Below are 277,454 nucleotides of genomic sequence, written 5' to 3'. Positions count from 1 at the left end.
CGCCCCCCGAGTCGGCCGCCGCCTAGGAGGTGGCGCGGCAGGGGCTGGGCGGCTCGTCTGGCGGCCGAACGCCGGCGCGCACGGAAGGCGCACAGCTCGGCGAGCGGCGGGGACTGGATTTCAGGTCCCCTCCGCCCGGCTGCGCGTCCTCTCTCTGGAATGGCAGGGGGCTCAAGCCCTGCAGCAGGCACCGCACAGAAACCCCACTCTCCCGAGGAAGCCGGCTCCAGCTTCCACCAATTTATCTCTCTCCCCCACCCCACCCCCCCCCCCAGGGTCCCAGGGGAGCGGGCAAGCGCCCTTGCAAAGGAGGAAGCCGGCGCAGCCAGGACTCAGGCCGCAGACCGAGGACCGGCGCTGGGGGCCTCCTTCTGCGCACTGCCGCGGGCATCCTCCTCCGGGTCGCCCGCTGGACTCCATGGCAACTCGGGACCCCGGGAGGCGCTAGCCTCGGTGGCTGCGTCGCGCCTTCCATATAAGGGCTTCCAACCCGGCCCTCGTTAAAAGTCTGAGAATAACGGCATTAATAATGCAGAGCTTCGGCGGTCAATGATTCATCCTCCCTGCACTCAGGCTCCGCCCCACACACGCGCCCGGGCACCTGTTCGCGACTGGCCAAGTGGCTGCTGGGTCCTCTGTGCAAGAAGGCAACGAGGGTTGTGATGAGACTCTAATGACCACCGTTACTTGGCCTTTCCCTTATGCCTGGCCTATGCTAAGTGCTTCAGAGCCTTATCTCATCTTCCCCGCATAACTCTAAGAGGTGGGAACTATTGGTCCCCATTTCGCAGGGAAGGAAACTGAGGTTTAAGGGATCCCTAGAATACACACAAGTGAGTGACCAAACGGGGATAACGATCAGCAATCCGTCATGCCCTGAGATGGGCCATCTCTCTCAAGGGCACCTAAGGGAGGCGTCATCCTGCAGCCAAGTTATGGAGGAGGGGGTAGGCGGGGTGCTGCCACCGGAGCCCAGAGTCCACCCTCTGCTCAGAAAGTGATGTTAGGGTGATGAGTTAAAAGGATGAACTTGGGGGGGGGTGCCTGGGTGGCTCAGTCAGTTGAGCATCCAACTTTGGCTCAGGTTGATTTCACGGCTGGAGAGTTTAAGCCCCACATTGGGCTCTGGGCTGTCAGAGCCCGCTTGGATCCTCTGTCCCCCCCCCCTCTCTCTGCGCGTCCCCCACTCGCGTGTGCTCTCTCTCAAAAATATAAATAAACATTTAAAAAGAAGTAGCAGAAGAAGGATGAACTTGCCCCCTGCCTGCACTAAAAATCCCGAGTGTGAAGTCTCTGGCTGTGTATGAGACCATGAGCTGGTTATTTAACCTCTTTGAGCCTCAATATCCTCATCTGTGAAATGGGTACAAGAGAACCCCCTTTGTGAGAATGAAGAGGACTAGATGAGCTGATGCATGAACATGCCTTGCTTGGGGTCTGACACGTGGTAAGCAGTCCAAAAAGTATTAGATATTCTGAAGTCACAGGCAACTTTTTACAATGGCCACTTGTGCAGGGTAGGGGGCGGTGGGGGGTGGGGGCACCTGGCTGGGGACACTCGCAGAGTGGAGAATACTGTTTTCCTACAGAGTGCCCTCTCCCTACTAAGACTACTGGCCTGCTGAGACAATACCCCAGCATCTCAGAGGCAGATCCAAGACATGGCCCTGCAGGCCAAGAGCATGTGGCACCCGAATGCAGGCCGGAGAAAGGGTTAAGGCAGTTGTGCAGGTGACAAGGTTAACTCTGCTTCAGCCCTTCCAGCTGACTTCCTCAGACATGGTTACAGTCTACATTTGTCTCCATGTTTGACGCCCCCTTCCCTTCCCTCCCCTAACTGCCCACATCCGGGCATCCTTCAGAACCCCAGTCCAAGGCCGCCAGCCCAGGGAAACCCAGGATGGATGCCACCCCAGTCCCCAGGCTCCTACCGTAAGCTATATACTCACACATCTCGCTTTATTTTTCTCCTCCTTCTATACCGCTGCTCAGGCAGCTCTGCACTCAGAAGCCTCCTCTGTCTATCCGCAGGGAGGCCCACCTCCACACCCAGGACTTGACCTCCCACCAGGGCTCCAGACTTCCTGAGAGTCTCCCCAGGGCACCTCCCAGGCCCTTCCCATTCTACCAAAGCCCAGCTCATCCTCCACTACCCCCCTCCTGGCCCACAGGGTCTCCGTAAAGGCAGCATCACCCACAAGCCGCCAAGCCCCACGCCTGGGCATCAGCTCTCATTCGTGTCTCTGTGTCTGTCCGAGTTCGGCCCATCTCCAGATCAAGTGCTACCCAGGGGACCTTAGGCATTTCCCCTCCACCTTCACTGCCACCAACCCATCATTTCTCACCGCCTACATGTCTGCAGGGCCACCACATGGGTCTCCGGTTCCTGTCTTAAGCCTCAGTCCATCGTTCTGGGAATCTGGTCTGCCCTGCCCACCCACCTCTCGGCTCCTTCTCTCCCCCACCCACCCCATCCCTTGTGACTTCTTTCAATCCCCCACACCCACCCCTGCCTCTCGGAGATGCTGGAATTTCAAACCCCTCAAAATGCGTTTGGTGTTTGGAACACTTCACCCCTCACCCCGCCACCACCGGCTGCCTGGAGAGCTCAGCACGGACCTCCCGACCCCAGGAAGCCTTCCCTGCACCCCCATCCTGGCCTGGGTGCTGCTCCTCAGTGTCCTTATGGCACCTGTCTCTTTCCATCAGGCTCCTGACCCCTGGCATCCAGACCTTGGCCTTGGCAGGCTGTCAGAACCAGCGGGAACCCCGTAGTCCCCACCCTCCTGCCACCTATGGCGGAAAGGCCTGAGGGCCATCTGCCCTCTCTGCTGACACCGAGCCACAGTGACAGGAGGGCTCATGAGGACGATGGGGAATGACGTGCTGGGCAGAGAGCAGAAGACGGTTTTGATTTTCAGGGAATATGAAAGGCAGGGCACAGTCGGCCTAGGGGTTGTCCTCAGGGCTTTAATAATCACCACACTCATTAGGAGTCGCCCTGGCGAGCACACGCTGGGCCGGCCGGGTGCCCAGGTGGCCATCCACATGCACCGCCTCACCTAGTGCTTGGGGGGTGCTGCCCTCTCAGAGCAGACGGAAGGCGCCCGTGCAGGCAGGGCCTGTCTCCTGTCACTCGACAGAGGGAAGGGCTCCCGCCCTCCTCCCTTGATGCCCGTAGTCCCCTCACCAACAGTGCAGAGGGAGGTCTCTTCACTCCTCCGCTACCAGGTCCTACATGAATCGGCCTCCTGATGCGTCCCGACCTCATCTCCTTCCACACTCCCACCCCTCACGCCAAATCGCACACACACGCCAAATCTGGTCCCCCGCTCTAGGTAGTGGCGCTGCCTGGGACACAGTCCCTAAGACAAGCACTCGGCTTGCTCCCTCACCCACTCCGGGAAATGCCACCCTCCCAGACGGCTCTAACTGAGACTCTCCTCCCCACCCGAAATGAGTTCCGTGAGAGTAGGATCTGGATCTCGGGCTGTGCTGCTCACCTCCGTATCCCCAGGTCCAGAACCTAGTACCTGGTATGGGGCAGGCACTCAGTAAATGCTTGATGGTGGATGGACTGACTCCCTCACTGAAACAGAAGCCCGACAGACTTCACCCAGCGGGGGGACCAAGCCCGCCACAGGGACATCCCATCGACTCCCGGGGGCTCTTGCAGCCATTTCAGACCACATCCACACTTGTGGGGTCACTCAGCAGCAAATCCCCTCCGCCTCCCCTCCAAACTCCCCCTCACAGTGCTCCCTGTGGGCTCCCTTCAGCACCCCCCAAATGATCTCTTCTCCACCTTCTGGGCCATAGGGCCCCAGGCTGTGGTCTGTGGTGGTGGGCAATGAGAACGTTCCCACCTCTGCTTATATCAATTACAGATTGCAGTTGGCCACTAGAGTCCCAAAAAGAGGCCCAGCCCAGAGCCACGTCACCACCTCCCCCTCATGCCGGTCACTTCAGCCACGTGGGCCTGTCCTCAGGTCCCCAAAGAACCAACACCTGCCCTGGGAGTCCATTCTCCACTCCTTTTGCCGTAAACCTCTCTCATTCTCCAGGTCACTTAGATGTCACTTCTTCCAGGAAACCACCTGGCCCTCCAAGACAGCATGAGGCCCCCACTCTCTCCTCTGTGCCTGACTCCCCAAGCACTCCTATCATTGCACTTATCACAACTCTGGGGTCACTATTAGTATTAACCCATCGTATAGACGGCAAAATCGAGGCCCAGAAAGCTGCAGCTGAGAAGCCACAGGGCTGAGACTAGAACTCAGGTCTTTCCGATGTCATGTGGCCCATCTCCCCCTCCGGCTGCAAGCTTCCCAAGGTCGGCTATGTCCACCACTGTCGCCCCTAGACTTTGCATAGCGCCTGGAACAGACAGTTAAATAGTAAAAAGGAAAACAGTGCCTCGGCCTCAGGCCCTCAATTACTCATCTTCTCTGAGATTCTCTTCACCCCCCTCTCCCCCAGCCCACAGACACCACCCTGGAACAGCCTCCCTCCTTGCTCTTCAGCCCCCAGACAGACACACCCTCCTCCCTTCCTCGTGGATCTACCACTGGAGGTGCGAATCCAGGGGGTGCAGTGACACAGGGACAGGGCAAGTACAACAGGAGAAAGCAGAGTGGAGAAGAATGTGGGGCCACGTAGAGTCAGCCAGACCCGAGGTTCAAATCCGGGCTGAGTCATTCCCTGTCCCCATCAAGTGACCCGAGGACACACCTCTCTGGGTCTGTTTCTTCATCGGTACAAGGGGTTCATAATCACAGGCAGGGTAATTATGGGAGATAATATATGTAAAACACTCAGCACAGGGCCAGGCTACATGTGCTACAGTAAATAGGACTTATTATTTAATCGGCAAATTTGGACCACAAAAATGCCTCTCCCTTGTGTCTTATAAATTACAGAATGGATCTAGGCAAAAAAAAAAAAAAAAAATTTGGCCGGTGAAAGACACACAGAAGATATGGGGGTGAGTAGCTCTTTTTTAAAATGTTTATCCAGAATTTTTTTTTTTTTTTTGATTTTGAGAAACACTGAGACTAATCCAAATCTGAGCTTTTATGTAGGAAGCTCCTAGTAAAAGCTGCTTTGGACTTTGTGAGATGCCACCAGAATTTGGTCTATACACTGAATATCATAGAAGTGACTCCTTTATAACAGGGCCGAGATTCAGATGAGCTAAGGCCACAGAAAATCTTAAGGGATAGCCCGGGCAATAGGTCAAGTTCTCCTTGACCTCTGACCTTTAGTACCTCTTAAAAATCCAAACTCAGAGCTGAATTACAGTGTCCAGTTTATACATCCTTTTCCCTTGGATTTCTACCCCATCTGGTGTGAATCAGCTTCTCCATTAACATTCCAAAACACATTTCACATATACAACATGGGTTGCCACGTGATTCTTCCAGGAGCAACATTCAAGGGCCAGAGGAAATTATTTCTCAGAATATCACAATCACTCAGGCCTGCAGTGTAAACTTGAGAAATGCCTACTCAGGTAACGAAGGGTCATCCAAATATTGTTTGTAAGTATTTCAGACAGCAGAGCAAACATCTGTGGCCACTCTCTTAGCAGTATTCTCAGGAAGGCCCAAACCCTGGCTCTGCAAGCTACCGGTTCATAGTAAGATGGAACATTCTGGAAGCCACATACGAAGGAGGACAGGGCAAAGTGAGACAAGGCTCAGAGAAGGAAAACCGGAATGATCCCGTGGCCAGGAAAGCTCTCACAAAGGCTGCAACAAACTGTAGACTATTGGAGCCAAAAGGGTCTGTGTTACAGGGAAAAATTACTTCTTGCACCTTCTTCAGCTGGTAGCCCGATGCCTGGCTTACAGTAGGCGCTCAATATATGTTTGTGGAAGCAATGAATGAGTGGTCAAGTAAATAAATAGTGGGGTGGAAACCGGGGCTCAGAGAAGCTAAATCTCTCCTTCAAAGTCCTACAGATAGAGACAGCGCCCTGCTTCCCAGCTTTTTGGGCCCTCAGTGGCCCCCCTCCAAAAGGCCCAGCAGGAAGCTAACTGCAATTGATTGCTAATGCCTGGCAGGGACACCAGAGGAGGCACTAAGGCCCTTTCTAGCTCAGTGGGAGGGAATGCGGTGATGATTAGCAATATCTGTCCCCTGCAGAGAGTGTGAACTGAGGCATCCGCCTCATGATGCTGACCTCCAGAATCCCTTCTCTCCAGCTTTCTAGAATTCTATACCCGGCAAAGAAAGAGAGCATTCTGCACCGTGCAAGGATAAGCCTGGGCAGATTCAGCCACCTGCAGCCTCAAATGCCAGGAAAAGTCCTTGAAAAATCAACTCTCCCCTAGGCTGGTGCTACTTGCTCTCCCGCCATCCTAGAGCTGCCTTTCTGGATGGTTCTGCCCCATCACAGGAACATTTGCACATCCCTCATGGAGGCGGGCTTCTCTGCCCGCGCAGTCTGCACTATTGTGCGTCTTCTTTGTGGTGACAGGTCCATGGTCACAGTCTTTGCATGGAGAAGAGAGGAAGGCGGCACTGGGTTGAGGAGGGGAGATCCGTCTTGAGGTCAGCAGGTTCCTGAGCTCAGCCTTGTGAGAGCTTGTCTCTGGGCCTCACCCATAAAGTAGAGAGGGACCATTAAGTCTTCGCTGATAGCCCATGAAAAGATGTCCTTCAGTTCTGGAAGCCATGGGCTGAGGAAGAACCATTGGATAAGGACCTTAATCCTGAGATAATCCTTCCCTCCTTCCACAGACACTTATTGAGGTTTTACTATGTACCAGTTACCATTCCAAGCTTCAAGGAAGCAAAACAGCCAAAATTTACACTCTTGGCCAACAAGACTCTGCCCTTATTCTGGGAAAAGGGTGCCCCCCACCATACACTTCCAGGCTCTCGGCTCCCTGAAGCCCAGCTGAGGCCCCTTGGACCCCAGACTAAGAATCAAACTCAAAAGTCTCCATTAGTTAGCAACTGAACAAAATGGTGGCTTTCCTATGGGCAGACTGGGCAGAGGAGACCAGGCCATGTCAGGAAGCAGCTGTGAGTGGCAGGGCAAGGGAGGGCCCCGGCATCAGGCAGGGTGCCCTGGGCACGTTAACCAACCTCCTCCGAACCCCTGCCTCCCCCAGTGAAGGGGACAGGGGTGTTGGTTGCCCTCCTGGTATCATCAATGGAGGCGGTGCCATGGAGTGCTCAGACAGTCCCACTCAGAGCCAGAGCTACCCAGATGGCATCTGGGGCCGACACCAGCCGAGCCACTGCACCTGCCCCTGGCAGGCCCACCTGCCCCTCCCCCTAGTTCCAGCCTCAGGGGTCCGCCTATCCTCACCCCCTTTACCACGAAGTCCCAGATCCATTTGCTTGCAATGGATTTCCAATCTGGACATTGCTCCGGGCCGTGTGGGAACAAAACACAGGCATCTTGGCCAAAGTGAGAAGACGGAGAAGTGGGAGGTCTTCAAGGACTTTGAGATTCAGGAAAAAGAACTAACCTGTGGCTATAAAATATCTTCAGAATCCTGTCTTCTCCCCACCTCCCTTTGGCTTTTACTTTGCATTGGCCTTTTCCTCATTAACAAATGGGCAACGAACATCACTACTTTCCAGGGCCACCACCATCAGGCAACAACAGACCATCCCCTTCACCTCTCATCAGCCTTCCCGGGGCCTCCAGCTGCTACTCTGTGCGCCCCCTTCAGGTCAGCCTGATGGACGTCGGGGCAGTGGGTGGAGATCCACTTGTCCTCTGTTCATAACCCTCCCCCAAATTTCCCACTGGAATTAGGATCGACCCAAACTTGTTTCCCAGGCTTACGAGGCCCTGCAGGATGTGGCCCCATCCACCCCGCTAGCTTCATTCCAGTCACACCCCTGTCTTATCCCCCCACTCCTGAGCCTCCACTAACCTATATAACACATTCACAATTACTACCATTAGAACAAGGAGTCCCTTCCCAAGACACTTAACTTCCAACTGCTGGAAAACCAGAGTAATATCCTGATCAAAATAACACACTCATTTTATCTTCCAGACAATTGATGTAAAAAAAAAAAAAATATGCAGGTCCACAATGTCTAAGGGTTGAACAGTTCACAACCTGACCCACTATACCCAGTAACTTGACGCTACTCTGTCAAGAGCAGTTCTTCCTGCCTCACCTTCTGCTGCCCTCTGCCCTCACCCCTGCCCCTGCTTAGTATCATCCAATTGATTTACCTTAAAGGTCAGTGCCCTGGAGGGGCCCTGGAGGGGCCCACGTGTTGTTTCCTGTTAGGTCATGCCACCCCGGTTCTTCTTTAAAGCCATTTTGCTTATCTGTTTATTCTGAGCCTTTACAACTAGGCTGTAGCCTCCCTGTGGGAGGTAGTAATAACGAACATATATTAAGTACTTGCTGTGTGCTAGGCATTGCTCTAGGCACTTTACTTCTATTGTCCTTTTTGATCTTCACAGCAATGCAGAGGAAGGATCGCTGCCCCCATTTTGCAGACAAGGAAACTGAGGCCCACCACGATTCCCCGAGGAGTAAGTGGCAGGGTCAGAATTGGCACCTGGGCAGCGTGATCTCAGGAGAATGCCCCCAGTCTACCCTGCATGCCATGGAGAGCTGTGCAGGACTGTGCCCCAGAACCTAGTCTGGCACCTGGCACGTAGCAGGGCCTCAAGAAATGTATTAAAAGGATGAACAAATCATCGAACTGGAAGGCAGAATTACAGTTTCCAAAGCACCCTCACATCTCTTCTCTCGCTTGACTTGTAAAGTACTTGGAGGGAAGCGTCATTATTCCTGACATTTTTAAAGGTGAGAACATTGAAGGCCCGGTGAGATCATAAGCAGCCTCGGCCTGAGGTCGTAATCCTAAGCAGCTGCTTTAAGCCATTCATTTCTTTAGAATCTACCGCTTAATTTAAAATTTTCACGTACGTTCTGCATTCTATCCCACGATACATCTGCGATTGTATTCGGTTTTGTATTTTTTTACTATATTCCCTATGCCGTACCTCCTTCGTTCCATAAGCTGAAGCCTGGACCTCCCCCGCCTTCACCCACTTTGCCCACTCCCCACCTCCCTATTTGTGTTTGTTTTCTAAGCAAAACTAACAGACATCTATTACTTGTGTTCAAAACAGCTTATTGTGGCGAGTTTCAAGCATCCATAGAAGTAGAAAGAATGATATCATGAAACCCCAGGTACCCAACATCCAAATCACCGAATGTTTAAAATCCAACTTTTCACAGGACATGGACTCTCCCAGGAAGCTATCACAGCAGCGGTCCTTTCCAGACATGCCCATTTAGTTTTCACAGCCTTCCCTCTGAGGCACAAACCAATATTGGCCTACATTTCAGAGGTGGACATTGAGCGCAGTGAGGTCAAGTCCCTTGCAGGAAGACTTGGAGCTAGAAGGAGCAGAGTCAGGAGCCCCCCAGATCTGGCCAGCTTCACCATCTGGAGGTAAAGTCCTGTCCTAAAAGAAGTCAAGGAAATGGGTCTACTCCCTCTCTCTTCTACAACCAAAGTTTGCCCTAAAATCACACCATTTCCAAAAACACCCCACTCCAAATCAGCCAAGACAGCTGGTCACCCACCTGTCCGCCCCACCGTGCCTTGTCATTCACTCTCCTGTTGCGACAGACACATACAAGCGCCTCACTGTGCTGCTGTGCTGGGACACAGTCTAGCCAGACATGGACCCAGCCTTCAGGCGCTCCCAACTCCAGTGGAAAGGAGAGAAGCAGACAGGTGTCACCAAAATTCAAGGGAGACCTTGACCAACACGCAGGCATGCAAAATGTATAAGGAAAGTGCTCCGGGCTTCACCTACCCTCTATCTCCTCCATTGGAACAGGGGGCAGGGAGCGGAAGAGTTAAGGGGTATGAGTTTGGGAGTTGGGTTACACTTGGGTTTGAATCCAAGCTCCACCCTTTCCAAGCTCCATAGTCTTGGGTAGGTTACCTACCTTCTCAGATTCACTTGTAAAAGAGGGTTGATAAAATCCTATCTACCGGAGCCACTGGAACGTTACATTAGATAATGCTTAACCCAGTTTCTTCAACAAAGGAAGCTTGCCGTCAGTGTTGGTCATTACGCACGGTGATTCCTCGTAACCAGTTCTCAGTAATGAGTCCCAGCCTGCCTGAGTGAGGAAGCTGTGTGGAAAAGTGGACACATTTCCCAGGAGACTATTTTTATTAACCAGCCTGTCCCCAGAAACTCTGTAAATTTGGAAAGTAGACAGATTAAAGGTAAAACTGATCAGCCTTCTCTTTTCAGCCAGACGAGGGATGTGGGCCACGTGTCCGGAGGACAATCTGGTGGTCAGGGGAGCAGGGACAAAGGCGCCCTGTTGTTCCCCAGCCCCGCGCTGGCACACAGGCTCACATCCCACGGTCCTGCAGGGCAAACCCGCGTGCGGCAGGGCAGGGGTGGCTAAAACACAAGCTTCAGGCGCGGGTGATCCTGGGTCTCATCCAGCCTCTCCCCGGGACCTCCTCCTAGGCCGATAAGAACCAAGAAGGCCCCAGCACACCTGGCGCATGGTGTGCACTTGGCTGACAGCAGTCATCACCACGTCCGTAGTGGGACAGGCACCAGACCGGGTCTCAAGACCCGTGTCTCCAAGACCAGGCTCTGCCGTGCGTTTGCTGTGTGGCCTCAGGCAGATCGCCAAGCCTATCTGATGCCCAGTCTCCCACAGTGCAGATAAAAGTCACACCTAGTCCCCCTGCCTCACCCTGCCTGTCACCCACCCGGAGCAGAATGCCAGCTTTGCCACTTCTGAGTTTTCGGTGTTAATCACTCGAAGCCAGGTTTTTCTCATCTGCCAAATGGGACTAATCATCGTACCCTCCTCTGGGGGCTGCTGTGAAGACAAAAATGCTCAGTGACCGGGGATAGGTGCTCCCCCCCGCCCCCGCCCGGGAAAGAAGGACTGTGACAACGACTTTAGTCACCAGCAGCAACAGCTCCCATCTGTGTTTGCTTATCTGGTGCCAGACAGTAAGCCAAGGACTCAACTGCGGAACAACATTTCACCTTGCCCAGAGAGCAGGCCGGGCGCACAGGCCAGGGGCAGGGTTCTCGGGCACCACGGTGGGTCCACAAGCCAGCCTCCCCCTGCCCCAGGGGTCTGCTCTGTGCAGTGCAGTCCCCGGCACTACACATAACGTCCCCAGATGCCCCAGCAAAGGCCTTCCCTGGCTCGCAGGGAGGCAGGAGGGGAGAGAAGGAAGACAGTTCCTCCCCAAACAGGCCTGGACAGTTTTCACTGGTCAAACGGGAAGAAAACGCATTGTCCTACGACCTCTGGTTCACCCTGAGGACAGAGGATGGTCGGGGTAAAGGTAGGAGAGTGTTATTTACTTTACCCCCGCCCCCAAACATTGCCATTGTCTTTTTTTTAATTTTTTTAACATTCATTCATTTTTGAGAGACAGAGCTTGACTGGGGGAGGGGCAGAGAGAGAGGGAGACAGAATCCGGAGCAGGCCTCAGGCTGCAAGCTGCAGCACAGAGCCCGATACAGGGCTCGAACCCACCAGCCGTGAGATCATGACCTGAGCCGAAGTCAGACACCCAACCAACTGAGCCACCCAGGTGCCCTGGTTGTCATCGTCTTGATTTCCTCCCCGCCCCACCCCCTGCTTTTTTTCCCTGGTGTCCTGATAAAGTTCTAAGGTTGGAGCAAGAGGAGAAATTTTTTTAAGAAATCAAAATATTGGGGCACCTGGGTGGCTCAGTCGGTTGAGCGTCCGACTTCGGCTCAGGTCATGATCTCACAGTTCATGAGTTCAAGCCCCACGTCGGGCTCTGTGCTGACAGCTCAGAGACTGGAGCCTGCTTCGGATTCTGTGTCTCCTTCTCTCTCTGCCCCTCTCCCGCTCATGCTCTGTCTCTGTCTCTCAAAAATAAATAAACATTAAAAATTTTTTTTTTAAATCAAAATATTGAACTTAAAAAAGTTAAGTTTCTGTTGTTTCAGAAACAAAGCAAATTGAGGATAAAAAGAAAAATACATGAGGTGGTAGGTTGCATCACATGTGATCTAACAGGTGTGCATGTGTGCACATGTGTGTTTCTCAAAGTACAGAGCTAAACACAAAAGTCACCAAGAAATGGGGCGTCTGGGTGGCTCAGTCCGTTAAGCATCCGACTTCAGCTCAGGTCATGATCTCACGGTTCATGGGTTTGAGCCCTGCGTCGGGCTCTGTGCTGATGGCTCAGAGCCTGGAGCCTGCTTCAGATGGTGTGTCCCCCTCTCTCTCTGTTCCCCACCCTCCACTCATGCTCTGTCTCTCTCCCTGTCTCTCAAAAATAAATCAATGTTAAAAATTTTTTTTTTAAAAAATCACAAAGAAATATAACTATGAAGGAAAATGTTAAACAAGCACATGAAAAATTATCATTCTTAGCAGTGATTTATATGTGTGTGTCTACAATTAAACACTTACAAAACATTGGGTAAGTTGTAAAACAATGAAACAATAATATCTAATGATGATGAGATTGTGTTCAAACTATCCTTTCACGCATATATAGATAACGCTGATACAAACTAAGTTTCACACTTTGGAAAAGCATCTGTGACGTTAAAAACACTTTGATCAATTATTCCTTCTCTTAGAAATCTATTCTATGTCAAAAGAAAACAACTATATTTAGGCATGTATTTTTCAGTGTTATTTCGTGCAAAGAGTACAACTGACTAGAATCACAAATATAAATAGGAAGGTGGTGTAGCAACATGGGAAAATGTCATAATATCATATTAAGTTAAAAAAAAAAAGCAGTAAAAGTCTGTATACTGATTATAACCACTAAAATTATGCCCGCATGTGATAGATAACTGGCATGCAGAAAAATCAAACCGTTGTGCTAAGGCAGAGGGATAATGAGGGGGCCCTTGGTCCTTTCCAGATCCCCTTTAATGATTTGTCATATTTTTCTCTCTTCCTCTTTCTCTAAACTCTGCCAGGAGACTGCCCCTCACTTCCCAGGAAGGGCGCGGAGCTGGATCCTGCCTCGACCACTACCCTCACTCTGGCCACGCGATTTGGTTTCTAAATTGTGTTGCCGTTTCTCCAAACTGCAGCTCTCAAAACAAACCAGGGGTGTGCGTGTGAGATCAGAAGGCAAATTGGCTGCGGCCAACACATTCAACTCTGTGCGGGGGCCAAGGAATTTCACATTTGGACACGAAATGTCAGATCCCACAAAAGTCCTTCTCAGGTCCCACGAATGAGCTCAGAATGTCTGCCCTTCCCCAAGCTTATTTGCCAGGGCACCCGGGCACCCCCTGGGCTCCTGCCAGACCAGGGTGGGGCTTACCCTACCCTGTCCCAAGGCTTGTGGCCACCCTTCGACACCTCCCGGGTCACATGCCTCTTTGGGAATCTGATACTGTGCACACCACTTTCAGGGGTTCACAGATCTACAGGGTGGGAATTCATTCATTCACTTACTTATTTGCACACTAAAACAAGCAGGTATTAAGGGTCTATTATGTACCAGGCCCAGCTGGTAAATAGAAGGATGGGAAAACCTGGTTCCTACCCTGGGGGAGAGAGAGCTCCGGGCCCTCACCAAAGAGCACACAGTTCATTATGGATTATCGTGGGTTATGTTCTTTTCCCTTACTCTCCTAACAACCCTAGAAGAAGGTGTTAGCATTATCCTGCTTACAGATGAGGAAACCGAGGCACGGGAAAATTTCAATCACTTTTTCAAGGCTGGTCAGCAAAGCAATTTGAGACCTGTGACCCCCACCAGAGTCAGGCTGGTAACCAAGCAGCCTCTGTCAAGGTGTGGCTTGCTTACCCTGGGACAGAAGGGGCTTAACAGCAAAGGGGAGGGAGGCCCACCCAACTCAGGCTCTCCATGTGAACTTGGCAGTGTGGTGTTCTGATATGCCTGCCTTCCCTGAGCTGGGCTAACTGCAGGGGTCTCCCTGGGAAAAGCAGACCTCATGTGGCTGTCGCTTCCGGTTCTGAGTGACAGGTTGGAGGATAGGGCCCCGGACGCAGAAATGCTCACTTAGGGCCTGCTAAGTGCACCTGCGTGGACAACCAGGCTGCTCTCCCCGGGTCACCTGACCTCTCTCTAAACACCCTCCCCCTGGGGCACCTGGGTGGCTCCGTTGGTTAAGCGTCCAACTCCTGGTTTCTGCTCAGGTCATGATCTCACGGTTCGTGTGTTCAAGCCCTGTGTCGGGCTCTGGGCTGACATCACAGAGCCTGTTTGGGATTCTCTCTCTCTCTCTCTCTCTCTCTCTCTCTTTCTCTCTCCCCCCCCCCCTCTCTAAATACATACATATACACATACATTTTAAAAAATAAATAAACACCCCTTCCCTTAAACAGCCAAGGGTAACAGGAAGGCTTTCAGAGAGAAGCTCGCCAAGCCCTCCACATGTAGGATGTCTTTTAGGCTGAAGCCAGGAACAAAAAAAGGCAGTATCTAGAGATCACAGTTTAAAGCACAGACCTGGGTTCAATTTCTTACTGTGTGGCAATGGACACTTCTGGTTGCCTCGGTGTACTCATCGGTAAACTGGGGATAATAACGGTAGCTACTTTCTAGCTAAATGAGTTGATACTTGTGCGTAGAACAAGTGGCTGGCACATAGTAAGTGCCAGTAAATGTCAGGCACTATTGATTATAGACTCAGAGCCACATATCTAGGTAAATACATCACATCAACCCACTTCTCTATTTCTCTAGAGTAGGTATACGTGCATTTAAAAGACTAGAAGGAAAGACGTTAACACAGTAATCGTGGTAATCTCTGTATAACAAGAGTATGAGTGATCTTTATGTTTTATATGTTACTCCCCACATTTTCAACAGGTAACGTGTTTTTCGTTTATAATCAGAAGAAAGTCAATATGTGAATCTTTAACACTGAATCAACAGAAGTGGGTGGGAGAAGTGGTTTAAACAGAGGGGACGGGTCGGAAAGGTCTGTCTTAATGTCAGGTGCCTGGCACCATTCAAGAAAGGGGGTACTTTGGGGCACCTGCAAAACTCAGTCAGTTAAGCCTCTGACTTTGGCTTAGGTCATGATCTCGTGGTTTGTGGGTTAAGGCCCCGCGTTGGGCTCTGTGCTGACAGCTCAGAGCCTGGAGCCTGTTTCAGGTTCTATGTCTTCCTCTCTCTCTCTCTCTCTCTCTGCCCTTCCCCCACTTGCTCTCTCTCTCTCTCTCAAAAATAAACAAACATTAAATTTTGTTTTGAAAAAAAAAAGGGGGTACCTTGAGGAGTGCCTGGGTGGCTCAGCTGGTTAAGCACTTGACTTTTGATCTCTGCTCAGGTCATGATTTGACAGTTTGTGAGTTTGAGCCCCACGCTGGGCTCTGTGTTGATAGCACAAAACCTGTTTGGGATTTTCTCTCTCCCTCTCTCTCTCTGCTCCTCCTCCATTCTCTCTTTCTCTCTCTCTCTCAAAATAAATAAATAAACTTAAAAACATATTTATATATATATATTAAAAAAAAGAAAGGGGGACTTCGTAGACTTTGGTCTCCTTGATTTGTAGACTTTGGTCTCCTTGATTTGTAGACTTTGGTCTCCTTGGAAACCTCTGGGTCACCCTTCAAATCAGCATCCGTGTCCCATCTTCTGCGAATGTTGCTAACTCTGCCCACCCTCACCCCACACTTGGACCCCTTCTCTGAACACATCCAGGCCTCCTTGAGGCGATGCCTCATGACTTCAGTTGCTGAGATCCACATATGTGCCAGCCCCGGGATAGCTACTTTGCTGAATGACTTCTTAGGTCAGGTCGAAAGAGAGCAGGTGACCTACCCGGGACCACCCAGCCAGGAGGCGGCCTGGCTGGAAATCAAACCCACATCTTCTTACTTCAAGTTCACGGCTTATCTTACTAGACAGCTCATGACACAGAGAAGTCAGGGGTTACTGGAATATGGTCAGGGGCTAGGGGAAGGGGTTTCTGTTTTCTGGTTAGAATTATTGCCTGTGGATAATTTGGGTGTTTGTGTGTAATTGTGTTTGTGTGTACATGTGTGCACATGTGATTGTGTGTTTGTGTGTGTGTGTGTGTTAGAGAGAGAGAGAAAGAATATATTTATAAAATGTTTTTCAAAGATTCTAAGGATAGCAACACATCAAGCTCACTCAGGTTTTTCAAAGTATCAGAAAAACTGAATTTAAAGAAAAAAAATTAAGACGATGGACTCAGATGAATAGAAAATAGAAAAGTCTGACCCCATGGAATGCTTTAGAAGGGAGGTCCAGGTTGATTCTAGGTCCTTGTTCCTGAGCACAGAATCCTGGAAGTTTAAGGTCAGAGGAACTTTAGAGGTGATCTCATTGCTCTATGCAGAAAACCCTTCTGCTGCACCCAGGACAGACATCTTGTTTGAATGCCTCCCCTGATGGGAACTCAGTACCTGAAGCTACCACACCCCCTATCTCAGACTGATGTCAGCAAGCCCTTCCTCTCCTGGTTGAAATGTTTCCCCCATTATATCACCTTTTGGTCTTAGTACTAACCTCTGGAGTAACGGGTAATAAATCTGTCCTTCTATCCAAGAGAGTTTCTGTATTAGGACACCTCTGCCTGCAAACAATAAAAATCTTGACTCGGTAACAAGCGATTTGGAGGTGGCACCATCCCCATCTCTCTGGTCTGGCCCAATTATGCTGCGGCTTGACCTTAGGGGACAGGAGCAAGATGGCCACTGCAGTTCCTTGTGTCCTATTTAGCCGCTGAGTATCCAGAGGGAAAAGATTGTATGTCTTCCTGTGGGTCTTTCTTCTTCCCCATCCAGCCTCTCCGGTCACTTCTCACTGGACAGAACCGGACCCCATGACCACTCTGAAGTCTGAACCAATCATGGGCAAGGACAATAGGATTCTCTCCCCTGGCTTAAATGGAGCTGGGTTTACTCCTGAGCTGGAGACAGAGTCTCCTTCCATGAGTATGAGCAAAATCGGGGCTCTTTCCAAAAGAAATAAGGTGGAAATAGATGTTGAGTCCACAGCAGTGGCTTTAACAGCACCCAAGATTCATTTGCAAAGTGGTAGACGTTTCCCGAGGTAGACACTGGTGATCTGTGCCTGCACAGGACACATTCCCCTTCTGCTGTGGAAGCACCTAATTTTGTTCCAAGGAATTACCTCCCTCTGAGACCCTCAGTCCAAGATCCTATCTTTCCAAGGCCTGGTTGGTCAGCTCCTTTGATTCTACGAGTTGCCCTGTGTCTTTCTATTACATTTTTTTGAATAAAACTTGAATAGCCAGACCCATCTCTGTTGTTTGCAGCCAAAGAATTCTAACCAGCCCCTAAGATTCAAGGGTTCTAAAAGCTCCAGGGTCCACTCTCCTGGGCTGGCAGCAGCCTAGAACAGTTGCAGCGTGAAATTCAGAACCTGAAATTTGGAGAATCTGGATTAGAATATGAGAATCTAAGCAATCCTCCCCTCCAACCAGCTGTGTGATCTTGTGAAAGTCACCCAACATCTCTGATCAGTCAGACCCTGACAGCCCTTTGATCCGAGCAAGAATTGGCAAAACAGAAACAAAAACAGAAAAACAGAACAACAACAACACAAAAATACACAACCCACACATGAATGTGCCCATCCAACTCAAGAAATACTGCGGTCAGAAGTCCCAATCATATGCCCCAAGTCACCATCGATTTGCTTAATTAATTACCAAATTTTAAATCACATGACCTCTCTACACCTCATTTTTCTCATCTGTGAAATGAAGATATGAATAGCATCACATAAGAGCTTTGGGATGATAGCGTAGAATAATATCTGTAAAAATACTTTCTATTCTGTTTAATGCTACCAAATGCAAGGAATCAATATTTCCAATATCTGCCAAAAACATTTGCTTGTTTTAAGTAACAACTTGAAAAAATAGATCAGGAAAGTATACGAGTGTGTGGTCTCCCCTTCTCCCCGCTTCTAAAAGGATGCTTCTCTGTGTATCGTTGGTGCTTGGGTTTCTACGACAATTAATGGAGAGAAAGGATAAAACACACGAGCACACGCTCAACTGGAGAAGCCAGAGGCTAGCGGATGTACACGGAAAGAGAATTAGAATTCTCACCAGAGTTTAAAAAAGAAGAAGAAGAGAAGAACAAAAAGGCAGCTTTGATCTCAAAGTTGCAGATGGAAGGGGGAAAAAAAAAAAGAACAGATGCAAAGAAGAACGTTTGCGTGTCTGGAAAGAGAGGAGCGATGTTGGAGGCGGCCGCCATGAATATGAGAAAACGAGAGTGTGGGGAGGCAGGCGATGACAAGAAAAAAAGGATTTTTTTAAAGTTTTGCTGGATGTCATGAATGTCCCCCCTTTGCATTTTTCTAGGAGACAGCAGGAAAATTGAAAGTCGCTTTCAGTGATTTGGGGATGTTGCAGTGATGTTCCTCTGACCACTGTGGCAGCCCGGTTTCTTATGGTACACGGTGGGTACAAATATTCACTGAGCTCCTCGTAGGTGCCAGGCTGTGCTAGGCTCTGAACACACGTGGGCCTTGCCCTCACAGACCGCGTGGTGCAGCAAAAAGCACTTGGCTTACCCCTGCTTCATTCGCCCACCCCGGCGGTCACTAGAACCCACAGACGGCCACAGTCACTCCTCCTCGGCCCCTCAGCACCACCTCAGATGGGCCCCTGGCCAGCTCTCACTAGGTTACTCTGTCACTTGGTCTCCTTGCCTCTAGTCCCAACCACCCACACCCAATCCAGTTTTGACAAAACTGCCAAGATGCTTTTTTCCAAAATGCAGATCATGATCACGGCTCACTCCCATCTGAAATCTTCCAACCTTGACTTCCTCCTCATCCCTTATAGGCTGAAGTCGTAAAGACGCTCAGGATCAGGGTCTGGCCTAACGCCCGACCCTCCTGCCCGGCAGCCTCAGCATCTCACGGCCCCACATTTTCACACCACTTGGGAAACCCACCATGGCCCTCTTTTCCACTTTTCTTCTCTCACACTCAGCTGGACCGCCCTCCTCTTCCCTGGGAATCATTCACCTCGCGGCCATCTTGCACAAAGCTAGCCCTTCACTCTCTAGGACGTTTGTCTCTCTACACTCAGCAGCGATTATGTTCACCTGCTCCTGATACCCAAATGCCAGCACGTGGGGGACAGCATTACGTCACCGCCAGCCCTAGAGCAGCTCCAGGCACAGGGTAGATGCACAAAGAAGGTTTGTTGCTCATGGTGACAGAGATGACAAGGGACAGAAAAACACATCCTGCTGTTGAGAGGGCATGGCGTTACCAATTTAGTAATTCAACTGGAACTTACGCATGGTGGAAACTTGCTGCTTTTGAATGAAGCTGTGTTTTCTCTCTCATGGCACGTGTGGGCCAGGGGGAGTCAGTGACCTTTTAGCGAATACATTAAAATTAAAAATTTTCAAATGACACCCATGAAATAGGATCGTTTTCAAACAGCAACAACAAAATAAAATAAGCATACAGGAGAATATGAATACGGGGAGAATACACTGCCCAGAGATAACCGCTGCGGCCGTTCTGACGGCGGTCTCTGCGGACCTCTTTTCTATGCATAGATTACGTCCGTCCATATCGTGGCATATGGACCAGTCTCTCCATGCTCAGGCCACCCCAGCTTCCTAGAATCTGGGTGAAACTGGCCCCAGCTGGGTGGGGCCAGGAGACCCTCTATTTGAGGCTTTGGTTTGGGCAAAAATACAACTGGCCCCAGTTCCAATTTGGGACCATCTCCAGGCAGATACAAAGGGGTCATTTTTCTTTCCCTCATGTACAAAGTGCGCTCCAGACTGGGAGTTTCTCTGGGTTAAGACATTCAATTCAATTGAAAAAGATCATCTGAGGTTTCCCAAGAAAGTCATATTTAAAGATGGCATAGACTGAAGCTTTATTTTTGTCCAAAATAGTCATGAATTATGAAAGCCATTGGCTGGAAGCTGCGAGAACAGCAGGCTTTTGTGGACAAAGAAAAGGCGTGGGTAAGATCTAGAAGCTCATAGGACTGCGGAAGAGTCTGAAAGGACCATTGAGTTATGGGAGGGGCCCAGCAGTGAGCCTCTCTTGCTTCCCCGTATCGTCCAGTGGGCTGTTTGCACAAGGAAATCTGTGATGGAGGATATGAGTGAATTAATGTTTGGATTTGCCCAGTGCCAGGACTGAGTCTCACAGGACCGACCAGAGGTCCTGTGTTATGGCTGCCAAAAAAGGGATGAACTCCTTTATCACCCACTTTGGGAAAAGTCCATCCACTGGTACTACCCTGTGGCAGTCATAACTATACATGGCTTTACAATTTGACCCAACAATTTTGTACCTAAGAATCTATCTACAAATGTGAAAAAACAACAATGCAAAAGCTGGGATTATTTGTGATTGCAAAATATTAGAAACGACACGAATGGTCATTCATAAACTAGTTGGGTATAAACTACAGTACATCTACTCAAGGAAATTCTATGGAGTCATAGAAATGAATGAAGAAACTCTCTATGAGTTAACATGGAATACTTTCCAGGATATATATTATTAAGTAAAACAAGCAAAATATAAAAGACCATGAAATGTATTCTACATTTTGTGTAAGGGAAAATATTTTTTTTTGTTTTATATTTTACAAGAAGAAACACAGGAGCAATAAAACTATAAGCTAATAAAAATGGGCAGGCATAAAAAAAAATGGGTAGGCATGGGGAAGGGGATGGGACAGCAGTGAGACATCCATGAACTTACTTTTGTACATAGTTTCAGTTTCAGTTTGGAGGGTTTCGTATATCTAAAAATAAAATTAAGTCCAAAAGATTTTTTTTAATATTTATTCATTTTTGAGAAAGAGAGTATGAGTGGGGGGTGGGGTGCAGAGAGAGAGGGGGAGACAGAAGATCCGAAGCGGGCTCTGCACCGACAGCAGCGAGCCTGATGCAGGGCTCGAACACAAACTGTGAGATCGTGACCTGAGCCAAAGCTGGGTGCTCAACCGCCTGAGCCACTCACGTGCCCTAAGTCGGCAGGGTTTTCTAAAAGCAAACCCTAAACTTGACATAAGAGAAGCACATCAGCCTTACTCTGCATTATGTGAGTGGTAGGCACGATGTAACTTCACAGAGAAAATCTTTAATTCAAGTAATGTTAGGGAGAGTATTATGACCATGTATCTTTAATATGACACTTTGTGTTGGTAAAAGGAACTGCAAAGACATCTTGAACTTAATTTAGTAGGGTTGTTGCTGGCAGTGGTATTGACAGCATAATTCTGAAGCTATGTGTTTTGTGTATTAAAGGATAGAACAAATGAGCAAATGTCTGATGTTGCAGACCAGGATTTTGCTGTGGAGAGGAAGATACAACCATAGAACGGGAGGAAAGTGAAGAAAAACCTAGGTTACTGGGTTTAAGTTAGATATATCAGTGTGTGCTTATGGTTTTAAATAATACATACTTCCTAGTTTCTTTTACAGAGAAGACTTAGGAGCAATGGCACTCCAGCAGCAATGAGCCACCTAGAGCCCAGATCTTGGTTTCTAAGTACCATTCCCCACTCAAAGGAAGCTGGGCTCCCAGTTTGCCGGGGACCGTCCTGGTTTAAAATCTGAAAGTCTTGCACTCCAGGGACTCCTCCTCTCCTAGGCAAGCCAGGATGGTTGGTTGCTCACCTGGGAGCAAAGGGGTTGCTGGCCTGGAGAGGAGTCAGAATGAGTTCCCAGGCAGACATCACTCCCTTCCAGAAAGCTCCACCAGACACCTCTGCCAGGCTGCAGCATCTGATAGCCTGTGAGAAATGTACTTTGTGCCTGAATACCCCTTCAGACAAGGATGTCCTCACCCCCAGGGCCCCTCACCACAACTGTCTGGTCCTCTCTCTCAGAGGCATTCACAAGGAAGTACAAAGCTCCCCCCCCCCCCCAGTGATCTTAAATGCCTAAAAATGGCATAACAAATTAACCCAGATTGTAATTTCCTCCCCATGATTCAATCAGCCTGGCCTGGCTCAGGGGAATTCCCTTGTTTTAATCATGTTTCTCTTCAAAATAACTCATGCTAGGAGCAAGGGAAGCCATTCATGAATCTGTGGTTCCAATTATCTCTCACCTCCTCCATCCTTATAATTCAATAAACTAACAATTTTGTTGAGAGACTTCCTTTAAAGAATATGCCAGAGACTTAAGAAAAAGCTAACATTGGCACATGTGGGCCCCCGGGGAAATACTGGGTTTGCAACCACCAGTTATCCCCAGAAAGCTCCACCTGGCCTTCAGCCAACCCCGTCCCAGTGGGGAGTGGGGAGCTGCAGGCTGGAGGCTAAAGGGGGTACCTGCTGAGGTCTGCACCCAACTCGTGCCCTTGAGGTGGGCTAGAGTGAGGACAGAAGGGCTAAGGCTCCAGCCCTGGTCTAGCAGGTCCCCATCTGTCTGCTCTTTACTGTTTCCTTCTCTCCTGATCAGCCTGGAGGCAAAAGTGGCCCCGGAGACACAGGCCCTGGAAGGAGGCAGCAGAGAGACCAGCAGGGCACAGGGGCCTGGCACTGAGCAGGTCACACAGTCTGGAAGGGGCTGCATGGGAGAAGGCAGACACATTGGCTCCTCTCCCGTGGTCCAGACTCTGTGTCTGGCCTCTACCCCCATTTGTCCTTCTCTCCCATCAGTCATGGCAGAATGACGGCGGGCCCCCGAGGCAGAGCAGATGGGAGCAGGTGCTGCCCCCCCTTCCCTGCACCCTTCACCCCCTAGAGCTATATCTGAGCCTCAGGCTCAAGTCTGGTAACGAAGGAGCCCTTGTCCCTCTCGGGCTCTTCCCCACGGCTCCCCCTCCCCTGCCCTGTGCAGCCTCTCTTGGCTATTTCCTAACTGCAGCTGCATTCAATAGAGAGTGACTGTACCCCTTCTAATCTCTTGCACCCCCAGTATCTCACATGCAGGGCTACACAAGCAACACATGGGAACAGTTTGGCAGTTCCTGCAGAAGGTGAACTAGAATTACCAATTGAACCAGCAATCCCACTCTTCCGTATAGATTCAAGAAAACCGAAAACCTATCTTCACACGCTAAGCAGCTCATGAATGTTCCTAGAAGCACCATTCACAACGGGCAAAAGGCAGAAATGCCCAGAAACCCCTCAAAGATGAATGGATAAATATGATATAGTTTATCCAGGGGCACCTGGGTGACTCAGTCGGTTAAGTCTCCGACTTCGGCTCAGGCCATAATCTCACGATTTGTGAGTTCGAGCCCCAAATCAGGCTGTATGCTGACAGCTCAGAGCCTGGAGCCTCCTTCAGATTCTGCTCCTGTCTCTCCCTGCGCCCCTCTCCCCTCCCTGCTCACGTCTGTCTCTCTCTGCCTCTCAAAAATAAATAAAACATTAAAAAAAGATATAGTTTATCCATACAGTGGAAAATAATTCAGCAATAAAAAGGAAGGAATTCTGGCACCTGCCACAACATGGAGGAACCTTGAAAACATTTTGCTAAGTGAAATAAGCCAGACGCCAAAGGGCAATACCATACGGTTCCATTTGTATGAAATGTCCAGAGTAGGTGAATGCACAGAGACCGGAGGCAGATTCGAGGTTGCCAGGGCTGGGGGAGGGGACAGGAGTGACTGCTGATTGGCACAGGTTTCTCTGCAGGGGGATGGACTTAGTGTGATGGTCGCACAACGTAGTGAATATACTAAAACCCCACTGAATTGTACATTTCACATTGGTGAATTTTATGTTACGTTAATTATCTCTCACCTCTGCCCAGGCCGCACTCAGTACAGTCCGCTAAGGTCACCTTGACTTTGACCCTAGCATAGCTCCATATTCCTGGCAAGCTTGTTCTTCGATCCACCCCAAATGTCCCTGCTGTTGGGGAAGATTTTCAGGACAGATTTGGGGACAATGAGGCGGTAACATCCAGCACGGCACATCGAGACATATAAACCAGACATCCAACATTGCTATCCTTGGAAGCTCCCCAGCCCAGCCACCAACGCTCCTGCTGGACCTTAAAGGTCTCCTCTTCAAAATCACAGAAGCCTAAGGTGTGACTTCACTTCTTAAGGCAAGTCTTTTCTTCCCTCCCTGCTATAGTGCTATCAGAAAGGAGGAGCATTAGAGACAGTCGAATCACCCAGCTAACAAGGGGGGCCAGTAGGGGCTCCAACATAGACCCTTGTGGTCTCCCACGGCGGGAGCTGGGCCCTGGCATGAAGGGTCCTCATCACCCAGGGTGGGGCCTGGGGAGGCCAAAGCACCAGCCACAAGCCCTTGGGATCCCTGTCTCCCTGGCTGTCACTTTTACCCGGAATGTTGCTGTCAGTAAGATCTGTCCGTCCCAATGTGCTGGGCTCAGGGTGGCTGCACGATCAGTCCCTGCATTGAAGTCCAGGACTGAGAAGCTCTTCATGGCTTTGAAACATGCTAATTAGGTTTAGACAATCGAGGTCAATAAATCAGATTCAGTTACCAACTCTCCTGGAGGTACACGAAGCTCCAGAGACAATAGGGAGAAAAATGCACAAGATACCTCAGGAGAGCATTAACCCTTCACAGGTTTGGTTTGCGGGGCTTCTGGGTGGCTCAGTTAAGCGTCTGGCTTCGGCTCAGGTCATGATCTTACAGTTCATGGGTTCGAGCCCCACGTCAGGCTCTGTGCTGACAGCTCAGGGCCTGGATCCTTCTTCAGATTCTGTTTCTTCCTCTCTCTCTCTGCCCCTCCCCTGCTTGCATTCTCTCTGTCTCTCTCTTTCAAAAATAAATATACATTAAAAAAAAAAAACAAAGGTTTGGTTTTCTTAGTAAATGTTAATTTTTTTTTTTTTTTTTTAAGGAACATGATGTGTAGGGGAAGACATCCTAACAAGTGCTCTTGTGCTCAGAATTCATTCTACCTAGGGGCGCCTGGGTGGCTCATTCCGTTGAGCATCTGAATTCAACTCAGGTCATGATCTTGCAGTTCGTGAGTTCAAGCCCCACATCAGGCTCTGTGCTGACAGCTCAGAGCCTGGAGCCTGCTTTGGATTCTCTGTCTCCCTCTCTCTCTGCCCCTCCCCTACTCAGGCTCTGTCTCTCTCTGCCTCAAAAATAAATAAACATTAAAAAAAATTTTTTTTAACTTATTCTATCTTAAGAACCCTCCCAGCAGCACCTCTGTCCCGGAGAAAGCTATAGAGGCCAGTGGCTGCACACCCTTGAGGTCATTCAGGCCAGTCCCCTGCCCCGGAGAAGTGTAGAGCTCCAGCCTCCCTCCGGGTGCATTCAGAGAGAGGCAAACAAGCAGAGAGGGGCCGCTGCTTTACTAAGTGTGACCTCTGCCAGGCACCCAATATACTGTATCTCAGTCTATCCTCAAAAGAGCCCGAGAAACAAGGTGTGGTGTGAGTCAATTTGGGGAGGAGACAAGTCCCAGAGAGGTTGGTGATGTCGTGGTCACACAGCTGCCAAAAAAAACCAAAAACAAAAACAGAGCAAAGACTCCTGACTCCCCCATAACTATCAAGAGCTTGACTTATGCGGACCCCTGGGAGCCCTCCTGGAGAATCTCAAAGCAAGTCCACAGATGAGAGGCTCTCTGCAGAATTGTCACCAGAGGCAGAAGGTGCGACCATAGGGAGCTCCCTGTCCTGACGGCACCCTCGTGTGTCTGTAACAGCCAGGTCCCACGGGGACAGCGCTTGGCTGGACCAATAGGGTGCCTTCCTTAGGTCTGTGAATTTGTAAAGGATTCAGAATGGCCCCAAGTGTGATGGCTCAAAGCCACGAGGCACATGTGTGGGGGACGGGGGGGGCGGTGCACAGGGGGGAGGCTGAGAGGGTGACTGAAGCCACCTTTGAGAAAGCAGGTGGCAGAGAGAGTTACCTCTCTTTGCTGTGGACTCTGTGTGCCGGGACAAGGGCAGCGGAGAGCAGGCTCGGGGCTTCTCAAGGGTGTTCAAGGGGCCTCGATTTGCAAACACAGGGGGTGCAGCACGGCGATGGGCGTGCAGCTCCCGGCAGAAGAAGCACCCACTGTGTGTATGTAGGTGCAGACAGAGGGTGTCCAGGTTGTCCCTAACATGTCCCATTTCTACAGCTCACGGCCACTGATTTTGCCCCCACAGAGCACCTGGCTGCCCCACAGACAGACTCTCAGCAGAATCACATTCATAGAGAGAATAAAACCAGAAAGTTTCCCCAGAGCTCGCTCTCAGCTCCCATCGGCGGGAGGGAGGCCAGGCAGCGTGGAAGGGAGGACGAAAGCCCTGAAAGCCCCTTGGGACACAGGCCAAAACGGAAACGTAGGGGTGAGCCCCCCAGTGACGTCAATGCCAAGCCTGGTGGGAGCAAGCGTCCTCCAGGAGCTGAAATGGGAACTGAGAGGGGAAAAAAAGGGCTTTAAGCTGTGCAAGAGCTCAGGGCAGAGCCCAGGTCTGACTCACTTCCTGGGCCTGAACAGAGGGGCCTCGGGAGGATGTTTCCGGGATGAATAAATCCAAAGGGATGAGAGGGTAATTGCAAAATCCCATCGTGGGGAACCCCGGGCTGCCTGCGTGTTTTGCAGGGAAACAGGAAAGCGCAGGAGAGGCAGGCTGGCAGTTTCTCTCTGCAGTTGTTGGAGGTTTCTCTCCAGGTCAAGGGAACTTGCCACAAGGGGTCCAGGTCACTGGTCGGGAGGGCTGCCTCTGGGAGGGGACAATGGTGAAGGGATGTGGCCCCTGAGGAGGCTTGGGGACCAAAGCCGAGGTGGGAGGTCTGGAGGGGGCGATTCTCCCCTGGAGCCGCACTGACACCAACTCTAGTCCGGACACCTGCTCCCGGGGCGGCGCCCTCCCAGCCACAGCCACACCTCACCATCCCCCATATCTCCCATCTTCCACATTTGCCAGGTTAGCGACACTCCACGAACTTGGTGATGGATAATGTGGGAGAGGGTAGTTCCAGGATGGAACGGGGGGGGGGGGGGCAGTGAGGACGATGGTGGCTCCACCTGGGACAAGCTGGCTCAGGCTGTCTCCGAGATGTCCAAGTGGAGGTGTCCAGACAAGTGTCTCTGGGGACCATCCGCATGAGGGGAGGGGAGGGGGCTCTGCGGAGTCAGTGGGTGGCCGAGCCCATCCTGAAGCTAGTATACAGCAGGAGAGGGGAGGGTCCAGGACAGTCCCAGGCCCCGACATTAAAGCGGTGGCCGGATAAGAAGCCCTCAGAAGTCTACCCCCACTTTCCCCAGGGGCCAAATGATGGGACCACGGGGCCCACAGGTCCAGCTCTGCTGGCGGAGTCTGCAGATCAGCAATTATAGAGGACAGACCGTTTGTTAGGCCCAGACCCGGTGCTTCGTCTACATGCAGGCCCGCTCAGGGGACGTTTGTTTCTGCTCTTTTGCAGATGTGGGAACCGAGACACCGAGAAGTTACGTGGAGGCTAGAAGGCAGAAGGGCAGAAATGGGCCTGCTATGGACTGAATGCTTGTGTCTCCCCACAATCCACCTGGAAGCCTTAATCCCTGCTACGATGGTGTCAGCAGGTGGGGCCTTTGGGAAGTAGCAGATCATGAGGGTCGAGCCCTCCTGTGGGATCAGGGCCCTCACACAGAGACAGGAGAGAGTTTGCTTCCTCTCCCTGCTCCCTGTCCCCCCGTGGCCTCCCAATAAGGTGGCCCTCTGCAAGCCAGTAGGGCTTCTCACCGGAACCCAACTATGCTGGCGACCTGAATTTGGACTTCCAGTCTCCAGAATAGTGAAAAAAGATGTCTGTTGCTGAAGCCCCAGGCTCTGGTATCTTTGTTTCAGCAGCCTGGGCTGACTGAGAGGGGGCCAGAGGCTGTCGGGACCCCCGGATGGATTAGGAGAATGGGTGGGCCAAAGCCCACAAACACTTGCAGCCCCTGAAGCTTCCGTCAACTCCATGAGCGATGAGCCAGTCCCCGCTGTGCCCCGCCTCCTTCGCCTCTTTTTCCTCCTTGGGCAGCCAGAGGCCCCAGCAAGGCAACAGCAGGCCCGCCCGGACCCAAGACGTTCCCATAGCTCCCCTCGTGAGGCCCCTGACTGAGGCCATTCAGGTGGCAGCTCCCCCCGCGCTACAAAAGCACGCCCCGCACACAACCAGGGAGCAGTGTTTGACCTCCCAGAATCCTCAGCCCTGGTTGGGACGGCCAGGCAGCACCAGCCCAGCAGACAGGCAGCACACAGGAGCCCAAGCATGGCACCAGGGTCAGAGCCAGCCTGGTGAGCGAGGGATCCTTTTCCTGATCCCACCGGGTCTCGAGAGAGAGCAAAGGGCAGCACAGGCAGGGTGCTGATTCGCTTTCCTCCATCACCTCTTGACCTCGCCTTCACCTGTGACCTCCCTGCCCCTCCTTGTAATAAACAAGTAAACAAACCAACCAATTGCTTCCCCACCGTCTTACACCCTGGCCGACCTGAGACAGCCTCAGGAGGTGTCCCAGCTGACCATTGCCAATTGCAGTCTGAGAAAGTCTTTCTCACTGACTGGCTCCAGGAAGGGATTCCACTGGGCTAATAATTAAGCTCCAGCTGGCCCCAGGCCCTGGACAAGGGCAAAGCTGCAACACAGGCCACTTGGAGAGTTCAAAGTACGTGCGATGATGATGATGATGATGATGGTGATGATGGTGATGGTGATGATGGTGATGATGGTGGTGCTGACAATGGTGATGGTGGTGATGGTGATGATGGTGATGATGATGATGGTGATGGTGGTGATGATGATGGTGGTGATGGTGACAATGATGGTGGTGATGATGGTGATGATGGTGGTGATGGTCATTATCATGGTGAAGGAGCAGAGCATTAGGTGCTCGCAGACCTTATACAAATTGTGCCTCTCCCACTGAATGACATCACTTACCCTCTCTGAACTTGAGCATCATTAGCTATGTGCTGAGGGGGGTAATATTCACCACAGAGCATGCTATGAGGATCCCAGGGGATACTGGCCCAAGACCTAGGTCAGTGGCTCTCAAAATGTGATCCCCAGACCAGCAGCATAAACACCACTTGGGAACTTACTAGAAATGCAAATTCTCAGGCCCCACCACAGAGCTACTGAACCAGAAACCCTGGGTGAGGCTCAGCGATAATGCTTTAAGGGGCTCTTGCCACAGTCTGAATTCCTGGGAGACAGAAACACTAACGGTCTTCAGTTTCTCCAAAGACATGGCCCTGCCAGGATTTGCCTTTGAAGCAGGAGCTTGTGGCCCAGCTATACTTCTTAGCAGAAGAGTAGACATGGAGAAGAAGTCTTCTGTGTGCCCTCAGCCCATGCCACCAGATAACCCAGGGTCCGCCATCTACCAGGTCTCCAGCCTCATCCATGTGGCCGCTGGGCTGATTCCATCCTGCAGGCCATTCGGGCCTTGAACAACCCGGCCTCCGCGCCCCTGCAGCTCCACTTCCCCTACCTCCTGCTTGAGCCTGAGCTGGAGCTTTGTGTTGGGGTGTCCAAGGTGCAGGTCCCACTGCTGCCCTGTCATTCCCACCTCCTTCTGTCAGTGTACCAGGTCACCACAGCCCCTCAGCCAGCTTCCTAGCACTGACGCCTCTAGGGTCTTCCACTCGACACAACCTCCCAAGCACCCCACTGTTTGGGGGTACCCAGCATTCTCTGCTCCCTCCTTCCCATCTTGTGGCCTGACTCCAATAGTGTCCTCTAGAGAGCCTGGCACAGGGCACCCCAGGGGGCTGAGCCAGAAGACTATAACAGCAATTATTCCCGTCTGTAGTGCAATCATGACCGTGAGCGTGTGAGTCCTTCCCACGGTTTCTCCATAATCCTCAAACCCCATTCTACAGATGAATGACTGAGCTCAGGAAGGGAGGTGATGTGCGCAAGTCACAAAGGGGCACAAAACCAGCAAGGGCAGGGCATCTGGGAGTCGAACTCCTCCTTGTCTGACTCTGAGAGGGAGTCTTTACAGCTGGAATCAGCCAATGTATCTTCCAGAAATGGGAAATCTAATATTGGCTATGAAGTTGTTTCCTGCCTGTTCTGTATTAGCCCATCCCTTCCCCAGACCTTCAGGACAAGCATGCCCCTCCCAATGGCCTGGTGACACACTTTCAGAGTGCCTGATGTGAGGTGACAGAAGGATGTCTCTTCCCTGCCACCACCACCGTTCCCAGGATCCTCAGGGCCTCTGGGGTGAGCCCTGCCATCCCTCGGGGCCTGAGCCAGTGCTCAGCCATTTAATTTGCATGCGAAGGGAACAGCTAAGCCCAGAAGCTGGTGCACTTGGAGACACCAGGGATCCGAAGTAATGGGGAGATTTCAAGATTCAGTGACAGAACGGCCTGGCCCGACCCTGCAGCCCGTGTCCTCTCTGTCTGTGGTATCACGTGGCATTAGCTCCTCACAGTGGCTGAGCCCTCCCCTAGTCTGTGAGGGCTCCTGGGCGTGCAGCTATACCCTGTACCGTGGGCCCTTCACCAGGCCCAGAACAAAGCCAGGCGCTGCGACATGGCCTCTTGTGAGCTGACTCCACCCGGCACTGGACTGGGGCAGCTGATGCCATAAAGAAAGGAACGTGGCCCTGGGGTGGTGGGGGGAAGGGCTTCAGGGGCACCTGCTGTCCTTGGGCCCCTCTCTGGCCTCCACCTAAGTGTCCCATCCCACTCACCTCTGCTTTGCCGAACTGACTGTCCCATCTGGCCTTGGCATGCTCCCCTGCACCCTCTGTGGCTAAGCCAGGCCTTTGCTCCGGGTGCCCAGGTGCCCGTCCACAGTCCATTTCACCCCGCAGTCTTTGCCCGTCGCCCCCCTCCCCCCGTCATCTGTCAGCAACTCTGTGCCCCTCAGGAGACACCATGAACCCCTGCGGCTTCTGTAGGCGCACGTCCACACCTGGGAGCACCACTTCAGGCTCATCTACTGGGACTCCTCCCTCCCCGGGGGGCCCCACCCCTCTCCCCAGCGTCTGGGCTCCCCTGACAGCTTTCCCAGCTCTTGGCCGCATCCTCGTGCTGCCGTCTGGTCACCTTCAAATCTGTCCCAGGCAGGGCGGAGTGCTTCCCGCCCCACCCCCGCCTTCCCGGCTGCAGGCAGTTTTGCTTCCATGCGTGCTAAATTCTTTCCACTTAGGCTTATAGCAAAGCTCTGTGATCAAAGCCGGTGGCACTGACGTTTCCTACTCAGAGCGAAGCTTTGGAATTTAGAAAACCTTTTTATCTTTTAACAAAGCCCGGCTTTCAAGACCACCGTTTTGCCAAGGAGGCAACACAAAATAAAAACTCAACTTCGACTGTCATAGCTGAGCAATGAATTTATTATTCTAGCAGAAACGCCTCCGTTCTCTGAAGCACTTAAAGCCATTGATCAATGGATGCCACCAAGCATCGGGGTTTAAAGGCAATTAAAAATACATCGGTTCTACTTTTTTTAGACTGTTATTTCCACAGGATGCTTAAAACTACAAACTGGTACAACATGGAACTTAATGTAATCTTATTAGTTAGAATTATAAACGTTTTATATATATATATATATATATATATTTTTTTTTTTAACAGAGACCTTTAAAAGTGTGATGTGAGCAGGACAAATGGGAGGCTGCAGTGTCTCATACAAATTGCCTAATGACTGCAATAGGTACCTGGACCGGGTTCAAAAATGGGAGATATGGGCAACTTGGACTCAGTTCAAGTTTGCTTTTAATTTGATTTACTCCCGAAGCACCAAAGAGACAATGCAAAGGGTAAACAGGAGTCCAGAAAGCCTCCGGGGGGACCGTGGCTGCGTGCGTCCCTGTGAACTATACTCTGACACCCAAGTGGTAGGAGGCGCCAGCCAGTCTCCCGGACGCACTCCCTGTACGTCTGCTTCATCACCACCTGCGGGTTAAACATTTGCTGTGTGGCAACGGGCGCTCTCCGCTCTCCCCATAACTGGGCCTGCATGCGGTCCCTGCCCCGGAATGTTCCACGGGCAGCTCAGGGATGGTCTGCCATCCTGGTAAGTGACCCGAGAGTAATAAAGGCAATAATTTAAAACCGTGGGTTTTAGAATAATTCTTGTCTTTCTTTTCCAACCCCTCCATTTCGAGGACATGAGTGGGGACCCCTCAGGTGGACAGAGACACAGTGCGGCCACCTGCACCTTCCTGCTTCTCCCTTCCCCATCGAATCCCTCCACCCTCACACCCATTGTACTTGCAGCGGGAGGATGCACGCTCAGAAGCGTGCTGGCACGTGTTTAACCACCCGTGAAGATTCCCGCGGTGTAAACACGCCCACGTGGCTGATTTTTAGCCCTACCCGCGTGATGTCACCCAATGGGGAGTGGGGAAGAGATGTTCACTGTTGTGTCCCATTTCCACTGTATAGATACAGTAAACGTAAATAACCTCCAGCACGGTGATCACAGTAAACCGATTAGAAAGGACGGTTTTTGTCACTACTTTTAGCTTTCATATAATTTATTCCACTGTTATATTCTATCTTAATTTTCAACAATGCCTGTGTCTGACAACTGACTCACAGAATTCCTGAAAATCTAACGTTCGGCTCTCGGGATCTGCCACCGGCCGGCTCTACCGTATCCCCTGGCGTGTCCCGATGGGCCACAGGTTGGAAAGGGGAAGGACATGCTTCAGCACTCGACACGAGATGGTTACCTGACGCTTCCAAACAAGATAGCCTTTAAATATGCACCTGAGTTTGCTGATTCACTGTTGGGATTTTTTTTTTTCCTCCCATAAACCCCCTAATCTTGTGCAATGCACTTAATTCCCAAAAGGGCAACTGGGCATCGACTAGTCACAGTGAAACCTCAAGGTGGCGCCCTAACAGCAGAGCTTAGACGGTGCAGAGAATTCTTCCGAGGAGACCTGAAGCCCTTGAGAGACCAGTCAAAAGGAGCTGCCCTCTGACTGAAGCCTTTGGTTGTCCTGTCGACCCAGGGACAAGAGATCCTCCTGTCTGGCCCATAATCCCTGTAACCCAAGCCTGGCTTCGTCCCTCCAGGGTGGAAGTGTCCCTGTGCCCTCCGGTCACAAAGTCGTTGAATGCTAACATAGGTCAGTTCGTTCCTTACAAGACAAGCAACAAAATATCCTTCTTAAAATTCTCAAGTGGATAACCAGCACTCCTGGCACACGGTTTCAAAGCCATCCCAAGGCCTGGAGCAACTGTGGCTTCTCTTTGCAACGTGGCAAATCCCCAAGTCGTGGATGAATGTCTGGGGAGTTTACGCACAGCGGCAGTAGTGATCTCCCAGCGCCAAGGTCCAGCGCAGTTTAGATCGGAAGCACGTCTGGGTGCCCAAGACAAACAAGAATATGAGGGGCGCCTGGGTGGCTCAGTCAGTTAAGCATCTGACTCTTGATTTCAGCTCAGGTCATGATCTCTGAGCCTCATTAAGAGAGAGGGACAGAACATCCCTGACATGGAAGGGACGGGGGGTGGGTGGCCTCAGAGCCATGGCCCCCTCCCTCAGACACTGAACTCAGCTGTGGGCATGTGACCGTCTGCCCAATGAGCTGTGAGGGGAAAGTGACACCCGGTGCCAAGATGCCATGTTCTTGCCTGCCTTGCCAGGAGACCGGGAAGGTTCTAGGTGGCAGCTGCTCTGTCAGCCTCTGTCTCCAAGGACAATCTGGAGCAGAGTCGCATCTAGCCCACGATGGAACCGGAGACATGTCTGCTTCCCAAGCTTTACTTAATCTATCCTGATGGACACATGGGCAGCTAGGAGTGCGAGCCACATTCCGGAAGCTGGACAGTGCAGGGTACGTGTGGGGAAGGGCACAGAGCCCGATGTGGATGGCGAGCAGGGTGGTGTGTGCGTGAAGAGGAGACAGCAAGGAGAGAGGGGGCCGGGGACAGATGCACAAGGGCTTCGAGCCTTGTGTTCTCACAGCTCCCCTCTCCCATCCGCACGCACCCACTTAGGTGACTGCAACGGCCAGAGGATGTGGACGGTGCCAGCCGGCCCTGGAGGAGCTTCGAGTTACTGAGAGGAGGCACGCGTTCGTGGGAGAAGGCCGGTGACCGGCACAAGCCACGTCAGCGCCAGCTCAATCTCACACAAAGGGTAGGGACCCGGGTATCTGCTCAGGGCCTGCCCAGTACGGGCAGCTGAGAAGAACAGGCCTTCGGGGCCCACCTGCAAAGCACCATCACCTCCTCCACCTCCTCCACCTCCTCCAGCCTCCGCTCACTGCGCCTGACTGAGAACACAAGGCCTAGCGTCTTCCCCTGGGAAGAAGGGTCCTCACTCCAGGGTCCCATTCTCAACCTCCCGCGTCTCAGGGACCCTTTGGTCACCTGGGGAGACCTACGGATCCCTCCTCAGAATCGTGTTTTTAAACTCACGAAACAAGGGGCGCCTGGGTGGCGCAGTCGGTTAAGCGTCCGACTTCAGCCAGGTCACGATCTCGCTGTCCGGGAGTTCGAGCCCCGCGTCGGGCTCTGGGCTGATGGCTCAGAGCCTGGAGCCTGTTTCCGATTCTGTGTCTCCCTCTTTCTCTGCCCCTCCCCCGTTCATGTTCTGTCTCTCTCTGTCCCAAGAATAAATAAAACGTTGGAAAAGAAAAAAAAAAAAAATTTTAAACTCACGAAACAAATCACGCCGGGTTACAAAGGAACCTCGTTATTTACCAACATAATGATCAAAATACTTTTTTTATTTAATATTTCTCGATTTGGGGGAAGAGCGCGAGCGGGGGAGGGGCAGAGAGACGGGGACGCAGGATCAGAACCGGGCTTTGCGCTGACAGGCCGAGAGCAGAGAGCCCCGACGCGGGGCCCAAACTCACAAATCGTGAGATCCTGACCCGAGCCGAAGCCAGGCACTCAACCTGACCCAAAAGATTCTAAAAAATGTGAGATACTGATATACGCGCTTTCTTTGAGCGCGTTCAGTATAATAACCTGGTAGAAGCTGACAACACCTGTAATCTTGAAGGAGAGATTTCAAGAGATCTCCAGAAAGGGAGGTAACGTAAGACTCTTCTGGGGCGTCTATGAGGGACAAGCCACAGCTTCACCATCAGGGGCGCGGCCTACATTCACGATGGGGGAAATGCTAAATTTCATCTAGAGGCAGCGAAAATAAGGGCCATGAATTTTTTCTGACCCCGTGACTCCGAGCCCCATTAAGAACTCCTGCTCTGGGCCACCCTGTGGCTCACTCTCTTGCCACCCAATCAGTGCCGCGGTGGCCCCGTCAATTATTATTATCGTAAACGCCGCCAAGTCAGCCCTGAGCGATTTGACGTGCACGTGCCCGGATGTTCTCCTTCCCAGCGAGAAGGTGCTCGTCGCTGTGACATGTCTCCAGAAAGACGGACGGAGGTGGCAGCAGGAACCAGGGGACTGTGAGGCCAAGGTGAGGCCAAGCAGACAGGCTTTCCCCGGGCCTTGCTCCCAGAAAGTCCCTTCCTCTGCCCACGGTGGTGATTGCTTAATTGGTGCTAAAAGGATCACATTCAAAGCACTCAGCCTCCCTCCCATCTTTCTGTTTCACGTCCTCGTTCTAAATCAACCTCTCAGCTGTCAGCCAGCCCCGGGGGCCCCAGGGGCTGCACCGGGCTCTGCCTCTCCAGGAGCCCCTTGGCCACCTGAGCTGCACCTGCCCGTGGACCTGGGGTCCTTGAGTCCAGTCATCAAATCCAACTCAATACGGTAAGGATTTCTTAAAACAAGACTCAAAACGTGCAAAGCGTAAAAGAGTGTTAATACCCTACTATGTTAAAATCAGAACATAGCAGTCATCAAAAGACACATCACAAATTGGAAAAAGGAAAGCCTCAGATCAGGAGATGATGATCATTATATCTGTAACTGGCAAAGGACTGGTATCCACGATGAATAAAATGCCCACATACCAATTTTAAAGAGACAGTTTATTTAAAAAAAAAAAAATAGAGGGGCACCTGGGCGGCTCAGTGGGTTAAGCTTTCAGCTCTTGGTTTCAGCTCAGGTCATGATCTCACAATTTGTGAGTTCGACCCCCGCATGGGGTTCTGCGCTGGCAGCGTGGAGCCTACTTGGGATTCTGTTTTCCTCTCTCTCGCCGCCCCTCCCCTGCTTGCCCTCCATCTCTCTCTCTCTCTCAAAAATAAATAAAATAAACATTTTTTTTTAATGGAGAAAAACAGTGACCAGGCACTTCACAGAGGAGGCCACACAAAGGGCAAACAGGCGTGTATAGAGATGCTCGGGCTCTGTGCTGGGACCAGGAAAAGGCACGCTGAGGCCATGAAAAGATATAACTGCCGACTGGCAAACAATTTAGAAATGTGACGATCCCAAGGGTTGGTGACGATAATGGTGAGCGCTAGGCGCCTTTGTGCACGACTCGCAAAGAGGGTAGTAACTGGTTCAACCACTTTGGAGCGAGCGGTCTCTAAAAAGCTGGAGATATGGGAAGGTTGATAGCAGCACTGTTCATGACAGCTCAAATTCAGAAAGAAAACCAAGATGCCCTTTCCCTGGACGATGATAAACGAATTGTGGTATAGTCACCCAATGGAAGATCACATAGCAACGCAAAGGAACAAACTACAGGAAAGCAAAATCAAGCCAAGAAGAAACAAGCAAGACAACATATTCCAGTAAGGCTCACACACATCCCATCAACTGTTAAACAAACAAACAAGGGACGAAATCATGTAGACTCCCCCCTCCCCAATCCGTGTTCTCCCACCGGCCAGGGTGCACTTCGTGCAATAGAAACTGGAGCACATCATCCCCCAGATTGAAACCTCCAGCGTCCACAATATAACCTCAAGTGAAAATAAAGCAAGGTGTGATGTGCTTGGCATACCAGCATTTGTGGGCTTTAAAGTGACAGTACATGTAGATGTGTCTTCGCTTATGCGTCCACAAGATCTCCCTGGGAGGACACAGAAGGACTTGGCTACAGTGGTGGCCTCTTGGGGAACCAGGTGGCTGAATGGGGCGGAGACTGGCCACGTGCTCACCGATCCATTTCCTCTCCCCGGGCCCACAGGGAAGGCCCACTTCCCAGCTTCCCTTGGGGTAACTCGGGAGCCGCGGGCCTACGAGTGATGCCCGTCTCCGTTAAGCCAGGCCCCGCTGTTCCCAGCCCTCCCATAAGGCTGGAAATGCCCTCTGGGAATGGTGGAGCCGTATAGTGAAAGGACACAGATCTCTGATCACTGCTGAGAATGGGGCCCTGGGGAGGCAGGGTGCCAGCCGGGGAGCCCCTGACTACGTCATGAGGAATGCCTGTCGAATGCCACGTCACTGAGAGTTGGGAGCGCTTATTACGGTAGCTAATAGGGGCTGCCCTGAGCAGTGCAAGGGGTAGGACTCAGTGCCTTCACTGTCTACCCTTTTATGTGTTTTAAGTTTTGTTAACACTTGTACGCATTCTATATTCAAAAACTTTGGCTGAAAGGACATAACCTTCCAGTGGCTCCATACCAGGTCCCCGGCGACCTTCCTGCTGGTCTTAAACACTCCTGACTTTTCCCCAGACTCATTCAGGTCCCTGTCCCCTGTTCCCACTGCCTCTGGTGCTTGTCACCGGGTCTTTACCCGGTTGATCCCTTGTCATCTAGAGGCAGTGGAGAGTCTCCGGTTTCTATGGTACATCGCCCAACGTCCTTGTTCTGCAGAACATCATACCCTGATATCTTTCTCGTTGAGTTGTTGATTTATGGCCTTCTTCTTTCTACTAGAGTATGGGCTTCATTGCAGCAATAACTTTGTCTGTGTTGTTCACTTCCGTGCGCACAGAACTTAGAGAGGGGCCTAGACTCCGTAGCTGCTCAAGAAAGGTTCGTAAGATGAATGAGTGAGTGAGTGAATGAATGAACATCTAACGGTTATGTTTGGGAAGTCAGGTTTGACACCTGGGGGACTGTCTGCCCAGCATAGCTGCCCTGGGCGTTACCATGTCCTGAAAGTGAGGCCTGGTGCCTAATGTCCCAGCTGATTGGCTGAGGAGTGAGTCCCTGACGGAGCTGGGCCCAGGAGCTCCTTCCCAGAGATCTCTGAGTTGAGATGAGATGAGATAAGCAGACATCAATACAGATAGACTGTCTCTGGGTGGGACCGAAGCCATCACACTAACGTGGGCCAGTCAGTAGGGCCCCAAGATGCTGAGCACAAGCCTGCAAAGGGTGAGGGGAGGCCAGAGAGGGGAGCCCCGGGAGCCCCCAGTCCTGCCGGCCCTGGGCTCTGCTGCAGTGACCCTGTGGGCGTCATGGAGCCCCTGGGCCCTAAGTACAAGGCCTCCTTTGCTTGTGTGGACTGGGGACGACTTTCTGTAACTCATACTCAGGAGCACTGGCGACTAGAAGAGTTCCAGAGGAACTGAACTGAAAACCCTCACGGTGTGGTCTCTGAGCTGGCTCTGGGGCTGGATTTCCCTGGGTGAGCTAGCCGACTCCTTCCCCCCCACCGACCAATGCAATGTTCAAATCCTGGGGAAGGCGTGTGGATGACTCCCGGAACAAGGGCAGTGACTGACGCCCTGTCAGGGTGTCCTGCGTGGGAGGAACCAGGGCACCCCCGGCCCAGACCTGCCTGCAGAGGAGGCGGGCACGGGCACACGGAGCAGTTGTGGGAACTGGGGCAGTCCTGGTGGCCAAAGAAGTGGCCCTGCCTCACTCTGCCCTCTGCTCCAGGACTACTGCCCCTCCCCCTGAGCGCTGCCCGCCTCCCAGCGCCTCGCTCCAAGACTGCCCCTCAGTGCACCTGTCAGCAGGTGCCCACCCCCAACACTGCTCCCCCCCCAGCCTGGGGATGCATGGCGCTCTGCTGTCCACCCACGTCCTGCTCTCCCGCCCTCTCCTCGCCCCTGCGCGCACACACACACACCTGCCCACTGAGCACTGTCGTCCCTCCCTGGCCGTGGTCCTCACCACCCTCCAGCCTAAGCCGGTTACCTGTGACCCACCGCCCCTGCTCCCCTGCTGAGCCCTGCTGCCCTAACACCCCAGAATCAGCCCTTTCCTTGCCATCCGCCCGCCTGGACTCCCACAGAGCGAATGGGCTAACGGCACACCCCTGCCCTGAAATCCGTCTGCCCTGCCACGCGCCCTTTCCTATCTCCCCTGACTCGCTTCTCCCCTACATCCCACCCCCAAACAACTGGCAACTCCCTGTGTGTCCACACCTTCCTGGCGCTTAGCTCCTCGGCAGGTGACGAGCTCCCTCACACCCGTGGCACCTTCCCATCCTGTCCCTGCCAGCTCCGGCCCAGGACCTGCCCCCAGGGAGGCCCCGGCCACCCTTCTCCTCAGTCTGTGCTCCCACCTGAGTCGACTGTGCTCCACAGCACCACGTCGGCCCCATCCCACAGCCCCTGCCACACAGCAGAATCCTCTGCCAACTGTGAGCTCTCTGAGCACAGGCACCTCATGCTGTGGGTCCCTGTGAGCTCCCTGCAGCTCCTCTCAGAGGTGGGCATCAGGGAAGCCCCACCAGGAGGACCTGGGCTATTCTGCGGGTACACAGACACGGTTTTGGAGCAGAGGCTCCTGGCAGATCTCAGCAGGAGGGGCACAGGGGTTAGGTTCGGGTGGGGCTTCAGGGAGAGCACACAAGGCCTGGAGCGCAGTGAAAGAGTCTGGGAGGAACAATTTTCTGGGCCTGTCCTTAACCTGAGGCTCAGGGTCCCAGGAGGCCTGAGGAGGAGCTCCAAAGGGTCTAGGATCACTTAAATTGAGACCAACACGCATGCACTTTTTTTTTTTTCTGGATAGAAGATCCATTGATTTTGTTCGGAACCTCCAAAGGGTCTGCGATTCAAGAAAAGTCTAAAGCACTGTTCTCAAAGAAGAATGTTCGTCTTCCTTTCATAATTAAAGGAATATACGCGTAAATCCACGAGGTGTTTTCCACGTATCATAGCGTCATTCACCCCTGCCTGCCCAGTAGAATCTTGGGGGGGAAATGTTGTAAGTGCCGACGCCAGTCCCCTTCCCCTTAACCAGCAGCCCCCAACACACACACACACACACACACACACACACACACACACAAAACTGTCACATTCTGATTTAATCAGGCTGGGATATGGGATACAGCCTAGGAACTGGCATTTTTAGAAAGCTTCCCCAGGTAATTCTGACCTCGGTCAAGACTGAGAACCAGTAACCAGAACCAGTACCAGTACCAGTAACCAGAACCAGTAACTGACAAAGGGCACTCACGCTGGGATTAGATCCACGTAGAAGGGTTCAAAACGTCTTTGAAGGGCGATACGGCAACGACTATGAAAGCTCAGCCCATCTGCGCCCTCCGCCCGGCCACTCCACTTCTGAGAAGTCAGTGCATTTGGATTTTACACCTGTGCTTAAAGCTGGGCCTGCGACATTAGTCCCTGCCCTCCGCTCCCGAGAGCAAGAGACTGGAAAGGGCCCACGCGTCCCCCAGGAGGGATGGTTAAAGCAAGCATGGTGCATCCACACAATAGAATGCTCCGAAAGCCAGTGAAGAAAGTACCCGGGCAGCTGCACCTGAACCGACGCGGAAGGGTTTCCCGAGCCTAGTAAAAGCGAACCAGGGGCCAAGGTGGTTTTGAACACCTGCTTGCTCATCTGTATCTGCATAGGCACCCGGAACCTCTGGGAAGAGGCTGTGGCTAAAACCTCTTAGCCTTTATGGCCTGAGGGGAGAAAACTGGGAAGCTCGGAAGGGAGGGGAGACCTGCTTTTCATCAGCTCCTCCTTTTGGGTTATTTGAATTTTTGTCATGAATATGCATTGCTTTTTCAAAAAAAAAAATTTTTTTTTTTTTTTAAGAAGGTGAAAGAGAGGAGGAGGGAAGGGAAGACCAGGGCAGCTACCTCGTATGGGGAATTAAGACCCGAGGGACCCGGTCAGAATGTGGCTGGGCGGGTGGGGCGCTGCCGGAGCTCCAAATCGGCATCGCAGGGGGCGGCTGTTGAGGGGGGTGAGGGGATATCCCGTTCCCTCTGGCTCAGGTCAGCCCCCGGGGCAGAAGCCGGCTGGGCCTAGACTGGGTGGGTGGGTTCCGTGACCCGACCCGAGGGCAGGTCGGGTAGGAAGGCTGTGGGGGCGGCTTGGAGAGGGCGGGGCCGCAGACAGATGCCTCCCTAGTGCCACCCGCACGCACGCACCCCCGTTGACGGAAGAACATGTGTCACGGCTCAAACTGGAAGCCACAGGACATGCATCTCGGCTCTGCTCTGGCCGCGCAGAGAGGACATCCTGCAAAATTCTAGTCCCTGGCGAGCCGCGGGAGGCGGCCAGGCGCAAAATGTCCTGCAAACACTGCCCTCTTGTGGTGCGGCCCGTGAACTGCGCTCAGGTCCACAATTCGCGCTGCTTGGGTGTTGGCAACTGGAGAAGGAAAAAAGGGACAGTTTAACTCTCGAGTGAACCCAATAAGAAAAGTACAGATCCAAACGCAAGTATTTTAAGCTCCCAATGAATTTTTCTCCAAATATAAAGTAGCTTGCTTTCCCCCCAAAATCCATATTCCAATTCTAAATAATAACAATAAGCATGAAAAGCACTAAAGAGAAAAAACACCTACAATCACTAGGCTGTGATCAATAACTCCTATTAGCATTTTAGCAAGCATCCCTCCAGATTCTATAAATATATACACACAGAGATATACACAAATTTACATCAATAGGACCATGCAACGCGTACTATTTTGCAGCCTGTTTTTCTCTCCATAATACATTGTGGGTATCTGCACAAGAAATACATGCCACATCCTCATTCTTAATGTTTTAAATTGTAAAAAGTATACTTGTGAAAATATACCCTCGAGTAACACAAATGTGACATATATGTAAGAAAATATCCATTAATAGCAGACTAAGTCAAGTTTGGTATATCGATACTAGGCAGCTATTAATCTAATGTACTGATGTGGCTAAATGTTAAAGATATATCATAAAGCGAGATGAAATCACATTGCAAAATAATGTTTATAGAACTGTCCTATTTTTACCTAAAAAGAATCTTTACACGTTTATGTATGTAAAGAATATAAATGGATATGCCTGTATCTGAGGAAATGTTTCTTTTTTTAAATTTTTTTAATGTTTATTTATTTTCAAGAGACAGACAGACAGAGCCTGAGCTGGGGAGGGCCAGAGAGAGAGAGAGAGGGAGACACGGAATCTGATGCAGGCTCCAGGCTCTGAGCTGTCAGCACGGAGCCCGATGTGGGGCTCGAACTCACGGAGTGCCAGATCATGACCTGAGTTGAAGTCAGACGCTTAACCGACTGAGCACCCAGGCACCCGGAAGAAAGTGTTCCTTGAAGGATACTCAACAAACCCTCTTGGGAAATATGACTGGGAAAGTAAAAGATGAATGAGATTTTACCTTTCATTTTTTCTCTTCTGTAGGGTATGATTTGTAAAACAAAAACAAAAACAAAAACTATCAGCTTGAAGATACTATTTGAAAGCCTGAATGTACCACAGCTTAAATACTCCTCTACTGATGAACGTTAGGGTTGGCCACAGTTTTCCTACTAGGAAGCACCTTGCACATGAATTATGTACTGTGCTACTGTGCATTTGTCTCTCTGGGTAAAGTCCTGGGTGTGGAATTGCCAGGTCCCTTTTTAAATGTGTGCTATCCATGATATTGACTATTAACACATCACAGAGTGAATTTGATGTGACTGCTCTCCACCCGACTGGGTTTTTCAAATGCCTAATATTTGTTTCTAGGTGGGCAGGGCATGGTCTCTGTCCATGCTTTGTATCTTGGGAGGCTCTATTTCACCAGACTATGGGTCAGGGTCACCGGATCTTTTATGCCCACGTGTCCATCTTGATTCCGTTTGTCACTACACGTCCATGCCTGTGGCCCTTGTTCCTCTCAGCCTCTTCTCCCCACAGCAGCCAGGGTGAGCCTTTCTCCTCAGACTCTGCTCACACCCTGCCAGTGGCTTCCCAGGACTCTGGAAATCAACACAAGGTCCTTACCATGGCCCTCGAGGCCCTGCATAATGTGGCCCTCATGAGCTTTCCAACCTAATGTCTTCCTCCTCTCCCTGTTCTCACTCTGCCCAGGCCACATTGGCCAGCTTGCTGGTTCTCACACTCTAAGTACATGCCAGCCCCAGGGCCTTTGCACTTGCTATTACCTCTGCCTAGAATACTGCTCCTCCAAATAGCTACAAGCCTCTTTACCTCCCTTCCATCCTGTCTCAGCTCAAATACTGCCTCCTCAGAGAAGCCCTCCCAACCACCCTGCCTTAAAAGGCACTTCCTCCCTTCCTGACATTCTCTCTCGCCAGTTTTCTTTTACTTCCTAGCTCCAAGACTGTATCAGACATCCACGTGGCCATTTGCCTTTGGGGTTCCTCCCTCACTGAGTCACGAGCTCCATGAGCGTAGGAGGCTGTCTGGCTTGTGCTGTGTCCCCAGCACCCAGGACAGGGCTTCACGTGTGCAGTCTTCCAAAAGGTCGTGTTGCTTGAGCAAGAAGCTGGTAACACACGGATATGTGTTCAAACCGCCTTTTCCATCTCTGGGGAGCCTTATCAGGAAAACCCGACAGAACCTTTGTAACGCAACAGTTTGGGAGAAAAATTGCAAACGGGTTATTATTCAGGGAAAAAATACCTCTCCTCCAAACCGGAGCAGCACATCTACCCCACGTACCTGCTCCTTTAGAGAAAAATAGAAAGGTTAATATCGCCCCGTCAGAGGAAAGGAGCCAATTAGCACAACCGCGATTCAGGGGAAGAATAGAGGTTAATTGCTTGGCGTCCACATGTCTCAAATGCCTAATGCTGTATCATTATTTTTTAGCTACATATTATTCATTTCATACACTTAAGTATTCCACCTTATTACTAATTAGTAATTCCCTATCCTTAAATTTTACCCAATTCAGGCTGTCATCATAGGGCCCTCCTCAGCCCCCGTTTTCCCCAAGATGTAACAAAATCGTGGAGAAAATGTTGGCACCTCCTATTCACCACCCTCCTCCTACCCGCCTCCACCCCCACGGACTTTCCCTTGGCTCACCTTCCCTTCCCTGGGCGTGCACCTCCCCTCTCCCCTGCCTGCCCATCTCCCGTCTCGGCAAACAGGCTCCACTCCTACCCCGGCGCCCCTCCACATCTCCCACATCCCAGGCACCGCTCTAAGCTTACTACTTGGGCAGAAAATGCAAGTTCCGCCTGCTCAGGTGACCTGGTCCTTTTGAAAAGACCCACGACTTGGTGACATTGGACGTGTTGACTCAACAGACCAGTATTTCCTGGGAACGTAATGATAATGGCAACCACAATAATCATGAGGGCTGTGAACGCTTTTTGAACATTTTTATGTCTCGGGCACCAGGCTGATGAATTTTACATGCGTGATGTGAAGCCATGTACATCCACGGACATCAGTCATCTAAGCAAATGAACGGAGCAACCCAACCCAGGTCCGCAACTACTCGGCATGAAAAGCCCACGGGGATGTTTTTTCTTCTGTCACATGGATTGTTTGAAGCCACTACTCTCCTCACTGTCCTATCTCCAGAGGCTCCTGGGTACCTGGAAAATCTTCAGAGCACCCCTCTCCCTTGGACCCTCTACTTGGGACTAAAACCACGCCCCTCCTGTCTCCATGTCAGAAAGACACGGGGGAGAATAGGGCAGACACAAGATACAAAACAAGCCAGAATCCCAGCCCTAACTTGGACTTGCCCGATGGCCGAAAGTCTGCCCTAGGTAATGACACCGTTTTCAGGGTTGTTCCCAGAAGGAGATCAGCGTGATGAGGCATGTGATGTAGATGCCTGTTCTATCTTCCTCTATGGGGTAAAGATGCTTCTGATCAAATGGGCGGAGGAGTGGTCCCTCATATTCTGGAATTAACAGTCATAGACTATAAACCAATTAGGTTTACTAAAAGACAAGCTTGGGAATCTGTGAAAGAAACAAACAATTATATATATATATGTATATATATATATATATATATATATATATATACACATATACATATATATATACGTATATATATATTTGAAAAAGAACCAAAGAGAATTTCGAGAACTGAAAATTTTCATAATTAAAGCTGATACCTCCTTGATAAGAGAATCAGTAATTAGATCAGAAAAAGCTATCCATCCAGAATACAGGTCCTAGAAAATTATCCTTTGAGGGACAACAACTGGGAAATATGAAAGGAAGTTAAGAGACCGAGAGCATAGGGTGAGAAGCTCTATAAGGAAAAGAAAGGCAATATAAGAAGAGACAAGGGCTGAGAACCTTCCAGAACTGATGAAAGCTACAAGCCCCTGGATTCAAAAAGCCCAGAAAACCCAAAGCAAGAAAAGCGAAAAGAAATACGTGCCTTGACACATCATGGTAAAATTGCTGTGTGCCAAAGACAAAGGGAAGATTTTTAAATGCAGTCAGAAAGAAGAGGGGCTTTCAATACAATAGACTGACAATGGACTCTTTTTTTTTAATGTTTATTTATTTTTGAGGCAGAGAGAGACAGAGCATGAGCAGGGGAGGGGCAGAGAGAGAGGGAGACACAGAATCAGAAGCAAGCTCCAGGCTCTGAGCTGTCAGCACAGAGCCCACCGCGGGGCTCGAACTCACAGACCGCGAGATCATGACCTGAGCCGAAGTCCGACGCTCAACCGGCTGAGCCACCCAGGCGCCCCAACAATTGAGTCATAATAGCAAGAATGGGAGCTGGAAGAATGGACTGAAAACACGTGCACTGGGGTGTTCAGTCGGGTGAGCGACGGATGCTTAAATTTTGGCTCAGGTCATGACCCTAGCGTCCTGAGATTAAGCCCCGCATTGGACTCCGCACTGAGCATGGAGCCTGCTCGGGATACTCTCTCCCTCCCCCACTCACACTCACTTGCTTTCTCTCTCTCGCACACACAATAAATAAATAAACCTAAAAAATAGTTAAGAATGGAATGGTGTCTTCAATGTGCTAAGAGAAAAATAACTGTCTACCTAGAATTCTGTGCCCACTGACAACATATTTCAAGAGCAAGGTGAAATATAGACATTTTCAAACCAACAAAAAAAACTAGAAGGGTGCCTGGGTGGCTCAGTTGGTTAAGCATCCGACTTTGGCTCAGGTCATGATTTCACGGTTAGTGAGTTCGAGCCCCATGTCAGGCTCTGTGCTGACAGCTCACAGCCCAGAGCCTGCTTCAGATTCTGTGTCTCTCTTGCTCTCTGCCCCTCCCCCACTCACATTCTGTCTCTCTCTCAAAAATAAGCATTAAAACAATATTAAAAAAAAAAAAAACTAGAATTTGACACCAGCAAAACTCAGTAAAGGAAACTCTACAGGATGAATCTCAGACAGTAGGAAAGTGATTCCAGTTTGAAGATCTAAGATGTAAGGAGGAATTAAATGCACAGAAATTTAAACAAGCATTGCCTGTATAAAACAAAAATGGTTGGGGCATTGTTGGCTTTGTCTGACTCTTGATTTCGGCTAGGGTCATGATCTCACGGTTCTTGGGAATGGGCCCCCCATCAGGTTCTGTGCTGACAGCATAGAGCCCGCTTGGGATTCTCTCTCTCTCTCTCTCTCTCTCTCTCTCAACAAATAAAATAAACTTAAAAAAAAAACCAACAATGATAATGTCTTGTGCACTTAAAAACAAATAAAACTAAAAGACATCACAGGAATAGCATGCAAACCAGGAAAGGGAGAATAAAATTAAAGTGTTCTGAGACCCCTATGTTATGTGGAGGGAAGGTAGAGGTATTCATTATCTTTTAGATTCTGATAAAATTGAGTGGGCATATTGCAATTTCTAGAGTAACCACTAAACTGATGGAAACAAAGTATGTGAGTCCCAGACTAATAGAGGGTAAAGATGCAGTAAGAAAAAAAAAATTCAAGAGGCAGCAAGAGGGGTGTATGGGCTGGTTGAGTGTCTGACTCTTGATTTCGGCTCAGGTCGTGATTCCAGGATCATGGGATCAAGCCCCTCATCGGGCTCTGTGCTGGGCATGGAGCTTGTTTAAGATTCTCTCTCCCTTTTCCTGTGCCCCTATGCACACATGCATGTGCATGCTCTCTCTCTCTCTCTCTCTCTCTCTGTCACTCTCTCTTAAAAAAAAAAAAAAGACTTGGGGCGCCTGGGTGGCGCAGTCGGTTAAGCGTCCGACTTCAGCCAGGTCACGATCTCACGGTCCGTGAGTTCGAGCCCCGTGTCGGGCTCTGGGCTGATGGCTCAGAGCCTGGAGCCTGTTTCCGATTCTGTGTCTCCCTCTCTCTCTGCCCCTCGCCCGTTCATGCTCTGTCTCTCTCTGTCCCAAAAATAAATAAACGTTGAAAAAAAATTTTTTTAAATAAAAAAAAAAGACAAAAGGCAGCAAGAAAATGAAAGGGAAAAAATAGAAAGCATGAGATGAGATGATAGGCACTAATCCTAATTTATCAATGATTACAATAAATGTACAAGGACCAAATGCTCCTGGTAAAAGATAAAGATTTTCAGATAATATTTTTTTAATCCAACTATTTGACTATATATTGGACCATAAAGCATGTCCTAATGAATGTCAAAGGACTGAAAACATACAAGTCCTGCTCTTTGATCGTAATTTGTAAACTGAAAATCAATAGTAAGAAGATACTATTATTTTTGAAATCCACATGTTTGGAATGACCCAAAGACCCAAGGTCTTTCCTGCTTTAAATAACCCTTTGGTCAAAAAAGAAATGATAATCATAATTAAGAAAATAATTAGAAGTGAACAATAAAGAAAATACTCTAATCAAAATGCATGGGATACAGCTGGCACAGTACAGAGAAGTTTATAGCCTTAATTGTTTATATTCTTTTAAATAAAAAAGAAGAAAGGCTGAAGATTAATGAGCTAAGCATCCATCTTAGAAGCTGGGTAAAGAAAAGCAATTAAATCCAAACATTCTTAAAGCAAGTCCCTACGGAGCACAGTTCACTCTCAAATCCAAACATGCAAAGTGACTTTCTTCCACCCTGGAGGGCTCCCTTCCATTCCCCTTGCTTGAGGGGTCCCTTCTACTTCTAAGGTAGTATTTCCCCAGACACGCCTGGCTGTCTGCTGGTGGTACAGAAGATGATTTTGGGTGACACCTGGGCAAATAGTTATTTCAATAGATTTTAAAAATAGTTTGCTCCTACTTAAGACAGGTAATGTAGTTTTCCATTTATAGTAGGAAAATCAAGTTTCTTTAAAAATGGACTTATTTAGTAAGAGGATGAAATTCAAAGGAAAATATTTTTACAATCATAACACAGTATTATTTGGCAAAAAGAAATCTCATTTCTAAGATGGGAATAATAGTTCCTGCATTACAGCAGCGTAATGAGGATTAAATAAATTACACACAATACAAAATCGTACTTCATAAATTAAGATAACACCTGCAAAGCATCCGAACAGTCCTTGGTATTTAAAATTTTTTTTTTCAACGTTTATTTATTTTTGGACAGAGAGAGACAGAGCATGAATGGGGGAGGGGCAGAGAGAGAGGGAGACACAGAACCGGAAACAGGCTCCAGGCTCTGAGCCTTCAGCCCAGAGCCCGACACGGGGCTCGAACTCACGGACTGCGAGATCGTGACCTGGCTGAAGTCGGACGCTTAACCGACTGCGCCACCCAGGCGCCCCAGTCCTTGGTATTTAATAAGAACGCAGTAAATGGTAGTTACCACGATAATAACTATTATTATTACTCGAGTGATTAAAACTTGAGAAACACTAAGCCAACTTAAGACTCCAAAAATAAACTTTAGACCAATGACAAAGCTTGCAGGACAACAGTACAGGTAGAGAAGGCTGGTCTTTGCAGTGCTCTCTGCCCTCCTTCTGTCCCCCTTCTCCCCTATAGGGCTTGCTGCTCTGGGCCCCTGGGCCCCACGCCGGTCCTGCCCCGGGATTTGGGCCTGTTCCTTCATCTCCATCCCCATCACAACCAAGTCAGCCCCAAGTGATGACATTCATACCACAGACACCAGCACAGGGTTGATGGAACTTAGACTATTACCCCTTCCACAAGAGCTTTGTTTGAAAGGGTGAAGGCCCAGAGCACCTGGGTGGCTTAGTTGGTTAACTATCCGGCTCCTGATTTTGGTTCAGGTCATCATCTCAGGCTTCATGAGTTCGAGCCCCACATTGGCTCTGTGCTAACAGCATGAAGCCTGCTTGGGATTCTCTCTCTCTCCCTCCCTCTCCGTTCTTCACCCACTTGTTCTCTCTCTCTCTCTCTCTCTCTCTCTCTCAAAATAAATAAGTAAACCTAATAAAAATAAAAGGGTGAAGGCCTTTAACACAGAGAGAGGAGCCTCCAGCTGTGGCCTTGCAGCATCCTAGTGGGGACACAGGACAGAGTTCTGGGGGCGAGCCACACAGTCTTGACGCATCTCCTCCAGGGGACAGCCTCTGCTCAGCCAACTCTCCGCTTGGGGTAAAGAGCACAGTCCCCGAGCTGAGGGTAACTGGCTTTTATGATCTGACAGGAGTGATAGACAGCTTTGAGTGTTTGAAGGCTTTTTACACCAGGAAAACTTCGACTTGGTCATTTTCAAATTCTAACTGTATCATTTCCCTCCCTCTTCAAAGACGAAGATGTAGCAGAGCTACTTGGGGGCTTGGATTCTCCACTGCAATGGTTTTATTTTCCCTGGTTGTTCTTGCTCCTTGGGGCCTAGTCTTGAAGTCCTGGAGGGAAACCCCTCAGGAATGAAATCCACCAGGGTGGCGCGGGTCCCTCATTTCCCACACACAGGAGCAGGCTGGCAGCGCTAACTTTCGGCAGCCACCAGGGGGAGCTCCAGCTTTCTCTTTGGAGCCCAGAGCTCGGCGACTAGGTAGGTATTTATTCCTTGTCATTTGAACAACAGCTTTCAAGACGCTAATAAACACACATGGGACATGTCTGTGTAAATCCGTTCTACTTCTTGGTTGGTGCACAGGGCTGACAGCACCTCGCTGAGGGCTGCTTCTTCGTTTGGGCCCGTAGGCTGTGGGTCACACAGGCCTTGACCCCTGGGAGCTTACAGTCTGGGCAGGGTGGTAGAAGGATCCACGGGCCAGGAGTCAGAAGCTTGGGCTCCACAGGATCGCTTCTTGAAGGTGTGCCGTGAGCGAATCACTTGTGTTTTGTGGAAGCGCACGCGTAACAGGAATCCATACACCGCACCACGCAATGCAGGAAAAATGCATCGGCTCCCTCTAGGGACTGGATGCTGGGGGACACTTCCCAGAGGCCCAGAGGGGACAGCTGGCTTTAGCCAGGAGTGCTGATGGAAGGACACGCCCAGCAGAGGGCACAGATTGGGCAAAGACCTAGAGGGGGAAGGTCGGAGTAGTTTCAATGCTCCTGGAGGAAGGGACGGCAGAGGTAGGGGCCGGATCACGCACAGCCTTGCGAGCCAGGCTGGAGAGTCTGGCTCGCACACCCTCGTGGTGGATCTTCGTGGGCTCTCGGTGGGGAAGTGATGTGAGCGGGCCGTTCCTCTGCAGGGTGGAGGGTTGGGGCAGGCAGGCCAGGAAAGAGGCAGGAAGCCCCGGCAGGAGGCGACTGCAATGCCCTGGAAGGTTCAGCTAAGATCACATGGCCACCGGTGTGACCAGTTGCCCCAGTTCTCCCCGGGACCGAGGGGGTTCCCAGGACTCCAGACTTTCCATTTTAAAACAAGGGAGGTCCCAGGCACACTGAGACAGGTGGCCACCCGCACGCCCACTAGCCACTAACCCCGTGTCTCTCCGTTAACCTCTCATGACCTGACTTTTCTCACCTGTGATCACAGTCCAGATCAGCGACTTTTTAAAAAATGTTTATTTATTTTGAGAGAGAGAGAGAGAGAGTGAGAGAGGATCCCAAGCAGGCTCTGTGCTGTTAGTTCAGAGCCTGACGTGGGGCTCGAGCTCACAAGCCATGAGATCACAACCTGAGCCAAAATCAAGAGTCAGACACTTAATCGACTGAGCCGCCCGGGTGCCCCCAGATCAGTGACTTTTAAATGACTCTTAATATGTGAGCACCATCTTCAAACAAAATCTTATCCCAGGTTTGAAGGCATTTGCCCCTCCTGGCCTCGGACTTGACGGGGTTTGCCCCGATCCTCAGCTCCAGCTCACTGGCCATCTCTGATCCTTGACTGGTTGTCATTCCTGCTCCCAGAGCCTCAAGCACAGCTCTCAGCAAAAGCTGTGACTTCCTCTGGTCACCTTTCCAACCTGCTTTGGGCTATCCCCTGAATGCAGGGGCTTCTGTCCCTTCCTCTACTAGACAGCACCTTTGGGACCCAGTTTGTGAATGGGACACGGCACTTGGAAGCAGGAGATGTGAGTTCAGATTCTAGTTTCCCACGTAGTGCTGGATGACCTGAGCAAACACATATGCACACACACACACACACACACACACACACAGCACATAGGTACACAAGACACACACACACATACACACACGCACACACAACACGCATGGTCTTTCCTCTTCTTCCAAGGCCCAACTGAATGGCAAGGGGAACAGAGGAGGCTTCAGAGGACTTATTAAGCCTCTTAGCTTTCAGAGATGTACCTCAGAATGGCGTACATAACCATGATGATAATCCATTCGCCTATCTGTCCTCTAGACTGCAAACTGCCTGCCCCCAAGGATGGATCTGTTCCCTCTGCCTCCAAGTGTGTGTTTAATGAATGATGTATTTCTTCTCATTCAGAAAGATTTACTGAGAACTTATTATGGTCTGGGCACTGTTCCAGGTGGCAGAATATAGCAGTGAACAGAACAGACAAAAATCGTTTCTACAGTGTTTTGTTGGGGCACCTGGTTGGCTCAGTCAGTGGAGTGTGCAACTCCTGATCTCAGGGTTGTGAGTTCGAGCCCCACACTGGGTGTATAGAGTGCTTAAGAATAAAACATTTTTAAAAATCTTTCCCTACATAGCACATATATATCTCATGGGCAAATGGATAAGTGGGTGGGTGGATGTTTTTTTGTTACTGTGGTTTTATTTGGTTTGTTTTTTTTCTTCCCCAGGGTATCCATTTGGAAACCCGCTTCCTCCTACGCTAATTCCATCTTTCCTTCCTAATCCCCACAATGGAAGAGGATGAAATAGAAACCCACTTCTCCTGGAAAATGAAAGCAAGGAAGCTGATACCCGTGGGCGACCGGATTTATGCTAATAGAAGGTTCCAGGGTAATGCTATGGATGGCACTGGCTCAGTACTAACCAAGTTGGCTTTGAAGGGAACCAAAGCTCTATGTGGAGGCTCCAGCCCTCCCATTCTGTCACCCCCCAGCTCTGTGAGCTGACGACCCCCAGCCCCGGCCTGCTCCATCCATGGGTGGCTTGCAGAGACTGAAGGGGGGTGTCACTCAGTTATAGGCCACCATCATAAAAGGAGTAAACTGGGTGAGTCCTACAGTCCTCTCCAGCCCCTAAGATCCTGCTGTGTGCCCAGAGCAGGGGTCCTGGCCCAGCATGAAACCCTGGTGCTCAGTCATGGGAGCTGAGACCAGCTTTCAGGGGAGAGGGACTTCCCGGCACTGGCCAGCCTTGCAACACCCCCTCCTGCATATCTGGGTGCCCCCAGAGCATTTCTTGTCTGTCTTTTTCTCATGTGAATGCCTGCCAATACCAAGAAACTAAAAAATGGCTTGTACTCCACCTCCGGGATTGATTTCTTAGCTGGCAAGGACAGGGTAATTCACAGGGGTAATTTACACAGCGCACGCACCTCGCCCCATGGTCCGGGCCATCCTGGGTTAAGTGATGCCCATCACCTAACACCTAACATCTGCACCTTCACCCTCTCCATTCAAATGGAAACCCTCATGAAGACCCCACGTGAATGCACAAAGCAAGAGTGCCATCAAAGCAGGCAGCCTTGAAAAATCCTTGTGTCACTCCTAATGCACTAGACCTGCAATGGCAGGGGCAGCGGGGGGTGTGACACAGCGGAGGCCTTCAAAAATCGCATTTCCTTGCCCCGGGACACTGCCCACCTGCAATTTGCCCTGACTCTCTGTCTTTCTGTCTGTTTCGGAGAAATAGGAATCACAGTTAAATTCTACCAAATAAACAAGTCATGTTTTAAAGTTCTGTAAAACCTACAATTTTAGAAAGGCTTGATGTGGTTGACACTAAATTGATTTCAACACATCCTATTTCCGGTCTAATGCTGGGTTCCTTTCATCAAGAACAAACGCGCTCATAATGGCTCGATTCTAAGTGAAAGGACTCAGGATAAACACACAGGAAGCACCAGCGCTCACATTAATTTTCTTCCCTTTTTTTAAGTAAAATGAGATGGCATGTTTTACTTCTCAAAGATTAATTTCCCATAAAGTTTTCATGCACATTCATCCGAGGTTTGCAAGTCTGAATAATCAAGCTGCGCCCCACTCAGGTTTTCAGTTTAATTAGCAACAGAAAGCTGATGCCTGCTGAGGCCAGGAGGTTGTCCTGGGTGTTAGAGCCCCAGTCTCGGGGGTGCTGGAGGGAAAGCTGGAAAATTCCTAGCGGTGGATCACCTCACACTGAAAACTGACAGCCTGCTTGCACTGGATCTAGACTCGAACATTCCTACCGTCATAGCAACTCGGAAGGATGCCACAACCACAGAACTAAATTGCACAGAGGATAAAGGTTCATTTCTTGCAAACAAAACTACTATGTATTAAGTTCACAAGGTTCCTGGCAAGGGGAACTCGGGGGGCTCAGTCGGCTAAGGGTCTGTCTCTTGGTTTTGTCTCCGGCCATGATCTCACACTTTGTGCATTGGAGCCTCCCATCAGGCTGCCTTGGGGTCCTCTCTCTCCCTCTCTCTCTGCAACCCCCTCTCCAAAGGAATAAATGAAATTTATAAAAAAAAGGTTCCCGGCAAAACTATACACGTGATAAAATTTTGCAGGCCTACTTACCAAAAGAAAAAAAGAAGGGTGCGTGCAAACACAGGTGAAATCCAAGTAACACCTAGTTTGGTACCAATGTCGATTTCCTGGCTTTGGTTACTACACTGTGGTTACGTAAGGGGCTATCTTTTGGGGAAGCTGGGTGAGGAATTTACCGGTTATACCAATTTTGTGTACAACTAATGTCTGTACTACATTCGCAATTTCTATGTGAATCTGTGTCTATCAAAGTGAAATGTTAAAAGAAACGTGAGGGCTGGGTAGAGTGAAAACAGGCACGTTAGCCACATTGGGGAGGGTATGAACTAGCACAGTCTTTCAGGAGAAAAACCTGGCAGTATCCATCAAAATGCAAAATGCGCTAACCCAGCAAATCCACTTCCAGGGATCCAGTTTACAAAACTACTTGCACATGTGCATATAGAATGTTCTTTGCAGCATTTTTGTAGTAGAAAAAAATGGAAACAAAATAAATCTCCATGAGTAGGGAAATAATAAGTCAATGTGGAACACCTGTATCATGGAATACTGTATAGTCATAAAAAGAATAAGGCAGCTCAATAAAAAGACATAATGCTAACTACAAAGTGTGGTCACAAAATAATCTGGAGATGGATAGGAAGAGGTTACTTACCTAAAATCGTATTTATGTGTATACGCTTTATGTGGTTGTATAAGCATGGGACCTATCTGCAACAATACACCCCAAATGGTTCCTGGTGATTGCTTCTGTGATGGAAAGTTCTTTAGTGGGGGTGATAAAAGGTGTGCTTTCACTTTGTTTGAAATACACTACAGTGAGAAGGTGGTGCTTTTAGAATTAGAAAAACAGGGGCACCTGGGTGGCTCAGTCGGTTAGGCAGCCGACTTCGGCTCAGGTCATGATCTCACGGTCCGTGAGTTCGAGCCCCGCGTCGGGCTCTGTGCTGACAGCTCAGAGCCTGGAGCCTGTTTCAGATTCTGTGTCTCCCTCTCTCTGACCCTCCCCCGTTCATGCTCTGTCTCTCTCTGTCTCAAAAGTAAATAAACGTTAAAAAAATTTTAAAAAAATAGAAAAACAACAATAGAAATGTAAAAGAAAAAGAGAAAATGGATACAAAAAAGAAAAAGGGCAGAGACCCAACTTGGGATGGGCTGAAAAGAAGGCGGCTTAGCCCAAGTGGCCCCAGGCACTGGAGGCACGCTGCCTCTATCACCAGTCCTGGCCCTCCCTGTGACAGAATCGAACGTCCCAGAACATCCCATCTGTAGCTACGGGAACTGCAGAGCCTTCCCATGGAGGAATATCCTCTGTCCCATTGTTAGACTTGAACATGCGACTTGCTTCGGCACCGAAACGTGAGCAGATGTGACATGCAAAGTTTGAGCAGAAGTTTTAAGAGCCATTGCGTGGTTCCCCCAGTTCCGTTGCTCTTTTCTCTTTGCGTGTTCCTGCCAGTGACTGCTCCCTCAGTCTGGGTCCCAGAATGAAGAAGACACATGGTGCAGAGCCACAGACAACTGGCCACCATCAGGTAACAGGCGGGAGAAACCATAGTGCAGCAAGCCACTGAGAGGCGGGGACATTTGTTACACAGCCTTACCTCGTGAAAGAGAATACACGAGCAAAAAGCACCTCCACCCCCCCCAAAAAAAGTATTTATTAAAGGTATACTATGTGAAGCACCTATAGTTAAGTTGAGGGGCTAAAGGGTGAGCACAGAGCATGTGAGAGGCATGCACACTATAGGGGATCAGAATATGCCACCCCCAAATATGCCACTTTGCCATAAGAATTATTTTGAGCTGGAGGCAAACGAGAAAAAAACAGATGCAGAACAACACCTTCTCGGAGTTTCCCTTATCTAAGTACGGAAACCTCTGGAAAACAGGACGGCCATGAATCCCTGCTAATCGGTTTCCCCTTTTATTTGCCTTCCCATAGTTTGCTGTCCTTGGAAATCTAAGAACGTTTTCCTTTGTCTGGTCATTTTGTTACTAATTTATTATTCTTTGCTAAGATGATATGGAAGCCCACTGGCACCGTATAGCATCCCTCTGAGTTACTCTTCCTGAGTTTTCTCCCATGTAAGGTGCCACACACATTACAAATGGATGTTTTCTCTTGTGAAACTATCTTTCATTGGTCTAATTTAACAGAGCCCCAGTGTGAGAACCTACAAGGGTAGAAGGAAGAAAAAGTGTTTTCTTCCCCTACAATGTCACCTGCTTGGGAAGAGGACACTCATACGCACAGACACACACATACGCTTGCTTGGAGCTCACAGAGCAGTGCAGTGTTGTGTGAAAAGCCTGGCACAGAGGACAGGGAGTTGATCAGGGAAAGGGGAAGACCATACAGGCTGAGCCTCATGTACACCTTTCTGTGTCAGGGTCTAAGGCGCACAGGCACTAATGGAACTGAACCAGGCATGCTAATAAAACGCAAAAACAATCACTAACAGTTTAGTCACCCTTCCCTTTAAACCAAAGGTGCCAAGAAAATACCCAGCGCCTAGAGATTCTGAACTTTTTGTTACTAGGATATGGATTCTCCATAGTGTGGAAGAACCATTCTCAGATGATATATTCTGGGTCTCTTAGAAATGATCGGAGCATGAACCGTATATCCAGAAACTACCTCTTTCTCTCTTGAACAAGGCACATCTTTGTGCGAAATGCATTCTCTTAAAGGAGACAAAGGGACATGAACTGGACGAAGGGTATAAATACCAAGTTCCCTTCACTTCTTCATTTACTGTGTTACCATGGTTCATTCATAATGTGCTTCATACAAACAAGCCGCTTGTAATTTTCTCCTCCAAATCTGGACGTTTCTGTTTAAAATCTTCCCCCCACCCCTTTTTGAAAACGACACAAGTGCGCCATTATTAGGTCCCTTGGTAAAAAATACATCAAGCAAAATGTGAAAGTCCTCCTTTACACACTCCTCCGCCCTCTCCCCAGCAGCTCACACGTGCTCTTGGAACTGCCTTGTGGTGCATTTGTCTACACCGAGAGGGATATATATGCATGCATACGGAGCCTTTGTTTCCTTCCCTCCATCCTCCTTCCTTTCTTTCCTCTTCCCTCCAGAAATGGGAAGCATGAATTTTTTTTTTTTAGACCACTTACCGTTCTTATTTTTCCCCTCTAGTCATTTCTAGAACTGACATCCTGAGATTTGAATTTATTCGCTTGTCTGTTTGTTGTCTTTGGCTACTGTGGACACTAAACTCATAAAACACCCCATGTGTTGAGTTCTGGGAGGGATACCAATGGTAAGGAGGACCGGGGTGGGTTTGCCAGGAAGTTATTCAAGTCGGCTTGGGAAAAGGTGGCACCAGACTCCTCAATCCTGTGATTTGAGGAGTTGGGTCTTGCGGAAGCAGAACCCTGGGTATCCTGCAGGTCCTACGTTTCCAGAAGGGACTGGAGGGCCTTGATCCTGCACTGGATCTGTCCTGAGTCCCTGGGATTCCCAGCCGACTTTACTGTGGTTTCACTACTCCCCACATCTACCCGCATGCTTCCACCCCCCCACCCCCCCACACCCCCAGGCCCACCCGCCCCTGCCCAGACCAAAGCAAGATCCCTCAGCTGAGGCATCAGGCGAGTTGGTGGGGGGAGAAAATGTTCCCATGTGTTTCTATGCAACAAAATCAAGTGTATGTGTAGGTGTGCTGTGTTTTTACAAACTCTCCTCCTTGGTTGTTATAAGATTAAAACAATTTTCTCCCTCAGTAAATGCTTCCCTTCAAACCACTGGAAGGCACATAATTCACCAGCCCATTTGCAGCTTCTATTTTCTTAGAGTCAGGAGGAAACATGATTGTGGGGCCTGTTTCCCTCTAAGAGGCCAGTGTTGCACAAGTGATGGACAAGAAGAAGTAATGTGTCAATGACATCTCTGATCAATGTTTCATTTATTCTGAAGTTCAAAAAAGATGGGCGAGCCTCGTAAGTCCTTTGGGGAGGCAGAGATAGTAGGTTTTGAGGTAAATCACTCTTTTATCCTCAGTAAATTCAACGGACACTTTCATTAAAACTATGGGGAATTTTAAGGTAGTTCTATTCCTATTTTAAAACCTGAGTTGGGGATTTTTTTTTTTTTTTTTTTAATGCCTGGATCATTTTCGTCGCTGAGAAATCTCAACATTTCAGAGACGTGGCACATTTTATTTTCCTTACCGATTATGGGGAACTCGCGTGCCCCTGGGGACACAGAGACACTGCTTACCATCACAACAGATTTCAGGGGGGGGGGGGGGTGTACACAAAAGGAGAAAATTAAAAAAGCTTGCTTGGCTGAGGTCGGGAGGGATACCACCTTGCATTTATCCTTAAGAAAATAAATTCACCTGCCCCCGATCAGTGACGCCAGTTTGCTACCGAGCTATTGAAAACGCGTTCCTGCTGACTGTAAACTGCTCCATTTACGTGACTGTTTACATAATTACACAGCGAAACGTTGCAATCTTTTGGATTTAATACATGTTTTAACAAGCCCTTCAACTGCAGTGTAGGCTTCTATAATCAAATCAAGTCTTGTCAATTAAAACACAATTAGAAAAGGTGTCACGGTGTCACCATCACACTTGGCTGCACGAAGAGATTCAAGAATCGCTTGGCTGGAAACCTGAGCTAAAACCAACATGCCTGAGCTTAAATGCCGCGTCAGGCTACCAGGGAGGGCACCTGTGGGCCTTGGCTCCTGTGCGAGAGACACGCAGGCCGTCGTCCCTGGGCCATTTCTTTGTGATTGACAGAGGGCTACAGATGAAAACCCCTGGTGGCCTGGAAAGGTCGAAGATGTTTGTGGCTCTGAGCGTGACCCCAGTGCCAGCAAGCAGGTCACGGACCAGGAGTGGTGGGCACAAGGTTACCAGGGAGACACCCACCTCACCCCGACATTAGTTACGGCATACGGGATCCTAGAGGTAGAGACCATTTTAGACATCGCCTAATCTCACCGCTTCATTTTAAGAGATGTAGAACAGGGGCTCACAGGGGACACGTGATTTGACAAAGACCATAATGTGTAAGCACTTTGTGAAATGAGGACCCTCCCTTTCCTGTCCCAACCTAAGGATCATTATCTAGTTAGAGCAGACAAGCGGCGAACACAAGTCATGGGGCTAAGGGTGGCCTTCAGGAGAGAGGTTCAGTTGCTTCTCACAGCTCGGCAACAAAAGTCAGACGTGGAAGGCTGGGGTAGTGGGTTGAATGGAAGCCTCCGAAAAGACGTGTCCATCAAATCCCCGAAACCCGTGAGTGTTATATTTGGGGGAAAAGGGTCTTCGTGGATGTGACTAAAGATCTTGAGGTAAGATCGCCCTGGATTATCCAGGTGGGTCCCAAATCCAACGACGAGTGTCCTCATAAGAGGCACATGTAGGAGGCACACAGAGATGAGGAAAGATGGAGGGAGAGATTGGAGTGACACAGGTGTGGGCCAAGAGATACCTGGAGCCACAAGAATCCAGAAGAGGCAAGGAAGGATTCTTCCCTGGAGGCTGTATTCTGAATTTCTGGCCGCAGCATTGTGAGAGAACAAATTTCTGCTGCTTCAAGCCCCCCAGTACGTGGTAATTTGTTACATAGGTGCAGAAAATGAATACAGCTAGTTAGATGCATCGGCTGCTCAGCTCTCTGCCCAGGGAGGCTGTCACAAGCTGAATGTCTGTGTCCTCGGAAAATCCCTCATCCCCAGTGCCATGGTATTTGGAGGCGGGGCTTTGGGGAGGTAGTTAGGTTTGGATGAGGTCAAGAGGGTGGAGCCCCCATGGTGGAATTGGTTCTCCTATAAGAGGATGAAGAGAGCAGAGCTCTCTCTTTCCGCCACGTGAGGACACGGTGAGAAGTCAGCCATCTGCAACTCGAAAGCGGGTTCCCTCCAGAACCTGGCCAGACTGCTGGTCTCTGAACTCCAGCCTCCAGCACTGTAAGAAATAGGTTTCCGTTGTTGGTAAACCACTGAGTTCATAAATTTGTTAGAGTCCGAGCTAAGACAGAGGCTGACCAGACCTAACGCACCACAGGGATCCTTTGATTTGTGGCTGGCTCAGCGAGTGCACAGCCTGGAGGGAGGGAGGGAGGCGGGGACAAGAGAGGTGGGATATGAAATGTGTGACTCCCCTCCACGGGGTCACCGTGAGCTGGCTGTGGCCCCTCCACCCAATGGTCACAGCTCCTCTCAGTGGGGCCCCCCAAGGGATTATCTGCTTTCGGGTCCACCTACTGGCTCCCTCTTCTCACCCCGGCGGATGTAGGGCTGAATCAGCCGTGCTGTACTAACCTCGGTCCTACCCGCAACTCTGCGATCAGTCCCTTTATCAAGACATCTTCAGGTGGGGGCGCCTGGGTGGCTCGGTCAGTCAAGCAGGCAGCTCTGGATTTCCACTCAGGCCGTGGTCTCATGGATCCTGAGTTCGAGCCTCGCATTGGGCTCCACCCTGAAAGTGTGGAACTTGCATGGGATTCTCTCTCTCTCTCTGCCCCTCCCCCCTTCCAGGTAAATAAATAAACTTAAAATATATATATATATATATATAAATCATCTTCCAGTCAATCAAGCTGAGCATGCCATATGGAAGCTGCCAAGACCCCAAGCGACACATCTGTTGAAGTAGTGATACTCCCACGTCCTGGGACGGCACATTTCTCCTAGCAGGTCAGTGCCCTGCCACAATTTCCCAATGACATGCACGCGACTGTGCCACTTTGCCCACGAGGGAAGTGAGGCTCGCAGAGGTGAACTGAATTGTCCACGGTTACACAAGCTTGGAGCAGACCTGTGATCCTCAGGCTGCCAACGCCTCCTCCATCACTGCCGTGGCAGGCATCACTAATCGATCATGACACTCTTTCAGACGGACACCAGCCCTTGTCCTGTGGTCTCTCCCAGCACGGCATTCTGGGAGGCCATACAACCCGTCAGAATTCGTGGATTAAGTGTGCCCTTCCTGCTACCGCCTAATAGGTATACCTCTGGCCTTGGGGGGCTGGGAAGGAGGGGAGCAGCTAGGAAATTAAAGAGGACTTGGGGGAAGTTTAGAGGCAAGCTGGGCCATGTCATTTCCTCCTCTGTTGATCACCCGTAGACACCTTCAGTAAAAACCCACATAACCGCAATCCTTTTAAGGTCTCATGTATGTGCTTTGAGACGTAATATGGTAGCAGGCTGATTTCCAAGTTGAGCACTGTCATGACCTCATGAGCACATTAGAAACACCAGCAAGTCCCGGGGCACCTGGGTGGCTCAGTTGGTTGAGCTTCCAACTCGGGTCATTATCTCACAGTTTTGTGAGTCCAAGCCCTGCGTGGGGCTCTGTGCTGGCAGGGCAGAGCCTGCTTGGGATCCTCTCTCTCCCTCTCTCTCTGCCCTTGTCCCATTCATGCTGTCTGTCTCTCTCAAGATAAATAAACTAAAAAAAAAAAAAAAAAAAAGATTCTAAAAGTGCCTCCTTTGGAGGACAGATGGCCTTTTCAGTCCAGATGGTCCTTGACTTTTATATGTATAAAAGTCACTCTCCTGTGCAGCATTTATTTATGGATCCCCTCTCCCACCTTCCCATGTCACACTCAGACTTCCCCTGTAGCAGCAAAGGTTTAGGGCACGGTGGCACCACCCACCAGACAACAGTTAAGTGGGGTTCCCCCAGCGGAGGGTGGAGAGGTGAGGCAGGTCAAGACGGACCATTAATTTGGGGGAGAAGAAAACAAGACAAACCACCACTGGGGCTATTCGTAATTGTAGCTCTCTGCTAATGGGGTTCCATTTCACCCCTCCACACAGAGAGAGGGACCTTGTCCCGTTCATTAAGGGAAAGCTCTGGAGTCAGGCACCCCTGGATTCAAAGCCAGACCTGCGTCTTTCTAGCTTGAGTTTGATCAACTTTCTAAATTTCTCTAAGGTTCAGTTTCCTCATTTATGAAAATTGGGACAAAATCAGTACTTGTGCTCTCAGGGTAAGAGGAGGACTAAATGGAAGGGTCCAGGAAAGTGAATAGCCCATTGCCTGGCATACGGTAAGTACCCACGATGAGAATGAGGAGGATGTTTCTAGCGGCACACTTCAGCCATGCAGGGGACTGCCCGTGGAAGGAATGCGTCACTTCTGGGATTCGGGAGTCCTGATTCACGGACTAGCTGCACCCTGGCTGGAACTGCTCTTTGCTCTCTGGCGCCTCTCCAGGCTGCCCCCTGCTACTGCATCTGCTCCAGAAGACCCCTCCCGATAAAAAGGGGTTTCACACGGAGCAGACACTCTCCCAGACTGATGCTTCGCTTGGGTGTAAACAGCACTGGGAGAACGTGGAATTCAGAGAGACGGCAGACAGCCCCTTAAGCCCTTACGGTCCAACTGCAGAGGGCCCCTGGGCAGGGATGCAGGTGGTTGGTGGACAGCTGTGTAGACGAGAGAAGAAAGCAACCCAAGAGCACTGGGGAACCTCAGCAGAGTGTGAACTCTGAGCCGCACTTAACAAACAAAACCTCTAGCCAGGTGAAGGCAAATCTCCAGGCCATCAGGTGCGTCCTGGGCGTCACAAGGGGTTTCTTCTTTTGTTTTGCTGCCCCCTGCTTTCGACTCTCACTTCCCTTATTAATTGTGATTCTCTAGCTTTACCCTCCGAGGTGGAGATTAAATGCTGAGCTGGCGGGAAGCGCTCTCGAAACCCGCCGGCTGTAGCAGCCTTGCATTTGCAAGCCTTGTTCCCAGAGACCCGCTCGGCCCTTCGCCCGGCCGCCCGGGCTTCATTTAACTGACCTTTCGCCATTATAGACATTATCAACCCCATCGGTAGGTGCTAATCCCTCATGATTGGAACGGGATTTTTCCCCTCTCCTTCCACCACCTCCCTCCCCTTCCACGTTTGAAGGTAAAGTTATGTTTCAAAAGAGCTCTTGCGTGTATATATACTGTTTCTATACGCAGAGCACTTTCATATTCATGATTTGATTTGGAAAAATTAAAAAACGAGCGTCTCAGGGGACCCGCAGATCGTCTGATCCAGTAGTTCCCAAAGTGTGTGCCTCTGTGGCCTGAGGCATCAACATTACCTGGGAACTCATTAGAAATGCCAGAGTTCTGGCCCCACGACAGACCTGAGGCTCTGGGGGTGAGGCCAGCCATCTGTTTTTATAGGCCTTCCGGATGGTTGTGGTGCATGTTCAAGGTTGTGAACCCCTGTGCTAATCAGATTTCCTCTACAGCTGCTCCCCATCTAACAGATTAGAAAACGGAGACCCACAGTAATTTGGTCAAGGTCATTCACTCATTCATTGCACAAGTATGGACACTGTGCTAGGGGATCAGGAATATATTAATGAAAAGATAAATGTGAGGCCCTGACTCCCTGGAACTTACTTTCTACGGAGAAAACAGAAAAGATAACCACAGATTGAAGTTCGTGCCATGAGGGAAACAAACATGAGGACAGGAATGAACTTAACTGGGGAAGAGCTACTTGGGATAAGGTGGTCAGGGAGGCCTTCCTGGAGGAGGTGACATTTGAGTTGGATCTAAAGGAGGAGCTGGAGCTGGCCATGTGAACAAGAGAAGGCACAGGCCACAGCTTATGCAAAAGTGCTGTGGGGCGAGACAGCACTTGGCCTCTTCTAGAAACAGAAACGCTGGTGTGGCTACAGCTTGGTGAGTGAGGAGAGTGGCTGAAGCAGAGAGAGAGAGAATGAGAGACAGAACAGTGAGAGAAAGAGACAAAACAGGTAGGTTGAGGCTACGCAGGCCTCAGGGGGCCCACACCCAGGTCCCATAAGACTCAGGTGAGGGCTCCTGGCCCTCAGGCCACCCCCGCAGGGCTCTGCACGACCCCTCCGCCTGCCAGAGGGGCCTCATGCCTGCATCACCTCGCCTAGCCTCTGCTTGGATCCTCCAGGACTAAGAAGCTCTCACCTTCTCTCGAACCTGAAGCAGGGTAGCTTGTCCAGCTCTGGAAACTTCTAACCGGTCTGTCTTTATACGGAGTCCAATTCTGATTCGTCTTTCCTTCAGGTATTTAAGGAAGTGGTCAGCTTGCCCTCATCAACCTTCATAAGCCTCTTCATCCAGACTGTACGTGTTCACGTCCGTCATGAGTCCGTGTGGCAGGTCTGGGATCAAATCTCTTCACGTAAGTCTGTCTCTGCCACTAAAGCATGACCTCTGGGCCTCAGTTTCCTCATATGTAAACTAGGCCTAAAGTAACGACCCTTCCCGTGTAGGTTGGTTGTGATGTTTACGTGACATAAAGCACATAAAGGGATTCAGGAGGTGTTCCCTGGAGGCTAGCCACTCTCGTAGCTCCTCACGGGGCCTGCTTTCCATTCCCTGGAACACCTAGACGGTACCATCGATGAGTGGTCACCCTCTGTGGCCAGGCCAGAACGTAGTGGGCCTATTCCCTTCCAATCTGCCATTTGCCTTCTGGAATGAAAGCAGGGTCTGAGTGGGAATGAGAGAGAGAAGGCTGGTCGCTATAGTCGTGGGAAAAGTGGCCTTTTGTCCTTAGGTCCCGCGCCTGTGATTTAAGCACGCTTTGTGTCTCTGCCCTCAGCCTTAGTGAGAGAACATGACCGTCACACTGTCAGGAAAGCTGACGCATCAAGAATAGAAGGGCGAGCTTCTGCTTCTGCACACGAGGGGGTAATAGCTGGCGACAGACCGTCTCTCCCACGGACAGCAGCATGGGAGCTGAGGTCACATGCAAACCCTCTGCTTTTGAACCAAAGTACAGGAATCTAAATGCATCCCTATCCTATTTTTATTTATGTATTTGTTTGGAGAGAGACAGAGTGTGAGCGAGGGAGGGGCAGAGAAAGAGGGAGAATCCCAAGCAGGCTCCGCGCTGTCAGCACAGAGCCCACGCAGGGCTCCAACTCACGACACTGTGAGGTCATGACCCGAGCCGAAACCGAGAGTCAGCTGCTTAACCGACTGAGCCACCCAGGCGCCCCTACCCTGTTATTTTTTGTTAGCAGTTTCAACTCTTTTTAGACTTTCGAGATCGCCGTGAACCCCGCAGCCCATGAATCAGCCGTCCTCTCCCAATCTGGGTCACCCGTGAACTTCCTCTGCCGCAGACCCAAAATGCAAAAATAAAACAAAAAAGCACGCAAACCGAAAACCCAGGGAGGGGACTGGGAGACGAGCCCCGTTTCAGGCCAGCGGACTGTCCGAGGTAACGCGGGCAAGGGTGAGGACTCTGCCGCTTCCCCTGGCGCTGCTCACCCCAGGCGTCCACACACCGCTGCCAGTTCCCAGGACCAACCCCGACTTCCCAGTGCCCGAATCACTTCACTGAAGGAGCCAGTGGATATGGTGCTTTATGTTTGAGGCTCCTGACTTAGCAGCACCCGGCTGATGTGACGTGAAGTGACTGGAGGCCTAGGAGATGCCATCTCGCTGGCATGAGACAGAATCTGAAGTCTAATCCGAACAGCCTGTGTGGCCGCGGGCTCCAGGAACATCTGTCGCTCACTGCAGGAATGTTTTTTAAATGGACGTTTTCCTTCTTTTCAGGGTGACAGAAGTCTTTCTAGTAAGAAATGCCAAGCTTAAGGTTGCCTCGAAGCCTCAACAGAGTTTTCTGGACCACGGCTTAAAGGACCCCTTTGGATGCTCAAAGTTACAAAATGCTTCCAACTGCCCATGCGCTCGGCTGTTTCATTGCAGCTGAGTTTATTTTTCGGGTGGGAAAAGCAATCCTCGGGCAGTTTCAAAATAATTCCCAAACTGGTCGGTGAGGGGGAGAAAATCCAGTCACCCGAAGAAGACAGAACCAAAATAGTATTTCGGCAACTCAGGTCATGACACGGACGTCTTGCATCTTTCCGCCGTTTTATCAACTGTACTGTTGAATGTTGAAAGTGAAGTCCGTAGTTTGCCAGAATTATCCGGATGGCTAACTCTAACCCGCTAACTCTAACCCGTATTCTGGAGTCAGGCAGGATTCAATAATTACGGGAGCCTATTCCTTCCCCCGTCCTCCGTCCAGATTGGCTTTTTATTTATTTTTTTAGACAATTAACAAATGGAGAAACGCCATCTGCCTTTTTTGCCTAGCGATCTGGAATTGAAACGTGCATCGCTGGTGGCTTGTGATTTTTTTCCCCCAGCTCTCTAGAAGCTTCAGAGGTCTATTTTTTCCTAACAGAGGCTTTGTCGGTAGTGAATGAACCCTGACTACAAAGCCGGCTTGCTTAAAACAATGGAGTTACAGAGACAATAGGAACGAAGGTGGTGGCTTAGTGTGCTGAGCACTAACCCCCCAACACAGCCATCTGATGCTGTCAAGTTCAGGGACAGGATGCTGTGCTATTCACTCCTTCCATGGCTCTGGCACAGGAAATCCAGTGCCGGCTATGGCACCCTATATCTATACTTAATGATTCTGTTTCAGATTTCCCTGTGCTGGCGACATGCCAGGCTGCCAGCAGAATGAAGAGAAGGGGAGAATTGAGACCATTGTTTGAATGTTTCAGGCCCCTCTTCTTCACCTACGCCCCACCCCCCAACGCCTCTGCCTCCAAAGCCTGGGCCATTCAAGATCATCTGCGGAATGCGAAGATGGCAAGATGGCGTTAAGATCACCTCGCTGCTTTCCAGAGGGAAAGCAGCAGCATGGATTCGGCTGCCTGGGTCAGACACCCGGCAGTCCTCCTGGATTTCACATCGCAGCCAATTAGACGCCGACTCTCGCTGACCCGACCTCCACGATGACGCTCGTCTCCAGCTCCCTTGTCCTCTCCAGTGTCTCTGCAGGGTGAGGTCCGCATCACCTCCTGCCTGGGCTGCTACATTAGCCCCATCTCGTCCCCATGCCCAGCCCCTACCCATCTCGCCCGTGTCGCACACCGCCACTGGGTTTCTCCAAGTAGGAACAAACCTGATCACATGGGTCCTCTCCACGAGAGCTTGGATGGTGCTTCCTGAGCCACAGCATAAAGTCTGAACTCCTTGCCCTGGATTAGAGCTCCATCCCCCTGAGCACCTATGAGCCTTACTGTCCCTCTTGGCCCCCGGAAGATTCTGCCTCAGCCCAGGGAGCCGCACCCTTCAGGGGAAGCCCCCGTCGCCCACTCATTCTTTTCTCCATTCTGCTCAGCTGCGTGATGCCAGGCATAACCACAGTGGTGTTGGGGAGGGGGACACAGGTGCATCTCTACACACTGCCCCCACCAAAGCGAAATCCAGGGGGCCACAGCATGTCCCCACAACACACAGACCCGATGTCCCCGAGGGAAAATGTACCTGTCAGAGATGAGAAATGTTAGAACAAGGAACGTGGCAGGTATGTGATCCATAACTCGTGGTTCCGTACAATCAGTGAGTATGAAAAGCAAAACTTATCTTGATAGGATAGAAATTAAAAGCAAAGGGAAACAGCAGATGCCAGATGGTGGAAGACCTACCTCCATCACACCCCCGTGTGCCTCCTGGCGCGGGAGTCACCCCTGCTGGCAACCCCGCCTGGGGAGCCCCTTCCCCTGGCCTGTTAACCCCTCACCAGCCCTCGCTGCCTGTCTTTGGGCCTCTCTGGTGCTCACAGCTGACTGGTTACTTTGGCTCCATTCTCTCTGGGAAAGAGCTACAGACGGCCCTACCCCCACGACCTGGGGACCCCTGACTTTTCCTCTTCCTCACGGACAGCTCGCCCAGGCCCGGCGTTCCCGGGGTCTACACCCCACCCACAGTGGTTATTTACTGGTTCCAGATTCACATTTTCCCAGCTCCAAAATTCTGCTTTTGCCATCCTTTCGGCCCCCAGTGCCCATCATCTACTCTGCACACCCCCACACCCCTCTTATCTATATGGCTCCACTTACGATTTCCCGGATCCACCCATCCCCTACCTCCAACAAAGAGGGAAAAAGTGATGCCCATCATTCATTACCTAGGGTGGGTAGGAGCTACGTAGAGCACGGTAACAATATGGGGGTGTCATTATGTTAAATAACGTGTGTATTGGAAATGTACCTTGTGAGGAGATCTGAATGTGACCCTATGTGCTCAGAAATAATGCATATGTTTTTAATTGGTAGCGATAGGCTTGTACTGAATCAGCTGCGTTAGAATGAGACAAATATGTCTTCACCAGCAAAACACAGAAAACCAAGGAAAAACAATACATTTTCTGCATTTCGCCAAACATCTTGGTCAGCAAGACACCTGTTGACACAAGACCGTCAGAGAGGAAGAGACTCGTCTTGCCATTTTAGGGGCCACCATAGAGGTGGGAGGTAGAGTTGGGGGTTTGTGCAGAGGACAGTCACTGTGGTCACCGGGGGCGGGGGGTGGGGTGGGGCGGTGGGATGCAGGATGTACCCGGCCTGTGCAAGGACTCAGGAGTGGCGCCTGCCCGTTGTTTCTGCCACTGGTGTGGCCACAAAGATCGTGACCACGTCAGCCCTCATGACCAATCAGCACCACTCAACATGGCAGACCGCCCCGTCTTCCTAGAAATACCTGCTTGGTTTGACTTTCAGGACACCTGGGGGGCGCCTGGGGGGCTCAGTCAGTCAAGCATCCAACTCTTGATTTCGGCTCAGGTCATGATCTCAGGGTCGTGGGATCGAGCCCCGCATCAGGCTCTGAGCTAAGCGTGGATCCTGCTCGGGATTCTCTCTCTCCCTCTCTGCCTCTCCCTCTCTCACGAGAAGTAAACAAACATTAAAAAAAAAAATAACACCTGATTTCCCTCTTCCCTCAATGGCACAGCACCCCAGACTTCTTCACCAGCTGTTTCTCACTTCTGGGAGCTTCAAATGTGGGAGGGCCCAGGCACTAGTCCACAGACGTCTCTTTCTTTTCTACCAACACTCTCTCCCTGGGGGGTCTCTTCCGGCTTCACGGCCTTAAATGCCGCCTATGTGGGCCATGACCCCACGCTGACAATCCTAGTCTGGGCTCTGCCACCTCCAGCTGCGTGCCTGACGGGTGGCAACTCTAGTAAACAGGCCCCGAACCAGTGGCCCAGCCCCCTCCTCCCAGAGCCTGCCCTTCCCCAGCCGTCTGCACCTCCGCAACTGCCGACTCGATCTTTCCATCTGCTCGGCCCCAGCGTGCCGGCCTGGCTCTCGCCTTCCCTTTGCCACACTCCACGTCCCGTTGCCCAAAATCCCGGGGCCTCCCCTCTAGCCTTTGTCTGCATCTCATCACGGCCACCCCGTCACCCTAAGCGGAATCAGCACTGTCTCTGTATCTTGCGAAAGCATCCTCGCAGGCCTCCCTGCCTCTCCTCTGCCAACCCCACTGCCCACCAAACTGAACTCACAGCGTAACCACTTCAAACGCGTAAGTTGGATCGTGCCACTCCTTGGCCTCCCGTCTCAGAGGAGAAGCTGGCCTCCTACAAGGCACCACCGGGCCTCATCCCCCAGCTATGTGGCTTCGTTGCCGGAGCTCCGACACGCAGGCAACTCCTACCTCAGGAACTTTGCGCGAGCTGTCCCCCTGCCCAAGGTGCTCTTCCCTCAGATGTCCACATGGCTTGATCACATACCCTCCTCAGGTTGCTGCTCAAATGTCAGCTCCTCAGTGAGGCCTTCCTGGACTTCTTATTTTAAACGCTAGCCCCGTGTCCACCCCGTCATTCCCTATCCCCTGTTCAGCTTTAGGTTTTCTTCTATATCATCTGACACGGCTGTTAAGATTTACACGCACGCAGACACACGAACGTAAGCTCCATAAGGACAAGAATTTTTATGTTTTATTCATGGCTGTCTTCTAATGTCTAGATCGGCGCTTGGCACATAACAGATGATAAATTAACAATCGTTGACTGGTTTGTGTTCCGTGTTGATTCACCTGAGTCACTTGCCATCTTGACTGCTTGACAGGAAACCCTGGGCCTCAGAAGAAGGTTGGCCTCAGACAGTCCTACCACAGTGCCCACTGTGGGCAGCCCAGAGCTGGACTCACCTGTAAACCACCTCCGTGCCCCTTACATCTCAGGGGCCTCAGAGCCTACCATGGGGCCTAGAAAAAATATGAGTAGATAGATGCTTGTTCACCTATTAAAACCCAGATAATTCAGGCCAAAGAGGAGCCTGAATTAAATGAGGTAATATGATGCCATGGGTGTGGTTTAAAAGAACCCTTTTCATGCTCTGCTTATCCTCTGGTGTGCTATTCCACTTTGGGCCAGTAAACTGAACACCTATGTTCACCTGAGAACGTGGAGTTTCTAGTATCTTCCCACATTCACACTTGCTCCCATCATTGTCCACATAGGAACTTCCTCCATCATGAGTGGAGGGGGCACAGAATAAGTCATCATGAGCCTTGGGTTCTTGTCTTCCCTCCACACTTACCAGCCGTATGCATGACTTTAACCCATGTAATCCTGTTTCCTCATCTGAGGTTAATTCTCTTATAATAAGAGAAGAACTGGCTTATGAGTTTGGGACGCAAGATTCAGAAATGGCTTATTAAAGGAGATTTACAGTTTATGAGCATATAGAAAGCAACAGTCATGAGCACCTGTGCAGGTTCACAGAGAAAAAGCTCTGTCAGATAAATCTTGTATCTTTCTTGATAGGATTACCAGACTGGTAGAAATGAACAAGGATTTATGAACTCAGTAGGGAGTTTGAGAACTTCAGTGGGGTTGCCATATGGATTGGACACAAGGAATACTGAACTGGGTACAAGGACCAGTGGGTAGCTTGGGGCCTGGTTGGATACTGTTATTCAGAGGCTGAAATTCAATGATCTCAGAGAGAGGTGCTGAGCTCAGGACCTCAAGCCTCTCTCTTTGGCAAAGTCCTGTTGACTAGTTTTATCACTGGCTTGAATGAAAACTTTAAAGAGGGTGTGTTTGCTACATTTGTGGATAGGCTGGAGGGCAAAGATATCATGACCAGGGTCAGAATCAGCATCCAGAACAATCTCAGCATCTATGAACAATGGGCTGAATCTAGAAATATGAAAGGGAAAGGCCAACGTACTACCTTTGGCTCCCCAGGGCTACGTGTCCAGTGTGGGAAGCAAGGCACAAGCACCAGAAAACTTGAAAAGGGATGATAGTTTTCTGTTAACATGAGTCAAAGGTGTGAGGTTGCTGTGTAGACCGCCCCACGCCACTTCATCCCCTCCCATCAAAAGCTAACTTTGTCTTGGGTTATTTTCATGGAATTGTGTCTATAAGCGTAAGGTGAATCCCACTGTACACAGCCCAGTGGTTTTAAGGACTACATTTAAAAAGGGATGTGAAGTGGACAATCCAAAAATGAAATTAAGACCATTATATCTATGGTAGTATAAAAAAACCATCCAACATTTAGGAATAAGCTCGACAGAAGTGTAGAACTTACACCCGGGAAACTAAAACACTGTTGAAAGAGATTAAAGAAGACCTAAGTGAATGAAAAGACATCCTACGTAGATGGATTGGAAGCCTTAACATTGTTGGCATGGCGATACTCCCCAAACTGATCTACAGTTTGAGCACAATCTCTGTTAACAATCCCAGCTGGCTTCTTTGTAGGAACTGACAAGCCAATCCTAAATTCACATGTAAATGCAAGGGATCCGGAGTAGCAAAACAATCTAGAAAAATGAGAGCAAAGTTGGAAGACTCATACTTTGTAATTCCACAGTTTACTACAGAGCTTCAATAATGAAGACAGCATGGTACTGCTTAAGGGCAGCCAGATCAATGGGACAAACTTGAGAGTTCATAAATAAACCCTCACATTTATAAGCAGGGAAGTTTTGACAAGGACGCTAAGACAATTTAGCGGGAGGCATAAGAGCATAGTTAATAAATGGTGCTGGGACAACTGAGTATCAGACGAAACCATGAGCTGACCTCTATATCACAGCACATACAAAACCAGCCTCAAAACAGACACATGACCTAAATGTGACAGGTAAAACTATAAAACTCTTATTAGAAGAAACAAAAGAAGAAGAAATAGACATAAATCTCTGAGACCTTAGATTAGGCAATGGTTTCTTAGATAGGATACCAAAAGAACAAGCAAAAAGTAGACAAAAATAGATACATTGGACTTAATCTAAATTTAAAGCTCTTGTGCTTTCAAAAGACGCTAGCAAGAAAGTGAAAAGACAACCAATAGCACGGGAGAAAATATTTGAAAATCATGCATCCGATAAGGGAGTATATGTATCTGTAATACACAAAGAACACTTATAAGCAAATAATAAAAAGATACAAACCAATTAAAAATGGGCAAAGGATCTGAATGGACATTTCCCCACAGGAGATACAGAAATGGCCAATAGGCACATTGGTTGCAGAATAGGCCAATAGGAGAAGATATCAACATCTACAGGCATCAGTGAAAGGCAAATCAAAGCACAATGATATATGTCACTTCACACCCACAAGGATGACTATAATGAAAAAGACAGATAATATCCCACAATCCGGCAATTGCACTATTAACCAAAGAATACAAAAATGCTGATTCGAAGGGATACATGCACCCCAATGTTTATAGCAACATTATCTACAGTAGCCAAACTATGGAAAAAGCCCAAACGTCCATCAACTGATGAATGGACAAAGCAGATGTAATGGAATATTAGCCGTAAAAAGAGTGAAGTTTTGCCATTTGCAACAACATGGATGAAGCTAGAGCGTAGTATGCTAAGTGAAATAAGTCACTCAGGGAAAGACAAATACCACGTGACTTCACTCATGTGGAACGTAAGGAACAAAACAAATGAGCGAAGGGGGAGAAAAGAGACAGACAGAGACAGGCAAACCAAGAAACAGACTCTTAACAATAGAGAACAAACTGGCTGTTACCGGAGGGGAGGTGGGTGAGGTGGGTGGGGGGACGGGTGAAATAGAGGATAGGGATTAAGGAGGGGACTTGTGATGAGCATCAGGTGTGGTATGGAAGTGCTGAATCACTACCTTGCACACCTGAAACTAACATTACACTGAATGTGAACTAGAATTTGAATAAAAACTTTAAAAACACACATAATAACAAGTGTTGGTGAGGATGTGGAGAAATCTGGAACCTCATATGCTGCTGGTGGGAACATAAAATGGGGCAATGGCTTTGGAAAACAGTCTGGCAGGTCCTCAAAAAGTGAAACACAGAGTTACCAAATGACCCAGTAGTTCCTAAGTATATACTTCAGAGAAGTGAAAACATGCATCTGCACAACTTGTAAGTATTATTCATAATAGCCAGTGAGTGAAAACAACCCCAATGTCCATCAGTGGACTAACGAATAAACAAAATGTGATATATCCACACCCTAGAATATTATTCAGCAATGAAAAGAAGTGAGTACTAACACAGGCTACAACATGGACAAACCTTAGCAACATTGGGCTAGAATCAGGGGCTCCTGGGTGGCTCGGTTAAGCATCCAACTTTTGATTTCAGCGCAGGTTATGATCTCACAACTCTGTGATACACTGAGTCACAGGATTACACACTTTATATGAGTGAAAGGCATGGTATGTGAATTAGAGCTCAAAACAGTTATAAGAAGAGGGGGCACCAAAAACTGGGTCTCAGAATGACAATAGGCTATAAAGTCACATCCTAGGAGGAAAAGCTGAAGAGAGTAGAAGTAAAACAGAAAGACTCTGGGGAAGAAGCCATTTTCAAATATTTGAAAGGCTCACACATGAAAAGGCAATGAAATGACCATGTGGCCCAGAAGCGGATTCTGCTCCTCCTTTTGGACTGTCCCCCCCCCTGCCTATACCCCCATAACTCCCACACACCGTTCATGGTCCCGCTTACATGTTAGCCCCAGGGATGCCCTCCAGGACTCCCCCCCCCCGATCTTTGCCGTGTGCTCTCCTAGATTCAGAGCATTTCAAAGATTCTTCATTTGTAATGACATATTTATTTAGTCATTGAGCTATATAGTCTGAAGACCTCACTAAATTACTAGCTCCATGAAAGGACTCTGTTGGCTTCCATGCACTACTGTCTCCCTGGAACTTGCCACAGTGCCTGGCATATAGGAGGTAGTTAATAAGTACTGGTTGGGGGTGCCTGGGTGGCTCAGTTGGTTAAGCGGCAGACTTCGGCTCAGGTCATGATCTTGCGGTCCGTGAGTTCGAGCCCTGCGTCGGGCTCTGTGCTGACAGCTCAGAGCCTGGAGCCTGTTTCCGATTCTGTGTCTCCCTCTCTCTGACCCTCCCCCATTCATGCTCTGTCTCTGTCTCAAAAATAAATAAACGTTAAAAAAATTTTTTTAAATAAATAAATAAAATTTAAAAAAAATAAGTACTGGTTGAATGAATAGATGAATGAGCCCTAACTGTTAGAAAATACAAGCAGACAGCGTAAGGAGGAAATTTCTGGAATCAGAGCTGCCAACAGACGCAATGAGCTGCCCTGAGTGCCCTTGCACTTTGCTCCTCCTGAAACTGTTCAAGCATATGGTGGACAAAAGTGTCACAGAGCAGGTGTAAGCACCAAAGAGATGGTCAGACAAGATTTCTCTCCCTTCTACTTTAAAATCTCATGAGGGGTGCCTGGGTGGCGCAGTCTGTTAAGCGTCCGACTTCAGCTCAGGTCACGATCTCGCGGTCCGGGAGTTTGAGCCCCGCGTCAGGCTCTGGGCTGATGGCTCAGAGCCTGGAGCCTGTTTCCGATTCTGTGTCTCTCTCTCTCTCTCTGCCCCTCCCCCGTTCATGCTCTGTCTCTCTCTGTCCCAAAAATAAATAAACGTTGAAAAAATAAAAATAAAAAAAATAAAATAAAATCTCATGAATAGTTCATATACTCCGGAAAAATTCTAAAAGGCAGATAAGAAAAGTAAGTAAATCAAATCACCCGTAATCTCCCTACCAAGTGATGGCCACGGTTACCGCAGTACAGTTGACCCTTGAACAACACAGGAGTTAGAGGTGCTGACGCCCTGCACACTGGAAAATCCCCGTACAAATTTTGACTCTCCCAGAACTTAACTACTAAAAGGCTACTACTGACTGGGGAGCCTTAGCAATAATATAAACAGCTAATTAACACACGTTTTGTATGCTGTATGTATTATAGACTATATTCTTACAATAAAATAAGCTACAGAAAATGTCATTAAGAAAATCACAAGGAAGGGAAAATACATTTACAGTACTGTACTATACATATCAAAAAGAAATCTGCATATCAGTGGACCTGCACAGTTCAAACCCAGGTGGTTCCAGGATCAACTGTATATCCTTCTGGACACTGGCCGTGTAGTGTTTCATTATATGGACACACACTGTTTTAATTACTACGGGATTATGTGAATCTTTGTACATTCCACGTTGTTTAATCATAGCTCATGGCTCATACTTATTGGCTATTAAATTAGCGCCAGGCACTGTGCTAAACATTCCATATGCATCGGATTCTCCTAAAACCCAATGAGGTAGATACTTAGTATTATTTACGTTTCATATTAGAGACAGGGAAACCGGGGTTTAGAGAAATCACCCAATTCTGTCATGATCACAGGCTAGCAAATGCAGAGCCAGATTCAGATGCCACTAATCTGACTTCAGACTCTAGTAAAGGTCCCACTGATGTTTTCTCAATGAAAAACTGAACGAATGAGGGAATGAGTGAATGGCTGTGTGCTCAACTGCCCACACCAGGAAGAATTAAGCTTCTCTTTACCAGCCGGTTGGTTCTTATCTTACAAAGCTCTAAATGTGAGGTCGCTCATCTCTTCTTGGCTCACTGTCTCAAGGCTAAAATCGGGGTCCGACTCCCACCGGCCACTGGACACCCTGCCTCTAGGGGAACCTCCAATACCTTCTCGGCTGAGCCTCCCCACAGTCTCTGGTGGTCCAGGCTTCCGTCACCCACAGAGCCACCTTGGGCAGAGCCCACCCTGGCCACTTCCGGCCACCTGTCCCCCGGGGACGTGCGGAAGCTGACGGGGCCCCGGGGCTGCTGCGATGCGGCTGTGTCCACGTGTCCACTTCGAAGACGCGGTGCCGCGTCCCGCTGGTACAGGCGCTGCCGGTGCTGGTGCCACCGCCACCGCCAGTGCTGGTGCCACTGCCACCGTGCAAGTGCCACCGACACTGCCAGCGCCGGGCTCACCGCCTCTGCTGCCGCTGCCGCCACGCATCACTGGAACTGCGGCCCAATCAGCACCTCGGGGGTGGGACACTGCTGGCACCGCAGCCGCTGCCCTGCCCGCGCGGCACCGAAACCGAAACTGAAACTACCGCCAGCACTGTGGGGGCGGGGCAAGGGTGGGGGCTGGGAGCTTTCTGTCCCCATTTGCCCAAGCCCCCCCCCCCCCCCCCCCGGCAGCCCCCGGCAGACGAGGGACGGGCTGTTCCCTCGCCTCCAAACGAAGCTTCACCAGGGACTGTCTTGGGCTCTCCTGGGAGAGGACTTCTTGGCTCAAGCAAACAGGGCCCCGGAAAGCCCGGCCCACGTTCCCCAGCCGGCTCCAAACACGGGGCGCAGCGCAGCCGCAGGGGGGAGCCGCCTCTGCCCACCGCTCCCCCCGGCCCGTGGAGCGGGCGCCTTGGTCCCACACTGCGGAGGCCGAGAGACGCGCGTGGCCTCTCTCCGAAAATGCCGCAGACCTCAGGGAACACATCTGCGAACTCACCTGCGAGTCTGCCCCGTTTTCCGTCCAGTCCTGTTTCTCAAAGATACCACTCGTGTTACCTGATTGTGCGTAGGTCTCAGAGTCCGTCTTGGGATAAGGCAGGAAGTTAGAGAAGTAAAAGGAGATCAAATGAAGAGCTGCGAAGCGAATTTATGGATACGCATTTTGAAAAGGAAAGCCCATTTCCAACTTTGGGGATTTTTTTCTGGAGACTTCCAAGGGGCAGAAAATCTTGGCCAAATGACCTGGGAGCTCTAAGTGGAAAACAGGGCTCTCTCAGGAAGCTTTTTTTTTTTTTTAATGTTTATTTATGTATTTTGAGGGAGGGGGAGAGGGGTAGAGAGAGAGGGAGAGAGAGAATCCCAAGCAGGCTCCACAATGTGGGACTCCAACCAAGGAACCCTGAGGTCACGACCTGAGCCACAATCATGAGCCAGTTGCGTAACCAACTGAGCCCCCCAGGTGCCCCTCTCAGGAAGCCTTCTAAATATGAATTACAGAATGACTGCTCCCTCCTGCTTTTTGTAGATAGGCGTTATGAACGCTGCTGGGCACCGCTGATCCTGGCCAAGGTCAGCATCCACGGGCCACCACCCTTCCTGACCCTCCGTGGTCTTCAGCCCAGAACTCCTTCCTTAAAGAGCAGCACCCAGACTCTCAGCCTGCCCAGATAAGTTCATATTAAGGTTTTAATGCCATCACTCCATGCTTCTCAGTCAGAAAGGTCACAGACCATTAATGCCACAGCAAAGCAGGAAAGGGTCTCATCCTCATGGACCTAAGTGGTTCTCAGAGGATGGGTAGGGTCTGGCAAGGCCAAGAGGAAGGGTTCCAGAAACAGAGCAGAGGAACAGAGAGAGAAGCAAAGGGCATGACTGGTCAGTGGCAGAAGGAGGGTCAGAGGACAGCAGGGAAGGATCACCCAGGGCCAGAGGATTGCTTTAGAAATCAATAAGAACCTGACAGCTTATAACGTTTTAGAATCTGATTTTAAAACTGGGATTTCATGCTCATGTGGGGTAAAAATAAATGTGAGAAATGGGCACTTGTATACAAACAACACATTTCCTTTTCCCCCCTAGAAGCAAGCCATAGCATGAGCACAGAATCCAGGAGAGAGGTTTTTGCCCTTGAACTCGCTATTCCTGAACCTTCACCCAACTTTCCAGATCCCACAGGTGCCTCTTAGATCTAATAGAGTTTTTGGTTTTGTGCTAAGGCTATTCTCTGTGCTGGGTTATTAGTCATTCTTGTCCCTCTGCATAACACAGAGCACCTTACAGGAGGCACAGTGGTCACCTGTGGCAGAGAATGAGACCCATGCTCGCCAGACTCAAGAAGACTGAATGATGAAGAAAAGTGTTTGGACAAAGTAGGACTCATCTCTACACCTGAGACAACGCATAGTGAAAAAACTCAAAAATGTTCTTCTACCTAGACATCTCCTCCTCTGATAACCATCTGGCTTAAACGTTAATATGACACCGGGGGCAGAACCTGGAGAGCTTCAAGGTCTGTCTTTAGGAGGATCCTCGTCCACGTACATGCTGTCTCACCCATGCTACAAAGTGGGTTAACACAGGCTATAAACTCACTATCCAAAGTCAGAGAGACTATAATGCATGTATATTCCTTCCAACTGTGACTGGTTCTCTCTCTCCCTGCCTCTTAATCTCTTTATATATATGTATATATACCTCATTTATATATACTACATTCATTTATGTATACATACCTACATAGACATATGTGTATCTTGTGTATATAACTATATATGTATGCATATAGAATATGTATAGTGTACATGTATATACGTATATAAAAGACACATATAAAGAGAATAAGAGAGGCAGGGAGAGAGAATATGTGTGTAAACACACACACACACACACACACACACACACACACACAAATATGTAGTGCAATTCAACTCCATTCAATTTCATTAAATTCAACCCACATTTAGAGTCTTTGCCATGCGCTGGTCGACACAAGACACTAGACACCGAGTCACAGAAGAGTGAAACCGACCTCCAGCAGCTCGCCATCTAGAGGGAAGATAAACTGAACCCACACACCGGGATGGTGGCCACTTAGAATGGGAGGCAGTATGGCTTGGTGGTTTTAGATCAAGGGTGGTTCATATGTGTGCATGCATCATGCTGGCTGGGCGAGGATCCCGCCCTACCACTGTCAAGCTCTGTGACCTTCAACAGGCAGTCTGAGCCCCAGGGTCCTCATCAATAACATGAACATCGACACCAGCACCTTCTTCATGGAGCACTGAGAAATTAACGGTATCACCAGTGAAAGCGCTTACATTGGCACACAGAAGGCATTCGATAAAAGGGAACTTCTACTGTTACAATTATTATTCTTATTGAGAAAAGGGTGCTTTTGTGTCGAGGGGCACAAAAGAAAGAAAGGTCTGTGTAACTTGGGGGTGTCAGGAGGAGCTTCGGGGAAGAGGTGGCATAAGGAACAGGTGTTTGTCAGGAGAACAACAGGGACAGAAGGCATTCCGAGAACAACAGGGACAGAAGGCATTCCGGGGATATGAAAGAGTTTGTTCAAAGGCCCTGAGGCATGAAACATCCTGGCATATCCTGAGAACTGCAAGCAGATCAGCACAGCAGAGTAAGGGTTCAAGGTCAAAAAGAAGCCACAGTCAGATCTAAAAGGCCACCAGACAGCTTCAAACAATGGGATGACAAGATCAGACTTGCTTTCAGAAAGGTTTAGGTACTATCCAACTGAACATGATTTCACCTTCCTCAGGTCACCGTTGTGAGGACCAGTTATCACAAATACCACCAGACCATATTAATGCCACAAAACAGAAGACTTCTGGTCATTCACATGTTCTTTCCTCTGTTCACGACTCTTCAAAAGCTTCTTGTTGTTTTGTTTCAGTTTTAGTAAATAATTGGCTTACTTTTACATGCTGGTTTCATTGCTGCAGAAGGTTTTCTTTACCACTAATGTCTTACAGAACGATTTTCATTTTTGTTTTGTTAATGTTTACTTATTTTTGAGAATGAGAGAGAGAGAGACGGAGTACAAGCAGGGGAGGGGCAGAGAGAGAGGGAGACACAGGATCCGAAGCAGGCTCCAGGCTCTGAGCTGGCAGCACAGAGCCCAACATGGGACTTGAACCCACGGACCGCAAGATCATGACCTGAGCCAAAGTCAAATGCTTAACGGACTGAGCCACCCAGGCGCCCCTTACAGAATGATTTTTACATACTCATCTTCCTAACCACAAGGAGGGTCTTCAGTGGCCCCTTCTTAGCATCCGTAAGAGCCAGACAGTAAATCATTCACCCTCCAAGTACGCAGACAGCGATCACATGCGGCGGATCAGATCTGAGAGACGGAGGCGGATGTGGGAGGCAGAGCCATGATCGGGGTTAGTACTGGAACTAGAAGGAAAATCATATCCCGGGGAAAAAAGCAGTAGGAGTGAACCAAGAAGGTCACAGAAGAAGAAGAAGAAGAAGAAGGACACGTGCCGTGACACAAAACGGGTGGAGGAAAATGCAAAGTGGACCTCTTAAGGGCATTTAGTGACAAAGGAGGTCCTGGAGGGAAAATTTGGAGACAGGCAACTAAACTGTTTAAATGTGTCTCGATTCATTTGCTCATATCATTCATGAGGTCAGCCTATTAGTCGATTCTCCGAATTCTCTTTGTTCAAACATGTTCTGGGTACAGAGAAAATAACGTGACACTGCAGAACAGCGCGTGGTTTCCGACCATGAAGGACTCAGCACAGGAGAAAAGAGAATTCCTTCTGCTCAGGTGTGAGTGGGCACCTGATACGTGCCAGGTATTGTCCTAAGTGTGGCTTACATATGCTGTCTCGTTTAATCTTCATGCGACGCCATTGATAAAATCAGCAGCCAGGGACAGTCTTCTTTCTGGCCCCATTTTCCATTGCTCCGTATTAGAGCAAACAGAGGCAGCAGGCGGGAAAGAGAGCTGAAAACTGCCAGTCGGCAGATACCTCCATCGCTTTGGACGCCACCGCCCCCACCCCCCAAACTGACATCAAAGGGTCTGGTCTTAAGATTTTCCGAAAACAAACATTGCTTCTTGCAATACCCTTTTTCCCTTTGATTTCACAAGCATTGACCACCCCCCCCCCCAAATGCAGTAATCCTGCCATTCCCTTCAGACCAGTAAACATGCTCGGTGCATCGTGTGCTCGAGTGCAGGTATATCCAATTCAGGCACAAACAGGGAGTGTCGTCATCCCCACAGGACCTGCCAGTGGGTCAAGTCCAAATTCTGGACTCAGATGCACTATCTGAGTGCCTCTTTGGGCTGTGGTTGCTGCAGCCTGGAGCTCCTGAGCACCAGGGGTTGTTTGCTTAAGTTGTTAAAAAAAAAAAAAAGTAAAAAAAAATATATACATATATATAATAATCCTATCAACCTCTCATGTGGCACTCCAACTTAGCATGTATTTTGGGTCAACTAAGAAACTCAAAGAGCACTGCAGGAACAAAGTGTGAAAGGGATACCAGGGTGGCTCAGTCGGTTAAGCGTCCGACTGCAGCTCAGGTCATGATCTCCTAGTTTGTGGGTTTGAGCCCCACGTCGGGCTGCGTGCTGACAGCTCAGAGCCTGGAGTCTGCTTCAGACTCTGTCTCCCTCTCTCCCTGTCCCTCGCCTACTCAGGCTCTCATTGTCTCTTTCTCTCAAAAATAAATAAAAAAGTTAAATTTTTTTTAAAAAGTAAGTGTGAAAAATAGCAACATCTCCATCAATTGCTTTGTTTCTCAGACAAAAATTTCTCCCCTGAAAAATCAAATGAGCAAGAAGTTATTTATTGAACACCTACTATGTGACAGGTACTCTATATCCAATTGCACATTACAGGATTTCTTTTTCGTTACTGTCTTCCCTTCTTTGAAATATTTAAAGCATTGGTCAGGATGCTTTAGCTGTTTTGTCTTCAGGCAGTTTTATTATCATGAAATGTCTTCAGAAGCTTAACACTGTTAGCTAGGCAGAGTTTTCAGAGTCTTTTTTGGTCTGTTTTGTTTTCTTCCTACTATTTTTTTTTTTTTTTACCTAAAACTTTCCTCTTCTTACTCTCTGATTTCAGGGAGAAAAAAATCTAGCATCTGGGTCCTGAGACCACTTGAAATGTCTGGGCCGAGGGCTGCTAATGACCTCCCAGAGATAACCCAAATTGCTGATTTAGCAAAGCCCATTCTTGACCTTGACACAAGACAAGACAGGCAAAGGGAGAGGACTTGCCAGGCAGCAGTGAAAGAAGACAGATCGTGGAAGGGCTCAGATCTCCCCGGGCCCCCTCCCCCATTCAGCAAACACCTGGCTGAGTTGGAAAACATGACCGGTCCAACCTTCCTATTGGCACCAATTGAAGCTGTCAGCTCTCGGCTTGTCACCAGTTGCACTGGGAGGCCCCGGGCAGCCACAAGAGCCCTAATTAGGCAGAAATGACACTTCTACAACTGACCTGCCAGGACCTTTGGCAAACCATTTAACATCATTAGTTAACATTTTTTAAAAGTGTGAATGTAAATGAACAGCCACTGGTTTTCAATGGAGTTTGTCGGTGGCATCTCCCCCCACCCCCCCCCCCAGCTCACTCTTTCTCTTTTTACATGAATAGCCCACTTGTTTCCTCCAGAATTGGAGGGAGGCACCAGGGAAAATGGAAGAAGAGGACCAGTCCTCTGTGAGGAGAGACGTTAAAGCATAAACAAGCCCGAAGGATCCAGAGACATCTCTTCCTGCCTCGGTAGAGGCCTGAACACACACAAGGCCCCAGAGCCAGCAGGGCAGGGCAGGGCAGGGAGGGGACAGGTGTGTGCCCAGCCAGGTCCTGCTCCGTGAGCTCGGCTTGTGAGTGTGGATGTCGGCTGTGGCCCATCCCGTGCGAAAGCAATTTCATTTCCTGAGTCGAGGGTGCTTCTGAAATACTTTCTCTCGTACCTCTTACCACTCGCCGGCACTCTGAACAAGCAGCCGCTCTGCGGTGGTTTAGCAAGTATCTTACGCGTGCTTCAATCTAGCTGTACCAGCTTTAAATGTACCCAGTCCGTCTCTAGACAAACGAAATTCCAGGGGTAACTACTTCCGACGCCAGTTTGGTACTTACACAGATGAGTTCGTTTCCTACCTGAAGCTGGTATTTCCCACCTTGAATCACACTTGACTTTGCTCTTTGCTGCACACCCACAGAATCTGTACACGCCAACATTCTCCATCTGCAGGAGGGGGGAAAACTTCACTGTGAAAATGTCACCTTATCCATTTCCGCGCTGCTCTCGAAGCGTGTGTTTGTGCCGGCTGACAGCTGGAAGAGGCTGCCCAGAGCAGAAGGGAGGCCAAGGCACAGGTGGGCAGCGGAGGAGCCAGGTTCCCCCAGGGCCTTTGCACTTACCACCTACTCTTTGGGTGGCCCTGGTAAGGTGCTTTGCCCGAGTCTCAGATGTTTTTATCTGTAAGACAGAGATAATGCCTTCCTACTTCAGATGAGAAAAACAAGAGATGGAAATATCATGAGAACTGGGAAGCACCGTGTAAATAAAGACACGGAGTGCCAGATTAATTAGACGGCCAAAACTGAGGCACTATGCCAGGTTCTCAGCTTGGAGAGATGAAACTGAGAATCTGTCCTCTTGCTTCTCAAGGCAGGCTGGACAAAGCCACTACACCACTGGCACATCCCAGGTCCCTCTCTGTACCCCCCCCCCGCCCCTCCTGTCTCCCCACCTCCACTCCTGCTTCTTCTCCAAAGGGCTTTAAGAATTACAAAGAAAAGTGCATGGGTGCAAAGCAAATTCTTAAAACCCGTGGTCATATTAGCTCTTTAGCTTCTCTGCTAGATCCTAGGCAGTACGAAAGGGGAAGCTCATTTGTCTACCTCTGGATTTCCAGAAGCCCTGAGGACAGTGACAGGTATACAGTAGATGCACAATAAATGTTTACTGTGTCGAAATGCAGTGCAGCTTCCAGATACGTGCTTATAGCAGCTGGAAGGTGTGCTTTACGGAGGCAGCCCAGCTCCTGGATTTGGGGGAGCTTTGCTTGTCCCTGAATTAAAAATGAGTAAAATCAAGCGGGCAGCATGTGGTGGAGAATGCCTGCAAGTCGCCATGAGAGAGAGAAGCAAAAGCAAACAATCTGAGTTTGGGGCAGAAAGAGAGAGAAAATACTGGAAAACGTCCTTAATAACAGTAAATGGGAAAGGGAGAGAACAGCTCATCGTGATGGAGTATTTAGTGCTTTTAAGCTAAATACCTCAGCATATTAAGCAAATAGAGAAAAGCCAGCTAGAAGATGTCAGCAAATTGAAGGGAACGGTGCTCAGAAAGCTCAGAAAGCCGATAGGAGGTGTCTGGTTTTGACCCCTTTTCCCATCACATGCCTGGTCTGCGCCCGCTTGTTTAGTGTTGCTTCTCCTCTCCAGCTGGGGAGCTTATTGAAAAGCTCTTGCTCCCTGCCTGGTTTTGGCACATTTTCTGCAGGTGCCTCCTACTGTGGCCACAATGGGCTGCTAGGGAGGTTTAGACCTGTCAACAGCTCCAGGGGAGGGGGTGGCGGAGGGAGCGCAGCCATTGTCTTAAAGGGCCAGTGACATTGTGCGCCTTGGAGCCTGCGGCACCGGCACCTGCTAATGAGATGAATCCTTTCTCCCCACTTGCTCTTTCTCTCTTTAATGATTTAACTTGATCGCTTTGGTTCCTTTCTGGACAGGGAATTGCTCCGTTGATAATATAAAGTAATTGCCTGTAAAACATTGCTCCGCAGCAACTACTCCTTCCTTGGCTGAAAATGTCACAGCAATTGAAAAGCTCTTAGCCCAGTTCAAGAATGAGGTTGCTCGAGAGAAGGGTCTTTGCATATGTCACCAAGCACTCTTGGGTTGTGAGAGTTGCGAGTTCTTGGTGTGTCTAATTGAGTTTTAAGACAGAGACTTCTCCTTCCTTTATCACAGTATGATTTAGTGTGTGACTGGGGACAACTGACCAAGCTGAACTAAAAACTCCTGGACCCTAGAATTAGAGTACGTTCAGGGACAGCCACTGTTTTCTCAATCCCTGTGCCATTCTTTTCTCAGAGCCCCGAATTCGGAGGGAAGGCTACGTGGGTCAAGTGTGATTTAGGAGAGCATCTTCATTCCCATCACCTAAGAAGAAGGAATCTTTGTCGAGTAGGGACTGGGGGCCTTGGCTTTGCTAAGTGGGATCGATGCTCTAATTGTCTAAGATTTGCTGATTGTTTTTCAGACCTGTCACTTGGCGGCAGCAGTGACACACTGTGGGAACGGGGACCACACGCCTGAGTTTTGATAAATACTTTATTAGTCACTGCCACGCCAATGTGGGGAGTAATTCACCTGGAGAAAAATCGCTTTGTCGTAGGCATGAACCTGCCAGCAAAATAAACAGTGGTTAGTGACGGTTTCATTTTCTCTGACAGGTGAAAGCCTGAGTCTGTATCTGAATGAGAGAGAGAAACTTTCTTCCCCCTAAGTGGTGGGAAGCACCACTTGCTAAATGAGATGCTGCCGCATTACTAATTCGGGAACAAAGCTTCAGGTGAATCATCTTCCAACCAGATGAGCCGTGAATAGGTTTTGAAGCTGATGAAGTAAGGGCAGTAGACATGCTTATTACTGTACTTTATAAAAAGGCAAAAACATCTGCCTGCTTACTTGACAAACTCGAGTACAGAGAAGGCAGCTACAAAAAAAAAAAAAAAGGACATTTAAAATTATACATCTGAAGAAAGCTGCAGAATTTTTACAGCTAACCCCCTCAAAGATCAGGCTACAAGTTCCATTACTGTAAATAGTGAAGCACTTTCTTCTTGGAATTTAGGAATTTGGGATTTTAGATTTTTACATCTTTTAATATTGTCAGAATATGTCTGATATTCAGTTGGGGCAATTACACATATGATAGATACCAAAATATACTGCACATAATAGAAGTAGCTTTTATCTTTTACTCTATCTTTCCTTTATCCATAATGAAGCGAATAAAAAAAAATCACCGATTAAATAAACTGATTCCTGAATAGAAGAATTATGTTGACTGCCTTTTACCAACAACTAGTTTTTTTCTATTTGTGTGTGTGTGTGTGTGTGTGTGTGTGTGTAAAATGAAGGCATGGAACTAAGTGGCCCAAAAGTTTTGCTGGCTCTATGATTTCCTTATCTATTATGATGATTCCTGTAATGGAAACAAATAAGCAGCAAATATGACCACATGGTTATTTCTAACAGCTTGGCCTATGGGACAGGCGGTCAAGACAGAGTAAGGGCAGGGTGAGTGAAGTCCCTGCAGCCACGACTAGGAGAGCCTGGACTGTGGGGCTAGAGTCCCAAACCCCCTTGCAAAAGATGGCTTAGGAAGCAGGAATGCAGGGAAGGTGGCCCTCGTGGTGGGGGGTATGGGAAGGTGGTGGCCGGTGTCCTCCACATGAACCCCCAGAGTATGCTCCACATTTCTGGAGGGGGGAAAAGAACATGTGAAGAAGAGAAAAGCAAGTCAAGCAAGCACATCCATCTTCCGTGAGACGAACGTCAAATATGACAACAGCCACAGGACTGGTTTCACTTTTGTATCCTCCCCTCTCATATACTTGCACATGATGCAAGAGGTCTGAATAGAATTCCAAAGTTCAGAGATAACGAAACGGGGATTCACATTTTATTGCTCATGTGGATCTTTGCAGCACATTTGAAACCACCTGACTTCACAAGGTAGAAATTAACTTTGGGTTACATGCTTTTGAGCCTCAGACTAAAAAGGATTGGTCAAGATGTTGGGCAGGTGTTTAAAAATAAAAGAATGCATTTTAAAATGCATCATTTCCTGTGCCTGTGCACAACTAAGTGATGAAATGTACACAGAGCGATGAGAATTATACCCCGGGCTAAACTGTGATTGTTCTCTAGGGTAATCGTTGACATTCTTCATAATCAGATTTGTACATTGCCACAGACATTTCAACCCGAGCCCTTTATTTCGCATTTACGTTTGCTACTGACATATATCCACTTAACGCAGAGAACTGTTAAGATCCTTTATACTCACGCAAAAAGTTAACATCAAGCTCATGGGCAATAGTACCTGTTGCAATGTTTGTACTCCAGATACAAGTTGTACTTACTTCCCAGTTAGAAAATAATACCAATTTAAAATTTGCTTTATAGCTTCTGAATTAAGATAGAACCACTCACTAAGGGAAGAAAAAGATTTTAGTATTTCATCCCTCGGCAGAATGCATGGGCTCCTTCTCAATCAACATTGCAGCTGCAGCATTTGTGAGGGAGTCAGACAACACAGAAGCTAAGGCAAGCACAGGCTTCACTCCCCTCCCCCGCGAGGAGCTTGGTTCTACTTTGTTTCTTACAATTTTCTTAGAATTGCATACTGCAAAGTTTCCTTTCTTTCAAAAGTCAGAAAGCACTCAGTAGCCAAAGAAGTGTTACCATCCTGTTTCTCTCTCCAGTTTGTGTGACACGGGATCACAGCCCCCTTCCAGAGTTCAGCGTATTTTAAAATATCCAACTGAGCAAGATGCACTTGAGTAGTCAACAAGTATGCCCGGCCCAAAGGACTAGTTGGAAGATGCCGACCATTAAAAACCCTACATCTTTACCTGCATATCTTGTGAAAAATAGAGGAGCTAGGCTGGCATGAGGTGTATCTCCTGAAGTCCAAATTTGGAGAGCAAGGTGAGTTGCTCATAAATGCCATGATCATAGGAGCTGGTCCTGATGTGACAGTTAAGCCTTCACCCTAGAGGATACAAGGGTGTGTGTGTGTGTGTGTGTGTGTGTGTGTGTGTGTGTGTGTGTGTGTTTCTTAGCACTAGGGCTTGGAAAGAATATGAAAGGTTCAAGGCATGCCCCTAGTGAGTTCAAATCAAATGTAGACAATACATACAAGGGAAGGTAAAAATGATTATTTTTAATTAAAAAAAAAACATTTGGTGATTCCTTCTATTCTCATATAACAAATAATACTTGGAAATAAAGTCTATCGCAAATACAAATTAAAAAGATCTTGAAAATTTGAATTCTTCATTTTGATTACATTTCCTGCTTTTGCAGATTTATAATTATCTCAAAAAAAGACAACTGTTTTCCAACAACAGGTTTATAAGAAATGTACAAAAAAATATATTAACTGAACAGATTTTTTTTCCAGTGGTCTTAGTTAAGAATTCACAATGCCTAGATTTTCAATAAAGTAATAAATAACCATACATAGGACAACATCTATTCTAAAGCATTTAAATTGATAAACACACATTTTAGTTATTTCAAATATCATACTTTAAAAGTTGTTTTTGTTCTTACTCTACAAAACATAGTCTTTGATTCTTGCCCTGTAAAAGACAGTCTTTGATTTTGTATTCTTAAAATCAGCACACAGGCCTTACTTTCCCCTTATATACTGTCAGCTTGGCTAGCAAGAAAAAAGAAAGCATTTAATGATTAGGAAACCAAAGTTTAGGTCAGATACGCACGTTAATAAACATTCCAACAAGTGTGGGCATAGAATAATTTTACAGGAACTCTACTTTTAATACTGCAGAAGGAGAAAAACTCTTTAGAAGGCACAGATACCTAACTGAGGTTAACTGAGACACTCTTTGCTATAAAATGCCCCGCCTCATGAGTTTGTTACATGGTCTCCTCTCTTTTCAAATTCCCATAAAGATTCCAAGGCAATATTTGTGTAATTATTATGAGTGCAAATATTTGGCCATGAACTTTGGGGAAGAAGGTTACCTAGGATGGCTCGGGGATATTTTAAATCACCTGGTTGTTCACAAACCAACTCCAATTTTTACAACAGTCTAACAGCAGCTGTTGAACAAGGGCCTCTCAGCTCCTTTAAGGAGTCTGGCCAGTTCCCGAAAGGGCAGTGGCAGAGGGCGGACCTTCGGTTACCCATGTGGGCTACACTTGGCTGTATTTCTGTGCACACAAAAAGAAGTGGAGACCAGGGCAGGCCCCCAGATACTTCTCTTCCCACCTCAGTTTGCCTCAACTATTTATTTCAAGTGAAAGTGCTGTCACACAAAACCATCTTAATACCGATCATTCTTTATTCCTGTCTGAACACGACTGTCTTAAATTCTCTCCTACTTTCCTTTCCCTTCCTCTCTCCAAACTACAGCATTTAAATCTGGTTATGCTGACTGTAGCCCAAGCAGAAGACAGGCATCATTAAAAACATTTTAAAAGTATTTCCATTTCAGAAATAACATTTTAGTCTTTCATCCTGACCAGATCTCTCCTTAAGTATTAATGGAAACATTATTCTTCTGAGAAGCGAATTCTGACCATTACTGCTCTTATTTCTGCAATATCTACCTAAGATTTTGGATGCCCAAACACAAAATATAATAATGGTATTTAATTAAAAGCAGGACCCCTTATTCCTTGCTAACATACAATTCTGTGTATTTTTTAATTGTACAGAAATTTAATCTAACACATTAGATTGGCATTAGAGATTCATTCACAAATGTCACCTTAAATAATTCTGGAACTGTGTAGGGCTCCAATGATACTTATAAATGATTGTCATATGTAAAAAAGATGCAATTAAATCAAATCATACTGAGAAATTTGCCTAAGATGATTTTATTTGCTAAAAACGCCTGGGAACTTCCTCTCCAAATTTACTCCCCCGAAAGAAAACATTCTCATCTGCATCTATGACTACAATTTTTAAAAATAGTCAAGGAACACAAAGTTTCAAATGTCTTAAATGAAACAAACAACAAAAGGTAAATCAAGTTAGAAAAAGAGCAAACACCACCAATGACCCTTCATTTTGCCAATAAGAAAATGTCAAGAATCAAGTCCTAAATTTTTGACAACTGAATTTTTTAAATCCCCCAAATAATATTTGACAACTTAACGTTACCATGAGATTCATGACCAGGCCAGTAGAAATCATCAGTTATAAAGGCATAGAGTGTTTTGATTTTGCTAATAAGAAATAGATAATTCCTCTTAAGCAGATTAACTTAAAGTACATTTTCAGGGAAGCTAAAATCCCCTTCAATCAAGTTCTTAAGTTTAATTACAAAAGTCAAACAATTTACTGGCTCTCACTCAAGCACAATAACAAAATAGGTGGACACACGACTCTCAGAGGCTGGGAAACAGACCAGATCAATGTTTGCAGCAGTTACAGAGAAAACATTTTCAGACGTAACTAGATAAAACATCTAACTGGTCCTCTTAACTGGGATTTCTCCTCTCTTTCTTCTTTGCTGCCCCCTATGTGGGAAAGATGCTTAACATTTTCCTCATTCAAAGTAAATGCAATTACTATATTTATGTTGCTACTTTTATATTAAGAGAAGTACAAATTAGAAAACCTGGCCTTTGTAGAATATTTTATATGTATTCATTTTGCTTTATTAGCCCCTTAATTATGTCACAGAAATACTCTTAAGTTGTCTCTATTTCTACAAAGTTAAAAAAGTATCTACTTTAAAATGGCAAAATAGCTTACTTGAAGAGTTTCTTTTGCCTCATTTTTCCTCTTTCTTTTTACTGTCTAAACTCACTGGATAATTGCCCTACTTCCAATTTAATTCTTCCTATATAGAAATTGTGTGTCTATATCCTGAAAAATACCAATTAAACTGCCAGCAATAACATCTCCAACAGTATCTTTTGGTCTTCGGTGTCAAAGCCCTCTGAACAAATGACCGGAAGGCTAAATCTAATACAGTCTTTGACAGGATGCCAGCTTTGAACACTCACATTGCAACCGTGGCTCCGGCTTTCTGCTTTATTTGGGAAACAAGAGAGAAATAACACATCAACTCTATAATTTTGCACAAATGGTAAAGGTTAAAACAAAAGTGATAGATTACCAGGAGGTCTGATTATCTCAAAATGTCATTAATATTGTTTTAAGAGGGGGGGTTCCCCTTATCATTTAATTCAATTCCACCTGAATTCCTGTACAAAGTCAAATAAAGGTTTTCAGACAAATATAGTAAAACTGCTAAAAATGTTATTTTCCTTCTCCTTAATTTCTTTGGCAATAATGACATCATTTACTATGTATTGGGCATGGTGGGAAGAAGGCTCCGTGGATTTTCCAATTTAATCTCATAGCAATCCTATGAAATTGAAAATATTAGTTGATGAGGAAATGGGCTCAGAGAGGTTAAGTATCTTGTACAAGGACACACAGCTGGGAATGGAAGAACCGGACTCTGACCCGTGTGGTCTGGTTCCAAGGCCCAACACTTCTAGGCCTTCTTGGCTGTATCCACTATCAAATTTTCCCTGGGTGAAGCTTTACCCATTCTCTAACATGATCCCTGAAGAAATATTTTAGGGCAGAGGTTCTCAACCTTAGCTGCACATTAATATCCCATATAAAAAAAATTCCTCTGTGTGGGCCCCACCCCTGGAGATTCTAATTTAATAAGTCTGGGGTAGGGCCTAGGCATCAGTGTTTTTTAATACTACAGCAGGGAATAGATACCCCTCTTCTTCAAGGGGCTTAGATTCTAACAGTGTTCAGATGTTACCAGAATTTGGTAGAATCCCCACATGATTCTAATATGCAGCTCAGATTGAGAGCCAGTGATCAAGAGATTAACACCATTTTCCCAGACTCCTTTCTCCATGCCCTCAATGTGAGCAGCTCAACTGGCTTATCCAGAAAGGATGGCCAAGAGCCTAACAATTGCTGACATGAGACCGTGGAATCTAACTACCGAGATTCTAGATTTGAGAGGCAGCAGAGCGCAGCGGGAAATGCATGGGCACTGGGGTCAGCTGGTTCAAATTCCATCTCCACTATTTGCTTACTGTATCACCTTGGGCCAACCCCTTACCTCTTGTGGTTGTGTTGCAGAATTCAATGGGATGATGTAAGGAAAACCTCAGGCATATAAAAGTTCTCCATCAATGGTAGTTGCTGCCCGGGTTTTTGTTGCTATTACTAGCCCAGAGGTAATGACTATTGCCAGGAGACATTGGTAGTGAAAAAAATCAAATTACAAAAACATTTTATTATTAGTCTAATCATTCCTACTTTTATTCCTTCGCATTTAATTTATAGCTATTTATATTGCAATTAGCTTGGCAACCCTCATTCCTGACAACTGGGCCAGGAGGGGTAACATTATCACTCCCATCTTTAGATGGGGAAAAGGCAACATTTCCATCTATTCTCTCTCCAGTTTCTAGGATTCTAAAGATTAAAGACACCTGCAATCATGTTCATTAGTTCCCTATGAAAAATGATATTCAACACAGATGGCAAATGCAGGCAAGAATTAACAGGCACTTGATAGCAACCCCAAAATAACACCTAAATAATCACTTCTGAACATGAAAGTCATGGCAAACAAGTTCCAATTTATAGAAAGGTGTTAGAAAGGATTAGGGGGAAATGAACAAATATGTTTTTCTTTATCCTCATTCATTTAGGAAATGTCTGACATAGCTTAGAAATTCTTTTTCAAATGCAGACTGAAGCATGATTAATCTCCTCCATGAAGGGTCTTCATTTAGCAGATAGGACTAGACTGGTATGCCCTGATATTTTATCTTGAATCAAAGCTACAAAATAGGAGACGTCTAAGATGAAGAGACCTGATTCAATGGCTCTCAGTCAAGGTCCCCGAGAAGCCCCCATACTATAGGCAAAGAGCTCACAATTCCAAATATGCACCAGACACATGCCCGACCTGGAGAGCAGCTTGCCTATAAATGTATTCTTTGTCACATGTATGGAGGTTATGTGAATGAAACACATATGCTCCAGACATACTACTGAATTCATAGTCACTGTATATAACCACTGTTACATGGCGGGGGGGGGGGTAGTTTCTTCCATTTTTTTGGTTGTTAAAAAGGAGTCTTCATACTCAAAAAGTTTAGGCAACACTGATCTAGACCAGCCACTCATTTTATTGATGAGGTCTAGATCTTGGGAACAGCTGGGACTCCAATCTGTCTTCTAATTCCCAAATGTCCCTTGTCCCCTACCACACCCATCCACTGCGGGCACCCCATCTGTGGGATGTCAATAGTCATGGCGGTGTCCTCTCTCTAAAGGAAGAGGGTATAGTCCTACCCTCTGTCCCTGGATATCTTCCAGAATTTTCCTTATCTCCTGAGTCTTTCCTTTCCCTTTCTTTCCCTTCTTTTCCTCCTTTCAACTCCCCTGTTTTTACCCTTAGAGTTAGCTGCATTCAATGCCTTTCAAGCTCTGATGTTCTCTGAGTGCCCTTGGACATTTAGTCTCAATATGAAATGGAAATATAGTTACCAAGGTACTAAAACAAGGAATGTGCTAAGTATGTATACAATACGCATACACGTGAATGTAGTTTACAGCTAAAACCCCAGTACTTCTAACATCTATAAAAAATCAGAAAATTGGAATATTCATGAATAGTCATTTTATTTACTCTGGATCTGTCAACACTAATAGAATGTTAATAAACGCCTAGCATACCAACTTTTCAAAATGCTTTCACGTCTCTTAATGCAGTTTATTGTCCTGATAGCTCAGCAGGATGTAAGTGCTAGGATCAAGGCCCACAAGAACTTAAGTGCCGTGAAGGGAAGAAATGTTACCTATTTTGTTCACTGCTGTTTTCCTAGTGTCTAGTCTCTGCCACATGGTAGGCATTCAATAAATATTTATTGATTGAGTGAATGACAGAAGTTAACAGGGATGGTAGATTTAGCTATTTATTTAGCCTACATGTAGTTTTATTTTTAAGAGGATGGCAAGATTCTATAAAGGAACAACTGACTCCCTAATATCTTTTCAGTCTTTCATTCTCCTTTAATTTCAGTCTTTAATTTGACTTAATGTTATTCCTTCAAATATCTTAATGTAATTTTTCAAAGTTATACAAGTAGTACATTCATTTTAGAAAAATCAGATACTACTAATAAAGAAAATTAACATTCCCAATGATCCCATTACCCAAAGACAATACACTTAATATGCCAATGTATATTCTTTCAGAATTTATTCTTACGCATATGTACACACGCACATCTGACACATTCCAAAAACACTCTGTCTTAAACTCCATTAGATTGTTTTCTTTTTTCCCTAAGCTTTTTTTTTTTTCTTTTTTGGCTCACTGCCTCTTAGAGCACCTTATCCTCCTCCTATGTCCTAAATATATTTCTTCCCCAATATTTAGGTCCTTGCTTCTATAGGATTTTTCCCTTTTCCCTCCAGAAGATTCATCTATCCTTATTTCAACTTTAAGTGCCATGTGGATGGGTGATCTTCATATCGTCAGTCTTCCCTTCTCTCTGAGATACCAATGCTCCACAAGCCCCACACATCTAAAACCAGATGCACCCTATTCCTTCCATCAAAACCACATCACTCACTTATCCACCCCATTTCTATCAACTGTAACAGAACTCTAGGAGCCATCCTCAAAGGCATAATCTTTGGTCCCCCAATCCCACATCCAGTCACTCACCATGATTCCCATCCTTCTTCCTATTAACTCTGTCATCCACCTCTTGCCAGTGCTATCAGTGGGCTTTAGGCCCTCACATCTGCATCATTTTCTACCTGTGTCTCCTGCTTTCTGTACAACTAACACCCTCCAAGCTTACCCATTGCTGCCAGCTAACTTCCTAAAACACCATTTCCATCCTGCCCATGCTACTTTTCTATCCTGATGTCTCTTTATTACTGAAAACAATCCTTTGCTCTAGCCAGCCTAGTGTATTCATTATTCACTCAACTCCAAAACATTTTAAGTATTTATTAGGCATTTATTATATGTAAAATCCACTCATTCACTCAACACCTATTTACTGAGCAAAGATCTGTAAAGTAATGTACTGGGGACACCATGGTGAACAAGACAGACCAAGTCTCTGTCCTCATGGAATCTAGAGGCTGGTGGGTTACAGAGGGGAGACTCCAAAAGATGGTGGTCCCAGCCCAGGGCACTTCCAACCTTCCATTTAAGTGTCAAATGAGTCGAGACATCCCTGAAGGCTGAGCTTTGTGGCCCAGACTTCAAGTGGGAAAGGAGTTCAGAAGGGAGGGCTGAGCGAGGAGAGCTGATGTGGAGCACCACGTCTCTGCAGATGTGGGAGTCAGCCGGGCATTGAAGGATGGGCGTCCCAGAGAAAGGGGTGCCTTCCATCCATGGGGATAGGAGGAGAGGCGCAGGGGTGGGATGGAAACACCAGCAGCAAGAGCACGGGCTTATTTCGTATAAAGGTTCATTCAACACTTATTCAGCAGAGCACACGTTCTGTCCCTGCAGGCCCGGGCTCTGAGGGGCATGTGAAGAGTACTAATACCAGGCTACTACCATGAAGGGATTTCCATCTAGCAAGGAGGATAAGGCAGGCCCATGATGATGTCACATCCCAGCAAGTGAGATGTTCCATCAGAGATTTGGAGACAACACTGAGGGAGCTCAGAAGGAGGTACATGTCTGGGTTTCTGTATCAGTTTTATAGAATCACATATTTTTATACATCTACCTGCCTCTATTGAAAATATCTTATTTTAAAGTGTTTTCTCACTCACTTTCTCATTTTATCCTAAGGGACTTGTGAAGCAGGCAGAATAGACCGGACTGTTTTCCAGAAAAGCCAAATACAACAGAGATGTTTTAAGCGATCTACTTAAGTCAGGAACACTTATAGGTTAAGAGTAGAACAAGAACACCTGCCCGTGTCGGCCCACTCCCACCTAAGTACCTAGAGCAGAAGGCACAAGAAGTTCTATAATTGCACTGACACCCGGCAGGTGTAAGGAAGCCAAGTAGGCAGTTGGATTTAAAAGGGCAGGACTGAGGCAGCCTCTGAAGGTACTGGAGAAGGTACATGACCCAGTGCCAGTCTTACAGTCCCACTTTTCCTTCTCAAGTTTTGCCTGTATCGTTCCTCACCCCTAGGCCTGTCCAAGCCATAACCATTCGGGGTTTACCCCGATTTTTTTCGGCCCACACTGGTTTTCCCTTCCAGTGATTTCACCCCACTCATTTGCCAGCGGAGGGGCAGGGGGACAGGGGGTGGGATCGCGTATCCGGTTCTCTCCTGCGCACCAGTGTGTCCGGCCAGCACGCTGCTGGCCTCGGGACAGGCGGCTAAATACGGGCGAATGAATGAATTCCTGGCACCTCCACGGGCCAGCGAGGATATAACCGTCCCCAGGAGTGGGCTGGCAAGGTGTGCCCGCGCCACCCGGAGGAGCTCACCCACCGCGAGGGACGAGGGAGTGTGCGGGGGCAGGGGGGGGAAGGGTAAGCAAGAAGGCCCGGTGCCCAGAGCGCGCCACCCGAGGCTCCGGTCCCCCGCGGGAGGCCGGGACTAACGCTCCCACGCCTCCGCAGAAATCGTGAACTCTTTCCCCATCAGGAAAAGTGTCGGGGAAAGTGGTGGGAAACGACGCCGCCACTGCGCGAGCGTCAGGAGTGGAGGAGCCCCAGGCCCAATCCCTCAGGAAGAGGAGGGAGGAGCACGGGAGGAGCCATGCGCACCCAAGACCGCGGCAAGAACCCGGGCGAGAAGCCACGCGAGATCTGGGGTCGGGAAATCTCATTGCGTTGCCTAGCGACGGACAGGACGCTCGCGGGCCCCCAGGCTAACCCCAGCTGTAGCCTCAAATCTCCTACCATGGGGGAAGAAGGCGGCGGCCGCAGCTGTGGGACCACTAGGGAGCTGCAGAAGCTGAAGCAGCAGGCGATGGAGTACTACCGGGAGAACGACGTCCCGCGCAGGCTGGAAGAGCTGCTCAACTCCACCTTCTACCTCCAGCCTGCCGACGTCTACGGGCACCTGGTAGGGACCTGGGACTAACACCCTCTTCCCTCCAGCCCCTCTCCCCCCGCCCCGCGCTGCGGCAACGCCGTGCGCCTGCGCCGCAGAGTCGCGCACGCGCGCCGCCGCCACAGGCTTGAGGACCGTGGTCGTGCGGGGAGGCGACCCCGAAGGAAGAAGCGGTGCGGAAACCTGGGCAGGAGGAATCTCGAGAAAGTGGTGGACAGGAAGCAGTTAGAGGAAAGTGCGGTGTAGGCGCATTCGTGGCTAAGGCGACAGCTCGGGCCCGGCAGGCTTCTGAGCCGCCCTGCGCGGTTGCCAGTTCTCTTTAAACACAGACCTTAACACCGCATAGCTCAGCTTGCAGCCTGCAGCGGCCTCCGTTTGACCACGGGTGAGCTCCCTGGCGTTTGCCACAGCTTGGCCTCAGCCTACCCGATGGCCTCATGCCCAGCCCGCTCATTACTGCCGAGTCGCACTCTGATTTCAAGCGTATGTACCTTGCAGGGTGCACTCTTCCTGGATGCCCGACCCCATCTGACCAGCTCCTACCCAAACTCCAAATTCACATCAGTCTTGCCCGCTTCACCTGGACTGATTGTCCTTGAGGGTTCCTAAATCATTTCCTGTCCGTAATGAGGCCCTCCATAGGCTTTTGAGCTCCATGGAAAGCAGGGGCCTTTTCCTACCACCTCCCTAGTCCCTATGCCCAGCACAAGATCAGGCATGTACCTTAGGCTTAAGCAATGAGCAGTTGAAACCAGCGTTTTCTCACTTCTAGATCCGTTAAGTACTAGCCACCTACCTTCTGGAAGGCAGTGTGGTTGGAACTGATAGGAGTTTGCACTAAGGTGAGGCAATATGACAGCAGAGTATGTAAATGCAATAAAGAAGCACAGTGTGTTTACAGGGTTCAAAACAACATCTTGTTGAGGCAGTTGGTATGGAGGATGTTCCATGAATGTTTATTTTACTCAATCGTGGCCTACAAGTGAAAGCTGTATGCTGGGGGAGGGCAGTGCTGAGCTTTTTGTGCTATGTGATTTGTTGCTTAATCTTTAGGACCACTAGGAGGTAAAAATTGTGATTTCGTTTTACAAATGAGGAAACTGTGGCCCAGTGAATTTAGATGATTTTCCCAAGGGACACAGTGAATGACAGTGACGAATCAGACCAGGTTTGTGTCCGTAGTACCTCGCGATTCCATGGAAATAGTGGACACTCAAGCACTAACGTGACACAAATGAACGAATGCGACTCTGAATTCCATTCTCTTCCCACTGTCTCTTGCTAGAGGAATTCTTGGAAGTTAACTAGTCTAACTTCTTCATTTCACAAAGACACCAAGCTCTTGTCTCACGGCTACTTGGTGCAAAAGTTAAGACTAGAGATTTGGACTCTGGTTCCTCGGCGTTAATGTTCTTCCCAGTCTACTAGGCAGCCAGGACTTCAGTTTGTATGGCTCTCTGGGAGCTTATACCTTGGTTATGGATAAAAGCCACTGATACATAAAATAACTGGAGTACTAGATAAGGTGATACATGATTGTGTGCTAGACTGAGGGACACATCACTGCATGCCTATCAAAGGAATTCAGGGTTAGGGAAGGTCCCTGTAGGCTGTAGCATCTGAGAAAATTTGGGCTTGGACTTTGAAGCAAGTTCGAGAATTGGACTGGCAAAAAGATAATGTTTTTTTTGCTGCTGCCCTGGTTTTGGCCATCCTTATTTTCATCTGGTCTCTCCCTCAATTGAGTTCAACCCAAATCGTGCTGCCAAAGCAATGCTCCTTTAAAAAAAAAAAAAAAAGTTTGCTTTTTTTTAAATTTTTAAGTAATCTCTACACCCAACGTGGGGCTCAAACTCACAACCCCAAGATCAAGAGTCACACACTTCACCAACTGAGCCAGCCAGGTGCCCCCGGAGCAGCGTTCCTAATCTTAAATCTGACCAACAGTCTCTTGTTCAGAAACCCCCTGTAGCTCCTTACTATTCCCTGAAGCCTAAAGTTCCTCACTTCCCTCCCCTTGGCTTATCCTGTTCCCTCTACCTGAAGTATCTTCCCTTGACTTCTTCTCGTCTGCCGGTGGAAATACTACATATTCCCCAATGTTCAGCTCCAATGCCATTTCCTCTCTGCTTCTGTTATATACTAGAGGAATTGAAGCAATGAGGAAGATGCTTGTGGGCAATAGCAATACGATACTATTTAGTCCCTCACCATACAACTCATGATTGAAAGAGTTTGTGATTCATCTGATCTGATTGCAGATCTGATTTAATTCTTAGCCCTGCCACTTAGTAGAACTATCATATTGATGTTCCCCAATGAACCATACCACCAGTGTGACTGGTCTTATGTAAATCTCTCCCACACTGACTTGGGACTTGGCCATGTGACTTGCTTTGGTTAATAGCACCTCACCAAGCATGATGCAGACAAAGACATGGTAAGTGCTGCCATTTTGAGGCTGTACTCCTGGAACACTCCCTCTTGGAGTAGTTATCCAGGAAGTCCAATTACCCTGCTGGAGAGAGAGATCAGGTAGATAGGCTCACAGATGTAACACCTCCAGGATATCCTGTAAGAAAGACATGCCCGGCCACCCCCTAGGATGTTCTAAGCATCCTGGTTGAGACCCTAGACACATGAGTTGAATCATCTTGGATGCTCTGGACCCAGTCAAGCTTCCAGATGACTGAGTCTGAATAGGAGACTCCAGGCAAGATCAGCCAAAAGAATTACCCAATTGAGCCCAGGCCAGATTTGTAGAGTCATGGGTGAATAAATGGCTTTAGCCACTAAGTTTTGGAGTAGTCTGTTACTTAGCAGTAAATAATTAAAACATTGGTCGCTTTACCCGGTATAATTTATTTCTCTGGAATTCAGTTTGCTCATCTGTGGAATGGAGATGATAGGATTTCCCTTACAGAGTTGTTTTGAGGATTTAATGACATAATGTATACAAAGTTTCCAGGGGTGTATCTGACATATATTTGTTTATACAAGATTTAATTTGTGGAATCCTAAATCTGCCAGGCACTGTGGTGTGACACAGTGATAAGGCACAATCAGTCCCTCAAGGCACATATTAAACACTTAAGAATGTTAGTTCCTTTTCCCTCCTAACATAACATTATACGTTGTGGATGCTCCTTGCTAGTTGCATCAAATTCACTACAGTACACAATGGATAAGCTAAATAATATTTTTGTCTCCTGATTCTGTCTCAATTCATTTAGGCACCTACTTTGTAACATCCAAACCACAGTCCTTAAAATATATGGATGGCTTGAAAATTGACTTTCGCTTTAGCAGTGCTGGGGCCCCACCTGCGAGCTGGCACGTCGCTGATGGGTATTAGATGACCTGTTATGTAGGTTGAGGTCATTGGATTTCAAACCGAAAGATGAGAGGCCTGGTCTGCGGTGAATGCAGATAAAGAACCCAATACAATCTGATGATAAAGAGGTTGAGGAGAGTGTACCTTCACCTTTCCTTCTTCCTTCTCTCCCAGCTCCTACTCCTCTGTGTAGAAACACCATCTTGTATCTTTTTACTCAGGCGTTTTGAATGGCTTTCGGCCTCAGCTTCATTCTCTTCCGCCTCTTTCTTGGATCACTTCCAAATGGCTTCTGCTTTTCCACGTCAATGAAACTGCTATTACTAGGGTTCTGACAACCCTCTTTGAACACGTGAACTGGTGGCGAAATACAGCCTCTGCAGAAGTCTTCACCACTAAAATATCAGATGCCTTGCTGAGAGGAATAAAAACTGGCCCACAGAAGTTTTCCTGTTTGCATCACAGCATTCTAGAGACCAACTGACTTTGGTATCTTGGACAGAAGGATAGGTGAGGGCCTGCTAAAGAGTGACATGGGGTCTTTAAGAAACGTATGTGAAAAAATTCCAAAGTGTGTCATGTTTGACTAACAGTCTGCTTCCCAAAAGGAGCCTCTTTGGAGAAACTAAGTAATAATTTTCAAACAACTATCCTCCTCCGTTGCGTAGCTGGAATCATCTAATTAAAACAAATCTCTTTATTTCAGTGTGAATTAATTTGGCTGAGACTCCAATCCTGAGTTAGTTTTTGTTTGTTTATTTTTCTCCTCCCTTAAATTCATATGTATGTACATATTTCACTCTGAGGCACCATCACCAAACCAGAAATGGAAGCCAACATGGCAGGTAGAAGATTATCCGCGTCTGGAATGGCCAAAGTTAGTGGGGGCCTCATATTCCTGACATAAAAATAGGGAGCGTATCACCACATTCCTCGGGCTTAGTTTTTTTTCCCAAAATGCTATGCATTTGAAAGTAGACTTTGTGCCCTTCTCCCTTCCCCCATCAATAGCAGTTGACGTGGATTCTGGAATCAGCCTGCCTAGATGTGAATCTCAGCTCAGACAGTTATTTTGAACTCGTGGGGAAAACATTTAATCTCTTTCTACTCAGTTTCCTCATGTATAGAGTGGAGATAGCAAAAATAGTACTGATCCCATAGGGTTGTTATTAGGCACAAATAATTTGGGTAAAGCAGTTAAAACAGTGGCCAAAGCAATGATATATTCTTTTTTTAAAAAAACAACCAAACCTATAAATATATGTTGTAAATGCTTTTAAAAGTTTTACATTTTGTTAGATACTGTTCTTTGAAATGGGGAAGTTTATTTGATTTCTAAAATTATATTGTGGGTTTATGTCATTTAAAACTGACTTTTAAGTATAAGAATAAAAGACTTGTTTTCCTTTTTTAAAAGTTAAAATGATGTTTCATTTTGATTGCAAATAAATTCATGCTTTATTAAAAAAAAGAAGAAATAAATGTATGTGAGTTTCTGCTGAGAGTTCAAAAGAGAACAGCAATCCCTATCAAAATAACACCAGCGTTCTTCACAGAGCTAGAATAAATAATCCCGAAATTTGTATGGAACCAGAAAAGACCCCAAATAGCCAAAGGACTCCTGAAAAAGAAAACCAAAGCTGGAGGCATCACAATTCCGGACTTCAGGATGTATTACAAAGCTGTAATCATCAAGACAGTATGGTACTGGCACAAAAACAGACACATAGATCAATGGAACAGAATAGAAAACCCAGAAATGGACCCACAAACATATGGGCGACTATATTTGACAAAGCAGGAAAGAATATCCAATGAAATAAAGATAGTCTCTTCAGCAAATGGTGTTGGGAAAACTGGACAGTGACATGCAGAAGAATGAACCTGGACCACTTTCTTATACCATACACAACAATAAACTTAAAATGGATGAAAGACCTAAACAAAACAGGAAGCCATCAGAATCCTAGAGGAGAAAACAGGCAACAACCCCTTTGACCTTGGCCACAGCAACTTCTTACTTGACATGTCTCTAGAGCCAAGGGAAACAAAAACAAAAATGAACTCTTGAGACCTCATCAAGATAAAAAGCTTCTGCTCAGGGAAGGAAATAAGCAGCAAAACTAAAAGGCAACTGACAGAATGGGAGAAGATATTTGCAAATGACAGATAAAAGATTTGTATTCAAAATCTATAAAGAACTTATCAAAAACACACACACACCCCTGAAAACAAATAATCCAGTGAAGAAATGGGCAAAAGACATGAATAGACACTTTTCCAAAGAAGACATCCAGATGGCTAACAAACACATGAAAAAATTCTCAACACCATTGATCATCAGGGAAATACAAATCAAAACCACAATGAGATGCTACCTCACCCCTGTCAGAATAGCTAAAATTAACAACTCAGGCAACAACAGATATCGGCAAGGATGCAGAGAAAGAGGAACCCTTTTGCACCGCTAGTGGGAATGCAAACCGGTGCAGCTACTCTGGAAAACAGTATGGAGTTTCCTCAAAAAATTAAAAATAGAATTACCTATGACCCAGCAATTGCAGTACTAGGTATATATCCAAAGGATACAGGCGTGCTGTTTTGAAGGGGTACATGCACCCTAATGTTTATAGCAGCATTATTGACAATAGCCAAAGTACGGAAAGAGCCCAGATGTCTATCAACTAATGAATGGATAAAGAAGTTGTGGTACACAATAGAATATTACGCAGCAATCAAAAGAATGAAATCTTGCCATTTACAACAACATGGATGGAACTAGAGGGTATTGTGCTAAGGGAAGTCAGTCAGTCAGAGATAGACAAATATCATATGACTTCACTCATATGTGGAATTCAAGATACAAAACAGATGAACTTAGGGGAAGGGAAGCAAAAATAATGTAAAAACAGAGAGGGAGACGAACCACAAGAGACACTTAAATACAGAGAACACACTGAGGGTTGCTGTAGGGGTTGTAGGTGGGGGGATGGGCTAAATGGGCAAGGGGCATTAAGGAAGACACTTGTTGGTATCATCACTGGGTGTTGTATGTAAGTGATAAATCACTAAATTCTATTCCTGAAATCATTATTACACTACATATCAACTTTGGATGTAAATTTAAAAATTAATAAATAAATAGATAGATAAGTAAATATTTTTAAAAGAGAACAAATCACTCCATGTACCAAAGACTGGGCATCAGGCTAATCCAAATTTCAGCTCATGAGGCCGGGGCAGTTCCCACAGAGCTGCTAGCCTGATCCCCACAGGAGGAGGACACTGAGGGAGAAGTTTAGTAGAAACTAGAGTAAATGCGAATGACCTTTTAAAGACAAATTAGTTATGGTGTTGTCATCTTTGTTTTTTTGTGTGTGTGTCGAAGGCAAACTGTTTCTCTAAACTCGCAAAGCCACCCACCATATGCAAAGTAGTGGGGAGAAACGTATTGGATGGACTGGGGCTTCCAACCCTACAAGTGGAAATATTCTGCACCATTCAAAACTTCTCCAAGGTATGAAGCAGCTTAAATGTATTCTTCACTGTGTCCTGACGCCACTGCATTTATTAGCATTTATTGTCTAAATTGTAGAAAATTAATGTTTTGAAGTTCAGTGTTTGTGAAATATACACACACAATTTGTAGGTAGTTATGTACATAAAGCAGGAACCATGCAGTCAAACATGATGGCTTTATTATGTTTAAGTGTCCTATTGGTACAGACATGACCTGCTAGCCTGAAGATGACCCAAGATGGAGACGTGGGCAAAAATAGTTTTAAAACTCTGACATTATTAAGGTGGTAAGTTCTGTAAATCTACAGGGATGTTTATTCATAATGTTTTTATATGGATTTACATAGATTCGTAGATATGTAGGCCAAACTACATAAAGACAAATTCATTTTAGTAATTTTAATAATTCATTTGAATTGCTACATATTTGTTAGAAATAATTTTACTACAGTCTCTGGGAGGAAAATAATTATGATTAAAATCTGTATCCTTTTAGTTATTTCCTGGACAGGTAGTGATAAAAATGAAGTTCAATGTAAGGTTTTTATAAGTGTACATTAACCAGGTAACAATTTTAAATGCTCCTTGAAGTTGGGTTCCACACTGTTTCAACAGTTATAAAAATATCTCAAACAAAATTATATAAGCTGGATATGTTCAATTTCTTCTTTTCTGCAAAAGATAGGGAAAACGTAGAACACACTTATATTATTTTCAGAACATATGTTCAGTGGTGATCTCAACGCACTTTGAAGTCCATGAGAACGCTTTACCCGAGCAGGCTGAGGCCGAGGAAGTGGAAAGGTCTGAGGCCGTCAGCACTGCTGTGCAGTGGGTCAACAAAACCATCACGGAGGAGCTTCGGGGCATAGCCCCCTCCAACCAGGCCGAGGTGGACCAGGTGCTCAGGTAAATCTTCCACTTGCAAATGGAAGCATCCAGTACAAATGTATCTCTTTTCTTTTTCTTTCACCCGCCAATAATATGGGTCTGTTGTATCTAGAGGTTACAGTCAGCAAGTTGATTAAGAGGCATATGCTAAAGCAGCGAAATGCAGCATAAAATACCATTTTTCTTCTGAAAACCTTGTTTTTACAGTTTTCCTGTGGGAGGCCATGTAAGGCCTTTCAGCCTCTTTCCATGCAAAGGATTCAGGATAAGTTTCAGTAGAACGTTTCTCAGGAAAAGCACGAAGAATCCAGATGATGTCCTGTCCGTCCCCCTATCTCATACGCCATCTTTGAGTGTCTCCTACCCTTTCACGTAGTCACTGGGTGATGCTTATAGTCTGCCCCTCAGCCACAGACAAGTCCTCCATGCTTGTCCATAGGTGGACTCTAACATGTGAAAACCAAGGAAGGGTCTGCTGGGGCTGTGTAAGTATTGTCCAACACCCAACTGAGGAAGGGTTAGCGTTACTCTTCCTTTTGGGGAGGTCCGGTGCCACAAGCCTCTTGGCCCAACAAAGGTCAACCGGATTCTGTCTCTTTCTATACTTCACCGCTTGCTTACTTATACATAATATCACGTTTTAGTTTGCCTCAGAGTTGGATCATAACCTTTGTAAAAAAAATTTTTTTAATGGTTTTTTGGTTTTGTTTGTTTTTTTTCCCTCATCTGCTGTGATCATATTCTTCATTTTCTTTCCCAGTGTAGTTTTTCTCATGCCTTCTATTCTATTCCATTTCTTTTCTCCTGGAATTTTTCTCCCCCAAACCTCCCATCTGGACTGGTTCCTCTCTATCTGCTAACAGAGATGCCGTAGGACATCCCTTTATTTTCCCCCTACTTTCTCAATCCTGTATCTTCTTCTTTCTCGACTTGTGGGATGGAAAGTTTTGGAGTTCGTACGTGTGCGGAAATGCCAGCACTTTGCCCTGATGGCTGACAGTTTACCTGAGTATAGATCTCATTTAAAAGCAATTTCTCGGGGCGCCTGGGTGGCGCAGTCGGTTAAGCGTCCGACTTCAGCCAGGTCACGATCTCGCGGTCCGTGGGTTCGAGCCCCGCGTCGGGCTCTGGGCTGATGGCTCAGAGCCTGGAGCCTGTTTCCGAATCTGTGTCTCCCTCTCTCTCTGCCCCTCCCCCGTTCATGCTCTGTCTCTCTCTGTCCCAAAAATAAATAAAAAACGTTGAAAAAAAAAATTAAAAGCAATTTCTCTCAGCACTTTGAAGGCTCTGTCCCACCAACACCTGGATCATTAATAAGTGGAATGTAATTCTAATTCCCATGTCTTTGTTCTTTGTTGGCTTTTTTCTTTTCCTATGGAAGCTTTGAGCCTCTTCTTACTCTGGGGAAGCTGAACTTTTATAGAGGTGAACCTAAAGGGGCCTTCCCCAAGTTTTTTTTTTTTTTAACTGTTCACCTTAAGTTCTCCTCCCCACCAAAAAAAGAAAATGAAGTCCTGCCCATTATGCTATATATTCCGCTGTCTATTCTTGACTCAATTTTCTTTTGATGGTCATTTACTCAAAAAGAAAATCCAGTAGCCCTTAATCAAATTAGATCTTCAATTTTTACCTTAAATATACAAACGACTGGGCTCATATAATTTAATGTTTATTTATTTTTTGAGAGAGTGAGAGATAGAGTGCAAGTGGGGGAGGGGCAGAGAGAGAGGCAGACGCAGAATCTGAAGCAGGCTCCAGGCTCTGAGCTGTCAGCACAGAGCCCGATGCGGGCCTCGAACTCACCAATGGTGAGATCGTGACCCGAGCCGAAGCTGGACTCTCAACCGACTGAGCCACCCAGGCGCCCCTCAAATAATTTTTAAAACGAACACATACAACCTGCAAACAGTTATTTCCAAACATTTATGTATTTCCTTCCAAAAGTAATCTCAGCTCCTCCACACAGTTTTGTTACACCACCATCGTTTGGGGGCCTTGGAGAGTGAAGCTGTGATCTGCTTTTAAGTGGCTAAAAAGCAGAGCTAATTATTGACACACATTGAATGGAGGTCAGGTCAGCACTAAAACACGGCCCAAATTACGAGTGGTCTTCATTGTAAAGCCATGTTTTCTTGCCATTAAGGACATTCTTTGAAAGTAAAGTACAAGAAGAGAAGGAGAGAAGACAGCTGGAAAAGGGCCTGGAAGACCAAACAATAGCCATCCCTTCACCTCCACCTCCTCCACCCCCAGCAAGAAAAAAAGGACAAAGGCAAGGTCGGTGACTCCTGTTACAGAACCTTCCATAACCACTATGTGAGGAAGAAAGGCTGATGTTTGGACTGCCTTTCCGATCAGAGTCTGCTGCAGACCTAGGCCGGGCTCCCCACCAGGTACCATCCATCCTGCATGTGACTTCCTTGCTTGAAGCTATGATGTCGAGGATCTTAGGCGGTTTTACCCCACCCCACCCTCTGTTTTCTTTGTAAGGAAAAAATACTTCTTCCCCAGAGGTGAGCACTTACCAAAGGAAGCGTACCGGAGGGTGGCGATGCCGGATGGGGAAGAGGAAAGTGGTGTGGGGGACCTTCAGCTGCCCCGCAAAATATCCATTAGCTCATCAAAAAAGCCACTCCATATTTTAAAGATTAGCAATATCCTTTGATACGGATAACCAACATTTTCTCTGTCCTGTTAATAACATATAAAGAAAAATTGGGGGGGAGGGTAAACTTTGCTCTTTTAAGGCAAATAATCAGTTATCATGGCCCTTTGTTCCATGCTTTCCAACATATTGTGAACTTCAGCCCCTCCAGTGCTGCTGGTATTGTAAACAGAGTTTTATGTCTTTCCAACATGCTCCTTGAGGACATGAATCATGTCTCATTCAACTGAGTACCACCAGCACCTAGCATGAGGCAAACACACAAACACCCAATAAATGTGGGTTTCCTTGAAGAAGAAAGCACCAGAACCAGGAGGGGATCAAAGAGAACATGGAGACATGGTTCCTTATTTCCTAGATTCAGATGCTGAGGCCCAGAGAGGGAAGGAGAGTCGCCCAAGGCAAAAGAATCCTATGAAACCAATCTCTTGGGACAGGGAGATAGCCACTGCTGAATTATAGGTAGAGATCAGCACTGGGTGTTTATTTGGCGGTTGCTGTTGACTGACAGAACGTGGAACGTAAGAGAAGTAGGAGGGGACAGGAATTTGCTAAAGATTTACTATGTACTCTGCGCTTACATAGCTTTTTCCACTTATCTTACCTACCCGAGCCAGACCAGCAGCTGGGGGAAGGGCAGAAAGGGCCCTAGCGATTTACAACGGACAGCGTAGCACCTGATCAGGCTGGCTCACTGGGAACAAATGAGAGTAAAAGATGGGTGAGGGTGAGGGTCAATGGCTGGGTTTGGATGCCACTTCTAAAACAATGAGGTGTCTGTTTGGGATTGGCCAGAAAGGTAACCAGTTAGATATATGTGCATGAAGAGACATTCAACAAAAAGCTGGGTACCAAGGAGCTATGGCAGGTGTAGAAAACAAAGGACTTGGAATCCAAAGACTGTCCAGATCCTCTTTATTCACGTTCTATTAGATATTGGGCCAATCTTTTAACCTAAGCCCTAGTTTACTTATATGTGAATGTGGGCTAACAGTATCTACCCCATAAAATTGTTGAAGGAGTTAATATTGAATGTCTTAACATTTCTTAAGAGTGGCAAAATCCATGGCTAAGGATTACTTGAACATCACACAAAAACTTCTTGGGGGTTGGAGTGGAGAGCATTTTCTGTCTAGCCTCAGTTTTCCCCCTTTCTTTATACTGGGCCTTCACATCTATAAGTAAAGCATTAAAAATAGATAGTTTTATCATAGTCAAACTTCCTAGAAAGGAATCTTTTATCACTCTTTTTCCTTCTAGGGAGGACAGATACTCTTACAGAGAAGCCTATCTTGCCTCCAGAACCTGTTGAACCTGTCCTCAGTGGCAGCATGGCCATTGGGGCAGTGTCACTAGCTGTGGCCAAAACCAGTGCCATGCTGGACAATAACCCACTCTACTTAAATATTGCATTACTGAAGCACCCTCAGGTTAGTATCTATTATGTGCCAAGGACCCACGAGTATCTCCATAACAATGAACCATGTTTCTTGTTTCTCCTTGTTCTTCCCTATTTCAGGAGCAGCCGACAAAGCTAACTATACCTTTGCTAATGGTATCTCTGGTCAGCTGTGGGAAGTCATCGCCCGGGAAGTTGAATTTAATGAAAGAAGTGATTTGTATACCCCATCCTGGATTAACAGCTAAACAAGTACCTCATAGTATATCATACTGCTTTTTCTAAAAAAATATACTCCACCATCGATGAGTCTTTAGTGAGGGTCCCTAAGGTTTATGACGCTGAAGGAGAGAGAATTAATTATAAAATGAGAAAAAAAAATACTTTAGGAAATCAGGGACTTGGGAAGAAAGCAAGACGTCAAAAAAAAGGGGGGGTGGCACATTTAGGCCACCTTCAATTTCTGGTTCCTTTCAGCACTGACATGTGCCAGTGACTCCCCAAGAAGCCCCGGGTGAGTAACCTGGCAGGCCTTGATAGTGCCGGAAGGTTGTTATTTGGGGGAGTTGAGGCATCTTTATTTACTGGCCGATGCACTGTGGCAGCAGTGAGAGGAAGCTGGCATTTTCCTAGCAGCCAATTCTGTTCAGTAAGAGCTCCGGGGCCGAGCAGACTGCTTGGCACAAAAGAGAGGTTTGGTGCATGTTTACAGAATGAACGAATCCTAAGCTGCATCTTTCTACTTAGTCGTGTGCTAGCATCTGTCTTGTTCTGCCGTGGTCTGAATGAGCCAATACGCCTCTTTAAATCTTCATGAAGTATGCACTGGAAGGAACAAATGTTCATGTTCTATAGCAGATGTTTTCAGAAAAAAACATGCAGGATGTTTCATCCCCTCTGGTAATACATTGAGTGATATTTTTTTATCCAAGCTAGTGAAAATCATTAAAAAAAATCTCAAGATAATTTCTTCATGATAAAGAATTCTTTTTTTATGAGAATAACCATTATCTCCCAAGGTATCAATTGTGGAACACTAGGAATCCATCGCTGGCTCACCATCCATCAGATCGTGTTCAGATGCTGGCACCAGAATCTTCCCTGCAGTTAATATCTGTTGCGCTATTGGGTACCAGAGCAGTTGGCATGCCATTCTGTATTTGTCTTCGTATGCAGATCCCACAGTCATTAGACTGTGTCGACTTTTTAAGTGACAGTGGCTTTATACTAATTCAAACACTATCATGCAGAATCCCTGGGTGACCTGTGACATGTACTGCAAAAAGGTTGGTCAAGAGACTGAAAGAGAATGAGGTCCACTTGATCCAACCAACTGAACCTGTCAGTTCTGAACAATGGAGAAAGGATTGTGAGAAGAGTCTCGCTCATTTTCAACCAAATAAAAATTGAGGGCTGAAGATTCACATTTAATCTTCTGATTTGATAGACCATATCCAATCTACCAACCAGGATACATTGTCAGGGACCCTACAAATATTCAGTTAGAAAGAGCCAGCGTGTGGTGTAAGTTTTTATATTTAAAATTTCTAGACTGCAGTCGTGGAAGATCATGATTGTTCTACTTACAGGGTGTGGAGATGCTTCTGGAAATTCAGAAACATATTAACAAAACAATTGAAATGGTATGTGAAGAGGATCCATGGTATGGAATTGCTGACAATATATACAAATTATAGTTCATTACAGTTCATTAACTCAGTATTGTTGTTATTGATGTGTGAAATGTATTAATTTGCCTTGGGTTTCCCATGGGAGGCAAGCTTCTACATTCCCTCACTGACTGTGGATCCAGTTCCTAATGGCCTTCAACAATCTCATCAGCTGGCTTTATGCTAAGATCACCCCTTAGGATTTGCAAAGAAAGGATTTGGCCCCCAGGATGTGCGAGGCAGTTTAGTGTAACGGTTAAGGCACAGACTCTTGTGTCTGCTTGGGATCCTGGTGTTGGGCAAACAGGAGCCTTTGGCCAGGCAGCCCTTGAGAGGGAAGCCACAGAAGCCAGACGATGACAGGCAACCATATATATGAGCCACTGGTCGTGCCTGTGTTTGTCTTGTTCACCAGTGTATGTCTCCTGCCACGCACATCACTTTGCTTCCTGAGTGTGGTATTTTTAGCAGGGGATAGAAAGTTCAGCTGACTCCATCGTGAAGAAAAGAAGTAGGATATCTGTATTTGCATATACTTGGGTGTGAACCATACTGATTCTTGACAAACATACCCCAATTTACAGAGCCTGTGAATGCTGGGTATTAAAAAGCATCCTTTAAAGGCTGAATCCTGGATCTAGAACACTGTCAACACCCTACATTGTGGGTATTGAAAGTCACCAATTATCTTTGGAAAGTATCTTTTAATCTCAGGTGACATTACACATACCAGATTCATCAGATTTAATGACCTTTGGCTGTTTCCAAAAGTCAAGTCCACCCTGCAGGACAAAGGGTTTGTACCTTAACGACATTCAAACCAATCTAAAAGCAAATCCCACAGTGCTGTTTCTCCTTCAGGGCAAGGAGGGGACTTCGTATGAGAGAATAATAACTTATTTACCTGAGTAGAAATACACGGATATGTTATCCACATACCCCATCTATAATGATTGGAGGTACAACGTAAAGACGAACAAAAGGGAACATGCACTTGAATTCGAAAAAACGGTTTGGAGGTTATCAAAATAGGGAGGGGCTGGTAAGGTCCCTGTGTGTGTGTGTGTGTGTGTGTGTGTGTGTGTGTGCACGCATGCGCGCGCACACGTGTGATTCACAGTGTGACAGGGCCCAGAACAGTGGACGGGCCACAAGACCTAATAATTGCAAGTGACTTATCTTCATCTTCTGTCCCACAGCCGCCTCCTCCAAAAACAGAGACAAAAAAAGGGCATAATGGAAACAAAAGAAGTCAAGTAAGTTCATGTATTTCCTTACCACACTTCAGTATGACACAGTTCGTTTATATCCTCTCTGCCGGTGTTCCTCTCCCGGTCACTGAGCTCCAAGACCAGGCCTGACACAAATCGAAACAACACAGTGCTCCTCCTCCAAGAGCCAGAAACTGGCAGAGCCCAGGGCTGGGAGATCTTTCCTTCCTCCCTCTCTGGCCACAGGCTGTGGGCCAGCAGTTGTCTGTCCAGCCGACATCTCGGAGGGCACGGAGAATCATTTATAAGTAACAGGATTATATTTGGAACCTGATAGGTGAAATGCTGGGGAAGGGGAATTTCTGCTAAGTAGCCAAAAAGCACATGGGAAAGGTTTTCGATCTTCATCTTACCCCTATCAAGTGAGAGAGAAACAAAAGGCACAAAAAGAGAGCCATCTCTTTCATCGCGTCCCGCAAAGTCACCAAAGCACCATATCCAGAACCATTACGGGAGCTCAGATTTTGTCAGCGGCGTCAGACAAACAGTTCTTGTCAAGACTGGCCAGGGTGGCTGCAAGAGCCTCGGGAAACCGTCTGACCTTGATCAGTCAATGACTCTGGTGATTGTGGGTGCTCTGACAGACACATCTGTTCCATGCCTAACCTTTCAACCATATAGTTAGAATAACCAATAAGAACCCCGGAGATAATGCAAATGGTCCTAGTTGCTCACCCAAATGGAAAATTAAAGATGGAAAATTAAATCCCTCCTCAAAATTGGGAGAGAGAAGAGAAATGTATGAAAAAATACACCAGAAAGTAAAGTACTTGACAGTTGCATCTGTTGGGATGAACACAACACTCTAAAGTTGGACCTTGTAAGAGCGCTTAGGCGATGATGAACAAGCCACCCGGTATCAATGCTGTTTCCCTCGTGCCAGCAGGTTGTCCTCTGTGTTCCGAGAAGCTCAGACCAAGATCAGTCCTCCTGTGATCAGCTTTGCTACTTTTTATTTCTGTTAGAAAAAGCTTAATTGGTCGATTCTAGAGAGGCAGCCATACCAGTGGAGGCATGAACTCTGGAGCTAAACTTCCTGGATTAAAATCTGTTCCAAGTTACTTAGCTCTCTATAAAATGGGATAATAATAGTACTTGCTTCATAGGTTAACGTAAGGAGTAAATGTATTTATGTAAAGCATTTAGAATGGTAGCTGGCATTTAAGAAGTGATAAATAAACTCTAAATAAGTCATACTTTTGTAGTTTAGAAGACTCCAACAAAACTCCTCAGTTGATATACAGAAATTTCCCCAACTATTCCTTTGCCAAATAAAAGGCTCCTCTCGCTGACATTAAAAATGTTGGATGGTTCTTATAATTGACTAGTGTTATCATCAGAGAAATGGGATAGTTACACCTAGGTTCGTGCACACACTTGGGTTTGCTCTTGAGTTTGGCATGCACACACACACACACACACACACACACACCCTTCAGAATTACTGATTCTGCTTCAACTATGTTATAATTGGATAGTGGCAATTTATGATGAGGCATATCAGGGCTGACCTTGCAATAGAAATTCATGGCTTTCCCTGGGCTGCTCCGGGTCCCAAACATTCTTCCATCCTCAGCAACGCATTTTAGCAGAGTTCTTCACTCCTTTTTCTCATAAAACGTTTCCTGAAGGAGGGTTCCAGCCTTAATACTTATATTCTTCCAAAGGAAGACAGAACACAGGAAAGAGCGTGTTTGGAAGTAGATGGAGAAGGACAGAGTTAGGGACAGGCTGGACAGACGTTTACAGAGACCAGGTGGAAATTTACTACCTTGGTGGTTGCAGCTCAGGTCAGCCCATGTACAGTGAAAGAGCTGATATAAGAGATTACACAGGCAGACCAAAGAGACAAGTGTATTCCTAGGTCAAACTTGAAACCTTGGGCTAAGGAAATTATTCCAGATACTTCGGGCAATCGTACGCTGGAAGGTCATGCAGAGATGAGAGGAACCTGGATGTGCCGTTAGTGGAGACACAGAGACACATCTAGAGGGCTGGATCTGGTTATAAACAATGCCTAGTTTATAACCAGGAAGCTCCAAGAATCTTACTGTGCTCAATTTACATGCATCATTTGGTTTGGTTACAGCAGCCCATCACCGGCAAGATGTCCCATCTTGGCTGTTTAACCATTAATTACGACACCGTAGAGCAGCCGCTGCTCCTCATCGAAGGCATCTGTGCAAACCTGGGGCTGGACCTGGGGACCAATCTGCACCTAGCCATCAACTGTGCTGCACACGAGCTGATAGATTATGTAAGTTTCTGCTCCAGAACACTTACTTTTTGTTGGGTCCCAGGATTTTTAAATTAGAACTCAAAACGAGTGTTTCTGACCATTTTCCAAACAGATTCTGTTGTTTTTATTAATATCGTGTGAGGGGACAAACATAAATGCCAACCTGAGAAAGCCAAGTTAGCTAATGACCAGAAAATACCATAACCATATAATTAAAAAAGTTTTTTAATGTTTATTTATTTTTGAGAGAGAGAGAGAGACAGAGAAAGAGACAGAGAGTGAGCGGGGGAGGGGCAGAGAGAGAGACACACACAGAATCCCAAGCAGGCTCCGGGCTCTGAGCTGTCAGCACAGAGCCTGACACGGTGCTCGAACTCATGAACCATGAGATCATGACCTGAGCCTAAACTGACCGAGCCACCTAGGCGCCCCTATGATCTTTAAAAATTAACAGAAAATGGCAAAATAATCACATATAGAAATCCTGTAACAAAAATTACTAACATGGTTGCTTACATTGCAATTATGAGAGCTGTTGAAAAATAATTTAACAAGCTGGCATGTCCTGCTGAGTTCACTCATTTCATTGGTAAGTGCTGAATTTGTCAAGCATGAAAAGTGAACCCATTGTTTAACTGTGACTTGGTAAGCCCTTCTGGACAAGTGGTTGTCAGAATTTGTGCTGTGGCTCACTTTATTTTGTTTATTTATTTTGAAAGAGAGCAGGAGTGGAAGGGGGGAGGAGAGAGAAGGAGAGAGAGAGAGAATCCCAAGCCGACTCCACACTGTCAGTGCAGAGCCCGATATGGGGCTTGAACTCATGAACCATGAGATCGTGAACCCGAGCCAAAACCAAGAGTTGGACACTTAATTGACTGAGCCACCCAGGTGCCCCTGTGACTCACTTTTTAAATATAAAAATATTTGCAAGTTATTGACATTTATGGAGAATGTATTTTTATCCAATTAAGCCCATCACAGTGTTACCCACAGCCTGGGTTAGGACAGAGCTTTAGTGACGAAGCTTCACCCAGAGACCACACCACAAGCAGGCAGTTATTTTAAAAAGAACAGAAAACAGGTTCACTTTTAAAAAGCTGCAGTCCTCGCTTTCTCGGGGTTAACACGCCTGCAGTTAATGTTAAAACTTGGGAAACTAACATGTTAGGAATGCTGTTAAAAGTTGCCAGTCTGGGGGCGCCTGGGTGGCGCAGTCGGTTAAGCGTCCGACTTCAGCCAGGTCACGATCTCGCGGTCCGTGAGTTCGAGCCCCGCGTCAGGCTCTGGGCTCATGGCTCAGAGCCTGGAGCCTGTTTCCGATTCTGTGTCTCCCTCTCTCCCTCTGCCCCTCCCCCGTTCATGCTCTGTCTCTCTCTGTCCCAAAAATAAATAAACATTGAAAAAAAAAAATTTTTTTTTTTAAATAAATAAATAAAAAAAAAGTTGCCAGTCTGATACACGTACACATACTTCTGTTCTTCAAATACACAAATGTTGAGTCTGAGTTTTACAAAACGCCCAGCATGTTCACATACACGTGTGGCGATTTGGTAATTAATGTCAAATTCAGGGGAAATGACCAGAGAGAATTCTGCTTGAACTTGCAATTCTTGAAACTTCAAAGGAAAATTTGAACAGTGTATGAGAACCCTAAGTTTCAGCTGACTTCTAAGTCCTTTTTAGTTTTCTAAAGATGCTAAGTGCATGAAGGAATGTTTAATATAATTTCCTATTCTCCACATAATGATTGGTTCCTAGGCATACTATTACAAAAAATAATTGCATGTTTTCATCAGCAATGTATACCAAGAACTATGAATATACTGACTAGTGCTAGCTAGAATGGGGATTTTTTGCTTATATTCAGTAAAATGTATTAGCTTGATAGCAGATAATTCTTACAATGTTAGTTCAAAGCCATTAGCTTTTCTGGGGCCTCTGGGTGGCCCAGTCAGTTGAGCGTCCGACTCTTGGTTTTGTCTCATGGTTCATGGGTTCAAGCCCCTTGTTGGGCTCTGTGCTGACAGTGTGGAGCCTGCTTGGGATTTTCTCTCTCTCCCTCTCTCCCTGCCCCTCCCCAACTCACATGTGTGTGCATGCATGCTCTTGTACTCTCTCTCTCTTTCAAAATAAATGAAAATAAACTTTTTAAAAAGTCCTTAACTTTTCTTTACTGACAAGATAGGATTTTTAATGCTTTGCAGTAAAGAACTAAAAGACCTTGCTGCTTTTTAATCTGAAAAAAAAGAATAAAATCCTTGCAGTTAGGGACTTCTAATTCCAGTGGAATCCCTGCCATTAGCAGCAGTAAGAAGAGGGCGTTAGCAAACAAAAATGTCATTCTGTTCCATTCTGCCTCCTCCCCAGTACCTAGATACACCCCAGGTGCCGTCCCCCCAGGTGCCGTCCCTCGACACAGACCTGGAAGTCAGTGCGATGTCTTGCAGAGAGATTACACTAGATCCTTAAGCCCTGTTTCCTCGATGACTCAGGGGCTTTCCAGACTTCAAATGAGTGGGGTTGAACTGGAACTCTACTTTCAAGACCGTACGGTTCCTGCCGGAACTTGCTGCTACCTGAAAAGGAGATTCCTTCACACGGGTCACTTGACATTTCATAGTGGCTGTTAGTATCTCAGAATCGCTCTGCTTTCAAATGTTAGGATATCCACAGTAGAGGAAACAAGCTAGTCGTTTACTGTGAGTGGAAAGACGGCGGGTTCTGGTGAGTGGGGCCCCTGTGCAGTGCTGTCCCATTTTACAAATTTATGTCCTCGCCCATCTGTGCAAGCAGCCAGGCAGCGAGCGCCACGTCACAAACCTAAGCAAGAAATGACTCCTCTCCTTCTGTGTACTTGGTCTTTTGCGCGCCAGGCTTCATCTGAAGTCAGTGGTTAGACCCCCACAGGACACGAAGGGGAACAGTGACTCGATTTCCCCAGGCTAATATTTAACAGACATTCAAGGTGCATAGGTTTCTAATGGGCGTTCTGAAAAGAACGTTCACAACTTTTTATGTGCGATGAGTAAATGCGAATGGGAATCCCACCTTTCACACTGGAGGAATTCACCATTTATCCTGTGCTTTGTTATTGTCCGAACACTTCTCAGAGCAGAGGGAAGTACGAAGTGATGACGGGAACGTACAAAAACGCAGCCGAGATGGTGGACCTGTACGGGGATCTGATCAGCCGGTTCCCTTCAATTATCGCCTTGATCGATCCTTTCAGGAAGGAGGTAACGGGATCCGCCTCGAATGTTATACCCACACAGAGCAAACTCATTCTTTTGGATTGGTCATTGGAAATACTGCAGTCTGGGCGGGGGCTGAGTTGTTTCAGCATATAGGAGGAAAGGCAGGCACCGAGCAAACGCATAGCAGAAACACAGTTACATAGGAGTGTTCCTCTCTGCAGCAGGAAACAAGCTAGCCCCGAGCACTTCAGGGTACCGTGTATTTACAAGCAACCTAAACCAGGCCGGGCGAGCCGCTGTGCTAGCCGCTGCTTCAGCAAGTTCATCACACGCCCTTGTGAAGTGCTCCCGGCAACAGGACGCGGGCTAGGTCAAACGCTCGTAACCGAGATCCACTCGCCACACAATGCACGAAAGTCACAAAGCTGTACTTTTTTTTTCTTTTTAAATATTTGAGAGAGAGAGAGCACGAGTGAGCGAGCGAGCCAGCGTGAGCGGCAGAGGGCCAGAGAGAGAGGGAGAGACAGAATCCCAAGCAGGCTCCACACTGTCAGCATAGAGCTTGACACGGGGCTCGATCTCACGAACCGTGAGATCATGACCTGAGCCGAAATCAAGAGTCGGACGCTCAGCCGGCTGAGCCACCCAGGCGCCCCACGAAGCCGTATTTTTCGTAAGGTTTCAGGTAGTGAGGTTTGGGGATCCATGCCAGCAACTGCACCTGACAAGGGTGGTCCATGTAGCACAGGCCATCGCTCTCCCTAATGCTCCAGAACTCCAAGTCTTCATGGTACGAACTGAAGAACCATTAGATATGCTGAACAGATACCCTCTCTGAGACAATGCATGATTTAAATTTGGGGAGTGAGGATGGCTGCTGCCTCTCACTTGGTGGCCCAGTGCCTCTGTCAGCCATCACTCCTGTCACCGCCTGTGCCTCATCCCGGCACTGGCGGAGCCCCGACTTCCACCGCTTGTCCCGGGGCTCTGACCTCAGCCGGTTTTAATGCGACAAACTGCCCGTGTCGTGTGTTCTCGTGGGACAGGCTGGAATCTGGTACCGTGGCTTAGAGGATTTTGTATCCCATCCGTTAAAAAATAATAAGCACTTCATTTCATGTGATGGTCTCACCAATAAAAAATAAGGGTGTTGAGAATGAGAACCTAGGGCTCTTGCAGGGGCGTTTCCTTCAGTTGTCCGTTCACCAGATAGAACAGTGAGATCTGGCCAAGCAGTCATTACTGGTGTCATGGATGATACCGGGGGTAGGAGTAGCTTGCGTTTGAAGGACTTCATTGTGGAGCATTTAATGTGCTAAACATTTTATTTGCTAGATCTATAAGCTCAAATTTAATTAATCACTTGAAGTTTTGTTCCATGAAGCTTGTTAATTTGTGTGGCTGTGATTCAGGTATCATTCAGCCACTGCTGGTACAACAGAAAACTGTTTTGTGGCTCTCAGGAAGATCGATAACTTTGAATATGTGCCATAAGATGCCTGTTGTTTTGTGACTATGCTTAATGCATTATAACTATCAATTCTTAAATATTTACCCAGGACTCTGAACAGTGGGACAGCATCTATAATGCTCTTGGTTCCAGATGTTACATAATTGCAGGAACTACATCCAAGAGCATTTCTAAACTTCTAGAGGACGGTAACATCAGCATCCCCAAATCCAGTGGGCTGATCATCAAACACACCAATCAAACTACGATGTCTGACTTGGTGCAAATAACCAATCTTCTTGACAGTGAGTAAAAATATAGATCTAACAGGCTCATAATGAACTTAACTTGGTTGTAAAAGGAGCCCAAAATAATACAGTTTATCAGTTAATAAAAAGCATGGCATTCATCTTGGAAGGAAAACAAATTCCCAACCCTCTGCAAGAGCTTTGATGCTGGAAGACGGAATGCAGCTAGCTTACTGAGTCACTTCAGTGCTCTGACAACAGCCCCGGTCCAGAAGGTTGACCCCTTTAGCGAGGGCTACCACACAGGTGTGGCTAAGGACAATGCCTTATCAGCTTCATACCACACTACAGTGATCCCACTTGTCCATGCTGATTTTTTTATTTTTGAGAGAGAGAGAGAGAGAGAGTGGGTGCTTGTGTGCGAGCAAGGGCAAGGAAGAGGGAGAGAGAATCTTAAGCAGACTTTGTGCCCAGCAAGGACCCCAAAGCGGGGCTCGATCTCACAACTGTGAGATCATGACCTGAGCCAAAATCAAGAGTTGGATGCTTACTGACTAAGCCACCCAGGTGCCCCCACACTGATGTTTTCAATTCCTCACAAGTTTCAAACTCTTTACCAACTTGAGGGCTTTGGACATGCTGTTCCTTCAGGTTAGAATGCTTTGCCCTGTATCATTTACTCAGCTAACAACTACTGATCCTTTACGTCTCCTTTCCTTAAAGGAAACCTTTTCAGATGTATGTGCCTTTCCGGGCTTCCTCACCCCTACCTGGTTGCTCTGAACCTTTCTCTTAGCCTCCTATGCTTTCTCTATATCCTACTGGCCACAGTTACTTGTTCAGTTATTTAATGTCTAGTAGCCTCCATTAGACTGTAAACTCCCGTGAGTTCACAGGAGCCTCGTTCACTTACACACAGTGCCTGAAACATGAGTGGGTCTCAGGAACTAGGCAGAAGGCTGGAGCAGGACTCAGGGCCAGACTGGCAGCCAGGGTCCTGGGCTGGTGCCAGAGAAGGGAATGGAATATGCGTAGTCCCTGTCCTGCAGAGGGCCCAGTCGAGGGCCCAGGCAGCACTGTCCTGTAGGAGGTGGATGGGAGGCCCCAGCCCTGGCCTTTCCTCCAGGGCCTCCCTCTCAGCAGGCAATCACTTCAGATTGCTACTCTAGCTCCTGCCTCTAAAGCACAAACACTGTCTCTGGAGGAAGAATCCTGGCTCTTTGTAGACTGGCAGATTTCAAGGGGTTCTGAGATCCTCAAATGACTGACTAAGCACCAGCGACACTGTTCGTCTCATAAGTAAACACTCAGAACGACACGTTCCTTTGAATGATATTCTACCCGATAAACTGTGGAATCCAATGAGGCATATCATCTACCCAAATGATGCCCTTTTACTTCCTGTAGATTTTGTCTCAAAGATGCACACTTTTCTACACTGAACATGGACAAGATGGAATCGTGTCCTACAGTTGTGGTCTTAGAAACGTGTCAATCTAATTTGAGCATTTCTCCCCTTTAGTGGTCATAAAGGTCTTACAACTTATGGTAGCTTAGATTTGTTGACAGGTGGCATTCATGTAGGGTTTAGCATCTGAGATACCAGAAAGGCATAAACAGGTAAAACTAGGGTAACAAGTGGCACCTGGGGGGCTCAGGAATAAGTGTGTCACTCTGGATTTCAGCTCAGGTCATGATTTCACCTGAGATCAAGCCCAACATTGGGCTCCTTCTGTCCCTCCCTCTTCTCCCTTTGCCCCTCCCCCCTACATGTGCATTCTGTTTCTCCAAAAAACAAAAAACAACTAGGGTAATAAAAATACAATGTTTAGATCAGAATTCTCTCTGGTCAAATCATTGACTCTTCACAGGAAAGTTTTAAATCTCTAGCAATTTTTAAAAAAATCTTTATTTTTGAGAGAGAGAGAGAGAGGGAGGAACAGAGAGAGAAAGGGAGACAAAGCATCCGAAGCAGGCTCCAGACTCTGAGCTGTCAGCACAGAGCCTGATGTGGGGCTTGAACTCACTAACCCCGAGATCATGACCTGAGCCGAAGTCGGACGCTAAACCGACTGAGCCACCCAGGTGCCCCAAATCTCTAGCAAATTTTAAATTTTGGTTCCAGAGGCATGTATGTATATATACATATATACATACGTATATATACATATATGTATCATCTCCCCAAATGATGCCCTTTTACTTCCTGTAGATTTTGTCTCAAAGATGCACACTTTTCTACACTTTTCTACATATGTATATATGTCTATATACATATATGTATATGCGTATGTATATATATATATACACACACATTTATTGTTTCTATACCATCTAAACCTGAAAAGAATTCCTCTGCTTACAGGTAAGAAGCACATCGCTGTCTTTGGAAGTACAGAAGGAGAGTCTTCTGATGACAGCCTTGTCGATTTGGTAAGTGCTAAAAGCTGGTCAATTGCAGAATTGCCAAAACACTGCTTTTATCTCGAATTGGTATTTCAGAGAAATGCAGTATTTGGCGGAGAAAGTCATGTAACCTTTTATGAAAGAGACTTGCTTCCTCCCAGACAGCTGCCTTTTGTAAAGAGCTAATCTTTGAACTTTTAAAAAGAAGAAAAATTGAAGTCCTGGGAAAATGATGAGCACACTGAAATGGCTGGGGTGTGCCCTTGCAATCTTACCGCCTAAAATGAAGTGGGAAAGGCCAGAATGTTCTTAGATAAAATCAGCACGCTCACATGACTAGTAAAGCATCTGATGTTTAGTCACGCTCTTTACCTTTTGCCGCTGTCCCTTTGTAAGCAGGCCGTGTTACCTACATAAAGATAAAATACTGACTTATGAGGAAAACCAGAACAGCACGCGGTGTCCGCTCCCTTTCTCCCTAAAGAACGGTTCGTATTTCAGCAACACGTGACTTCTCGTTTAAAATAAATTTTGTCCCCCACCCCCTTAGGCCATTGGACTCGGTGTCCGGTTTATCAAGTTGGGAGGTCTTTCCCGAGGCGAACGGGTGACTAAGTACAACCGCCTTTTTACTATAGAGGAAGAACTTGTCCAGAAGGGAGCACTGGGTACGTGCTGCTTTCTTGCTTTGTTTTCACTTCGCCATGAATAAGAGAACAAAGATTGGAAGAGGGGGAATGGGAGGCCCTCAGCAGGAGGGCAGGGGAATCCAAAGACTATAACTAAGTGCTGACAACACTGGGGTGGCATTTACCACAATGTGCATTGTTCTCTTAATGGATTATCTATTTACCTGAATGTTTAAAACTCTCGCCCTTCCTCTCCATGAATAAGCTGCATGGTGCTTTTCAATAGAATTAATTGATTGGAATCTCCAAGCCTACCTTTTGTTATGCTCCAAATTATGGTTAAGGTCTGGCTGCACAGCCCCTGGAAGTTAAAGGCAGATGTTTTCCTGATGAGTCTTAGAAACAACTCCTTTTACTTCAGACGAGTAGACAGCATGTTAAGTCTGTCATACGTTGGAAAGGCTACGGTCTCAGGAGAACCGAGGGAATTTATGAGGTAAATTACTTCTTTTTTATGAGGTAAAAATCTCTGCAGATTTGCTTGGATAGGAGCACCTTGTAAGTACTGGCTACTTGGAGAGAAAACACCCCAGATACCCATTTTTACCCTTCATGTTACTGGGATGGCCAGAAGTAGGCACATAGCATACAGAGATATTTAAAGAGACCACGTTATCGTCTTTGTAATTCAAACAACAAAGACACCGATGGAAGCCATAATGATAAATTTGCTATGTTTAACATACGTAATGACCTTGAAAGACACCCTAAGCGTCATAGAAAATAAAAACATGGGGCGCCTGGGTGGCTCAGTCGATTAAGCGTCAAACTTCGGCTCAGGTCATGCTCTCACGGTTCGTGGGTTCGAGCCCCGCGTCGGGCTCTGTGCTGACAGCTCAGAGACTGGAGCCTACTTCGGACTCTGTCTCCCTCTCTCTCTGCCCCTCCCCTGCTCTGTCTCTCTCTCAAAAGTAAATAAAACATTAAAAAAATTTTTTTAAAAACATAATGGAGAGACTCTGAGGAGTGTAAGGGCAATCAGAAATTAGTGTGTGTTGTTGGATGTGTAATATCGGGTTGGTTTTTCCAGATAGGCAAAATCATACCGCTCCTATATATGATTATTCCTACCTGGTTATTTTATGTCATCCTGCCTCTTAGAAGCCTCAGGTTCCAAAATGACCCACCACATTTCTAGCCAGACCTCCCCACAAGAGAAACAGCTGCTTCAGGGCATCAGAGAGGATCCTAGTGACCAGGGGCCCGGCCCAGCCCCTCCTCCCTCAGGGAGAGTGCCAACCAAACATTCTGGAACAGACTAGCAGATTACAGACATGCCTCATTTTATTGCATTTGGCTTTACTGCACTTCTCAGATACTGTGGTTTTTTACAGAATGAAGGTTTGAGGCAACCCTGCCTCAAGCAAGTCTGTCCGCACCATTTTTCCAACAGCATTTGCTCACTTCACATCTCTCTGTCAGGTTTTAGTAATTCTGAAAACATTTCAAACTTTTTCATTATTATACTTCTTGTGATGATCTGTGATCCGGTGATTGACTTTGAGAGCTCAGATGATGGTGAGCATTTTTTAGCAATATAGTATTTTTAATTAAGGTATGCACATATTTTTAATGTGCATTTATTTTTTGAGAGAAGGAATTGAGTCGGGGGTGCAGAGAGAGAGGGCGACAGAGGATCCGAAGCGGGCTTCTGCGCTGACAGCAGTGAGCCCGATGCGGGGCTCGAACTCACAAACCGTGAGATCATAACCTAAGCCGAAGTCAGACACCCAACCGACTGAGCCACCCCAGGCGCCCCGAACATTTTTTTTTTTAGACATAAAGCTACTGCACTCTTAACCAACTATGTTATAAACATAACTTTTATATGCGCTGGAAAACCAAAAAACTCACTCGACTTGCTTTTTTGTGGTGGTCCGGGACCACCCAGGCAGGATCTCTGAGGTGTGCCTGTGATGAGAATTCTTGTCATTGGCCTGTGGCCAGTACAGCCCATTGACAGTAGTCAGTAAATGATAAGTAGTCAATAAATGACCAAAAACTGGAAAAACAAATGTCCCCACTAAGAGAATAAGTAGGAAGTCCTGTAGAAGCTCAACCCTTAACACAGGCACTGCCCGCATGGACTGGACTGGAATGAAGTCTGCAACTGTCTATGTTGGAACAGTTAGCTGACAATGGTTTGTATTCATGTAGAGGACTGGTCTTCCCTCTAGTTCATCTTCTTCCTCTGGTCCTTTTCTGCCAAGCTTCCGCCCAGAGTCCACCGTACGCCAAATGTTCCGGAAGGGTACCACACAAACTGAACAAGCATACCGCACAGCTAACATACAACCCAAGTCGGGCCCGGTTTTAAATGGTCCCAGGATCTTTTCTCACAGTGACGTGACCCCTCTGGGCGGTTCTGAAGACGACCTCCTTTACGTCACGTAACAAATAACAGCCAACTTGGCACCACTGGGTTAACTGTAACCTTTATTGCTCTTGTTGTTTAATAGGTTTCAACGAGGAACACACATTTTTTTCCTTGCACGAGGAAGCTGAAAAGGCCACCGTGGCTGGGGGGCCGCCTGAGCTCCTGGAGCCCATCTTCCCCACAGAAGTGATGGAGGGATCAGCCAAAGCGTGAGCGTCTTCTGGATGGGGCCACGGACAACCCCGACTTCCGGCCACTTGAGACCCGCACAGCTGAGGTGCATCTCTGTGTTGGTTTTGCTCAAAAACGTCCCTAACTCGCGTGCTCCGTTTGACTCTTTGGATTTCACTCTTTGGTAAAATCGGTACGTGGCCCTTCGGCCTGAAATCATACCTGCAAACTGCGTCTTCCAGCCACCCATTTCCGCGGGGATTCTGTTTGTGTACCAGCCCTCCTGTCCGTTGGGGGGCCACGACCCAGTAAAAGAGCCCAACGCTTTTGCCGTTGGCTCCTCACTGAGTGCAGATTCTAACTCCGTGCCAGAAAGCACAGACGCGTTTTTGTAGTAGCCACAGCCTCACGCACAAGTATGAGGCCACAGTCTGTGTGACCGCCAGCTTCCTCTTCCCTCCTTACCGTTAATTCCCTTTTCCCTGGTTCCCTCCCCCAAATTTTCGTCTTTATTATATTACTTATATGCCTGTGCGTGTCCTTAGGTCCTCTTTGGAAAAAGAAATCAGTATAAATGAACAAAACACATGAAATGAATAAATAACCTTAAGGTTCCTAACTGGCAATTATTTATACTACGGCATCTAACAAACGGGACTAAAAATGATATACAGGCTGACTGAAGTGCCCTTCGTATAAGCCAGCGTCGGGGCTATAGCAGAAAAGTACCAGAAACAAATTTATTCAAACACATACCTATAGATCTAATAGTGTCCTACTGCTTTATATATAATTTAGCTTCTGTTAAAAGTTACCATTTGCTTTCCTCTAAAGCTATGAAAATTGTTATGCACTGACCTGCGGGAGAGTTGGTGAAGTTTAGATTTCCGATTTATTCTGTATGTTTTTACTGAGCACGCTGAGAAGCTTCCCTTTTGAAGAGTACCCACGGGGAAACTTAAGGGCCTTATGGTAAAGCCAAGGGCTTACGCTCAAAGCAACGACTGAAAATTGGCTCTGGGGCGGGCTCTCTCAGCGCACACGGGGCGGCGGTGGGAGAACCATGTCGCGATCTGTGGTTGCTCCTGCCTGTCCCGGTGCTCAGCAACACGTGATGGGGTAGGAGAACCTGGCAGGAAAATTCATTTTAAAGGCAGGCAGCACATGACTGGCGTTCGACACAGCCTTCGCACATAGCCACACGCACCTGAAATACGGGGAATCACCGGACAGTCTGCCCTGGACCATGACACAAATTATAATTAAATGAATGGAACCAGAGCAAAAATATGCAGACTAAGTCAGTAACTAAATTAAATGAACCAAAGAGGTCATTTATTACCTCAACCGGGTTAGTGCTTTCATTTGCACACAGGCACACAGCCTGTCCACCTTTTCCTAACTTGAAGCCCAGGGCCGCCAATGGAGAGGAGCATTCGAATTTCTTCATGTAACGAACACTGCTTCTACTTACATTTTCTCTCTCTCTCCCTACATACATGTCACTGTATCGTAGACATAAAACACGTACTATACACGCTATAGAAGTTATGATTTATAAAAGAGGTCAAAGAGACTAGTCCTACGTCCATTGTGAATGAATGGGGTTGGGGAATGTTAGTGCCAGGAAGAAACTTCCAAACCGATCCAATCCTTTCAACGAGGGCTGCTTGAGGATCGTCCTAAGCTCCCGGATGGTGATGGACGGTGTCCCGTCTCCACAACTTACTGCCACATACGCTGAAGTTGTTCCAGGATAGAAGTCATTAAACACACATGGGAAAATCATCCAGGGTTCTGTGACACAGACCATCATTTACCTGACGTACAATCTAAAGATGGTCTAGAAAGAGAGCGGATGATCGTGTTTGCCTGTCCTACTCCATTTTTCCAACAAACATGTTATTGTGTGTTAACAAAGAGGCCGAGGAAGGAGGAATTCCTGGTGAGTAGCCCGAGCCACGTCACCCGGCCTTCTCACTCGGGCAAAACAAGGCTGGCCGGGTACAGCCCTGCGGGGTCCTGCCAGTCAGTGTTTCCACGGGACCGCCCAGCTGCTGAGACCACGGTGCCGAGGACTTTGAGACCAGCCCAGGCACAAGAGGGTGTTAGAATTTTAACTACATTCTTCTTCTTTGGGGAAAGAAGGGAGACACCTTCTTTAATAGCAAGAGCACAAAGTATGTCTATCCCTTTGCCTCACGCGGGCAATAAAAACGCACCAGTACTAGTCCAAAACTCTGTAGCAGGTGAGGCATAGTTCCTGTTCCAAAACAGAAGAAGAAATCATTTTTTAGAGAAAACAAAACTTTAAAGATGGCAGTCCCTTCCAACTTTAAAATGGTATGAAGATCATCTATTAATTTGCGGGTGTGTGCAAATGGCTAAGAATGACCTTGAAGACACAAACCCCAGTCTTCTGTGTCCTCCTGTCCTGGACTAACAGCTTGTTGACAACGGCACCCCAGCAGGGACGAACCTCCTCACAACTGATGCCAAAGGGGCAATACTGGAGGCAGAACAAGACGAGTTAAATCCTACATCAAACTCCTCGAGATCAAATTAACTTTCAACGCTTTGTGATCGCGATGAAGGAAAGAAAGTGGCTCAGACAAGACAAGAACATTTGCAAAGCCCGGTTGCTAATCGATGTCTGGCCCGGGGAGCGCATCTCACCAAACAGGTACCCTCCTACCCTGGAAATGAGGGGGGTTGCGTAAGTGCGTCACCCCCTTGATGTGTGTGATGACTAGGGAATGACAAGTGTACGTGTCTTTATGTTCCTAAATGTGTGTAAAACACATGCCGGCAGCCTCATGACAGACACAGGAAGGAGAGCACGAAGAAGCACGGAGCAAAATTCCTCAAAGAAACCATTTTGCGGACGATTAAAAATCGCTGAAGTCATCCAACGCGTCTGCAATTTTCTTGCTCAAGAATGACAAGTTTGGGGACGTAACCCCAAAATCTCAATAACCACAACTGACCTTTAATGGGAAACTGTCAGTGCTTTTTAATAAGTGTGGTGAGGAGACTTCAAATCACAGCATAACAGAACTTGTGTTAAGTGTTAACGCAGTTTGTAGTCAGTGGATCATACAGAATAGTATTCAGTTAGGAACGTTATAGCCGAAAAACATTACATTTTAATTCCCCGTGAGTAAACCAATAAGTAACTGGAAAATCATCGCTGGAAGAACATGGAAACAGTCAAGCATAACAAACCTACAGAAGGAGAATTATCTCCAAATTTAGGAAGTACATTTATTTACCTGCCTACCCACCTCTTCAAGCCTATGCTTAGCACACGTGCAAAAATAAAATACAACTACTGCAATTATTACTATCATTTTCTTCTGCCCTTAGGTGAGAAACACCTGACAGCTACATGCTGAGCCGCGCTAACAAAACTAAACCTTTCACGTTCTTTAATAGTAAAATTACCATTACTGAATCATTGTCATAAAAAATGCATTCAAGTACCTTACCACTTATTTTAAATAAACACCAATTTTGAAACAATCAACTTTGAAAAGCCGTATAAGTTTTTTTTTTTAAAAATCCCTGATTACATTTCTATTTATTCACCGTGGTAGACTGAAACATTGTATTTTTAGAGACTAACTACCACTTAATTTCTTTAAAAAAACACACACACACATACAACAAACCTGCATAATGTGGAACAGCAGTGAAGGAGGAAAAAATGTGCTTGTCACTTATCTTGACTGTACATAAGAATCGCGATAAACCACGGCACTGGTGCCACGTTCGTACGTGAGAAAACAGTTAACTCCTAGCACGGAGCACACTGTTTACCAAGATAATACTCTATTAAGTCCAAGGCTGGGACTTTCCCCTCCATTCTTCATTCAGGCCACCAGAGCATTCCCACCGACGTCCTTGGGAGGCTCTGAACACGGTGAAAATACACACGGATTTTCCAAAATGTTCCATAGCTGACAGTGTGTGCAAGGAGCACGGACTATGGGAGTACTGGCTTGGCACCTGCAGCTCCTGAATTTTATGCTTTACCTCGGGATAGGCTAGAAAGTGATCTGTACGCCACGTGCCTAACAATTTCCACGCTACTGCAGTTTCTCTAGCAAAAGAAGATCAGCCCCCAAACAGAAGCTTCTTTGGGGACTTTTTAAATCCTCTTCAGTTGGTCAGTTCTGTTTCTCCATTTATCCATAGAGCCGCTAACTTTCAGTATTACGTTTGTTCAGTGGTTTGCACGTTAGCTAAAAAGACAAACGCCTGAATTTTTTTGTAACCTTCTAGAAGAAGTCACACTTAATACACTAATTTGAAAAACAAAAACGAAACAGCTTATCCCTATACAGAAAAATAAAACCTACATAGATGTGTATTTTGCTAAACAACTTACTTATGTTTATAGGTAAATTACTTACAAAAGTGACACCAGAATAGAACCTGTACCGTGAGTCCAGTGACAAGAACAGAATATCGGCAGCCCCCTTGCCAATACGCCGGAACTGATCACTACTCGGCGAAGAGGGCTGGTACACGAGTCGGCTTTCGCATCAGCAGTGAGAGCTGTCTGTGTCTCTTGTTTTTTCCATGCTGTCTTCTTTGTATTCTGGTTTCATTTTGCCTTCGTCATCCTTGCGTGGAGTTGAATCTTTTTCGGTGAGCTGGTCTTTGGTTTGGGGTTCGTGTGTGGAAACAGGATCTAAAACTATAACAGGTCCAGCTTGTTGCTCTTTGCCAAAGCACTGGCTCCTGCATCCGGCGTTACTGGGAGGCCTAGAGGAAGAACATTTACACAAAACAAAACAAAACAAAAAAGCAGAGAGAGAGAAAATATTTGGCTTCCATATTCCTGGATTCAGACCAACCAACCAAAAAAAAAAAAAAAAAAACCCAAATGCTCTAAGTCTAATTAGCATGCACAAAGTGGTCTTTGAGGTGCCAGCCATTAAAAGAAAAAGGAGCTATTAGATGACATATTAGGAGCAGGAGGCCAGGAGAAAGAAGGCGGAAAAAGTCAGAGCAATTAACTACGGAAGTGTTAAAAAGCCAAATTCACCTACCTGCTTAATTACACACTCTTCTCAAGAAGTGCAAAGCTCTTGGGTGCCTGGCGCAGGCCGTCCCACTGCGCCTAGACTCCTGTCCCACCTTCTCTTAGCCAGAAGGAGCCAGTGACACCCCCCCCCCCACCCATCCTGTCCCTGGGAACAACTAGCTGCAGATCAGCTCTGAGGAGACCACCCCGCTGAGCGAAGGAAGCCAACCCCATCCCGGATGGGCAGCTGAGAGACGTGCCTGCCGCTGCCATTAGTGACCAGAAGAAATCTGGCGAGACCTGGGGAGGGGCGAGGGAGGAACAAGGGCCGATGGAAGAATCCAGAGAATAAGCTAAAATGCTAAGTGACCATCAACTTTTTCCCTAAAGGAGAACCCTGTTTCTGGCGAAATTTCTTAATGAATTTCAGAGGTGGCTTCTTTCCCCACAGAAGCTTCCTCTCTTCCCTTCTATTCTAAAGCACGAAGCTACTGCTTCTCAAGCTGTGTGAGTGACAATCTCCTTGTGAAAACAGGGACGTCTTCTGTGTCTTTTCCTGCCACGTGTCAGGAAGGCGGGACAGGGGCTCTTCAGACTTCACTGGCCTCCGTGGCAAAGGCTACGAAGCGAAGGTCGAACCAGCACACCCCTGTCCCGCCTCTGGTGAGTCCGCTGCTCGGCCAGCCCTTCACGGGAGTTGGTGCCGCTACAACTCCCTGAGCCCCGGAGCCATCCAGACACTCCCTCACCCCCTACGACTCCTCGCCGGTGGAACTCACCACAGTCACGATGCAATGAGTGCTGTGTAATGCGTCTGTCTCTTCAAGTAAGAGGGAGGCGTGCACGAAACAGGGACCCTCGGCTTTGTTCACCTCCACCCGGCACCTAGCGTGGGCCCACGGGCGGCATGAATAAACGAGTGAATACTAACGAGATGTGAGGGGCTCAGAAGCCCACGCTCCGGCGTGGCCAGGTCTGGAGGCCTCTCTCACGCAAGAAAGCATCAGAACAAACGCCTGACTACTGAGAAAAGGCAGCCTGTCTGCTCTGGCCACAGGTACCACGACCTGAAACCCGACGACCGCGGTCTTCCCGCCTTCTGCCTAGTACTGTGAAATCTGTCCTGATGCTTGAAAACCGCTCCGTCTGGCCTTTCGGTTACACTGCATGACTTGGCCACCATCGACAGTGACTAACACATGACTCGGTCTTCTGTGGCAGTGGCGAGCGCACAGAGATGACCGGGAGACAGAGGAAAGCCACGCCGCAGTGAGGACAGGTCCCTTTGTTTTGGCCTCAGTTTGACAACACCTTGTCATCAGAAAATGCCAGGACACCTTCCATCAACCTGGACCACAGATCCGCCTCTTAGGACATCTGCTGTGCTTCGGGAATCAACAGGGGATACGGTTCCCCCAGCAGTACTCGGTTTGACCTTCTCTGACCCAGACAACGCCTGAAAGACTGTGTGCACCAGGGCACGGTCACGGGAGCGGAACCACTGCGAGAGACCTACGAGATTCACGACTGGAATGAGGCTTCAGGCAAGGGAGAGAGCGAGGCTGTCTGGGTAAGTCTGTGGCCTCTGCGTCCGACGCTGGACCTGAATGAAGTCAGCGGTCCTGGCAGCTGAAAAGGAACATGGGTGAAAATTGACGAGAGACTGAGGACAAACCGCCGCTCTGTCTCTTTCGCAGTCTCCAAACCCCACGACGTAGACGACCTGCAGGAACCACACACGGACCTGGTCCAAAAGTTGGAAAAGCTGGAGGAGGAGCTGGGGGCCGCTGGGAAAACCGTGGGCCAAATGCCACCACGTGCTAACTAGGGGACACTGAGCATGGACCGTCACGGCGTCTGCCCTCCGCGGACCTTCAGAGCCTTCAAAACAGAACAGAAATGACACCGGTGTCACTTCTGCCTTCTAAAGCTCACGCGAATTTGTCTTGTGGCCCACGCTAACCTGGAAACAAACGGGCACGGGAATCCTAGGAAATGAAGCTCCAGCCTGGCTCAGCTGTTATGGCCCAGAAGCCACAACAGTCCGCAGGCCGGTCACCGGTCTGGCTCTGCCATGTTGGGTCTGAGCCCACTGCTACGTGAGCCAGCCGGTCTGCTCGAGGCATGAAGCTTCGCCTCCTCCTAAGTCAGCAGCTTCCGTCAACCCGTACTGACCTTCGGCACTTTCGGAGAACTACCGTGGATGTTTTCACGCCCGTGTGTGTCTGCAGGTGAAGGGGTGACGAACACACCCTAAAGAAAGCTCGCGTCGGCTGGAGGTGAAAACTTCCAGGAAATGCTCTCAGGCTTCCACAAGAGCAACGAGGGGATGTCGCCTGAATCGAAAACTCAGAAACCTTGTGTGGTCGGGATGAAATTGGCCCGGAATTGTCTTAGTGCCTCAACTACAGATTGATTCATTATTTAAATTTTTTTTTTCAACGTTTATTTATTTTTGGGACAGAGAGAGACAGAGCATGAACAGGGGAGGGGCAGAGAGAGAGGGAGACACAGAATCAGAAACAGGCTCCAGGCTCTGAGCCATCAGCCCAGAGCCTGACGCGGGGCTCGAACTCGCGGACCGCGAGATCGTGACCTGGCTGAAGTCGGACGCTTAACCGACTGCGCCACCCAGGCGCCCCAGATTGATTCATTATTAAGTCACCCGTAGGCTACAGCGAGAGAACTCCGTTGGTTATCACCGTGGGCAGTTTCTCTGAATGTACGCACTGAGAGTCAGAGTAACTGATTTCTCAACGGATAATGACCACTGACTGGGAATCCCAATGGGTTCGGGCCAAAAGGGGCTACGGCAGGCAATCATCGAGTCCAAATGGTCCTTTAACAGATGAGAACAATGAGTTTTGGAGGAGAGAACCTGGCCTACAATCACATGGTTCATCAACGGCAGAGGCAGTGCAAGAATCAGGAGCTCTCTCCTTTCCTGCTTCTTCCACGGTGCCATGCCGCTTACCAAAGGTGTCTTCTCTCAGAAACTGGACAATAATGCCACAGGCTAATTTTGGCATGTTTACTGATTTCTTTCTCTCTGAATCCCTGTTTTCAGATGCCTCTTTCCGAGTCCATCCCTTCAAACTATCCTTTGCCTCCTTTCCCTTTGTGACTGGTACCTCCTCCGGGTTTGACACATTAGGTCTATTCCAGGTTCCCATGGGGCGCTTCCCAGGACCCCTTCTGGAACAAGGGACCTTCTGCAGCCTCATTGTGACTCCATCCCCATCATGGGAAGGGCCAGAGTGTCATCAGTGACCGTGCCAAGAAACCAGGCTCTTGCTCTAGGCAGCCACAATAGCAAGTTCTAGCAAGTCAAAGCTCCTCCCCTAAGATAGGGGCATCTGGGTGGCTCAGTCAGTTAAGCCTCTGACTCTTGATTTGGGTTCAGGTCATGATCTCACGGTCATGAGCTCAAGCTCCACGTGGAGCTCTGTGTTGGGCGTGGAACCTGCTTGGGGTTCTCTCTCTGTCTCTCTCTGTCCCTCTCACAGGCACATGCACACACACTTGCACGCTCTCTCAAAATAAGTAAATAAACGTAAAAAAAAAAAAAAAAGCTTCTCCCCTAAGGGAAAGGCTCAAGGGCTCAAAGGCAACAATCCGATAGGAATTGCAGTATACTATTATTCTGCTCACTTTGTCTGCTTTAATTCTTCACCCAAGGGCAAGGACCACAAAAAAGGAAGTAAAACTAAGTACTCATGAAAAGTATGGCAGCCTTTCTCCTGTATGCTACAAAATCGCCAAATGTAAAACTTCCATTTTATGGGTGCTCTAAAGTAAGACTAAAATCCTGTGGCGTTCAGGCTGAAAGGCATCACTGACGTGAACTAGTCCAACCTTTTCATTTGTTCGACGAGGACACCAAAGAATAGTGCGTTAAGTGATTTGTTCAAGGGCGCGTAACTTGTTACTAGCAGACACAGGATTAAAATCCTAGAATCTGGATTTCCTGGCCCAGTATTCTTTTTCTTACCGCGACATACTGGTAGTCATTTATGATCCATTCAAAATATTTTCACGGGTCATTTTAGATGGTTTGCTCAAGAGCTATTTCAAGACAAAAAGAAAAACTGAAAAGCAAAATAAAAGCTCAGAGACAATGTAGCAATCTGTGCCGCTCCACGGAGCCGATGCCGGAGTGCACACAGCTCGGGTGCCCTTTTAGAAAGCAGCTACTGTTCCCCAGCTACAAGAGAGCCAGAATGTGGGGCCCGGGCATGTGGGGGCCACTTGCTAGTCAGAGGAAAAGACCTGACTCCAAACCACACTGGTACCACAAAAACCTGAACGACTGTAAACAGCGTTGCCAAAACTGAACTTTCATAAAGGGACTCGGTGATTTCTCAGACTGTGTTACAAGAGACAAAGGAACAGCATTCTAATTTTCAAAAAGCACATCATTGTTTGCATTCAATGAAATTCCTTTCAAAAATCAACTTTCCACGTTCCAATTATATTCAACAACATTCTAGCTAACATTTCGGCTGCAATTCAAATTAACTAATGCCCCAAAGAGCCCTAATAGATGTGGTTCTGAGCTCAATTGAATACAATCAAAGCTCACGAAATGAAGGGGGAAATGCTTATTTCATGCAAATTCTGCATATCACTCAAGCTTAATTTTACTGATAATATAAAGGTGGGACATTTTGAACATTACAGTGAATGAAACTTTTAAGCGGTGAGAGTTATTTTATAAAATGCTACCTCTGAAAAGCTGATTGCCAAACAGTATAAAAATGGTTGGAGGCATAAATGCCAAGTTCATTTCTATTTCACTTCGGAGGTAACTATCTTTCAAATCGCAACAGCTGGACTATTTAACACAATCTGGTGAATCAAAGTCTAGTTCTTCTCTGGTCTCCCGGTGGGACGTCTGCATTAGTCCGTGGCAGCCGTCCAAAAAATGACGCACAGCCGGACGGTCTGAACGCTGCTGCGTTTACAATGAAAATGAATAAAGCTGCAATCGTATTTACCACCTCCAAGGACAGAAGACGGAAAGATTTAAATTTGTCTTTATAAAGTAGTTTCCTGGGAAAACTCCAAAGAGGAAGTCTGCTTTCTATTTTCCCGTGTGTAAAAATAAGAAGTCTCACTTTGTTTCCGGAGCCCTTTATACAGTTACTACAACAGTGAGCGGGAGCGGCTTTACAGGAGAGGTGGTTTTTAGTGTTTCTCTCAGATACCCTATTTGTTGGGGGATTTTAACACGCTTGTCCCAAATCTCCCCAAACGGTTTCAAACAGAAGGTGAGGCTGTCTGTCATTAGTACCAGTTTGAACACTTTCAACTGTAATGAAGGTAGAACAAAGCTGAATTCTTTCAGCTTTGTGTACTTTTCGAAACTCCATTTAGGCTCAAAGAATAGTTTTTCGATTTGGGTCGCCTGCTACCTGCTACCTGTAGATATAATTTTAAATTCTGAAAACAAAATTGATAAACAACGAAACAGCACCTTGGGTTTGAAAAGCTGACATCAGCTTCTGGATTGCTGATTTGCCCTAACCATCAACCAGAATTCCTTCTTACAGCAGAAGTAACAATGGCTGGCTGGGCAAAGACGTCCTTGTCCACACGGAGCCGTATTTTCTTCAGTGGAGTAAAGGCAGCACAGGCATATGGGGGCTCGGGTTCCATCCCAGACCGTGGGGCGCGCTACGAAGTCCTGGCCCGCTTCTTTTAATCCTAACGTGGGCTGGACCGTGGACATTCACAGATCCCGAAATGCCCTGGGCCATTCTCACCAGCAAAATCAACACTGAGAAAGCATGAACCCAACACTGATTTCAGCTCAGGCAAAGATCCTGAAATGCGTGTGCTACTCTTTTGGGCTACTTTTTGAGCTTTTCGTAATTTTCCACAACTTTAAGTCACCATGAAAAATCCATTTTTGATTCCAGCTATTAACAGGGAATGTTATTTAAAAGAAGTATCTTATTTAAGGAACATAAAGTCTTCTATAAAATTCACCATATATACCACTGGCTCCTCAAAAAAGCCAGCCTGCATAAAATGCTTGCATTTTTCTAGGGGTGCAGAACAATATTTTTAATTTTTCAAATACTTTTCCTTAAATTTACCAAGTTATATACGTTGAACTCTCTTTTAAGATGGGAAGTCACAGTGCTACTTTTCATAGTTCTGTGACAAGGTATATTTCAAAGGAAATGTGTTTATCAGGTTTTAGAAGTTAAGTCAATGTATTCTTAGGTCTGAAATTGCATTTAACTTTTATCTGGCTACTTCTATTTGAAGAAATCAAACACCACCCCCCCCCCCCACACTGCCATCCATAAATAAAAGGAAACACAAAGGCTGCAGAGACTACTGAAAGATACTTTAAAAAAAAAACAAAACTGCAAAGCACCAAAGGCAATTTGGTTCTCTATGCAGAAATGATACATTTTATGCAAAGTCTCTTAAAATCACAGGTGTTTGCAACTGGAGGCAAATGTTAGGAGGCAATTAATTCTCTGGGAGAACTGAGAAGGGCTCAGGGGCATTTTAAGAGTCATGCTGAGATTTACTGGACAGAATTTTAACGCTAGATGTATTGCAGCCTGAACGATTAACCTGGAAGAAGTTGTTGTCTGTAGGGCAAGTCAGAGCACTTGTAAGACAATGCTGACAGGCGGCCCTCTGGGCCGGTCCACAGGGCAACTCCTTGGGGTGGGGGGTGGGGAGGAAAAGAAGACAAGAACGCCAAGTGACGGGATCTCCAACTTCCAGAACATCCAGTTGTTCTGCTAATTTTGTTGTTGAGACTTAATTATCCATGTACGGGCACACAAGGAGGACCTTTGTAGTCGTGCCTTGCCGAGCAGAGCCACTTCCTGCGGTGTGAGTACACAATTCGACGGCACTAAGATTACAGTTGAGGGCACAGCAAATCCTTTCATTGTGTAAGCGCATCGGATGAAGCAGTAACTTCCAGGCAGTTCATTCTGCTGGCCAGTGGCGTCTGCTCAGAAGCGAATGCTTACTAAGTACGGAGAAGGGGCCCCCATTCTTCTCCCCACCCCACCCCACCCCACCCCACGGCGCGCGCACACATACGCACGTACGCACACGCACACGTACACAAAAGAAGAGAAAGGAGGAGAGGAGGCAATGATGGCGAAGGGTGAAGGGACAGGCAGGGAACCCACCCTTTTCCACCACAGGGTCTGGAAGAACTTCTCTATTTTCCATTTGAACAAAATGTTGACCCAAGCCTCTCTCAAGGAATAGTTATGTGACCTGCCGAATGAATTTCCAGCTGAGATCAATATTTGAGACAAGAGCTTTATGCAAGGTTCCCTAAAAGGAAGAATCTCAATTTCTATTTGGTAACAGATTTCAGAAGCTCAGATTTTCCAGCTCCAATCCAAAAGGGCAGCGTCTTTCAACTTCATTTTTCTACATTAGTTTTACACTGGAAATAATGACATAAAACTGAAGAGACCAGTTAGAGGTCAAATGATGATAAAATCAATTTTACTTTTAATGTAAAACCTGAAAGGCAATTAGATTTTTTTTCTTTCATGGAAATGTTTGACTGATCGCACTAACCAAGAGACATCTAAAATTTTATCTTTTATCATCTACCCTTTTGCTATTTAGTTAATGGCTCAAACAAGATGAACTCTTACAAAAATAAATCTGTGTGGGGACAAAAGACACATGTATTTAGAGACACTGCAGATCTAGAAATTAAATGCAAATTACAATAAAAATGGTTTCATTGGCAACGGCCATTTTTCTGCTGAAATTGAACTCCGGTCACCGCCTCACGGGTTTTTGTTTTTGAAATTCGTGTAGGGCACAGCGTGGCCTGTTTTGACCTCCCAAACAAAAAAGCCAAGCTAGCGGCCTTGTCTGGTGGTTGGAAAGTAGAAGAGCTTGATAAAGCTTGGACTTTTGGGGGGAGATTGGGGTTTGAAAAGAAGCATGATGAGTGAGAGAAGCTTTAACTGCAAGAGTCTCTGGCGATTGTGGTTCTCACGGGATCTTTGAGAATGAGGGCCGAGAGATGAAGACCCAGCTATGAAATCGCCGCGAAGCACACCAATCACAACGGAACCTGAGTTCACTTTCACATGGGTTCTCCCCTTTGAAACAAGGTTTTGTAGAAGTAACTACATGAGATGAGAACGCACCTTTGAGGTTGACTGCCTTGTTTGGTTGGAACTGTCAGGACATTCACCTTCCTGAAAGTGATTAATAGGAAAAGTGAACACGGATGAATAAGAGCTCAGTACAGATGAGCAGGACCACCAGTAGACGAGACTCTCCAGAGGCAGAGAGGAACAAGATGGCAAGAACACAAGAGCTCATGTTGGGCCTCTGCCTGGCTGTGATGCAAAACTCTTTTCTAAGCTCTGCCCAGCTCTTTGTCCCTATTGAAGGCCCACTTGTCCTGCCTCTCTTTACAAGACAGATGTCCTAAAAACACGATGTCCAATGGACACTTCAGCACAAACTCAAAGGAGCTAACCAGTTACTGACCAAAGATGGAGGTGTCTCAAAAAGGTACAGCATAAACTGAATTAAATTTATTTTGGGCTATAGAATGTATGTTTTTGAAACAACTGGATTCATAGTGATTCATCTTTGTATTACCATATTATCATTTAGTAAAACACCTTTCTAAACCAATGATTAGAGTCAGATTACTTTCAAGATTTTTGACTCCCTGGGAATAAACTATTCTTCAAAATGTCTGAAAATGTCAAAAAATAATTTTTAAAAAAGTATAAATGAAACTGATGCCAAAAACTAAAGCAGCTTGGGCTGGTTTTGTGATATGGTACTTTGCAAAATTTGTGAAGCTTGCCTCTTTACTGGACATTTGACACAAAAAACATTAAAAGGATTTCTTTTTAACTACTCTTTAAGTCTCTGTGCTTATTCGGCTTGGCTCCCTTTTTCAGAATTATTTTACTGGCTAACACTTTCTTCCCCTGGGAAGAGGTACTCTAATTGATTAGGTTAGCCTTAGGAAGGGGTCGGGAAAGAGACGAACTACCTAGGAGTGTGTCGGGTCAAAGTGGCAGGATGTGAGTGTCACCGGGTCAATGGGGTGATTTAACTGCAGAATCACTGCTTCCGATAGAACACAATCTTATAGTCATTTTCTTCCCTCCATTCTTCAAGCTCGTCATACACTCAACACAGTAGGCTATAGTTCAAAAGCACGGGCTCTGGAGTTGGATACGAAACAGGTTCAAATGAAATCTGACCCGACTCTTGATTAGGAACAGAATTTGGGGCTAAGTGTTTGCCTCAACGAGCCTCAGTTTTGTCATCTGTAAAATGGAGATAGGTCCAATCTGTACATTCGGAAGAATTAAAAAAACACATGGAAGTATATGGCTTAATAGTCAGTGAAATACAGTAATCACAGCAAAACCTCACGGAAGCAAAATTCCAAAGTCCAGAACCTCCAAAGTGGAACTGGGGGCCATGACCCATTGCCTCATCTGTAATCAACATATATATCCTGCCTGTAGCAATTAAAGTACTTCTCCTCTTGGACAGATATTATTATAATGTGAATATATGTGTTAACATATAATACATGTTATGAAAAATAACAAATAGTAACTAAAAAAAAAAAGAGAAAAAAATATACAATGGAACGTTGTAGCCTTTTCCCCCCAAAATGTTTTCCCAACTTACCTCACCTGCATCAAGAGCATTAGACTCCTGGTTTCTTTGATAATGGAGCTAACGTGTTTCAGGGCCTTCACACAGGATTAAAATGGAAGATGACTTCACCCATATCCAGGTACGCTGTGTCACATTAAAAATGTATACCTGTGCAGGGTGCCTGGGGAGGGCTCAGTCGGTTAAGCTCAGGTCTGACTTTGGCTCGGGTCATGATCTCACAGTCCGTGAGTTCGAGCCCCGCGCCGGGCTCTGTGCTGACAGCTCGGAGCCTGGAGCCTGCTTTGGATTCTGTGTCTCCCTCTCTCTCTGTTCCTCCCCTGCTCATGCTCTGTCTCTCTCTGTCTCTCAAAAATGAATAAGCATTTAAAAAAATTAAAAATATATATACGTATATATACATCTGCAATTGTGGCAAACTGATGACTGTTTCAAAAAATGAATCCAGCTTCAAAAGCCAGAGTCATTTCGAAACAGACACTGACCATACAATGGAGATTAAAATAGTCCTTGCCCACGTGAAATGCTAGCACTAATTCTCTTTTAGGACCAGCTATCCAATTTATCTCCTGTGTGATCATGTATCTCTAACCCAGGCAGGTCTGAAAGCATCTGGAACAACAGCCATTGGGTTCAAGTGAGTATGCTGGTCCCCAAGAGTACTTCTCTGAAGGATAACTATCATTTAGATTTGGATTTGTAAATTCTGGTAAGGTAGTTTAAAAATTATTTTACAATCCTGGGTTTGTAGGTTTTACCATAAATCTATACTGAGGGACACGTTGCAGGCAGAAAATACATGCTTCCCTCTTGTTCCTTATCTTAACTGTGAACATCTTTGCTAAGCAACCACATTTGTGAGGACTTAGGAAAGCTAGAGCTTTTGGGGAGCTCTGGAGAGGGCCTAATCTACTTGTCTCAATCTTAGACGAGAAAACACACAACAAAAAGAAAACAAAACAGGCTGCGTGACCTTCCCAAGGAAACCTGGCCCAGTCAATAACGCAGGTGTCCAGTGTCTAAGCTCTGAACTCAACTCTGGCCCGTGATTCTGCAGCAATGGTCCAACATTACAATTTTAACGTAAGAAAAGAATTCACGGAGATATTTTTCATATATCGTGCAAATCACATGACAACCCTACAAGGTGGGTGTTGTTACCCTCACTCTACACATGCGGAAACAGGATCACGGGCTCAATATCTTGTCTAAGGTCCTAAAGACCACAAATGGCAAACCCAGTCAAGCTCCAGTTCCGACAATGAACTGACGCTCCCTGCCACCCGGTGCACACATGGAAAGGCACAGGCTTAGAAAACCGATCGCACCGCGTTTCCCTGCTACACCCCTCCCCAGTCTCGAGGCTTCTCCAGGCGAAAATACAAACCATCCTCATCTTTCTGACCCTGTGAAACACTCAGCCTCTTCCCGGGTATTGTAGCTGCCTGGAAGTAATAAAACAGTTATCTTTAAAAAAAATCTATAATTTGGAATTTTCCCTATCTTATATTGACCATCCCACCCATAGATCAGCTTGAATCAATGAGTCTTACTATACATTTAACATGGTCAGATTACTCTGTCAAAAGAAAAGAGCATGAAAGCAAAAATCAGGTTTGTTGGCTGGTTGCGTATTTATGTATGTATGCATTCCTTATTTATTTATTTTGCTTGGCCCCTCTTTACCCCTCATAGCATAAAGGGAGATTATTATTATTATTCCTGCCTGAATTAGAAGTAATCAGAATTGGGGTGCCTGGGTGGCTCAGTCGGTTAAGCATCTGACTTCAGCTCAGGTCATGATCTCACCATTCGTGGGTTCAAGCCCCGCTTTGGGCTCTGTGCTGACAGCTCAGAACCTGGAACCTGCTTCAGATTCTGTGTCCCCCTCTCTCTCTGCTCCTTCCCCATTTGCACTCTCTCTCTCTCTCTCTCAAAAATAAACATTAAAAAAATTTTTTTAAAGAATCAGAATTAATGAAATTCAAATTTGCTATTAGATTCAAGATATTATTACCAGATAGTATATACTTATTAGAAATAATTAACAGGACAGGACACAAATATTTCTAAAGCTATTATTAAAATAGAAATAATCAGGCTTCTCTAAGTCTTGATTATCTTTTCCTTTCTTTGTCTTCTTTTTCTTAAAAATAATAAAAAACCCTTGCTCTGCTTAGGCTGGTGACAAGAATGTTAATTTTAATTAATCCTTGCAATTAAGTATTAAAGCTATCCCTTGCCATCCCATAAGGCCCTAGGAAATAAATCCATATATTTCTGGCACTATAATTTACCGGACTGGAGTTACTCAATTATTTGGAATACACATATATGTTGATTTTAGGAATTTATTGAAAGAAAAAAAAAACTTTCCAGGAATAGCTTGGTGTTACAATTTTCTGATCAACTGAGGGTCTTACACAGAAAACACCTTTGTTTCTATTCTTTTAAAACCCTTCTTAGTAGGTTTTCAATCCTTCCTGTCCACCTTAGGCCACAGAAGTGAGCATAGCTGAATCTTTCTTTTATAACTGGGTATGCTGCTGTCTCTGATAACTTGATCTTATGTAGGTACAAAGATGCAGAAGTTCTACAAAATTGAGCTGACTGGAAATGACCCCTGAGCATTTAAAAAAAATGTTAAAAAAGACAAGAAGTCAACCATAGAGAAACAAAAATCTCTAATACTTAGCCTGTGTGTTTGTGGGGCTGCTGAGTAAGAGGGGGATTGCTGGTTAAGTGAGTATCCTAAATAATTGATATTCTGCTGTTCTAGTAATACTAAAAATGGACTCATTTGTTCATTTGTCCAACAAGTATATACAGAATTTCCAGAATTCTCCCAGGTGTTTGAGATATACCAGTGGACAGACCAAACAAACAAACAAACAAAAACCAAAAAAACAAAACCAAAAAACTCCTACCCTCATGGAGCTGACATTCTAGCAGGGGAAGAATGGAGTATGGTGAGGAGAATCAGAGTTTAGAGGAACAGGAGGTACAGTTTTGAACGGGGTGGTCAGGGTAGGCCTTATTGAAAAGATGACATTAGGGCAAAGAAATGATGGAGATGAGACAGTATGGCAGGTAGCCATGGGGGCAGGACATATAAGGCAGAGGGGACAGCAAAAGCAAAGGGCTGGGGGAAGAGATACCCGGCCAGAGAGGTCAAAGGAGAGGGAGGGCGGGGGGGGGGGGGGTCAGGGTGGTAGGGACTGGGTGTGTGTGTAGGGGTGAGAGCGAGAGAAAGAGAAAACGTATGTATTAGAGGATAGTGTGATTGTTTTCCTCCCTTGACCTTGATTCCCCGTCAAGAGTAGAAAAAGCCATTAGGCTGAAACACCACGGTAGTTTGGCCACAGATCAAAATAAAAATGCAATTATTAGAGTAGAGACAGTTTTGGATTTCACTTTTGGATTGCTGATCCGATTTTCAAGTGCTTTGACAATGTGGGTCTATGAGATGAGACAATGTGGTTGCCTCTACCTTATGGTTGGGATAACAGAGCAAACTTATTAGTCGAAGCCAGACAGAAAATAACCCTTCTCATTCCTGGCAGCCAGACCAGTTTCCGGGAATCCTGATAGATCACATGAGCTTTTGCTTTTAAAGCTTACACGCAACTGCATTAAGTTAAACTTCTTTCGCTCATTTAAAAAAACAAACAAACAAACCTAGGTTTAAACATAAATGAAGTATGCCTGTCTGCGAAGTGAATAATTACCACGTACATGCGCAAAATCGTCAGATTCATTTGGATAGCCTAATTATACTTAAGACACAGATTTTTCAGAAAGGCGCTCTTCCTTGTTAAATGACTGTCAATATGAAAATACATGGCATTGGTTATTTCAGCTGAAGAATGTCAAGAACTGAATAATCAAGCATTAGGTTACAAAGTTTAAAAGTTAATACAGCCGCACAGAGTATTTGTATTAGTGCTTTAAGTAGCTAAATTAAATTGAAATGTGTCTCTTAAGCAGTCATTGAACAAGCAAGATGAGAAATAAATTGAGCTTCACTTAGGCCTTTATGGCATCTAACAACTGTGTCTGTCAACACACGGATCCTTTTCACTGTCAATTCAACACACATTTTGCAGACCTTGGGCCTGCAATTATTTCATTTCCTTTCTTGGAAATGTAATTTCCACTTACTTTTGGAGAATAAAAGACAGACAAAAGGAGGAAGGAGTTGCAGTATTTTCTGATTAAGATTATCTGTATAAAATGGTAAAGGGAAAAAAAAAATCTATACGCGCACGCTGAAGCACATCTCAGCAACTAACCTGTCTCGGCCAAATCGCTTTTGTGTCTGGGTATTGGTTCAAATGCAGCCAGACTGTTGATGTCAAATTAGGTGTTGAACAAATTTAATAGGAAAGATGAAGAATGAATATAGATCATCTTTTTGTTGGAATAGTTCAAATGACCCCACTCAAAAGAAGGGAAACACATGACCGCAGGAGAAAGTGTGCTTTTAATTAAACACAATGAAATGAGATAAAACTGTAAATCGGCAAAGAAGTCCATTCATTCCAAAAGAGGGGGGGGGGGAAAGTTAATCGTGCCCGGCGAGAGCAACACAAGAGTGGAAGAAAATACCAGTTGGCAAAAATAGACCTAAATTGAATTTCCACTTCGTTTGTCCAGGCTTCACCTTTTACACCAGGACAGGTACAGCTACAGAAAAGGGTTCTTTCTCTCCTGATGGAACAGGAAATCCGAGGTTTCAATTAACCATGATTACAATATTCGGCTGACCTGATCTGTCTCACCTCTTCCTTTTCTTCAAGTGGCAAACCAGCTGACCGTCTGGCAAGAGAACTACAGCAAAACTAGAGGAATTCCGAGAAGAGCTTGCCTTTGCTGTAAGACAAACCGCCCCTCCACGGGATCCGTCCGCAGCACATTGAACAGCAGGATTTACTCTTTGGCAGGGTGCCACTTTCAGAGCAAGTCTGCAGAGATCACTCTTTACATAGGATCTCTTCACTCTCGAGAGGGAACCATATTTAAGGCACACCGTTGACTGAGGACCAGAAAATAAGGTTCTAAAAATGTCCCCTTCAAAGTACACGTGAAGAGGATATCTACTACCTCCTGGAAGATCTAGCATCTTCCTTGACGGCTCAGAAATCATTAAGAGGGATGATCCGAGCATTTAATCCTGGAAGAATGATTAAGCTCCTTGTGACACCGAATAATTCGTCAATTCTCTGTGCAGAAGAAGAACCGGGTTGCCAAACGTTAGTTGAGGGGAAGGGATTCTCTCGACACGTATCTGCTCTGGATCAGAATAAGACCTCTGAGCTAGGAGCCTAGAATCACAAGTTGGCTCATCAAATGGAGGAAGGAGAGTAGTTACTGGCTAACTCAACCCAAATCTCTCTGAAGGGGAATAAAGCAAAGTAACACACAGTTAAGTCATCACAGATTCTTCTACACACTTACTTAGTAAAGAGCATCATTACTTACTGAAATGTGACCTTGGAACTTGTACATCCTTCCAATTTACACGAGCCTTCACCTGGCTCAGGTGTTGGGGGGGACGGACTGTTGAATTCTGCCTCCAGAGTTTTCTTGTTCAAGGCTGTTTTTGTTACACTGGATACAGAACCCAACACTGGCATGGATTTGGACTCTGAGGTGGCTAATATCCCGGTTGGACCTTAAAACCAAACACATACCTCAAGTTTAATAATTCTGTGCAATGCTTATTAATATGGCACTGAAAAACAGATTAGCCGAAAATCCCTCAGGAAGCGAGAGGCCAAGTTTTGTTTAAAATTTCGAGAGCATGCCGCAAAATGTTCCTATTAGGAATTTGCTCTGCTTTCGTGGTACTACTGCTTTTCAGGGCACCAGGACCACGCTGAGAAATTATGTCCAGGCCTTTAGGAAAGCACAAAACCCCAGGCCAGGGTTCCCTCACTGACCAGAGTCCTTATTAATACCGGAATTGTGAAAACTCTTTTCTTCTCAGAGCATGGCTTTCTGACAGCCCTACTTGAACCATTTGGCCTCTCAAGAGTTAATTCTTCCCCAAACTCAGCTCTGCGTTTCAAACAGCAAATGGAACAATGTCAAAGGCTCTTTTTAAAAGGCTCATGGAGGCTTCTTAAGCATTAAACGGCTTTTATGAACATTTTTCATTTTAATGTGATTGAGAAGTAAGTGGATTTATTTCCTGTTAAAATACAGACACAGGATTCTAAAAATTAGGTGGCAAAGAGGTTGGCTGTTTACCTCTCGGATTCTTCTGCTCTTTGGGACAGGATTAAATGACTACAACAGTGCTTGTTCCTGAAATTATTGGCGTACCAATCCAAAACTCCCGGGCACCGGAGCAAAGTTCTCTCATTATCTGTTTTCTACTCTCAGTTAGAAAGATACTATCCTAGCCAGCTTTTCTCAAGGCAAGATTCTAATATGTCTTTCTTGAAACCTCAGAAGAAATCTTTGTAAGACAAGAAGATTTATGTAATAAGTCACAAATGTACAGATAAAATTAGAACTTCTAAAAATTAACCTAGAGGACAACCTGCAAGGTGTCACTGAAAAGAGGGCAAAACTTGGGAGGGGTCTCATCTTCCCGAAGCCATGTCGGATCATCTCCTAAAAGGGTAAGTGCTAGCAGGGACCATCCAAAACGCTAGTTGGTTTCTGGTCAATAATATTAGGCTCCGGAATTTCATGCTCACATTTACATACGAATGAGTCGCAGGTATTCCAACAGTATAACCCATCAACTCCAAAAATGAAGTTCTGATTTGAAAAAACCCCCTAAAGAGTGGCTGCGAGACTGTTCCGCCATCCCGTTGCTGTACCTCTGATGGCCTCGCTCCTTGTGGGAGACACAGACCCCCTCTGGTCTAAGGGAAAGCCTCAGTTCCCAAAGCACTGGGTGTCTGTCTTCCTCATTTATTTCCACGATACCATCTGGGCAGACAAGCTTGTCACGTTACTGAATATCCTGATTCAAGCTGTGACAAGCCTCCAGGTGCATGGGGATGTGCAAGTGAGGACAGAAGAGTGGGAAGATCAAGAAAGATCCCCAAAATAAAAATACGAAGGTGAATTCGAGATTGGCTTCTGAGCCGCTCTGTTCTGCCCTTGGGTAGTTGCTGACTACAACGCTAGACAGCTTTAAACAATCCGTCCTCGTAGGAAAGCAAGATCTGCTTCTGAATACCCCGATGCCTGCTGCTGCTTCTGCAAGTGAAGCCAGCTACAAACGATGGAGCGTGGGTGAGCTGGGCCACAGCTCCTGTTTTTTCTTACATATGGAAAAGAAATAAAGAAAAATACAGAATGTTTAACATTATTATTACGGCATCCTGTTTAAGCTGCCCAATGTTTTCCAAGAGGCACTTGCTGCCCTTTGAGATGTCAGCTTGGCAGGCCACGAGTCTTCAAAGTATCAGTTCGGTCTGATAAAAGAAACTCTAAAGAAAAAGGGGCGTCACTGGTCCCTGAGGGAGAGACCAACTATCCTGGGGTCTGAGGTCTGCAAAGCTCTGGCCGCCCCTGCCGCTCCCATGATGCTTCCTCTCTCCACTCTGGGACCTCACATTAGCTTTCCATAAGCCTTTGTGTACAGAAGGAAAGCTTCTCAAAAGATTCACACGTACCTGAAGCCATAAACCTATCAAATTCATCTCTGTAATGTGCTCCCACCATGCAGCACGCAGCAAACAGCTGTGCTAAGTTTAGCTTCTCGTTCCCTCTCTACAATCCCCTCCCGGATTTTCACTTTGTCATTCCACGACCCTTATACAGAGATGTATTTGGTAAATACCTCTTCCAATTTGATGCTAGAAAAACATCGGCACCATTTAAAAAAGAAAAAGGATGAGTTCTTTTCTAGGTGATAGAGTTTGGAGGTTTGTTTCCTCTTCCCACTGGCGCTTTTGTTTTTGCTTTGGCTACTAGGGAGCTCAAAAGAAAATTTCTGCTCATTTACAAGTCTCTCTCCTCGATAGGATTCCTCTCCACTCTGCCAATTAGAGTTCTTGTTTTTCTATCCAAATACTGATGATTCCATTGACTATATGCCTTATTACAACATTCCTCAAATGATACATTGAATATTTATATATTCATGGAATAAAATAAGTAAAATGAAAGATTCTCACACGCCTATACAATGTGTTCCTACCTTTCTTTGTCCAGTCTTTGAAATATTCAAATTCCCATAGTGACTAAAATGAAAATGTTTGTCTCTCCCATTGAAAACTAACTTTGAAATAGTGCTGCACATTTGACTAGTTCGTGAGTGAAGTAGGAATGCTTCCATGGGAACAAAATACAAAATGTAAATGACTGAAAACAAAAATTGGATCCACAAAGTCCTAAAAAATCATGATGGCTATTTGGAATACTTCAAGGATGAAATGTCAGAAGAAGTGATTGTCAGAAAAATGAATAACGATTCATGGTGGAGGCTGGCAAATGCTTATAAAGCAATTCTAAGAAAAAAAAAAATCTCTTACAGCATCCTTTAATTTTCCTGAGAGGGGGTTGTTCTGGGGGCGGGGGGGGGGGGGCGGGGAGAGAATTCTTGCAGGATATTAACAGCAGAATTTCCAGACCAAACTAAAAACTGAACGGCTGAATTTTTTTTTTAAGAGGAAAACAGATCTAATCTTTTTATAAGAAAGGTTTGGCTGGTATTTTATGCTGCTTCCAGTTCAAGGAACAAATTTACTAAATTGTTTGAGTAAAATCCCTACGTGGAAACTAGACCTTGATTATCAAAAACCCCAATCCTTCCTGTTCTAGCAACTTAAACTTGGTGAACATGACTCAGTGCAGATTTAAATTGTCACAATGGACCAAATAGAGTTGACTGAATGGAGTCTAAAAGGTTCAGCCCATTAGCCACGGTGGCTGGTTAATGCTACTTTGGGGTAGTTTTTCAAAGCCAGCCTCCTGGCCACAAGGGAAAAACCTCATACAGGTTTCTGCTAATTCCCGTGACCAAGCTGATGGAAAAAACCGGAAGACACACATAGTTAGCCTTGAGGTCTCGCAAGTGCATACCGTGACGCAAACGCAGCCTGTGAGCTCCAGGCTCGCTCAGATGGTCGTTTCTAGTTGGTGACAGAGCCGAAATGCGTCGTCCACCCGGTTCGCGGGCAGAGACAGCAAAACAGAACGGATCTGAAGGCTAAAAATGATGCTTGTGCATTTGTAACTGATGCGTCGTGACCACCCTTATTACTGACTATCCTGTGCTGTCACTGGGCCACGCGAGCTACTCGGCACTCCTCGTGTACTGACTGACGAATTTGATGCTTAGAATAACACTATGGGGTGGCGCTTTTATTACCCTCATTTCACAGATGAGGAAACCGAGGCACAGAGAAGTTGAGCAATTTACCGGCCATCCGCTCGCCAACAGCAGAGCGAGGACTCCTTCCCGCTACACTGTTGCCAAAGCCTATCCTGAATATCTTCATACCGGGGTATCTTGCGTGAAGCAAGCCCCATCTCTAAAACCCTGATTACCTACAAACAGACAATGTACACACACACCAAAAAGCGAAAACACACCAGTTCTTATGGGATATCCATAAGTACCTTTACCCATCCGATACTTCTCACTCACATTAAAAACAAATTTAATAATTATAAAAAGAGCATTTCATGTTACAAAGAGGCTTAAAGGAGAATGTTTCCGAGAGGAAGGGTAGAGCTGCGGAGAATTCAAACCAGCTTACTACTGCTATCTGCTTCTGCTGTCACCTTTCTGCGACGCAAAATCCTCTCTAACTCAGTCTCACTGTTTTCAGTGGCAAGGGATTTTAAGCTTCTTGAACTAGTGGATTTGTTAAGTGTCCCCTAAAGTGAAAAAACAAAAACAAAAACAAAAACAAAAAGGTTAATGGCTTCATAACAATATACAGAAGAATACAAAAATCAAACCAGCAAAACATTACCAGAAATTGAATGGAATTAGGAAACGGAATGAATTTGTTGTATACACGTATATTCTTTTTCTCGTGTGTGTATCTTCGACGACACACGGTGTTGGATCGTTTAAGAAGATGCTACTGAGGATGTAAGATGTCAGCTTTCACATCAAAAGAACAGGACGAGATGGGCTAACTAGGAAACTCGGCGGGGGGAGGTGCCCGCACATCGATGAGGAAGAGGCGGGTATGTGTTGATCCGTCGTGTGGAGAGAGAAGCACATATTGAACTCACCTGAGAAGGTTTTCTTGATACAGCAGCCACGAGCTACTGAACCCGAATCCTTGCGGCCCTGAAAAAGTGTGGCTGAGTCTTCAGAATGACCCTGGCTCCACAAGTGGTGGCAATGGTGTCGTGGCCGCCAGAGGAGGCACGTGGTGCTCTCCCGTGGCCTAGAGCCAAAGAACTGCCCTGAGACACCTTGACTTCATTGTGAAAGAGGAGAGGTTATAAGGACACAGGGAAGCAAGGAAGGGCCCGGCATCGCCATCCCACATTCCTAACAGAGGAGGCAGCGGAGATGTCACTCAGGGCCCAGAAGACGCCGAAGGAGACAAGAGATGCCGCGAAGCTGTGTGCCTGCTGAAATTGGTTCTGACTTCCAAGGCAGCAGAGAAAGACCCAGGAGGTGGTTCCCTGCCCCGGCTCCTCTGGGAAGCGTGCTACGGAGGGAGGACTATGGCTTTCTATGTCCCGTTCCCAGTCACGTGTTTGCACAGAGCACTGGGTGACATAATTCACACCTCGTGTGTAAGGATTCAGCACCGCACCCTTACCGGGGGCCCGTTTCCTTTCGTAAGAAATGCCCTTCCTTAGCTGGGCCACGTGCTTGGCGGGAAAAAAAAGCCAGGAGGATCCACAATCTTTGTATCGGAACAGATCGGAACCTCAGGTCTGGCATAGCTCGCCAGGGCCGGTGGCAGCTTTTGCCCACCAAGGCCACCAACGGGGCTGGCCTTTGTCACCTCAGCCTTCATTCTGCTCCTGCCCCCTTCCAACTTCCTGAAGGATTCTAAGAATTCTACTGGCTAAAAACGGTTAACTCATGTTTCTTCTTTGGCCTATAAAACAAAAAAAGTAGCTTGTAAAATTAGGTAGGTACAAATCTCACATGATACAGGTTATTATGCTTTGTTTACAAAGGTTTCTCCCCTAACTGGGTAAAGGCATTGAAAAGCAGCCTGATGGGGCTGGGGGGGGAGTGACTTACAAGATGAGGAGATGTTACTCTTTCACTATCAGCTGCCCAGCTAAGAGTAATGTGTAAAATACACATGTAAAATAAGGCTTACATTGTAATCAAGCATATGATACCTCCCCCCTCCCCAAGAAGTATCTGCTTTTCCTTTATTGCAAAAATTCACCTATAAATATACTCAAAGGAAAATCATGTTACATGGAACGCTGTAATAGCTTATTTTATAATTTAAAAAATTAGATGATGTGGTTTGTTTATTTCACAGCTAACAATGCAGAACCGCACCTACTCACGGAAGAGTTAAATAGTAAAACAGGATCAATACCGACAAGGTAAAGAAAATAGAACAAAAGGCAACTAAGATAAATTTGAAAAAAAAACATATTAGAAAAACTATTCCCAAATCATGCATTTACAAGTTTTAAAAACTTACCAGCTGTACATTTGTAAATAGATTATTTGAAAAATATAGGGCCATTAGTACTAAAATAACTCATGAAACTGTTACATCGTTTGAATGTCAAGAACAGTCTTTCATTTTCCCAGAGGCTGGAGTTAATTCAAGAAAAAGATATGTGTCGGGGCACCTGGGTGGCTCAGTTGGTTAAGCATCCGACTTCAGCCCAGGTCATGATCTCACAGTCCATGAGTTCGAGCCCCACATCGGGCTCTGTGCCGACAGCTTGGAGCCTAGAGCCTGCTTCAGATTCTGTGTCTCCCTCTCTCTCTGCCCCTCCCCTGCTCATGCTGGCTCTGTCTCAAAAATAAATAAAAACATTTAAAAACATTTAAAAAAAAAAGAAAAAGAAAAAGATATGTGACTGTGTACATATATGCACACATACACCTTGCAAGGATATCTTTTAAGGAAGAATTTCTCTCACAATATTCTCTCTTTTTTATTTGGATAACAGCATTAATGCCCCAAATTCTGTGGTGAGCTACCCTCTCATCACACCTGATACTGAAAGGTTCTGTTTTCCAAGTTCTAATCTTTGAATCTCAAAACTTTTTTCTCCATCCACTGACTGATGTGACTGACTCAGCTAGTATGGGAGTGAACTTGAAATATGCAGACACTTGGGGAGAAAAGAAAGATGTCTACATGATTCTCAACTGGAATGACCAAGGAGCTCAGCTAATAAAGTACCAAGATTGTCTAAATTATCTATTTATGTTATCATCATAAACTCTGAGAATCAGAAATTAACTTAGAAACCATATGGTACACAGAATTCCTTCCACTTTACAGAAAAGAGAATTCAAACTCAGTGAGCCTTGGGGTTTGGGCCAGGCCCCACAGTAAGTCAGTGATAGGGCTGGACTTGAACGCAGGTCTTCTGATTCCCAAGCCAGTGTTCAATCCTAGTCCCCACGTTGGTCAAACGTTCATGACACTGACTTATCTAAGTGTTGGTTGGCAAAATCAACTATCCAATAATTCCTGGGTACCCTGAAAAACTGAAAAGTGCCTGGGAAAAACCTGAAAGAGAATTTCTTAGAAGTTGTTTTTGTTTAGGGGCACCTGGGTGGCTCAGCTGGTTGAGTGTCCAACTCTTGATTTTGGCTCAGGTCATGATCTCACAGTTTGTGAGTTCAAGCCCCACGTCGGGCTCTGAGCTGGCAGTGCAGAGCTTGCTTGGGATTCTCTGTCTCCCTCTCTTTCTGCCCCTCCCCTGCTTGCTTTCTCTCTCTCAAAGGTCAATAAACATTAAAAAAGTTGTTTTTGTTTGACTTAGAGACAACTGAACTTGAAAGAGACTTTTAGATCAATCTGTATGGATTTATTCTTCAGACATCGCTGTGTCCATTGAGAGTGACATTCACATGACTGGGGTGACTTGACAGGCTTCCAAAACCTCCAAAAAACCTTGTGTGACTAGGAGAAGTAAACCATAGATTTTTCTTTTTAATCTACAACTTTTAAAAGTTCAGTGTCAACGGGCTTGGAGAAATAAGTTCAGTCCACACTGAGACTGTAGCAATTGACTTGGGAAGTGTCCACATGCAAACAGAGTGAGATTTTTCCAAATGCCAAACCAGACATGTGTTTCCTACTCATGTGCTTTCAGCAAAAGGCCAAATCTCTTAAGGACATTTAAGGACATCTCTTATGATGTCCCTCCAACTCAGGTCACATCTGATTTCAGCAAAAACACCAGTTTATTCCTGGCTTCTGTTCTACAGAACTGAACATGGCGTTCCTTGGTTTCTTGGTCTCTCGTAACGGGTACTGGCTCTCACTGCAGTGCCAGTGGGCACGCTTTCCATGCTCTTTCCACGTTTGCTTCTCACGTGCCACAACCATGAGGCAGGGTCATGTGTGCTGCTGGGTCTGTGCTGCTGGGTACTCTGATAACCCCAATAGCCTACGCACCAGCAAGAAGCATCAGTAAAGCCCCACCTGAAGGGGGCTTGCTTTCTCTCTCTCTCTGACAAGAAGTTGTAAGCTTTCTCAGCCCCAAGTGACAAGGGGTTATAAATCCTCCGTCAAAGGGAACCTCCATGGGGGTAACGGGAGAGTTGCCGTTTGGAAAAGAAGAGTAAGGGAGAAAAGTGAGTTCCACTTTTTAAAAACAATTAATGCAAAGAAAGAGCATTGCCAGGGGGCACCTGGGTGGCTCAGTCGGTTAAGCATCCCCAGACTTCAGCTCAGGTCATGATCTCACGGTCTGTGAGTTTGAGCCCCGCGTTGGGCTCTGTGCTGATGGCTCAGAGCCTGGAGCGTGCTTCAGATTCTGTGTCTCCCTCTCTCTCTCTCTGCCCCTCCCCACTCATACTCTGTCTCTCTCTCTCTCTCAAAAATAAATAAACATTAAAAAAAAGAAAAAAAGAAAGAACACGCCAGAATTAACAGCTATTAGTGGCACATTAACGCCAGATCCAGCAGAGAAATCTAATAATCCATCCAGAGCATGAAGGATGGGGGTAATTTGCAGAAAAGAAAGAGGTTTTGACAATTTTTATAATTTGTAAATTATTTCCCAAAAACCTATTCTGCAAACTTCTCTCCTTGAAGTGGCACAAAATGTATAGTGAACATGATCTTTAAGAGCGACGCTATAATTCAGTAAACTTGCTACTATCTAGCATTATCAGGAGTGGGATATCTTAGCTCATCAAATATCATCTGTATCTTAGACAGATGTCTGGTGTTTTCAAATAAACCTGATTTTTAAATAGTCAACCTCAGTGTAGTTTACTCTTTCACTGATGGTCAGAACTCTATTCTAGGGCATCTTCATGAACAGGAAATAGCATTCTAATGCAGAGACAACAAAAGGGCCTAAAGTAGGGAGTTCTCGCTGGATAACAAGATTTTCTCAATAAAGAATCCGTTGGATAATAACCACGCTACTTTCTCAATGGGCTTAACACTTCATTCCGTAGGTGGAACACCACTGTGAGGGAGGCTATACCTCTCTTCAGTACTAACGCCACTCACCTAAAAGTAAAGCAGACTAATTAAGCCATTCTGAGTTAAGTCTGCTGTTTCATGCTTGATGAAAATAATTTTGTTTACCACAATTATGTGGATGTCTCCATGCAATGCGTAATTAGCACAGTAACAACACACACGGGAATATTAGTTCTGTACCCCCGCCCCCACGTTTGTTGACTTACTGTGCATAATAACTGGGATTGAGACTGTAACAGGATCTGAGAATAGAGCCCTTAGTATCTGGTAACATTTTCGGAGTGAGGCGTTCCTCTCTGACAGCAAGTGCCCGACAGGGCAGCGCTCTTGTGTTCTGCTGGCAAAAGCTCGTATGCTTTGGAAAGAAGAAAACTGGCTGGAGACGGGCATTAGGCCTGTTCTCCAACGGACGGGAGTTGCTTGTAGAAAATGAAGTTGGTAGCATAAAGAAAGGGACTTTTATTCTATTCTCCAATTTATCACCAGATAATTTTTTAAACTGTGAGGAAAAGCAGACTGCGACCCTGATCGTAGCATATGTGGATATTTGGGTAGGAGCTCAGATTTATTTTTGGCACCAAAGGTTCCACATTCAGGCCCTCAAATCAAGCACTATCCACGCAAGAGTCTCTACTGTGTTTCCATTATGACCCAGCATGCCCTGGTCCTTAGATCTGGTCACTTCATCTTGAAGCTGTCAAGCAAGGACTGGAGGGCAAGAACAGGAAATAATGATTCTGGTGCAAGTGCAACCATTCTTCTAGAACAGAAACAGCAGAGTAGTGACACATAACAAACATTAACATGCCCGATGGAGGCGTCCACAGAGCAATCAAGCGAGCTATCAGAAAGAACTGAGGGTTATGGCAAATGAAAATGAAACGCATCACAACCAATTATTCAGAGAAATAGATTACAAAAATATTCTCCTTTCATTGTCCCATGAACTAAAAATAATAAAACCAAAGGTCTATTCTTACCAGTATTCCTTTTAGCTCATTCACTGCACTCTCAGAGCCTTTTGAAGATTCTGGCTACAATTTTAAAAAGAAAGCACAATTAGTAATTCAGTTTTAAAAGTCTAAACCAAGATTTTTACGGGGCAAAGTGTTGGCAACTTATATGGACTACTGGGGTTTTTTTGTTGTTTTTTTTTTTTTAAGTGAGGTCTATGTCTTACGGTTAGGAAAAAAGATTAGACATGTTAGTGTTCCCAAGTGGCAGTTAAACAGACAGTTAGGAGAAACAGTCAAGGCATAAGGACTCGAGCTAGCATCTTCTAAATGCCATTTTGTTACTTCCTGTCGTCACCATACAGAGAAAAGATTTCGATTCCAAAGATTCAATTTCAAAGTATTCAGAACTTTTTACACGGAACTGTTCTCCACTCGCGTCGCCAGGCCTCTAACAGCGAGCGACGACCAGGAAGGCAGCAGCACAGAGCAGGAAGCAAGCGACAGGGCAGAAACCTCTCTCAGCTCCGACAGCTCCAGGCAGAGGCCGCGGGGCCTGCTGCGGGGATCTCAGGACGGAGCCAGGGGCAGGGGTCGGCCAAGAACCGGGCTTCACGGGAGAACGTTAGCATCACCGGCTACCGAAGCGGTTAGAAAGCTCAGAGGGCTTCTCTTCTGGCCACACCGTGAACACAGCGATTTGAAATGCGGTTCTGGGTAATGTCTGCCCGCCCCTCACTCCCTCACAGTCTCTGTGGATCCCTCCACTAATTCACCGGAGGGAAAATCTAGCACAAGGTTTTCAAAGAAAGACCTGTGATCTCCTCCCCTGTCCCACTTCCTTCCACAGGGAACAGAGATGAAGAGAAAGCCTGCGGGGGACTCCCTGGCCTCTGGTTCCTGGAAAAGAGGCAAAGCTAATTTCTCTCGCATCAAGAAATGGGAAGTGATTAACAGCGACCTATAACCCTTTCCTCTCAAAAGTTATTGAAAGAATAAGATCCTGTTCCAATTTTTTAAAAGTGGACAGTGAGAGGGAAAGAGGGAATGGGAGGGAGAGGTAGAAAGGGGAGGGGGGGGAAGGGAGGGAGAGAGAGGTTTGCTGCTCATGTACAGATTAGACCAAGACATTCAACTTTTGCAGCCTGCGCTTTCTGGGAAATACGCATGCCACCAGCGCCAGTCCTAAGTGCCAGTCAAAAGCTCTAAGACACTAATTATAACCACAACGGTATCAACAACAAACGTCAAGGAATTTAGAAAAGATGCAGTTAAATTAGTATTCTTAAGGCAGGCTTGACTTCTGCAGGTAAACTGTTCGGGTGATTACGGCTGAACAAGCGCCCGGGGCTATGTGCCACTCGGGCACCCTGGGCGAAGGCAGGAGCCTGGGCGAGCCTGGCCGGCAAGCACTCTCATAGCTCGTGACCTTGCAGGAAAGCACCGAGGCCCTGGGGGTGGGGGTGGGGGTGGGGGTGTCTGGAGGCGCATGCAGTGGCTTGTTTCCAGGGTTACTGACCAGGTCATTCAGCACTACATCTACGTGATTTAAGGATTACCGGCGGAAAACCCAGTCGTCCACTGATCCTTGAGCAGTTGTTCTCCAGTTTGAACTGACATTAACTAATGTGTAACTGTTGGAAGAGGCAGGGCAGGAAAGAAGAAGGACAAAGTGATACTCTGAGAATGAAGGGACATCCGCAACAGCGACGGCTTAGGACTTAACACGTTCTCGACGTTTTTCTCTCTAAACTAATTTTGTTTCTTTAGGATGCCGTGTTTTCCTCTAGTCCGTTTGGTTTAGCTTATTCTTTTCAAGACAGTTGTGACTTGAAAGTCTTAAATAGGACTTCATTTCAAAGATTCCACTTAGAGCCCCCATTTTCAAGTGGTTCCACGCTTCGGTCCGTGTGAGCCCGACAACAGTCCCGTGGGTCGGAGAGGGTCGGGGCTCCGCCCGTTCCGGGGAGAGTTGGGCCTGGGAAGCAGGGGAGCGGGCCCGGCCCCACCTCCAACAACAGGACGCTCCACACACCAGACACCAGCGCTCAACACTCGTGCCAGACTGTCTACACCCTATCCCTTACCTGGAGAACTGCTCCCAGAGCACGGCACAGACCGGCACTCCTCGCGGCTGGCCAAAGCTTCCATTTCACTGGACGGGAATCTACTCTCCCAGTGGGGTATTTTGCCCTCTTTCCATCCCCCTTTCTGTGGACAGCCCGGGGCACGACAACTCCCGCCTTGCCTGGCTACCTCGCCTGCCTGTGACCAAGTGGCAACTACTAAGGCCAGCAGAATTTGCACCCAACAGTCGTGCTCCTTGGGGACACTGAAGCAGGTGAACGGGGGCATCCGTGAGAGTCAGAAAGAGCCTTAAAGTTTGGTTTAAAAGAAGAAGAAGAAAGAGGACCAACCTGATGATGCTTTTTTACAGGAAGGAAACGAAAAAACATTTCTCAAGACAAACACCAAAAACTCTGTTCTTAGGTCTGTTTAAATGGGACACACCTACAAAGAGACAGAGGCACTGAACTAGATTCTAGGTGCTTCCATAGACCTTGGTGCTCACTGTGGTCTAGTTTGGAAGACGGCTGGTGATAGATACACACAAAATTTTTTGCTCAAACTGTCCTGGAACAGGTTTGTAAAATTAGTAAAAACAATCCGATGAACCTCACCGTTTTTCAGAAGTCGGCTTAGGTCTGTTCTGACATCATCATGTGAGGCCACCTGCCCACCCAGCCCTCCTCCACTTCACACTCAAATGGAAGCCTCAGGCAGGCAAGGATTTTTGTCTCCTTTGTTGACTGCTTTATCTCCAGTGCCTAACCAGTACCTGGCACAGAGCAGATACTCAATAAATACTTGTTGAATTACACAAAAGAACCAGGAATTAAAGAAAAGAAAGGGTGTAATAATTATTTGTTTGGCATAACCGTTCAGATCAAGCAGAGGAGGGCACCCTGCTTAAGTAATCTCTACAACCAGTGTGGAGCTCGAACTCACAACCCTGAGATCAACAGTCACTTGCTCTACTGACTGAGCCAGCCAGGTGCCCCCACTTTCTCTCTACAGGGATTTAGGTCAACGGTGGCTCAGAGTTCTCCTGAAATGTGTTTGTAGAAAAGTAAAGGCTTTTACGACACATCAGTCTCATCCTAAGGTTTCACAGTCAGTCCTGATGCAGCTTTCATCAAACTTGGAACTTGTGCACTTGCGAAAGGAAACATCACGGGAGGGGAAGAATTAGTCATTCCGTACCTTTGCCTTCGGTCTAGCTGTCTGATTCACTGGCCTAAGATGAACTCCCTTTTTAATTCTATCCATCATCTCTTCAACGGCTTGCCTCTTCAGATCCGTGACTTCTTCGGCTGTCAAAGAACACACATGTAAATCATCTTATGTTACAGGAAAACAGCTACTTGCTATTTTTGGTGACTTAGGAAACCTGCACGTTGTAATTAACCACAGTGTTTTTTCAGACCAAATCACAAAACATCGCATAACAATTTACAGAGGTTAGCAGCTACCAGGTAGCCACACTTTTTTTTTAATTAAAAAAAAAATCCTATAATAAAAGATCTGTTTTTTAAAAATACAGTTCTAAAATCTGAGGTCTAATTTGTAGCCTGGAAGTCAATATTGGCTCATCTCTGTTAAATAAGTGAACAGAATTTGGTTCCATTTGTCAGCATAATGATAGACTTACATTTCTCCAGCTTTGTACCCCAAATAATCATTCATCTTTGCCTCCGTGATGTTTTTAGAACTTATAACATCCTATGTCAAAGGAATCAGCCCAAAGAAGGAATAACTATCAAAAAACCCATTTGAAAATAAAAGATAAAAGAGATCTGTTAACTTGCCACAGTCAGAAGATGAATAGCAAATAGGTGAAATCTATTTTTAAATTGCCATCTTTTATTTAGGAATCACAACGGAAGGAAACATTCACACAACCCTTTTTCGAGTCTTTTAAAACTGTCAATGTTAAAAGAAAACACACACCCAGAAATGATTGCAATTAAGTAATTAAATTTGATTTAAAAAATTTCAACTGTCTATTGTCTAACCTTTGCACGATTTTGCTACAAAAACAATGAAGCTGCTGAAATATGCATCAATTAGATGAATATAGCTGAGGTGGGCTTAACGCTATTGATTAGAATAATGAAATCTGTCTCTTGCACAACAGCTTGACCAAAGAAGGCACTGAATCACGTTTGGAACATTTATCACCATTAATGCCATTCTAGATCTTGTGTTTACACCCGCCTCATTCACTGCAACCGATATATTTAAGTTTAAATACCTCATAAAGACCTTCCACTTGGGCTCTCTGGAACACTCCACAGTGTGGGGCATATGGTAGGCACTCAGCAGGTATCTACCTGCTGAATGACTTATTCAAGTTTTGGCTTTACATGGCTATTAATATTTTTGCTATTTGAGCAGGAATAACCAAATCCCAAAGGACAACTTGCAAATGGAGGCCATCATAACAATGACCCCAAGCCAATGGACAGGAGTGTTGGGCTTTGCACTAATGAGGCTTACGGTATGGCTTCTTTTTCTGCCACGTGGCCTTGACGCTAACACAGAGTAGCTATTCCTCGTACGTTGTGCCTAGGGGAGCAACTAGATGAATCCAGAAGGTTCTACCATCCTCACCTCAGCAGCACCTCAGTGACAGGATCACTGCTCTATTCATCAAACAACCTAGGTCTTCTGGTACAGTCCTGACTTCAGATAGGGTCCTGTCATCTCCACAGGCCACTGAAATGCTGGGAATGAAAAGTTCTCAATACCCAAATAGCATTTTTCAGATCCAGATGGCAAGGAAGCACCCTTCACCAGGCAACATGGGAAACATGGCAACAAAGTCAATAAATGAAAGAAGGCAAGACTGTGGGTTGATCAACTGTATGCCTTTAAGTAGCATTTTCTCGGGCAGCTTCTGCTGACGGCTCCCCAGTCAACAAGGGGACAAATAAGAATATTACTCGGGATAGAGATTTACTCCTTCATTCATTCATTCACTCACTCACTCATTCGGTATCTGAATACCCATTATGCACCATGCGGTGCTTTGGCTGACCCTATTCAAAGTCAGGGGAGACACAAACCCAGGTCTGCCATTCGAGCACCTGGTATGGGTATGGAAGTTATTCCCTGGAATTTTTTTTTAATCCTAAAAAAAAACATTTGATTTTCAGAAAGCCTGCCATTTGGAGTGAGCCTTAAGAAGAGCTGCATGGCAACAGGAACACTGCCGACAAACAGATTAGCACTCTGTAAGGAATGACTGAAACCCAATTAAATGCACCATACAAAAACTAATTAAGGCAGACAGATGGAGAATTATGGTCAACACCATTCAAATCTGCTGCAGCATCTAACATAACAGGAATTTAAAGTAGTTTCTTATTTTTGCTTGCCAGAATCATAGTGATAATTCAGAGAAGTACCACTATCTGTATTGTGTACAGATTATAAACCGGGCTTTAATTTCTTAGTCTTTTTCAAAGGTAAAGGCTTAATTGGTCTTAAGAAAAAGAAATCACTCTTATCAGATCCCCTACTCGGGCACAATACAAGGGCAACGCTAGGTTAGCTACACAAGCTTTCTCTCTCACCGACCCTGTTTTTGAACTAGCAAAAAGCAATCTATACGAACTTCTCAACTATTAAGCGGTTCTAATAAATCTGCAAGAATCACCTACAGAGAGCTCATGGCATGTTTTGTAATTCTTTCTGCGATCCCGCAGTTGGTAATTGTCTCACAAAAGCATGTAATCAGAAGGACAATAGAAATATGCAGGATGCTGGAGATTAAAGAAAAGGGACCAATGAAGACAACAGGTCTAATGTCACCGAACTGCCACAGGAAAATCAAATCAAATGTTCTTTGAGTTAGTGCTTCAAGGTCAGTCTTGGATCAGAAAGCTACATGTAATTAATTGAGGCTTAAAGTCTAAGACCCACTTGAAAAATAAGTTCGTTCCTCAAAGAAAAGACCCACAGACAAAACCATCACCTTGTTGCTCAATATAACCTTTTGTTATTACCTACAAGAAAGGGAAATGATTTTTTTTAAATTCCACAGGATTACTTTTCTCTTTCACTAACATTTTCTAAAAGGCATTTAAAAAGAATCTTATGCCACCACGATGGACAAAATTTCTAAACAACGCATCATGGTTGAATGAGTTTGAGTGTGACGTAAGGTCATAAAGTTAAGGATATTCCCTTAACTACAGTGATTACAAGAGCCTCCCGAATGAGGACTACTACCCCTCAAAGGGTAGCTGGAACCTTGTCCTTTTTTTTGTTTTTGTTTTTTTAAGCTAACATTTTGAGTACTTTCTATATGCTCGGTACTACTCTAAACACTTTACATGTTAGGAGACTCGTTAATTCTCACAAGCACCCTATGAAATAGGAACTACGATTTTCTCCATTCAGCAGGTTAGCAAACTGAGGTAAGACAATACCAACATATTAATGACCTAAATATATGACAAACAGCAAGCATACCTCTGAAATTTCAGAACTTGTTCAATAAATGCATTCTTATCAAAATTAGAGTTATTAACTTCAAAGTTTGTTATTTCTTATATTTGACCTAAAAACTACTTCTAGAATATTCCACAGACCTTCTCCTACAATCAAGCTTTTTTTTTTTTTTTAACGTTTACTTATCTTTGAGACAGAGAGAGACAGAGCATGAATGGGGGAGGGTCAGAGAGAGGGAGACACAGAATCTGAAACAGGCTCCAGGCTGAGCTGTCAGCACAGAGCCTGATGCGGGGCTCGAACTCACGGACCACGAGATCATGACCTGAGCCGAAGTCAGCCGCTTAACCAACTGAGCCACCCAGGCGCCCCTACAATCAAGCTTTTTTTTTTTTTTTTTTTTAATTTTTTTTTTTAACATTTTTTAATTTTATTTTTGAGACAGAGAGAGACAGAGCATGAACGGGGGAGGGGCAGAGAGAGAGGGAGACACAGAATCGGAAGCAGGCTCCAGGCTCTGGGCCATCAGCCCAGAGCCTGACGCGGGGCTCGAACTCACGGACCGCAAGATCGTGACCTGAGCCGAAGTCGGACACTCAACCGACTGAGCCACCCAGGCGCCCCTACAATCAAGCTTTTTAAGAGCCATTGGTAATAATAGTTTCTTCATTCATCAGCTCTGAGAAGCATATCAAGTAGCTAGTGAAAGCCACCATAAGATGCTAACAAAAGATAATACTGTTAGTAAGACTGGTCTCTACTCATAAATGCAAACTCCAAGGTGTTACAGACGACCCCAATGTCTGATGCTCTGTACTTACTCATCATGCATTTAATCACTGTTGATTTATTCATTTAACAACTAGCTTTTAGTTTGAACTACTAACAAGTCACTATAAATAAATACCTTGCCAGACAGAGAGAAGCTCCAACCACGTATGGCTGTGGTCCATATCACTTAAGGCAGTATAGTTTTAGGGTGGCTTCAGTTTAAAATCTCATGAGCGACTTCTGGATCAGGAACGTGATATCCCAGGTAATAATCCAATAGCTCAAGAATGAGGGAGAGACTACTGCCCCATTTCATGAATTGTAAATGAAATATCACTTTCATTTCAAGGAAAACTGTATGGTTTCTGAGACTGGGGGTTAAGAAGCTCAGAACTTTTTTTTGTTTTGTTTTAACTTTAAGGGTGCTGTGGGGGTTGACAAGCTAATAATGTAATTTACTTAGACGGGGAAATCATTTTATGCTGACTGCCCTGCCAACCCTCTAAGACTTACCAACTGTCCCAAAACAAGATTGAAACACAGCTTTCATTTGTAATGGTGCTGCGAGGTTCCGGCTAGGAAAGATAGGGTCGGGTCTAAACCTGGATTCATTGAAGATGCATATAAGCTGTGGGAGACCTGCAGACAGGAGTAAGCCCTCAAAGAGCTTGCAATCTCTTCAGGAGGAGAGATGTGGAAATAACGCAAACACCACAGCGGAGGCTGGGGGATGGGACATTACAAAATCCGAAGCAAAAAGCTATAGCAACACAGAGCAATGAGCCAACACTCATAAATAAGGGTGGCTCAGTCGGTTAAGCGGCCACTTCAGCTCAGGTTACAATCTCACAGTTCAGGGATTTGAGCCCCACATAAGGCTCTGTGCTGACAGCTCAGAGCCTGGAGCCTGCTTCAGACTCTGTGTCTCCCTCTCTCTCTGCCCCTCCCCCACTCACGCTCTGTCTCTCTCTCTCAGAACTAAATAAACATTAAAAAAAAATAAGTGGCAGTGGAGGAAGAGCCTGGAACCTGCACAGGAGAGGCAGAACTAGAACCCCTTGCCAGAGAAAGCTCTGAGTAGACTAAAGGCAGCAGGCAATGCTGGAATGAGGAAAGACAGAGCAAGCGCATAGGGGGCCTCGAGGTAATGGTCCAGTCATAAGGAGGAGCCGATGTAGACAAATGAGGCTGAGGTAACAGCAGAGAACCATCGATAAGCAGCCTACAGGGTCTGGACTCTATTCTGATGCAGTGAGAAGCGTAGCACTGTCACAGAACGTGGGACAACGGATCTGAGAATGTCACCCTGCCAGTGGCAGGAAAGCGGCTGGCCTGGATCAATGAACCTGGGGGGTAGGAAAAGGGGGCCAAGACGTCTGTACCAGCCTGGGCTCGAACCGGGCCAATCCACCACGCTTTGCAACCAACAGCTGTCGAGCAAACGTGCTGAGCTTCGTGTGGGTTCTAGTGGTCTCCGCTGCTCTCCGTGTGGCTGCGCACCCCTGCCCGCAGCCCTGTGAGCCGATGACTCTACTCCTGGCCGCCCAGCGCCTCTGCTCGATGGGCAAGCTCTTCTTCCTCCACTCCCGTCTCTTCATGTGATCTTCCACTTCTCCCTCTCCAGTGAGCCAGAGTCCTGGGAATCGCACCTCCCAGAGTCGCTCATGGATTTGCCACTTCTTTGTGTCTCTACTGCAACCACCCTCCCCTCATCTGAGCCAGCCGGCATCTGAATGACGGACAGCCTCTCCTCATCCCCTCATTCCTCTGCGGTCTGCTCTCTGTCCTCTTGCTGCCGACAGCGGGATGTCTTTAACAAGACCCGTCTCATCATGTCACACCCCTACTTAAAACTCCTACTGCCCTTAGGATACATTTTGAAACCTTGACCACAGCCTCCACAATCTGGCTCACAGCTCCTCTCTCGCACCCCATGTTCCAGAAATACCAACCTTTGTTCAGTTTCCTGATAGGCCAAGCTCCCTCCCCTCTTTGGACCTTGAATCTGTTGCCCCTCTATGTGAACTTTTATTCTAAATACCCTCACCCTGACTTCCTAAATCCAAACTGCCCAGCACAGGCATGGCTTCCTGAAACCGGCAGCCCGCCTCCATCCTTTCTTAGAAACCTCTGCTCTTCCTCCAAGTGATCACCCTTGTTTACTTCCTGTCTCCCCCACTCAATGTAACTTCTGTGTCTTCTGTCTCCAGTACACAGCACGGCACCAGTAGACAGCAGGTGCCTGATCAAGGTTCAGCTCACTTGCTATCAACTCTAAAAACCCCTCCCCAAACCCCTCACCTGGAATCACTCCCTCTCTTTCCTTAACACATCAGCCTGTAAACTGCCCCATCCTGTAAAGACACATCCCAGCAGAATGCACGTTACAGGGACGTGATCTAGACAATGAGCTGCTTAAAGGCAGCGACATCTTGTTCCTTCTTCACCTGTTAAGTTCACATTTCTCCCCAAACTGCTCACGGTCAAAGAACTCAAAAAGGATATATGTTGCTGAAAAACTGGGCTAAAACCACTGAAAGCAAACCAAACGGGGTGAGAATTACTTGTTTCTGGTTGAGCTGCTTTTTCTTTCTTAGCACTACTGCCGCTGGGATGGGATCGCTTCCGGATCATGGACATGAGGGATCTTTGGGAGAAAGAAGAAGAATAACAGGAGGTTACTGGGTGCTTGATGATCCAAGAAATAAAATGTACTGATTCAAAATAATCAGTAAAAATCCAATTCTTCTCAAGGTACGTAAATGCCAGAATTTAGGAGTCTATTTACCACTTTTAGTAAGTTATTAAACTTTTCATCACTTTAGGGAAGAGAAAGATGTCTCATACCTTTCTGCATGAAACCATCTAATTATTCAAAGCAAATTAATGACTCAAAGAAGGGGGCCACTATAATCACCAATATGACGCAAAGTAAAACAAATACAGAAAACAGTGTCAATATCCATACCCCAAGTTCAGAAACAGCCATCTATGTGATACATTTGAGGGAAAGGGAAGGCTGAAAGAAATAGGGGATGCTCTCAGTAAATATCTATTTGTGAAATATGGGCATAAAAACCTCTGAATCTGAATGACACAGACCAGATACTTAAGGGATAAAATACATTTAGACCACAGTCTCTCTGGCCCATGTTTTTAACATCTGTACAAAACCCAAATCATGACAAATTTGACCACATTAAAATTTTAAGATCTCCATGTAATAAAAGACACCATAAAGAATAAAAAAGAAACTCTACAGATCAATGAGAAAAAGCAGGCAATCCTACAGAAAAAATCGACAGAAGCCTTGAAACTCCATAAATGAAGATGTCCTAACTTCCCAAACACATACAGAAAAAGTGCTTGACTTCATTAGTGACTAGGAAAACACAAATGAAACCCACACCGATTTAGTTACGCTGTCATCAAATGGGCAAGAAACGCTAAGTCTGATAATATCAAGCGTTGGTAGGTTTGTGGAATAACAGGAATTCTCAAAACTGAAGACAGTGTAGTAACTGACAAAACCACCTCGGAAAACTGGCATCATCCTGTGGAGCTGAAGATACACACATTCTAGGAGCCAGCGACTCCACTTCCGTGGATCTTACAGAAATGCAAGCCCTTGTACACCAGGATGCACGTACGAGAACGTTCATGTAGAATTGCCATCATTTCCTTGAACTGGTAATAACGCAAATGTCTATAAGCACCATAATGGATAAGCACACGGAGACATTCATAAAATGGATTATGTATCCATGAATATGGATGAAGTTCAGCTACACAAGATAACACGGATGAATCTTGCAAAATAACGTAGAGTAAAAAGAACGAGACTCAAATGCAGACAGAAAAATTCTAATCATGTAGTCAGGAAAAAAACCATATGTATATTTATAGGAGTTTAGGGATATATATGTAGGCAAGAAATTTTTTTTCTTTCAAAAAGGGATAAAAGGATAAGAGTCTAGGCCAGTATTTTTCTATTTCTTGATTTGGATGGTGAACACACGGGTGTTCGCTTTATATCACTTTTAAACTGTACATAAGTTGGTGCACACTTCCATATATGTTATCATTCCTCCTCAAAATAGTTTACCAAAAAAACCAAATGGACCGAGAATTCTTGAATTCCTTCAACTACATTATCGATGTCCTCTGTGTGATAAACTGGATTGGACACAATAGTCCTGAGGAGGCCAAGCTGGGAAGGCACAGTGTTGCCTCTAGGAAAAGGGATGCCTGGGCACACACAGCAATACTTGGCTGAGGACAGAACAACTCAGTGTTTCCTAATGACCGTAATTTTTCAGATGTTTCTATTTCTTACTTCTGCCTTTAGATTTATTATTAATCCTCAAACTGCCTTTTATGAAAACTCCCAAACACACTGAACAGTCTCTCGCAAAGCACAGTGAAAAGAAAGCACTACGTTCTGCTTTACCCTGTGAGGCTTTCAGAACTTACCAACTGGAAAAAATCAGTCAGTGGACTTCTGACTTCATTTAGTTTGTCTTCTTTGAACTCACGGTGGCCCCAAATGGAATTAAATTATTTTCACAAGGAGTTAGAAATCCTTATTTACACAGAACTTTAAAACAAGCATATTTTATTCCAAAAGTTGGGAGAAATGAAATAATGCAAACTTTTTTTGCTCATTTTTCCCATTTTGTGACTGAGGGCAAGGGATATTCGATGTCTAAGGGTTAACATTCCACGGCAGAGGGGGGCTTGGAGAGGGTTGTCCCCAGGTGGGGGCCTCCCCTTACTCTCTCACAACACTCTGTAATGAACCCATTTCTGGTTCTGAAATTTTCAGTGTTGAATTATCGTACGTAAAGATTACAAAGCAGGAAGTTATTTGTACTGTTCGAAATATCTGTGTATATTTACATAAATGAAGTAAAGCACCTAAGTAGATGAGAGAAAGCATTAACTTTAACTATTCTGAATTGAACTATAGTTGGGAGACTTATATGGTACCCAGAGAAGCATCATCCGTAATATTAAAAAAGAGCCCTCTGTCAAGACGGGGCTTAGGTTACAGATAAAGTAGGTCTCCCAGGCCAGATGAGAACACCAGGACAAGGCATTTGGGACCAATAATCCAAACCTCTTGCTAAAATTGCCCCATTTCACAGCCAGTTCAACTGAATGGATAAAAGCTTCAAGCAAGAGCTCCCAAACACTGAATGGTTCAGTGGAAGGCATCGACCTTGAAATTCTTTAAATTTTTTTTTTTCAACGTTTATTTATTTTTGGGACAGAGAGAGACAGAGCATGAACGGGGGAGGGGCACAGAGAGAGGGAGACACAGAATCAGAAACAGGCTCCAGGCTCTGAGCCATCAGCCCAGAGCCTGACGCGGGGCTCGAACTCACAGACCGCGAGATCGTGACCTGGCTGAAGTCGGACGCTCAACCGACTGCGCCACCCAGGCGCCCCGAAATTCTTTAATAAGTGTTTCTCATGCCCACTGTGATAGTTAATTTTGAGTCAGTCTGATTGGGTCATGAGGTATTCAGATATGGGGTCAAACATTATTCTGGGTGTTTCTGTGAGGGTTTTTGGATAAGACTAACATTTAGATTGGAAGCCTGAGTAAAGCAAACTGCTGTCAGTAATGTGGGTGGGCATCAGTTGAAGGCCTCAATAGAACAAAAGGGTGACCACTGCCCAAGTAAGACAGAATTCCTTCTGCCCTCTGGCCTTGAAATTACGATGTCTGCTTTTTCCTGCTTCCAGACTCAGACTGAAACACTGCCTCTTCCTAGGTCTGGAGGCTGACCGACCTTCAGACTGAAACCACAGCCTAGGCTCTCCTTGTTGGCTCTCTTTCCAACCCACCCCGGGACTTGTCATAGTCCATAATCATGTGAACCAATTCCTTGGAATAAATCTTTTATGTGAATGTATATGATGTATACACATACATGTACATAGGTATATACACACACCCCTACAGGTTCTGTTTCTCTGGAGAATGCCGACTAATACACCAATACACCCAACTCTTCCCCGTGAGCCATGCCTGCCCAGGACCTCTCCTGCGTTCACTACTGCCTATAAAACATGACCAACGTATGCCTTCTTCCTCACTTTCCTCTCTCCCACCTGTCCCCTGGGTCAAAGGAGCAGGCCCTAGTCTTTTTTTTTTTTTTTTCTGCTTTCATTTATATCCATGATCTATGTCGGGGTAAAACAAATGGCTGAGGAACAAAGTTAGAAAACCTTGATTTGTGGATTCAAAGTCCAGTGAAACTCAATACACATGCAAATATATTTCTTTGACAAGAAAGTACTCCTTACCAAAAAAAAATTTCTTTCTACTGAGAAATTACATCTTACACTACTTAAATTCATCTTATAATAAAAATCATTCATGTTATTCAATGAAAATTTTCTTTAAAGGGCCTTATAAAAAAGAGCTCACGCTTTAGACATACATAGTCTGAGTCCTACATTCATTTCTCAGTATAACTATAAAGTGCTCTTTGGGAAAATACTCTATTTAGGTTACACTTTACTTTTAATTCCAAGGGCTTCAAGATTTGTTAGACTAAAAATTAAAGGCCAACGGCAAGACTATAATCACATTCTTCACAATTCTCCCTCCTCGTAGACAGAAGTGACCTTTCTTATCGGCTCAAAATTCTACACCTTAGAGAAAGATCAAAGTGATGAATTTCCTATTTTAAATGTCAAATTCAGAATATCTCCAACAGATTTAGCTACCCAGGGCAGAAAAGAATTTAAAATACCTGAAATTCTTTCAATTGACTCTCGGACCGATCACATGTAAAAATTATTTTGCCTTGACTACTTCAATGGCTTAAAGTAGATTATGTCATCCCCTACTCAGTAAGGAAAACTAATGAGAATCTTTTTAAAAGGCAAAGTCCCATTTTCATAGTCATGTGGGAGGAAAATGCTACACTTTCTATTCAGACGGAGCAGCAAAGGTGCAAAGCGTGAATAAATGGCCTCTCCGGGTGAAAGGATTAAACAAAACACATGAGTTAATGAAATGTAAAAAAAAAAAAAAAAACAAAAAACAAAACAAAACAAAAAAAAACGCTAGCAAAATTTTAAATTCCATTTGTTCCAGAATAAATTATACAGAAGCAGCTAGCATCATGACATGAGGAGGTAAGCTGTCACCAGGGCAAACAGGTTGTCTGACGTAATGCGGGGTGTCAGAATGAAGCACCAGCCGTAAAGGAGGCGATGTTTGACTCTAGGGTCTGTTGTGCTTAATTCAGGCACTCGGGACCATCAAGTCAGCTCAGGCTTCAGAAAAAGTGAATTCTTGTCTGCACAGATGATTCTCTATCACAAGAACGTAAACGTAATATCTTCTTCTTATGGAACATTCTTCTCTCGGCATTATTAAAGGTTTAAATGTGAGGTTAGGGATAAAACATAATGAGCACTTTTAGCTTAATTACTAGTCTGTGACAATTACTACTGATAAATTTTTGTTTCATTTAGTACTTTGATTTTTAAAGTAAATGAATAAACCGGAGCTTTTCAAATTCAGATCAGGATGCGAAAAGGGAAAAACACCCGAGAAAGGCTCAAAATTTCTTGGTCTTCCGCTTAACGGAAATCCCAGCATCATGGAGTGAAATTTTACAACTGAAGCATCCGACTTTTTACACAAATGTCTTGGCTCCTGGGTTTGGGACATCCACGTGGAATCGGAACATCCCGGGCAGGAGAACAGGGTAGGCCACAGGAATGTCTCTGCCCTTTCTATATAGATTAGAAGACGGGAGTGATACATCGGCCTTTGCAAAAATCTGCTGAGAGAAGTACCAGCTGATAAGTTTCAGCGTTTCTCAGTTTTTACTACCCACTCCTCCAATGAGGCAAAGACAGCAGTTTGCTTGTTTGTGAAGAAGGGCTACCGCTCACATCAACTTCAGGTTCTCAGACAAGGCAGGGCATTGATGCCAAGAGGTCCTCCCGCAGGCGCTTACCGGATGGGGTTGGGAGGAGGAGGGGGAAGCGGCGGTGGAGGCGGCGGCGGCGGAGGTACCGAATTCTCAGACTGGTTCACCCGCTTCTGGAGCTCGTCAACTGCACAGAGAGCAAGCGTTCAGAAAAGAGCCGAAACGGGCAACTTAACACAACACCTTTTCCCCACAGAGATGAAAACACACAGCCTCTCTCAAAATCAAGTTCTTTCTATTCGGGCAAAGTTAGAAATCTCAGTAGGAAACTGCAGAACGTCTTAACATGTTTATGCTCCAGGCTGCCCCCGCTAATGCGAGAGAGGCCTTACACAGGTTACAAGAAAACATGACTGTCTTGTGGCCACAAATACAACTATGGGAAAGAAAAATAAACTCAGGACAATGCTGGACGGGCGGGGAGTAAGGACCGAGTAGGCTGAAGAAATATTTGTTAAAACGGAATGCCACTCAAACACTAAGAAATTGTTAATACTGGACTTTTAAAATGTATAGACTGGGCATTAATTTTAAAGATGGCATTCAGTATGAATTTGAATAGCACGCTTTCCCCCACCACTTAATTTCCTTCAAAAATTGCAAATCCTCGAGTTCTTGATTTTAGCCAGACTCAGACTCTCAAAGGTCTGTTAACTTCAGAAACTGTCTGCAAAAAGCGAAGGAGCATTCTGGAAATACAATTTATCCATTCGATGCATTCACGTCATGAACGAAACAGGTATTTAAGCACCAACAGTGTGAAAGGGTCCATGCTTGGTGCTGTGCAAAGACACAGATTCTGAGTTCAAGAAGCTCGAGTTCAATGTGTACCACAGATGCGAATACCTCTAACATGGGCTCTGATAGGCTCTAGGCACTGAATACTGTTTGGACTCAGGAATGGCTCTCTCTGTCCCCAGCCAGTCCTCTCTCCGTGAATGACTGCACCCCCAGTGATCTGCCTATTTGTTTCTACATATATAACCAAGCTGGCTTTGGCCACAGGCTGCCTGGGTATTCACTTAAAAAGAATGGAATACTTCTTAATTTTAGATTGAATTAAAAAGATAAATTGTGGTTCATTTTCATTGTGGGTTAGAAAGCATTGAATCCTTTTTAAAGGGAAAAAAAGCCTACATGGTTCTTCCATACAGATTTCAAAATTCTAGTATAAAATTAACCAAAAAGCTGAAGTGAATATTGAAGCTGTTATAAAAGGGAATGGCCTGCCTCCTTAAATCACCTACCTCCCGACAGAAACTTATTACTTATCCCTGTGGAATAATCCAATTCACACATTCCTGTCAAGCCTTCTTAGAACTGACTGAATAAATCCTTTGATTTAAATATCCCCTGGTGTTTTAAAAGTTTTTCCACTTAATATACATATTGTTGCCCATTTTATTGTTAGCTGTGATACTGAAAGTATTAGTTCATGGGTATAATTAGACACCAAACACGAGGACTGTATGAACCTTTAAAGTTGAATTCTTCTTAGAAACGCGCCCTAAAATGAACAACGTACGAACTCCACGAACACTCCTATCTGAAGCCCTGAGAAATGCTGAAATGTTGGTCTTCTCATATTAGCGGTATCTTTGTCTCTTAATTCTGTATGTGAAGCTCACGAACACGGAGTCCAAAAAAGAGGCCTAAGGGCTCGCGGATCATTGGAGAACAGTAGCCATTCGACTCAACTGCAGTTACTTGCGTATTCAAGCACTGGGCAAGGGTTCTGGACTAGCTACCGGCCCGGCTTGGGGCTGGGCGTGGGGAATTCACAGACTGCTAAGACGCGGGAGCCCACTTGATGCTTTTACCGGAATGCTTTAAATCTCTGGCTTTCTCCTCAGAATTTTGGTATTTCAATTCCAATTCCTTTTTATCTTCTTCCAGAAGCCCCAGCTGCTGTTTAAGGTTGCGTATCTCTCTGTGGAGTGCTCCGTTTTCTAGCTGTCCCTCTAAGTCTTTCACCTGGAATTTATAAACAGAACTTTACAGTCTTTCCTTTGTCAAGCAAAAATAAAGGGGAAAAACATCATTGTTTCCCTTTACTTTCCAATTCATGGCAAAGAGATTCCAATCCATCCTAAAAACCACCCAAATCCTAGAGTACAGTCAATGCTTAAAATACCAGCTATGTGAGTCGATATAAATTTATTGGAGACTTAATATCCCAGATAATTAAATGTGTAAACATGCGTCAAAAAGGTAAAATAATACCCATGAAATTCATTTAAAACAGATTATTACTTTCATACCCATTTTCAAGAGAACATTAAAGTAGCATGAAAAAGAACCCTTGGGGGACAATTAGGTAACAAGTATCAAAAACCTTTAAAAAACAAAAAAAGAAGAAAGAGGGGTGCCTGGGTGGTTCAGCTGGTTAAGCGACCGACTCTTGAATTTGGCTCAGGTCATGATTCCCAGGCTGTGGGATCGAGTTCCCAGGCTTAAGATTCTTTCTCTCTGGGGGCGCCTGGGTGGCTCAGTCAGTTGAGCATCTGACTTTGGCTCAGGTCATGATCTCACAGCTCGTGAGTTCGAGCCCCGCGTCGGGCTCTGCTGACAGCTCAGAGCCTGGAGTCTGCTTCGGGTTCTGTGTCTCCCTCTCTCTCTCTCTCTCTCTGCCCTAACCCACTCACATTCTGTCTCTGTCTCTCTCAAAAATAAATATTAAAAAAAATTTAAGATTTTTTTCTCTCTGCCCCTCCTCCCATTCATGCATGCTTGCTCTCTCTCTCTCTAAAATAAGAAAGAAAAGAAAAGAAAGAAAGACCATTTGATTCAGCAATACTACTTTTAAAATTTGCCTTAAAGAAATAGTAAGTCGGGGTGCCTGGGTGGCTCAATTCGTTAAGTGTTTGACTCTTGAGATTGGCCCAGGTCACGATCTTGCAGTTTGTGAGATTGAGCCCTGCGTCAGGATCTGTGCTGCTAGTACAGAATCTACCTGGGATTCTCTCTCTCTCCTTCTCTCTCTTCCCCTCACCCACTCGCTCATGCAGGCTCTCTTTTCCTCTCTCTCTCTCAAAATAAATAAACTTTACAAAAATCTTAAAAAAAAAAAAAGAAATAGTAAGATACGTATTCAAATATGTTCACTACAGTGTTCTTAGTAACAGGGAAGAATTGAAAATAAATATCCACCAATATTATCGATTTAAGGAATCATAGCGTGTTCACTAAATGAGGTCCTATATACAACCATTTAAAATCACACAGCTCACTACACACTGACACAGGATGATACGTTACCAGCTGGAAAAAAAAAATCAGATTGTAGAACAGTATGCACGGTATTATTCCATTTAAACTACCTTCATAAAATTCTCTATTTGCATAAAGCTTGGATAGGTACCAAAATATGGAATTCTTGGGTAATCTTCATTTCTTCTTTAACTTGTACCGCATTTTAAAAGTTTGTTCATTAGATGAAGTATGTGTTGTTCTCATCATCGTGAAAACAACACAGCGTTGAAAAGATTGCTGGGAAGTCTGCAGGGGATCCCACAGACAGGGGAGAGCTATTTAAGACCACACGCATGAAAGACCACCCAGAGGAAGTATATATTCTAACGTAACCGCCTTACAAGTCCTGATTGCTACAACTGCATTCACGATGTGCTCAAATTTAGTATCACCTATTCTCTCTTCCTACCCCGACAAGGTAGATATACAGTGGCTGAATCCCACACCTCACGTCAATTCGGTTGGCTCTAGGCCCATGTTATTTACTAAATGCGCTAACTACAACTAGTAAGACTTTTCAAAACTGAGACAATTCCAACACGAGCTGAATGAACATAACCCTTCTTTTATCCTCCCTCTCTTTATGTGAAATGGTAATTCCTGCATGTGGGGACCAAAAGAAAAAAAGAAAAAAATTCTCTCCTCCCCGCTCTATTCCCTAGCTCTCCTCCCAGGGGCAACCGCTGCCACTCTCCACTCATCTGGAGGTTCTACGCATACACCAACATTCCTCACTGAGGGGGAAAAAAAAATCAACTCTGCCTCATGACCAACTTTGTAAAAACTCCAGAAACTTCCGAGGATTAAACGTCAATATTATCGCTGAGAGAGACTTTGACAGGTGATGATAAAACGGCAGCCAACAACCTTTTCTTCACAAACGAGGTACGCTGTGAGTAGTATAAATATTGATGTAATTTTTCTTAAGTGGTTTCTTTAACTTCACAGTCTTTGTTCCACCTCTTCGCCTGCCCACCCCTCCCGCCTCCTCTCTCTCACCTACCGGGATGACGATCTTTTCTGCCTGGCGCAGGAAGGTGGGCTGTGTCTGCTGGAATCGCTCCACTCGAACAAAATGAAATAACCACTTGGGAAGTCTTTAAACATATATATTTGTGCGAGTTTTACAAAATCGGAAATTTTCTCTAAGCAAACAATTACTACTAACATGGACGCTCCCTCCCTCTTTGAACAAAACCCATGCCTTCCAATGAGCTCTCCGAGACAAACACACTTCTCTCGGTGTATGCGGTCTCCAGAAACACAATCAACTCGCAGATGTCCCAACCGTGCTTTCTGGGCCTTAACCAAGCTCCTTTCGAGTGCTCTCTCTTTCCCTCATTTCTTCAGTCCTTTGGACAGTTTAAAGATCATTATGAAGTCTGGGATAGTGAGCTCTAAATCTTCAATTGGGTACTAAATTAACTTCATTTGCTGGTGACATTTTTCTAAAAAACGAGAAGACTGGAAAGACTCACTAATGCCAAGGAGGGAGCTCTATCTAGGGACCACATTGAGCCCTCTCTTGCGGGTTGGTGTGTATCCAGACTCCAGAAGAAAACCTGTTACCTTCTTCTGATGCTGAATTCTCTCTTCTTCAAGTTGCTGGACAAGTTTTGCATTTTCTTCTAAAGCTTTCAACAGCTGCTGGTCGGGGGCAGAGCTCTGCAGCAGAAGATGGCTCTGTCTCTTGAGCTTGTTCTGTTCAATGAACATCTGTAAGAGGGAAGGACAAAAAGATATACGTGCCAATCAATCTCGCGTATCTCCCCAACCAAAACCAGAGCAACAGGAAAGCACGTGGAGCTTCTGTTAAAAAATTAAAGGTGGGACGCCTGGGTGGCTCAGTCGGCTGACCATCTGACTCTTAGTTTTGGCTCACGTCATGATCCCGTGGTTTGCGAGATCGAGCCCCGCGTCAGGCTCTGCACTGACAGGGTGGAGCCTGCTTTGGGTTCTCTCTCCTTCTCTCTCTGCCCCTCCCCCACTTGTGTTTTCTCTCTCTCTCTCTCTCTTTCTAAAAATAAATAAATAAATGTTTTTTAAAAAGTTAAAGACGATTGCTGAATGGTACAGTATCATAGTTCTAGAAGTAATGACCCCTATGATTTCAACCATAACTTTGATGCTGTCTTCAAGGACCTTCACCCTTGCCCCAATTAGGCATATATGCAATAAATGAGTCTTATTTTATACTTCAGTTTTTCATTGTTTTTTTTTAATTTTTTTTAATGTTTATTTATTTTTGAGACAGAGAGAGACAGAGCATGAATGGGGAGGGGCAGAGAGAGAGGGAGACACAGAATCAGAAGCAGGCTCCAGGCTCTGAGCCATCAGCCCAGAGCCTGACGCGGGGCTCGAACTCACGAGCCATGAGATCGTGACCTGAGCTGAAGTCGGACGCTCAACTGACTGAGCCACCCAGGCGTCCCTGTTTTATTGTTTTAAAATACATTAATACTTAATAGTCCTGACTAATAGTTATTAAGAACTTATCTTATACCAAGTACTCTACTAAATATTTTATACGTGTTATTTTAATCCTTACATAAATCCTATGAGTTAAATACTTCTTCCTTGAAGAGCTAAAATTTACTAACACTATGTGATAGATGTGGTATTGATTTCACATGTATCACATCATCTAATCCCTAGAACAACACTGTCAAGTAGATGCTATTAGTATCTCATTTTTCCTAATAAGGTAACTGAAGTCAGAGAGGTTAAGCAACTTTCCCAAGAACACACGAAAGTGGCAAAACCAGGATTTAAGCTAAGATCTGTCTGATTTCGAGGCCTAAGCTCTCAACCACCTGGCTAATCTCCTTCCTCTGATATTTACTAAACCTAATGTTTTGTTTTAAACCAATTAGCTTTTCCCCAGTGATAAAAGTAGTTAAGTTAGGGGGGTCAAGAAGAAATGGGAAAAGGTACATTAATGTTTACTGGCCGCTTTACTAAGCAACTTACATACATTATTCACCTAGTCTTCACAAGGTTACATTTTTGAATACATTATTCTCTATGAACCTGTTGCTTCTTTTCCTTAATATCCCTCCACACGTGAGCCACCAGGTGATTCTACACATGAGATGTTTCATAAACTCTGAAATCAGGCCCATGTTATTATAGTAGAGATTCAGAGTTTCAGATTCTTTTTTTTTTTTTTTTAATTTTTTTTTTTAGTGCTCGCTTCGGCAGCACATATATTAATTTTTTTTTTAACGTTTTATTTACTTTTGAGACAGTGAGAGACAGAGCATGAACAGGGGAGGGGCAGAGAGAGGGAGACACAGAATCTGAAACAGGCTCCAGGCTCTGAGCTGTCAGCACAGAGCCCAACGCGGGGCTCGAACTCACAGACCGCGAGATCATGACCTGAGCCGAAGTCGGCCGCTTAACCGACTGAGCCACCCAGGCGCCCCCAGAGTTTGAGATTCTTAAAGGCATTTGAAAGTAAAACTGGCATTCGCCTTCCACCAGACAGCTCATTCCTGTGTAAGAATGGAATGTGCCGAGGAGGCGTGAGGGAATGGGCGTGTGTGCACACGCATAAGTGCTGCGCACCAGGACGGTGAGGTCAAAGGCATCGCTGTGCTAGGGAAGAGCCATCCAGGTTTGGCATCTGAAACCAGCAGTATAATTGAAATGAGCTATTCTGAGTTACAGAATTACAGTAATGTTTTAAGGCATTTTTCCCCTCTTAAAACATTATTATTATTATTATTATTATTATTATTAATGTTTTAAGGCATCTTCCCCTCTTAAAACTTTTTACTATTATTACAGTAATGTTTTAAGGCATCTTCCCCTCTTAAAACATTATTATTATTATTATTATTATTATTGCTATTATTACTATTACAGTAATGTTTTAAGCCATTCTTCCCCTCTTAAAACTCAACTTGATTGGGGTCCCTTGCCGGTGTCTTAGCAAATACCTTAGAGAGGAAACAGGAAGGCCTGAAAATAGCAGCCAGAGTCACTGAGTTCTCTGGCTTTCCGGCAAGTGAGGGCTTTTCCCAAGAGTGCTTGGTGGCCAGGAGCAGAAAGAGAGGCAGCAGTTGGTGTGGGCGACCAGGACAGAGCCGGTGAATTCAGCAGACGAACAGTGCTGGGCACAGGCCACTGTCATCAGTCAAGGCACGGCTGTGTCCCTCTCACTGCACTGCTTTCTCTGAGCTCCCGTTCTCTCTTGGGGGAAAGACACAGCTCTCCTTCCCTACACAGCACTCGGGAAAACTTGTTCAAATTTACACGATCAAAAATTATCTCAACTTGGTTCTTTTGAAAAGAAAAGGTGAAGATTATGTCTTGGGGATGTTAATAATGTGAATTTCTTTCTCAAAACCCTGTAACAATCCCTAAATAGTAAAAGCATACAATGAAAAGAACATACAGAAAATAAATTCCCCTAGGTAACGATGGTAACGTGAAAAGACTTAGTCTGACTTTTTCTAGACTTTAAGACACTAACATGAAATATTCTACACAACGCCTTCTAACGATGTGTTTAAAGGAAATTTAGTGACCAAATGCCTATGACTTTGGCTTTTAACTATGATAAGAACTTGACAGCTAGGGTTAGGGAGGTTAGTCTCTTATCACACAAACATAGATTCCAGGATTTTGGAGGAATTTCATGAATCTTTTCAAAGAATGAAAAAGAGAAGAAAAGCTTGTGTCATTAATATATAATTCATTCTTTCCGGAAGAATATTAAATATCACCTGAGTTGTCTGGGAGAAGAACAGAACCGATTACACAACAGTCCCCTAGTATATCCAGACTACACTCGGAATGAGGCACCCATGCTTTCTAATAAGGAAAACTACCCTGACTAGCAAGAAAAACTATATTCAAAAAGTACAGGAAAATCTTTCATTAAAAACTAAAATTACATCGGAGCACTTGGGTGGCTTAGTCAGTTAAGTGTCCGACTCTTGATTTCAGTTCAGGTCATGATCTCATAGTTTGTAAGATCAAGCCCCATATCAAGCTCTGTGCTGATAACATGGAGCCTGCTGGAGATTCTCTCCCTCCCTCTCTTTCTGCCCCTCCCCTGATCACCCGCATGTACTCTCTCTCTAAGTAAATAAATAAACTTTAAAAAAAGAAAAAATACTGTTTCTATTAAAAAAATGAAATTACATTGAAGAAAACACAAAAACTTAACACAGGAAGACAACTGGCTGTTTCTTCCTTATTGAGGGAGGGTCCTGTTTTTGTTTTGTTTTTCTATGTTGCCTTTTTTTTCACCCATTTTTTCCGTCCCCTCATGCTCCCCTCCCCTCTGGCAACCACCAGTCTGTTCTCTGTATTTATGGGTCTGTTTCTGCTTTTGTGTTGGTTTTGTTTAGATTCCACACGTAGGTGAAATCATATTTGTCTTTCTCTGACTTACTTCACTTAACCTAATACCCTCTAGATCCATCCATGCTGTCACAAATGGCAAGATCTCATTCTTCTTTATGGCTGAGTAATATTCCCATGTGTGTACGTGCATATGCATTTTTTTAAAAAGAAATTCTGGTTGTGACCCACTAATTTGCATGCTTATTTATTTTATTTTTGAGAGGGGGGGGGTGCGGCAGAGAGAGGTAGGGACACAGAATCCAAAGCAGGCTCCAGACTCTGAGCTGTCAGCACAGAGCTCAACGCAGACCTCAAACTCACGCACCGTGAGATCATGACCTGAGCTGAAGTCGGACACTTAATTCACTGAGCCACCCGGGTGCCCCCACATGCACTTTTTTTTAATGGACAGGTAGAAGTAGGAGTGTGGAGAAAACTCCCCATTTTTTTACTCTACACATTTTAGAACTGTTTGTATTTTTTACAAGGTATATGCATTCCTTTCGTGGTTAAAAACATGAAGTAAGTTAACTATTGAATTCTAAGGCTCCAGACCTTAAATTCCAGAAGGGCAGGGGTCATAGCTGCTTCCTTCGCCATTATAGTCCCCCCACCCCCCGATGAGCGCAGACCCTGGCTTCTGAAGATGTTTGCTAAATGCACTAAAAACCAAAATGCAAAAGAGTCACTTCTCTTGTCAAGTCATGCACTGTTGAGCAGTAGTTTTCCATGGAAAAGCTGAGAATCTGTCAACCGTGCAAAGGGGAAGGTATATGGCTTCCAATCTGACCATATTTTGAAAAAAAACCAGTTTTCTTCTCGCTATTGTGCAGGTCGAATGTAGATACTATAAAAAAACATCGAGCACCACTGCAAGTACTGAGGGCACCAGTAAGTGCCCTTGCTCTCCCTCCTCCCACCTCCGTCTCCTCGTGCCGGGGTCACAGGTCAGCGTTGCGTTTCCGCCCATCACTACCAGGTGAAGGGCAGGGTCCACCACTCATTTTCATATTCTTAGCGGAACCCTGCTTCTCCCGTCTATCTTCTCTGCTGCTGCGTGGCCTTCAAGTTTTCTTCGAGCTGCTTTGTATTCTAATATTGTTCCACGAACAACAGATGTAAAAGTGAAAATGTCTCTCAAAATCAGACGCTGGCATTCGGGTCGAAAACAAGCCAGCCTTTTCAGTTTTACGGTGGAGGCGTCTTCACATCATCCCTACTCTCGCTCCCCCTCAGCTGTTTATCTGGTGCCATTATTTACATCGCTGTAGCTTTTCCGAAGGGCTCTGACACACTTCAATTCTTTTCTCTTTCTTCCAAGTAACAAGAGAACAATTTTTACTCACCTTTCATTAAACTCTCTGAATAAAATGAATCATAATATTTCAAATTGACGTCTCGGACGAAACCTTTTACAGAGTTCATTGCTAGCACAGCTACATTCGAGTGCAGAAAGACTCCTGCACAAAACCATAATCTGATTTTCAAATGTCATTCCCATAACCCCACGCTTTGTCTTCCTTCTACACCTTGGTTACTTCTACTATGAATGTTTTACATTTCCTTAGCTACTTTCTGGCACAACCTACAGGGCACAGGCAGACTCAAACTGCTTCTAGGTAGATGGAGATCTCGGGCAGACCAGCGCCATATCACAAGCTGTTATAGTTCAGCCAACTGGTGCCTCATCGTTTCCCTGTAAACCAGCCCCAGGGCCATGAAAAACCCAGTGACAACAGGTCAACGAAGGGTGGTCGGAACATGAGAAGCTCAAAGCTTATCTCTGACACGAGAGGAAAACCATTATTCTGGCGAAAGGCCGAGATGATGGGTATACAGCGTGGCAGTGTTCCACAGCAAGTGGAAGAATCAGCTTATGGAAGGAGATCACCGTCTAGGAGGTGAAGAGAAATACTAACACCATGATACTGTTGTTTGGGGTGGTATTGGAGGTGGACCCTGGATTCTTAGGGCTTTTTGAAATATACAGGCATCCCGTACTCAAGCGGGACTTCTCATCCTAAGTTACAGGCATCCCCAAATAGAATTTCTTTCCCTCGTACAGCATGTTACAGTACAAAATCCTGTACCAGGATTGAAGAATCCTGCCATGTGATTTTGAAATCACTTGGCTGAGCCACTAGCAAGCATCACCCATTTTACAGACAGTGAAAGTGAAGCCCCAAAAAGGCTAATACTCTTAAGTCATACGACCAGTGACTGACTGACGTGGCCAAAATTTGAACCCAGATCTACTGACACCACGATCAGGGACCTTGATGCTATTTCATAGCCGCCTCCCTTATTTTAAGTGATAAGTTTTGGGGTGCCTGGCTGGGTCAGTTGGTAGAGCATGCAACTCTTGATCTCTAGATTGTGAGTTTGAGCCCTCATGTTGTGTGTACCGATTACTTAAAAAAATATATTAAAAAATCTTTAGAAACAAAGTGGTGAGTTCTTATTCAATTTCAAAACCTATTTTGGGGGCGCCTGGGTGGCTCAGTCAGTTAAGCGGCCGACTTCAGCTCAGGTCACGATCTCGCGGTCTGTGAGTTCAAGCCCCGCGTCGGGCTCTGGGCTGATGGCTCAGAGCCTGGAGCCTGCTTCCGATTCTGTGTCTCCCTCTCTATCTGCCCTTCCCCCATTCATGCTCTATCTCTGTCTCAAAAATAAATAAACGTTAAAAAAAATAATTAAAAAAAAAACCCTATTTTGATACATCATCTCCAAAGTTCTTTAAGAAACAAACACTTAAAACTAGGTCTCTGGAGGGGTGCCTGGTTGGCTGACTCAGTTGAGGGTCTGACTTCGGCTCAGGTCATGATCTCGCGGTTTGTGGGTTCTCTGTGCCCCATGTCGGGCTCGGTGCTGACAGCTCGGAGCCCGGAGCCTGCTTTGGATTCTGTGTCTCCCTCTCTCTCTGCCCCTCCCCTGCTCATGCCCTGTCTCTCTCTCTCTCTCAAAAATAAATAAATGCTTAAAACAATTTTTTAAAAAACGAAAAAACTAGGTCTCTGGATACTTACCTCTTGTGCAAATGACTCCGCCTTCTTTCGAAGGTCCTTCTCCAGTTGCAAGTTAACCTGCATCTCTTCATACTCTTCTACTGCCAGCATGGACACTGAGGAGAGGAGGAAAAGAAATGGACAAGACACCACACAGACTATCAGGAAGATGGGTGAAAAGCAGTGCTGAAGAGATTCTTTGCATCGGCACGCAAGCACCCTCATCCATCGCTGCTTGGAATATAAATCGATCAAACCTTTTTGGAGGACAACTCGGCGATGTGAATCAAAAATCCAAAACTATTCACGCCCTCTGACTCGACACTCGCACATTTAGGAAGGTACTGATTCCCCCGAGAGAGCAAATCATGAACACGTCCAGAGGTTAAGCTGCGAGAATGCTCTCGGCATTGCCATAGACGACAGTGAAATCATCCAGGTGGTTTCATGGGGGACGACCAGTAGAGTATATAATTTACAAGAAATATAATTCTGCCATCGAAATGACATTGTAGAAGCATATTTCTTGAACCAAAAGACATTCGTGGTATTTTTTTTAAATGAGCTTACTTCCCTTTTTTAAAAGCTACAGATCGACGAGGCCTTTCGCAGAAGACGAAACGTGAGAGGCCAGTGAACGCGTGGAAAGATACTCATCTTCATTAGTAATCAGAGAAATGGAAAGTAAAACCACAGGCACCTTTTTATACTCACAAGGAGGGAACTGGCAAAAATTAAGGAGAGTTACACCAAGTCTGGAGAGGATGAAGAACATGGGAACAAACGCACTGCTAACCAGAATGTAAACCTACTTAGTAAGTCCTCTGGCGTCACGCAGTGGGACAGAGGATAAACTTGTATTTGGCGTGGATCTTAGTGAAATGCTTGGATATGTGCGCCAGGAGATGCCTGTGAGAATTCTCATGACCGTCTGACTTGGAATAGCAAAAAAAACTGGAAAAAAACCTCAAACATCCACCAACAGGATACTGGGTCAATGAATTTTGGTATAGACATCGAATGGCATATTGTGCAGCAGTGAAAATCAACACACCACACCAATGGCCTTCAGCAGGGATAGACCCCACAAACCCAGAAAGTTGCAGAAGCACACATGTGAAGGGATACCATTAATATAAAGTTCAAAAATATGCAAAATTAAACAACATGCTGTCTAGAGATATCTACATAGTTGGTAGAACTTATTATAAAGAAAAGAAATGATAAAAATCCAAGGGGTACAAATGGAGACTGATGTTCAGGGCGCTTGTAAAGTACCAGCGGGTAAAGAGATCATTTCTTTGCTGATACTTTCTTCATCTTCCATCAATGTTATAAACACATTTAGCAAACAATTTAACAGAGAGAGAGCTTTCTTTAGATTGGAAGAATATACACGATGTTAATAGCGCTTATCTCTGAACTGTAAACCTTGAAATTTTTTCCCTTTTCCTATTCCTACATGAATCTATACTTTCCACCAAAAAAGTATATTACCTGAATAAAAAGGAAAATATATATATGTGTGTATAATATATATAAATATATATAACATAAAAATATATATACATACATGTGTGTGTATATATGTATACACATGTATACGTATACATATGTATACATATGCACACACATATACATACGCATATATGTTGTTTTTAAGTATCTTCCATGTTTATAAAGAGAAACGGGCTCCGATCCATTCAGGCCCAGAGTCAGAGCTCTGAATTAAAGAATCAATGCAGGACAGACATCTTCAAAGGCAAGGTCCTGTCAAATAAGAGTAACGTGAAAGCTTTGCTACTTTTTGACATTTTGCGGCCTGTGTTGTTAAATAATGATATAGACAGGCCAGAGGGAGTGATGGCGGTGTTAGAAATTAGGCACAACATAGGTAGATATCACACTAGTCTCTCAATCTGCCTCTGGAGAGGTACTTTCAAGCCCGAGCTGAGTCATATCAATAAAATCTTTAAAAAGGCTCTCTTAATGGCTCCTTTCACACAACGTTCCGCCAGGACACTTCAGTCCTAACTGACTAAGGACGGGTTTGCCGTGTAATGACATAGGATTTCAAACTCTGTACGCCGTAAATCTACTGCCTTCTCAGAGGAAAGACTAAAAGTCTTACCAAGTAAAGCAATAGAAGTGGTGGTCTGTGATGTGAATTATAGGTCCCTGAGAGCTAAATAATTTTCAAACCTATTTAAAAAAAGAAATTTCAGGAAGAAAACAAAGACGGCGGTGAGTATCGGAGCCAGGGCAAGATAATTGACTCTCTTTTCTATGTCCAGTGCACCATAATACAAAGTGAATTTGCACATGTCCTGGCCCTCTTTACTTGGATTCTGAAAGAAATTACGTTGGTCCTAGTCATGCATTTACATAATCTCTCTCTCTTCCTAGATACAGGGTTCTCTGAAGGCAAGGACCCATGTGATTAACCTTCGTAGAACCCCCTGCTTCTAGCACAGTACGTCAAGATCATTACTATCTTCCTAAATGTGGAGACAGCCGAGCAAATGTCACAGTCTATCACATCTCCCACACTTAACTACGAGGTCCTTCATTTATTCAAAAACCTCAATTCGTGACACAAAGGTGGAGAACCACCACCAATCACAACAGGGAAGGCTGGAAGATTTCCTTTCAGTGTTGTAGCTTCTGAACTAGAAATGAGAGTGAATGGGGGGGGGTGGACAAAAAGCTCAGAACTGTGTCTGCAGAACTCCACTTTGGCATCACTCTCTTGTCCTAAACCAGGGGACATTAAAAAACTGTCCCCGTGAGACTTGACGCTGTGTTTCATTAGCAAGGATTCTGTTTTCTTTAAAGGTAGCCTTTGGAGAAATTTCCTTCTCACCATGGGACCAGGTCTGCTTCTCCTGATCAAGAGGTTCATTTTTATGTGATTCAGATACATATCATGAACCTCACATCATGCTGACGGCCGGACAGCTCAGAGCCAGACTTCAGGCACACAGGCAGGAATGTGCACGACTTCAGAGCAAGCATGTAATCTGTGTATCAGTATTTCATTTTACTTTCACTTTGTCCCATTTTCTACATCCTCTCAATTTAAAACTGTATCATATCGGGGCCCCTGAGTGGCTCAGTCAGTTAAGCATCCAACTTCAGCTCAGGTCACGATCTCGCAGTTTGTGGGTTTGAGCCCCTTGTCGGGCTCTGTGCTGACAGCTCAGAGCCTGGAGCCTGCTTCGGATTCTGTGTCTCCCTCTCTCTCTGCCCCTCCCCTGCTCTATCTCTCTTTCTCTCAAAAATCAACAAACATTAAAAAAATTTTAATAAATAAAATCATATCATGTTGCATGTATCTATGGATATCCTCATCTCTTTCAGATTAAAAATAACCTACAAAATACATAAATACTAGGGGAGAGCCAATATGGCCATGGTCCCAGGATACCTAGAGACAGAATAGTATTTGGGTTTAAAGTGGGTTGTAATTTCCTCAAGCAAAAGCACTTCCTAGAAGTCCCAAGACTCTAAGGTGGGTGATAAAACAACGGAAAAGAGAGAGACTCATTGTTAGAAATCGGGAAAAAAACACTATTCTTGCTACAAGATATTCTTGCTACAAGAATCTTTAGGCACAAGTATAAAACAACACAAAAGGTATGTAAACCAAATAAATTACATATGTATCGGAGAAAAAAGACTGGAAACACGTACCTCTATTGCATTTTTCTAAGACTCTTCTCTGTTCGAGAACTTCTGAATTCAAAACATCTTTTTCTTGTTTAACTTTATTTACCTAAAATTGTGAGATTGCGGGGGAAGGAAACACCCAACATTGTAAAACACGACATATGGCGATGTGCAACACTCAAACTGCTGTCCAACATTCAACACAAAGCTACAATTTAAAGCAGTCATTGGCTTTACCGTGTTGGGCTTTTATTAAGGTCCTTCTTAAGGCCTCAAAGGTAGCTATTTAAGTTAGGATATACATTTGGTAGAGAACTTATTTACAAATTCCAAACGGCACTGGTCCCTAACAATGTAAATGGCTCATATTTTAAAATGCAAAAATCCAACCAGAAAGCACCCAGAAAATAGAGGAATCATTTGGTCTGAGATCCAATACTCAATTTTGGTATTCATTTCAAACTCTGATGACATTTGGCTTAAGTAAAACGTACATTAATTTTTTTAAGTAAAAAAACACCTTAAACTTTGATGACTTTGGGCTTGAGTAAAACACACATGAAAATCTTCCCCCAAAACACATTTCTGAGGTAATTTTGACATCGGTCAATAGGAAAGAATATCATATAGGACCAATTAAAACAAAAAAGAATGCGAAGTTACATGTATCAAAGAGGGTAAATCTCAAATGCGCTATATTGAATTTTAAAAAGCAGGTACATTTACATCATTTAAAAACCCTCAAAATACTATTTATTATAGCAAAAGATGTAAATACATGCACTGGAATGATAAAAAACAAGTTTAGAATAATGACTGTTTAGGGAAACAGGGCAGGGAGGGTAGGGATTGCAGTCAGGAAGAAATCCACTGGGATCTTCAAGACTACGTATTAAGCCAGGTAGTAGGGATATGGATATTCGTTATTTTTTTTTTGTTTTTTTGTTTTTTTTTAATTTTTTTTTTCAACGTTTATTTATTTTTGGGACAGAGAGAGACAGAGCATGAATGGGGGAGGGGCAGAGAGAGAGGGAGACACAGAACCGGAAGCAGGCTCCAGGCTCTGAGCCATCAGCCCAGAGCCCGACGCGGGGCTCGAACTCACGGACCGCGAGATCGTGACCTGGCTGAAGTCGGACGCTTAACCGACTGCGCCACCCAGGCGCCCCTCGTTATTTTGTTTTTGATACTTTCCACACGTCTGAAATAGTCATAACAAAAATAACTTCCGAAAGGGCTTCCGGTAACACTTCTAAGTGGGAGGGGGCAGGATTATCAGTAAATAATCATAATTAAGGAACAGAGTACATCAAAATGTGTGTGTCTCTCTCCTATGGTTACAGTTAAGAAACACACTAAGATCGTGGTCCTGGAAAAGGACTGAATCAATCAGCATGCCAGAGCCTGTGAACTGGTTGCTTGTAGTATAAATTAGATTTTTGATTTTGGTTTGAATTAGTAACTGGTATAAGATCTCCAACAGGAATCCCACTTCTAAAATATCATCACCCTTCTTCTCTCTCATGAGGATGTCTTGCCACAGTAAGGAAACCGGAGCGAGGCTGAAACTGGTGGCCACTGCTTCCCAACATGTCTCCCATGATGGCCCTTAAGAAAACGGTCAGATACGTTGTGCAAACTTAGGTAACTGGATGAGGCTGCCCACTGCAGGGATCGAGGCCTTGGCATTACCTGCAAGCCACCGGAGGGATAGCTAGGTGCTGGAGTGTGTGGGTTTGGAAGCTTGGGCTGCAGAATCTGGGAGCCACTCACTGACACAAGCTAAATGAAGACTGCAGTTCCTCGAAGCGTCGTGCAGAGAAAGGCAATTATGTGCTCCTGTCCCTCAAGACCATTCACACGGAAAAATAAGAAGATTCTCCAAACACCCACTTGAACCCATTCTACCGCCTATCACGTGTGCTTATGTTGGAGGCACACAAGGACAGCCCAACTCGGCCAACCAGCTGAAGGAGAAGCAACACACTTCTTCACCAGCAGCAATAAAGTGGAGGACTTAAACTGCAGGTGCCATTCTTACAAATCTGTCTCACACGGCGAAAGACGGGGGGCAAAGGGAGAGCTTCATTGCTATTTTGGTGCTTTATTTACTGAGCTAAGTAGTGAGGATACGAATGTTCGCGATCTTCTTGTCTACGGTAATTTGTATGTTTGAAACAGGGGGTAGAAGAGAAGATTAAGATTAGTACACGGTTCTCGTGTCAGAAATGAACTCCCAAAGGCAATTTTTTAACTTAGCCGGTCTCCAATGCCCTGAAAACACCAAAAGGCTTGCCCTTCAGGCCTAAGATACGTACTTCTTCAATTACTTCTACAAGTTTGCTCTTGAGATTTTCCAATTCGATGGCTAATATCTTCTTCTCTTCCTGAACAGATACAATTTGATCTCGAAGTTCTGCGTTTTCAAAGCAAAAATAAAGGGGGAAACAGTATCAATGAACTTCTTCTTAAAAAAAGAAATCAATCTTGTCAAAAGAATTGAAAATGCCAGTGCACGTGTAGCTTATGGTCAAGGTTATTTAACAATTAAAACAAAAATGAAGAAGCAGAGAACAATGGAAATCTCATTCTGTGCCCCCGTACACAGCCACAGTTATTAATAATTTTATATCTCATGATCTCACCATGTCCTTAAATATACTAGATCATGTTTTCTTTACATTCTATCAAACACATATTTTAGAAAACTACCTGGCCTTTGAGAAGTAAATTTTTTTAAGATTTCAGGGAAACAAATTAAGGCACTGTACTAATTTCCTCTTTATTTTAAAATGGCCATGGGCTCTCGTCACAATACAATAGAATAAACAATTGGGCAGCTGATAATTTGCAGATTTTCATTTGCAGAAAAAAATCCTGACCTGCTGCCAGTGGATAGCCCTCAAATACTATTTGAACTGACTCAAAATACAACCTCTTTGAAAAAGGGTTAATTCTAGTAATTGTCTCCCCAGAGTTTTTGGTGCATGGTTTCTTAAGTTATTTCATATTTCTGATTATTGGGATTTAACGAAGACTGGATTACCAAGATGGAAATATTAGCAACTGTAAGTGAAAATGTTTTTGGTATTAGATGAAAGTTATTTCCACCACTCAAACGTTAAAAAATATATATACACAGCTTAGCACCAAGTACTTAAATTGATACCCGGGCCTACAGTTTTGTGACTTGGTTTTTAACTGCATTTAATTTCTTACCCTTCTCCAAGAACAATAAAAAAAAAAAACCTTCTCTGGGGTTATTTACAAATGGAATCAAACTTTTACATGAACCCAGCTTGAAGGAGTTCTCAGACACTTATTTCAAAATCACGGTCTCCACTGGGTGGCTAATCCTGAAGGAAGAACAAGAGACCAGATCATCCAAGACCTAACAGAAGGGAAAACTAGGAACAAAAGAAAATCCTAGACATTTCTTCTCCTTCTCCAACCATATCAATATTATTCTGTCTTAGATTAAGGGGGTGGAGGGTCAGGTAAGGATGGCTTTCTTCTTACTTTTTCCTTCATACTTGCAACTGAAGTTTTATCTGCCCGAGAAACTAACGAGTATTGCTTTTGACATGTGCCGAAGGCCAAAATGCCCCAGAAGCCACTGAGCCCCAGACGGCCTTCCTATATCATTAACATAAACAACGTGTACATATAATTATGTGTATATATAATCATGGATAAAATTAAGGCATATTTTTTAAATTTTATTTTAGAGAGAATGTACGTGAGTGCGGGAGAGGAACACGGGGAGAGAGAATCCTAAGCAGGTTCTACGCTCGGGCTCAGTGCAGAGCCTGATGTGGTGCTTGATCTCACAACCCTGGGATTGTGACAAGCCAAAGTCAAGAATTGGACGCTTAAGTGACTGAGCCGCCCAGGTGGCCCCATTCTTTCTTTCACTTAACAAAAATATCTTAACTATAGTCCATGTTTTTAAGCAGTTTTACAGATTAGCTGTTTCTATCAAGACAGTACTTTCAAAAGCGCCTAATCCCAAACAAGAAAGTCGTAACACACCAATGTCACGTCCTGTCGTGATTCTCAAACCAGGCTACTCCCTGGAACATTTAAATCAGAAATGTCTTGAAGCAGAACCCAAGTTCTAAAGTTCTCCAGTGATTCCAATGTACAACCAGGGCTGAGAAACATCATCAAAAATATGCTCGGTGACTGAGCCAAGAATACCACCTTTGATCTGCTTCTGACACTGGATGGAGACGCAAGTCTCCGCGGCACCCTCTGGATCTGTGCTGGCATCTTCGTCATCGATGTTGATCTCTTCAGTTATTACATCTGGTCCCAGCTTGGCCATGTACAACATGCTGATTCTTTTCAATGTTTTATTTTCTTTATTTAGCTGAGGCAAAATATAAAAACAGTTATTTTAACAGCAGTCAAATGAGTGTCTTGGATTTTTAAACAATAGACAGATTAAGTGTATTTCTGTCTTCCATATTCATCAACATTCACAGCGTGAACTAACAATTAGAAGATTCATTAAGTAAGGTTTTATTTACACTTTTTTTAATATTAAACTTATTAAAGTAAGGCCTGATGCCTGGATGACTGCCAGCAGCCTGGGAAAATCCTAGCTATAACTGGTAATATAAGAGAACTTAAAATAAAACATCAGTATAGACTTTGTTACGTTAAGTAAGACCTGATGCCTGGATTACAGCCAGCAGCATGGGAAAATGCTAGTTATAACAGATGATATAAGAAGAATTAAGATAAAATACCGGTCTGGATTAAATCAAATTTCAATTTATTTCAATTTAATTAAGGCATTTTGTTTCAAAAAAATGTTTTCTTTGCTGCTATGCATGCCCTGTAAATGTTTGTTAGCTCAGCCCTCTCTCTTCTCTGGACACTGCCACACTCTTCTTCATTGTTCGGCAGGATTGCTACGGGAACAACCATGTTCCCCCAGAGCACACCCTATCCCTTTGGCCACAGCTAATCAGTCCACAGATTAGGCACACGAGGCCAAGCTTGGTCAGATGGATCCGTTCTCCAGAAATCTGGAGGCTGGAACACGGAGAGGAGTTTCCTTCCACACGTCTGCATGTACAGAAACTATTGGCACCCACATTCCAACTCTGAATTGAGGAATAGAGAAAGGGAGTCCATAGCAAAGCCAAAAACGGAGCTGATGTGTAGAGACAGGCAGAGGAAAATAATGCAGATGGGTTTCCCACAGGGCTCCAGTCCATTCCTGAAATACTCTCCTAGCCCACAGATAGATTCCGTGGGATTCTCCAATATCCCTCACTAACAAATTCCTACTTTTCTTAAGCCAGTTCAAGACGTGTTTCCGTCGTGTTTCCGTCTAGAGTTCTAATAATACACAACGGAAGAAAGCACAAGATACGTTTCTACTATCTCTATAAAGAGTTCCAATTCACAGCAAAGAAAAGAAATCCTAATTCATTAATGTATTTGTTACTCCTTTTGCAGAAATTAATTGCTTTTTAGTTTCAGTTGCTCAATTATCATTGCCTTCTTTGGTTCACGTTTATGTCCATATGAATATTAGTACAAAGCACACACAAAGAGTAAACTTGGAGGAGGGGAGGCGCCCGGGTGGCTCAGTCAGTTAAGCCTCCTACTTCGGCTCCAGTCAGATCTCAGGATTCGTGCGTTTGAGCACGGCATGGGGCACGTCGGATCCTCTGTCTCCCTCTCTGTCTCTCCCCCCCACTTGCATGTGCAAGCACGCTCTCTCTCTCAAAAATAAACATTAAAAAGAAAAAAAAAGACTAAACCTGGGTCCAAAGACCACAGAAGGAAAATACGGTTTTCTCGTGTTTTCTCTTCTCAAGACTGCAAAATAAAAGGTCTTCTCTGAACACACGAACATTTAGAGATGAAACCATGTTTCTTTCACTAAGGGCCAATGACCAACACGACAAGTTGTAAATTTCGTAACTGACACTGGAAATTAATACAGAGACCTAGTTCAATGCAAAGCTAACTCCCCTTCTCCACTAATCACCTTATATCAGAGTAAGCTGTGCTCGTACTTACTTGTCAGGCTTTGGCCCTTCATTTGTGGTAATTAGGACTCCTCAGGGAAAAGCCCAGACCATTTCAAACTGGGAGATCTGATTCTCACCCCAATAACATTGAATCTAAATGTATCTTAAGTAGCCTGGTCTGGAGCACAAAAGGCTTCCCTGACCTCTCTGGGGAGTCAGGAAGAATCAATCCGTCAGAAATGGCTATGAACCCTTCTGCAGATTCTCCCTGGGAAGCCCAGTGAGTTCTATTCAGGGAATCTGACACTGTCCTTTTCTTCCCTGTCCCCAGCCCACAGTTCGGGCTTCTAGCTCCCCAAGATACATTACAGGATCAAGAACTGGATGGGAGCCCGTCCTCCCTCTCAGCCTCTCTCACTTCAGATGAAACATTCAAGTGAAGACTGCTGTGGGTTCTCTGAACCATGAATGCTACAGAGTAGACCTATGCTGTGCTCAAGGATCATGGTCAATTCCCGGACAACACCATCTTTTCTGAACGTTAGGAGGAAATAACAATTTAAGGAAAAGGTGAAAAAAACCCTCAAGCCTTCATTTGTAATTCTGCCTCCTACCACTTAAACTAATGGTTTCCAGCTCTGCACATTAACATCTCTAGAGAGCTTTTAAAAACTCTCACTGCACAGGCTTGCAACAGACCCAAACCTCTGGGAGTGGAACCCAGCACAGTACTTTCTCTGAGTCCTCGGGTCACTCTAATGTACGTCAATACTAAGAATCTTTGATACAGAGAAAGGCAATGTGTTATTATACATTTCTATAAAATCAGCAGAGTCAAGAATCCTGCTCTGTAATCAAATGTTTCTGCCTCTAGAATAACCTCATCTTTCAGGGTGACAGTTTCCTCATCAGCGAACTAAGGAGAAAAATAGCTTCTACTCCATAATGTGAAGATTGAAGGAGATATTACATATAAAGTATTTAACACAGTGACTGACATGCAGTAAAAATTCAGTGTTTGCTACTCATTCTTACAAAAGAAGTTCAGTTTGTGCATCTGATTTTTCTTTGGAAATAGTCTATCAGCTCGTTTTCTTCAACCAAGATATACATCCATGATCCATGCAATTTTTTCTTCCTCCAGGATACTCACGAAAGCACAAAAATGCTAATTTTTGCCATCTGGTGCTTAATACGTCAGCTCCAGGGCCACCATCACAATAATAATAACCTGATAGTTAACAGTCCTACCCTCAAAAGAGTTTAATGCCTCTCTCTATCAAGTCAGGCACTAAAATCCACCAGTCTTCGCTGGCCTTACTACTCTATTTAACAAAGTTACTAACTCAAGAAGAAAGCCACACACTGGGTGCCTGGCTGGCTCAGTAGGTAAAGCATGGACTCTTGATCTCAGGGTCATGAGTTCAAACAGCACGTTGGGCATGGAGCCTAGTCACAAAAAATAGAAAAAAACAAAAAAGCCACCTAGAAAATTTCAAAAGTCTTCTCTGAAACATCATTCTCATGTTTTGGAAGAAGAAATGTAAGATTTATGTACATAAAGATCTCATGACCGTGCTAACTGGGTATTTTTGGAAACTCTGAATTCACAAATTTTGGCTATGCAATTTCACCGAAGTTATTATTCATCAAGTTATATATGTTAACGGCATGCTGTTTTTTGGAACCATTCTAAGTCACAAAGCAAAACTAAATCTTCTATAACCCTACAGTAACAGAATCCTCTAGTACATTCAAATTTAAGTAGTTTTCATATTGGGTGCAGCATAATGAATATTTAAAGATACAAAGTAAGCAAGTTAAACAGATTTGGACCACATGGTTTAAATAACTGGTCCACATTTATCAGGTTAACCTACACATTTTAGCAAAGTACCCACCCTTGCTTTTAAGAACATTATGCAAATTGCACCTTAAGAACTAAACATCCCATTTGTCATTAATTTGAAAGCAAAGATTCAGGAAAATAAGAATAAATTTGCAGAAACTTTGCTGCTTTAAAAATGGACCCTACCTTCAAAAATGACAACTGGGATATCTAAATCAGGACGTGTGGTTTATTGATCATACATGTAGAGAAGCGTCCAAACTTTGCATTCAAAGCTGTAGGATCTTCCAGATCCAATGAGCACATCTATAGGTTTTGTTGACTTGTGTTTTTATTCTAAGTCCCATAAGGTCACACTGTATCCTCAAAAGCAAACCGTATGTCCATTTTCAAAAGACTTCATAAAGAACAGAGGACAAACGGCAGAGGGAAGGGTCCCATGGTCAAGACTAAATTACAAAACTGACCTTTGAGATTAGCAACACGGTGGTTCATAACCACGGATGACCATAACAGTCACATGGCAGCTTTCTCAGCCCACACATGGCCACCAGTGGGTGTAGGGTATTCTTAAGAAATCAACACTGGTCTACCCTGACACTTAAGACAACCATAGCTCAGAGAGGTGCATTCTCTTGCTCAAAGTCACCTGTTAGTTAAAAACAGAAAGGCAGGAATCAAACCTTTCTTTAAAGGGACCTATACAGGGGCACCTGGGTGGCTCAGGGGGTTAAGTGACCAACTCCTGATTTCGGCTCAGGTCACAATCTCGCGGTTTGTGGGTTCGAGCCCTGAGTCGGGTTCCACGTCGACAGTGAGGAGCCTGCTTGGGTTTCTCTCTCCCTCCCTCTCTCTGCCCCTCCCCTGCTCATGTTCTCTCTTCCTCTCTCTCAAAATAAATAAATAAGCTTAAAAAAATAAAAACAAAAAAAATAAAGGGGCCTGTACAGACCCATGAGTAAAGTGCATGACGAAAAAAAGAAAAGTCCTCCCCATTCTCCCTTCAGTCCTCACTCTAGTCTATCCTGTCATTTAAGAGGAGACTACAGCAGTACAGGAACCAGAACTAACCTGCCCAAAGTCAGTCACATATGCCCAAAATGACATAAGTGGGAATGAAACCTGTATATACCGCCTCCCAAACTGCTGCTCTCCGTGAAGTCTGCCCATCCTGAGAGTCAGTCAAGCCTTTTCGTTCCACGTGTCCTATTGGCAACAGGAATACTTAGGCACTTATGAATAGCAAGAGGAAACACAGAGACCATCCTCAGCCACTGCAAATTCGGAGCAGCTAGTGCGCTCCGACTACATTTTTCTACTTGTTCCAAAAGAAGACCCTCAGGACTTGAGAAGAGAATTCGCAGTTTTGTGGACCAGTGAACACTTAGCGACGTGTAGCACGGATGCAGCGGGGGGAGAGCGCTCACATCATCATCGTTTTGAAAGTGAAGGCCCGCGCTGCTACGTATTCTTCAGACACAAATAACAGAAGGGAAGTTGCATGCACATCATTTATATTCTGAGGCTCTGGCTGCATTATCTTGTGAATCCCAACGTAGTGTCATCACGCAAACAATTAAGCAAACACCTCTAGCAAGCACACTGCTAATGCATACAAATTAAATAGAGACATACACAGACGGACTGATGGACTGATTTGCACAATTTCAGTCACATCCAAAGACACACTTTGGAGGCACCTGATGGGGAAGAGGGGAAAGACACACAACCGGCAATTACTAATGATATTTGGCTAAAAATTGCTGTCATCCATTTCCTGATGAAGTGGTTCAGATGCATTTTACTCAATCCAAAATACGTAAGACGGAGATAAAAACGTTCTTTAATAATAATGTACTTCTGATGAGACAGAATATAGAAAATTACACTCTTGGTAAATTCATCAGCGAGAAGCAATCAGCAGAGCACTGGAGGTCACCTTTAGCATATGCCCTCACTCTGCTTTCACAAATAATCACCTGAAATATAGGGCCGGAGGCTGACTTTTTCATCTACATCAAACACGAAACACTCACTGATCCTTTACGTCCCACCAGGTTACTTTTAAACCTGGTTAACATTTTCACCCAGTGCACAGACATCTAGGAAGTCCAGCTGGAAGAACTCCTCTGGGGCCATTTTTCACAGGCAAAAAAGCACAAATGCTGAAATGCATATAAAGAAATGCCCCCCGTTGCAGTCAAAATAACCTATGCAGTAAGATATTTCCATAAGCCGCTTCCAGGAGTCTGAGAACTTATAACACTGTCCTCATCGTCAGAGTGGAGACAACGGATTAGAAAACCAGAGGGGCAGAAAAGGGCAGAGGCCACTCTTCAGAAAAGCACGTTGAAATTAAAAAGCTCAAGTAGAATTCCCTTCTTTAAAGAGTCTCACCTTTGTTGCCAAAGCTTCGGCGCTTTCTCGACAGGTCTTCTCTATTTCAAGATGGTTCTGCATAAAATTGACTTCCTCTATAACCATGTGAGAAACTAGGAATGAGGGGAAAAAAGTCTCAGCATTCAGAGATTAGTCAGTGATTCCAGAAGCCCACACATTTCGTCCCATGACTCAGAATACTTCAATTCTTTAGCTAGCCAGACCTTCAGCTCTCATGGAAAAAAAAAAGTGTTGAAGAGGCTGTCCTGATTAAATCTTAGCTAATATATGAATGTGGAAGGGAAAAAAAGAACACAAGGAAGAGGCTTTTACTGCCAGTGCACACATTTTAGGAAAGCTAGTTAGGAGGTTTTTTTAATTGTCTGGTTCCCATGTACCTGTGCACGCAGCCAGGCACGTCCACGAATTTGGACGACAGAGTCTCTCCTAAATAAAAAGTGGCACACGTGATTTCCTTTGCGTAACAGGACAGAACACGTGGATCTAATAAGAAAAGCTAGCAAAAGAGACATTTTTTTAAAAATAAACCTCCAATTGATCTCTTTAACTGGAGTAACGCATGTGGCAGCTTAGTGATGGCCGGTACTGTAACAGCAGTCTTTATCAGGGACAAAGTGGTTACTTTTAGTAAGCTCCAAGGCAGAAGAGCAGAGCAACAAGGTTTATGCACCATAGGACGATGAAATCAGGTGCTGCTTGCATCACAGACTGCTGGGAGATTCGGAAGAAAACAGAATTTTATTCGGTACTTTACCAATGCCTGAAAAATAGTTATTTTGAGGTTTTTTTTCTAAATAGCTGCTCTATATAAATGGAGATCTACAGGTACAAAATTGAGAACTTGAATCGTACTCGAAAGACCAGGGGACATGCCAATTCCTCTCGCCCATGTTTCTAGTTACAAGAAAACGCTCAGAATCTTAAACTTAACTGTAGAGGTGTATACTCATTGACATTTGTTTGGCTTAAGAAAGAAAAATTAAGTCTACCCAAATGTGAAACCCAACAAAGTTAGGCAAAAAGCACTGGGCTCACATAACACAAAGAGAGATTACTTTTGCTTCATTTAAGCTTAATTAACCTGCAATTATGATTAAACTCAGGGGGGGAAAAATTTCTCTCCAAATTAAATACAAAAATGTATTACTTCCTAAGTCCGTCCAAAGTTCTTATTATGTTAATATTCAGATTCATAAAGCAGGACTAAATGGCCAGAAACATCTCTAACCTTGACATTTTTTCAGGGGTAATAATAATCTGCAGCAAATGCAGGCCAACCAAAAACCACTTAACTAATTAGTAGTTGCAGTCACCGAGAAAAACATGAATCAACACTGTTATTACAAGTGGCACATTTGAGTGGCATCTAATTATGACTTGATGAGCACGATACTTGCATTATCAACATTACTACTGCATCCCATCAGGGCCTAAAAGCTGCTGATGGCATTGACTTCGAGAAACTCCCACTCAATGGTACGGCAGCACCCAACAATCGGCTTGGCAGGGGCCCCCCTCACTAAATGACACGTTAAGCGTAATTACTGGTAGACATTGTAAATAAACAGGATTGGAAGTGAAAATTGTACCAAGTGCATAAGACACAATCTGACACATTGGAAGTGGCAGCCTTAATTGAGAGTTTCTTTGACTGCTCAAGATCATTTCAACTGCATTTCTCAGAGGACAGTGATTATAACTGTGGAGACAGACGGCATAATGGTATCAGCACTGCTGACAGAGCAGTGAATTAAATTGTATCTGCTGTTGTGTGAAAGCCTTGATGAGAGGTACAGATGCCTTAGTGGTCTTATCATTATAACACAATGGTCATGTTGTCATCAACCTTTCTGGCTCCAATTGAAAAGAAATGATTGTGTGTTGAGGCTCTGCGCCCCCCCCCTCCACACCCCCCCCTCCTATTCTATCTCTTGTTCTGAATAGAACCAATTTTCAGAGAGCTATGAAATCACGCAATAGGTCCTAAAATGCAGCTGCTTGGCATACAAACGGGTCCCCATTAAACTGGAATCACACACAATATGTGTTTATGCCAGAAGAACAAATAGAAGCTGAACACAGGCCAAGTTTATTCACACACACAAAGCCCATGTAGCTCTTCATCAATATAATTGCCTTTTATATTGTAGTTTAAATAATAGGCTCTATTATTTCCTTAAAATCCTAATATTCTTGGCATTTTATCACTGTGTTTACAAGGTAGGTTCTTCAAAAATGTGAAGGAAAGAGAAAAGAAACCTACACAATTTTTACAACATCAAATATTACTTTGAATTTTTTAGCCTTAACTACTTGACTTCTTCTCCCACAATCTGGTATTTCCATGATCATAACAAAAACATAAACACTCTGCATGTTTCATAGGAATTTGACTTTTTATTCAACAACATTCTTGCTCATGGAAGAGTGAGAAAAATCATTCCACCAGAGCCAGGTTTAAGCCTAGCAAAAAGAAAAAAAAAAAACTTATTTTCTGAACATTTTGTAAAAATCTGCCCTGTAATTTAACTTGATAAACTTACATAGGTAGCACTAGCCCACATTTTCTCCAATTCTCATACAGTAGACTCCATCAGGTAGGTGTGTTTTTTTTTTTTAATCTCTTCCTCTAAGAGGGAACAGTAGAAATCAGAAATAGTGCTTTGATTTCTAGTTTAAAAAATTATCCCTATGCTAAATAGGTAGCAAAGAAACGTACTTATCAACTTTCCAGATTCAAAAGAGAACATACTTCAAAGGGCAATTATATCTTTAAAAAGCATGACCTCATTTCTAAAACCAAAAGTCAGGTTACGTGACACAAAACAGATATTTCTGTAATACATCATTTCATTTGCACCTTCCAAAGGACAAAAGTTTTAAAAACCTTTGGGTGTTCAGTGATTTGCCTTACGGTGCTGAACGCAGGCTTGTCTCGTAATATCCACAGACCATGACCACAACCCCTAAAAGTGTCTATAATTTGGATGACATGAAGGTTTTAAAAAAGAAGAAAGCCAAATCCAGGTATTTTAGAAATACATACTGAAATATTTACAAATAAAATGAGATGATGGCTAGAATTCGTTTCAACATAATCTGAGGTTGGTGAGAGCAGAGGTATGGATACAGAGATGAAATTAACTTGGCCATCAGCTGGTTAACTGTCGAAGCTGTATACTGCATAAATGGGGGTTTGTTATACTATTTTCTCACTTTTGCATAAGCTTGATACTTTCCATAGTTACACTTGTTTTTAATGACTCTGAGAAGTAAGAAGCATAACCTAAAAGTACGTTGACTGCTGCGTCTGCCAGTCGAGCTGAATTAGCCAAGTTTGTTTCTCCTCTTCGTGACCCCAAAGCACATGTACATACGTGCCATCATAGAATGCATCACACCGTAGGGCAACTGGGCTTTTCTTTCTTTGTCACTTGCTTTCGTCTTTTTTTTTTTAAGGTTTATTTTTATTTTTTGAGAGAGAGAGAGAGAGAGACAGAGCACGAGCGGGGGAGGAGCAGAGAGAGAGGGAGACACAGAATCCGAAACAGGTTCCAGGCTCTGAGCTGTCAGCACAGAGCCCGACGTGGGGCTCAAACTCACAAACTGCAAGATCATGACCTGAGCCGAAGCCGGACGCTCAACAGACTGAGCCACCCAGGTGCCCCTGCTTTCGTCTTTTATTAACCGTGAGCATGAGAGCAGGAATTTTTCTTTGCTCACGTGGGACTCCCTTGCACCTAGCATGATGCTAGGTATCAACTAGGTTACCAGGTTTGTGTTTGTCTCAACGACTGAGAAAACAGATCAGGCCTACGTTCATCTGTGAACACCCTTTTACAAGAACGTTCTCTCTAGAACAGAACTGCTCAGGACACAACCACCATCACCATTTATCGGGCCAACTACGTGTCCAGCCTGTTCCACACCCTTTACATGTGTTCTGTCGTGAATTCTCACAACAGTCTTAGGAGGCACGTACTATCGCAAGTTTTGTATTTGAGAACACTGAAGCCCAAAAAGTCGAGTAACAGATGTCAAATTACAGAGTTCTAACCGGTCAGGCCCAGCCAAACCAATTTCTAGGCGACTCCCATTTCTCCATGTCTCTTTCTAACTTGTTGTATTCAAAGGTGATACCACCAGGGGCGCCTGGGTGGCTCAGTCCAGTTAAGTGTCCAACTTCGGCTCAGGTCATGATCTCACGGTTCGTGGGTTGGAGCTCCCCGTCGGGCTCTGTGCTGACAGCTCAGAGCCTGGAGCCTGCTTCGGATTCTGTGTCTTCCTCTCTCTCTGCCCCTCCCCCACTCAACGTCTCTCTCTCTCTCTCTCTCTCTCTCTCTCTCTCTCTCTCTCTCTCTCAAAACTAAACATTAAAATTAAAAAACTTTGGGGGCGGGGGGTGCCTGGGTGGCTCGGTCGGTTGAGCGTACGACTTTGGCTTAGGTTACAATCTCACAGTTCAGGGATTTGAGCCCCACATAGGGCTCTGTGCCGACAGCTCAGAGCCTGGAGCCTGCTTCGGATTCTGTGTCTTCCTCTCTCCCTGCCCCTCCCCTGCTCAGGCTTTGTCTCTCACTCGAGAATAAATAAACTTAAAAAAAAAAATTAACAAAGGGGACGCCACCAATGGTGCCACCCTGAGCAAAACTCCTCTCCATCCAGCCAACTGTCAGCAATACTCAGATGCAGGGTGTCTCCCAAACAGATGTGATGAACGTACCACAAGTTCTCCTGCAACATCAGGTTACCTGCAAGGTCTTCACATAGTGTGCAAACAGTGACGAAAGCCGGCAGGTGTGCAGGAAAACGGGTGTGCCCTAACACAGAGCAAAGTCTCTCAGGTTCTGACTGGAGGGCATCAAAGACCTTACTTACTTCTCCTTGCACAGGAATCTGCCTTCGTAGGGAACATGGCTTTGCTAGGCAGTGATGCTCCTCATGCAGGAAGACAGGAGGAAGGCTCAGGAAGAGCTGCATGGAAATCTGGGCGAAACCTGCTAGAAAGAGCACGCTGAGCTGGGACGGTAGAGCCCTCCTGTGGAACAGAGCTCCTCCTAAACCTGGTTCAGCTGCTCTCTTCCTGCACTTGGAGAACGAGGTTTAGCAGGTAAACGTTATAGGCAGGCAGATTTCTGCTTAGCACCCAAAGAAACTTTCCCTGGGAGCTGTCCAAATGTCAAGATCAGTGTCCGAAAATGAAATCGTGAACTCCTGTCCTCTCAACACTGAAGGGCACTCTGGCCGGGGCAGTGAATGAGATGCTGGCAGCAGCAGCTAATATTTACTGAGTCCTTGAACTCTAATGCCAGGCAATGCATTCAGCACTTTTTACATGAAGTATCTCATTTATTCCTTGAACAGCCTGTGAGGCAGGATCATTTATCCCAATCTTACGAATGCAGAAATCGTTCAGGGCTAGGTGGATTGACACCAAAGGGCGCTTTTTACGGGTGGTAACTGAGGCATTCCCTTCCAAACCTGAACTTCCACCCTCGGTTCAAAGGTCATCGACCACAGTCGTAATGTTTTAACAAATATTCAAAGTTTTCTTCATCCCCATTTCCCGTTCTTTTGAGACGAGTCAAGAGTCAGCACTGTGTTTTCCTGTCATCCAAGCTTTAAGGATGAGCTGACTCAGAAAAGTGAAAAATTAAATGAAGACAGCAATAAAGATTGTTGTACTAACATTTCAATTGATTCTTTCAGGCTTTGAGGTGCTCGTAGGGAAAAGTGTGAATTTTTAAAACTATCAAAGGTATTTAGAGAAAAGAGACAAAGAGGGAAAAAGAAGTAGATGAGAGCAGTTTATGTGTTACTCTAAAGGTAGGCTGATTTGGGGGGAAGCCCCTTCCACGTGTGCATAACACAAGAGGCAAAATGCTTACTACCTACCCCACCAAAGCATTTTATGGTAAGTCCAACCATAAGAACTTGAATTATTCCTGCTACACACAGCATGCCAATCCACCATCAAGAGTTGATTCGAGAACATGAATTGGTAACCATGCCCATGGCATAACCCTTTCGGTGTGACTTGGTGTTAGAACATCCCATTAATTCTGCATCAGGGAAGAAGAAAGTCCTACACCCATTGCAATTCACACATTCACAAATAAGACATATTTCTGTCATAGCGTACTGGCCTCCAAAGATAGGTAACATCAACAATATTCCCCTGAGATTTGGTTACAGCCAGACCCTTGAAATAAACATAAACTGGCTATTGAAATTAACGATAATGCTGCATTTTTATGGCTGTTTAACCTTCAACAAGAGAAAACTGTTTTGTTGTGTAGTTACCCAGTCAACATTTTATGATACAATCAAACAGCCTAATGCAGCATCTGCAGAAAGATGGGAAGGATCTTGCTTCCAAGGGAGAGGGTCACTTTTCCTGCTAAGGTCTGGTCCTCTTCCCATGACATATTTCCTTCTGCTCCTTCTGAGTGTGACCAGATATATTCTATCTTAGGGGATAAGGTAATAACAGATTTGGATAAGGGCGCCTGAGTGACTCAGTCGGTTAAGCATCCGACTTCAGCCCAGGTCATGATCTCGAGGGCTGTGGGTTTGAGCCCTGCGTCGGGCTCTGTGCCGACAGCTCAGAGCCTGGCTCCTGCTTCAGGTTCTGTGTCTCCCCCTCACTCTGTCCCTCCCCTGCTCACACTCTGTGTCTGTCTCTCAATAATAAATAAATGTTTAAAAAAAAATTTAAGGGGCGCCTGGGTGGCGCAGTCGGTTAAGCGTCCGACTTCAGCCAGGTCACGATCTCGCGGTCCGTGAGTTCGAGCCCCGCGTCGGGCTCTGGGCTGATGGCTCAGAGCCTGGAGCCTGTTTCTGATTCTGTGTCTCCCTCTCTCTCTGCCCCTCCCCCGTTCATGCTCTGTCTCTCTCTGTCCCAAAAATAAATAAATGTTGAAAAAAAAAAAAATTTAAAAAAAAAAAAAAATTTAAATAACAGATTTGGATCACATACAAAAATAAGACCATAGCAGAAATTTAGATTATTACAGCTTTTATGGGCATATGACTTTCCCTGGTGAGACGGGACCATTTCAAACATGCAAACTCTTAAAAAAAATGTGTAAGTTCTGTGAACTAGAATTCCTTTTCTATGAATTAAGGTAAGAGACAAATCAGACCACTCTAAAGATGTGTAAGAATACTTGACATGGCATTATTTAGGATATCTAAAACTCCAAAAGAATCCATCATCTATCATTGAAAAAAAATGTTTAAATAAATTATGGTACGATCCTATAAGAGAGTAAGATGGACAGCAATTAAAACAAATACTAACACAAATTAATATAAAAACAAATTAAAACAAATATACATCTCTACTGACACGCAAAAAATACACCGTTTCCTGAAAAGAGCAGGCTGCAAAACTAAATGCAAAGCATGGCTTTGCTTTTTGTGGACACACATATTGCCTACAGACAAAAGACCAAGAAAGAAAGACTATAAAACACTAACGCTGCCTTTTCTCACAGTCAAGATAACAAGTAATTTTTGTTCTCCTTCGACTGTTCTACATAGTAAAATTTTTTCATAACAAGGGCAAACTGTCTTTTATAATAACACACTCATAAAACAATAATGCTCATTGCATTTGTTTGAAAATTACAGTAATGCCAGGACATTGTGGGGGGTGGGGGGCAAATGGGAGGACAATTCTTGCTTTCTTGGATACTCAATGCAGCGGCAACTAAACACAGGGGCCGTGCCTACCCACATAATCCCAAAACACAGTTGGGGTGTGTTTACAATAATTCCAATGAAAGGCTTACATACTTTTCTGAAATTCCTCCAGTTTTTTAACAGCTTCATCTCGTTCTTGCCTAATTTTGTCGCACTGAAATGAGAAAACACGGAAACGTTAAATTTTTATCATAAGCTTGCCTAATTTTGTTGCACTGAAATGAGAAAGCACGGAAATGTTAAGTTTTTACCATAAGCTTGCCTAATTTTGTCGCACTGAAATGAGAAAACACAGAAACGTTAAATTTTTATCATAAGCTTGGGAAGGCAAAAAAGAGCAAACTTACAAACAGTAACAATTTCATGAGAAGAAAACGAAAATTTAAAACCTTTAAGAAGCATTCATGGTCACATGGTACTTATTCTACTCAATCGCATGGTGTTTGTACCATTTGTATCTGGCCACTTTCCTTGGACCTTCTAAGATAATGAGTCATCCTCCTGCTCGTTATCTCCTCAGGAACGGACCCATTTAACATCCTTGAGTTCAAATCACTCTTTTAAGAGAATATATGTGCCTCTTTTTAAGTGGGTATTTGGCTAATACAGTGAACACCCCCCACATCTGCAGCTCAGATTCCCTGAAACTGGATAGGAACGATCTTTCCAGAACTATTCAGAACACCTGCGCACAACCGGAAGTGACGACACTTGAACACAAACTGCTGCCCTGCGTCCCTTGAAGCCCTCACTCAGGGAAAAAGATATCCTTGCATCCTCAGAATTCTACAGAGAAGGTAGCAAATTAAAATAAGAGAAGACAAAATATTCCACAATAAGCATGTGTCATTGACAAACTATTTTTTAGGGTTTTTTTGTGGGGGTTTTCTTGTTTTGGTTTTTAGAGAAAGAGAGCGAGTACAAGCTGGGGAGAGGGGCAGAGGGAGGGAGAGAGAGAGAGAGTGGGGCTTGATCCCACGACCCTGGGATCGTGAACTGAACCGAAATCAAGAGACTTAATGCTCAACCAACTGTGCCACTCAGGTGCCCCAACAAATTTTTAGTTTTAAAAGGTGGGAGGACTCACTGAAAAGACTAGGAGGAGTAAGACCTTAAAAGGCAAAAATAACTTTTAAAGCATGAGGACCTTCCAGTGTGTCTGGTATGGAAACAAACATCCCTTAGTTTTACAAGCCCTGAAGGTATTAATGCTATAAAAGCCTCTCGTTCATTATGAGGACTGATGCGACTTACCCGTGAGTTTCACAAACCGGGTTAAGTATAACACATTTCAGAAAGATTTTCATCGTAGGTGTCTAAAACTTTAAAAAGTTATTTTTCACTATTAGAGTGAGAATTAATTTCTGAATTTTCTGGGACTACTCTAATACCATTACCAGAGGGTCATGTGAATAAAGCACAACTTTAAATTATATTTGAATCCTACCGTGCCAGATAAACATATTGGGATTTCATGCCTTTGAATATTTTCCATTTCAATTTACAATGGTTAAAACGTCATGATGCCACTGATAATCTGGAAAACCCAAACAAAGACAGTGAGATAGTCTCATCCATCAGACTGGCAAAAACGGAAAAAGTTTGCTCACGGGAGTTAGAAAACCCTCACACGCTGCTGGTGGGAGTGCCAACTGGCATCACAAACTACCAAAACTGAAAATGCACGTACCCTGTGGCTCGGCAATTCCACTTTTTCTTTAAAGACTTTATTGGCAAGTAATCTCTACACCCAACGTGGGGCTCGAACGCACAACCCCGAGGTCAAGAGTCGCATGCTCTTCCGACTGAGCCAGCCAGGCGCCCCTGAAATTCCACTTCTAGATTCTGTTACTGGAATCTCTAGTACAAGCTGATCTGTACATACATGTGCGACATTTGTAATAACAATAAATCATGGTGTTTTCACATAACACACTAGACACCAGTGACAGCGAATGCACGTAAGCTCTGTGTCAACATATACCGCAAAAGCCATAATGGCGAATAAAAGGACTCGGTGCACAAAAGAAAAAAAAAAAAAAAAAGACTTGATGCACATATACCAAAGTATACCTTAAGCGAATAAAATCACTTTATATACTATGCTATTGTATACTATAAATGTACATTTCACAATACATATGGCATATATAAAACATATAAAAACACATAATAAAAGGACACGTACGCAATTTATCATGGCAGCTGGCTCTTAAAACAAGGAGGGGAAGGGGCCCAGGGCAGAGCGACATGGGGGACCTTCGATTTTACCTGCAGCATTCTTTTTTAGTTAAAAAAAAAAAAAAACAACATTTAATTCTGTGAGGGCCATATTTGTTACATCAATATCTGCCCTTTTCTGTGCTTTTAAAATATTTTTCTTAGTTAAAAAAAATGAAGACATAAACAGTTCAGCCTTCCCCTTTAATGTCTCAGGAACTGAAACTTGAAAAAAAAAAAAAAAAAACCAAAACCAAAAAACCTATGTCCATTCATTTGGGGAAAATCCATTCTGGCAAGAGTACACGGAATAGGCACTGGTGCTAACTCAGCAAGGCTGTTTACTAAATCCTGACTCACACCCTCCCGAAGAGGGATCAGCCCAGACCATTTCCTTGAGGAGAAGGCATATTCTTTCATTAAGGTCTTCTTGAGGAATTTCTCCTCTGTGGGAGGGGAAGTAATGCCGTCTAATTGAGTTTCAAGTTACAACTTAACAGATAAACTGCATTCATTCATTCATTCATTCATTCTGGTGTTTACAATTCTAAACACTAGAGTTCTGGATTCTCAAGTAAGCCTTGTTAGATCTTTCCCCAAAGGGACGGAACGCTTAGCTAGCCAGCTGTTTCAGGAATGTTCTTCTTGTTTTCTAGAATGAGGCTTCTGTTTCTGTGGAACTACCCTGCCACCCTGCCAGTCGGCACACCCACCTCCAACAACTCACAGTTTAGTCTAAATGAGCATAAGCAAAACATAATTTCTGACTAGACTTACACGCCTGAGTTATGATTGCCAAGTGAAATAGATCTGATGCTTTCTTTCGAGTTAACTTCATGTTTCTTAATCTGACATTTCTGAAAGGTATAACATGCCCTGTGAAAAACCGTCTTCATCTAAGATTTGGCGCTTGGGCGTGCTGTCCCTGACTTAATACCACTTGGATTCTTCTATATCCCTCTCCAAGCTCCACCTGAAAGAATCAAGGTGAATTTAATTCTTCCCTAAATCAAAAACCAGGGTTGGGGCGCCTGGGTGGCTCAGTCGGTTAAGCAGCCGACTTCGGCTCAGGTCATGATCTCGCGGTCCATGAGTTCGAGCCCCGCGTCGGGCTCTGTGCTGACGGCTCAGAGCCTGGAGCCTGTTTTGGATTCTGTGTCTCTCTCTCTCTGACCCTCCCCCGTTCATGCTCTGTCTCTCTCTGTCTCAAAAATAAATAAACGTTTAAAAAAAAAAATCAAAAACCAGGGTTTTCACTGAGATATGAACATTAAACACGATAGCATTCTGCCTACTGGGATTTGAAAAAGACCACCGACAGACATCACACACAAACCACCCGTGCAGGTACCATTTACTGGTCATGAACCACACATGACAATTTTAGGTGGGCTTATACCCTTTCCCCAGAAGTAAAGCTTTATGCCCATGCTCTCCGCTCATAAGGCCCAGGTAGACAGGCTTTGGTTAATAACAGGTCTCAGTATCACAGTCTTACTCTAACGTGCCAGGAACCGGTTTCTACCATCCGGCCGTATGTTTTTAACACGACCCCTACAGGCATCACCAGAGGATTCAGAAGCGTCTCCCAAACCCAGCTGTATTCTAGCAGGGGTCTTCGTGTGGCTTTGCTTTCTATTTTCTGCAACCGCATTATGATAGAACTGGCAGCCACAGAATTTACCATCTGCTATGGATACTGAAAGGGGTGTGTGTTGCAGGGGGAGGGGGAATCTACACATGCGGCAAATGCAGCTGACTTACTCCAAACCAGAGCTGAACAAAATATGAAGGACGTACCCCTTTACTTAAGCAGAAATCCAAATATCCACTTATTTTATCATTTTAGGTGAACCCCCAAAAATACCTTGTAACCTTTCTCTCATTCTACCCACAGAGGGAAGTTAGCAAGGATTCTGGGCCTTTTTGGGAGAATGTTGCGTCTTTATGTCCTGCAGAAGCCCCTCACCCACCCTACCCCTTCCTCTACCCTGCCCACACAGCTGCAGCATTTGTAGAAACTGTTTCTTTTTGTGTGAGAATTGCTCATGGAGACTTTGCAATAGCAACAGATGTTCCTGGGCCCACGTCACTTCATTATGATGCCCAACGACTCTCTGTATAGCCGGCGGCCGGGGTAGAACCCAGCAGCACGAGGGCTGACTGTGTTAAGCTAGCTGGATGACATGAGGTCGATTCTAGAGTCTCTATATTGGCTCTTTATGAAGTGGTGAATTAGCCAGAGGTTGGCCTTGCTGGTTTTGAATATTAGAGGCCCTGGCCTCAATGTGCGAAGGCCTGGCTCTGTTCCACGAATGTTCCTTGAGCCTCGTCCAGGCAGATACCTGGCTTCTGAAACGAAACCAGCATTTCAAAGCACTTGGCAGGATGATGTGCAGAGGTAAGTCTCTCCAGGGTGAACTGGCAATCCCTCCCTCCCCCCACCAAAATGGGCACCTCCCTTCCTTCTCCCTCACACATCAACTGTTTATACAACAGTATCTGCTTCACGGGGCTCAGCAGAAATACAGAGAACTGTGGGAGACACTAAGCTTTCTTTACGTGTCGCTGTGTGTATATTTGAGGCAAGAAAAGTTCCAATATTCTGAATTGTGTCTAACTTCCACTCACATAAACATTCATGTTTATCTCCACGGTACACAAATGCAGTGCAGGGTTGCCAGCCTAGACAGAAAGGCACGTCTGGGACCCAAGAAGGGCGCACACACACTGCACGCACACAACATCAACAAAGTAGACAATCCACACAAGACAACTACCTTAGTTGACTGAAAGAGACTTCTAAGCAGGTGTCTCCTGTAATCGCGAATGCCTCCATTTCCTTCCTCCAAGCACTGAACAAATTACTCCTACAGCACCCACACGTGCCAGGCACTGTGTTAAGCACGGGGGGGAATACGGGGGGCGGGGGGGGGGGCACGTAACAGACAGCACGCTCTCACGAAACCTGCAACCTACCCAGAAAGAAGCAATTCATAAAAACACTTGCTAGAATGAGACCAACGCTGTACAAGGGGAACACATGGCAGAGGCTATAACACCAGATCTGAGAAGGAGGCAGCCCTCCACCGTTTTTACTTATTTTTCTTGAACTTCACTCCTTTTACGCCCAGTTACAACACTTAAAAGTTGAAGCACGCACGGCAGCAGAACGGTGCCTATTTACCTGTTTTGGGATCTCTGGTGATGAACTTGGATAATGGTGGGGAGAGTCTTCCACCTGGGGAAGCTGGGCTAGAACGTGCCTGGGCTTCTCCTTAAAGAACACAGTAACTGAACTCATTCCCCCTCACATGGGATTCCCCTCACCCTCCTTCTCTTTTGGTGGCGTTCTTTCTTCCAATTCAAAGTTCTTTCCCTCCAATTTTCACAGGCAATAAAGCAGTAGCTGCCCCCTGAAGCTGTCTTACAGCATTCTCTAAATTCTAGGTATTGTGTGTTCGATGGAAACACATGTCCTCAGAACAGAGATCCTTGCTCTTTGTTTCTGGATAGATTGCTGTTAATAAGAGACTCATTTTCACTTTCAAACTGCTAAGTAATTACTTTTTCTCTGGCACAACCACTTGCCACTCTGTTCTAAAGAAACTGCATGTATGTGGATGTATTATGCATGAACAGTTAGCATAATGGATGCGTATCTCGCTCTTTAAAGTGGCTTCTTTACTGATTTTTTTTTAATAAAATACTTTGGGACCTTCACCTCTGAAATTTACACAAGAGAAAGAAATGCTAACAATAGAAAACGGGAGCCAAGATGCAAACAGTATCATATATCTGGCTTCTTGAAACGTAAGTCTTGGAAAGTGTCTGTCTCATTCCCTTTCATTCATTGTTCCTGGCAAGCTGACAGAGCCGCCTGATGCACTGTGACAGTAGCTCATCCAAACGGCTTCTAATCAGCCACTTAAACATTTATTCATTTCAAAACTCAATCTCAAGACACAATATTAAATATAAATACTTACTGTTTAAAGGCAGACATTCTTCTATTATACAGATTTCCTTCTTTTTACGCGCACACACACACACACACACACCCGCCACCCTGAGAAATGTGAAAGCTATTCCATTAAAAGCTCAGTGAGGCTTCGCCCCCCCCCATATAGGAAAAAACCCCAAACAATTATGACAAAGATCCTGAATGAGTCATAAGGAGAATGCCCTTCGACTGTGGAAGCATTAGAAGCATGACTAATGTGGTGCCTGCTTCCCGAGCAAACGACCACATTTTATTTGATTGATCCCACAATACATCATCTTCTATTTGTCCATACCTCAAAAAAACAGATTTGGAAGGGTCGTGGACTTCCACATAACAGGCTTTCTTGCTCTTTAACATACTGTTGACAATGTCGTTTAGCAACTAGGCCAAAAAATTAGAGAAAGTAGCACCCTTTCCATAAAGGCACGTTTGGGACCCTTTTTACACTTTAACCCAACCCCATACAGCTTACTTGTACACTCTAGAATATTTTGATAATAGTTTTGGTTGAGAAAATGTGATCAGTACATAAGAAATACACACAGATATTTTGTTATAAAGAAGTAAACAATTCTGCTTGGGAGAAAGTTAGAGAAGACTTTGAAAAAAATAAGGGACACGTGAGCCAAGCATTAAGAGCTAGTGAGAGTTTGTCACACGGATGAGGGGAGGATCCTTATCTTTTCGTCCTTTTCCCATCCCACCCCCAGGCCCCAGGCATTCACAGCACAATTTATCCAAGTTATTTGTCCACTTCCTGTGTCCCTCATTCGACCCTCCAGGTCTCTCCTCTTACCCTTGGCACACCTGTGCCAGAATCTACATGCACACAAACTCACACACGTGAGTCTTCTGACATTACGATTCACGCGCTATTTAACTTTCAGTTTTTAAAAACTGAAACTGTACTTAAAAATACAGACCTATCGATGGTCGAGATAAACGATCCAGAAAAGTATGGAGTCTGATAACTGGCTGTGGAAAATTCATGAGCTAACAACAAAGAACTACAAATAAAACCAAGACCTTGGTGGAGAAAGTCAATCAGCTCCCGTAAGCTTACCTGCTTCAAAAAGAACATTTGTGGTCAGAAGACCCACATAGGAATCTAGACTCTGTCAAGCTCTCGGGGTCTGTTCTCTGCACTGGAGCTGACACAGAGCTGTCTGGAGTATTGGACGAGGAAGACAAGTGAGTGTGCATGGCCCATAGTAGCTTCTCAACAAACACAGCTGCTTAAGCAACTGCCGGCTCTGAAGAGACATGACGTCTCTTGCAGGAGACTCCAAACAGAGCATAAAAATATCTTACCCCAAAAAAATCACACCCATTGTCTCTTCTCATTGATAAGGTTCGTGACCTAGCAACAAAGACAGACTGGATGTGGACACGAAGAAGGGAGAAACAACTTGCAATGTGTTTCTTTTGGTCCCTTCCACTTGTGCAAAATTCCCCTGGGTCAAATTAAATATGGCAAAAGGAGTTTTACTTTAATTTCCTCTCCTTGACTAATTTTAAACTCTGCTCTGGGTCTGCCAGGTAAGGATGGCCATGTGTATTTGTGGATAGGGATGGGACAAAGCTCACTCAGGCAGGCACAAGAAAGTGCTTTGCCAGAGAAAATGGTGTTCTCCATTTACCACCACCAGAACTAACGCTGCTTTTACTCATTCTGTGCTGCATAAAAGGCTTTTATTATATGCTTCCCTCCTTTGTAATACAGCCCCCCTTTTTTGGAAAAAAAAATTTTCAATAATAAACCTGTTAGCCTTTTACCAGAAGATGAACAGAACGCGATGAACTTAAAACCACTCTATGTTGTTTTACCCACAACCACAGCGTTCCATACTGCTTCCATTTTTTTCTTCCTGTTTCTGTTAATAGTTATTTTTAAAGTATTAGAACAGAAGAAGGTCAGTAATGCATACAGATGTTACAAAAGTATCGGGCCACACTCTGTGTAGAGAAACATGGAAATAGTTAATGGGTGGGGGCGTCTGGGTGGCTCGGTCAGTTAAGCGTCTGACTCCGGCTCAGATCATGATCTCACAGTTCGTGAGTTCGAGCCCCACATCGGGCTCTGTGCTGACAGCTCAGAGCCTGGAGCCTGCTTCGGATTCTGTGTCTCCCTCTCTCTCTGCCCCTCCCCCACTCACACACTGCCTCCCTCTCTCTCTCTCTCTCTCTGTCCCTCCCTCTCTCAAAAATAAACATTGAAAAAAATTGTTTAACAAAAACAAAGAAATAGTTAAAGGGCAAAAGTAATTTATAATCCTTTTACCAAATGAATATTACCTATAATTCCACTTGGGCAACAGATGGTTCACTTGAAGCCTCCCCACAGAAGGTGGCTCTCCGTGAAATAACCATCACCTCCACCACCAACAGATGTTTACAGAACATCTACTATTTTGGGGGCAATGCTAGGTCTACATGTAAGCAACAATTAAAGGAGAAGAAAAAAAAAACTTATTCTTCTCCTCTTGTGTCATTCATTTTCTTCTATATTCTTCCTTCTCTGTCCCATGAAGACACTCGTTTGCTTTCTCTCCTCAGAACTTCTAGGTTAAGTCAAAGAGTTCTCCTGAATGAACCCTTCCAATGTGTCTTCTTCTTCCCCTCCTGGGCCAGGAATGCCAACAGAAGAGGCTCACCTGATAAAACAGGCTCGACTGATAACTTCTTGGCTCTTTCTCCCGCAGCTGGAAGATGGTTGGGTCTCTTGGGGAAAGATGCTCAAGCCACGTGGCCGAAGCAGCAGCCAGTGGCTCCACCCCCAAATCACGGGGCTTCAGGGAACCAGGATCTAAGCACAAGCTCCCCACCTGTCGGCATCCTCAGGACATCTGCAAGTTTTGGTCGTTATTGTGTTGGAATTAGGAATCTTGTCGAACTGTTTTTCTGGAACTTTCTTACCACATGAGAGATTCATGCACCAACCACTTTCTGTCACAGAGATTTTCATCACCCCCATCTACCATTCCCTAAATCACCAGACGGAAGGAAGAGAAGAAACTCAAGATGTCACAGAACATCAAGGATTTATTTACAAATGAGCAAAGGAGCCTTAAAAGTAGGTGAAAAATAATGATCTAAAAATCCGCTTTTATATGAACTAGAGTTCATACTATTAATACCACCAATCATACAGGTAGCAAATTAATATGAGTGAAAATTTTAAATACGATTAAGAACCCAATAAATACCCTCAAATAGGCCACAAGTTTACAAACATTTGCCAATTTTCATTACTTATCTGATTCTCAAATGTTAAAGACAAGGTCTCATGATTTACAGCCATGATGACCATCTTCTTCAATAACCACAAACATCATGTTTTATGAATTTTCCACCACAGACCTGTTTTGAAATATTCATTCTGTCAAACAAAGTAATTTCTAAGCATAAATTTTGTTTCTATCTAAAAACAACAGGGGTGCCTGGGTGGCTCAGTTGGTTAAGCGTCCGACTTCGGCTCAGATCATGATCTTGCAGTTCATGAGTTCGAGCCCTGCGTTGGGCTCTGTGCTGACAGCTCAGAGCCTGGAGTCTGCTTCAGATTCTGTGTTTCCCTCTTCCTCTGCCCCTCCCCCGCTTGTGCCCAGTCTCTCTCTCTCTCCCAAAAATAAACACTTAAAAAATTTTTAATTTTTTTTTTTAAACTTTTTTTTTTTCAACGTTTATTTATTTTTGGGACAGAGAGAGACAGAGCATGAACGGGGGAGGGGCAGAGAGAGAGGGAGACACAGCATCGGAAACAGGCTCCAGGCTCTGAGCCATCAGCCCAGAGCCCGACGCGGGGCTCGAACTCATGGACCGCGAGATCGTGACCTGGCTGAAGTCGGACGCTTAACCGACTGCGCCACCCAGGCGCCCCAAAAAATTTTTAATAAAAAATAAAAATAATAATGGACAGTTCTGCCCTCTCCTACTTTTCATTTTAATTCAGCACTCTCCTTTTTTTTTTTTTAATTCAGACCTCTCTTTTGTCCCCTCCTTAAATTTACAGGGTGAGAAAAAAAGATATATAAATAAATATTCATAAATCTTAAATGGACCTGTGCGGAGACATATAGGTAAGTAGTTTATAAAGGTAAGTAGAATTCAATTATTTAAGTTTCAAAATAAAACTGCCAGAGCCCCTGAAAATATTCACCAGGCACCACCATCTTCTTAGCGAGTGATTTTCAACTTCCGGTATATTATTCACATTCTGAGAGGAAACAAGCATCAAAAAGGTTTATGAAAAGATGGGCTAAACGACCAACGACTAATGCCAAAGAGTTCCCTCCAGAATCTACCGCGTCTGAGCCCCAAAGATAAATGCCTCCCTTTCAATTCCATCACTAGATCCCAAATCTGGTTGTTAGGAAAAAGTACAGTTCTCGGGGGCCCGGGATGCTTGGCCTGGTGCCTTGCGGCACATTTAGCCGTGTACTTAATCGCCCAGAGCAGCGCCCACTGTGGCATGCTGCTAGTCTTTACCATCTGGAGCCTGGAGTTGATATTAGCTTGAACCACACATGCAGGAGAAAAGAAAAAAGAAAAAAGAAAAAAACTCTCATTCGCATTTAACTGAAATTGGTGGCAGAACAATGCGCCATGCCGTCTAGGCTTTTACACATGGAAGAAAGGAAAGAAAGGGTAGAGTACAAACCTTCTCCTTTGTTTTCTGGTTCTCGGCTCGGAGGTCTTCATATTCGCCTATGGCTAAAAGGAGAAAAAAGGAAAGCAGCATTATAACACTATCAGAAGTTTACTGTAGGAAAACCCTGGATCCAATTAGCCTCTGTGGTCTGTGTACTAGGTTGGGGGTGGGGCAGAGAAGAGGCCGAAGAAGAGTCTCTGAAGACCATGGGGGAGGGGAAGGGGGGAAAAAAGTTACAGAGAGGGAGGGAGGCAAACCATAAGAGACTCTTAAAAACTGAGAACAAACTAAGGGTTGGTGGGGGGTGGGAGGGAGGGGAAAGTGGGTGATGGGCATTGAGGAGGGCACCTGTTGGCATGAGCACTGGGTGTCGTATGGAAACCAATCTGACAATCAATTTCATATTTAAAAAAAAAAGAGAGAGAGAGAGAGAGAGAGAGAGACCACAGCAGGTGTGAGCCCACCAGGCCAACTTTCGGCTCTCCCCAGGTCACAGAAAGACCTAGAAGCCATAAGTGACCTAGGACAAATCACTTCTCTTTGATGCTCAGCATTTGGGCTGTGAGAGGAGACAGGTGGGTCCTCCGTGAAGTTCCTTCCAGCACTGTTAGTCTGTGGGGCTGTGATCAGAGGTTTCTTTTTAAAATCAGCCTCCAGAAAATAAAGTAGGCTTACACATTCGGTTCAGTGTCACACATCTGCTTTATCCACAAAGCACAAGATTTATGCCATGAGCATAAAACTAAGAACAACTATTTTCAGGCACTGCAAAGGTCATTGATTAGCAAGACATGACCAGATATCAGCCAGATTCATTTCACTACGTTGGAAAAATATGTGAACGGTTGGGAAATATTTCCAACTATGTGAGAAAACAGCAGCCTATTACTGAAAATCCTCTACTGCCAGGAAAATAAAGTAGCCTGAACCCCCACATCCACCTTCTGGCCAAAGCACCATTCTTAGATATCCTCACGGTTGAGAATACGAGGTTCACAGCTTATGATGGGAGGAAAGAGCATGACCCGCGATTAAGGATGAAATGAAATGTACAAGGTGGGCCTAACAGAGCCGGTACCTGTTCCCAGAGCAGCGCCCTGACTGGCGCCACAGAGCCAGGGCATGCCCAGATTGCATTTTTGTACTTTTACTTTAAAAACATTTTCATCGGGATGTGTCTACAAAAAGGTCAGTTGTTTGTTTGTTTGTTTGTTTGTTTGTTTTTTAAAGGACAGAGTTTCCTATTTCCATGAATAACCCAAAGATAGAAAAAAATAATCAGACATCAGTGGCTTCAAGAACATCCCAGATAATTTGGTCATTAAATCCAGGAGTGTAGGATTCTAACCATTGGAGCAGAGAACACCTCAAAAAACATACAATTCACATGGTGAAGTATATCCTCCATCAGTGATCCAAAGGGTTTAGAATAGCTAAGGCAATCACAGGACCACAACCTTAACACCCAACCAAATGAACAAATATTTATGGGATTACACCACCAATGCCCAGAAGTTTCAGCGGCACTCTGTGACGCTCTAAATAAGAATTAACGGACAATTTTATTGAAGCCGAGAACAATCCTTGAGAATTAGCCCATAAAATAGCTTAATAGATACATGTAAAGATAACAGCCCTTTTATAAAGAATTGCATTTTCAACAGAAAAGACTGGAGTGACCACAGAATGAAGTCCTATGCACACCAGCTCCTCCTCAGCCTCCACCACACAAAACCCAACCAATGGGTATAAACTAAATTTGTCCTCAGTTATGAAAAGTCAACAAAATGACCCCCTCCTTTTTTAACAGAAAGCAACAAAACTAAGAGAGTCTAAAAAGATGCACTTATGCATTGGGTAGTCTATGGTTGTGGTCCCAAATCTTATTACTGTATCTAATATTCTTTCAAAAACTAAATATATTTTACTGAGAGATTTTCATTTACTTGACATTTAAAAGTATCTGCAGATGAAGTAGAAAAATCAAAACTGATTTACCACTCTTTTCTTGATGACCTACTTTACAAACAAACAATAAAAGGCTTATAAAACCATGATCTTTTTTTTTTATTTTTTTTCAACGTTTATTTATTAAAACCATGATCTCATATTGACATTAAGAATTTTTTTTTCTATTTCAAACATTAGATAACAGCTTTGCAGCTTTTAAAAAATACCGATACTACTCTTCCATTTTCTGACCAGAATCCAGATGAAACACCGCTGACTCCCAACTACCCTTCATCTATCATGACTTAATGGGAACCACAGAAAATATGTTTTCTTGTGACCATGTGCAACTTACAAAAATGAAGCCAGGTAAAGGGAATGCAGAGGAAAAGTATAGGAAGAATTCAACCACTTGGCAATGGGAAGGGGGCTCCTGGGGGATAGGGGATTAATGGAGACAAAAACATTTACTTATATTTTTATTTCTTTGAAGATAAAAAGCCAAGCTCACTGCCCTAAATAAGATTTACATACATACACACACAAACCCCATAGCGAATACACATGTAACCAACCCTAACCTCAGCGAAACTGGCAAAAATTGAAGTGACCTATATTATTCAGCTACTTCTTCTCTGGCAATGCTAAAGGGTCACAGAGAAAGCCTTCTCTTTGTTTCAGAACTGGCTCACTGGGAATTTTTGAAGTGAGTCACACAGCTCAAGTGATTTGATGATACAGATCCTCCAAAGCTTGAAGTAACCCGGTACAAAAGTAGATATTAACTTGGCCAATGCTCTGCCATCTGAAAGACATCCACAGCTTAGGAAGACTTCATCTCTTGGGTTTACAGGTACAGTTTATTTCACTGTACTATTAGGTCATATAACAGTAATTAAAAAGTGCAGCCAAGGGACACTGGTCTATTTGGTGACTCTCTCTGAATCTCAGATTCCTCATCTGAAGAATAAGAATAATTATCATACATCTTTCTTATAGTGTTGTGATTAGGAGTTAACGTAAGATGTAAGAGTACCTTAGGTATATTACGTGTTCATTACATGTTAGCCATGGTTATTCTTAGGGATACAGCAAAGTATATCAAATCCTGCAACCCCCACCCTCCACCAAATAAAAGGAGGAGAAAGGGAAATAACAATCAATGGTACTGTGTTGTAGTTATAAAAAAAAAAAAAAAAAGGGAAGTTGGCAAAGTGGCGGAAGCACGTCTGGGAGCTGCACTTTTCAATCCTGGCTGCACATTAGGATCACCTGTGGAGCTTTTAAATCATACAGATGCCTAGCCCCCTCTCTGCCCACCCCAACCCAAGATTCTAATTTAACTAGTTTAGGGTGGACCTTGGGCACCATATTTGTTTTAGAAAGTGAGCACCCCAGGTGATTCTAATGTGCAGCCAGGGAGGGGAATCGTTACATAAGAGTACAGAATGGAAGAAAAAGGGGGATGTGGAGGAAACAAGGAGAATCTCAGGCAGAGCACGTGTTTCAAGAATCATGCTGGTTTTCTATTTCCCAACTCCCTAATACCAAGAAAGGGAGTTTTCTCTCCAAGCTGTAAATCATGATATAGCCAGCCCAGAAAGCTGATAAAAAGACTTAGCTGTTTCAGAGGCATGACACTTAAAGTTGGTAACTACAGGCCAATAACACCTCTGGCTAGGATGGATAACAATCATGGTTTGCCTGGGACTTTCCCACTTTAGACTGAAGAGCCCTGTGTCCCTGGAAACCTCTCAGTTCCAGGCAGATTAATCACCCCATCTCAGGTATAAGCACCAGAACAGTCCTTCCAACCAATACCTTCTAGGCCTGTAGTGTCAAATACGGAGTCACTAGCTACATGTGGCTGCTTACATGTAAATTAATTAAAATTAAATAAAACTGAAAATTCAGTCCTTCAGTTACACTAGCGGTATTTCAAGTGCTCAACAGTTACACGTGGCCAGTGGCTATCACACTGGACAGGAGGCACAGAACATTTCCATCCCAGCAGGAAGTTCTACTAGACAGTATTATTCTGGCCATCTCTGTCCATATACCCTATAAGCACCTCACACTCTGCATGTTAGAAAGTGAACTCATCAAACTCCCTTTTCACCAAAACTTCCTCCTTCCTGTATGCATGATGTCCTAGATGGGATCATGTACCTGGTCTTCAAGCTAGTACCTCAGAATCATCCTTGATTCCTCTCATTCTTCCACCTTCCAACAGATCATCAAAATGCTCCCATCGCCTAAAAAGTCTCTCCAATCTGTCCTTCCTCTAAAGTATCTCTCCCCTGATTCTAGTCCTCAATAATGGTAAAACCCTCTAGCTTTCCTCTATCCCAAGTTCATTCTTCACAAAGTAGATAGTTAGCATAGTAACAAAGCAACCTGGTTTACATCATTCTTGGGTTTAAAAGCACCCAATGACATTAGCTTTACAACCTGGGACACCAATTCCCACTTGTGCCATTCAGTCTTAGAGACCACCACTCAATCCATCACACCCCAAGTCCCAATGTCTCCCTGACCCCTCTAAGACCTTTCATACCCAGGTGCCTTTATAAACAGGTTTCCTTTGCCTGCAAGGTCTTCTCCTCCTTATCTTCCCTACGTGCTCCTTGACAATGCAATTCAACTGTCATTTCCTGTAAGAAACTCTCCCTACATACCTAAGACGAAAATCAACATGTGTATTTATAATATACTACCAGAATACACTGTTCATGTATCTCTACTAGAGCATCTATGTATAACGTTATAAATTATCTGAACATAAGCCTGTTTTCTTGTCTTCTCTCCCATTCGATTCATTGCTATAGACCTCACACCCAACAGAATATGAAGCAGAGTTGGTACCTATGTTGACTGAAAGGCTGGTTCATAAAAGTCTGGGATGTGGAGCAATTAAGTCAAATACCAACGTCCCCATCTTTTTTAAATGTTTACTTATTTATTTGAGAGAGAGAGAGAGAGAGAGAGAGAGAGAGAGCGCGCACGTGAGCGGGGGAAGGGCAGAGAGAGACAGAGGGAGTCAGCAGATCCAAAGCGGGCTCTGTGCTGACAGCAGAGAGCCCAATGCGGGCCTCAAAGTCACGAACTGCAAGATCGTGACCCAAGCCAAAGTCAGACACTTAACCAACTGAGCCATCCAGGTGCCCCTAACGTCCCCATTTTAAAAATGAAGATACACCGGGCACCTGGGTGGCTCAGCTGGTTAAACATTTGACAACTGATTTAGGCTCAGGTCATGATCTCACTGTTCATGAGTTCCAGCATGGAGCTTGCTTGGGATCCTCTCTCTCTCTCTCTCTCTCTCTCTCTCTCTCTCTCTCTCTCTCTCAATAAATAAATAAATAAACTTAAAAAAAATAAATAAAAATGAAGATACAAATGCACAGAGAAGTCAAATCCTGCAGTAAGAAATATTGGAGGCAGGACCAGTCTACTGATTTCCAAAGTCGTTCATGTAAAAATCATTACTGAGCATTACTGCGTGCGATGTGTTAAAACACCAGACCAGAAATAATCCTCTAGGGTGAGGACTGTGTCTTATGCATACAGATGCCCACATCCAGCACAATGCCTGACATACAGCAGGCACTTGATAAATGTGTGTTAAATTAAGGAAGAAGGAAGAATGGATCTAGTTCTTCACATGAACAACTTGTGAAAAAGCACATACTACCCTCCCCATATTAAAAGGGTCTCTTACATCACATGTTACAACAAGATACTTAATAAAAGTGAAGCTTTAAATAGCCATCAAATATACCCAGAAAAACACTGCCTCATAAGATCTTTTAATGGAGATTCTCATCCATTAAGTCTGCATCTCTGAGACTCATGGAGCCTTGAAACACCTCTTACTAATGGGGAACGAGGACATGAGTCATAAGAGATAATGTTCAATTAGGACATTATTCCCTCCTGCACACATGCCAATGGGTCCTCTCCTAGAACCAGAGTAGAAAGAGAAGTCATTTATACCTCCCTCGTTAATTAGAGCATTAGAACAGTCAGAGAAAACACTGCTGGAAAACCTGATCAAAAAACAAAGATGACAGATTTCACATCTGAAAAGAAATTATGGCAAACCCGAAACGTATGCATTACTTGGTAGAACACACGGTTCAGTGTTAATGAATTAATGATGCTTAAGAAGTACTCTCAACGAACTATAGTAATGACTTCAAATTAACCAAGAGAAAGAGAGGAAACTGAGTATGTTTAAAATACATGCATAAGTCTGGTCTCCAGTCTGGCACGGAGCTTTGATGTCAATACTCCTGTCCTCCCAACAACAGAAAACCTCAACACACCAAAAGTCAATGACTCTTCTTAGGTCCATCAGAGAACGGAGATCACAGGGCAAACTGCTCTTCCAAAAATTAGAGGGATGGGCAAGATACAGACAATCACAACTTACGGGAGCAGAAGCTGAGGTTCAGAACCTCATCACCAAAGAGCGCCAAGACAGGAAAACCTAAGCAGTGGTTGGCAAATTGCTGAAGGCTCACTTCTCACAAGTTTGAGAGCTAAAAACTCCAGTGGGTAGGCCACTCTTAGGAGGGCCCCAACCTTTTGTGAGTTTTACACCCAGGAGGGCTACCAAGTCCTCACAGTAAACATCAGAGGAAATTTCCCTACTACTTTAGGCGGGGGAAGGGAGAAGGCGCCATGTTGAAATGTGCCCAGAGCCTTAGCAAGGCCTGCCCTTAGGAAAAATCATTTCATCAGAGCCTAAGAGACTTGGAGGAAGATAAGAGCCAACTCCAGCCCCCTCTGGCATGCCTGTCTTACCTAAGGAGAAAAAAAAAAAAAAAAAAAACTGAGAAGCACAAGTGAAAGTCGCAGCCCAAGGGGACAGGCGCACCGAGACCCTGAGACCCCACGGGGTCCTGAGACCCCCACAGGACCATCGGAGGCTTCCCCTCCCCCGTACCCTACCCCGTGAATATTTAGAGCAGAGTTGTTCCTAAGTGCCAAAACTTGGAAGCAACGACCATGGTTACCCACAGGTGAATGGATAAACAAACTATGGTACATCCATACAAGTATTATTTGGTGATAAAAAGAAATATCAAGTCACAAAAAGACACAGGGGAACCACCATACGTGCATATTGCCCAGTGAAAGAAGTCAATATAAAAAGGCCACAGACTATATGATTCCAGCTCTATGACATTCTGAGGAAAGCAAAACTATGGAGCCAGTAAAAAGATCAGGGGTTCTGCCAAGAGTTCAGGGGTAAGGAGGGAGTGATGAACAAGTAGACCAGAGGGAATATTTGGAGGAGTGATACTTCTGTATGATAATGTGATGGTGGGTATATGTCATACATCTGTCCAAACCCATAGGACATATAACATAAAGAATTAACCCCCATATAAACTATGGACTCCAGAGAATAATACCGGGTCAATACAGCTCATCAATTCTAAGAAATGCACCATACTAACTCAAAATGATAGTAACAGAAAAAACTGGGGGTGAGGGAAGGTGAGGGGCTATGTGGAAATTGTCTGTACTTTCTGCTAAGGTTTTCTGTAAACCTAATATATATACGTATGTGTGTATACATACAGCATATATATATATATATATATATATATATATATATATCACAATCATACTCTGATTTGTGCCATACAGGATTCGAGATAGAATCAAGTCACTGAAAGGATCCTAATATATTACTGTTTGTTGTGCCATATAAAAATTCCAGAACTCATGCTTTAATACTTAAAATATTTAATATTCAGCACGGTAAGCAGACAAGAATGAAAGCCATGTTCCTCCTGGATTTTAAAGCCAAACGTTGTTGTATAACAGAATAAAATCTACAGGACAACAAAGTTTAAAATATACCTACTTTTTGGGATCCACTTTTGAAAATTTTTCCCACAGCTGTACTTACAGATATTGGTGTACGAGGACGTAAGCAGCATCTTTATTTTAATAAACTTTAATTTTGTAAACTTTAGATTTACAACAAAATCGTAAAGAGAGTACAGAGAGCTCCCATATGCCCCACACCCAGTTTCTCCTATTATTAACTTCTTACATTAGTATTGCACATTGATTACCGCCAACGGACCAATACTGACACATTATGAAGGAAAGTCCATACTTCAACTATATTTCCTTAGTTTTTACCTAATGTTCTGTTTTTCTTCCAGGATTCCATTCAGGTACCCTGTTACGTTTAGTTGTCATGTCTCCTTAGACACCTCTTGGCTATGACAGTTTCATATACTTATCTGTAAATATTTCTATATGTAATCATCTAGATCTAGATTGGGCAAAACATGAATCCATACTGATGTCTAGTATCTATTGCCCAAAGCATTATTTTTAATAGCAAAGACACAGAAACACAGAGATGTCCATCGAGAGGACATTAACTACATTGGGGGAAATCTGGAGAGTGCAACACTATCCAAATCAATTTTTAAAGATTCAATTCTATATGTACTGATAGGAATTCCATAATACATATTAAGTGATTAACTACATATGTGTGTTCACGTGCACAGTTTTTGAGAGGAAACACAACAAAAAGTTAACAGTGTAACTCTGAGGAATGGGAAGGGGGTGAGAGCGTGTGTGACCAATGGGACGGCACTGCCCTCAAAGAGGAACACAGTGTTAGGTATCACAGTGGTCTGCGGCCTCCAAAGGATCACAGCACATTAAATGATGTACAGTATGGGGCGCCTGGGTGGCTCAGTCAGTTGAGCGTCTGACTTCGGCTCAGGTCATGATCTCGCAGTCTGTGAGTTCGAGCCCCACATCGGGCTCTGTACTGACAGCTCGGAGCCTGGGGTCTGCTTTGGATTCTGTGTCTCCCTCTCTCTCTGCTCCTCCCCTGCTCACACTCTCTCTCCCCAAAATAAATAAAGATTAAAAAAAAATTTTTAAAAGATGTACAGTACATCCACGGTATTAAAATTTCATGGGGAGAAGAACAGTTGGGGGGAAAATGTCTAAAAAGACTCCTTAGGAGAGTAGAATGAAATAAAGATTAAGAAACAATGAATCAGAGGGAAGAGTTCATTGTACTTTTCATGCTATATGCTTATTTTTTCCTAAATAAACAGATGTTTATTTTTAATTCAATTTAAAACAAAAGTAAGATTGAACGACCCAGCAGACATCTTACATGAATGATGAAATTCTGACTGCAAGACGTAATTCTTCAGCCCATGATGAGCGTCCATCTCATGGAGGGTTGCCCATTTGGTGCCTCTGAGATGGTAGTTCACAAACTTTAGGAGGAAACTGCATTTTTAGGGTTTACAGCCAACACCGAATGTCCCCCAAAGTCTAAAATACTTACTATCTGGCCATTTACACAAAAAGTCCGCTGACCTCGGATCCACAGTATGTTCGCTTAAAAACTTTTTTTGGGTGCATTCATACAGTGGAATACTATTCAGCAATGCAAATAAACGAACTACAACCACACACGATGCTGATAAATCCCACACGTAATGAGCGAAAGAAGACACAGCAAATAATGCATCCTGTACGATTCCATTTAGCTAATCTTCAGAGACTGGCAGAACTTACCTTTGGAGACACAAATAGCATCGGGGAAAGGCAGGTGAGAAGGATTGGGAGGTTATGAAGGGGTTTCTGGAAATGTTCTGATTTAAGTGTTGTTAGAAGCACTTTTTTTTTTTTTCAATAACTCATTGAGATGCTCATTCCTATTTCGTGCACTTTTCTCAATCTAGGTTATATTTTGTTGTGAAAGCCAAACATCCTAAGTGTCGATTTTACAAAAAACATACCCAGATGAAGAAAAATAAATTTACCAGGCCTCTTTTCATCAATAAGTAAGAAAGTGCGTACGTACCCCCATTATTCAGAGACCGGTGGCCCCCCGGACCACACTTGTAAAAATAGTGACGTGAAGCCAAGTTTGCACTTGGTACCATGGCAACCGTTTAATCCCAAACTGCTTTCTACTGACTGACTTTGTGTGTATCCAAGACCGACAATGCTTCAGCTTTTCCTGACTGATACAGTCACGGCAGTAGGCAATCCTTTGGGCCCCTTTTGTCGAAATAATGCTCTAGCTACTTTGTGGCCTAGAAGTCAAGGCAACGCTGGGAGCCTCTTTAATGACTAACTCAGCTCTAAGACTAAGCCTGGCTAAATTCCCATTGGAACCTTAAGCACTATCGCTATAGTCTTGGAGAAAACGATAGCTAACTCTAAAGATGAAATGTTCCCTTGCTTTAAAGCCCATTATCTTACTTTCCGATAGTGTTTTCAGTCTGCTTGGCGTGGTTGTGGTCTCACATCGTAACATCATTAACTGTTGGGTATGATCACACCCTTCAAAACTTCCTTGCCAGGTTCCAAGTAACATGGCATTACTACCCTGACCGGTATAGTGGACGCCTGTTGTGTCTGCCCAACTTGCAACTCACCCCCCTTTCTGGTAGTGGTACACCATTCTTGTTTGGACAACCACTCCGATCCACTGGCCTTTGTGGGGGCTGCCAATCAAGGTGCCCTGCCCAAAGGACTTAAACCCGTGACCCAAACTCTGCCAACTAGACACTCTTCCTGGAATTCACATGCCTACCACCATCTCTAGGCTAGGAACTCCTCACCAGCAGGGACAAGGTTTTATTCATCTCTCCAACTCTGATGCCTAGCACAGTGCCTGGCTATGAATATTCAATGCGCGTGGGACGAATAAATTACGGAGGAAATCATGTACCTTAAACAAATGCTGAGCTAAGTCGATCATTTCCCAGCAGAATTCGGGAGGGAGAGCAAATCGTACGATGTTTTGTAAGGGAAATGTCCACTTTAGTAGCTAAGAAATATGCATCGGAAATAGTATCCCAAGTTGCCATTTGTCAGTGCATTAAAGATGTCAATCAGTCCAATAAAATAAAGCTCCAGAAAGGACAAAAAGAGAATTACCTCATTACCTCAACATCTGCTTGAACATAAGCAATCACACACTGGCTAATTTTTTTCAAGGGACATAATATAACTTTCTAGAAAGACATAATATAGCTAATTATACCATTCACTAGAAGGGAACATACAATGTTTTGAAGTAATTCAGAAGTGGGTGTGATTTATAAGACATAGAGCTGAGGGAATGGTAAGTATAAATTAGAGATTGTTCGTATTATGACAGACTCCGTCATTACATTTCACAACTTTTGTCAAAAGCAACCTTATTCACCACACCACCGCAGGCTTCACATTAGGGAAGGCTGGGTCAGTTCTGCCATTCAGAGTAGATAGGAATCTTCTTTCTGAACATACTCCCGAGGAACGGGTTCAAATTTTTGACCAAAAATTCACTAACGAAGAAATGAGATGAGGAAGCCAATAACCTTGTAAAAAGATTGCAAACCTCACTAAGAACCTCACTTAGTTTTTCTAACGTTGCCATGTTTGTTCATCAGACTGGCGAAAATGAAGAAACTCATCGGACTGTCACAATTAGTAAAGACCGAGGTTGGTCAACGGTGACAAGTGGGGGGGGAGGAATGGACACTGCCGGGGGGGCCAGGTGAACTGGTACAACCATTTTTGGGGGCACCTTGATGACGCCCAGCAAAACTTTATGTCTACCACGGGGCACCTGGGTGGCTCAGTCAGTTGAGCATCCGACTTTGGCTCAGGTCATGATCTCACAGCTCGTGGGTTCGAGCCCCGCATCGGGCTCTGTGCTGACAGCTCAGGGCCTGGAGCCTGCTTCACATTCTGTGCGTCTCTCTCTTTCTCTCTCTCTCTCTCTCTCTGCCCCTCCCCCACTCACAATCTGTCTCCCTCGCTCTCAAAAATAAATAAATAAACGTTAAAAAACAAAAACTTTACTTGCCCTCTGATCCAACAATTCCATTTCTAAGAATCTATCCTACAAAAACGATGTGTAATTGCACACATCTGTGTGGTTATTTGATTCATAACTGTCTACTAGACAGTAAACCTGGTGGAGAGCAAGGACTGTCTGTTTGGTTCACTATCTACCCCGAGGGCCTCCCACTTGGGCCTCATTCATGGTAGGTACTTGGTAAGTATTGGTTAAAGGAATACATGAATATGTTTACACAGGGTTGAAAAAGGAAACTAGAGTGTTCATCGGTAATGGTTTTTCTTGTCCTCATTAAATAGGAGTAGTGGAATTATTCACCATGTTAACAGGGATTAAAAATATATTGTCTATTTTCAAAAATAAATCACACATACCATCAGCTTACAAGATTAATGATCTTAGGGGCAAGAGCCCAAACACCTAGTTGCCTGTTCATCTACCTCAAACTCCCATCTTCCCAATTAATTCCATGGGTCAAACAGCAGTTAAATGCCCTTGAAATAAGTCCTTTGTTATCACAGTCTATGATCCTATGACAAATAAATGCTCTGGTGTTGAGATGGGCTGAAAAAAATCCCAACACCCATGTAACCGGACTCAATCCTAAAAAAAAAAAAAAAGTGCACCTTTTAAGACACACAAATTCCAAAGCCTAACTGTTCTGCCTTTGATACGCCCATCATCAAGGAAATACATCCTCCAAAAATACCAAACCATAGATTTGTTTTCCAATATCTGAGAAAGAGCCAAAAACTTAAGAATCCTCCCTTTTTCTCAGCTCTCAAATCCAACACAGAGATAGAGAATGTACTCCCAAATCAAATATAAACAACATGTGGATTTTCCGCATTGTTAATCTACCCTTGAAATTATACTCAGAATAAAAAGGAGTGAAGTTTTTTTATTGCATCATTATTTGAAAACCAACCATCCATCAAGAGCTCTGATATCCAACTGACAGATATTACCAATGATGAAAGCTCCAACTGTCTAGAATCCCAAGTACTATGTTACTGGGGGAAGAGCGCTATTAGAAATAAAATACTAACAGAATCCAGCCCCTCAACTAAGCCACTTGAGAAATGTCAGATAAGGGCATTTCACCCACCCACTGGATTCACCGATGCTTGTGACTTTACGAACTAAGGCTAATTTAGGATGAGAGTCGAAGGTACTGAAAAAGGCCATTAACATTTATCCAATGGTTTCTAGACGCTAGATACAACAAAGGAAACGGGTTCTGTCCATTTCAGTGAGGTAATAATTTCCCCAAGATCACAGGATTGGTAAACAATCGTGCTGAGATTTGTTTCCAGGAATGTGAATTCCAGAGGGGTCCACACACCCTTGCGAATGGTATGTCTGTGGTTTCAAAAGAGCAACAGGTGCACAGAACTGGGCAGGGTCCAATAAAATCATCTGGTTTAGCCCATGCCTTTAGTCAGGTAAGGCATTATCACCGCAAGACCCATGGAAGGGAAGAGCCTTGTCAAGTTGAGCCAACAGAAGTGAAAGAGTTGAGAGTGAACAGCAGGATTAGCCCCAGAGCAGGCCCCCTTCCACTATGTGGCCATGTCACCAAGTGATTCAGAAAAGCACAAGTTCCTACACGTTTTTACTTCCTAAATCTGTGCGGTTCCTCGCTTTCTTGACCCACATTCTCGGGCCACCTTCGGGCCGGATAATAACAGTAATTGTAAACGTAAAGAGTGTTGAACTCACACTTGATCGCTAATTTGGCTTTGTGGCCAAGTGCAGTAAGAGGTGAAAATTATTGATTAGAACAGTTCTTTACCAGGAGGTAACCCCCAGGCGAAGTGTGGAAATGCATGCACAGGGCCTGGCTCTCCTGACCAGAGCCAAGTCTGAATTCAGGAAGCCCAACACAGGCAGGGTGTTGGCTCACTGACTAATAAACTGCTGAAAATGGTAAGTGGTCAAACACATCGGGCCTGGAACTGTGGCTGGGGAAGGAAAGAGGAACTAGCCCGAAGGGGGCTGAAAAGCAGGGAAGGCTGCGTAGCGGCAGCGCGGCAGGCCTCCCAGCGCCAATGTGGAAGGGTGGGGCCGAGGCTGGGGAGCGCGGCCCGCGGAGCTGCCCAAACCGCCTCCTCCCGAGACGTCCGGCCCACCCGCTTCTCCCGCGTGTGAGGTGGTGCCGCGTCCGCCCCAAATCTCGGCCCCTTCCCCCCACCCCAGAGGGCCGGGGAGGGCTGCCCGCACTGCCGGGCCCGACACGCGCTCTTGACCCTCGGCCCCGGGCTCTCCTTAGGCGCGCGGGGCGCGGAGGGCGCTCCCGCACGGGTGATGGGGCTACGGGTGTGAGCGCGGCAGCCGCGACACCGCCCACCCAGCCTGCCGCAGCCGCGACCCGGCGCCCGGAGCCGTCCCCGCCCACGGGCCGCGGCTGCCCGCACCTGGCGGCCGCGCGCCCGCCTACCTTGCTCCTTCAGGCTGGTGATGAGCTGCAGCTGCTTCTCCTCGTCCGAGCTGTTCATTTTGGCAGGTGGGGCCGGGAATAAAGGAAAGGAGGGAGAGGCGAGGGGTGCAGCGGGGGGGAGGGGGAGGAAAAGCAAGATGCCGGTGGCGTGCGGCTGCACTACCCGGAAGTTGGGTCTGCTCCCGCTCCTCCTCCTCCTGGCGCGGAGCGCGCGAGTGAGATCATCCCCACGCACCTACTCGGCGGCCGCCGCGGTTGCACCTGCGGGCGGGCGGTGGGGCGGGGTGGGGAGGGCCGGGCAAGAGGTGGGGCGGCGGAGGGAGCGGCGGCCGCCCGGGGCCCCAGCCGGTGCCAAGCCTTCGGCGGCCGCTGCGCCTCGCCTTCCCCCCCGCGGAGGTCGGCGCCGCAGGATGCGCAGTCGGCGGGGCGTGGGACCCGCGGGTGTGCCCTGCGGCTCGCTGCTGCACCCCTCCTCCAGCCCCGATCCCCCGGACACGGCAGGGGGACAAACCGGCCTTGGGGCTGCGGCGTCCCTGGAGACAGCACTTTGAACGCTACCGCGGGCCGCCCCCCGCGAGCCACCAAGGGAGAGCGGGATGTGGTGGGCAGTAAAACAACCCAGGCTTCAACTCCGTTCTCATCCAGTAGAGTCTGGGGGCGGTGTGGGAAATCGGGTGCCCGCAGGGGCAAGCTCAGTGTGCACGTTTTGCACCTTGAAAAACAGGCAGGGACTGAAACCGGCCCGGTAAGGGAACGCCTCCGGAGTAAAGGACGTAGTAGTCACTTGACGGTGACCACGGCCCAAGCGGCTTTCTCCAGCTGCTCGGGGGTTTGGGAAGTGGTCAGAACGTGGGCCCTGCAGCACGTGGATCGCGAGGCCTCGCGGAGCATCTGCTCTGCGGTGGCAGGACCTTGCGCTTAAGGAGGCCGACACTGCGGTCAGAATGGCGGAGGCCACGCAGAGCTGGCAGAGTGAAGCCTGGCATTTGTCCCACGTCACTGCCCTCTGCACTGTTTAAACCCGGCTCTGGCTTAGACCTTGGCCAGAAGGGGTGTGGCAGGCCTGTCACATTTCAGAATGGCCCTCCCCAAACCCCAGTTGCTGGTTAGTCTTTGGTCAAAGTCTTCTGACCTCTTTGAACCTCATCTGCAGAAGGGGAATGATACCAATACCTACTCTCCAAGAAAATACAAAACAAATCTAGAATTTGACCTACACTAGGTGTTCTTTTTTTCTGTTTTAAAACTAAGTTTCCAGGTCAGGAGAAAGGGGTTGGGGTGCTAATTTTAAGCTAAAAGAGGCACAATTCTTTTAGCATCATTAAGCATCCAAAATAAATCCAAAATGAATTAGACTGCACATCTGGTTTTTCTCACCAACTCACAACTCACTGTGCTCAAACCAGCACAGTGCTTCTGCTCAATACTCACCTGCAAATGTCCCACTCTATTTACCAAGGGATCTCTCTGTGATAGGTGGGGGAGGGGGAGGGGAGCTACTGTTAACTGGTATCTGTCTGATACTTCTACTAAAGTCTAACTCAAACTCTGAAAAAAATGATAGCTCTGTTTTCTCTTCTTCTAAAAAGCTGATATAACATTTTAGGATGGGTAATTTAGTGGCGGAATGATCTAAGAGGGCAGCACAGTATTTTTAAGTGAGAGTGAATTGGAACTTTGAAAACTTACAGATAATTTTGGTATGGCGTCTTATTATTCAATCCTTTCCCTAGGTTTTCATGAGATAGTTGAAAACACTTGCAGATCAACTGTCATGAAAATCCACAAGAGATTAACCAAAGGGCCTTTGCCCTGAGATTACCTGAGGTTATGTCTTAAATCTTCAAAATTTAAAGTCCCAAGGGGGTCCCTGGGTGGCTCAGTCAGTTAAGCGTTCAACTTTGGCTCAGGTCATATCAATATGGTTTGTGAGTTTCAGCCCCTTGTCGGGCTCTGTGCTGACACCTCAGAGCCTAGAGCCTGCTTTGGATTCTGTATCTCCCTCCCTCCCTCTCTGCCCCTCCCTCCCTCCCCCCCACCTCTGTCTCTCTCTCTCTCTCTCTCTCTCTCTCTCTCTCTCTCTCTCTCACACTGGAGAATAGATAAACTTAAAAAAAATTTTTTTTGGAAAGTCCCAGGAAACATGAGACAATTCAGATTCAACTACAAGAGCATATGAATGACATGTGCTGCCACCAGGTATTTTGTAAAGAGAAATCATTTCTTTCCAGAAAAAAAAAATCAAGAGATTTGAGCAACAAATCATGGCCACCTGGCTTTTGTAAAGCAGCCAGGAAACCCGGTAAACCTGATCAGTCACCCTGAGTGCTGGACAATGCCCAGAGGCCTCCTCCAAAACTAAGTAATCAAAAATATTCAACCAAATATCAGCATTGTGCCTATTAAATATTTGAGTTAGTTCACAAAGTTCCATTATTTTAATGGCTGATATAATAATCTACTCCAATTATACAGTAATTAGGTATCACTTTTGGAGTTTAAGAATGAGTTGATTAATTATCAAATCTATAATCAAATTGAGTGCTTTGGTCCCAAGCTGAATCTGAAGCCCCTTGAAATCAATCCTGTTTACCTTCCTTGGAATTAAAATAGCCTCCTGAAATACAATATGGTATTATCTTCAGGGCATGGAATGAATTATTAGGATGGCTGTTAGAGTCAATTATTGGGATTCAGATCTCCCATTACACTATGGTTTATTTATATGATATGAATATTGATGGAAAGGATAGAAGTGATATAATTAGCTTTTGTTCTGTTTAATAATGCACATAGGGATTTGTGTTGCAGGCATCACAATGGAATTATTAACCTCCATATAACATATAATTAAAAGCCTTTTAAAAATGAGCGTCCGACTTCAACTCAGGTCATGATCTCACGACTTGTGAGTTGGAGCCCCGTATTGGGCTCTGTGCCGACAGCTCAGAGCCTGGAGCCTCTTCAGATTCTGTGTCTTTCTCTCTCTCTCTGCCCCTCCCCCACTCATGCTCTGTCTCTCTCTGTCTCTCAAAAATAAATAAACTTAAAAAAAATTTTTTTAATATGAATTGGAAGGGTAGGTACCAAACTCAGGATAATGGCTGCCTCTAGGAGTAGAAAATAGAGGAACAAGCCCAGGGGTGAGGAGTGGAGTGTGAGACAGCAGTAGTCAAAAGGATTTTCTCTTTAATGCTTATTTGCATTTTCAGGAAATTAAATTAAGTTCACATTATTTATGTAGCCTTTTGAAGTATATAGATATAGATTTGTATATAGTATATGTAAGTATATAGATATAGAGCTATAAATACATTAAAAACATAACATGAAAAATGGTTCATTTTCTTTAACGTACTAATTCCATTTTAGGTATCCATCTTAAAAGTCTTTATGTATAGAGCTACTTATTATAATATTAATCATGATCTAAAACTGATAACATTGGTGTGCTCAGTCGGTTAAGGGTTGGACTTCAGCTCAGGTCATGATCTCATGGTTTATGAGTTCGAGCCTCATGTTGGGGCTCTGTGCTGACAGCTCAGAGCCTGAAACCTGCTTTGGATTCTGTGTCTTTGTCTCTCTCTGCCCCTCCCCTGCTCGTGCTCTGTCTGTCTGTCTGTCTCTCTCTCTCTCAAAAATAAATAAACATTAAAAAAAATTAAAACTGATACTATTGCATATTATTTCATGACAAAAAGAAATAAAGTATTAATACATGCTATAACATAAATAAGCTTTGAAAACATTATGCTAAGTGAAAAAAGCCTGTAAGAAAACACCAGATACTATGATCCCTTCTATACAGAATGTGCAGAAGAGGCAAAACCATAGAGAGAGAAATTGATCAGTGGTTGTTGAGGACTGGGTGGCATTGGGGAAAATGGGAAGTGACTGCTTAATAGGTATGGAGTTTCTTGTTAGGATGATAACATTTTTCTAAAGTTAATTGTAATGTTTGCACAACTCTATGGATATATTCAAAATTCTTAGAATTGCATACTTTAAGTGTATACTTTGCATGGAAGAATTTCATGGTATGTGAATTACATCTCAAAAGCTGTTATAAAAAAAGATTTTCAGAGGAAGTAATGGTTTACTTCAATACACTACTTACATGACTAGTAAATTTATAAGTTTCTTATATAAGTATCTTTCATTTTTTTAAAGCTTACTACATATAATAGTTTGTTCCAATTTTTACTGAACATTATTTCATATACATTTTATCTTGGACCAACATAAGCTACACCGTTATTCAGTGCCATTCCATTATGTCAACGAACAATGAACCATTCTCAGGTTTTTAGATATTTGAGTTGTTACTAATTTCTGTCTCTTTATAAATAGTGCAGCAGGAATACAAGGGCAATGCTAAGGCATATCATAGTCAAACTGTTGAAAAGTAAATATAACACTCAGGTCTTAAAAGCAGCCAAAGAAAAGTACATATTACATTCAGGAGAACAACAATAAAAGTGATGACAGACTTTTTATTGTTTAATGTTGTAATCATTAAAGGATTACAACAATATTCAACACTCAACAATGTAAAGTTCACAGTATCCAGCATCTAAAAATTACAGTAAGCAAAGAAGCAGAAAAATACGATTCATAAGACGTCTGTGAACAGAAACAGTCTCATAAATAACAGAGATGATGGAATTGGCAGACAAGGACCTTATAAGCAATATTTTAAGTCTTATAAATATGTTTAAGATATATCAAAGATCTAAAGGGAAACATAAACAAGATGAGGAGGAAAAGAGGAATTATAAAAAAATATTCTAATGGAACCACAAAAGATAAATACAATATCAGAAATGAACAAAGCTCTATGCACATCAGATAGGATTTACTGCAAATTAGATAATACAGAAGAAAAAGATCAATGATTTTGAAACGAGCATTGGAAACAATCCAATATAAAACACACAGAATGAAAAAAAGATCTTTTTGAAAAATTAAACAAGCATCACAGACCTGAAATACAATATCAAGCAGTTGAACACACATGAAATTAATGGCCCACAGGGAGATGAAATAATGGTATATGGAAAATGTTTTTAAGTGACAAAATAATGACTACAAAGATCCCGAATTTGCTGGAAGATCAATTTACAGGTTCAAGTTCAGTGGTTAATTCCATATAGGAATACCCAAAATGATTAACAACAAAGTTCCATCAGAAACTGTGGAGACCCAAGGCAATGGGATGGCATATTTAAGGCCCTAAAAGTAGTAAAACTGTCAATCAAGAATTCCATATTCAGCAAGACTGTCCTTTAAAAATGAGAGAGAAATTAATTCCCAAAGAAAGAAAAGTTCAGGGAAATCATTACCACCAGACCTGTCTGACAAGGAATGCTAAAGGGAGTCCTTCAGGTTTAAATGAAAAGGCACTAGACAGTAATTCAAATCTATATGAAGAAATAAACATCTCTGGTAAAGGTAAATATATGGGCAAATACAAAAGCCATTATTATTATATTCTTGGTTGTAACTTCACTTTTTATTTTTTACATTATTTAAAAGACATGCATTAAAAATAATTATAAATCTGTGTCATCACATGTTGTATAAAGTGTAATTTCTGACAATAACATAATAGGGACAGAGCTATATAGGAGCAGAGTTTTTTTTAAAGCTATTGAAGTTAAGGTTGCATTCATTCAGATTAGAATATTATAAATTTAGGATGTGAAATATAATCCCCATAGTAACCACCAAGAAAATATCAATAGAATATATACAAAAGGAAATCATAATGGTGATCACACACACACAGAAACCCTAAACACAAAACAAGGCAGTAATGTAGGAAATGAGAGGCAAAAATGGTATAAGGCATATAAATAACAATTAGCAAAATGAAAGAAGTCATTTATCAGTAATTACTTTAAATGTAAATGTATTCAACTGTTGAATCAAAAGACAGAGATTGGCAAAATACAAATACAAGAAAAAAAATCCAACTATATGCTGTCTACAAGAGACTCGCTTTAGATCCAAGGACACACATAGGGTGAAAGTAAAATGATGGGAAAAATATACTCCATGCAAATAGTAACCAAAAGAAAGCTGAGGTGGTTATACTAATATCAGACAAAACAGACTTTAAATCATAAACTACTACTAGAGACAAAGGAGGAAATTGTATTTTCACAAAGGGTCAGTTCATCAAGAATATGTAACAACTGTAAACATATATGCAGCAAACAACAGACTCCCAAAATATATGAAGCAAACATTTGCAGAATTAATGGGAGAAACTGATAGTTCAACTATAATAGTTGGAGGCTACAATACTTCATTTTCAATAATGAACATAAAATCTAGATAGAAGATTAATAAGGATAGAGAGGGCTTAAACTATCAACCAAACAGATATAACAGACATATATAGAACACTCCAGCCAACAAAAGCATAATTCATATTCTTCTCAAGTACACATGGAACATTTTCCAGGATAGATATTATGTTAAGCCACAAATTTAGTCTCCATAAATTTTAAAAGATTGAAATCATAAAAATCATACAAAGTATCTTCTTCAACCACAATGGAATGATATTAGAAATCAATAATAGAAGGAAATCAGGAAACTTCACATAGATATTAAACAACACCCTCTTTAACAACCAAAGGTTCAAAGAAGAAATCATAAGGGAAATCAGAAAATACCTAGAAAGGATTAGAAACAAAAATATAACACACCAAAACTTATGAAATCCAGTGAAAGTAGTGCTCAGAGGGAAATTTATAGCTATAAATAGCTAACACTGCACCTTGAGAAAACAGAAAAGTAAGAGCAAAATAAGCCCAAAGTTAGTAGAAGGAAGGAAATAATGATGATTAGAGATAAATAAAATAATACACAAGAGAAAAACAATAGGAGAATCAACAAAATGAAAAGTTATTTCTTTGAAAATAACAACATTGACAAACCTTTAGCTGGAGTAACAAAATAGAGAGGCAATGCAAATAACTGAAATCAAAAATAAAAATGGAGACATTACTACCAACAATACAACAATAAAAAGGATTATGAGAAAATAATATGAACAATTATACACCAGGTTAGAAAACATAGATGAAATGGACAAATTCCTAGAAACACACAAATTACCTAAACTGACTCAAGAAGAAATAAGACACTCAACAAACTCATAACAAGAGACTGAATCAGTAATTTAAAACCTTACAACAAAGGGAGCTTAGGTGGCTCAGTAGGTTAATCGGCTGACTTTGGCTCAGGTCATGATCTCACAGTTTGTGAGTTTGAGCCCCACATCGGGCTTGCTGTTGTCAGCACAGAGCCTGGAACCTGCTTCAGGTTCTCTGTCTTCCTCTCTCTCTGCCTCTCCCCTGCTTGTGTGCTCTCTCTCTCTGAAAAATAAAAACATTTTTAAAAAATTTTTTAAAAACCTTACAACAAAGAAAATTCCAGGACTAGATGCTTTCACTGCTGAATTCTGCCAAACATTTTGAGAACAATTAACACCAATCCTTCTCAAACTCTTTCAAAAAATAGAAAAGGAGGGAATACTCTCTAACATTCTATGGGGCCAGCACTACTTGATATCAAAGCCAGATAAAGACATCACAAGAAAAGAAAATTATAGATTAATAACCCTTATGAATATGGATACAAAAGTCCACAACAAAATACTAGCAAACCTAATCCAAGAGCACATTACATGACATGACCAAATGGTTCAACATAAGAAAAAAATCAATGTAATATATCACATAAATACAACAATAGCAACAATATTTTTAAAAAAACCACAAGAAAGCTAATAGAATTAATAAATTCATTCAGCAAATTTGCAAAATACAGTATCAATGTGCAACAGCTGTGTTTCTGTATACCAGCAATGAAAACCTGAAAGAAAAATTAAGAAAGCAATTCCATTTATAAGATAATTTTTTTAAGATTTTATTTTTAAATAATCTCTACACCCAACGTGGGGGTTGAACTTACAACCCTGAAATCAAGAGCCGCAAGGTCTACAAACTGAGCCAGCCAGGTGCCCCCTCCCACTTATAATAGCATCTTAAAAATTAAATACTTAATAACTGTAACCAAAGAAGTGAAAGATTTGTATGCTGAAAAACTACAAACACTACTAAAAGAAAATAAAGAAAACCTAAATAATAGAAACATATCCCATGTTCATGGATAGGAAGACTTAACATTGTTAAGACATCAGTAATTTCCCGAAGCAATCTACAGATTCAGTACAATTCCAGCATCTTTTTTTGTAGCAAGGGATACGCTGATCCTCAAATTCATACATACATGACTAGGAAGGAGCCCCTAATAGATCAAACAATCTTGAAAAATAAAAATAAAATTAGAGGATTGAAACCTTCCAACTTCAAAACTTACTACAAAGCTATAGTAAATAAAGTAAGTAATAGTAAATATAATAAATAGTAAATAAATATAGTAAATATAATAAATAATAAGTAAATATAGTAATATAGTAAATAAAACATAAATAATGACAAACATATCAACCAATGGACTAGAAAAGAGAGCCCCAAATAAATCCTCACATATATGGTCAATTGATTTCAACAGGTATGTCAAGAACCCTCAATGGGGAAAGGATAGTCTTTTCAATAAATTGTGCTAAGGAAACTGGATCCACATACAAAAGAATGATGTTAGGTCCTTATTTTGCAATATATAAAAATTAACTCAAAATGGATCAAATACCAAAGTACAAGAGCTAACTGTATTACCAATATATGACATTATCTCACTAAAGGGGATGGAGGGAAAAAGAACTGACCTAAGTACTTTGGATAACAGTAATTTTACTGGCTACTGTAAGGCTAAAGATAAAATGAACTGTATACAAACACTAACCTAGTTGACAAATGTGCCTCCCATTGGGGTCTGGGTTAGTAATTCTGAAACTACTCAACACGTAGACTAGGGTTAAATAAGTAAATAAACTGTAGATAATGGCAGATTGGTTTCTCACTGTCAGAGAAAGAACTTATAGTCAATTCTGCTTACACCATGATACATGTGTTCTTAAAAATCATTGCACTACAAAATTGCACAATAAAAACCATACATCCTTTGGGGTAAAAATGAGGTTGGGGCACATTCAAAAACTGTCAGTAATACATTTTTTTAAAAGATAGGAACCTAACAAAAATGATAGCATAGTTTTACACTATTGTAGCTAATGTTAAATGATTAGCTACAATAACAAGAGACACGTATATGCAGCTTATGAGTTATTGTGAGTGAGACAATAGTTATCTGAAATCCCCTTTAAATGGACAAGTTTAAAACTATATATGGATGGGTGCAGCTCACTGTCCTTGATTTGGTGAGTGGCCCTGAACATCACAGCTCTTTCACAGTCTAAAATCCTTGCCATGTTTTTCTGACACTGAGATGTAGGTCTTTAGAGGAAAGCATTTACAATAGATACCTGTTTCGTCACAATTAGAATTTTGCTCCATAGCGTTCTTCTTCAATTAACTTCTCTATCACTGTTAGAAATTCTTTCGCTGCTTTCTCACCTGTACTTGTCTTTCTCAGCTGGACTCTTTGCAGACAGCTGATGGCTTTGAAAATTGTAGTGGTGTTTAAAAGCATGAAACCAGCCACTACCAGCACTTTTTAAAAGGAACCACGTCTAAAGGATTTGGTGATTTCCACTTAAGATCTTTGTAAATAATGCTTTCTCTCTGATTATGAGAGTAGATTATCCTGAATTTTTCTGTTTGGCCTTCAGTTCATACCCTCAACAATCTTTCCATTTCTTCCAATTCTTTAGGCTTTGTTCTTATTGACTTCACAGTACTTAAAGTTGTTCCATCAGGGAAGTTTCTTCTATTTTAAGAACATTGCCTTAGATAATCCTCAGTATGGATTCCTTTATGCCTGTTGCTTGTGAGACATCACATGTTCTCGTTTCCTTTAAAACACTTCAGTATTTCTAGCTTCTCCCCAATACTTAAAGATTTCTTTTTCTATTCATTGCTTGGTGTTTTTGAATGAGAACACTTAGATGTGTTTGTGAAATACATGATTGAATGAATGAATGAATGAATTACAAATTCAAAAGAGTAGCAAAACATAACCTGGTCAGATAATACATGCAATGAGTTAAGGTAGCTGTAGATATTTGAGGTGCATGTGTGTGTTTTACATAGTCCAACATGGCTTGATTCAGCTGGGTGCAGTTTTCTCTGTTCATCTACTCTTCCTTGGGGATAAAAATCTTGCAAAGGAAAATGTGAAATGCACATCATGCTCAAACTCTTCCTATTTGAAAGACAAGCATTATATCAGAATTGACTATACCAATAAGCAAGAGAGGAAGACTAGGATGACCCTGTTGAGGGGCACCTGGTTGGCTCAGTCGGTTCAGCGTTGGACTCTCCGTTTCAGCTCAGGTCATGATCTCAAGGTTTCATGGGTTCAAGCCCCATGTCGGGCTCTGCGCTGACAGCGTAGAGCCTGCTTGGGCTTCTCTCTCTCTCTCCCTTTCTCTCTGCCCCTCCCCTGCTCACGCTGTCTCTCTCAAAATAAATAAATAAACTTAAAAAATTTTAGAATCAACTTGTTGATGCTGGAATACAATCAGAGATACCAATATAAATTCATGTCTGTTTTAACATCTATAAGGTAATTAGGTATATATACATATAGGTATATACATCTATAGGTTATACCTATAGATGGGTTAATCTACATAACGTATTTCCTAGCTTTGTCCACCGAGAAGGCCTTAGAAGGCCTACCATGACATCCCAGTTATCAATGACAGCCAACACCCGGATCTTGGTTTCTAAATACCAATCTGGAAGGAAAGCAATCAGAGTTCCTTGGGGGAAATGGCAGGTTCTAAGGCTGAAAAAGAAAGAATACAATATGAGCCTCGGGCATCATATAGTGCCAGGAGAAGAAAAGAAGAAAAGAAAGGGAGTGTGTCAAAAGGACTCTGGAATCAACGTGAAAGAGCCTTCAGTGGCTACAGCTGAAGCAGTTTGAGCAACCAGACAAGTAACAATAGCATGGGATTCTAACTCGAAGAATAAATAAATATCCATGAGTCCAAACCGACATAAATAAATGATTGACTACATTAGTGGGGAAGAAGGAAAAAAGGCTTCTGTTTAGAACTTGAATTATTATGTGTAAATTTCCCCCTCTAAGAAGTGAAATTTAATTCTCCTTACCTTAAGTGTGCACTGGACTTAGTGGGTTTCATCTAAAGGAAAGAAGATAGAAAAGGAAAAAAATAGTGACTGCAGTGGAAAAACCTAGTAGATAGCACTTTAACCAAGTACTCAAGGATGATCAAGGTTAACATCAACAGTGATAAGTCATGCTGATATCTTTTTCTAGTGATAGGATGCAGTGATAAAGGTACTTCACATCTGTGGTATTTTTTGTGAAACCCATAAAATTCCAGTCTAATAATAAGAAAACATGAGAAACACAAATTGAGGAACATTTTATTTATTTTATTTTTAATTTATTTTTCATTCATTCATTCATTCATTCATTCATACAAAATACCTGCTCAGCACTTTTTATACCTGTTGAGATTATGGAAACCATGGGAAGATAGACTGTCACAGATTAGAGAGGATTAAGCCATAAAATAATGCAGTATCCTGGACTGGATCCTGTTACAGAAAAAAAGCATTAGAGGAAAAGCTGGTAAAATCCAAATAAAGCCTGTAGTTTGATTAAGGGTATTGTGTCAGTGTTAATCTGTTATTTTTGACAAATGTAGTGTGGTGATGTACCCAGCAGGCTATGGATATATGGGAAGGATATATAGGAACCCTCGGGATACTCTACTGTCCTTACAACTTTTCTGTAAATCTACAGTTGTTCCAGAATAAGAAGTTAAAAATCAGTTGGCATTCACCATATTAACATATTCAAAATAAAATCCTCCATGATCATCTCAAATACATTCAGAAAAACAGCATTCAAGACTATTCAATACTAATGGCATGATGCAACTTCAGCAACCAGAAATAGAAGGGAACTTTCCTCAGTCTGATAAAAGGTACAGAAATCCTGTATCTAACATGTAATGACAAAGAGCAAAATATTTTTCCTCCTCAAGATTACATGTCTGCTCTCACCACTTTTATCAAACCTCATCCTTGGGGCACCTGGGTGGCTGTCGGTTAAGCAACCGACTTTGGCTCAGGTCATGATCTCACGGCTCATGAGTTTGAGCCTCACGTCAGGCTCTGTGCTGACAGCTCAGCACCTGGAGTCTGCTTCGGATTCTGTGTCTCCCTCTTTCTCTATGCCCCTCCCTCCCTCTCCCTCTCCCTCTCTCTCTCTCAAAAATAAATAAACATTAAAAAAAAAACCAGAAAACCTCATCCTAGCCAGTGCGATCAGGAAAAAAATAAATAAAATGTATACAATCTAGAAAAAAAAAAGTTAAACTGTCTTTATTCACAAATGACATGATTATAGGGGTTCCTGGGTGGCTCAGTCAGTTAAGTGTCCAACTCTTGGTTTCATCTCAGGTCATGATCTCACAGTTTTGTGAGTTCAAGCCCCGCATTGGTCTCTGTGCTGACAGTGCAGAGCCTGCTTGGGATTCCCTCTCTCCCCTTCTCTCTCTGCCCCTCCCTCACTCGTGCTGTCTCTGTCTCTCTCAAAATAAATAAACTTAAAAAAAATGACATGATTATATACATAGAAAAACTGAAGGAATTGTCATAAAAGCTATTAAAACTAATCTACGGGCTTACCAAAGTCACAAGATAGGGAGCAATATATAAAATCAATTGTATGTCTATCTAATAGCAACTAACAACTAGGACCTGAAAGTTTCAATGATTTCATTTGCAATAACTTTCAAAATAACAAATAATTTATTAATAGCTTTAACCACACCCCCAAAAATGTTCAAGATCTATGCACTGAAAAGTAAAAAAAAAAAAAAAAATTTTGAGACATCAAACACGTAAGTAAATAGACATACTCTGCTTAGGAACTGGAAGATTTTTTTTCTTTTTTTAAGAGAGAAAGCATGCTTGCAAATGGGGGAGGGGCAGAGAGAGAGGGGGAGAGAGAATCCCAAGCAGGGTCCACACTGTCAGCCCAGAGCTGGATGCAGGGCATGAACTCATGAACCGTGAGATCATGACCTGAGCTGAAGTTGTATGCTTAACTGACTGAGTCACCCAGGCATCCCAGGAACTGGAAGATTTAATATGACTAAAATGCCAAATGCATCTATAGACAATATAATTTGAATAAAAATTCCAGCAGGTTTTTTTTGTTAGAAAATGAAAATCAATTCTAAAATATATGGCAATGCAAAGGACCTAGAATAACCAAAGATATCTTGAAACAAAACAGAAAATCAGTTAGGAAACACTGGACTTGAACTACATTGTAGACACAATGTACAGAACATTCCATCCAACAGCAGCAGAATACAAATTCTTCTCAAGTGCACCTGGAACATTCTTCATGATAGGTAATATGTTAGCCACAAAACAAGTCTTAACAAATTTAAGATTGAAATCATATCAAGTATCTTTTCCAACCACAATGGTAGCCATTTTGAAATATGCCCAGAGAATTCTATTATCCTTAATTAGGCTTGTCTTCAAGAGAAACTATTCTACAAAAACCTAAACTAATGAGATTTTACCACAGCCTAACTGACCAGGAGAATGCAAATACCCAACTGTAGACTTCTACAGTCTCCCACAATGAAAAGGAAAAATACCCAACACCAGTTCCTTCTAGCTTCCAATGTGTAGTAAAGGAAATACCCAACCCCAGCTCCTTATAGCTTTCTCATCTCTCCAGAGGGAGTGAGAAGTAATTTTTTAAGTTTGTTTGTTTGTTTGTTTGTTTGTTTAAAGTGCACACACAGGAGGGCCAGAGAGATGGGGAGAGAGATAGAATTCTAGGCAGGCTCTGCACAGTTACTGTGTCAGCACAGTGCCCAACGTGGGGCTCAAATTCACAAACCACGAGATCATGACCTGAGCCAAAATCAAGAGTGAGACGCTTAACCAACTGAGCCACCCAGGCACCCCAGGGCTGAGAAGTAATTTTAAGATCACACCCCAGGGGTACAGGCTGACCACAAGACAGAAATCTAATCATAGGACTAGGGAATGCTTCCTTTTCCCTTTAGGCTTTACCACCACATCCATAGGGTTTCTATAAAAACAGAAGTATAATGGAAAGAATTTCACACCTCAGACTTTATTTAAGAAGAAGTCTTGAGGGAAATCTAAAGACATAGAGGAGACAAAAATAAGGACGCCAGAGGAAAATTTAGCCTCTGACATCCACACCTATAGGAAATGGTAAACACAGCCTAACTCCTAGCCAGATAAACATAAAACCTCACAGTAAAGGCCTATTTACCTCAGTTCTTTTTACCCTATAGATCTTGACTAGGTTTAAATAAAACATTACTAAGCAAACTAAAGGACAAAAAGCACAGCATAAAGACAGTAAGCATCAGAACCAGACTTAAACACAGCAGAATGTTGGAAATTTCAGAATGGAAATTTAAAATAACTATGGTTAGTATGCTAAGGGATCTAATGAAAAAAGTAGAACATGCAAGAAAGATAGAAACTGTAAAAATCAAAAAGAAGTGCTAGAAATCAAAAATATCATAACAAATAAAGAATGCCTGTAATGGGCTCATGAACAAACTGGGTATGAATGAGGAAAGAATCAATGAGCTTGAAGATACAGCAATAGAAATTTCTTAAACAGTTTGAGAGAATAAAAAGGAACACTATATCCAAAAAATATGGCCACAATTACAACAGGTGTCATTTACATGTCATTGAAATACAAGAAGAGAAAAACACAATATAAAAATATTTGAAGTAATCATGACTGAGAATTTTCCAGAATTAATGACAGACACCAAACTGTGGATAAGGACAGACTACCAAACAGAATAAATACCAATACATCTATAATTAGGAATATCACATCAAAAAAGTCAAGAAAAAAATGGCCAAGAGGCACATGCAATCAGCGTGAACTAACTACTGAAGATCAGGTTTCCATGATGGGACTGTAAAAGGGGCACAGTCCAGTGAAAGAGAGGAGAACCATACAATCACCACACGTACAAACAAACTCTAATAGTAAACACCATAAATAAGGGCATGGCAGTAACTCTTGCAGTATATAATTAACATTATGAATAAGACTAAGTAGATCTATGTGCCGAGGTAACGTAAATATCCCCATCAACTCAATCAAACCCAAATAATGACTCTAGAATAACTTATCTGCGTAAATAAAAGCCCTTATTGTTTTCATATTCTGACAACTAACTAATCAACACTCATTCATAAAGAGTACATAACTATGATTAAATATAAATTCCAGACAGGAAAGATTCATTTTACAACTTTCCTAGTTGATTAGCCACATCAGCACCATCGTGTTACCTACCCCCTTCCCTGAGACAGACTTCATCAATCTAGAAAATGAAGGCAGACCACTGATTGGAGGGCAAACCTGAAAAGGATTAAACACTTAGCATGGCATTCTCAAACACTGTAATTACAGTGCAATTAACCATACTGCATATTAAATGTGCAACTCTGAAATGTGTTCAGACTCCCCAATTATAACTAGTTATTCTTCAAAGAATTTTGCCGCCCACATTGAATTTTCTCTAGTGCTTCTTTGTTATAATTCAGGTGTGACAGTCGCTAATATATCTAAAAGGACAGTTAATAAAAAGTAGTTATTCTTTACTGTAAACCCAAGGCATGCATGCCAGCTAATACCCAGCCATTACCACTAATAATCATGTTTCAGACAGGCAGATCTATTATACAATTGGACTCTGCCCTCTTGAAAACATATTTAGTGGTCAGCTGTGAAGAGGGCATAAATTTGAGGCAAAAGTAAAAGCTGAGGTAGAAGTCTAGAAACTTGCATATATTTCTTATTTTCCCAAATTAGCAAGTCACTTAGCCTCTCTAAATCTCAATTTCCTCATCTGCCAGTTGAAGTTTATGTCTGCCCTGGGTTTTGGTGAAGACCAAAAGGTTCAACCAATAGGAGAGCTCTTTAAAAAAAAGTTGATCATATCTAAGTTGCTACTCTATTATGGGCTCAGGTTGTATTCTAAAAGAATGGTCAATGGAAAGGGACAGATAAAGATGTATACAGTTATAATTCAGGCCAGGGATGATATTCAAAATATTTAGCCACAGCCCGAATTAATCAGAAAGGAATCAGCTTTAAGCAATGGGTATAACCTGTAGAATGCAGACCAGTTTTAGATTATCTTAGATTAAAGACAAACAGAGAATTTTGAAAATAGTGTAGAAAAGGTATAAAAATACTGATTTGGAGTGGAGAGATACATCCATCCCAAAGTTTATAGCAGCATTATCAACAATAGACAAATTATGGAAAGAGCCTAAATGTCCATCGACGGATGAATGGATAAAGAAGATGTGGTGTGTGTGTGTGTTTGTGTGTGTGTGTGTGTGTGTGTGTGTGTAATGGAAAATTACAACCATAATTTTTTACATAATTTTTTATGGTTTTTTTTTACAACCATAAAAAAAAAGAATGAAACCTTGCCATTTGTAATGATGTGGATGGGACTAGAGACTATTATGCTAAGCAAAAGAAATCAGTCAGAGAAAGACAAATACCATATGATTTCACTCATATGTGGAATTTAAGAAACAAAATAAATGAATATAGGGGAAAAAAGAGAGATGAAAATAAGGTAGAAAGTGACAACTTCTTGGGGAGGAGGAAACCAATGGCATTTTAACCTAGCTTTGTGTTAATGGCAGTAGAATTTCTAGAGTATAGCAAATAGTGGTCACCCGTGAAATTTTTTGATTATTTTTCTTCTCTGATGGAGACAGTAGGGTAAGAGGGAATATGTCTTAATCATCTCTCTATTCCCATGAGCACAAAATATGCTATAGGAATTTAGTAAATGTTTGTTGAATGAATAAATGAGCAAATGAATGAACAGAAGAGGAATGAACAGACATTCCTGCTCTATTCTTCAATGGCCAGATAGGTCCAGAATACTGTGTTCTAGGTGCCACGATTTATAGGGATACAGGAGAGGGTCTACAGTTAAGGAAATGAGGGACCATTAAGGCAGGTACTAAAGATTTCATGATATTATATATCTTATTTTCAGTATAAAAATATAACGTCAAAATATATGGGACACAGCTAAAGTAGTACTAAGAAAGACATTTATACTGCTACCTTAGGAAAAAGATCTCAAATCAATTAACTACCTCAAGAAACCATAAAAAGAAGAGCAAGATAAATTCAAAGCAAGCTGAAGGAAGGAAATAATTACATTAGAAGCAGAAATAAATGAAATTGAAAACAGGAAAACAATAGAGAATATCAATTAAAAAAAGGTGCTGCATTAAAAAAATCAGTAAGATTGATAACCTTCTAACAACGACTGAGAAAGATAAAAAGAGAGAAGACGTAAATCACCATTATTAGGAATGAAACAGAGGATATTACTACAGCCATTAAAAATATAATATGGAGTTGGGGCACCTGGGTGGCTCAGTCGGTTAAGCATCCGACTTCAGCTCAGGTCATGATCTCGCGGTTTATGAGTTTGAGACCTGGATCGGGCTCTGTGCTGACAGCTCAGAGCCTGGAGCCTGCTTCGGATTCTGTGTCTCCCTCTCCCTCTGCCCCTCCCCTGCTCATTCTCTGAGTCTCTCTGTCTTTCAATAATAAAGAAACGTTAAAAAATTTTAAAAATGTATATAATATGGAGTTAACCAATAGGATAAAGAAAAAGTCAAAGGTAATAGAAATACTTTGATTAAATAGAAATGAAAATACAATATAATAATATATGGGAAGTAGCAAAAGCAGTGCTCAGAGTGAAATTTACAGCTATCAATGCCTACATTAGAAAAAGATCTCAGGGGTACCTGGGTGGCTCTGTTGGTTAAGTGTCTGACTATTGATCTCGGCTCAAGTCTTGATCTCGGGGTTGTAAGTTCAAGCCCCTTCTTGGGCTCCACAATGTGGAGGCTACTTCATAAAAAAATATCTCGGGGCACCTGGATGGCTCAGTCAGTTAAACGTCCAACTTTGGCTCAGGTCATGATCTCATGGTCCATGAATTCCACCCCCACATTGGGCTCGGTGCTGACAGCTCAGAGCCTGGAGCCTGTTTCAGATTCTGTGCCTCCCTCTCTGTCTCTGCCCTTCCCCCACTCACGCTCTCTCTCTGAGAAATGAATAAACCTTAAAAAAAAATTTTTTAATATCTCAAATCAGAATCTTATTGTACATCTCAATGAACTACAAAAAGAACAGCAAATGGAACCCAGAACTAGCAAATAGAAGGAAATAGTAAAAATTATAGCAGACAAAAACAAATTATTAGAACAATAGAAACAAAAAAAAAGTTAATTCTTTGAAAAGATCAACAAAATTGACAAAGTTTAGCTGGAAGAACTAAGGAAAGACGACTCTATTACTAACACCAGAAACTAAAGTGGAGACATTATTACTGAACTTACAGAAATAAAAAGGATTATACAATGAACATTGTATGCCAAAAAATTAGGTAACCAGGATAAAATGGACAAATTCTTAGAACACAAACTACCAAAACTAACTTAAGAAGAAATAGAAAATCTGAATAAACCTCAATCAATCAGTAATTAAAAAATCATCCAATAAATAAATGCTCAGGAGTATATAACTTCACTGGTATGTTCTATCAAACTTTTAAAGGTGAATTAACATCCATTTTTCTCAAACTCTTAAAAGAAATAGGAGAATAATGACTATCTCCTGACCCATTCCATGAGGCCAGCAGTACCTTGATACCAAGCCCTACAAAGACATCACAGGAAAACTAAACCAATATCCATCATGAATACAGAAGCAAAAATTCTCAACAAATTACTAGGATACCAAATTCAGCAGCACATTAAAGGAATTATGCATCATGATGTAATGAGATTTATCCCAGGAATGCAAATGTGGCTCAACATGACAACCCATCAATGTAAGACACAATATTAATAGAATAAAAGGGGAAAAACAACCCTAATCATCTTAATAGGCACAGAAAAGACATCTGACAAAATCCAACATTGTTTCATGATAAAAACATTCAATACACTAGGAATAGAATAAAACTTCCTTAAAAGGTTAGAGGACATTTATGGAAAAAACCACAACTAACATCATACTCAATAGTAAAACACTGAACTCTTTCCCTTAAGAACACAACAAAGATGATAGCTCTCACTACTTCCATTCAATATTGCACTGGAAGTCCTAGCCAAAGTAATTAAGCAAGAAAAATAAATAAAAGACATCTAAATTAGAAATTAGAAAAGAAGAAATAAAATTATCTATTCCCAGTTGACATGGTCATATATATAGAAAGCCCTTAGCGATCCACAAAAACCTACTAGAGCTAATAAATTCAGCAAACTTTTGTAATACAGATTCAGTTCTGTTGTATTTCTATACACTAGCAATAAACAGTTGAAAAAGAAATACAGAAAACAATTCCTTTTATAATAGCATTAGAAAGAATGAAATATTTAGGTATAAATTTAACCAAGGAGACATAAGACTTACACACTAAAAATGACAAAACATTGCTCAAAGAATTTAAAGAAGACCCAAATAAATAGAAAAACTCCCATGTACATGGATTAGAAGATTCAATATTGTTAGATGGTAATATTTCCCAAATATGTCTACATATTCTATTCAACCCCTATCAAAATCTCAAATACCTTTTTTTTGCAGAAATAGATAAGCCTATCCTAAAATTCATATTAAATTGTAAGCGATCCTGAATAGCCAAAACAATCTTGAAAAAGAAAAATTAGAAAACTCACACTTCCCAACTTCCTATAAAGCTAAAGTAATATAGTAATCAGTAATCAGAACAGTAATCAGTATGGCACTGGCATAAGGATAAACATACAGATCAATAAAATAAAAATAAGAGCCCAGAAATAAAACCATGCATCTATAGTCAACTGATTTTCAAAAGGTGCCAAGACCATCCAGTGAGGAAAGAAAACTCTCTTCAACAAATGGTGCTGGGAAAATTGGATACCCACAAGCAAAAGAATGAAGTTGGACCCTTAACTCATACTATATACAAAAATTAACCGAAATGGATCAAATACCTAGGTTATAGAGCTAAAACTCTTAAAAAGAAAACATTGGAAATGATTTCTTAGATATGATGTCAAAAGCATACACAACAAAAGAAAAAATAGATAAACAGAACTTCATCAACATTAAAATATTTTGTGCTTTGAAGGACACTTTCAGGAAAGTGAAAAGACAACTCACAAAATGGAGGAAGAATTTTTATAAATCATATGTCAGATAAGGGTCTAGTACCTAGACTATATACAACTTTTACAACTAAACAACAAAAAGACAAAAAAAAGACAATTTTAATATATTATATATAATATATATGTAATTAATCCATTTTAAAATTTATTTAAAATATTTTAAAATATATATACACATCTATATGTATACATACATATATTAATCTAAAATTATATATATACATATATATTAATCTAAAAGGTAATATTGTAACTTTGGTTTGTAACTCTGCGTTCTGTTTTCTACATGATTTAAGAGACTAATTCATTAAAAAATTATTATTTTGCTTTTGGACATACAATGTATAAAGATATAATTTTGTGATATCAGTCATTGAAAGGTGGTGGGGATGAGCTACATAGGAGTCGAGTTTTTATATGTTATTGAAGTTAAGCTGGTATCAATTCAAATTGTTAACTTTAGGATGTTAAACGTAAGTCCCATGGTAACTACAAAGAGTATAGCTATGGAATGTATATGAAAGAAAGTGAAAAGAGGAAAACACTTTACTATTAAAAACTCAGCTAAACACAGAAGAAGACACTAACACAGGAAATGAGACACAAAAAAGCTATAAGGCATATGGAGAGTAAACAGCAAAGTGAGAGAAGTCAATAATTATTTTAAGTGTAAGTGGATAAAACTGTCCAATCAAAAGTCTATGCACTAATAATGAACAATCTTTAAAGAAAATTAAGAAAATAATTCCATTTACAATAGCATCAAAAAGGATAAAATACTTAGGAATGAACTTAACCAAGGAGGTGAAAGACTTGTACAATAAAAACTACAAAACACTGCAGAAAGAAATTAAATAAGGTATAAATCAACTGAAAGCTATTCCATGTTCATGGATTAGAAGACTTACTATTGTTAAGATTTCATTACTACTCTCTATTGAAATCCCATTTTTTTACAGAAATAGAAAAAATCCATCCTAAAATTACCTGGCATCTCAAGGGACCATGAATACCACCTTGAAAAAGAGGAATAAAATTAGAGGACTCACACTTCTTGGTTTCAAAACTTACCACAGAGCTACAGTAATCAGAAATATGGTACTGGTATAAAGACAGACATATGGGGCGCCTGGGTGGCGCAGTCGGTTAAGCGTCAACTTCAGCCAGGTCACGATCTCGCGCTCCGTGAGTTCGAGCCCCGCGTCGGGCTCTGGGCTGATGGCTCAGAGCCTGGAGCCTGTTTCCGATTCTGTGTCTCCCTCTCTCTCTGCCCCTCCCCTGTTCATGCTCTGTCTCTCTCTGTCCCAAAAATAAATAAACGTTGAAAAAAAAAATTAAAAAAAAAAAAAAAGACAGACATATGGACCAATGGAATATACTAGAGAACCCAAAAATAAACACTTGCATATGTGGAAAAATTATTTTTGACAATGGAGCCAATATTATTCCATGGAAAAAGGACAGCTTTTTCAACAAATGGTGCTAGGACAACAGGATATCTACTTGCACAAGAACAAAGTTGAACCCTTATCTAACATAATATACAAATTATCTCAAAATGGATGAAAGACCTAAATGTAAGACCTGCAACTATAAAATTCTTAGAAGAACACACAGGGCACAAGCTTCATATCATTGGATTTGGCAATGATTTCTAGCATATGATACCAAAGGAAAGGCAAGAAAAGTAAAAATAGACAAAGTAGAATTATGAAAATCAGACACTTTTGTGCATCAAAAGACACTATCAATAAAGTGAAAAGGCAACCCACAGAATGGGAGAAAACGTGTAAATCATATGTCTGATAAAGGATTAATATCTAGAATATATAGAAAACTTCTAAAAACTCAAAGACAACAACAACAAAAAAACCCTAATTTTAATGGGAAAGGATTTGGGGAATGTGGGTGGCTCAGTCAGTTGAGCATCTGACTCTTGATTTCAGTTCAGGTCATGCTCTCACGTTTCATGGGTTCAAGTCCCATGTCAAACTCCACACTGACAATGCGAAGCCTTGGAATTCTCTCTCTTTCCCGCTCTCTTTCTGCCCTTTCCCTGCTCGCTCACTTGCTCAATATAAATAAATTAAATAAATAAATAAATAAATACCTTTTTTTTTTTTAATGGGAAAGGATTTGAATAGGCATTTCGCCAAAGGAGATAAGCAAATAGCTGATAAGTACAAGAAAAGAAGCCCAACATCACTAACTATTAGGGAAATGCAAATCAAAACCACAATAAAATATCACCTTGCACCCATAAGGATGGCTGCTTAAAAAAAAAAAGTGTTGGTGAGGTGGGGGATAAACTGGAAATTTGTGTACTGTTCCTGATCATGTAAAATGTAGCTGCTGTGGAAAACAGTATGGTGGTCCCTAAAAAAGAGAGACAGAGAGAGAATTACCATAGTATCCAACAATTCCACTTCTGAGTATACCCAAAAGAATTGAAAGCAGCATCTTTCTGCAATATTTGTATTTCAGAATGCTGTTCTTAGCAGCATTATGCACAATAACTAAAAGGCAGAAGCAAACCAAGTATCCACCAACCGATGCATGGGTTAACTAAATGTGGTGTACACATACAATGGAATTCTTCAACCTGAAAAAGGAAGAAAATCCTGACCAAGCTACAATATGGATGAACCTTGGGTACATGATGCTAATTGAAAGAAGCCAGTCACAAAAAGGTAAATACCATATGGTTCCACTTGTCTGAGGTATCTAGGTGATCAAATTCATAGAGACAGAAAGTGGAATAGTGCCTGCCAGGGACTGGAGGAGGAAGGAATGGGGAGTTGTTGTTTAATGGGTACAGAGTTTCAATTTTATAAGATAAAAAGAGTTCTGGGGATAGTGCTGATGGTTGCACAACAATATGAATGTCTTTAATACCACTGAACTGCACCCTGGAAAATTAAGATGGAAAAAAATTATTAAGATGATACATTTTATGTGTATTTTTACAGAATTAACAAACACCCCCCCCCAAATAAAAATAATGATGACAATGCTAAATGTTGGCAAGGATGCAGAAAAACCAGATCACCCATACATTGCTGGTGGAAATGTAAAATGGTACAGTGACTCTGGAAAACAGTGTGGCAGTTTCTTATAACACTAAACATGCAATTGTCATAGAGCACAACAATTATACTCTTGAGGATTTTTATCCCAGAGAAATGAAAACTTATGTTTCCACAGACACCTGCATACAAATGTTCACAGCAGCCATATTCATATCAGCTGCAAACTGGAAACCATCCACACATCCTTGGACAAGTGAGTGATTAAATACACTGTTGGTACATCCATACCATGGAACACTGTTCAGCAATGGAAACAAGCCCTTGACACACACAACTTGGGTGAATCTGCAGGGAATTATGCTAAGTGAAAAAAAAAAAAAGCAAATCCTAAAAGGATACATATGTATGATTCCATTTGTGTAACACCCTTGAAATGACAAAGTTATAGAAATGGAGAATAGATTAATGGTTGCAAGGGGTTGGTGGTTGGGGGAGGAGGGATGTGGCTATGAAAGGGCAACAGAAAAGGTCCTTGTGCAGGAACCATCCTACATCTTGACTGTACGGATGGCAATATCCTGGTCGTGATATTATGCTATAGTTTTGCAAGACAGTACCACTGTGGGAAACTGGGTAAAGGAGACCTGGGATCTCTCAATATAATGTTTTGCAACTGCACGTGAGTCTACATTTATCACTAAATAAAAAGTATAATTAAAAATATATAGTTATTTTTTTAATTTCTGTTTCTTCTTTTTAATTTTTTTTAACGTTTATTCATTTTTGAGAGACAGAGGAAAACACAGTGCAAGCAGGGGTGGGGCAGAGAGAGAGGGAGACACAGAATCTGAAGCAGGATCCAGGCTCTGTGCTGACAGTGCGGAGCCAGCTGGCCATTCTCTTTCTCTATCCCTCCTCCACTCACATAGGTGCTCTAAACAAACAAACAAACATTTAAAAAACAAAATGTTAGTCACGTTAACATATAGGGGTTTTGTATTATTTTTCGTGAAGAAAATTTTTAAATTTCAGTTTTAATTTTTTTAAGTGTTTATTTAATTTGAGAGAGAAAGAGAGAGCATGAGCAGGGGAGGGGCACAGAGGGAGGAGAGAAAGAATCCCAAGCAGGCTCTGTGCTGTCAGTGCAGAGCCCAACTCGGGGCTTGAACTCACCAACCATGAGATCATGACCTGAGCCAAAATCAAGGGTCAGACGCTTAACCGACTGAACCACGCAGGCGCCACTCAGTTTTAATTTCTAATAGAGTAAATGTTAATAAATATAACACACTTAGAGAAAAGCTTGGGGTCCTTAATAATTTTTAAAATGGGGTCCTTGGATCGAACAGTGTAAGAACTGCTCTTCTGCCCTTGGCCAACAGATTTAGAATTCCTTCCCCATTCCTGGCAAGGCATGAATGGCTGCATTTAACTTGGAACCTAAGTGACTTTGAAGAGTTAAGATACAGAGAGCAAGCGACATGCAAAGTCTTTCCAACTTTGTTTATCGATAGAGCAGCTGCCTACAGTAAGTCAACCAAGGCACCATGCCAGAAGTATATACTATACACAGGAACCTCACCTTGCGTAGATAACAAAGAATACAAAAGATAATAAATTTCCACGAGAGAATACTATTTTCATGAGAACAATACTGCCTTGAAGTTAATTTCTTAGCCTAACAGGTCTTTCAGTAATTCATGTAAGGGAAAGCTTGTGGTATTTTAAACGGTCTCTGGTATGAGAAGTAAGAGAAAAGGAACCTTAGAAATGGTGGCAACTCTAACAAAAACATAATGTGGTGCAATGCTTTGAACAGAACATCTCTGCATGGATAATTCTGGTTCAGACCTTGGCTTTTAATTTTAAAAAAAGAAGAAGGAGAAGGAGAAGGAGAAGGAGGAGGAGGAGAGGAAGAAGAAGAGAAGAAGAAGAAGAAGAAGAAGAAGAAGAAGAAGAAGAAGAAGAAGAAGAAGAAGAAGAAGAAGAAGAATGAATGCTGCACTAACATAGGAATCCAATTTGGAAGACATGACAACCCATTTTTATGCAAAATGGTCAAGGTCTACTGGCAGTGAGTTCAAGTCCCACGTTGGATGTAGAGATTTCCTAAATAAATAAACTTCTAAAAAATAAAAATTAAATTTAAAAAAGTAATAAAATAGCACTCTTTAATGTCTGCATAGTGTTTCTCTCAATTGAACTGTAGGTAAAGTATTTCATGGGTTTTTTTTTTTTTTTAGGTTTAAATGATCGCCAAACACTATTAGCTTTTATATTGCTCCTAACTTCAGGAAAGGGTCAGATAGGTACTAATGACGAATGTCAGCTCTCCCTCCAGAAGAATTCTTTCCCCTCTCAGTCACCGTGGCCCCATCAAATTATCTGTGTAACGTTTCTCACTGGCCTATCTCTCTTTTTTTTTTTAACGTTTATTTATTTTTGAGACAGAGAGAGACAGAGCATGAACAGGGGAGGGGCAGAGAGAGAGGGAGGCACAGAATCGGAAGCAGGCTCCAGGCTCTGAGCCATCAGCCCAGAGCCCGACGCGGGTCTCGAACTCGCGGACCGTGAGATCATGACCTGAGCCGAAGTCAGACGCTCAACCGACTGAGCCACCCAGGCGCCCCGTCACTGGCCTATCTCTTAACTAAACTTTGTGTCCTCAAAAAAATCAGCTGATTAAAAATGAATCAACTTCTTGAATATCTTTTGTTGAATACCTGCTAAGTTAGAGCACATCACAGCATCTCATTTAATGCTCAGAACAAACCTAAAGAGTGAGGGGGGAAATAAACCATATGACATTTCTGCTATGAATAAAACTGTATGATTTACAGGTAAAAGTGAGAACATTCATGCTACAGTAAAAGCAAAACAAACTCCACAATTTTCTTGACCATAAATTTTAAGTGTCATTAGTAAAAAAAAGCTCATCACACTAAAGACCCTGAATGCTGTGTCCCCTGCTCAACTGACCCAGAATTCCCACTGGGAATCCTCTCACAAGTCAGAAGAAATTGAACATGAGAGAAATCATTTACATTTGGAGGTTTGTATCGGAGATTTCATCCCAAATTCTAGCCTAGGTACTGGGCTATTATGGACAGAGCCAGGCTTTGGGTCTGAAAACCCTACTTCAGGGGAGCCTGGGCAGCTCAGTCGGTTAAGTGTCCGACTTCAGCTCAGGTCATGATCTCATGGTTCATGAGTTCAAGCCCCGTGTCGGACTCTGTGCTGGCAGCTCAGAGCCTGGAGCCTGCTTCGGATCCTGTGTCTCCCTCTCTCTCTGCCCCTCTCTCTGTCTCTCAAAATAAATAAACATTAAAAATTTTTTTATAAAAGTAAGCCCTACTTCAAATGTCAGCAATGTCACTTATTAGCTTACCCTCCCCCCAGTCACAATCACCTTCTTATAAAATGGAGATAATAATAGCACTCAATTTATGTTTGTTGTAAGGATTAAATGAGACATTGTAAGATGCTATAACCAAGCAGGTATTGAACAGATGATATCTATTCTTATATCCTCTTGTGTAACTCATAAGTATCTATGGGAAAAAGAATGTAAGATTGACAGACTTTAAGTTAAGCACCTGGGGAATTCACTAGCTAATACCACCCATAGAGAAAGATAACTTGGTGAACACCGGGAGGGAAGCTGTCACTAACATGGTATCAATTCTTCTGCGATTCAAGGATTTAAAACTTTTACTGACTCAGAGCACCTGAGTGGCTCAGTCGGTTAAGTGTCCGACTTTGGCTCAGGTCATAATCTCACAGCTTGTGAGTTCGAGCCCTGCGTCAGGCTCTGCGCTTACAGCTCGGAGCTGGAGCCTGCTTTGGATTCTGTCTCCCTCTCTCTCTGCCCCGCCCCCACTCATGCTGTCTCTGTCTCTCAAAAATAAATAAACATTAAAAAAAAAAACCTGGGGCGCCTGGGTGGCGCAGTCGGTTAAGCGTCCGACTTCAACCAGGTCACGATCTCGCGGTCCGTGAGTTCGAGCCCCGCGTCGGGCTCTGGGCTGATGGCTCAGAGCCTGGAGCCTGTTTCCGATTCTGTGTCTCCCTCTCTCTCTGCCCCTCCCCCGTTCATGCTCTGTCTCTCTCTGTCCCAAAAATAAATAAACGTTGAAAAAAAAAAAAATTAAAAAAAAAAAACAAAAAACCTTACTCATACTCTATTGTTGTCTCTAACCCACTGTTGTCTACTCCGTACAACACCCACCCTTTCTACTCTGCTCTATAATGTTGTGGCTAGATGGCTGTAAACTCCATGTTTCTATTAGCTTCTACTACTAGGAGGTATTGGCAGGAGAGCAGAAGCAGAAGGAGAGGGGAAAGCTCTCTGTCTCTCTCTTGCTGTCAGTCTCTCCCTGATTCTGACAACTTTACAAGTGGCTCCTTCCTTTGGCAATCCTAACTCCTACACCAAGGGCCCTACTCCATCTTATTCCGTGGTCCCACCAGCTGCAACAGGCTCCTTCTGGAAACTCCTGGATTCTGTTAATACCACCAGTTCCATAGAGTGGAAACTGCTAACTACCAATATCAGGTTGTCTCAGTGGACACCACTGCTTTCCCAGCCATCCGCATACACAGTATGTGTGTAACCAATCTCCTATATTAAATCCCTCTGTTGAAATATATAGAGAGCTATCTGTAAAAGTCCCAAACCCTCAGCGTGGCTTCAAGATCCGGCATGATCTGATCCCTACCTACCTCCCAAGCCTCATCTAGTGACCCTCGGTCCCTGACTCTCCCAAGTGTTTTTACTTCCTCCAATATTCCAATCTCCATCTTGCTTCCTTGTCTTTATACATGGTTCCCTCTACCTGAAATTTTCTTCCTTACACCAGTCACCTGGGCAATTTTTATTCACCCATTAGGTCTCAGCTTAAATGTCACTTTCTCAAAGAGGTCTTTTTTGAGATCCCCAAATCAAGTTCTATTTCACATTCTCACAGCACTCATGCTTTTCCTTCAGAACACTCATCACAATTGTATTCATATAATCTCTTGTGTGCTCATTTGCTCCATATTTGTCTTGCCTTACTCAACTTTTCAGGACACAAGAACAGAGACCAGGTCTGTTCTCTGCTCTATCCTTAGTGTGTGCATAAAACAAAATAAATGCTCCATAAGTATTTGTCAAATAAACACCCTTTACTTACTCTTAGAAAGTGGTAAGCAAAACACTTTCACGGCATTATTCCTTTGATCTTTACAAAAGCTTTGTGAAGTAAATCAGGCAGTTATGAGAAAGGGATAAACTCCAGTTTCCAGAAGATAGAAGCCGACTGGGAGCTCATTCAGCCTGCAAAGACCTAAATCTGACCCTATTGGGGTAAACAGGGCTGTGGTATATTCCCAAGTGAAATCAACATAGAGGCCTCTGGTACAAGTTTGAACACAAGAGAGGGGAAGGGAGAGGAAAGGAGTGGGTGGGAGGGAAGGGGTAGGGAGGAGAGAAGAGGGAAGGAAGAAAGCGAGTGTGAGCAAGGAAGGAAGAAAAGAAAGGAGGCTCGTGAATGCTGAGAATCTAAAAGTGGTACCAACTGCCTGTTGCCTACTCCTCTTTTGTTCTACCACAGGTCCCAGGAGAAAAACTCACGAATGGATGAGTTTGCAGCTGGTGATGGATGGTGCAATTTTTTTTATATATTTATTTACTTTTTTTCAGAAACAGAGAGATAGCCAGCAGGGGAGGGACAGAGAGAGAGGGAGACAGAGAATCCCAGGCAGGCTCCACGCTGTCAGCACAGAGCCCAATGGGGGCTGGAACTGACGAACTGTGAGATCATGACCTGAGCTGAAATCAAGAGTCAGGCTTAACTGACTGGGCCACCAGGCGCCCTGGATGGTGCAGTTATTGACTATGACCCTTCCTAGACCATGGCCGAGCTGCTGAGCACCTCCTATGGCCCTTTCTGGCAAAAGCCAGAAAGAGGACCCAGCCCAGAGGTACTGCTAGGCCAGGATGCCTGGAACGACAACCACACAGCCCTGGACTTAGTCCCTGTGTCCAGCCTTTCACAACAGAAAGGATCTTTAAAACAGAGCTCTTCTCCAGGTTCTTCTCTCCCAGCATCCTTATATCAAAACCATCGGCTTATCTTTCATTGTCCCATTTCCTTCTAAGATCCAGTCAGAACAGTGGGAATCTAATTATTATTGCTTCAACTGCTTCATTTTTTAGCAAGGGTGCAAGATACAAGGGCAATATACAAAAATCAAATGTATTTCTACATACTAGCAATAAGTCATAAAAAATTGAAATTTTAAACATACCATTTACAATAGTTATCAAAAAATATGAAAAGCTTTAGGGATACATCTGGCAAAAGACGAAAAAGACTTGTAAACTGAAAACTGCTAAATATTGCCAAGAGAAAGAATTAAATAAACAGAAAGGTCAAGTGACTCAATATTAAGATGTCATTTCTCTGTATGTTGATCTTTAGGTTCAACATAATCTCAGTCAAAATCTCAGTATGTTTTTGTTGCAGAAATTGACAAGCTGATTCTAAAATTCATATGGAAATGCAAAGGTCTAGAATAATCAAAAGAAAAACAAAGTTGGAGGACTAACACTACTTTGTCCCAATACTTCTAAAGCTACAGTAATTAAAACAGCATGGTATTGGCATAAAGACAGACAAATTAACCAATGGAACAGAATAGAGTCCAGAAATAAACCCACACACATACTGACAATGGATGTTTGACAAAGGCAATGCAGAGAACAAAGGATACACTTTTTCAATAAATGGTACTGGCACATTGGCCATCCATATGTCCCAGCACCACCAAAGAAATAAAAATAAAAATAAAAGAACTTAGATCTGTACACACCATATACAAAAATTAACTCAAAGTGCATCATAGACCTAAATATAAAACCTAAACCAATAAAAATCCTAGAGAAAACATAAGAGAAAATCTTTGTGACCTTGGGTGAGGCAAAGATTTCTTAGATATGACATCAAAAGCACAACCCACTAAAACAAACAAACAAACTGGACTTCATCAAAATTTAGAACCTTCGCTCTTCAAAATACACAGTTAAGGGGATGAAAACAGAAGCCACAGACTGGGGGAAAATATTTGCAAGCACCTACCTGATAAAGGACTTGTATCTAGAATGTATAAAGGCCCCTCAAAACTCAACTAGAAAACAACCCAATTTTTTTTAATGGGCAAAAGATCTGGAAAGACACTTTACCGAAGAAAATACTCAGATGTCAACCAGGCAGATGAAAATGTATTCAACACCAGTAGATGAAATGCAAATTAAAACCACAATGATCCAGCACTACACGCCTATCAGAATGACTAAAATTAGTAAGACTAAACGATACCCGATGTTTGTAAAAATATGAGGAAGTGAAATGCTCATGAACTGCTGGTGGTGATATAAAATGCAGTTTCTTGAGAAGTTAAACACCTACCATTTTGTATGGACTGAATGTTTGTATCCCCCTAAAATTCATATGTTGAACCCCTAATCCCCAGTGTGATTGTATTTGGAGATGAGGCCTTTGAAAGGTAATTAGGTTTAGATTAGGTCATGAGGGTGGGCTCCTTATAATGGGATTAGTGCCCATTATAAGAAGATGAAGAGAGACAGATGTATCTATGCACATGCACCAAAGAAAGGCCATGTGAGCACACAGTGCTCATGAAGAGAAGGCGACGGTCGACAAGTCAGGAGGAATAACCTCACCAAGAACCTAGTCTACCAGCATGTTGATCTTGGACTTCCCAGCCTCCAGAACTGTGAGAGACTAAATGTCCATTGCTTAAGCCACCCAATCTATGATATTTTGTTATAGCAGCCCAAGCTGACTTAACTTGGTTTGATCATTTGATCCGCCATTCTACCCCTAGATATTTGCCCAAGGAAATATATAGCCATACCAAGTCTTGTACACAAATGTTCTGAACAGTTTTGCTTGTAATAGCCAAAAATTATCAAACAACCCAACTGTCCCCCAGCAGACAAACAATAATAAATAGATTGTGATATAGCCATATATTGGACTACTACTCAATAGTAAAATGAAACAAATTGTTCATATAAACAACTACTTGGATGAATCTCAAGATCATTATACTGGGTGAAAGAAGCAAACAAAAAAAGTGCACACACTGTATTCTATGTATAAAACTATAGAAAATGCAGTCTAATCTATGGTGCAGAAAGCATACTGATGGTTACTTGGGGGAAGAGGGCCAAGTGAGATGGACAATTACATAGGAGTATGAGTCAATTTGGGGGGGTGAAGAATATGTTCACTATCTTGGATGTAGAGATGGTCTCACAGATATGTACGTGTCTAAACTTATCAAATTATACACTTTTAACATATGCAGCACATTGTACATCAATTATAGCCTCAGTAAAATTGTTTTTTAAGTTAGTTATTGGAAAAAAAATAAAAATAAGAACAAGTATAAAATACAAACTTAATTCTTTTTTTATTTGATTCAAGTGCACAAATTGACTGTCAAAGTGTTACAAAGTTCCAAAATGATTAATCTCATTTCTGAACATACCTCTTCACAGACAGCTCTAGTCCATGGACCACAATTTGAGTATCACTGCTATAGAAATTTACCTACCCAGGCTGACATTTGCCTTCTTTTTTCTCTGTATCTTTAAGATGATCTGCAAATGAAATAGGAAATTGAATTTATTGCAGGTAAAAGTAGTCAGTCATAAAATAGATAAATGAGCAGGTAGGACCAAATTAATAGAGAAGTGAACAACAGGAGTGGCTTGTCCTCTCCAGGACAAAGGATGAATACCCCACCTTTTATTTTTTTCCTTTTTATTGTGTCTCTTCTGACTACCAAGAAATAGTCTTAAATGTTGAGTCAATTCACTTTACTGTACCTAACCTGTCACTTTCTCTTCAATGTCCAGACATACCTATCACTTAGCAAAATACTCAACTGATATAAATGCTTAGTATGTGCACATATTTATTCAACAGATATTTACTGAACTCTTCCTTTGAGAAAAAGTTAATATGCTAGGTACCCATGAGGACTCCAAAGATAGATTCTGCCTTCGGCTCACATCTAGAAAGAGCAATTCTAAGACATTTACACCAACAACTGTCATACCAGGTAAAAACTGAGAAACGGCACCACAGACATACAGGGCACATGTTATAGGAGCCCAAAAGAAGAAGAAATGGTTCCTTACAAGAGGAGGATCAAGGAAGGCTTCCGGAAATTGGGCTCATTTGAGCTGATTTTTGCTCAGAGCCCTATGTGGGGCACTGGGGCTCCAAAGAGGGATTGGGGCCTTACAAATCCATCAGGAAGACAGGGCATGATTGTCCTGCTGAATACATACTAATACAACACATACTGCACTATCCAATATGGTAGTCACTAGCCACATGTGATGTGCACCTGAAATGTAGGTAGGCTGAATTGAGATGAGCTTTAAGTGTAAAATCCACAATAGATTTTGAAGACTCAGTATTTAAAAAAAATTATAAAGTATTTCATTACTAAATTTTATATTGATTGCATGATGAAATAGTAATATTTTTCATTTTATTGGGTTAAATTAACTAAATTTTAGAAATTATGTTCGCCTAGGGTTATTGTCTTACTTTTTAAAATGTTGCTGGTAGAAAATTTTAAGTTATATGTGTGGCTCACATGTGTGGCTCCCATTGTATTTCTACTGCACAACACTCTGCCAAAGGCTTAGAAGCCTAGAAGTTACAGATAGGAAGCGTTACAAGAATTCAGAAAGGAATGACCAATAGCATGTGATCTTCAGAAGATCCTGAGGCCCTCTGAGTAAGAAATGTTAGGTCTCTTTCAAAGAGTTCCATACCCTCTTCTCCTCCTTTTGATGCTGGTATTCCCGCTGGCATCTAAGAAATCTCTTAGATCCAACCTAGATCCCTGAGCTTTTTATTAATATTACTGATGCCTCAATCTCAAATGTCTCGAACTAAACTCACTGTTCTGCTCCCAGACCCATTTCAATGAACACGGGCATTAAGGAGCCATGAAATTAGAACATCTCTGTGGGCAGAGTTCCTGCCCACTCACTAGAAACGCACTTTCACATCCCACTGCCTTCCCAACCAAACCTCCTTTCTCCTCTTCCCCCACTATTGCCCAAAGTCCCATACAACTGCCAGTGACCCAAACTGAACCCTCCTGGTTGCTCTTTGGGCTAAATCAGTTAGCCTTAAAATGAGCCTCTGAAACAGGTTTTCTGAAGCTGAAATATACAAACTGGTACCTCCCTCTTTTGTTAAAAGGTCTCTTTCAGTAGGTCCCCTGGTTACTTTTCTTATTCATTTACACCTCTGGCAAAGCTCACTTCTCTGCTAATGTTAGCACATGCTTCGTACCTCACTTAAGCAAGGTGGTCCAGTGGAAAGTGTCCATCAAACGGCTCCCCACATAACCTGTAAGAAAGGGACAATTAGGAATAGCACAGAAAAAGGCTACACACAAGATTACATGTCTAATAAACGGACCTACAGAGGGTTCGTTTACTTTTGAAAAACATGTAAGCTTGTCATTTCCCCTTATTTTTCCTGGAAGTGTATCACCTCAACTGCTGTAGCGGTCATTCATTCATTCATGTTTCCACTAATTCAACAAATATTTGTAGAATACCTACAATGCTGCAATGAACAGGAAAGATGAAGCCCCTTGTCTCCCTTGGGGGGGGGGGAGAGAGAGAGAGAGAGAGAGAGAGAGAGAGAGAGAGAGAGAGACAAAAGAACAACAAAGAAACAGTGGCAAGTGATATTGACACCTAAGTCTCAAGGACAAGGAACAAAACAGGTGAAGACAGAGGGAAAATATTTCAAAGAGAGTGAGTAGTGAGTACAGAGGCCCTAAGATAGGAACAAGCTTACGATATTTACCCTACACTACTTTATTGCCGTGTTTCAACAATTTTCTGAAAATTCAACTTAATTGTCTAAGGCCTGGATGCTACAAGCAATACCTATCACACACAGTACCTACAATGCTAAGCAACAGTGGTACACACGGGAAACCTGGGACTTAGGAGAATCACTACTTCAGAAATGCTGGGTGGCTCAGTCTACCGACCATCCAACTCTTGGTTTTGGCTCAGGTCATGATCCCACGGTTGTAGGATCGAGCCCACATCAGGCTCTGTGCTGAGTATGGAACCTGCTTAAGACTCTCTCCCTCCCTCTCTCTCTCTCTCTCTCTCTGCTCCTCTCCCACACTCATGCTTTCTCTCTCTCTCTCTCTCTCTCTCTCAAAAAAAATTAAATTAAAAGGGCACCTGGGTGGCTTCAGTCGGTTGAGCATCCAACTCTTGATTTCAGCTCAGGTCTTGATCTCACAGTTCATGAGTTCGAGCCCTGCGTTGGGCTCTGGGCTGACAGCGTGGAGCCTGCTTGGGATTCTTTCTCTTTTCTCTTTTCTCTTTTCTCTCTCTCTCTCTCTCTCTCTCTCTCTCTCTCTCCCCTCCCCCACTTGCTCTCTCTCCAAATAAATAAATAAATCTTAAAAAAGAATCATTACTTCATCCATTCAACTCATATTTATGGAGCGCTTGCCTAATAACTGACACTATTCTTACTCAGATTACAACCACAAATAAGACAGAAGACACCAAATAAGCAGTTACAAATCCATGGAATTAATATTACAAAAGGAGTTGAAACCGAGTACCTCCAGGTACCCTCAGCACCCAGACAGCAGGACCTGACTCAGGTTTGCAGAGTGAGGGAAGACTTCCCTGAAGCGTTGTTCAGCAAAGATATCATGACAAGAAGGAGTGAAATCAGTGAGGAAAGGGTTGGGAGAGGAAACAAAAGAGCATTCCGGGCGAAAGGAACATCATAGCATAGGCCCGAGGTGAGAAAGGGCAGGGAACGGAGGCACGTCCAGCTATGGCGCACAGTACCAGAAGGGGAAGAGGGGAATGGGGCTGGGGATGGCAGCATGCACTGGGTTTTTAAGGCCTTATCAGATGTTAAAATTTATCCTGAAAACAACGGGAGCTGTGGAAGAACTTTAAGGAGGGGACCATTTAGGATGTGCAGCAATCCAGGGGGACAGTGATGATCTGAACTAAGATAATGGCAGGGAAGATGGAAAGATGGACTGAAAAGATATGGAGGAGCTACAATTAGCGGTACCTGGGAACATGTGACATATGAGAAGTGAGTGGAGATGGGGATCAGAGAAGAGCCTCAGGTTTTTGGCGTGAACAATCAGGTGGACCGTACTGCCATTTCCTGAGACAAGAAGCACAAGATGAGAGTAAGCTTTTAGGGACAAAGGAAATTAAGTTAGAAATATGTAGAGTCTGGAGTACCTTTGAGGCCTCCAAATGAAGCTAAAGGGGTCGGCTGGGCTCTTGGGTTTGGAGCCTGAGAGAAAGGCCTGGCGTGGCAGCACTAGAAATGGAGATCCACTTAAGAGACATCAGGGATGCCCGGGTGGCTCAGTCAGTTGGGCGTCCAGCTCTTGATTGTGGCTCAGGTCATGATCTCACGGTTCATGACATCAAGCCCCACGTGGGCTCTGTGCTGACAGCTCGGAGCCCGGAGCCTGCTTCAGATTCTGTGTCTCCTTCTCTCTCTTCCCCTCCCCTACTCTCGTGCATGTGCACACTCTCTCCTTCTCTCTCTCAAAAGAAATAAACATTTAAAAAGCGGGGGCTGGGGGACTCAGTTGGTTAAGCTACCGGCTCTTGGTTTGGGCTCAGGTCATGATCTCATGGTTTGTGAGTTTGAGCCCCACCCCACATCAGGCTCTGCAGCAGGCAGCATGGAGCCTGCTTGGGATTCTCTCTCTCCCTCTCCCTCTGCCCCTTCCCCAGTCACACTGTTTCTATCTACCTCTCTCGAGTAAATAAACTTTAGGGGCACCTGGGTAGCTCAGTCAGTTGGACAGCCAACTTTGGCTCAGGTCATGATCTCATGATCCGTGGGTTTGAGCCCCATGTCAGGCTCTGTGCTGACAGCTCAGAGCCTGGAGCCTACTTTGGATTCTGTGTCTTCCTCTCTCTTTGCCCCTCCCCTGCTTGTGCTCTGTCTCTCTCTCTCATCAAAAATAAATAAACATTAAAAGAATTTTTTTAATTAAAAAAATAAAATTAATAATAATAATAATAAAGAGACAGCAATTCATCAGAATGTGGATTCAAATCAACTATAAAAAGGTATCCTTAAGAAAATCATAGAAATTTAGAAAGTGTCAGATGACATTAAGTAATTACACTATTAATTCTGCTAAAATAAATAAAATAAATATGGCGTGGTGGCTACAACTTTCGAAAGCCCTTATGAAGTGCATACTGAAGTATTCACAAGGGAAATGACAAGATTTGCAAAATGTCAGTAACTATTGCAGCTGAGTGATGGGGTCCACAGGCATTAAACTATTATTTCTACTTCTGTTTATGTTTGAAAACATCTGTAATATTTTTTGATGAAGTCATCTACCTATAGAGGCAACAGTGAGAAGGGGATAAAATTTCTCTGGGACGAGAAGAAATGGAAAGAAAAAGAAAAATGAGGTGAGTGGAGGCTAGCACTGTGAGAAGTCTCATTATTTAAGGAAAAATGCAGGAAGACGAGTCACTGAAGAGACTTGGAGACTCTCCTGAAGAGGAGGAAAAAACCCAATGAGGGCACGTAAGAAGGCAGAAGTTACCAGTGGTGTTGATGGTATGGAGAATTGAAGTAGAAACAAGCAACAGGACTCACGGCAGGGTGGACCTTGGGTCGCTCAGTCGGTTGAGCGTCCCACTCTTGGTTTCAGCTTAGGTCATGATCTTGTGGTCTGTGAGTTCAAGCCCCACTTTGGGCTTCATGCTTCCCGTGTAGAGCCTGCTTGGGATTCTCTCTCTCTCTCTCTCTCTCTCTCTCTCTCTGCCTCTCACTCACTCACGCTCTCTCTCTCATTGTCTCAAAATAAATAAATAAATAAATAAACAAACAAACAAACAAAATTTTAAAGACTCATGGCAATGTAAATAAACAAACTTAAAAAATTTAAAAAAAAATATTCACGGCATGTAACAACCAGACGGTACTGTGACTCTTGCTCTTAGTAAGTCGGTCCAGTACGGTGGTGGACACCAACCTTGGATTTCAGAGAACTGAAGAATGAATTCAACATAAGGAAATGGGCAACAGGGTACAACCCACTCTCGAGTGGCCATAGCCCTGAAGGGCAAGAGAAAAGGTTTGTAGCCAAAAGCCTGTGGGACTGGAAAAGGGATTTTGGTTAAGATGGTTAAGATTTTGGTTAAGATGAGCCTGATTAAAAGAAAGAAGGGGTGGCCTCAGTCACTCATTAACCATGAACTCGGGCAGGTCACATTTATCAAATGGGATAATAATTAGAACAACCCTTCAGGAGTCCAATAAAACAACATACGTGAAGTCCTTTGGTAAAGTGTCAAGTGTTATATACACTCCTGTTATTAACTAGGCAAAGGATTACTATTACATTAAAATTTTTTTAATGTTTATTTATTTTTGAGAGAGAGAGAGAGAGAGAGAGAGCAGAAGAGGGAGACACAGAATCTGAAGCAGGCTCCAGCCTCTGAGCTGTCAGCACAGAGCCAGACATGGCGTTCGAACTTTCAAACCTCGAGATCATGACCTGAGTTGAAGTCAGATGCTCAACCGACTGAGCCACCCAGGCGCCCTGGGATTACTATTGATTACTATTACATTTATAAAATCCAAATAACCTTAGCCTTATGTTTATTTCCTCTCCATAACCAGAGGACATTGTATCTTCACTAGTGTAGAGGAAAAGAGAGAGATCAGAGCAAAATAGCTAGGGAGGATAATCAGAAGATATACCTGCCATTTTTCTGTTGTGCACGGATGAGGTTAGTGATTTATTCTGCAAGGCAGATGAATCAGCAACTGTTTTTTATTAGTGGTAAACAGGAAAAATATTTAAAACCTAGCAATATGTAGCCAACAGATTGTGCATATTACAAAGGCAAATGTAATAATAAAGGAAGTAGAGTTCTATAAAAATTAAATAATGAAAATGGTATTCAGAAAGCCATTAGCAAGGAACTCTGATGCTAGGAAAAGTAGCACTTTCAATGTAAGCAAAGACCTTTGCTTTTAAAATCCTTAATGAAGAGAAGTCCAAAAAATACTACTAAAAGCTATGAGAAAGTCTTGAAAATCAGACTGTCAAAAAAAAACCACACACACACACACACACACACACACACACACACAAACCCCCCACACACAAATACAGGCAGTGTTGATGTCCATAATGGACCCTGAAGTCAATACCATGCGTGTTCATTAAATGGCTGCAAACCAGCACTAAGTGGATATATAAGGTCCATTTTGTGTGTTTATTCTGGTGTGTGGGGTTTTTTTTTTCTTGTTTAAATGAAAAGCCCATTGCCAGCACTAAAAAATTTCAAAATTTCAGATTCTAGTTTAAAATTACAGCCAGTGGAATGGAAAACAGTATGGAGGTTGCTCAAAAAATTAAAAATAGAAGTACCCTATGACACAGCAATTGTACCAGGTAGTTATCCAAGGGATACAGGTGTGCTGTTTCAAAGGGGCACATGCACCCCAATGTTTATAGCAGTGCTATCAACAACAGCCAAAGTATGGAAAAAGCCCAAATGTCCATCAACAGTTACTCAGCGATCAAAATGAATGAAATCTTGCCATTTGCAACTACGTGGATGGAACTGGAAGGTATTCTGCTAAGTGAAATTAGTCAGAGAAAGACAAATACCACATGACTTCACTCATATGTGGAATTTAACATACAAAACAGATGAACAGAAGGGAAGGGAAGCAAAAATAATATAAAAACAAGGAGGGGCACAAAACATAAGAGACCCTTAATTACAGAGAACAAACAGAGTTGCTGGAGGGGTTGTGGGAGAGAGGATGGGCTAAATGAGTAAGGGACATTAAGGAAGATACTTGTTGGGATGAGCACTAGGTGTTATACATAGGGGAGGAAACACCGGAATCTACTCCTGTTTTCATTATAGCACTATATGCCAACTAACTAGGATATAAATTTAAAAATAAATAAATTATAAATAAATAAATAATCAATCAACTTGGGGGGAAACAAAAAAAAACCTAAAACTAGAGCCAGTGAAGATTTCCTGTTGAGCTCCTGACGGGCTCTTGCCCCAGGCTTTTCTCCTCCTCCATAGGCCTTTCACATCATGCTCTCTACTCTCTTTTCCCCCACCAAGTTACTCTCAAGAATGTAACTAAGTTCAGTTATTTAGTTTTTTACCACAAGTTTTAGTTCCCTAAAAAGGCATTTGTATTTCCAAGTTATCTCACGGTAAAAAGGAAGTCTCCACATTCTGGTAAGCAAATGAGACCCAGATTCTCTTTTGTGGAGAAATCGGAGGCTCAGGTCCTTGAAATCACCTCCCACCCAGTGCACCACCCTGAGCAGATGCAAAAGATCAGTCTGGGAGTAGAACTTCCATCTTGGCTGCTCACTATTCCAGATTTATGGAAGTTGAGTATCAGATAGTTCCCTTTTCCCAAGAGCAGCCTTCAGTGCAGATGAAGTGAGGGAGAATGCTATTTAGGGGGCAGTAAGCCCAGAAGAGAAGACTATGTAATCTTTACCAACCAGTGGCAAAAGGGCTCTGAAGCAGTTCCATAGATGTTGGGTTTTTAAAATTTTTTTAATGTTTATTTATTTATTTTGAGAGAGAGAGAGAGAGAGAGAGTGCATGTGCATGAGGAGAAGTGGGGAAGAGGGAGAGGGAACCCCAAGCAGGCTCCACACCCAGTGCAGAGCCTGACATGGGGCTAGATTCTACAACCATGAGCTGAAATCAAGAGTTGGATGCTTAACTGGCTGAACCACCCTGGAGCCCCGATGTTGGTTTAATAAGGATACAAAATAGACTTAGTGATTTTTTTTTCATTTCCAGAAGAATGTTTTAGAGACATTAGAACTAAAATAGAGTTTTGCTTTATTTTTAAAACATTTATTTTTTTCTACCTTCTTTAATGATAAAACACCAATTTTGTTCTTAATATGAACAAAAATATGATTTAATCAAATGGCATTTTAGAAGACTTAAGCAAAATGAATGTTTGCATTATCTTTTAAGAGTAATTTGCTATGTTCTCCTGCTATCAGTTATTATGAAGTTTGCTCATATACTTTGCATTGGTAGCTACATTATTCATCAGATTTGTAAGTGTATGTTCAGTAGTACCTCCTGTATAACTATATTGTCAAAACAAGCTTAACTCAGGATATACTCTCTGTTTCATGGCCCTATACATGGTAATTAGTGGGGAAGGGAATGAGATCTACTGTCAGCCAGGCACTCCGCCGGGTTCTCTGACGGGATTGTGCAACAACCCATCTCAGTGTTACTGTTAGCTCTTGATACAGATGAGGAAACTGGAGGAAAGTGAAATTCAGAAATTGGCCTAAGATCACACAGCTGATAAGCAATAGAGGGGAGACTGACCACTGCTCTGTATGTCACTAATATCCACGATCCTTTCACATTTGTTGATGAACCAAAGAAGGAATTTAAATCATGAGGTTGACGGCCCCTGATCAGCCATCAGAAGTGGGCTTTGGGGGCTTCCAATAATATTAACAGGCAGCCCACTTACTCTGCTTATGATAAGGGTCCTCTGTGCTGCCAGAAAACTATTAAAGTTGTCTTGAAGCTTAGAAGCCTGTTGTAAATCCTGCCATTGTATATGCCACTGCAAATGTATTTGGGCTAGCAGGGAGCATCTAATAGTACATAAATTCAAATCCCTTATGGTATTTCTTGAAAAATAATTTATTCACTTAAATAAGATACAGACCCTTTCTGAACACTGTCATTCTGTGAAATCAACATCTAAGACCTTTTTCCTGATAGGAAGTTTGCTATTCATGCTTAACTGTGAATATCAAGCCAGTATTTCTTACTTTCAGCCAACAATGACTACAACAAAGAAAGAAATCTTTCATTCAAATACACAGATGATTTTACCTAGCAACAGAACCAACATGGGCCCCAATTAATGAGCTAAAAGTTCAAGCAATCATTCATCTATTCATTCATTCAAAAAATGACTAAACACCTACAATGCACTAGACCCTGTGCTAAGTTAACTGGATATGTAATAAATAGCTAATATGTACTGAGCACTATACAGTATATCAAGCATTTTCTAAAGGCTTTACATGTAATATCTCATTTAATCCTCACAACAATCTAGGAGATAGTGGCCTGTCGCTAGCGTTTGCCAGATTAAAAGCAAGAATAAAATAAAGGACCCTAGCCTACCTCCCTTCTTTTCCCACCTGCAACATATCTTGTACCACAAAACGAGCCTTGGATCGATGGGTGTGGACATCTCAGACAAAACATCTAAACTGTGTCCACCTTCCCATTCTGCAAATAGCAGATCTTCAGTTACCATAAGGTTTCTGGGTGTGCACACTGGTGACATGGGGGGAAGACCCCACAGGGCTCTGGAAGCTTGCTTGGAGTCATCTGGGTAGGGGAGTCCCGGGATCTCAGGTACCGGAAGTGTGGTCTAAAAGAGGCAGGTACGGGCATGTTCCCTTGGCCCTAGGGACTGCTTGCATGCGGAGTGGGATCTAGCCACAGTGGTGTTGGAGCAGCATCCTCTAAAACACACGGCCCATGGGGCGCCTGGGTGGCGCAGTCGGTTAAGCGTCCGACTTCAGCCAGGTCACGATCTCGCGGTCCGTGAGTTCGAGCCCCGCGTCGGGCTCTGGGCTGATGGCTCGGAGCCTGGAGCCTGTTTCCGATTCTGTGTCTCCCTCTCTCTCTGCCCCTCCCCCGTTCATGCTCTGTCTCTCTCTGTCCCAAAAATAAAGAAACGTTGAAAAAAAAAAAAATTTTTTTTTAAAAATAAAAAAATAAAAAAAATAAAACACACGGCCCAGGGCAGAAAACCCGTTGCCCAGGATGGAAGGGCAGTAACAGGGAGGAAGGTACTATTATTTACCCTATTAGAAAATGAGAAAACTAAGATGAGAAGTTAAGTACCTCATCTTAGGTCACACAGCTAATAAATGGTGGAGCCAGGGTTTGGAAGCAGGCAGTCCCTGGAGTCAGACTGCATGGGTTCAAATCCCTAGCTCTACCCATTAGACTGTTGCCTCTCCATGGAGTCATGAAGAAAACAGTTCTCTGTGGCAACAGAGCTTATTATGTAGTGAGAAATAAACAAGGCTACAAAACCAAACAGCTATATAGTTACAAACTTTATAATATATAAATCATATAAATTATAAGTGATCTAAACAGAGGGTAGTGATAGAAAATATAACAAGTGGGGCCAGGGGCAAGGATGCTCATTTGGATAAGGGTCATTACAGAAGGCCTTTTTTTATTAATGTTTATTTATTTTGAGAGAGAGAGAGAGAGAGAGAGAGAGAGAGAGAAAGTGCAGGGGAGAGGCAGAGAGAGAGGGAGAGAGAATCCCAAGCAGGCTCTTCACTATCAGTGCAGAGCCCAGCTCAGGACTCAATCCCATGAGCCATGAGATCATGACCTGAGCTGAAATCAAGAGTCAGGTGCTTAATTGACTGAGCCACCCAGGTGCCCCATAGGAAGGTCTTTCTAAAAGCTTGTGCTAAGGTGATAGCTGAAAGGCAAGAAATAGTCAGTGGCCGGGCAAAGTTAAAGGGAACAACAGTCTACTCAGAGAGTCTAGCATACATATTTTATATACATATGTATACACACACACATACGTACATATTTTATATACATATGTATACACACACACACACACACACACACACACACACACACAAAAGCCCTGGGACACCTATCCAAGTTTATTCAAAACATCGATTTTTCAACCAATCTTCACTCATTCCCTCATTCACTAATGCAGTTATTTACTTATTCATTCAAAAATACTTCTAAAAGCCTACTTTATGTAAGCTCTGTGGTAAAAAATAGGATGCATCCTGACATTTGGAAGTTTGTCATCAGCCTGGCAGGGAAACATAAATGCCCAAATAACTATAAAAATGGTGACCATTTATAATATTTCCTAGGCAATTAGCACTGTACTAAATCCCTTACTTACATGCATTATTTCACTTAACTTTACAATAACCTTATGACATACATACTATTATTGTCTCCATCATACAGACGAGAAGCTGAGCAGCTAGATTAACTTGCCCTGAGCCTTTCGGCTACCACATTCAAGTGTATTTCTGCGATGCCACGTGGATTAGAGGGGAGGAGAGAATTGGCCACGCAGACTAGAGGGGAGGAGAGAAATGGCAAGTAAGGAGAAGGAAAGCAGTCCCGCTGGTGCCTCTCATTAATTGTTACCCTTACACGCAGAGCCTACCAACAGCAGGTTCAAGGTCTCAGTAGTGCCGTGGCTCCATTTAAATGTTAGCTCCCTTCCCCAGGAGCCTGATGTGGCCTCTGGAGGCCACTGGCTGGAAGATGACTCAGTAAATCCTCTCAGGCCCTAATGTGTGTCCCCCAATCCTGTATCTTTCAGGTGAACACCGGGAGATCCACTCTGCCCCTGCCAGTGTAACGTGTGGCTTCTGTACCGAGTCATGGCCCCTGGGGCAGTCATCAGCACTGGTAGCCCATAGGCCCTGTCCCTCTCCTGAGCTTCCTACAGATAGAACTCCAGCTGCCCACAGCCCAAGATCACTCCAGTCACAGCAGATGCTATCAGAATTCAGGGGCTGGGGGGAAGGGAGAAGGCTGCACACAAAATTTGGGGAGTGAGGGGGGGTGCAGTGCTATATTTCAAAAAGATGGTCATGGCACTTTGGAAATATCGGTTTAAAGTCCATGGTGTGCCCCCTTTTAGCTAACTTCAGCTGCTTCTCATTTTTCTAACTGTACATCCACATATTTTCATTAGAAAGCTAATGACCTCAAAGCACTCTCAGCAAATACTGAATGATCCTATCTTGCAATCTCTAATAGCCTATGTGCTGACTTAGTGTCATAAATTAATAAAGTACATGTCAAAGCATATAATCAAACTCTGTGATGGGGTGCACGTTCTGGAAACTTGTTTCATTTTTAATAACAAATTCAGAGGTGGGAGCATCTCTAATACTTCTCATTCCCCAGTACCCAAATCTTGGTAGAGTTCCTCAGTAAACATTCCAGGAGAGATCCTTAACGTGTTCCTGAATGCTCTGAAATTGTATGCAAGATTGTGAGGGCGTATGTACATCTCTCTGGGGAAAGGATCCTTAACTTTCATCAGATTCTCAAAGGACCTGTAACTCCCCAAAGGTTGAGAATTACTGCATTTCAGTGATACCACCACACATCATAGTTCCCCACTTACACAGTTTTGGTATGTGTAAATGTTTTTCTGTAGTGTTCTGGGGAACTAGAAGGATTTCAATTTCATTTCCGTAACATATCCCATTTCTACTGGGGATACTTACAAGAATAGGGAACTGACACTAGGAACAGGAAATGCTACAGCTGGCGAGGCGGGAGTGGGAGGTTTTGTGACACCTTGGGAGAGATGAAGGAGTCCAGGGAAAAGAAACCTGCTTTTGCACTGCCCTCCCGTGTCTGCAGGGAGGATGGGCAGACGACACTACCAGAGCCCGGAGTCATCCTGGCCAAAGCTAACGCTCTCAACCCAAGGAATTAAGAGATACAGAAGCCCCCCCAGGGTTCAGTTCCGCAACACCTCCGGGGAGTTGGGGGTTGAAAAAATTAAGGTCTCATGGAAAGAAAAGACCCATTTGTAGTTTCTAAAATAAAACAATATAAGACATGATTAACTGGATTTCATACATCTTAAATTAGTAGAAATGGAAACTGTTGTGTTATTTTCCACTTTCCTTTTCCCTGAACGGTAGAAATGTTCTAGTATCTCCTTTCCTCAGAGTTTCAACACAATATTTAGAAATCTGCTTTGCTTCATTGCAGATTCTCTGTATCCTGAGTCAGTTTCTCCAGCCACCTAGAGGCTCCCTAGGATTCAGACTCAATGAGCCAAATAAATTCTGTACCTCTTCTTCATGCCAGGCATTCTGCTGGGCATCGAAGATGTGACAGTGACCAAGACAAGCATGGCCTTGGGCTTTGCGGGATTCCCAATCTAAGGGGGACACACACTAATCATTAGAGGCAATTATCACACACTATGATGTGCACTGTGATAGGAGTGTTCTAGGGAAGTCACATTAAAAGGGGATCTAGAAAGGAATTGCTTGGGAATGGTTGGGGAAAACACAAGGTAGTAATGGCTCAACTGGGACCTGAAGGAAGGATTAAAATTAATCAGAACAGAAAAGAATGGCTCAAAGGAAGAACTGAATGCACATATGACAAAACAACATTAGTACTACCAGAACAATCATGTGAGGGGAGTAGCTGGAGATAAGGTAGGCAGGGGGCCAGAACAAGAAGCCTCTGTTAAGTCATGTCAAAAAGACTTATTCCTGAGACCAATGGAGAAACTTTGAAGGACTGAAGAATTTGAATCAAGAGGCTGACAAGATGATTTGTGTCTTAGAAAGATAACTTTGGTAAGGTCATGATTTTTGCAGTCCGTGAGTTCGAGCCCCACGTCAGGCTCTGTGCTGACAGTTTGGAGCCTGGAGCCCGCTTCAGATTCTATATCTCCGTCTCTCTCTGCCCCTTTCCTGCTCTCTCTCTTTCTCTCTGTCTCTCGCAAAAATAAACATTAAAAAAAAGAAAGATAACTTTGGGCATTACATGAAAACAGATTGAATGAGCCAAGAAGAAGGAAGAGAAACCAGGTCTGAGGGGAAATGATGGCTGTCTAACTTAGTGACAGCAGGGGTATAAAGAAGGGAGGTGATTTGCAATATAGTTATATCCTCAGATCTTTCTGTTAGACGGCTGGTCTAAGGCCCGAGTTTTCTTTGTTTCAACTTTCTCCACCTTTCCTAGGAATTCACTGGAAAGCCCTCCATGCCTCCTCCATCATTTGCTTCTCTCTCTGTTCCATTCCCAAATCCACCCACTGAGAATACAACACAAGTTACAATATACTGGGACAGAAATGCTCAAGCTTTCCCCCAAAAACAATGTGCACAAATAAATATATGCATATCAGAATTTCATATAAGGTGACAAATTACTGCGGATAAAGGAGAGTCACCAAAAGACTTTTATCATTCCAAGCATCCAAAGTAATTCTGAATCTCTGACTCAAAGTTGGCAGCATTAATTATGATGCATAAAATCTGAAGAACATTTCACTTGTGCAAAGAGACCAGGAGGAAAAAATGCCTCCTGCTAATTTGTCCAAGACCATATAGAAGTTTGCGACTGTGTGCTATCTGCTTTAGAGTGAAATTAATTTACAAGTTTCTGGAAAAAAAGGTGGTAAATGGAAAGTAACTGCACTGCACAGTATCCATTATTATTCACTTAAGATGTATAAAATTTCATTGGTGTTGTGTTTAGTATGCTGACTAAAGTGCGTGTGTTTTAGTGGAAGGAAGTTCTAAGTGCTTTCATTGGTATATTCATACTTCAGTGCCTCTCATTTTATTTTTTCATATGAGATTTTTAAGCACCTACAGCACAAAAGCCCTCATAATTGAAGAAGGAATGTACAGTTACAAAGATAGTAACGCCTCGCCTCTAGGAATAACTTTCCTTAATTGGCAAAGTCAGTCATGAGTTTCATAAAGATTTTCCCAGAGCAGAAAGTGTGGTTGTACATCAGATTTTCCCAATAACTGATCAGAAAGAGATATTGAAGGAACTCAGATTCTAAAGAGTTTGCATTTGAACAGAAGACAGTGGGTCCAAGATGGGAACACTTAGAATGTTATGGAAGCTCTGACTTTGTCAGTGGTGCATGTGCGTGAACAACTCTACCTGGGTACTTAAGGAAAATGGGCTTTTCCTCTAGCAAGTTTGCCCTCGGGAGAAAGGATAACTAGATACTTGGGGCAATCATGGAAATCTTGAAAATTCAGATTTAGATAGACAAAGCTCCACTTTGGAGGAACTATCAGGTGTGTTTTATTTTGATCCCTATCTCCTACATGCCCAAAAAGAGGAAAGAACAAATTGCAAAAGAATTAAGGCCCAAATCATTTTCTCCCTAAACTTAAAATACTTAAAAAAAAACTAACTATGCTGTAATAGTATTGACACCATAGGTGTTTGCCTTTAACTAAATAAAAGTACATGTTGTATAAAAGTTGTATGTAGAAGTATAGTTTATAATATAAACCAAAAGCCAGAATTTTAAGAGTAAATTTCTAAACATAAAACGGACCTTTAAAATATAAAGGTCAACAATTTTATCGTCAATTTTTTCTTTTAGAGTTCTTCTTGAGAAGGCAGAAAAGAACTTATTAAGTACATCTTCCTTACATGACTTCAGTTTCCTTCACTAGAAGGAAACAAAGCAGGAAGAAAGAGAAGAGAGAGATTTACTGAGTACCTACTATGTCCCATGAATGAAATGAATTATTTCCTTTAAACTCTCTGAAATACGTATGAGATAGGCAAGTATATATCGATATTACAGATGAGGAAACAAGCTCAAAAAGACTATGTAATTCCAGAGCAAAGACCTGAATTTAGTTCAGTCTGCTTCCAAAGTCTGTGTTCTTTTTTATTTTTAACATTTATTTATTTTTGAGAGACAGAGACACAGAACACGAGTGGGGAAGGGGCAGAGAGAGAGGGAGACACAGAATCTGATGCAGGCTCCAGACTCTGAGCTGTCAGCACAGAGCCCGGTGCAGGGTTCAAACCCAGGAACCATGAGATCAGGACCCGAGCCAAAGTGGGACGCTCAACAGACTGAGGCACCCAGGCACCCTCAAGGTCTGTGTTCTTAACCACTAGTCTATACTTTGACATTCTAACTAAAGCAACACATCTCTAGGGAAAACTGACAAGAAAGGTAAAAAGGTAGGCATCAGGTCCCTCATTAACCAGGTTGGGAGCCTTTTACTGAGCTTTGTTTACAGACTCCAAGAAGCCTTCCGGCCCTTTAGGTCCACATTCATGTAATACTATTTCTAAAGATAAGATACTCAGAAACACAGTGCTCTAAGACTCCTCTGGAAAACTCATAAGACAGATTGGTATATTAAAAGACACCAGAGGGGTGCATGGGTGGCTCAGTTGGTTAAGCATCCAACTCTTGATTTTGGCTCAGGTCGTGATCTCACGGTTCATGAGTTCAAGCCCCATGTCAGGCTCTGCGCTGCCCATGCGGAGCCTGCTTGGGATTCTCTGTCTCCCTCTCACTCTGCTCCTCCCCTGCACTGGCTCTCACCCTCGCTCTCTCTCAAAAATAAACATTTTTTAAAAATTTTTTTAAAAGATGCCAGAAATTCCACATTAAGGAAACCTGTTGTATAAATGTCCCAGCAGGAAATAGATGTCACATGTAAAAAGAGTAACTGAATAAAATTTAATAATGAAAGACTATTTACAAAATTTAGGCAGAGTTTAGGAAACCAATGAAGGACAAGGAATCATCCTGGGACTTGCAACAGTCGAAAGCCATTACAATCCCAGGGTCTAAAAGGGCAAAAATTAGAAGCAAGGACTGAGGGACTGAAATTCCAGAGAAGAGAACCGTGAAGAAGCCAACTGATGTTTTGCAGACTTTTTCTTTTTCCCTATGAGGCACCTGCTATATCTGGGCACAGGGCAAAAAGCTATGAATTTGCAGGGCAGACAGCAACTGCTGAAGGTCTCAAAAACTCTTAACCAGGGGTGCCTGGGTGGCTCAGTCGGTTAAGCGTCCAACTTCAGCTCAGGTCATGATCTCAAGGTTCCTGAGTTTGAGCCCCACTCATACGGCATCTCTGCTGTCAGCACGGAGCGCACTTCAGATCGTCTGTCCCCTTACCTTCTGTCTCCCTACCTCTCTGCCCCTCCTCCACTCTCTCTCTCAAAAATAAACATTAAAAAAATTCTTAACTGAAACAATGGAAGCCAGAAGAGTATGAAATGACATTTTTCAAGTGCTGAAAGAAAGTTAAGTGCCATCTTGGAATTCTATACCCAGTACAAATACTCCTCAAAGCCAAAGTTAAAATACAGATATTTTCAGACAAACAAAATGTTGGGAGAAGCACTCTGCCGTGGGTCCTGCATATCTCAGCACATCCTTGCTTTGTATGCCAAACTGCAAAATCTAACCGTCATCTGGTCCTGCACTATTTTTGTAGCTATGCACATAAGCAATTAAGTAGATCACATGACCACAGCATGCCTACCATGTAACTGATCACTTCCTAGGAGATGGGGACTGGCTCGCTGCTTGCTTACCACAAAAGATGTTGAGCCTTTGGCCTGTGGTTCTTCAACTGCACAACCCACTGCATGTGCAACCACCATCTGGATCCACTGAGTTGCCTCAGATGACTTGAGGGAAGGGAAAGCAGAGCTGCCATGCTTATAATCCTGCCATTCACTCTGCTATGAGAAATAAACCATCTTTCTTGAATCCACTGA

General features: G+C 44.2%; 2 protein-coding genes and 1 long non-coding RNA gene across 6 annotated transcripts; 1 reads left to right on the top strand and 2 right to left on the bottom strand.

The window, feature by feature from the left end:
• Positions 1–38,728: 38,728 nt before the first annotated feature.
• On the bottom strand, positions 38,729–96,056 carry LOC116738388. The gene is made up of 3 exons (XR_004344269.1): positions 96,010–96,056; positions 82,496–82,583; positions 38,729–41,249 (listed from the first exon to the last, which is right to left on the bottom strand). It is a non-coding gene; the product is annotated as an uncharacterized LOC116738388 (long non-coding RNA).
• ENO4 (enolase 4) lies at positions 95,954–123,771 on the top strand. The gene is made up of 14 exons (XM_030334129.1): positions 95,954–96,175; positions 102,886–103,014; positions 103,735–103,925; positions 106,051–106,184; positions 107,833–108,002; positions 108,092–108,223; positions 109,561–109,614; positions 110,841–110,897; positions 113,002–113,169; positions 116,262–116,387; positions 117,905–118,100; positions 120,409–120,476; positions 121,000–121,117; positions 123,598–123,771. Exons 1-14 carry the CDS (start codon positions 96,011–96,013, stop codon positions 123,726–123,728), a joined length of 1,839 nt encoding a protein of 612 aa, XP_030189989.1. The 5' UTR covers positions 95,954–96,010; the 3' UTR covers positions 123,729–123,771.
• A 2,903-nt stretch (positions 123,772–126,674) lies between these two features.
• SHTN1 (shootin 1) lies at positions 126,675–227,823 on the bottom strand. Of its 4 annotated transcripts, XM_030334125.1 has the most exons (18): positions 227,548–227,745; positions 213,302–213,354; positions 202,512–202,572; positions 194,709–194,803; positions 188,673–188,841; positions 186,788–186,885; positions 184,494–184,575; positions 180,822–180,916; positions 174,010–174,156; positions 171,009–171,162; positions 169,216–169,315; positions 163,792–163,874; positions 157,202–157,311; positions 153,965–154,018; positions 148,116–148,236; positions 143,869–144,061; positions 136,878–136,928; positions 126,675–128,456 (listed from the first exon to the last, which is right to left on the bottom strand). In XM_030334125.1, exons 1-18 carry the CDS (start codon positions 227,603–227,605, stop codon positions 128,234–128,236), a joined length of 1,947 nt encoding a protein of 648 aa, XP_030189985.1. In that variant the 5' UTR covers positions 227,606–227,745; the 3' UTR covers positions 126,675–128,233. The 4 variants fall into 4 exon arrangements, with proteins under 4 accessions (XP_030189985.1, XP_030189986.1, XP_030189987.1 ...); XM_030334126.2 differs by lacking the exon at positions 136,878–136,928 and having other exon boundaries at positions 227,548–227,823; XM_030334127.1 differs by lacking the exons at positions 202,512–202,572; positions 213,302–213,354; positions 227,548–227,745 and adding an exon at positions 197,255–197,328.
• Between the last annotated feature and the right edge of the window lie 49,631 nt (positions 227,824–277,454).

Source organism: Lynx canadensis, chromosome D2 (assembly GCF_007474595.2).
Source record: "Lynx canadensis isolate LIC74 chromosome D2, mLynCan4.pri.v2, whole genome shotgun sequence".
Taxonomy (NCBI): domain Eukaryota; kingdom Metazoa; phylum Chordata; class Mammalia; order Carnivora; family Felidae; genus Lynx; species Lynx canadensis.
The sequence above is the reverse complement of the archived record's forward strand: the minus strand, read 5'-3'. Positions and strand labels throughout refer to the sequence as shown.

Excerpts from the sequence above, each read along its gene's own strand:
- ENO4 (XM_030334129.1), top strand. The coding sequence starts at position 96,011 with ATGGGGGAAGAAGGCGGCGGCCGCAGCTGTGGGACCACTAGGGAGCTG. Across the intron at positions 103,015-103,734 it reads CCATTCAAAACTTCTCCAAG|AACATATGTTCAGTGGTGAT; the intron begins GTATGAAGCAGC and ends TATTATTTTCAG. Across the intron at positions 108,003-108,091 it reads CATTACTGAAGCACCCTCAG|GAGCAGCCGACAAAGCTAAC; the intron begins GTTAGTATCTAT and ends TCCCTATTTCAG.
- SHTN1 (XM_030334125.1), bottom strand. The coding sequence starts at position 227,605 with ATGAACAGCTCGGACGAGGAGAAGCAGCTGCAGCTCATCACCAGCCTG. Across the intron at positions 163,875-169,215 it reads CCTCCTCCCAACCCCATCCG|ATCCCTCATGTCCATGATCC; the intron begins GTAAGCGCCTGC and ends TTTCTCCCAAAG. Across the intron at positions 128,457-136,877 it reads CAAGGCAGTCAACCTCAAAG|GCCTCCCAGTAACGCCGGAT; the intron begins GTGCGTTCTCAT and ends TTCTTCCTCTAG.